Genomic DNA, 243,793 nt, shown 5'->3' on the forward strand with positions numbered 1-243,793 from the left:
TCTGAGCAGTCTAAGACCTACACTAACATGAAGAGGCATGTTCTGCATGTATTTCACATCTCTGTTAGTTCCAGAAATGGGGCATGTCTCCATACACTTTCCTGGGGGATCCTGATTCAGAAGCTGCTCTCACAGCATCGTTGCACATGCGGTATTGCATACAATAGCATGCATGAGGGCAGAAAGAGAAAGAGGAGTTTGACCTTCAGACAGAAGAAGAAGAAATATTTGTGTTCCAATAATTACTCTCCATTTTATCCAAAGTCTGCTTAATGTAGGATAAGAAAATGATACTAGGATCAGAGCTGAGACACAGAGTTATCACTGACCAGTCAGGGACTCTGTATTTTCCATTAGAAAATATGTACATTAACACCAACATTTTAGGTGGAGGCACTAGAAAAACAAGGTATTACTATATTTCATTGTTAACCTGAATGTTGTGGCATCTACCTTTGGCCTGTGTTTGGTGTCGGTGAAGCTGGGCAAAGCCCAATGAACTTTTTTTCACCCATCACATTAGTTTCTCTACTGGCAGTATTTATTGGCACAAGTTCTCAAATAACCCTATGGCAAATAATCTTTTGTATGATGCCATGCTTTGCTTCCTCATTTATTCTTGTTTTCAGGGCAGCTTGTCTGTAACATATAAGTTTTTTATTGCTCTTATTAGATACTGCCTGCCTCCCAGTAGTATGAGACAACTGCATCCCCTCACTTTACTCAGCAATATTATACCTTCTCACCCAGGGAAAACACAAGGTTTGTTTGAAATGCAGATGTATGTGGCCTGGTGGAGGCTGCATGGATTTCAGCATGAGCCTGAAGTGCATCCAGATCTTGTGGTGCTTGAGGTAAGGAAGATGCAACAAAACCAGTGTTATTAACTCTTCAGGATGTGGATCCCTGCACTTAGGTGTGTGCAACATTTTGAATTGTAATTAGAGAGGTTATTACAGACTAATATGGTAAATTCACTTTTATTATGCTCACTAAACAGGAAGAACTCCTGGCTGAACAAAGAATAGAAATCAGCTGAGGTCAGCCTGAAGCAAAACAGCTTTCTGAAAAGCAAACCAAGAACTACGCCCAGATTTATTTGCTCTCCCTCAAACCAAACATTTTGCATATTCTACACTGACACCTCACCTCCTCACCATTTCTAGATTATTTAACCCTTTATTTTTTCTTCCTGTTGATAAATTAGGTCCCTTTCTCAATCAACTGCATTTTCAGAAGTTGGAGTAAAAGTGTTATGTTTTGATAAAGGTGAACAAATATTGAAATTTTCTAAATGACATAGTTTTCAGTTTGGCTAATGCTGGAAAACAAATTATTGTGATGTCTTAAAAATCTTCCTAAGCTTTTTTTTTTTTTTTTCTTCAGACACACTTTGATGAATTTACTCATGACTTTTGAATAATTTTTGTCCTTGCACTACTTCTTTTTTTCAGTGAAGTGACAATTATTTTGAATGCTTTATCCATCTGTTCCAGCCACTTATGTGCTTCATGCAATGCTGTAAGCCACTTAGATGTTGTCTGTGGTTCCTTGTTCCCTGGATGTAATGGAGAGTAAGGGAAGAGAAACATCTTACTTGAAGAGATAAGTCTTAGTTACTATTTGTTTCCTGAAAAAGTTTAGCCAACACATACCCACTGAACCATTCCTACTCGTATACACAGTACTCAGCTCAATTGTTAGCGCTCCTGCTGCACAGTGCTTTGGAAGACGCTCAGAGAGTCTGTTGATCTTCAGGGAAACCCCCTAGATTTCCTTTCTTATTATTCATGGGGATTTCCCAGTCTGATGTAGAAAAACAAGGATCAAAGTGTTTTACATGGTGATGGATGTCTTCAGCTTCTTCACCATATTTAAACACTTAAGCAAGTGAGTGGCCATAAATAGAATTATTAAAACAATAGAAGTAGGAAGGACATAAGCAGAAAGTAATATTTTGTATATTTTAAAAAATGTGTTATTAAACTAGCTTTCATAACACAGCTTAACACATTGATATTTACTGTGCAGCAGGGAGTGCTGGAGAGAAAGGAATGGAAAACAGTAATTTGTAACTGTACTTTCTATAGCAATTGGGAAAGAAAAAGATACATTTATACATTTACCACCAAAATGTGATGTGGGTGAGAATGACCACATCTCCAAAAGTAAGGATGTATGTAGCACACACTGCATTTACTCCCTGTTAGTTTCAAACTTGTCCTTCTTCTTTTTTCCTTTTTTTTTTTTTTTTTGTTTTGTTGTTGTTGTTGTTGTTTTAATATATATATGCAATGAGTCTTATCATATGTTGATATCAAGCTAAAAAAATCCTTTTGCATGCATGCTTAATTGGTCATAATCATTATCTTTCAGTTTTTCAGCAGTATAAGGAAGTTTGTGGTCAATCTGAAAACCATGCAAAACCTCACAGAAACACTAGGTTTTCCAATACAACAAAACAGCCTGAGTTAAAAGTTCAATAAACATTAGATGTTAATTTTGCTTTAACCACTTTGTGCTCAGATTTTCTCATTGATTCTGCCTTTATAACCTCTTTATTTTTTATAACCTATTATTTTCACACAAACATTTGTAATCATATATAACTTTTTAAAAGACAAGTGATTTGAAGATGAAAGAAAGATAGCAGCTTTCACTCTAGATGGAAATCCATCCTCATAAGGGCTGGGATTCATCACAGTCTGCTTGAAATACGACAAATGTTAGAGAGGAAATGCTCACTTATCTACTTAAGAATAAAACTAGCAAATATTAAATGACTAATTGTTGGCAAATTTTGAGAACAATGGGCTAAGCTACCCTTAGTAAGTCAGACCAGAATGGAGTTAACCACAGAATGGACTTTTTCCCCTTATGTTTGTCTTCTGTGTTCTCTATCTTGAAGTAAGTTTAAAGTTCTGTGCTAAGGTATTAGTCAAATGATGCAGGAAGTAATTATAAATGTGTATACAGAATGTAAAAGAATAACACACATTTGTTATCTATTTTAGCTGCAAAATAAAAATAATTGCCCATGCATTTGCCCGTGACTTTCCTGTTTGGCTCAGTACAGTCTCTTGGCCCTGTCTGTGCACTTTTGAATACCTCTCATTTATTCCTGCAGACACAGGGCAAACCAGTCTGAACTCCGACTAGGTTACCTGTTGGTGGAGGCTTGTGCCAAGACTATAACTCCAAATATCAGTTCTAAGAGTACCCAGAAGGGATCACAAAACTCTTGGTGAAAGACCTAATAATGCATAATGCTGACTTGTTTTGATTTTGGACCCTGAGGGCCAAATTGCTGAGTCTACTGTAATGGACCCAGTGATGCTGCCAGACCTACTATCTGGTGGCTGGGGGACTGGATCTGGGAAAAAGACCTCTTTATTGCCATAACGGTGGCTGCTGTGTGCACAGGTGCTCATGTGAAATACACTGCTCATGAAAGACTCACCTGCGAAACCTGTGTGTGTTCAGATATTGTTCTAATAGTCGGTCTTAAACAGTTATGAAAACAAGCCTTCCCGTTGCTACACTATGTCTAAGCAACATAAATAAACCATAAATAAAATTCTTAGCCTTGAACCACAGGCTTCAGCAAGACCAGTCTGGAGTGCAAAGCTCGGCACAGCAAAGGTGTCCAGGCTCATCAGCTGCCCAATTTGCGGAAGCTGTCACCACGTTGTACCTCATTTCCCAGAAGGATGGGCTCCACAGCATGCCATTTGTTGTCATCGAGGTTGCTTGGTTTATGCTTTGTCCCGATGAACGATGTAGTATCAAAGTCTGTACATCTTCCTCCCACCTTTTTAGCTGCTACCAGCACAGTGATGGGGGTCCACCAGGACTTTTCGCCGGGTTGGGCCATGTCGTGCATTTTTCTAGTGCCAACGCTAGATGGTGCCGGTAAACCTCCTGCAAAGTCATCCGTCCTGATCTCAGCCCGGGAACCTCAGAAACAGTTAAAAGAGTGATTTCTGTCCCTCCCAGCCCGCTCCCTCTAGCAATACGTGCTTAGTTAATGACATTTGAAACAGTTTTATCCCTTAGTTCCTGGTAATGATTATTGTAAACAGGCATGTGCTGCTCTTTTCCTGTTTTCCCCAAACGCCCACATGGGAATGAGAAGAGAGGCGTGTTGGTGTGAGGGCCTGCTAACAACATTTTCAGGAGATAGGACAGTGGCAGATCTGGTCCTGATCAAATGAGCGAGCCTGGTGTGGGGGGAGCCCTCCCGAATTTCATGGCAGGGTTTGTCTGCATGAATCGGTGACCTGCAGGTCCGCATCGATCTCTCTAAAGTAAAGTTTTCTGCACTCTGTGCTGAATGTAATGGTAATACGCACTTAAGGCTTGATTCTGCTGATATTTGAGGAAAATATATGTATCTTAATTGCTTAATTCAGGAGAGAATAATCCACATGCATGCTTGGATTGGATCTGAAGGATTGAAGGTTCCCCCCTTCTTATCTTCTCCCACCCTTGTTTTTATTTTGCTTATTGTCTTTTTTTTTTTTTTTTTTTTTTTTTTTTTTTTTTTTTGGTGTTCAGCAAACAGCATGGAAATTACAGGAAGAAAAGCAGGTTGCAGTAGGAATAAATAATGCATAGACACTGAGCTTGTGGTGCTCTTGAGGTCATACCTTTCCTGCAGGTGCAACGTCTTAAAGAGGAACCACTTCTGCACCAAGAGGGTGGTCGGGCACTGAGACAGGCTCCCCAGGGCAGTGGTCACAGTACTGAGCATGCCAGAGTTCAAGAAGTGTTTGGACAGTACTCTTAGATACATGGTCTGGTGTATTTTTTGGGGGGGATGGAAGGGTTGTTTGTCCTTTGAGGACCCATTAGTTGGACTCAGTGATTTTGTGGGACCCTTCCAACTCTGATTCTCTGATTCTCTGGCTCCCTTACCTCTTTAAGTGCTTTCAAAAATTCTGTTTTGAGAAGCTGAACTTCTCTGACTACCACGCTTTAGCTTCTTCCAGTACAGAAGACCTGTAACTAATATTGTGGTCAAGTATTTCTTTTGTTTGTTTGTTTGTTTTTTGGTGATATGTGCTGTACTTGCCAGTTTTCTACAAAGACAGAAAGGACAGTGTGACACAATATTTACTTCCTTTTTCCTGTTTAGTTGATTTCCAAAAAGATCATTTCATTTTTTTTTTTGGCTGGTTCCTTGGCAGCTTTCTCTCTGCCTGCACCATCATGATGGATGTGCCAAGAAGCCCCATCTGATTCTATGCCAGTTTGTAGATCTGGACCTTTGTTCCTTGATCACTGAGCTTATTTTGAAAAATGCACTTCAATTTTTTTTTGTTTTCCCAGAGTTGCGATGGAATTGAGCTTCACGGTAAAATTCTGCTCTGAACTATGATGCACATTTTTCAGGCATGCTGTAATGGTTTGATGTGCTGCCCACAAGCACAAACTGCTACATCATCCAGTCCTAGCTGACAAAAAACATTTCTGCTCATGCTACTTTATCACCTGATGTTATGACATCTGAAATGATTAGCTGAAGTGCTTTGGACTTCATAATTTGTTCAGAAAAGCTTTCATAGACACAAGCTCAGCCAGCAGGGATGGATTTATGGTATTCTCAACATTCTAGATGTGTTTCCTGAGAAGAGTAACAAACTGGCTCCTCAATTGCATTTTCCAATAAAAACTCAGTGGCATCCACTCAGCACATTAATAATTCTTGTGACTACAGAATTACAAAGTAAGGGGGCATTTTCCCACGTACAGTTATGTCTCTGTGTAGCTGAGTGATAGCCCTGCACAATGATGTCACAGATTCAAAGTTCAAAGTATTAATAACTGGCTAGAAAACTACTCTCAATGTTTTTTAGGATGATTAGAACTATTAAATCTGAATAAGACCCTAGCTTCAATACCATGGGATACATACTCACTGGTTGTCTCATTATGAGCAACACAGTGTTTTAAACATGAAAATTTTAGAAATATTTTATTGTTTAGTTCATATTCCCAATGAATAGCTGAAGGGTGGGCACATCACTGGGAAGTGCCTTTGCCTGGCACAGTGGCTCCTGGCCCTCATCCCTGGTAAGACATTGGCAGGAATTGCTCACGCTGTGGGAGCAGGACAGCATGGAAGCTACTGTCTTCTTTCTGTCTTAGCCTGTGTTTGGGGGAGAAGACATTGCCTTGCATTAAAAATTTGTTTTGTACGAGCCACTGAGGATTGCAGATACCACTGGTTTCCTAGCTTCCAAGTCCATGAACCATGACATACCACAAATTTCTGGCCAGCAGACCACTCAGCAAACATGAATTAAACGATGATGTATTTCTAAAGTGTACCAGAAAGCAGAAATGTATTTGTGCAATTTGATAGTCAAACCCAGATTTCCACGTGTTTAATCAGTCTGGCACCCTGTTTTTCACAGGAAAGTTAGCCTTCACGTCGTGGCATTTCCACAAGCCACTTTCCAGTGACCAGTCAGTAGGATCACATGTGAGAATTCAGGAAAAGCAAAGAGTTGTTGGGTATGTTCCTTTAACCAGAACTGCACGTTTGTGTTTACAGAGGGAAGTTTTAACATTGAATAACAACGCATACTCTCAGCATGGCACACTCTGTGGGAACCATGTATCCCCATGGGTGCAGGTGGGCTTCAGCATTGTGAAAACACTTGATCTGCAAGGAACAGCCTAAATGCAACTCCGCAGTAAGACTGTGCAGAAGGGACATCAGACTTTGAGCCTGAAGTGTAACAGCATGCACTTGGGACTTCTAAATCCTAGGATTTACATAAAAATTGAGCACCTATCAGGCTGCAGGGCTCAGGCTGTACTGCTCTTCTTTGCATCTCTGTCAGTCTGAACTGTAAGAGAAGTATAAGTTTATAAGCATGCCCATGTCCTCTCAAACTTTTTACAGTAACACAAATTCAAAAAATTAAGAATGTTGTAACACAGGAGTATTATGGGTAATTCCTGCCAGTGTGCCTCTTCTGAGTGGGATCAGGTAGAAGTCATAATAATTTATTTATTTTTCAGCAGAAATTCTCCCCACCAAGGACACTGACCAGGACATACATCCCACTGCCTGAATATACACAACTTTGAGACACCAGTGAACACTTTCTAAAGTCTGTTTCAGCTAACCATGAGGTTAACAGCAAACCTCCCCAACAAGCTGCCTGAAGCTCAGATTTGTTGCTCATATGCAAGTCAGCATTATCCACTTATACTTCTGTTTTCACTGAGGCCACATGTAATGTCCACATAAAGTCAACCCTGATGATTATTCTGATTATTTTCTGTTCACTACCTCATGTAGGAGGTAGGATCTTTGGACCACCTAGCTTGCTAAATCCTTCATGGACATTAATTGGTTGAACATAATTTCTTCTTCCTTTCTGTGGAACACGTGCACTGAATAATGCAGGCAGTGTACACAGTTATCCCCGAGATTTGTTTTCCACTGCAGATCCATCTAATGAAAAAGTGGGGAGTAAAATAATTGAGATAATGAAAAATTCAAGTCTGTCAGTTGCCTTCAGTCAGAAATTACTATTATTCTCTTGCACTACTTCACAGAACTTAAAATAAAATATTGGCACAATGGCTTTTACATTTTTTTTTGGAGGAGACAACTATGACATACAAAATGCCTGCTGAAAAAGAGAGCAGAGATGTCATACACGTTGGTTAACAGAGAATGTGGATGCTTAAGAAGCCTCATGGAAACTAATAATAAAGCTTAAATGTGGTTGCCAGGTTGGCCTTTTATATTTATTTGTTTGTTTGTTTGTTTGTTTGTTTGTTTGTTTTCAGTGAGCAGCTGTCAGCAGCACCAGGTTCTTTGGCCACAAACATTAATGACAGTCATCAACCCTTCTGCTTCTTCGCACTGTTCCTTTGTATGTTAAACTCCTCAGTTTAGCTTCTGCCTCATTGCATGAGGATGAAAAAGGCTTCAGACAAGATACGTTGGAGAGAAAGATAATGTTAATTTCACAGGGGAATGCTGGAAGCATTAGAAGAAAATCAGTCCTTCAAATGACAGTAACTGTATTAATTTCCTGGATCAATCTATCAATAATAAAAAGAGGGCAACCAGGCTTGTTTCTCTGTTAGAAAGATACTCAGGAACTGTGCTGACTTCCTGACATAGTACAGACAAAGGTAATTTAGATAATCTTTCTTTCAGTTCTCATTCTTTGCTTTGCCAAAGGTAAAAATAAGCTCTGGTATAATTGTATTGTATTCTAAGAGTTTTGCATGGTTCCTTCCCATGCCTCCTGAATGGTGGTGTATAGAAATCTTCAGAAAGGGGAAACACTGTTTTAAGGTTGGGGGGGGGGGGGATTAAGCCACAAAGGCCACATTCTTCCCATGAGAGGTAAAACATCTCATGCCAAACGTTACTTCTAAAAGGCACCAGATGCTCTTACAGGTTAACCGGCAATAGAATCAAGCAGAGGAGTCACCAAGGAAGAAGAACGAGGGTTGTTATCCAAATACGCTGTTCTGCAACCTTGCTTCAGAGCATGAGACGTGAGGATCATGCAAGTGGAGGCTGCCAGGGATACACCATGCACTGCAGTGATGCTCCTCGTACAGGTTACTGCAGAGTTTTCTGAACTTAATGGTTACCTTTAATAAATCTTTACTAATTAATTGTTCTCTGCAAAGTGAACTGTTATTGAGTAGCTCATAAAATGGAGTTTTAAAGATCTCTAATTCATTCTGCAGGAAGCAAACTGTGCTCAGAAAATTGCAGTTAGGTCTGATGCAAGTCTGGATCAGCAGAGGGAGCTACAGCATAATATATTAACTACAGTCAGGTCCAGCCTCCCATACAAAACACCAGTGGCTTGGCAGATCTGTCATTTTGCACTGATATTTATAGTTAATGTTTATTAACTATGCACCATCCGTATAACATCATGCAGTCATCACAGGGCTCTCCTTGGTCTCAGATGTACTTGTTCTTGTGCTCTTTGGCCAGGTAAAATCTGAGCAGGAGTCTGTGCATGCTGCAAACTGCTGAGGACACTGCAAGGAACAAAGTATCCCTAGGGGGAGAAACTTCAGCATTCACCTGCCCTTTCTGGAGGCACAAAAGTGAAATTAGGCAAATCAGATTAGGCATACAAGTTTGAACAAACTGTTATTAATCCTCACATTTCAGGTAGTGGGTCGTAGCTGTACCTGGGTTACACCTGCATTAAACAGGACAATTTCTGAGAGCTCCTGGTCCCCAAAACTATCCCTCAGGAACAAGCTGAGGGAGCAACATCAAACAAAGGAGGGCGTACAAGCTACACACTGTCATCATATCACCATTTCATAGGCTAGCAAATATCAAACCATGGAGTAATATTCATGGACAGAAAAAGTTCCACCTAAGGAAGCAGCAGTATTCATCCATCTGCTACAAAATCTCTCAGGAGAAGTGCAGAAACCACTTTGTTACTCCTGGTCATGATCTCATGACACCTCTTCAGTCATTGAGTCCTGTGCTGTTAGAAAACAATTTGTCAGACGTACTGATTAGTTAGTCTTACTTGAGATCTTTCAATAACCCAATAGGAGTTAGAAGAATGGTATCTTCTTAATTATTCTGCAATAGCTAATAGGACCAATTCTACGAGAAAATTAGTACCATCCTTTTTCTGGATAGACAATATACAAATGGCAAGAAGACAGAAAGGGAGTGACTTGGTAACAGGCAACAGTGAAATAGTAGAAATATCCTGAGCCCTTCAACAAAGAGTGATCCACATTTTTAGTAGTGAGTGAGCAGAATATAAGAAGATGTATTTACTTCATATGGACATGGCTCTGTGAGCTTATGTGGCCCTGTTCCCTGCTTAGCTCACTGGGGTATCATGTCAAAGAGACTCACTGTGAGCTGCAGGCATTCGTCTCTGAAAATACCATTTGTGTCCTGGCTAATGGATGCATCTGAAAGCAGGCAGAGTATGGATTTTTCTGAGCTCTAATTCCTCTTGCACAACACAAAAGTCACACAACCCAGTGCAAGTGCAGTCCTCAAGAGGCACTTGGGACCTCGTTGTTCCTTTGTAAGTCTGCCATCCCCAGGGGACGTGGGTCACTTGTCAATGCCAGCATGAGGGTGTGTTGCCCTGGGGGAAAGGGAATGAGCAGCTTACACTGTCTGTGAGGCATTTCTCCCCTTCATGCTGATAGGATCATCAGGCAGTTCAGGCTGGCAAAGACCATGGGAGCCTCCAGTCTGCCCCCTGCCCTGAGCAGTCTCAGCTGTGGGGCCAGACAGGGCTGCTCAGGGCTTCAACCACCCAGGTCCAGATCCTCCAAGGATGGAGATGTCCCCGTCTGCTTCCTGCCTGTCCTTCAATCTCCCCTCAGCTCAGGGTTCATTTCAGTTGCCCCTGATGAAAGATGTGTCTTTCCATGACTACTGGGATGATTAGGATGAGGGTAAGGAAGAAGAGCCTGGCTATAACGTCAATTGATTAGGCAACACACTGTCAAAAATTTAATAAAAGCTGAAATAGCTACTAAGCAGGTGACTGTTATATTACTAAACAACTACTTCACTGCAAGTAATCCTGAGCTATAATACAGTTCTATTATATGTTATTGTTATTAGTATTGACACAGGATTGTATCATTATTAATATAATTTATAAGTCAACCACATAAGCACTATTTCCTTTTTCACCATTTCACTCCTTAAAAAAAAACTTTATTTTTTTTAACATTGTTTGCAACACATTAAAAGAGTGTTCCTAAGCAATTAGTTTTTATTCGTGATACAGTAGTTTGATATTTGTGGGGAGGAAAAAAGATCTAGGACCACACTGAACATGTATATAATTCAAAAGGTTGCTATATAAAAATACCAGTTTTGTCACATACACTCTATTGAAGCAAAATATGAATTGTTCATTCTGTCAGTAGTATTTAAATGTGTGTTTTCATTGTGGGAGACAGACTTATTGCTGAATACTCAGGGCCGTGACAGAGGATGAATAGATCGAGTTCTTTAGTAAATGCAGGACATCATTATCTCCAGGGGAAAGAAGGGTAAATGGGGAAAAAGAAACTGTAGAGAGTTTTAAGCATCACTGCTGCTGTTGAGCTGTTGTGCTGCTATTGAGATACGTACTCATGGCCACACTTGGCAAAGCTGTGACATTAGATAATTTATTAAGATGTTATTGTAAGGAAATGGTGAATCTTTTATATGGTATGAGTTGCAGGCAGAAGAAGTGCTTCTATTAAAAGCTCATTACTGGTTAGGACTGCCAACCATAACAAGAGCTTTGCTTGCATTAAACCCAGTGACAAACGAAGAACCTCAGAGTCAGCAGATGTCTGGCGCTCATGTGTTTGCTCTAAGAAACACAACATCTTCACACCCAGCACTGGAGCTGCCATAAGAACACAGATACTACCTGCTTGACAGGATTTTCTTTCTGTTGGAACAACAAATGTTTAAAGAGGTTAATGCTTTGGAGCCAATTTCAAAAGAGAATGCCATCATCCTGGTCCAAAGGTCTCAGAGACTGAAATCTGCTGTTTGTCCTCAGGATTTGTATGGAGAAAAAGGGTAGTGCAAGTGACTGTATCTGCACGAGCCTCTGTCAGCACTTAGGACTCACCATAGGAACCTGGAGAGATGGTGTTGTACGCTGGGAGACAAGTGTAGGGTCAGTGAAGCTGACAATTTTGCAACGTCCCCAGAAGTGTTGGGGTGACATGGCATCAAGGGTCAGGGCAGGAGACAGGACGGGGTTTGTGTCCTACTCAGGCTCCTGTTCATGCTGGAGACCTTGGATGCCCTATTCTTCATGTCAGGTCTGGTTTGCAGGTGTGGGAAATTAAGGTATGTGGTTGGAAAGCAGTGGATTGATCAATGAGATCGGTAAGAGGACAACTTTGTTAGAGCCTGAACTCCCCCTGGTATCCTTGTTCTCGCCCTGGTGTGGGGAGGACATCCATAAGGTGACACACCTGAGAGCACACAGAAGACAACAGGCAATGACGATGCTGTTGTTACTGGCATTGAAGCCATTAAACTGCACCCTGTGCAAAGAAAAGGAAAGAGTTTCAGTATTGGTTTAAGGGGAAGTCTGCGCTGACTTTGCAATGATCAAAAAACACAGCAGCTGGTGGGTGCAAGAGATGCTTGAGAATGATGTTTGATGTGTAGCTATTTATTTCCCTTTCTTTAATGGTAAACATTTTTTTTATTTTTTTTTTTTGTCTAAGAAAAATGTATGTTTTTTCAACAGTTGTTATGAACCTATTCTAATAGTCCCATAACGTTTGGTCAAAACAGGCTATCAAATGTAATTCTAGGCTTCTGCTTGTAACACTTTTTCACAAAAACCACAAGAGGGTGCTTATTGTCTCCATCAGTGTGAAAACATTAACAGACGAATAATAGCTGTGTTCTCTTATATCTCAGTTGACTAATAGGACTGAAATATGGGGGAATAAATGTGCTTTATTTTAGACACTGAAAACATCATTGTGAAAACTATAGTATTTGGTATTTGGTTTCAGGTAAAAACAAAAAAAAAATACAAAAAAAAAACTCTTACAGAGTAATGCTGGAAAATAGTCTGCTTAGACATCTGCAAGCATGAATATTCTAAACTGTGGGGCCTTCATCTCTGTGTCTAACAGCAATATTTGACCTGAAACACAAGCACACCTCAACTGCTTCCTGGTTATGCCAGTCTTGTACAGACAATCTCATGAAGTTTTCAGCCCTGAGAGAGACTTCACAGATTGAATACAGAACTGGATGTCTGTAGGATAATTAAATTCTCAGAGATAATAATAGTAAAGACTGATGAAAAAAAAAATGGAAAAGATTTAAATGACCTTCTTCAGGTTCAACTAATCTCTATCAGAAATTTGGATGGGTCATAGAGCCACCTAACATGAGGGTCTTTCATCTCCTGAGGAAAGGGTACTGGGTGGTATTGGGGAGAGGATGCTGGTCTAAACTAACCCTGTATGTCTTCTTTAATAATAATTTCTAAAATCTCTTGGGATTTTACTTTGCTTTTTTCAGTCTTGAGGCCTGACATGATATAGCTTTTCCCCTATCCCAGTTACTCTGTGCGTTCTAAATATAACTTCTCTGGAGCAGCATCTGCCTCCTGCCACATGGCTGCAGTTTCTGGAGGCAGTATGCAAACAAATACCAGCTGCAAGCTAAATTCTATGCTGTGTCCATTTGTACTGCATTACAGAAAAGACAGCTGTAGCTGGAAGTTTTCCAATTGACATGACGTCCTTTTTAGCATCTACCAAGAATGAAGAATGTAACGCTCTGGAAGTTGGCAATTTCTTCAAGCAAACTTGGCATGCAAGAGAACTAGCACAGCCTTCATTCAAAAGTGTCCCATAAAAAGTTTATCCTCTTTTCTTGTTTGTTTTTTGTTTGTTTGTTTGTTTGTTTGTTTTCTTTTTGTTTGTTTGTTTGTTTTAGGAGTAAATTGAGCAAATTGTATCTTATTTCTTCATTTCTGTATTTTCTATGGGAGGAAAAGGTATGGCATTCTTAATGAGGTCAGATACATTCCTAGTAAGAGAAAGCTCATGCTTTCCTTGTTTGTACTAGCATGCCTCAACAGCAAAGTTTGGGAATAGCAAGTAGAGAAAGACATATGTTCCCTAAATGTCTTCCACAGACTTCTCAGGACATAATGTAGAATATGTTGTTAACCACAATATGTGATCCCTTCAGTGCTTTGGTACTAGGAGGTCTGGTCACATGAGAAGTCTCTGAGAAATCTGGCAGCAGATATTCCCTGGTGCAGTGAATAGTCTAAATCTATGGATGCTGAAAGAAGGTTTTCTGAGCTGTTGTTGTTATTATTTATGTAGGAATATGCACCAACCTAACTGAAAATTTCAAATTATAAAATGTTTGTCTTTTTCAGTCTTTTCTGTTTGTTTCATGGACAGTCAGGAAAAACAAGCATATTATGCTGCTTTCTTCTAATACGTAAAGCCTCCTCCCTGCTTGGACGGTTAACTTGACACCAAAAGAACAGGCTATTGAAATGGGGGTGCCTATGGCTGTGAGTGCAGTGAACTGGCAATACCTGCCAACACACTTCTCTTGCACTGAATTAAGAGTCCCAGAGATGTGCTGTCTGGCCAGTTGCATGCCATGCTGTCCCTAGGCAGCACACAAATTTTGACAGAGTAAGGGTGGTATTTGGTATCTTGTATTAGCTAGTTGGTTCAATGCATGGAGTCAGCATCAACACAGAAAATCTGATGCCCCATTTGTTTTAAATCAGGGGCTTTAATAATTGAAATTCAATATTATAAATCATGTCAGGGTTTTAATAGGTCAAGACAATGACATAATGCAAGAGTTGCAGAATCCTGAGCTCAGCATTTCTTCACCTGCATGATTGAATATATCTTATAAAAAACTCTTTTCCTTACCTAATCCACTGAGAAGTCTGTAGTTGGCTGTCCTCAGACGGAGGAGAAGATAACTACACTGACACCTGGGCAAGAACAGGTATAAGTACACCAATGAATCTAATGAGACTGAGGCAAGAACTGACCAAGAGTTAATAAATTCAGAGAGCCATTGGACCTATTACTAGTAGATGGGATTATTTATATTGTGCTCAGTGATGGGACTTGTAAAACGTATCGTGTGTCTTGTAAAATGTGCTGTGTTTTAAGACCCATAAATCATTAAGACAGCTGAGCACAAGTATGTGTTTCTAGTCCAAAGAGTGCAAGCACTTTTTAAGATCTTTTAAGATCTTTTGCAACTGAAGAGAGGTTAAATGGATCTGAAAAGTATCTGAAGAAATTTTATAGACTGGTATGTGTCTGAGTAATGACTAGTAGTAGCCATTGCTACTTCCACTGCCAGTTCAAAATGAAGAAAATGGAGTTCCATTTTGAGAAAAAATAAAATAAAATAAAATAAAATAAAATAAAATAAAATAAAATAAAATAAAATAAAATAAAATAAAATAAAATAAAATAAAATAAAATAAAATAAAATAAAATAAAATAAAATAAAATAAAATAAAATAAAATAAAAATCCATTCAAATGAAATAATAAGTGGTTGTGAAGAAGTGTTATAGACATTTCATTTTATAGAGTCATTGAGTGGCTTGGGTTGGAAAGAACCTTAAAAATCATCTAGTTCCAGCAAAGTTTCCTCTTTTTCCAGAAAACTATGTATTTTCTCCTTGAAGGATTCCTGCATACTGAGGCACACTTTTCTGCAAACCATTGTGATACTGGTGTAGAATTCAAAGTTCAGTATTGTCTTTTCCTTTGCTACTATTTAGTTGAAAATAAAAGCAAATGCCAGTTTATTTGCTAAACTTTGGAGGATTTGTACCTAAATATTTGAGATATCAATAGTTACCCAAATGGCTTTAGTAATTCACGCCTCACTGTGGGCATTGTGTGTGTAAATTTCATCATGCATATATACTGCAGCAGAGCAGAGCTGAAATAGATAATAATAGCTAATGAACTTGTCAGAAAATGAGGAAAAGAAAATTGTTGTGTTTTTTTTTTTCTCCTCCCTCCCCCTCCACCCCCTTTTTTTTTTCTTTTGGGAGGAAGAAAGTGAAACATAATGTTTTAGATCAAGCTATTTTTTCCTTTTTGTTTTGATAGGAAAAAAGATACTTACTATACTATTTTTGAAAAGGCTTTATCTGTCCTTTTTAACCTCTGCCATTTGGGGACCAAAGAGGACTTAATCAACTCCACACTGAATTCTGCCATACTTTGTCATTACTCCCAGTTCCGTTTAAGTCAACTGACTCCACAAAACACAAACTCACCTCTCCATCTGCAGCAGGGATGATATTATTTCCTAGCAAGATCACCAAAATATAGAGTTGTTGTTGCGTAAGTAACAGTCTTGTATAATCTTAAATGTGAATAGTGGTTTAGTTTTTGCCACCATCTGTCTGTAGCTGAGTGACTAAAGATCATAGAAGCACAGACTGGTCAAAGTTGGCAGGGAGCTCTGGAGGTCATCAAATCCAACCCCCTGTTCAAGCAGGGACACTTACAGCAGGTTGTCTGGGACCACATCCACATAGCATTTTAAGATCTCCAAAGAGGGAGACTCCACATCCATTCTGGGCAACCTGCTCTAATCTAATTACTAAATGTAAACTATTCTCCCCTATGGAAGAGGAAGTGTATTTCCATTTTGCAGAGACATCTTATGGCAGGCAAATTTTTGGGACATTTTTAAAAGGACAGTTTTAACACTTGACCCTACACATAGTTAGTTGAAGTTTCTTGGAAGAAAAAACAAGATGCTGAAATTCATGTCTTCTCTATTCACAGTGAAGCCAACTAAGTTTACCTTTAACCAATGGGAAGTCATCTCAGACAAACATAAATATGATGAGCACTTTAAGGACTTTCTTTAAAATATAGTGATTTTCTGAGGGGTAACAGGACAATATTTTCTTTTAGATCCCCACTGACAGAACCTGCTAAATCCATCTATGGCTCTTTGAAATAAATAGCCATATTGCACTACCCATCAACATTGCCAAGCAGGTTATGACTACGAACAGGCACAACACCTTAAAGATAATACAGCTGTGCAGATTTATGCTGCTTATATCAGTATTTGCGTGACAGATACCTGTGTGTATCAGTACCTTTCTGACATCTCATGTTTGTCTGATTTGGAATAACTTTACAGATATTTTCCAGTTGATTCTGTTGACCTATGAGAGTGTGGCACAATTCCTACAGAGAGGTATTCAATCAGAAATTGACTCTCTGATCTATAGAACATTGTTGGTTTGGAGGCCCATGTCAAGGTGGAGGAGCTGGTCAAACCAAACAGTTTGCAGGACTGTATTGTGAAGGTATCGTGTTCATTGATGTTCATAACTAATAAAATTGTACACATGGGTTTTATGGATTCTTCTAGTGACCACTGAAATCTTGTCTTCTTTTAGAATTAGAATTTAGAGTTAGACAGAATTGCTTTCCCGGAGTGCAGGATGGATTCTGAATTACCAAACTGATCAGAATCTCCATTAAATATATCCTCAGCAGTCTGATGGAAAGACTACAATGTAAGGTAAATACAAAGAAAAGGCACCTGCATTCATCCCTTTGGATTTAAACTCAGGGAGGAGTATAAAGATCAATCATACATCCCTGCTGTTATGGCTGCCCACTGAGTGAAACAAATCACAGGTCTGAATTATCCAAAACTATCACAGAAGTAGTAAGCTCAGAATGACTCACTTGTCTGGAAGAATTAATACAATGACAGAAAGTTGTTACGCTGTTCTTTTTCCATTTCTCTTGTATTTTGAGAGCTTGCCATCTGGGGTTGGGGGGGAGGGGAGTGTGGAATCTGCTTAAAGATGTGTTTTCATTCACTAACCCTGGAAGTCTTAAGCTTCTGAGTTTAGGCACTGCACTCAGAGTTGCTAAGAGCAGGTAATGCTAATGGAGGATGTGGGTGATTCTTAAGGATTCTGAAAACTCTCTCAAAAAGCTGTATTTGGGCACAAGAATCATGACTTGTTTTTCCAAAATGAGGTATAGAAGTTTTTCTGTTGTCAGATATTTCACTTTTCAAAATGCAAGAAATTTTGAAAAATCTTAGTAAAATAAAATACAGTTTTAGGAAGCAGATTTTGTGAGATTTTGGCCATGTCGCTATCTTCAGACATGATGAAAAATCTTCACAGGAGTCACTGATGCTGAAAAAAAGAACAATCTGTCAGTGAGCAGAAAAAGCATTTACAGCCTTCTCACAAGCAACACAAGTGATAAGACAAAAGCAAATGGCCTCAAGTTGCACTAGGGGTGGTTTAGGTTGGATATTCGGAAAAAAAAAATATTCACTGAAAGGGTTGTGAAGTATTGGAATAGGCTGCCCAGGGAAGTAGTCACCATCCCTAGAGGTCTTCAAAAAATATATAGATGTAGTGCTTAGTCACATGGTCCAATGGTGGACTTGGCAGGTTAAAGGTTGGACAAGATGATCTCAGAGGTCTTTTCCAATCTAACTGATTCTATGATTCTGTGATTTAGAGGCAAATCTTCACTATAACCCTTTCTGCCTTATCAGCTGTCTGTTCTCCTGTGTGCATTTCCAATATCACTGGCATTATCCTGTAGCGAGAATGTGAAGTAATGGCTTTTGTGCTCCTTACCTTTTTGCTTTTGTATACATATCATCCAGAGCTTAGGGTTTTATGTTGTGCCTTGCTGCCTCTAGAATTTCTGGGATTCAGGAGAAACTGAGGACAGATGTAAAATATTCTGGCACATATGGATCATTTGCTTTAGATCTATGGGGAATTTTCACCACAAGGATGTAAAGAGAAGAAAATAATATGGACACAAAAGTAAGATCATCAGCCTTTCAAATAGGTTAAAAAAAAAATAAAGTACATTTTAAAAATCAGCAGTTGATTTTTTTTCTTAGATATTATCAGGTGCTCTGAAGAATAAATTGGATTTTAAGTTGATCTTTTTTTTTTTTGTTTAATATTCCCACCTCAGTAAAGCTTGAACATGTGTACTTGGAGCAGGAATTCTGACAATAATCTTGTCCAAAGGCTAAGCTTTTACATCTAGTGTTACATATTTGTTCTTCTTTACTAAATCACTCTTCAGCTTTAATCCCTAAATTAGCTCCTTCTTTTCTTCTTCTTTATTTTCATTGCCCCACATGCTTTTTTATAAATGAACCGTGAAAGAATGCTCCTTTCCTTTTCCTATCTGTGTGTCTTTCAAGCAGCAGTTTGTCCACTGTGCTATAATTAAATATGTAGTTAATTAAGGTTTGTAAGGAATGGTGGGAGGAGCATTCTTTAGAAACAATTCATGCAAAATGGTTTTGCATCAAAATTAGATGAAGTCTCAACATAATACAGAGGTTGGCCATTTTCTAGATTTTCAGTTTCTCCTTAGTCAAAAGGGAAAAGGGGTTGATCTGTTAGTTCTGAAGGCAGGCGTTTTGCAATATTCCGGCAGCTGACCCTTGTGCAATCTAACTGAAGGCTGCTTTTGCAGGGCATTTGGCCCGTCTCTTCTCAGCACAGCATCACCAAATTGGATGCCCACAAAGCAAGAAGATTAAAGTCATGACAGAGGTCCTAGATGGTGGCATGTTCAGCGCAAGGACTCTACAATTAAAGTCACAGATAAACTTTTACTCCAGACTGTTTAAAAGCATTAAAAAGCCCTCAAAATATAATTTCTAACAGTAAGTATGTTACCAATGATCTAACTGTCATTAAAATAGCCATAATTTCATAAAATTCTGCAGTTCTTTTTAGTGCAAACATTTTCAGAAGACACTGGTATTTCGTGCAAAGGAAGGAAGGAAGGAAGGAAAGAAGGAAGAGAGAGAGAGAGAGAAAGAGAGAGAGAGAAAAACACTGCAATGGGTAATTTTATTTTTTTTAATATTTTTTTTTAGTGAAGAGAATACCAAATCATGGTAATTTTGTTCTTCCTCCTGTCCTCACAGCATGACACAGAAGAAGAGCCTTTCAGCTGCACAATGGTAGGTTTGGTTCATTTTCTTTACTTTCCTTCACCCTTTACCAATCTTTTCTGAGCATTAAGCATTACTTAACTCCCAGACAAAGACTAGAAATTCTCTGAGCTAATGTGTATTTGTAATTTGATTGTGCAAGCACAGGAATGTATCCTACCAAATTCTTCAAAGTGATGCATCTATGTCCTGTCTAGGATGGGGAAGGCATTTATATACCCTCAAATTCAGTGGCTGGGGAAAGTCAAGGAGGGCACCTCAGCAGGAGAATCCTTGAATGGGGTGGTCCGTGGGAATGACCTAACACAGATGTGTGGTCATGTCTTAGGATTTTTCCTGTTGTCTTCGGAGGAGAGAGGCTATTCATATTATAAATAGAAGTAGTTTCCTATTGAGCTGTCAGAGCATTGTATTTAGAAACCCCAGTGATGAATGCAGCTGCCTTGCCTTAGGATGCCAGTTTGTCCATTCAGTACAAACAGTATAACATGCCTCTTGCATCACAGCAAGCCATCTAATTCATGCCAATTTCTACCAACACTGTGCTAGTTGAGAGTGAGGCACCAACTTTGTTGATGTATCTTGTCTATTCCCTCTCAGCCCCCATGAATGAATGAAGGGCAGCTCAAGCAGAAAAGCAGCTTCCTAAATGTATGTTGGTTATGTTATCCTACAGGCAAGAGGATTTTAGCTCCATGCTAATTGCTGACCAAAGCAGTGAGATCTGACCATTGATATGCTCTGTGTCACAAAGGACACATTTAAGTGTTGCATAGCAGCTGTTTTTTTCCTCAGGATGCCAATGGGCTACCCAAAAGTTTAAACATGTTATCAAAGGCATTATCCAGAAGTTCCTTGAATACTGACAGTCTTGGGGAACCAACCACCCCGCTAGGAAGCCTGTTCCAGTGTCTGACCACCCTCACAGTACAGGAATGTTTCCTCATGCCCTGTCTGAACCTTCTCTGTTGCAGCTCTGTGCCATTCTCTTGTTCTCTCGTGTCTTCCCATCACTCACCAGGGAGCAGAGATCGGCACCTCCCTCTCTGCCTCATCTCCTCAGAGAGCAGCGAGGTTGCCTCTTGGCCTCCTTTTCTCCAGACTAGACAAGCCAAGTGTCCTCAGCCTCTCCTCACAGACCTTTGTATGCTCAGAGCTTTATTCCTCATTTGCGGTTTCAGAAGCGAAATTTTACAGTGCAATGTCAACAGAAAATTTTTACAATGCATGCATCACTATTTGCAAACAACCGCTGGCGTCTCAGTCCTGCAGGCTGTCACACTCCTCGCAGTTCCCAGAGTGTTGCAAAGCTCCAGCAATGTCTCTGTGGCTGTCTGAACAGGAGTCATCACAGGGCTGGGGGCTTTGCTTCTACACTTGCCCTTTTCTCCACTCCTCTCCCTCCTAGTTCCCCCCGAAAAGAGCAGCACTGCTCATTGTGAGGCTGAAAGTTAGCATAATTTGGGCAATGTACATTTCTGTTTCCTTATTTTAACTGGAATGTGACTTCTTGTAAAACTAAACACTATTAATTTACTCGTGTCTTTCTTTCAGTTTAGTTGCAAAAGGAGGGCTATTCCCAGACATATTAGCACCTTCATGATTTAATCAAGTTAACTGAATTTGATGTTGTGTCCCAGTAATGATTTAACAAGGATTAAAGCTTTACTAGAACCTCACAGGAAGTTCTACATGGTCAGGAAAGTTTTGGGTCTGGACAGATCTGTGGAAATCCAGATGATTTAGTGATGGGGTCTGCCAGGCAGCCAGCCCATGCAGGATTGGGCCCCAGGTTGCTGCGAGGGACATATATTCACTATGAATAATTGCATATATTCCTTGAAAGTATGTTCTTTGGCTAGTTTTAAAAGTTATTTTTGAACTGCCATTGAAGACCTAAATTCATGCTAAAAGGCATCTGTCTTCTGTATCTGCTAAAAGTAACAAGGCCCTTTTTTCACTTTTTTTTTTCTTTTTCTTTTTTTTTTTTGTGGAGGGGTGGGCAATGGTCCTTTTTTATTATTATTATTATTTTTATTTTTTCCAATTTTGCTTTAATTGCTGTTTTCTGTGGCATGACAAAATTGTTTTGCCTATTTCCTCTGTCATCTTCTCTTTGCTCCAAAACCATGGGGAGAGAGTATCCTTCAAGGGGTTGCAAATGTATCCCCTTGAAATCAGTGTTGCTCTGGATGGGATCAGAAATTTGTTTTTATTAATACTTTCTTTTTGAAGTTGCACAGCCTTAAATAGTCAGTTTTAGTTTTGAATCTCAGTTGTACAATCCCTGCTTTGAAGCCAGAGAAAGACCTTTTATTCTGTGCACACCAGAAGTAATTTTCCCATTGATCTTTTTACTCCAGTATTCTCCCCACATTTTCTCCCGGAAAGTGCAAGCTACTTACTCTGCGTGGGAAACTGCCACTAAAAGACTGCTGAATGGCAGCCAGTGACTTACAAAGAGGATTCACAGAGGTGTGACGGGGCTGCACGGGGTCAGAAGGCACCCTCCTCCCGAGGCATCCCTCCCACCATCTGTGGGAATGACGGGGGGCTGCAGGAGGGGGCTGCCTCTCGTGGACTTTTTGCAAAAGGAGAAGAGTGCTCACTCTGCCAGTCCAAAGGAGCTGCTGGAAACCACAGACGGGTCAAGGGTTCCTCTGAGCCTTGGTGAGATGTGTTGCTGTTGGCAGAAAATCAGCCTGGATTTGGCAGAATGTTTTCAGTTCATTACTGAAAAATGGTGAACAAAGCCTCTTAAATGCATTAAAATTAGAATTTTAGAATTTTCTTCTAACACTTAATGTAGGAGAATGCCATGAAAAACTGTTTGTTTTTGTTTTGTTTGCTTGCCTTTTCCCATGGGGAAGCAAAAATAATTTCCTCTGTATTTATTTATCCAGATGTATGCTGTAAGGAGCTTCTCTGCAAACCAGTACTGACTTTTAAAACAGAGATACAAGTGATCTCAGTTTAGTTTTAGGAAATCTTTAGAAAGATTTGTAAATGAAACAAAATGTCCTTTTTTTATGAACTGAGAAACAGAATTGGGTTCTAAGGAAAAACTAAGGAATTAAAAGGTCAGATGTGCCTTTTCCTTTTGAGCATGCAGTAACCAAATTTATTTCTTGAATTGTTTTTTCACTTTTGACAATGGATAGTAAAACAAAGATTTAGAAAACACATTCTTGTAGCTCATCAGTATGAAGAACAGAGTGATCTTCAAGGGTTATTGCTACAGTAGCAAGAAGACAGTGATTGTTCATCATTTTTTGGAGCTATAACATTTCTTTTATTTATTATCTCCATCAATACAGGTACTCTTGTTCTCCTAGATACTCAGTCCATGCTTCATTAAATACATTGAGCATCTGTGGATCCACAGGGATTGGTAAGCCATGATAAATTTGAGGTAGTTTAGTTGAAATCAGCTAACATGGGCATTTAGTTGATCTTGTATTAAACTTTAAATGTGAATAAGCCTCTTCAGGATCACAGATGAGATATGGGTTTAGGACACTGATTCTAGACCTTTGAAAATTAATTGTCTTCAAGTGTAGAAGACGTGCAATGGCTTGGACACCTGAAGCTCACCTGGGTTTCTGAAGAACAGCAGTGGTATTGTGTTTGGTTAGGAGTCTCTCTGAGGTCTTTGTGGGACTCTTTCCGTGCCTGTTGAATAACGCGAGCCAGCACATTGTTGTAACGCGTGTCCCTTGGCTGCGGTGTGCACCAAACCGTGCCCACACCGTGGAAAGACCCACGGGAAGGCAGCGCCATCTCCTGACCTCTCCCGTTCAGCGCAACGAAGGATTTGGGGTTGTGAGGATTATTTTAGACGCTGGGCAGTTTTTACTTCCATGCTGGTGCTGAAATTTTTCTTTCAGGTATTAAATTACAGAGTCCCAAGTCGCTACGAGTTTGCATGCAGAAACCTATGACACGGGAGCACGGTTCCCAGCAAATAAAGTAAACCCAAAGGTTTTAATCTGCTGCCATCTCCTTTTCCCCTGAAATATCCGTGTGAGATAAGGCCTATGACTATGGAAAATGCTTCTTAGGCACAGTGCTTTTACATATGCCATGCATATCCTTCATTTTGGGCATGAGCATCATCCTTCTGGGTGGATGTGTTGGTGAGAGCCACATCGCGTGTTCAACGCCATCACAACACTCAAGACACAAAATCACTGCCTTCTCCATAGGACTGCAGTGACCACTGATCACTACACTCTCTAGTCATTTTGTTGTTCCAGGTCAAGAAAAAATTATGTACGTGTGTGTGCAAGTATTTAAAAAGCTGCTGCAAACATCAGTGTTTGTCTTGTTTGTTCTTGGCTGCTGTCTCCACTGACTGCCGGGGATACTCAGAGGAGTCAGCCAAGGCTAGGCAACAGCAAAGAGTTAATGGGTTATGAAAAAGACTGTATTTAGCAGCACTTGTTAAACTGTATTTTTAAAGTGATTTCTTTTTACTGAATTATTGAACATCTTATTTGCAGTGAAAGGCTTGTGCATATGTTAGGGATGTGGGGTAATCTTGTCATGTTAGCTTACCATGAAGATTCAGTAACTTTTTCGTCTAGTTTTCTGATGTCTTATGAAATGTCAGGATTCATAAATATAGTTAAACATGTGCTTTTAACAGGTTGAAATTAAACATATGCTCAAGTGTTTTTTCTGTACTGGGTCCTCAAACCTAAATTAATGGTCAAATTATATTTTTTATTTCTGATCTTATTTATAATTTTATTCACAGATGCAATCAAGAAATGCCCTTGGTGATTGCTGCAACAATTTTAAAGACATTAAGCATCTCAAAACTTCTGTTTGAATTTGTACATTTATATCTTTCGAAATTCATTTCTTTTAAATTTGTGAGGCTTTATGATGGTGATATTTTGAAGTACAATCTCTGTTTCACATCTGTTTTCCTCCATCTGCTTTCTCTTCCTTCAATTCTGTGTTTTCCAGCCTCCCACCCCAATTTGTTAATTCCAGCCCATTGTGTGTCCTCAGCAGAAGGAGCAATCACTTGGACACAGTTCTGGAGCTGAGACTGGGCACAGTGCTGGCTGCTGTATGCCTAATCCTCTTCTTGCTTTGCTTCAGCTGCAGAACAACATAAGTATAAATACAAATTCTGTTGGCCTCTTTGATTTGCCAAGCATATTATTAACTTGACCCATGAGTTGAAACAAAAATGTGTACTTAAGCATTTGGAGAAAATCAGATAAAAATTCTGATGACTTGGGGTATTAATTTCAGTGTACCACCTGGAAATAAAATTATTAATGGCCTGTTTCCTCACGCACTTTGAGGATGCTACATCCAAGCTGTATTGTCAGGGCTGAGTGTACCACAACTCCTCAGCGACTTGCAGTTGTCTTGGGACGTTACATGTCTGAAGATCTGAATTTCTTCCTGCTTCTCCTTCACAGACCCTGAGATGATTCAAAGGCTTTGGAATAACAAAGGCTTTAAATGTCACTGTATTAGAAGATGAGGATGTGAAGAAAAGAAGTTTGAGAATGAGCAAGGGTGGAAATTGAAAGGCCTTGAAGATGTGCTCAGAGATTGTAATGCCAGGCACTGGTTTCCTTGGCACGGACTCATCCTTGCAGCCTTGGGTCCTGTGGGAGTACAGCCAACTGTGGAGGTGGCTTCTGAGCCAAGCTCCAGCAGACAGGTGCAGCCATGCATTTGAGCACGTGCAGCCTCCCCACAACAACAAGAAGCCCCAGGGTCCTTAGAGATAATTTCTCCTGGCCTGTGTGTCCAGGGGTGGGTCAAAGGGCTGGAGACTGGTCTCAGCAGCACATGGAGGTGGGATAAAGACCCTCATGTACACACACATGCACTGTGGATCCCTCCAGTAACTGACCTTAGACACTTGGTCTATCCAGTAGACAGCATTGAGCTGATACTCCTTTTCCCACACAACCCATCTCACTCACTCCTTCCTTATTGGGCCCTGCCTTGCTAACTTAGAACCTGAATTTGCTGACCCTACAGCACCACCCACACCAGTAAGCCAGCACTTCCCCTCTCTTGCCATTGTCTGTCATTTGTCACCCTCAGTCTTCCCAGTGCTCTCTGTAGTTTCTCCTGGCCACACACTTTTCCATCTCCCATTTGCCACACCTGTTAGTTTCTCTTCTTGTGGTCCCATCAGCTATGGCTGGCCATCAGTCTCAAAACCTCCTGTGATGTTTTGCTCTCTGCCATTTGGGCAATTGCTTCCAGGTGGTGATCACGAGGAAAATCTACAGCTGATGACCTGCAAAAAGTTGGACATGCAAAATTTAATGCTGAGGAACACAACTACACACTATGCTCTGAAAAAGAAAAAATAATAATACCAATCAAAAAAATCATTTATTCCCACCAGCTGGACCACACTCTCTAAGGCAGGACTTGGTGGGTCACACAGGGACCCTTCCAGGCAGCCACAAGTGATTTTGGGAAAAAGTAACATTTTTCCTACACCCTTGCCTAGAAAGTTCTCCAGGAAACTGCTCAGCACCATGGTTTGCAGCAGCACAAGCAGATTAAGGTCTTCCCAGTGCTGCAGCTTCTTCTCACCCGATGTGCTTGGCCACTGCAACCCACCACTTACGATGTAGCATAACACAGCCACTGAGAATGTGAGCATGAGACACCGCACAGGCCACAACCCATCCCACTGCACCACTGCCCTGCAACGACAAAGCCTGGGAGAGCCTCCTGTGCTCACCAGGTGCATCTCCAGCCTGGTGCGACTGATCCCTGCTGCCCTCAGGACCCCTCCTGCAGCCACCCTGCCCAGCAGGTCCATTTCACAGGGCAGATTGACTTCTCCATCTAGGGCTGGAGAAGCAGCAAGCAAGGAGTTTGATTTCCTCCTCTTCTCAGATGAAGGACAAGACTGGGTTTCTGCTTGGCGGAGCGATTGCTACCCACCCTCAGCACTGATCTTTGAATCTTTGAACACTCCGTCTGTGATGAGCAGAACCTGAGTGCTAATATCACTCATTACTGAATGAAAGCTGTAATAGGCACTTCTCACGTGGAAATAGGCTCAGTAGGCACTGCCAAGTAAAAATGCCTCTCTGCTATGTTTGTTACCTGTCAGTCTAATCACCATGCTCTACAAGGTGTGTTGGGCAACTCACATAGAGGCTAACACTTCTTCCTTGTTACTCACAAGCAAATTAAGCCCTAAGAGATTATCTTACTGAAAATGCGGGGTGGAGAGATGACTGACAGGGGCTTGTTCCCCTGTCCTTTGCTTGATGCAGAAGACTTCCTCTCTCAGTTGTTCAGCATTTCCCAGTCTAGGAGTGGGTAGCCTTTCTGTGTTTTGGTCAGCTGTGCATGATATTTCTCTCTTCTCATTGCTCTGGTTAAGCTAACAGCCCAAATGCAAGTCTCTCCTAGCCTAGGGCCATTCGTAGCCTAGGGCAACAACTGCTGGGAGAGAGTGAGAAAATGTGAGAGAACCTCACATTTGGGATCTTTGGGGAGCTGCTGCCCATGGAGGACCCATGCTGGAGCAGTTTGCTCCTGGGGGATGGATGGACCCCGTGGGACGGAGCCGTGTGGGAGCAGTGCTTGAAGAGCTGCTGCCTGTGGGCAGCCCCCCAGGCTCAGTTTGGGAAGGACGGCATCCCTGGGAGGGACCCCACGGGGAGCAGGGGCAGAGAGGGACCGTGAGGGAGCGGTGGAGGCAAAGTGTCAGGGACTGACCGCAGCCCCCATTCCCCTGCACTGCTTGGGGGGAAGAGGAAGAGGATGGTGGATGGTGGGGAAGGTGTTTTTCATTTCCTTTTATTTTTTCTCACCGCTCTAGTCTGATAGTGATAGGCAATGCATTCTCTTGTTCTCCCCATCCTTACGCCAACCCCTGAGCCCTTTCCATCTCATTTTCTCCCCGTTTCCCTTTGAGGAGGCGGAGTGGGAGAGCGGCTGTGCCGGAGCCCAGGCCCGTCTCTCGGTGTCCCGGTGGGGCTGTTGGTGGCGATAGGAGGCTCGCGAAGCTGCGAGCCGCTGCCTGTGCCCGCTGGCGGCCAGAGGGCGGGCTGCGGATGGGGCCGCGATCTCCACTCCCCGCGGGGGCCGCTTTCGTTTTCCATTCCCCGCCGGGCCTCGCTGCCTTTCTGTGCCGAGCCGGGGGGGGGCCGGGCCGGGCCGGGCGGCGGCCGGCGGAGCCCAGCCATGACGGCGGAGGAGAAGCGGAACCTGCAGTGCTACCGCCGCTACATCGAGCGGAGCCTCAACCCGGTCTACGTGCTGGGCAACATGACGGACTGGCTGCCCGACGGTGAGCCGCCCCCTCCCCACAGCCTCCCCAGGGCCTCTCAGCGCCCTGCCCGCGGCCGCGGGGCCCCGGGGTGCCCCCCGGGGGTGTCCCCGATTCCCCCCACGTCGGGTTGCAGCCCTGACGGGAGCGCTTCTCTGCGGCAGAGCTGCGGGAGAGGATCCGCAAGGAGGAGGAGAGGGGGGTGAGCGGCGCCGCCGCGCTCTTCCTGGACGCCGTGCTGCAGCTGGAGGCCCGGGGGTGGTTTCGAGGGATGCTGGACGCGATGCTGGCCGCAGGTGGGTGTGAGGGAAGGAGGAGGACCCCCGCCGGGACACCCCCCCTTCAGGACACGGGGAGCCCCCCCGGGGAGCTGTGGCTGCTGGGTGTGTGAGGTCCCCGCAGGTGGCAGGAAAAAAAAAGATGGTGGAAGCGTAAAGTGGTCGGGGTTTGGCATCTCCGCTCTCCAGGAGTGGGTTCTGTCACAGGTTGCTGCTGGGGATTTGTTAGAAACCTCATCTCCACAGGTCTCATGAGAAAAGCCACTACTGCTTTCACTTACTGCATCGATGGCTACGGTACCTCAGGGAGCAGTTGTTGCTGGCTTTCTTACCGCTTGGATGTTGTCCCGCCCTCCCTGTGAAGCAAATATTCGTTCTAGGGCAACTTTTTCCCATGGTGTTATATTGTTGATCCCGGGATTCCAGAAAAATGCCCCCTTTAAACATTTTCATAGCATTTGGTTTGGTGTGTGTCCAGCAGAAACACTGAAAACATCTGCCTACTGACCCCAAGTGCTATCCCCAAGTGCTATTTACTCACTTTCATTTTGGGTTGCAACAGTTAACAGAGCTCTTTGGCCTTAAACTAGAAATGAGCATTACTCTTGTCCTTGGCAAATGAAGAGATAGGTGACAACCAGGTTAAAGACACTGTGATGGTAAGTACCCACACTGCTCTCCCGCTCCTCCAAAAGACAAGAAAAAGCTATGGAAATTGTTCTGTGCTCCCACTGTCCCTCTGGGGTAACGTCCTGCTTTCCTTCTCTTCTGAACCAAGACAAATCATGCAAGTCGTGTATGTGGTATTCCCTGCTGTTTTCTGTCCCATTACATTGTTTTCAGCTGTTTGCTGACTAACTAGGCAGAAGTCGTCTGGCTAGTTCTCAGTCAGGGTTCTGAAATGAATGCATTATGGTAGGAAATACTAAATGAGGGTGGAGCCAAGGACAGGAATAAAACGTAGATGGTGAATAAAATCAAAGGGGTCCAAAGGCTCTCATGATGCAGAGCAGTGTCTGTGCTCTGGACAAATTATGTAGGAGTATTTGCAAAGACTGAATGGATCCGAGGATTGTAAGGACCAAAGGAAGTGGGTTGTAATGGCCACTTAAGGGAACACACTCAGTGAGTGACCTTTTATAGCATTTTTGTCCTCCTTGCAAGTATTACTGCTCTTTTAGCAAAAGTCTTTTCTTATTTCATATTGTGGTTTAACCCGGGAGGCAGCTAAGCACCACACAGCCATTTGCTCATTCTCCCACTAACTCCCACTGGGATGGGGGAAGAGAATCAAAACAGGGTGAAAAAAAATCATGGGTTGAGTAAAAATAGTTTAATAGGACAGAAAATGAAGGGAAAAACAATAACAATAGAATATAGAAAGCAAGTGATGCACAATGCAATTGCTTACCACCCACTGGCTAATGCCCAGACAGATCCCAAGTAGAGGCAGTGCCCCAAGCCAACTCCCCCAGTTTTACTGCTGACCATGACACCCCATGGCACGGGACATCCCTGTGGTCCATTTGGGCCAGCTGTCCTGGCTGTGTCCCCTCCCAGCTCCTGGTGCACCCTCAGCCTCCTTGCTGGTGGGGAAGCACCAGAAGTTGAAAGGTCCTTGGCTCTGTGCAAGCACTGCTCTGCAACAGCTGAAATATCCATGTGTTATCAAATTTTTCCCATCCTCAGTCCAACACACAGCACCATACCAGCCAGTAGGAAGAAAAGTAAATCTGTTCCAGCCAAAACCAGGACTTATATGAAGATGTGGTAATGTAAATAGTCACTGAATCCATAAAAATTGTTGTTGGCCTAGACTTTTGTCAGTCACAAGCCAAAACAATTTTGTTTCTCCAGAGTGGCTAAGAAAGTGTATTGCAGCTCACACATGGGTATTCTAGCCAGAAGTTGAATTAATAGTAACTCTTTGACCCATTTTTTCCTGAAGGTTACACAGGACTGGCAGAAGCAATTGAGAACTGGGACTTCAGCAAACTGGAAAAACTGGAGTTACACAGACAGCTGTTGAAGCGGATAGAGGCAACAATGTTAGAAGTCGACCCAGTAGCACTCATTCCCTACATAAACACGTGCCTGATAGACAGGGAGTGCGAAGAGATCCAGCAGGTTTGGTTAATGGCAAAACCCCTGTATTTGCCTGGTGTTGCTGCTGTACAAATGTTCGGCATTGTCTGTGCCCAGCCACATACGTTTGCAGAGTCGATGCTCCAGAGAAGAGACCTCAGGGCTTCTGGAAGGTGCCATGTTGCGGTCAAATGGGTGTCTTGCTGTGCCTTGCAGTAGTCCCCTTTTTGGAGCACTCATGCTGCATTAAGCCTCCTAGAAATAGAGGTGGATGTAGGCAAAATGGCAATTAGATACCAGCTAAACTGATTCTTACTTGTAATGGTGTTTCAGATAGACTAGTACCTGGACGGTGGAAAACCCTAGAAACTTTGTATGGCATTTTGAGTTTTGTCAGCACCCAAAGAGATGCCCATAGAGTAAAATAAACCTTCTGGTCCAAAGTCATTAGGTAAATGCAGTGTCACAGATGTTTTTAACACTTCTGGATGTGAAGCAATTTTACTGTTACCCAGCAATTTTACTGTTACCTCAGTGTCATTACTGACTGATGGCTGATAACAATTAACACTAACCTGTGGTAGTTAATGAGTGATTGGTAATAATAAATTAATGATGCTAGGTGAAGGAGTCTGTAAGGTGTTCTTGCTCCTTGTGACTCCTGAGGAGGGTTGTTTGCAGCTATTTTATCTTAAAAGAGTTTTTTCTTTACAGAGATAACATTTAGGAAGGTTGCCTCTGACTAAATATCAGGCCTGCCACACAGTTTGCTTTATGGTGTTCTAAATATTTAAGCAAGTAATCTGTCTGTTGATGTAGTCCAGCTAATCTTAGTATACACCTAGGCAGGCAGAATTGCAGCAGTAGTAGGTAAATGACCACATTTTTTTGGAGACTGTTTTTTTTCTTCTGTGGGAGGGAAATGTAATTTTCAACTGAACATCAAACAATATAAATCAATCAAAATGTCAGAGAATTGCTTTTGATTGCTCACAAGCAACAGCAACTTCTGTTTGTTGTACATGCAGATTAGCGAAAACAGAAGTAAAGCAGCAGGCATAACTAAACTCATTGAATGTCTCTGTCGGTCGGATAAGGAGCACTGGCCAAAAAGCCTTCAGCTGGCACTAGATACCACAGGATATTACAGTGCAAGTGAACTGTGGGATATAAGAGAAGGTAAACTTCAAATTGTTTTTATGATGTTCTCTTTCTCTTCTTGTAACAAGACAGGTTGTTGGTTTTTTTTGTTTGTTTGTTTGTTTTTGTTTGTTTTGTTGTTTCTTCAGGAGAGTAAGACCAATTTAAAAGGATACCATCAGACTGCATTTCTCCTTAATGCTAAAAATGAAACAAAACAGAAAACCAGCAATATTCTTTCTTAAAAATTAAAATATCTCTTATATAAAATTAAATATATGTATTTCACTACTAAAACATTAAGCCAATTGGTTTTGGATAAATTGGTTTCTATTTCTTTATGTCTGTATTTGCTTTTTCCCAAACCATAAATGATTGTTTTATTTGTTAGACAAGCCACTCTTAAGTGGCTTTTTACATGAAAATATTCAGAATAAGAAATATTATTGCAGTAGTCAAATGTGTGTGTGTGTTATTTCTTATCTGGGGATTTAGTTTGATATGGTTAATCAAATTATGAACAAATTCAATATAAAATATATAAGAATAATACTTTCAAATATATAGATACTATTTTACATAGCTGATGGCTATATATATGATACGGATAACAACTATATTTTAAAAGTAAAAGTTCTCACTGTTCTGGGGCAGCATCTGCTTACATCTAGTTTAAAGCTGACTGAAGTGATATCGTACATGCTGGAAGTGCTTTAATGCTAGCAGTTAAGGAGGGTTACCAGTAGAATTTAATCCTGGGTAACATATGCTTTCAGGAGCTGGATTAGGGCACATTTGTGCTCTTTCCCCCTCTCCAAAAACAGTGCTTTGCCTTGGTGTGTTCTGTTCACAGTGAGACTCTTTGCAAAGCCTACTTAAATTTGTTTGAAAAGGTAAATAATTACAGGGCGAAAGAAAATTCTAGTGTCTTGATATTATCACGTAAGATAAAGTATACAGATATAAATAAAGTATATAGATACTTTATATATAGATAATATATATACTTTATATATAGATATATATAGATATATATATACACATATATATGTATACGTATATATATACATATATATATGTATCTCTCTCTCTATATACATATATATAGATACTATATAGATACTTTTAGATAGATAGATAGATACAAATAAAGTATATAGATAGTCCCACAGTTTCTAGGTCCTTCCAAAGAATAAGGGTAAAGGGAGAACAAAGTCTTGAATTTACAAAGCTTCTTTGGACTCCTACATGTGTTTAATTGTGGTTAATGTCCACATTAGATCAGTAATCTTGTCTCTACACGTCTATTCTCTCCCTTACTTTTTAAGGGGTACTTAAATATGCATTGAGTTTGTGGATTTCCTAAGACCAACACTGAATGCAATGCATTTTATGTAACAGGGAGCCTGGATGCAGCATCATTTAGTGTAGCTTTTCCATGCTAGTAACCATCTCTTTCACCTTTCCATCCCAGCAAATACAGCATTTTAAAATCAAAAGGGTAGTTAACATGACTTTTTTCTTTTGTCGTTGTACAGATAATGCCAAAGATGTTGACAGTGAAATGACAGATGCCTCTGAGGACTGCCTTGAAGCCAGTATGACGTATTCTGAAGAAGCAGAACCTGATGATAATCTCAGTGAAAATCTTGGTTCAGCTGCAGGTAAGACTTAGCAACAGTTTACAGTGGGGATTCTTCATTCCTTTAGACCCCTGGAGGAAGCAGATGTGATTTGCCACAAAGGACGGCACTGAAGATGTAGTACAAGTCAATGACTTGATTTTGCTATCTCCTCTTTCAGTGTTTAAAGTATTGCATGTTGGACATTACATGTGTTAGAGGTTGCCCTCCATTTACCATATTTCCAATGCAGAGTTGTTCCATCAGCACATTATCAACGAAGTTTCCAACATCAGGCTGTTGTTATATCTCTTCTCTGATACAACCAATGCACACAAGACCTGATGTCAGCCAATTTCTGTAGCTGAAAGTGGCTGTGAAGGATCTGTACAGTTGCTGACATATTTCATATGTGAAATTTTGTCCCACCTGTGGATTCTACATACTGTTCTGTAATACAAGCCCTCTGGTAAGACTGTTATTTAAAAGTCTTTGAAGCAGAAGGCTGAAGGAATACAAGTTGAACTCAGTACACATATTTTTGGGAAAAATATGTCCATATGTTTTATTTCTGAGTTAAAGATGTCCAGTCAAGGTGAGAGTTGTCTTCCAAGATGCTGGAGTGACTTCATTTTTGGAAGCACAATCTGCTAACAATCTCGTAACAAAAGCCTACCATCAAAAGTACATACAATTCTTGTCTGATGCATGTGTCCTGTAAAAAGCATTTTCCATCAGAGAATGCCCTGTGTAGACTGCAAGGACACTAGCTCTATCATTTTGGATACTAAGCATGTGGGGGACAATACATTTTATCCATTTCTGTTGAAACACTCTTTGACAAATGATGCTTAATCCATGTTTTTGCAATCTTTCCTAGAAGGAATTGGCAAACCTCCACCTGCCTATGAAACAAAGAAGGCTCGGAGCTACCAGATTGAACTTGCACAGCCTGCTATCGATGGGAAAAATGCCTTAATATGTGCCCCTACTGGTAAGAAAATGCAAGTATTTTGGAAGAGAGTGCTGTGAAGGACAGAGGAGGGTAAAGACTGAGTCAGACTTTTCCAGCTGTTTATTTAAAAGCAGACATCCCTGCAAGAGTAGAGTCTTTGAGCAATTTGCCTTGCAACCCTTAGGAAAAACAGAATGAATTCCCATCAGACTCTTCGTCAGACTCTGTGCTTCGCTGCCTGCAGCACCAGACCACCACAGGGAACTTTTGCAGTAGCTCAGTACTGAATTGATAGTGAAGATCAGCAGCAAAAGAGAGATCACTCAGCTCTTTCTCCCCACCGTATTTTCTCTGCTGCTAGCCTGATTCTCCCCAGATGCTGCAGAAGCAGGTGGGGTAGCGGCAGCAGAGCGAAGAAGAGCTCAGGTGCTCCACACACTGAGCCTGAATGCTAGTGGGGAAGAGAGAAATGTGAGAGGCGCAAGGCTACAACGGGAAGGACTGAGGCTGAAAACACTGGTACCTGTGCCATGGCCTGGCCTCATGTGGTAGCGCACACCAGGAACAGAAATACACTTAGTGACTTCAAACAGAACGAATAACACTGCAGACAGCTTTTCACCTGGTGTCTGCAGACTGAGACTGCAGGAGAGAAAGGGATGACCACCTAGCTGAAAAGACAGCCTCCAAAGGGCAGCATAGCACTCTCCTTGTTCCTCTGCACAACACTGGAAAAAAGTAGAGGTGAACCAGAATAAGTGAATGTAAAAAAATCAGAAATTGTCCATTACTAACAACAAAATATGTTAGAGAATATGCATGTTCTTTCATGAAGCAGATGCTGCTGCCACCCATGCCCTCTGTACTCCATTATTTTCCATGTAATCATTTCTGGGGTATGTGGAGATGCCATATTATGAACTCAGCTTTGTGCATTGTGGAACAGAGCTGTGTAACTTGTCTGGGACCTGCAACAGAGATGTGCAGGCCCTGGTTCTGCACCAAGAGCATCTGGCAGTATTACAGTCCCTTTGCCAGCTCCCTGTTGCTCAAGGCCCAGACGGCAAGCACAGGGGACAGGCCCCTGCTTACAAGCATGACCTTTCACTCTAGTGCCTTACCCATCATGTTCTTCATTTAAAGGATCTGGAAAAACTTTCGTCTCAATTCTGATTTGCGAACACCATTTCCAAAACATGCCTGCAGGACGAAAGGCGAAAGTTGTCTTTCTTGCAACTAAAGTCCCAGTGTATGAACAGCAGAAAAATGTCTTCAAGCACCATTTTGAAAGACAAGGGTAAGTGTAATTCTGCCTCCACAGAAGATAAGCTATACTCTCACTCAGCTACAGCTCAGGCAAAATGTAATGGTTTAACTGCTGACAGGAATGTTTCTCACTAATGTGAGATGGTTTGTGGTAAGAATGACAAGTCAACATGCTAAGTGCTGTGAAAAGAGCGTGGTGCCTCTGCTCTGGTGAGTTCACACACTGGCTGTACTGCATCTGTGGCAATAGCCAAAGCATACCTGTGCTTGCCTCTGGAGAAGGGCTGACGTGTCTTTTCCCTGGAGGCTCCTTGCAGCTCTGCTCCCAAGGACAAGGCACTTGGAAGCACCAGAGTTGGGATGCATCTTGTTCTCAAATGGTAGCATCTCCTTCTTTTCCAAAAGAAAGGATCCTAACTTGTTCAACCTTTCAACCTTTCTTCAGATGGCAGTCAACCTCTCAGATGGAACTGAAAATTTCCTAGGGGAGTATTGATACCCTGCAGTTTCTGATTTTGAACAAATATATAGGAATTCCTATAGCTATGGGAAAAGGAGGCTGCTGGACAGAAAACAGTCATGTGCTACCAGCTGTACACAGAAAACAGGTGAAGGGCAGGTTCTGCAAATACAACTTGACTGTGAACTGACAGGTGAAGCTTAAATGGACAAAGTCACCACCCCTCAAATCTAATATATTTCATTTAATGGGAGATGAAAATCCAGCTGTTTACTCTCAGCACTTGTTTTTCTCAGTTTCTGCAGGTCAGACTATAGGTTCCAACATTTTTAATTTAGTTACTTCCCTCTAGGGCTTGCTGAAAATTAACCCTTCTAGCTGTTTATTTGTTTGTTTTTCTTTGCAGAACATCCTCTTTTCATACATTATCTTTTATTTCTTCTTAGATATTCTGTTCAAGGAATTAGTGGTGAAAATTTTTCAAATGTCTCTGTCGAAAAAGTTATAGAGGATAGTGACATCATCGTAGTGACACCCCAGATCCTGGTGAATAGCTTCGAGGACGGGTCCCTTACCTCCCTCTCCATTTTCACTCTGATGATATTCGATGAGTGCCACAACACTACAGGCAACCACCCTTACAACGTGTTAATGACCAGGTATCTGGAGCAGAAATTTAACTCCTCTGCAAGTCAACTGCCACAGGTAAGGCTCAGCCTGGCAGTGGTGGAAACTTTAATGAGAAACATATTGCAGTGTGGTCAGCAAAGCCTGAAGTTTTGCCTTCTGTGTTAGTCTAGTTCAAACTCCCACTTATCAATGGCTGCAAATAAAAATGCTAGCACCTGCAACTCCTCTCTTTCTTCAGCTACCTCCAAACTATTTTCCCCAGTTGCATCTTCCCTTCAGCTGCCAAGAAACTGCTGTAAAGACACTTCCTCGGAGTGGGTGTGGAGGACAGCTCTGGGTGTGGATTTGCTGTTTCTGTGTGTGATGAGCACAGGCAAATGCAGCTGTTGATGGATTAAATTAGCTGGATAATTTATTTGCAGTTTAAATACAGAAGGCTTGACCAACATGGAGAAGGCATGAGTGGGGTCAAGGTCTGACTCTCAAGAATAAGTCCTGGCACTTAGGACTTCAGGCACTTCAGCTGCTTGCTTTGTTTCCTTGTTTTTGAAGACAGTGACCATTTGTTGGTTGGTAACTGCACCTCCAGTCTTTTTTTACTTGTGACAAAGGACCAACACTGCTATTCATGTGTGTGTGTTCAGATTTTAGGTTTGACTGCTTCTGTTGGAGTTGGTAATGCCAAGAACATTGAGGAAACAATAGAGCACATCTGTAGTCTCTGCTCCTACCTTGACATACAGGCCATATCCACTGTCAGAGAGAACATACAAGAACTGCAAAGGTTCATGAACAAGCCAGAAATAGGTAAATGTTTCCTTTTCATTTTCCTCTGAGATGCAAAGCACCACCAATAACTCAGCTATCTGACCCACTTTTGTCAGGTGAAGTTAAGAGCTTATAAGTCAGCTGGAGCTTTGCTTCCTGATAGCTTGAAAGAGGTCTGAGCATGCACTTAAGCATTGCCCTGCAGTAAGACAATGCCAGTTTGGGCACAGATTGCATCCAGTTTTAGGGCTCATTCATGTGACCAGGCAAAAAACAATGTAGCCAGCACCACAAGAGCCAGCACAAGCATCCCTGAACCTGCAGAAAAAGCAGACCATACCATGTAGACTTAGCTTCATCAGCTGCAAGTCATCATCTGTACTAGATGACGTTGCTGTGTCACATACTGCAAACAGAGCTCCCATCAGACAACCTCAGGGTCAACACAGCCATGCCACCACTTTGCTGAGATTAATGTGTTGAGAGATGAAAGGTAGAGAAATGAGGTGGATGATGTTGTGTCTTTTTTTTTTTTTTTTTTTTTTTTTTTTTTTTTTTTTTTGTCCCTCCTAGGAAATACTTAAATTTCTCCTGGCTCTTCCCATGAAGAGCCATGTGGTCATAACATCATTCCAGAAGGGGATGGTACTGAAAACAGCAGGAAAAAACAAATTTTCTCTTTGCTGAGCTGCAGTGTCTGGTATTCATTTAGCAAGGCAGAAAAGTCAGTTCAGTTCTGCCAGTGAAGACTGGGAACTGTTTCTGCACAAACATAATGCTTACTAACAATAAACATCATTATGATAGCACAGAGCATTGTATGTAGTGTTCTTCCAGATGAGGATTTGTTCTGTGCTGCCCAGGAAAACATTCGACTTACTGAAGCCACTGACCACTCACTTCTGCTTTTTGTCTTTAGATGTCAGATTGGTTAAGAGACGAGTTCACAATCCCTTTGCAGTTATTATCTCAAATCTGATGTCCGAGACAGAGGCACTGATGAGGACGATTTACTCAGTGGGTAAGGCACTATAACATGCCTATAACTGGGATTCTGTCATCGATTACATCAGTGTAAATCCTCATGGCTGCTACAACAGTCACTTATCTTCCTCTGACTTTCTCCTCCTTCCTTTTTACTTGTCTCTAACCAGTATTACCTACATGAGAGATCACAGGTAGAAGAGTCACATACTGTCCTGTTACTTGTGATTAATTTTGTAACCTTGAATATTTTTGCTTGGATTTCAGCCTGTGTTTCTAGAAGCTAAGAATGGTGTGTTTTTGACACTGTCACATCAGCTTGAATTGGAAACAAAGCTACCAAAAGGCTTGCTTTCAAAATGTGGTGAGCTGGATTTCGTTGATGAGAGATAGTTGGAAGTTCTCACTCAAGCATTTCTCCAGATGATTCATTCCTAGCTGTCTCCGTCAATGAAAGTGAGAAGGGACTCAGCCTCTGTGTTACTCTGACTGCTCTAAGTTCTTCCTCTTCGTGAAAGTTTTCTCTCTCTTCTGCTGCACTGAGACTTCTTCACACAGTATCTCTGGTCTCTCTGAGTTGCACACAGAGTTCTTTGTAGGGGTACCCTGACCACCTTTTCTGGTCAGCCTTTTGTTCTCACATTTTTGGCTGCATTTTCCCCTGTTTCCTTTGTTTACCAAGCCTCTGTTATTTCCTGATGAAAGCATTTAAGATAATTTTGCAGAAGAGGATCTCTGGAACAGAAACACCGTCAGAGAGAGGATACAGCTGCCAAAGAAAGGAGACATTTGTCTGCAGGATCCCAGCTTCATGAGCTGCCAGAGATGTGCAGGTTTGCAGAGAAGCAGATGCACAGTTGTGAGAAGAAACAATGGGTGGCATTGTCAGGAGACTGAATTGTGCAGCCCTGCAGAAATGACATTGATCCTGTCTGCTTTTGCAGGGTTCCTAAGTGGTGTCCAGTAAATGGTCTTATATACAGTTTGAGAGCTACAGCGCAAAGTGGACACCCCTGAAGAGTTATGCTCAGGATCTGCCTTGGTCTATCGAGTCCGTCTCTGAATTAAAGGATTTTGTCTGCACTTAGACTGGCCTTTGCAAACTGAATAGGGTGCCTTGAGCCTGTCTTCCTTGTTTCCGTATTTTCCTAATTACTTTTCCCCCACTTTCCAGATATTGGAGAATGAACTGTACTCCATGGCTGGAAGGGAGAATTAGAAAGCAAAACAAGGCAATAAAAAACAAAGAATAATTTTTGTTTTCAAATTGCACAACAAACTTTCCAAGCTGTACAGCAAATTAAGTAAACGTTTCTGAAGCTTATCTCCCTGTCACAGTTCCTCTTGCATAAAATGTCATTGCCTTCCCTTCTGTGGACCCTCAGAGTACTGATATTTATGAAGTTCTCAGAGTATGGACAAAACAAAGAGGTACTAGCTAGTTCTGCCTCCAGAACAGCCCTTTGGGTAATAGACGTTTAAGTACCATGGACCATATAACAGATGATTACTGAACTATTGAGTAGCTGGTAATCCAAGGAGCAATGCATTTACAGTGTCTTGAATACTGTGGGATTCTTACAGGAAAAGAGAACTCCAACTTTATTGGTAAAAGCCTTACAAATGTTTGTATCTACATAGATCCTCAACTGAATTGTACCAGGTTAATTCTAGCCTAATCTCTGGGTGTAACTTGAAACACACAGAATAAAGAAGACAGTTCCAGGCTCTTCTCAGATGGTTCCTAGAGACAGAACAAGAGGCAGTGGGCACAAACAGAAACCCAGGAAATCCCCCTTTAGCATCAGGAAGAACTTCTTTGCTGTGAAGGTGGTCAAGCACTGGAACAGGTTGCCCAGAGAAGCTGTGACATCACCATCCTTGGAAATACTCAAAATTGATTTGGACGTGGTCCTGAGAAATCTGCTCTAAGTGACCCTGCTTTGAGCCGGGATTTGTCCTAAAGATCACCAGAGGTGCTTGCAGCCTCAGCAGTTCAGTGATTGTATCTTACGGTACTTTTCTGTTTAGGCTTTTTAGACCTAAATTCATTGAAAGTGCATTGTCTTCTGGCCAACTGTTCTGTTTATTTGTGATGATGAACAAGGCAAACAAATGATTGTTTCCTCCCTTTTTCTAGATACTGTCTCCCAAAACAGCAAGAAAGATTTTGGAACACAGAACTATGAACACTGGATAGTTGTCACTCAGAGGAAATGCAGACTGCTGCAGCTAGAAGACAAAGAGGAGGAGAGCAGGATATGTAGAGCCCTTTTCATTTGCACTGAACACCTGCGGGTAAGTGTGTATCTTCTGTTCTTCCATACAGAGATACTGCCCTCCTGTTCCTCCTGATAATGGTATGTGCATGGAGGAGCAGGTTTTTAACCTAATAATCTTTTTTGAAACAGGCTAAAGCATGCATCCTCTAGGAACTGTGTCTTAAGGTACTCACTAAGCGTAGTATAACACAGAGGAGCCTTTGTAACATTTGTGTTGCCATGCAAATGGAAGAACAACACAATTCTGTAATATGTAATCTACCTAAATAACATTTGCATTCATCCTTTGTCCCATGGAAAGTGAAGCTTCAGTATGTGTGTCTTTTTCTGTGGTCAGAAATACAATGATGCCCTCATCATCAGTGAAGATGCCCGCATCATAGATGCTTTATCCTACCTGACCGAGTTTTTCACAAATGTCAAGAATGGACCATACACAGAATTAGAGCAGCACCTGACGGCCAAATTTCAAGGTATTTCACACAGTCACCTCTGACAACTGCAGGAAGGAAAAGGGCTTCTGGTAGGGTAATTCAAGTTGTTTTTTCAGAATAGCTGTAATTTTTTTTTTTTTTTTTTTTTTCCCCTAGAAGTTTTGTACTTTTCCTGTGTATTTTGTACTATTCCTGTGGGCACAAAGGTAGTACTAGGGTTTGTTGGGGGGGGGGGTCCTCACTTTCTGGGATTACAATCTCTACCACAGGAGCTAAGGAAGCAATGGTAGTTTTAAGTAAATGCTGTAGTAGGTTCTTAAGTGCCAGCCTTTGAGATAAGGCCGTGGTATCCTTTGAGGGCTGCTTCACAAGCAGATGGACAGATAGGTGCTGGCAGCTTTAGATAAGGCAACATACACTGATCACAGCACTGCCTAGCCTCCCCCTGCCCAGTGCTCCTGGACAAGCCACGAGCTCCTGGCAAACAGCAGGCAGACCTCTACACCTCTTTTACTGAAATTTGGAGGCTGAGCAGTTGTCTAGCTTCTGGGTTCACAACAGTGTGCTGTAAACCTGGCTGTGATGTGGTGTGTTGCAGTGCTGACTGCAGTTTTACATCACTGGGGTGTCTGCCCTTTAGTGCCAGTTGTTTCTGAAGAAATGGAAACCAAGTTTGTTCTGATTAGAACTGATCCTGTAGTTTGCTACAAAATGTATTCTGAAATGAGATTCAAAAATTGTTTTCTGAGGGTTTTGTTACATTTAATCAATAGCTTTTTTTCTTTGCATCTGAAAGAATACAAGTAAAAATAGAAGCTAAAGAGAATACGGGTGGCATTTGAAAGTAGGTTGAGGTGAGAATTCTGTTTCCTGCATTAAAGAAAGCGATTTAGTTCTTTTTGAATAAAATGCTATTTTCTTCCAGAGAAAGAACCAGAACTGATTGCCCTTTCAAAAGACGAAACAAATGAGAATCCTAAACTGGAAGAGCTTGCCTGCATCCTGGATGATGCATACCGCTATAACCCACAGACTCGCACTCTTCTCTTTGCTAAGACAAGAGCCTTAGTATCTGTAAGACATCTCTTTTTAAAGCTCCTACAATGGGAAATGATAAAATGTAATGCCTCATCTATTTTCCTTTCCATTTTGATCTGGAAATGTAAAAATATGCATGTCTTCCTAAGCAAATATTTATCTTTCTATACCATCCTAAGCAGTGGTGCTCTGAAGCAGGGTGAGGTTATTATTTTTCCTAAAAGCTACAAGATAAGGGATGTTGTTCTTCATCATTTCTGCTTGTTACAGGTTGTAGTTTATCATTAAGCTGTCAGTTTTTTACTTTAGGTACAAAGTCAGTTTTAGCTAGTTGTTTTACAAGATTTTTGGCCTTGGTACAGCAGTGTTATCAACTAGCAGCTCTGCTCTTTTACTGACTGTGCACATCAGGAGGTATTCTTAGGTGTCCTGGAGGATTCCTGTAGGCCCAAAGGAGGTCTGTGCCCTAGCATGTGTTCTTGATCAAGGAAAAGGGAAGACTTTGTGGAACAGATTTTCTCTGGACCCTTCTGATGCACTGATCTATTCTATATTTGCCTGGGATCAAAGATCTAGGTTGGGTGATCTTTTTTCACTATTCCACTACATTGTTCCCAGAAAACAAAATCATTCTTGAAGTAACTGTGCTGCTAATCATTAGCTTCAGTAGCTCCTAGACATTTGCTGCAATGTGTCATAATCTCTGGCTACTGTAAACAGACTTATCGGCTGAGTGTCTCAATCTCCATTTCATCCTTGCATATAGACTTGCTGGATGAATTACAAAACAGAAAAAAAAAAAAAAAAAGTTAAATGCAAGGTAAGGTCCAGACTAACAACACCAAGCATCTCCTGGCAGCTTTCTGTGATATTTGCAAAAGCCTACTTTAGCCTGGCTGAAATTCGTTCTTACATAAGGACAGTTTGAAGATGCTACTTTCACTGTGCAGTGGAAAAGTGCAGTTTGTAAGTAGTGCTTCATTTCCTTTGGATCCCAGAGCTCTACTATTCAGTGATCTACTGGCTTACAGGAGAACATTAAAAAAAATAAAGGAATGCATACTATTTAGCAGTGAAAGGCTGCCTGCACTTTAGCCAGCCTTTATGTTGGGAGGGTTAAAAGAGAGGAAACCAGCTGAGACGTGATCAGATCTGGCATCAGGGCTGCAATAGTGATTGTGTTCCCTCACCTACTTGTAGAATTTCCCTGCTGAAATATGGCTTTACCTTCTTTTCTGCCTTTTGTTCTCAGAAGCATTAATTGCCTAGGCAAGGACAGGGAGGTTCTGCATAGCTGTCCCAAACTGGCATTTCATCTGGATGGCAATCTAACTCCCTGGTTTGCTTTCCAGGCTTTGAAGAAGTGTATGGAGGAAAACCCTATCCTTAGCTACATAAAGCCAGGTGTTCTGATGGGACGCGGAAGAAGAGATCAAACAACAGGTATGCAGGTCTGCTCTGTGGAATACCAGTCTCCAGACATGCTCTGGCTACAGAGCTAAAATTGTTTTACTGCTCCTGTGTTCCTAAGCAGCAGAAGATCATTTATGCTATGATTTCTTCAGTATCTAGAAGACTTTTAATCAATTCTGTGTAGATGCTGGCTTTTTCCATCTAGGATCTTTGGTTAAAGCAGCAGTTAGAAACATCTGTGGACCTTTCCTTTTGGATTCTTTTGCCAGTTCAAATGAAATTCACAAATTGTTTTCCTTGTGATTACTTCTCATGATATTTTCCCTGTTCTTTTACAGTCTCCTGTCTAATTTTGTATTTGGTGGTACAAAGACATTTTATGATGGAGTGGAAGCAGCACCCAAAATGAATCACAGAATCACAGTACATGAACTACAAATGGCTTAAATTAAGAGTTAGATTGGTCTTAAAATAAGTAATCTGCATGGGTTTCATTAACTAAGATCAGTTAGGTGCTGTGTGTGTGGTGCTTTTTCCTAGGATGACAATTATTGTGGCACATCAACATATTTGCTGTTCAGTGGGTATTGTGTACAGCCAGTGGGGTATGCTAACCTAAAGTATTTTTCCATATCAAAAAGATGTACTAATTTCCACGTACCACTTCAGCAACAGCAAATACAGGTAGCTTGCTCAAGAAACCTTTTGGTGTTTTTTCCTGACTCAGTTTCTTGGTACTGTAGGTATGACCCTCCTAAGCCAGAAGGGTGTGCTGGATGCGTTCAAAACCAGCAAGGACAACAGGCTGCTCATTGCTACATCTGTTGCTGATGAAGGCATTGATATTGTCCAGTGCAACCTTGTTGTGCTCTATGAATACTCCGGTAACGTGACCAAAATGATCCAAGTCAGAGGTATGGAAATTCAGAGCTATTACTTTGCTTTATTTACTCTTTTGGCCTAGAAATTGACTTAAAAGTGCTACTAAATGGCACTTCAGAAATAATATAGCAATATGTGCATTGCTTACTGTTGTTCCTTTGTGCCTTTTGAGTACAGTCAGATAAATGATGGGACTGGATGTAACAAATTTGTTCACAGAACAGAGTCCTTAATGTTGTGTGGCTTTTCTTTTGCCATGTGAATTAACCATGGTACACATGGCTATTGAGCTATTGAAGAGCAAACCTCAAGTGAATAATCAAATATACAAACAAAAGTATGGTTACAAAAACTGTAGCCAAAAATAGTGCGAATTGTAGTGATTGTGATAATTTACAAAGGACTGCTGTAATCAAGTTTCACGTGTTGCCTTTTCTCCCAAAGACCTTCCCCTACTCAGTGGCCAATTACCAACACAGGCACTCCCTTTGTGCCCACTGATAATTCACCAAGCACTAGGTCACTGCATAACAGACCTCTAATATTCAAGAGCAAAAAAAAGCTTCTGTCTTGGCTTGCTTGGAGTCTAAGACTTCAGTCTCAAACCTAGGTGATTTTATTATATGGCCACTAGAGGGGAAAAAAGAGCCACACTAAATACTGCTTCTACTTGACATTCCCAGATGTCCTAAACCTGCCTCTGTCTTTCAGGGATTCACCTGCAATATTTTATCATATCACCTGAGTAATTAAGTTCACAATCTGATGAGATGTGATCTCTTTTGCACTCAGATCTCTGCTTTCAGAGCTTGTGTGCTGTGATTTTTGAGTTTTGTCCTATAAAGAAATAATAGTCCTTGTTTTGGCTTATGGCTGAAAGAGTAGTGTTAGTTCATAATATGCCATTGAAGATACAAAGAAAATAAGCTACATAACTTTTTACGCCGCATAAAGTCATGACTTTGGAGGGGATTGGAGCTCAAAAATAAATGAGGACACTTGTTCTAAGTGCAGTATTTCTGAACTGGTATGAAATCCATGTTTGCCTGTGTCACAGCAGCAAAAAGGAGACAAGCAGTAGGCACCAACAGATTGAAGAGACAGCACTTGCTTTTTATTGACAGCAATGTATTTCCAGTTCTTCATTGCTGGTTTGTTTTACTTTGCTGTTGGTTGTCATTGTTTTGTTTTGTGATATTTTTTTTTATTTATTTATCTGTTTATTTTGATAGACACCAATTAGCAGAGGAAAAAAATAGTAAGAACTTTTCTGCTCTACCCTGTTTTTTCCAAAGAAGGCTGCAAGATGCTGTACAGTAAATGAAGCATGTCAAGCATGCCTGAGCTTAACTGAGGCAGGCCATAGAAGCAGGCAATACAGCAGAGGCTGGGAGATAGGCATGAAGATGCCTAGAAGGGTACAAATTATTTGTTCTGGTTTATGATCAGGGAAGAAACAGATGAGAGAATGCTGTTCAGGAAACAGTGCTATATAAATTTGAAGACAAGTACAGGAAACATGAGCAGCCACACGGAAAGTCCTTAATGCTCTTTTATGGCATAGCTACTAGTTTTGCACATTGTGTTAAGAGTAACTAATGAGGATGAAAGTGTTGCTGTATAGGTCGTGGAAGGGCAGCAGGCAGCAAGTGCATCCTTGTGACAAGCAAAACAGAAGTGGTTGAGAATGAAAAATGCAACCGTTATAAGGAAGAAATGATGAATAAAGCTGTTGAAAAGATCCAGAAATGGGATGAAGAAACATTTGCAAAAAAGGTTTGTTATATTTTTGTCCTAAAATCTACACGTACAGTGTGTATTTTCCTTCATCTACCACAGCTTTATCTAGGACTACATGATAATGTGAGGAAAGTGTGCTCTGTGCTTGGTTTCAGACAGAGGCTGGACCAGCAGAGAAGGGATAGTGTATACCACTAGCTAGCAAAATGTCATCTGGGTTGGAACTGCAGAAGCCTTAAAAGTTGAGGTAGAATTTATTAATTTCTCAGCTTAAAAAATTAAATATAAACTATTTTGTCTACTAGAAGAAAAATATTTTATCTGTTTGGGACTGTGGATGGGCAGATGGGATTACTTAAACTGTGCAGCTGGTGGTAATATGTCCATCCATATCCATGTCCAGAAGCACTTTTCCTTAACAGCAGGCCACTACAAGTGTTTTCCTAAGTTATTTGCTGTGATGCCTAAGGTTTATCGATTTCAAGAAACCATTGACCAGGATATTAACAGGATGATGTTTGGGTTTGTGCATGCTGTTCTGCTGGTGACCTTTTCAGTACTGCCTACAATACTGTTCATCTTTGCCACAAGCAATATTTGACAGAAAACAAGCGTTATAGGAACAATCAGCATGCATACAGTGTTTTACATTAACTCTGCTGTGAACCACGCACTTGCAGATCAGAAAACATTATGAGGGGCAGAGGAAGAAGTGTCAGGAACCCTTGGATCTGAGGTGACATGCAAAGATGTGTGTTGGGCTAAGCCAGCTGTGATGGACAGGTGGGGATCCTCCTAGGCCTTAGTAACAAGTGTCCCAGGGAGGGCAGGAGGAAGCCAGTCACAGTCACTGCAAGTAAAAATGCTTTGTACACAGTTCTGCCACATCCCTGTGGATTTGCAGTTTGCCCTGTTTCCATGTGAGCTTTCATAGTCTGAGTTGTAACAAGGGGTGTCCAAGGCCCTGTAGCCATTGCAGAGCTTCTTCTCCCACCTGAGGCCTCAATGGAGGCCCTTCTGGAGCCTTCTTTCCAAACCAGGGACTGCCCAGAGCAGCAGTGCTGTTTCTGCTGTAGGGAGTCTCACATGACTTAAATTTTATAAGGACTTTAACAGTGTTATGACCAAAAGGGCCATGTGCTCAGGTGGGAGAGCAATGGCATGAACACTGCCCATCCTGAAGACTCATTCTGGCATTGGTTGCCTAATCTGACATACATACCATGTTCTTTCTGGGCTAGAACAGGGCATGGTTTGTTTCCTCATAAGTAATGGGTCCCCAGACATTACCTACCAAGAGAACTTAGCCATCTTGAGTTGTGTTCAGACATTGGTGCTCCTCTGAATTTTGCGATGCCTTTTATGATCTTGATTTGTATTTATCTGTTAATTTTAAAGATACATAATCTGCAAATGAAGGAAAGGGTGTTACGAGATTCCAGGAGGAAAGAAATAAAACCTAAAGTAGTGGAAGGCCAGAAGAACCTCCTGTGTGGAAAATGCAAAGCATATGCCTGCAGTACAGATGACATCAGAATTATAAAGGTATGCCTCTGTATGGAAATCTCCATCCATGAACTCCAGGGAAGTCAGCATTTTTGGACCAATAGCATTGGTTTTCTGTGTGGAAAGTAAGCTATTTTGTGCCAACTGGGGAAGACAAAAAATATTGGTATATCACTAAGCCACAGGACCAGTCGTAACAGCTTCTGTAGCATATTATGGTGGCAGCTGATGATGTACGAGGTGTGCAAATATGTGATATGACAGAAATCAGTTCAGGATTCCTGAATTCCCTTCTGACAAAATCCTTGTATTTTTGCAGGAAACCATGTGACGTTTAATAATGTAACTTCTTAGTGTAACTGCTGGATATTTACTTTCCCTATTAATGTAAGCTTCTCCTGGACCTCTTCCTGCAGCTGACATTTCTCTCACTATTTCTGCTGAGAGAAAATTATCAGCACAAAGTACTGAGATCCACTCACACCTTGGTTTATGGTCCACTTTTGTGTATTGAAAGGCAAGGCAAACCAGGGTTTTGCAAGGGGAGTCCTGCAATCCTTCAGTATTTTGTTGTTTTCCACTCTTTATAGGTAGCTCACATTGTTTCTGTGTATCTCATGAGGACATTTTTGTTGTACTTCTGAACTTGAAGAATCTGTGTAGGCCTAGGAAGCCAATACTCTGCACATGGGGTGCGGTAATCGTGAGAGAGCCTTATCTGGATATTCTGAGCCTTTCCTGCTTTTTTTTTTTTTTTTTTTTTTTTTTAAGATCCTTCTCTTTAATTCGTGCTGTTCTGACAAGCACAGATGTGATAAGGTGCTTCAAGCCACAGCTGAGCATTATGATTACTTGCTTCCAGGCACTCTCCTTTTTAATCAAGAAAACCTTTTTGTTTTTACCAGCTGTTTTTGGACTATTGATGGGAGTTCACTATTCCTCTGCCCTGGTGAAGTCAATAGACAGGGGTTTGAAATAGCTCAGCCTTACAAAAAAAAAAAAAAAAAAATTAATTTCTTTGCCAAATAACAAGATGCGTCTAACATGCAACTCTGTTACTTTTTTCTTTTTTTTTTTTTCCCTGTGGTGTTGGGTTATCACCAATACCTGTGCAAATTTTGAGAGCTCAGAAAACAGATTTTTTGCTTAGTGTCATGCAAATAACCCCCAACATTTTAAATAATTCCTCTAAACTCAGTTCTGACAATTTACAAGCCTAAATAGATTTAACAGAAATTGCATTTCCAGAAGGGATTGAGAGTTTTCAGATTCCACCTTAAGTTCTGTATATGCTTTCATATTGCTTTTTTTTGAAACAAACTTTGATAATACGTTACAAACAAGTGTAAATAACTGTAACCTCTATAATTTGTTAGTGTGGCTTTTGCTACCTCTGCAAATTATTTGCATCGTAACTCACAGAAAACTGTGGGAAGCAGGAGTCTCTCAGGTCATCTGTTGTTCAGATGGCTTTCAGTTTTATGCACAAGGCTCAAATAACAGCAGTCGTGGTTTTGAGAGAAGCTAAGTTAAATGTGTATATGCTGGTGATATGTAAGAGTTCTGGTTTTGATAGTCCCAGCCCTGCTCCTTTCTGGTACCTGGTATTTAATGAAAATATAACAAACTATTTAAAAAAAAAAAAAAAAAAAAAGGCAAAGAGGGGCTGGAAGGTGAGACTTGCAAGTATTGAGAAGCCCTTTACGACTGAAATGATATTTGTGAGGGGAAGGGAAATGTCAGGAAGTATGACAAAAGGTGTTTCTACAATTAACCATTTTTGGCACGTGCGTTGTTTCAGGACTCTCATCACATTGTCCTAGGAGAAGCATTCAAGGAGCGTTATATAACAAAGCCTCATAAGAAACCAATGCAGTTTGATGGTTTTGAGAAAAAAAGCAAGATGTATTGCCGAAATAATAATTGCCAGCATGACTGGGGAATCACAGTGAAGTACCTGACATTTGACAATCTACCAGTGATCAAAATCAAAAGCTTCGTAATGGAGAGTACTGCAACTGGAACACAAATGGACTTTCAGAAATGGAAAAGCATTAATTCTTCTTTGAAGAATTTTGATGTTGAAGAAATGTCCAACTTGTACCCACCATTTTAGTGCATCTATTACTCTCCTACACTAATGTGAAAAAGGAAATGATCTCCTATTTCCTTGTATAAAAAATACTTGTTCTTTATACTGTGTGTGTGCTAGGTACCTCAATGGCATCTGTCTAGATAACAAAAGGCTGGTATGGCCACCAAAAAAAAAAAAACACACAAAAGCTATCTTATTAAGTGTTTCACCAGAACTTATGAAGTAAGTATGGACCAACATATGCCTAAGTATCTAGATCTTAATCTTTACTGATTTTATTAAAATAGTAGCATTTTTCTATCATGGCATATTTGTCAGCTTGCTACAGCTGAAGTTGCAGAATGGATACCTTTCTATGTGTTGCTTACCTTAATGAGCTGCAAGGGAGACAAGACAGTGCTGTCTAAGATAGGTGACGGCTTAATTTAGATGGTGATTACCCTGATGTTTTGCCTCAGGGGTTGGTATTTGAAGTCTCTCACAATGTTGATATTGATTCTATAGGTGCCCTGTCAGCTGAGTTGGAATCAGAACTGAGTTTAAACATTAGAGTGTTTAAATCCCTTCCCCTCACCTAGATCCCAGACTTCTCTAAGAAAAAAACAGAAGTTGCTACAGATGCAATTATGAAAGGTGATGTTAAAACTGTAAATTATAAAGCACTTGATTCTACGTGATACCTTCAAAGAGCATAATCTTCAAAGTTTTTGGAACTAAGATGAAATGTAGTTTACTTTCTACATTTAGTAGTGCAGTAAGATAATAACGTAGAAGAGTTATGCATTTAATTATACACTTGAACTCTTAAGCAGAAAGCACCTCAAATGATAAGCTAAGAGTGGAAAATGTTTTGTAAACTACTTAATTCCTAGTCAGGGAGACTTGGGATGGTCTTTTAAACGTTGTCACAGGGCATTAAAAGCAAAAATCTTTTAAAGTGATGCTTCATGTTCTATCTTGGTCCATGCCTTTTCTTGTGAAAGCTCTATAGCACCATACATAATGCCTGCACTTCAGTCCTACAATGATTTATTCTGGATATAGCTTTTACCCAGTAAATGTCCTGTTCGTATAGCTGCTTCTAAAAGGAAACATGGAACAATGAATAAAGATGATTTATTATTGGATATGCCACCCCTCCAAAAATACTAGAAACAAAGAACTGGAAGAAGGCTGGCCCTTGAGAGTATCTGATTTTATTTTTTTATTGAACCCAGAATTACATATTTATTACCAAAAAACATTCAAGATTATGACCACGTTAACAGCTCTCAAGATGCTCTACAGAATGGTTCAGGGTAGAAGGAATTCTGTGGGCCATCTAGTCCTCTGCTTAAGCAGGGACAGCTAGAGCAGACCACATTCACATGGCTTTTGAATACCACCAAGGATGGAGAATCCACAGCCTCTTGGGGCAACCTGTGACAGTACCCAGTCATCCTCACAGTGAGAAAGTGTTTCCAGACATTCAGAGGGAACATCCTGTTTCCTTTGGTGGCCCATTGCATCTTGTCCTGTTGCTGCACACACTGAAAAGAGCTTGGGTCCGCCTTCTTCACGCCTTCCCCTTGGGTATTTGTACACACAAATAGCCAAGGTGCCCCTGAGCCTCCTCTTCTCTAGGCTAAACAGTCCCAGCTCTTTCACCCTTCCCTTCTACCAGGGAGTCCAGAACTGGACATAGTACCCCAGAGGTGACCTCAGCAGTGCTGTTTGTTATAATCAAGCAACATTTGGCTATTGCAGGCACAGTGCACTCTCTACCCTCCATCTAAGACTCTTGCTTTCTTTCAGAACTAATTTCACTGTTTTTTTCCTCAGATACAGTTGGAGCTAAGTGCACTGAAAATACAACAGGAGGGTATAATATTTTTTCCACTGTGTTGTTTTAGCAGTTGGTCTAAATACAGTTAAGAGTAAGTGCTTTATTAACCCTGTTTATCTCTGAGTTATCTGTTATCTGTTCATAAACAAATACATGTTTTGGGGATTGGGCAGCCACTGCCTTCAACAAATATATTACTGTAATCACTGGTTGGTAACTACCATAAAATTGCTGACATTAATCTTGAAAGCGTGGTAAATTGTCTTCTTGATAACAAAACAGGGAAATAAACCAGCCCTATTCTGCTGGGTTACAGAAGACTGCCAGTACCAGACAGCATCTGCATTCATTCTATCTCCTGTAGATTATTCAAAGAAACAAGTAAGAACTAAAATATGAGAATGTAAGATCAGTAGAATCTTGCTCCTACAATGACAGTAGAGCTTAAGCTCAAAGCTTTGTTCTGTGTCTCAGCACTGAGGATAACATGAAACAATACACCAAGCTCCTTTAAAATAAGTTTTATTTTATCCATTAGAAATATTATCCCCAATAGGTCCACCTTTTCACAAAGGCTTAGGTTTTAAAAGGAACAGAGTTCACATTTTTTTTTTAAATTAATAAACAGCTAAATAATTAATTTCAGTATTAGATTCAGATTCTGGTCAACTGAATAAGAAAGCGAGTCAATATCAGGTAATCAGGAAAGAATAAAAATTAATTGTATATTGTCAGTTAGTTTTTGGACCACTGATATGAGCAGAGAACTGAACTTCAGAGTCAAAGTAAATGGACGAAATATATAAAATCAGCACATTATCTCCAACAGATCCACAGATTCCATCAGTATTTTAATGACTTTTGCACAGTATTCTAAGGTAAGTCAAGCCAACCACCATACAAAAGTAATAAAAGGTTGTTTTCTTTAACTGGTAAGACTTAAACTGGTGTCCAGTTTCCTGATACACAGAATCATTCAGCATTGTGAACAAGCCTTTCAAAAAGCTTGTTAAAAAAAACAAACAAACAAACAAGCAACACTGTTCATTTTATGGTTCACACTTTTAAATTCACGATAACTACATGGTTTTATTGCGTTCACCAGAAGCAGGCTTTACCTGGACGGCTTCGCTTAATGCTTTTGATTAGGATGCCATTTTACGAATCATGTAGTTCAGAATGCCACCGTTGTGGAAGTAAGTGAGCTCCACGTCAGTGTCAAACCTCATGATGGCGTGAAAGGTTTTCCCAGTATCCAGCTGTTGGGGTCAAAGAGAGTCATTCAAGCAGCAGAACTTTCCACATGTTACAGGACATAATAATAAGATAGAGGATATTATGACAGTTTTGCAGTCAAAAGAAAAAACTGTGATAGAAAGCCAAAGTGAAGAGGGACTAGATGTAAGATTGTTTTTTTTTAGGACAAGTTGCCACACTATACCACAGCCAGATGCTTCAGAGGAAGTTTGTTTGAAACAAACCAAACTCTTTGCATTGCATTTACTGCCTCTCTTAGATTTATTGTTGATTTCAAGCCTAGAGGCATGAAAGCTGATCACCCTTTCTATATGGTCATTTTCCTGGCTACGGTACAACAGCAATACTAATTTCATTAACTTTCTATCGAGCTTAGCATGGGAATAAGAAAAGCACAAAGATGAGTGCAAGAAGTGAATAAAACTACTTCAGTTTTAATGAAAACTCATTTAGTTTCTTCCAGATAAGCTGATGAATTCATTGGGATCAAGGCTTTTCCATTTCAGGACAGTTAATGAGATATACATGTAAACAACTTTTGTAGACTACTCCAGACTACTTGCTATAGACTACTTTGTGCTGATTGAAACAGTTTGGTCATACTGCTTTTAACTCCCATCATAACAAATCTCTCTTAGAATGACTGTTTTCATCCCCTCTGCCTTTGTCTTGATTCTCTTCCCTTACTAAAAAGAGAGAAGCTTACTGGAAGGCATGTTGTTTGAAGAGACAGTTACTTTGGTTGAAATCATAGTGCTGTAGAACACTCAGCCCTTAGGCATTTCATACCTTGATCTGGATGTTCATCTGCGGTTTTAGTTTTTCAGGAATTATAATTGTATAACGCTCCCTTCCCGTGAGTCCTAAAGTCGCCGCATCTTCTCCAGGTAAATACTGCAGAGGAATCACTCCCATCCCTACTAGGTTACTCCGGTGAATTCTCTCATAGCTTTCAGCAAGCACAGCCTTGACACCCTGGGAAGTACACAAAATGCATATTTATCTGCATGGTTCAAGATAGCTTTTCTGTGCTCAAAGGAAGGCAACTGGTATGTTTGAGTTCCCATCCTTTCATTTACCAGCTACTGTTAGAGGCAATAAGTCTGTCCAACAGCAGACTCTAGAATGAATTGCTTATATGTCAATTTCCAAACATATTTAAAAGAAAGATTGTCAAAAAATTACAGGCACTTTTTCTGAAATCCTGTGTACCTCTTTAATGTGTTTTATGTAGAGCACCTGTAGTCATTTCACTAGGTCTTGTTAATTCAATGTTGTCCTCCTACAGTACATGTTCCAGGTTGCAGTGTTACTGATTTCTACATTTTTGCATGTTAATACAGTTAAGACAAAAATTCACTACTGAAGGAAGGCGAAAAATAAAAAATTAGACAAACATAATCTTAAACACTAACTGTCCTAAAGCCTTGTATAATAATATACAAAACTATTGCATTCAAAAATCTCACACTGCGAAAACCTGAATCAGAGTTCGGAGAGGCTGCTGAATGGTACAGGACAGGACAGAGAAAACAGATACTCCACTGTACCTGAGTATTATAATCTTATCACAATATTGGTAAGTATTCCTGCAACCTGCGTGTTGAAGCAATGCTAAATTTCATGTTCACTAATACTACTCTTCACTTATACTTTTTATCTTCCCTGGTAAGCAAGCTGAAAAAAGCACCTGGAAGCAGACCCAAGGTGTACTGGGTTGCATGATGCAACAGTAAAGAAAAATGGGCTTTCTGGCTAGATGAAGATCAGTCAAGATTTCCTGCCTGAATGGGCTCTATGATTATTTAAATCGCTTTGCAACTCTGCTGTGGCTCTTGGACACGTATATTTCAAACTAACTTTTACTATCAAGCTACCCAGGATACTGGTTATAAGCTACTCTTCACAAAAGATTAATTAACTTCCAAATATTGTCCTTCTTCTAGTTTACTGTAGTTACTCACCAAGAGGAATGGTCCTTTGGCTGCCCAGTCTCTGGAACTTCCTGCACCATACTCCTTCCCAGCCAGCACAATCAGAGGATGGCCAGCCTGCTTGTATCTTTCTGCAGCATCAAACACATCCAGCTGGAATGAAAATACCAAACACTTTATATACTTTTTCTGGGTAGAAATACAGTTCTGGGGACACGAGGAAAACATGTTATCACATAAAGAGCTGAAGCCCACACTTTCTGCCGAGCTGCATGTTAAGGATGTTAGTTACACAGCACTATGTGACTTCTAGCTTGAACTCATTCCTACCACACACCTGCACATTTTACTGTCACTTCTACAATGGTTATTCTCTCCACTGATAAGCATGATAGCACCTCATTATGTAGGTATGTGTGACCTGCTGCCCTAAGTCAATACATCTCCATTCCCCTTATTAGCTTTACTTAAAAGGCACTTAACTAAATGACTTAAGCTGTAAGGAGGAAAGCTAGTGTTAATTCAGCCATCAGTGAGCTTCATCTTAAAGCAGCATGTATTACTTACCGTTTCCCCCGAAGGGAAATGGATAGTTTGAGGTCCCTGTTTATCAATAAATTTGTTCACCAGACGAATGTTTGCAAAGGTTCCTCTAGCCATGACAGCATCATTCCCTCTGCGGGAGCCATAAGAATTGAACTCTCGAGGAGTCAAGCTATTAACGGAAAAGAGAAAAATGAAAATGTGTTAGTTTTTGACTGAAGAACTCTGTATTTTAAGGTAAAATGAGGAACTGGTGTTTCTGAGGCACATATGAACAGTTCCCATCATGGCAGTAATATCCAGTTATCTGATACTTCTACAGTTTTCTTGGAAGAAAAAGAGTAAAGAAAAAAGAGAGAGAGAGAGAGAAAGTTTGCATACTTAGCCTGGGCACAGAAAGCAGCTTCAATGGCATTCTCACCCTTTGCCCTACAAAATAGATTCTGATACTGACACACAGATATAGCTGCGTTGTCAAAGATAGATACACCACTGTGCTACATGTCTAAAAGGCAAAGAGAAAGCCTTGCTGGAAGTTAGGACTAAGGAAGAAAAATTTCATTTGGAAATAGGAATATGGGAAGACTCCATCCTAACTAATAAAGAAAAAAAAATGTTGGAATGTGACATAAAAATGGACTGTTTGTATTGGGCTATATCCATAAGGCAGCTATGAAATACAACATCTGTTTTGTAACATGGGGGAGCTACTTAGATTCCAAAGTGACTGATAGTAGTGGGCCAAAGAGGCCAAAACAGTTACTTGTCAGTAGACCACACAGTTTTAACCAATTTCCTCTCCAGATTTATTGCAGTGAAAACATTTCTAAAATGTCAGTGCTGTCCCTCAAAATACCACTGAAGGTGTAAGAAGTATTAATCCAGAGAATAAACCCAACATATTACATGTGAAGACAGAACAGGTAGACTCAGCAAGCCCAGGTACGGCAGCTGCACCAAAACCTAAACTTCCTGATGTTCTGTAATTCATATCCCACATATGCAGTATCACTGCACTTGCTAAGAGAACTGAGTATAGAATCAGTTGTTGGCTCCAAGGAATATGACCATAGGGAGAAAAATACTCATTTCCGTATTTACAAGTTGAATTACTACAAAAACTAGCATCATCTTCCCCTCTCTATATGTAGGCCTTTAGCTTGCCTGTATATCATCTGCATACCCTACACAAGCTCTTAGGATCAGTGGCAGCTGCTGAAACAGCAGAGATAGGAATGTTTTTCTGTCTTCTTTTACATATTCTCCAGGCACCATCCAATGTTCAGTGTATGTGAACAGACAGCAGATACATGTGCCTGTAACATGTTGTAGTAATTGTGGCTTGTTTCCTCTTATCAATTTGTAAAAATCACAAGAAGTACTGCTTACCCTCTGCTGGTCAAATAACGTGCTGCAGGACTATTCCTTGCTATATTCCCAGCTGGAGATATGTGGTCAGTTGTCACAGAATCTCCAAAACTCAACAGGACATAAGCACCTTCTATAGTTTTGGGGGTCTGAAGAGCCAAAGTCTAAGCCACAACATATACAAAGAGAATCATTAAAACATGACATATAATTCCATTATCTTTCTCAAAAGGGCAAGATATGTATAGAAATTTGCAAAATAGAGCTTCTCTTTTCATACAAGCTAGAAGACAAAAAAAAAACACTATTAAAATTGCAGGTGCTCTTGAACAAAACCAGATACTATGGGTGCTTGTCAGCAAGTTCATGCATGTATAAAATAGATGAGGCAAAAAAAGTTAGATGGGAGCTTCAACAGAACATGCATGAACACAGAAGTTCATGAATGAATCCCGGATTCCAGGACATCTGCATACACTGAAATTTGCATTTTCTTCTAAACAGTGCTGAAATTGCAATCTGAGCACTGAACTATTTAGTGTAAGACAGAAAGATCTTTGGGTTCTTTTCCTTTTCCTTCACTTGCTTTATTACTACTTAATACTACTCCAGCTTAAAAAGAAAGGAGAATTTTCAAAAGTCTTGAAGGGACAGAATCCTTGCAATCTTCAGTGCAATTTTCACTTGTGCCTTTGAATTCAAAAGAATACAATGGGTGTGATGCTAACATTTGAGAAACAAGGTCTTAGTAGGCTATGGTGGATGTTCCCAAGCCCCTTAAAGTGCCTCTGCTTCCTCTTTAACATTCATTAAGTTTGCCTTGATTCAAAGGGAAAGTGTGCACGTACCAGACCATCAAAGAAAGGTGGAGATTTGATGTACGTTGACTTGGGATTCCAAGTGTATAGCTTGTCTGAGGGAGCTTCTAAGGCATTCCAAGCTTCATTTACTGTCTGGAAAAAACACACAAAAACATCCCATTAATTTTGTAAGTTTTCAGAAGTAATGGAATCATTTCAGATTCCAGGTAAAACCACAAATTTGACTTCAGCAAGAAGTCTTGCATTTGCACTATGGGAAGTTCTTATGACATTATAATTATTATTTTTTTTCAAATGATTCTACCTATCCTATTAAAATCAAGTACCCTCCCTAACTTACAGAAGAGCTGCTTATCCAGTTTTCTGACATTTGTCTGTGGTATGTTTACAGATAGCACTTTATAACTCTCAAGTGTATTTATCATTAACCTTAAGCTTTCCTAACATGTAAACCTAAAGAACATTTTGTTTTACCACTTGAGGAAGACCTGCAGAAAGATATTACCAAGCACAAGTTCTCCTCTGGCATGAATGGTATTAGGTAATGCAGATGAATTTTGTCAGCTCAGGAAGAAGTATTTGTGAGGCTGGAATATCTCACCTTCTAATATCAGCCTGGAATTACTGTTTAGAGCCCATCATCTCCACATTACATTAGAAAATCATTAAGAAGCAATTTACAGGATGTGACTCGCTATAAGAACCAATTAACTAACCAGAAGCCATTACAAAAATAAAAAAAATAAAATAAAATCTCATTTCAACACTTGTCATGAACTACATGACAGCAACAGGAACAGAAGGAAAATATTCATTTCATTGCCAAGACCACCTTATCTGACCTCTTCAGAATAGCACAGCACATCAATCAAACCACTTCCCTGAGGATTAATTCACCTCTATTTTTTGGTAGACCTCCTTGAACATCCCAGGAATAACAAACTGACGCTCAACAGCCTGAATCTCATCTCGTGTTGGCCAGATGTCTTTTAGGAAAATCTTCTTTCCCGAAGCATTTATTCCTGTAGAAATTGGTATTGTTATATCTGTTCTATAAATGTTCCATTAAAAAGAAAGAAAGAAAGAAAAAGAAAAGTATATCTTGTCATGTCCTTCAGTTATGTGGTCCTTCTAGCCTAACCAGGACTCATGAGAAGCACTCTTTTTCATCTACAAGACTGACAGAAGAGGGCCTTGATAATGTCTTTTTTTTTTTTTTTTTCTTCTGCGATTTCCACTAGTCTGCCAGAATGACTTGAAGGAAAATTTAGGTTAGAAAGGGTCTTGAGTTGAACCGTCTACTCAAAGAAAGTCTGCAAGGTCAGGCTGTTCATGAGAGGCCATCACCCAGATATAATTAAAATATCCCCCAACGAATCAAAATATTGGTCAGACCTATTTTTTCCCTTCTTCCAACATACAGACTCCATTATTACTCTGTTGCTTAACACTTGGTATGCTTTGTATCCCAGAGGCATATACTCAGGCATTTGAAGCATCTCCACAGGACAAGCATTTCTGAAGAGCTCAATTCCAACGGGTTCCATTTATAAGCATCCCAGCAGTGTCTTACCCAAAGGCTCTTTCTCAAAGTCGATCCGGATGGTCCCTGCAATTGCGTAGGCAATCACTAGTGGTGGGGAGGCCAGGTAGTTAGCACGGGTGTTGGGATGGACACGCCCTTCGAAATTCCTATTGCCAGACAGTACACCCACTGCTACAAGGTCTCCCTGCAAGAATTTGAGATAAAGGAAGCTGCAGAGCTTGCAGACTCCACATGCACAACAGGTCTGCAGAGCTGTCCTGTGCTGCAACACCAACAACTGGACAGTCACACAGCTCTCTCCTTCCACAAGACCCCAAAGCACCTCCCATAGAAAATTGAATATAAACTGAATTTACTTTGCATGCAGGTGAGAAGGTTTAGCTCAAGTACAGCACACAACAGAGAACAGCTTATCTAAATAAACTGCACAGGAAAATCTGACTGATGCATACCTGCGTAATGGCCTCAACAACGGAGTCTGGTAGGGGCCCACTGTTGCCAATACAAGTCATACAGCCATAACCCACCACATCAAACCTAGACAGAGCACAGAAATCATGAGCAAAAAAAAAAAAAGAAATTTTGTAGTAAGGTGTTTAACTAAGTAATTGGGTAGGGTTACTTTCAGAAGATGTTCAGTTTTAACAAATAAATTGCTACTGTAAACAGAATTTTTAAGAATGCTCCATTTTTATCATTGCAATGATTCTCCAGGTACACAGAGTGAACAGAGTGAAGAGCGGGAAAATGTTTTATCTAGCAAGATAGACTATAATATTTTGCCATTTGTGCTATTTAAAAATCATTATTCTGGGGAAAAAAAAAAAAAAAAAAAAAAAGAAAATATTTTCCTGTGTAAGAACATGAGCCTTCAAGAAGCTATAGAATGCAGCAATCACTCTTCCAAGTTACCACAAAGTCAGCCAGCACAACAGCAACGCGTTAACTTGTGCAGGATCACGCCGTAGGGCACCTGACATAGCTTTTAAGTTGTGCAAAGAAGTGGTTGTTCTGTTGCAGCACTTGTCAGTGCAGTTAAGCAGCCATTGGACAACAGTAAGAAAAGTGCTCTTACCCCAGTTTAGAAAGGTAACTCATAACTCCACTCTCCCTCAGATAGTAAGTAACAACTCCACTTCCCGGGGACAGGCTGGTTTTAATGTATGGCTTCACTGTCAAACCAGCTTCAACAGCTTTCTTAGCAAGCAATCCTGAAAAATGAAAATGATAGTTGTAGTTTTTCCTGGAAGTAATATAGTTCGGTGGATAAACAGATCAACAGCAGTGCCATTAAATAGCTGGAAAACAGAAATGATTCAATTTCCAGCAATGAAATGGCACAGCTAACTACAGCACTAATCCCTGAGGAACCAGCTAGAGCTCAAGTGTTCTGCCGTACTGTAAATCCAGCCTGCAATTTCTGCTCCACTGGAAAGCCACATGAAGTTGCATTTGCCAAGGTGCACTCACACTGGGGCAACATGTAGACATCCAGAACTCAAACAGTTAAGTGAACATCAGCCACCAGACAAACATCTCACAGAAAGTGCAATGAAGGATTGTTACCTTCCCACTTACGGCTGTCTACTGACCCAGACCTGAAATAACTACCAGTATATGGCTTGGTACAATCGTTACCATCTGCATCTCAGGGCAGAAACTCTGGCCCTTGTCACAAACAAGCTATCTCACAATCTGCAGCTTGTTACAGGAGTGCTGTTTTACTACTCCTGATTTGTAATGTGCATAGAGGTGATTAAGTTGCCAAAAACATATTTACCCTGACCTTCTTCCTTTTAAATGAACAGGCCATATGCAGAGGAATGTTCAGAAAACAAATCGTCTCCAGCTCTTTCCCAGGATGGACATAAAACGAGCAGCAACTATGCAAACTATGCAAAACTTCGTATTCCCATGCCTCATTTTCTCTCTCACACACCCACTTAGATAAGAAAATAGACGTCATCTTTGCTTTGATCCAACATCATCTCCAGCAGAAAGATATCATCAAACTGGTTTGTTTCTGTCGACCATTTGGCAGCTGTGTTAGACATGACCTGGAGACCTTCACTTTCGGTGCTGTGAGAAGGACTAGACTATTAGATTTGGAGGCATAAAGGTAGATAATATATTAAAAAAAAAAAAAAAGTTCTATCCCTGAAATTGCTGAAGCTTCGTAGGTGTCAGAGAAAGCTGTGGAAACTGGAGCTTTCCAGTTCTCTTGGGTAACTTTCAAAAGGTGACCATGATCAAGATAATGATTCTTGAACCTGAGAGCCTGTCTGAAAGTGCTGGCTTCCATTTTCCTGCAAATACCACCTCTAAAAAGAATGCAAAGTCAAACACTAAAAGGCAAGGAAATGATAGAACTTAAGTTACTTTGAGCAACCTTAGTCCAAAACTTTTTTAGAGTCAGATTAGGCTGACAAAGCTTCTATAACATACACTCATTGTTCCCACAGACACACAACCCTCAAATACCATTTAGCGCACAGGATACACTGTTGTTGTTTGAAACAGCTATTCATATTCTGGATTTCTCTTAGCTTGTTTAGTAAGTGTTGGTGCACCGAATGTTTTATTTAATTTAATTTGAAATCCCACTTTGAAAGTGGAATGATCATCTTTTCTGTGAGCATCTCTGAGGGTTCTAAACATCACAGTGCACAGTCACCAGAGACTGAGAGAATTTTTCTTCCCCTCTTTACAAAGTCAAAGCTTAAGTGCTGCTCACTGTATGGAAAGGCAGCAGAACTGGTTGCTGTGCACTATGTTACAGTGAACATGTTCAAAGTACCAACTTCATTTGCAGCTGCAGAGCTTTCTGCATGTTAAACCCTTAGAGCTATTAAGCTGAGCAAGCTGAAAGATCAGCATCACCACTGCCGCAGAGGAGAGGGTTAAAAATGCACACCATTAGGCTGGGAGCCAAACACCTAAGGAAACTGTGCCCTGTGCTGGTGGAACAACTGAGGGATACACCCACCTGGAACTAAAGGAACAAGACAGAGTAAGGAGAGTCTGCCTGGAGGAAACCTACTTGTTGATCCTCAGAAGAAATAAACACAGCTCAACTTCTGTGATCATGATCAGGATGGACCTGAGAAAAAGAGTGCTGATTTGGTTGTCCTGTCACGGGCAGGTGAATTGAGAGACTTTAATTTTGTTCCTCTCAAAGGACTAAGAAAGAGTCTTCTCTCCCTTTCCCATCTCCCAGCTTCTGGAAGGTGATCATCCCATTCCCTGCTTGTTGGAATTAAAAGACAGATCATGCCTGTGAAAGGGGTGAGCTACTGATACTGCAGAATCCCAGAGAAAGATGCTAGCCCAAGGACAGGTCACATCACAGACAAACGAGACACAAAGTGACTGTTGTTAGAGGTTGTCCACAAGATTAAGATTTTTCCAGCACCACACAGGAACTCAAGAGAAATTAAAGAAACTTCAGACATCCTCTCTTGTATTACCCATTACACATTCATTCAGATTTTTGTAAAAAATAAGCTTACATCCTACAGTCTTACAAACTAGGAAGCCCTAACGTAGTGACGATCTTAACAGTGGCAGGTAACTTCTGTGCACATATTTGCAAAGGAGAGAACGAAATACACGTTGACATATATTGAAGAACCTGAGAAAGGGAGATGAACTGGGATAAGACAGTCCAAGCCCACTCAGCTGACTCCATTCATACTTTCTTGCCAGAAGCACACATTTGCAATGAGCAGTTTTCAGCTTACACTGTACAGGTTAGAAATGAACCATGTTCTGCCACCAAAATGTAACTGCTTTTTATGACTTGAAATTTCGTGCAACAAATTCATACTAACTGTATTATAGTGTTTGATCAGTGATAAGCACAAGAGTGGGGGACAAAGTACACCTCTGACCACTTCTTGGATGCAGTTAATGTGAAAATGACAAAGCTCTGAAAGACAGAAATCCCAGAGAACGCAGTTTTCCTCCTTTGCTTGTCCCCAGGTGCCCTCAGACTCCTGCACTGACAGCTCAATACATCTCTAGCTAAGAGTATTTTCTGTAGTCTGCTGGTAGATAAGAGTACCTCCAGTCTTAAACTCACAGACCCTTCTTTACTGTCCCTTTTCTCGTGGCTCTCTGACTTTCAATAGCCTCTCCTCAGCTCCAGTCACAGAAGAGCTTTATAGCTGTTTCTGTGCTGGTTAATTCAGTTCCAGCTTGTCCTGTAGAGAAGACAGTGCAGGAAAAGTACGTTTTCTTCAACTCACATTTCCAGCTACTATTTCCAGAATTTATTCTGCTACCCCTTAGGGACTAATCTCTGTTTTAGCATGCCAAATGAAGAAAACAGCATCAGTGATGTATTTGAATCTTCACAACACACAGCCAGAGCCACAGAGAAACTACTCTGCATAAAACTGAGCAAATGTACTTACCTGCTCCCAACATAACTGAGGGGTTACTGGTGTTAGTACAGCTCGTAATGGCAGCGATCACTACGGAACCATGAGTGAGCTCAAAGTCACAGCCCTCAAAATTAAATTTCATTACACTGTTGTGTCGATCTGGGGCAATCTGGAATCCCTTGAAGCCTTGCTGTAAGAGGAGAAAGGAAGAATACAAAGGATGTTGTTAATATTTTGACTGGAAATTAGCAATGAGATGCGAACTTCATCAATGAGAAGTGTGTGTTAGTCACACCAATTACTTGCACTGATGGTGAAAGCTTGCATCTCTGGTCAAAGTAGTGGACAAAAATCATTTCCATGAGATCTATATCCCATTCTCTGTTTACTGGTGCTCAGATGCTTCTAGCTGCACTTGCACCAGATTCCTGACCACACATTGGAAAGCAAAGACTCGTCAGGCTAGTCTTGTGATAAAATCTAGTCCTAAGATTTCAGCTGTAACACGTCAGATTTTTAAACATTGAGTATCAAACAGCACAAACCTATGCTGCAAGCTGACTTGAGAGGCAAATCTGATAAAGAACAAGCAGCCACTGTTTGCAGCATAAAACGTTATGCTTAGAGATTGGGAAGGATAAGGCCGCTTAATTAAGTTTGGAACATGTAACAAATCAAGAATTATGAGACTCACTGCAGTTTTAAGTTTCTTCATTTACATCACTAGAGTTCTGTACTGCCATCTAACAGGTAAGGTTACTGTATAAGGTTACCAGAGAGGATAACTATGTCAGGGAAGGATTCAAACTGGTTTTGGAAACTTGCATGTCTGGGCATATTGATTCAAAATAAAATTTTGCTCTTCTTTCAATGCCTATTTTTGACTGGATGAGGTAGAAGAAGTATTTATTTCTCAAAATGTCTTTTTTTCTGTCTTTATCACCAACGCGGAAGAGACATGGAGACAGAAGCAGTATTGAACTGCTGAATCTAATTTGAATACTGGAAGCAAAACTACCTTGTGGAGCTCAGATCATAACCCGCTTGGAAAGCTGGACGTAGAGCTGGGCAGTTAGCACACAGGTCAGTGCATTATCTACTTCACCCCTCTACTACTAATACCCAATGTAGTTATTTCAGAAATCCCTTCTGCACACTGAACACACATTGGGCCTAAGAGCTGTCTAAAATCAGAAGGAACTCATAGTTCAGTAGAAAAGGAACGCTTTCATGTGAGAGGAATACACAAAATGAACACTGATGTCATTTTCTGAACTGCATTCAAGCACCAAACGATCTCATTCACTTTTTAAATAGGCAAGCAAAGAGCTCACTAGTTAACCTCAACATGTAGTTCCTCAAAATGTGTTTTTAGAAGCACATATGACTTTGTAGATCCAAATGTTCCTAGTCCCTACCTTCGCTCCTAGACAAGTCTCAAAGTCCTTCTTCATATCTGACACAGCAACTTTGTCCTGGGGTCTTTTTGGTCCACTGCAGCAAGGCACAACAGTATGAAGATCCAACTCAACAACCTATTCAGTAAGAGAAACAGAGAGGGGTTCAGTACTGCATAACATGCTGAAGCCAGTTAAGCCACAGGTGTACTTGCCTCTGCTGTTGAATCAAGGCTAAATCTGAAAATTTTGTATTCTTTTTTGTAGAAATTATCTGAGACATATGAGAAGGGAAAGATCAAAAGCAAAGGAACAGTTCTACTTTTAGACCCTGCTTGCTCCCAGGTATGGCTCTCAAAAGTAGCCCAGTTATTGAAAAATGGATGCGTGACTGAAGCATCTGAACAACGTACATCTTTTTGAGAATTAAGTCCTTTCAGACGTTAGCAGCAGGGTTCTTTTCATAAAACAATGATGCGGAGAAATCCTGGTATTGCCATAAACCAGACCAGACTATTTGTCTTGATTCTAGGGAAAATGTTCACAGTCTACTGTGAAGCATTAGAGATTATCCTATTTTCTTACTCCTCATCCATGTTTCAGCTTTGTTTTTGTAGTTTATTTCCATTTTATTTATTATATTTTTTATTATATTTATGTTATTTATTTATTTATTATATTTAGACAAAAACTAAGATCTTGATTTTCTTTCATAGAATACAACTTGTGTGGTCTGCAGTTACCAAACAGAGCTTCTAATTGTCCTGATTCACACAGTAAAATACGTTGCTGAATGTACGAACAGTAAACCTGGGACAAGGCCTACAGAGACCACATCCACACCATCTTCAAGAGCTCTGTTCAAGTCTGGACTGAAATTCTTATAACACCATGGAACCAGTCATGGTATCTGCACCAGCTACAGCTCAACAGACAGCCAGTCTATACTGATGCCTGCATTTTCACACCTGGAGACCAGCTGACTCAACTCAGAGCCCAGTGGAGTAAGACTGTTGTGCAGATCAAGCCAAAGGAATAGAAGGATAAAAAGTCCCTTGATTATTTTTAGTTTCTGTGAAAAACAGACAATAGTTGCATTAAAATATAGCAAGATATAAAACAAGGAGCCAAAAGGCAGTAACTTCTAACCTGTGTGAAGTCTGGATCCTGAGAGGAATTTTTGAAATCTCTTAGCATTCCCACAGCCTCGAGATACCTTTTTGTGCACATAACTTTCTCTTTATCACGGCCTAAGGTAAAAGCCAGATATAGTAGGGGAAAAAAAAAAAAAAAGCAAATGAAACAAATGAAACAGGAATTCATATATAACAGAAAGTAAAAATGCATGACTAAGGCTATTTCACACTGATCACACTATAAATTGCACAAAAACACCACTCTTTTGGTGCAAATGTTAGGGACTCACTAGGAACAAAGCAACTGAGCAGACTTAGTGGCTTTTGCGGAACAAAAGCTTAGGTTATTGCTTCTGTAATCTGGACAGTCTAGCTTCAAGCAGCGCTAAGCAGATAGTTGGAAAACAATCTAAAATTTGGCTCTTCAGAAACATGGATGCTAAGCAAGAAACAGCTTGAAAAAGTAAATATTTGGATTAAAAAGCACTCAAGTTTATAAGGCTCCACCTGATTCAACAGTGTCGTTGACTGTACCATACAGACTTGGGATCCCTGCTTTCAATTCCACCTTTAGTTTCTGTTACAACTCACCAGTTTGCACCAGGTACCCAATGCTAATATCATCCACTGGGAAGTAGGCAGCTGTTGCTCCATACTCCGGACACATGTTGGCAATGGTGGCTCGGTCAGCAATTGAGAGCTGGGCTACACCAGGACCAAAAAACTCCACGAATTTACCCACAACTCCAACTTGGCGAAGGTGCTGTTATAAAAATACAGTGACTATATCATTGCTAGGTAATGACCTGTCTATGTAAGGTAGGAAGTCCTGCTTTTGACTTTGTGATTTAGTTTGCCAAAGTCTCCTGGTTTCAAATAGCTATAGAACCCTTAGGAAAGATTTCACAAAGATGAGGATTCAGAGATGTGAAGTTTCAATAAGATACAGCACAGGGATGTATTCCTTTTGAACTTGCTCTTCTTCTCAATTAAACTAGAGTCTATCTCTGAACAACTGCGTTTATCTTAACATGACTTTCCAAGGGACGAAAAGTGTGGTCTCCTTTTCCAGTAAACCCTGAAAGATGGGGAAACAGGAGGAACCAGCTGCACAAGTACACAAAACAAACTGTAAATGTTTGAAAATATACAACATCTGGATGAACTCAGAAGGTCAACTTTCCTAAGCTGGAGGTTCTTTCTACAGCCAGCATTCCAGGATGAATATAAATATAAGTATAATATAAGTATAATATAAATATAAAGATATAAGTACCAGATTTCTGAGCTCCCACTTAACAGTACTGCTGACCCAGTAATACACTTAATATTTTTATTTACTATGTGACTTGTGACCAAATTATGAGTATGTGAGCCAAATACCTGTAAATCAAAGAAATCAGGCTGCACCACTTCCTGTTTTCAGGTTTTACATTACATTATTCTAAGCAAGGCATTCAAATAAAGAGTCATCATGTTTATTTTGAGGTGATAAAGAATCGAAAACCTTTTACAAGCTTTGCTGTTCCTAAATAGGTCTGTACATGAGGAATTGAACTGGCAGTGAGGTATCAGCTCTGTGTTCTATTTTATCTGGCTTTTGGGAAACAGATTTACATAGCAAATTCACAGTTGTCTTTGGGCAGTTGATTCCAACCCACAGAGCAACAAAGCTTAAAAAACAAAGAAACAAAAAAGACCAAAATGACTACATGGAAGTACAAAGAGGCCTCCTAAGTATGCAGCACAGCAGCTCTGTCTTAGAGTACATGCACAGCTTCCAGCAAAAACAATAAAACAGCAGACATGTTCATTACCTTGGTAATGGTGAGCACTATGTCAGTGGATGTTACCAGTGGCTGAGGGTTTCCTAACAGCTTATAGCCAACCACCTCAGGAAGCACCATGCTAATTGGCTGGCCCAACATCACTGCTTCTGCTTCAATGCCACCAACACCTGGGTGCAACAGAATTACACAATCAGATCATCCAAAAGATAGAGAAGTGTCAAATATACCCATGAGATATGTTTGATTACTTGATTTAAAGTGTGAAAGAGAAGAAGGCACACCATAAGACAGATTGACCCCTCTGTGAACAGACATTCATCATCCTGTTTCAGTTTTTGCAAGGTTGAGCCTTTCTTATTTCCTTTGGGTTCATATTTTCAATCTTGTTCCTCAGCTAATAGATGGAATTTGAGATAAATCGAACTCACTCTGAGGAGACTTGACTTTTACAACGCAAGATGTAAAAGATTTATTTAATGACTTAACTACGCAATGAATAAACAAAGAACAAAAACCCTGATATGGCATGAAACATGATGCACTGTTTGTGAAATGTATGATAACCAATAGTTGTGGTCTATAAAACAAAACCCGAAAAGTTATTTTAAAGGAAGGAAAGAGCACTAGAGTCAGTGCTATAGACTGTTCCCCGCCCATGGCAGATTGTTTGGAACTAGTTGATCTTTAAGGTCCCTTCCAATTCAAACTATTCTATGATTCTAAAGGATATAGAGTGTTATAAAGAATACTAACAAAAATAGCTACTTGTTAAGACAATCTTCTTTAAATCCATTAAGTTTCAACAGGGCTTTGGCATGTGCTGGTGGGACCTCTGTGTAAGCACACCTTTTGCATTAGAAGAACGCTGTTCAGGTCACTACTTCCTCTTACTCAAGTGTCAAGACTTCATAGTCATATGCAATCTTAAAAACACGATGCTTCTTATTCACATGATTTTAGTTGGGCATGAAGCATCTGTTTTATGACTCTGCCTGTAGAAAGTCCCTAGCGTGTTTATCTTGCACTTTCAAACTTCCTTCTACATTTTGTTTAGTTTACTTAATACCAAGCTAGAAAAACTGCCTGTAATACCTTCTTATGCATGCCAAATTGCTACTCGTATCATTATTCCCACTAATTGGTTCTGAATAATACTTTCCAATTTATTTTATGCAAAAAGATACACCTACATCAATTAAAGAGAGAAACCTGTGAAAGGTCTAGTCACATGACTCCTTTCACTAGGTGGTGAACCAGCTGTCACCACAGTCAAGCCGGTGGGCAAACCTGTCTGGCTACCACGGACTGTCACGAAGCAAGTTCAGCGCTACCAGCCATTAGCAAGAAATGCTGGATTCAAAAGCGCATGCTTTGAGTATGTATGTTATGGACTATCCCCTCCTATACTTTCCAAATTCTGGAGCACCACAAGGCTAAGTTTACAAGCTTACTCTTCCAAGCAGCTACTGGTATATTGCAACATGATCTGAGCATGACGGTCCCATGTGCAAGCTGCAGCCAAACACAGAATAAAAGAGACATCTCCCATGTCAAAGATGTCATGGCTTTAAGCAAAGTCAACTTTTGTGTATCTGTATAATCAGGTCAGCAGAAATTCCTCCATCCTTGACAGGATTCTTCAGTCAGTATTTCTAGTGGTATACATAGGGCAGAAAACTGACAGTTCTTTGCATCACGTGCCACTCAGAGCTTGACAAGAACCTTTGACAACAAGCATATGGTGTTTAAGATCACCATACCTTGCATTATTGTACAGTATGTGTTTCAATAGTACTCCTATGACCATATCACAGGAAAATAAGAAGCTCAACTCAAGTTTTTGGTACCATGTCTAAGATAACTGCAAATACTTTAATTTCAGACCTATTTATTTAGTCAATAATTGAATACCGCAGTTTGTCACTGGCAGAAAAAAATGAATTACTTATATTTTTTTCTATAAAAAATAGGCTGCAGACTACTGATATCAGACCACACCTCATAGACCATACCTCATACCACATTTTTTTTTCCCTCAGCTCCCTCCCTGGCCATGTTTAACCTATTCAGACTCAGTCAGCACCTTCAGCCCAAAAGAGCTTTTTCAGTACTTTTTGATATGGCAACACTTTGGAACTAGGTAAATGATTAAGGAACAGAAACGGACATCCTGTAACACTTCCCTTCTAATTTTCTAAAGCAGATGTTGCTTGGGAACTGGCTGGGCTTCAGTATGCTAATGGTATGTGAAAAGTGATCATCTTTTGCATGCCTTGTTTTTCCTTTTTTTTCTCGTTTCACTTATTGAACTGCCTTTATCTTCACACATGATTTTGTTTCTCAGTTTTCCCTTCTGATTCTCTCCCATCCTGCTGAGGGGGAAGCAAGTGAGCAACTGAGGGTGGGGTTCGCCTACCAGCTGAGGTCAAACCACAACAGTCTGAAAAACAGCTTAATCACCCAACGGACTATTCATGATGAGCTACTGCACATACCCCAGCCAAGCACTCCCAAGCCATCTATCATGGTAGTGTGCGAGTCTGTGCCCACCACACTGTCTGGATAGTAGTAGCCGTCCTGATCCATCACCACTCTTGCTAAGTACTCCAAGTTCACTTGGTGGATGATCCCTGAGCCTGGTGGAACAATCCTCATGTTTTTAAAAGCCTGAGAGCCCCACTGAAACAGAAAGAAGTGGATCAAAAGTTTTCAACACACATGAGCACTGGAAGAACTTCTGCTCATTCCATCTTTGGATGTGCAAATAAGATCAACTCTTTCTGTACCTTTAAGAACTCAAACCTTTCTTTGTTCCTTTCAAATTCCAGGTCCTGATTCTTTTGCAAGCTGTCTGATCTGGAAGTGAAAATAATCAGCTGTCAGAAAAGAAACAAAAAGCGTCCACCTGATATTTATGTATGATCATACATACCCAAAAGGTGAAAAAGCATTATTAGCTAATTTAAACATTGATCAATCTCACCTTTAATCTCACCCCAGCTGAAAACTACAGGCAATTATGATGTAAGTTGCCTGTAGCATTTAAGAAGTCTTCGAGGTAAAACCTGAAGTTTGGTAATAATGCAAACACTAATCTACATATTATACAGGTGGTAGTCCTGAAACTTGTAGCTTGGGAAGCCCTAGACCATGCATTACTCTATTATGAAGTTTTCAACACATAAATCTAGAGAAATCAGGAAAGTAGTAAAGGGAGATGGAACACAACTGCCATGGAACTGTGGTTAAATAGAGGCTATCACTGGTAAGTGACTGTACAGTTCTTCCTGAAGCCCCCATGCTTCTATACAGACAGAGCTAACAAGCTTTCCACTTGTAGCAGCTCCCTAACTTAGGACTGAGGTGTTAGAAAGAACTGAAGCATGGGACTGGCCAACGTTGTCTACGTATATACATGGCCCAGGCAGAATCAAAATAAGGTTAAAACAAGAAGTAATTATTTGCAAAATACTGTCTAAATAGAGCCCTGGAGAGTAATGATAACATAAAACAAACGTTATTATAATACACAGAAAAACGATCAAAATAATTGATTTCATCCTGTGGTAAAGATAAAATCATACCTTGTTCAGAAAGGAATACAGTGTTTCCCAAGTTTCCCTGTTTCCCAACTTAAAAATTATACAGATGCCAATTACAAACCAAAAAGGTTATGCTTCTAGTTTATTAGATTGCTGTTAAAATGCCCATTACCCCAGAGATCAGTCTGGAAATTATTTTTAATTTTGTGTCTATTTCCAAAATCCTTAGTGCTATATTAAGATTTAGATACAGCACTTCTAAAAAAAACTAAAAGGAGTTGATTTTTGACTGCAATGTATGTCAACATTTTTTGGCCTTTTTTCTCTCATCAGCTATGAAAGGACACCCATGAATTTGTATCCTTATGAGTCTACAGTTTAAAAAAAGAAAAGGTAAGAAAAGGTTACATTTAAAATCTTGTTGGCAACTTTCTTCTATGAAGTAGATTTTACGATACATTTTTGCTCAGAAGTTTAGTATTTTTATTCTGAAGAGGCCTTGAAATATTGGCACTGACAGAATGTTCTTTATGTTCTTTAATTTCCACCTTCTATTACTTTTCTTCCCTGTAATGCTATAATTTAAGTGGCCTGCTTCAAAACCATCTCATACAGAGAGAAATAAATACACAATATTTTAGCAGACCAACTAACTTCAGAAGTTTGGAAAATGGAAGGAAACCACCAGGAAACATGTAATTGCAGGATCCGTTTTGAAGAGTATTTTGGGAGGCACACGTTTACAGACTATGGAGGTTAAAAGGACCCCTATGTATTGTGTTTACTTGCAGGTCTAGTGTTTGTCTGTCTCTAGCATACTGAAGAGTCATTAGCATTATACTTTCCTGTACTTTTGGGGACCATATTAATCAATGTGTTCTCTGTGGAGGTATTAAACTAGCAAACAGCTGGGTTAGGGCAGCTCAGGTCTATTCTTATATTAATAAGGAAGAAAGGAGACAGTCTTGCATGTCCTTTCCAAAAAGGCCCACAAGGTCAAAAAGTGCATGTGGAAAAAAGCTATTTCTGAACAACTAATAATAATGCAATATTATTATGGAAAATTGTGATCACCACAGGTCTGGACTGAGCCTGTTTCCATTAACATTTATTCCAGGCTTGTGCTACTTAGAAATGCTCTACAGAAAAAAAAAAAGTAAATCCATTTTGTTCACAACAGCAACACATACAACAGTTTAACTTAATCACTTGCTAAGGTCCAAATGCTCGAGTATCACCAATTACACTACCAGTAATAGGAACTAGTTTCCTAATTAACCTTATGAAGTAAGAGTGAATTTGTGTCCTTACCGCCTGTTAAAATCAACCTGGATGGAGTGATCTATCACTAGATCAGCAGGACAGATAGGATTGATTTTTTCAGGGTCCCCACCAAGTTTCTTCACAGCATCACGCATTGCAGCAAAGTCAACAACAGCGGGTACCCCACTGAAATGAAAGAGAATTAGAAAAGGTGAAACAATTTGGAAAACAAAAACAAAACAAAACACAACCCAGGACTCAGAATAGAAATCTACTGCCATATATGAAGCAAACCATAGCCTGACCCTAAGCCTCTCAATCACTGCTCTACTGCAGAGATGCTACCCTTGGGAAGATGAAGTTGGAATAGAAGAGACACAACTGTATCTACATCCTGAGCATTGTAACAATGAAAAACTAAAACCCTACCTCCTCCCCCACCCCCACCCAAAAAAAAAAAAAAAAAAAAGCATTTTAACATGCTTGGCTGGGACTCCAGAAAACTGGTCCTATTCAGCATTCCTTTGGGACCTTGAACTGATTTCTCTTTTTTGCTCTGTTCTCTCTCCTCTCCAGTCACGTAAAAAATAGTAAGAAATGGGGGAGGTGAAAGGGAAAACAACAATATCCTTCCTTCCATTCTCTGTTTCTTTAGCTGATTTTAAGGCAAGGACCACCTCTTCCAAGGTTTGTGAAGCACGGGAGAGTCTTCTCCCTATTTAGAGATGTACATTCCATACTTCTGCCAGTTTCACTGGCAAAGCAGGGCATCACACTTCTTAAATCACAAAGGACGTGACTGCAGAACACCTTTGCAGAATACCTGTATTTTCAAAAGTGCATTTCAGTTCGGGAAACCTCACAGTAAAGAATTACTTCCTAATGTTCAGAGGGAACTTGTTTTTCAGTCTTTTTGGCCTGTCACTGGGCACCATTAATTAGAGTGAGACTGGCTCCATCCTTTTCATACCCTCCCTTCAGGTACTTTTATATATTAATATCTGCCCTGAGCCTCTTCTTTTCCAGACTAAACAGTACCAAGAAAGAAAAAGCTTTGTAATTCCTGCAGAATTTTAGTATGAAAAACCTGAGTGTTTACAGAAAAAAGGAAAAAAAAAAAAAAAGGGAACAAAAAAAGCAAGAACAGGTTTTGTGTTATCTAGCATTGACACAATTGGCTCCTTAGTAGTTTGAAGGAGGCTTTTTTCTGTCCCAGAATATGCATACACCAAGAAAAACAGCAGATGCTATATTATGCTTCCTGGCTGGACTTGAGGGAGGGCAGGCTTGGGAGCAGGTGAGAGGAAGCATTATTTTGCCAGCTACCAACATTATACAATTGAAAAGAAACAGAGACAATATCCTTCTACATTCATACAGGAACTCAGCATATTTGCAGAGCAGTCAGATCTCGGAAATTCAATAATCCTAATCCAGGACCTGTGAATGTAATTGTCGTATGGCTTCTATAAAGCTGGCAAAGGCTGCACTTTCTGAAAGCTCCCTCACAGGGGCATGCTCGAGAGCTTGTTTTTAAACGCAGCTGCTCTGCAGACTTACAGGGAGATTTTAAAAACTCAGTAGGAGAGTAAGGGGCAAGAAAGAAACTCAGTAACAAAGGGAACAAAGTTTGCTTGTAAGTTTGGCTTCCTCTGTACTCGATTTTTTTTTCTCCAAATGTTAACAACAGCCGGTAGGCAAAAAAACAAAAAAAAAAAAGCGCTAGGAAATCAGCATTTTTTTTTCAACTGAAGCTTTGCCAGTTTTTTCCAGATGTCTTCAGAATTTGACCTGTGTTGTGCCTTTAGGAAAACCAGAAGGTAGGACAGTTAAGACACGTTACTGTTCTCAGGAATAAAATCAAATCACATTTTAGCAGCATGCGGCTTCCCAGAGATGAACTGAAATCTCTCTGCACAAAGGTACAGGACAAAGGTACAAAGGGAAATGGACTTCCATACTATGCTATATATTCATACTACGTATTTTTCAAATACTGTATTAAAAAGAGTTAGAAGTTACTGTTCCATCTGAAAATTGGCTTTCCACAACTATCAGGGATTATTACACACTGACATATGGAAATTAACACCACTGCAATACAAGCACCTTGCTTTCTGAGTCCATTAATTAGAAATCTCAACTGGCATGTCTGGGAAAAAGCAGATATTTACTTTTTCTAAAGCAGAGAAGCCTTTAAAAATATATATTTGGAATAATACTGATTCAAAACAGAAAATAAATGATGTTGGTTATAAATGAGAATTGAAAAGGGTAAAATATTGAAAGCAAGAGCCCCTGCAAAATATACAAAAAAATAGCAATGACAGGAAAACCTTTTAACTCTGAATTCCTTCATTTGGATGCAAATTTATCCATCTCATTTTCCTCCCTGCTATTTTTCAAAAATTTCATAAAGATATTTATTTCTCTACCCCAGAAGTACTTCATCTAGTGCTTTTAACACAAGTGTTTGCCTCCCCGGGTGCTGTCTGTTTGTCATATAACATCCAGGAAAGATGAAAAAAATGCCTGTCAAGCATTTAATTGCTATTCCTTCCCTCAGCTCACCCTCTCCACCCCAAGCTGAGCACTGCTGGACTTTCAAGAGCCCCTCTTTCCTGGCTTTGGAGATCATCAAACTCACGTGAAGTCTTGGAGAATAACTCGTGCAGGCTTAAATGGCACTTCAACATTCTTGTGTTGCACAACTTTCCAGTCAAGAATATTCTCAACATCTTGCTTCTTCACTAGGAACTCATCACAGTTACGGATTGCTGCTTCCAAGAGGACTCGAATAGAAAATGGCAGACGTGCTGCATGGGTAAGAGGCAAGAAACAAATTCAGCTTTTACATTAGGGACTGATTTTTCAAATACTGTATTAAAAAGAGAGACCTCAACAAGCATAGAGTTCCATGCCCAGAGCAGATGGCTCCTTTGGTGCTGTCCCCGAATTCTGACAAGGCTTTATTCCAATTTATCAGACACCCATTTCTATCTCCCAGCTTTGCCAGGAGATCAGTGCCAACTGACCCATTCCACTCAACTCCTACAACAGATTATCTGTTTTTGTCCCTTTGAGACAGTAGACAGTAATGGCCAAAGGACTACTTTCCGCTGCTCTCCCTGCCCTCCACAGTGACTCTACCCTGGAAACAGACTGTGCTCACCTAGTTTCTCTACAGTTTCCTCTCAATCTTTGCACTGAACACAGAAAACCAAAATTTTCTACCTGGCAAAATGGAAAGCACACACTTGATGGTCTAACCAGTTTCTTCTTTTCCAGAGAAGGAAAATGAAACTGAACTGCAGCAAGATTGTGCATCTGCTGATCTTCTAGTTCAAGTCAGAAATACTTATATAAGATGACACAAAATATTAGAGCAGTCCTGACAGCTCTACTGCAAGCAACAGGTATGAATAAAAAAAAAAAAAAAAAAGCTTCTCTGCCCTCCCTTTCCTCATTCACTGTAATAACAGCTGTTTGATTTTGTCTGAGTATATCAATTCAAAAATCTGACAAGTCAGTCCTAACTTTCTATCCACGGCTTCCCAGACACTTAGTCAGAAACACCTGTGGGGGCTTTTTTGGTTGCTTGGTTTTCAATTCCACTACACCCAGTTGCTAAGTTATTCAATTTCTCTTCTGTACAATGAGAATTACACTTTTTTTTTTCCTTAAAGAATCTGGACATCAGGATTCTGGAATAAATCAACTAATAATACCATATAGGCATTTGCCTGTTTCTTCAGACTCATCTCTGCTTTTAAGAGATAAAAGTCCAGCATTAACTCTTTCCTCATTTACACCCTGTCTGAGCTTGCAATGGATATGTATTGCTGACATTCGAAGAAAACATTCCTCCAAGTTTGTTTACTGAATTCTCCTTAATCACCTGTTTCCTCTTTGAAAGAGGAAAAACACCCAACACAGACAGCTGTGTTATATACACTATAGATACTGGCTTAGGAAGCCAGTGGCATGGAATGTAATATTTCTACCAGTGCCACATGGAATATGCCTGAGTACATTCAGGAAATGTCAGAAGACCAAGAGAAAAAGCCTCTTCAGAAACAATTCTTCTAGCCTCTATTCTTTCTTCCTCTTAAAGCTGAACAGCCCTCCTGGATGATTTGGTCCTGTCAGCATTAGGTCCTTTCCAGCCTTTCCCAGTGGCAGGATGGTACAGGAGAAAATTTGCTCTCTTGGTTTTGGCTAGTCCTCATTCACTCGGGACAAACAAGACTGCAACATGCAGTTTGTGTGCACAGCATGTTGAAAAAATAACTGTCAACTTGCCAGCACTTCTGTAATTCTAAGTTTCCAGAAATAAATCTTGCTGTAAGTTTGTTTTCAAGAACCATTTTCTGAATTCGTATTTCTCTCCAGGACTGTACAATCAGAAACCAAGTAGCACCCAGTGTTGCAATGTCTCTTTCTCAGGTGCTGCTCATCAGTGCTAACCAAATGCTTTCTTTATGTTGTCAACATACCATATCTCACATCTTCCAGTTTGGTCAGATTAAAGAACTTCTTCAGAGGCTGTTTAGGGTCTAGCGGCTCCACAATCCGTGCAAAAGGGTTGCTCATGGTTATTAAAGACACCTAGTGTCCCTAAAACACAAAAGAAAAAAAAATCAGAGCCATTTTCACAGTATCTGCCCACATAAAAAGGACATGTTCAACAATCCCACGTGCAAAACCCAAGACAAAAAAAAAAAAAAAAAAAAAAACAAGACAAGGCAAAACCCTAGACAAAAGGTACTGTACAGACTGCATCAGTCGTGCCCTTTCCCCACAATCTACTTGAAACATGCCCTCAGAGATAGGAGGTCTGCAGGAAGAGCATTGTAGAAACATATGATAAGCCATGTGGTTTAAAAAGGAAGCTCAAATTTCTGGATTCACATTGTCTGCATTATCATCTTCTTGGGGCTACTTCTAGATAACCATTTGTGATCCAGAAACCACTACAACAACACGGTCCTGTTTCCTACATGGCAGCAGTCTAAAGCTGAAGAGACAGGCATCTGCATTCAAAACTCAAGCTGAATCAAACAGAAAACATGATTTTTTTTTACTTCAGCCTGAAAATGTTGCACACTAAGACTACAAACTCTGATTGACTATCTGAGAAACAAGGAGTCCTCTTGATTTCAGTAAGATTCACTTGAGTGCCCACAAAGAAGAAAATTAAAGCTGACTCCACTCTAAACATCATTTCAGTTTGAGACTTCTTCTTAATGTCACTACCCTAATGGCACAGTGGCCAGAACCCTCTGTTGGGACCTACAAATGCTAGGGTTACTTACACACATTAAAGTACACACGAATATTCCCAATATCAAGGCCATCTAGCATAGAAGGGCTGGAATTGGAAATATCTGTCAGTCTCCAGAAAAGATGGTTGCATGCAAAATGCCTATTGCAACAGTTCCTAGGACATCAGCACCTGAAGTCTGCCCAGGGCTGTCTTGGGAGCCCTGCTTTAGGCTAACATATGACTGGGAACAAGCTAACGATGCAACAGTAAGGGCAATTATCCTCCCCCAGCCTGGAAACATACACAGATTTTTTATTTTTTAGAAAATATATAAGCAGATCAATTGCTATTTTCACACAACACTGCTCTGATCTTCATTCAGGTAAGACTACCTCCCCTTTGTCTCAGTTTTTCAAACAAACAGTCAAAAAAACAAAACAAAACAAAACAAAACAAAACAAAACAAAAAAAAAACAAAAAAAAACACCACAGCATGAAATCCTCATCCTTGAGACTGGTGGGAAGGACTGCAAGCACAAAGACCAGTATTTGTGAGTTACAGTGAGTACCAGGCCAAGGAGTGAATTAGTTTATTTCACCCATCAGCCTCGTTAACCATTAAGGAAATTCTAGTATGTGGAATGTGTTTATGGAGGACTTTTAAAGCAGTCCAGCATAAATCACATCCCATGTAGCTTCAAGACAACAACCAAGTTAGAAGTGAGAGTGGGACAGAGAGATAGCAGAGATGAGGACAAATCAAGGATGTAAGGCACTAAGATACTGTAGAAGAAAGGAAAATGTCCAGCATTCTGCCACACAAAACAAGGGAAAATTTTTGAGAAAAAACTGAATGCCCAGAGAAGGCAGAAAGGTAGGAAAATGAACAGACTGCAAACGCCAAAACAACAGAAGTTAAGATGAGGCACTGTTTGCTGTAAACTATAAACTTGTATCTGGAAGTTCACAAAAGCCTCCACCTTTCAGAGAGCAGTGTTTACTCCTAAGCATTCACAGACAATGCACTCCTTTACCGCAGAGAAATCAAGTTGATTTTTGTGCCTGCATTAGGCCAAAAACAATTTCTATTCTGCACTGCACCCTGTATTGTGTCCCTAAAACTTCAGCTGCTACATGTGCGTTTGAATTTGTCCTATCATGAACCAAGTGCGCCCGACATATCACCTCACATGTTCCTATCTACAGGTTATTCTCTCAGGTTTCTCATCCCATCTTTGCAGATACCAGTCCCTTATACAAACTCACCAAATTTTGGTTTTCTTCTCTGAACAGCATGAGTTACTCAGGTATTCCTCTTCTGAAGCAAACCCTGTCCTTCTAGGATTGAGCATGACTGAAATAAACTGCTTCCTTCCTCTCCTTGCAAGCCGATTTTATTTTCTGCCTTCCAAGCTGAGAACTTTATTTTATGTATACTCATTTCTCATGGGAAAGCCAAAAGGGCAGTTGAAGATAGGAAACTCTGGGGTGTTCGCTGAGAGATGCAGCAGATCTTCATTATGACCGTAATGAGGCCACTGTATTCACTTTGCATATTCTCCTGTAAGTATAAATTGCATCAGCAACATTTCTCTTTTAAGTCAGTGTCTTGTCAAACCTGTGTGAGCTCAAGACCCTACGATGGAGACTTTATTGACTTGTTAGCGTTTTTGCCATCATCAGTTAGTTGAACAAAAAAACCAGGCTGGAGGTCACCAAGGCCTAAACACGTGCTCTCTTCTCTGGCTGACTGGCCAAAAAGGCGCGAGGAAGCAACACTTTGCAGGTTGACTCCAGCAGCAAAACCTTGAGTAATCACTGCAGTGGATACAGATTAACTCGTGATTGCAGCACAGAGTATTTATCCAGGCTGTGCAGACACTGAAAGGTAAATACGCAAGCAGGTTAGCCAGCACCTGTCGGCAGAGGGCTGGCAGGGCCACGCACCTTGTGCATGGCCGCAGCTGAGCGGCCACCCCACAGAAAGCACTCGATCTCCTGCCCTGGATGGCGTGGAGGCCACATCTGGAAGGGGATTCCTCACGACAGCCCTCAGGATGAGGGGTGCACGAACCCAGGGGCTTCAGGGTAACAGGCACAAGTAACCCGCACGAGCTGCACTGCTGAAGAAGAAAGCCTCAGCTTTCTTCTTCAACCTGGTCCCCTTCCTCCACCTTCGTGCAGATCTGGACACAGGGAAAGGAGCAAGGGGAGCTCTGAGGTGTGACACAACAAGGAGGATTAAACAAATGAGAAAGGAAAAGTATCACGAGCCAGGAGACCTCCACGATACCAGTGACTGAGGCAAAAGCTGTCAAGTTTCCAGCTGCCCTGCAGAATCCATGTCTTCGTGAGCACATGCTAAAAGTTGAACTTGGAGTAAGGATGTTTAGTTTCTAGGCATTAGTAGTGAAAATCTGCCATTTTGCAGCATGGCAAATTTCACATTCTTCACTGAGGTGTTTTTCTGAAGTCGTTGACACTCCTTTCTTTATACATTCCCCTCCAAATACCATCTGCCAAGACGCATATTCCCATTACTTGAACCTTTCCAAAGGGTTGCATGACTCGTGTAAAATGTACCAGGTAAACAGTAGCCTTACTTTAGCCCTCCCTGTGCTTGCTAATACAATTCCACCAGCACTGGCAATTAGGGTTCACATTAATGCTGTTTGGTCATCCTTTAATCCGAAGTCCCCAACTATCAGTGTCACATACTCAGCTTGTCCTATCGATGTCGATGCTCAGCGCTGTGCTGACCCCCTCCATCTCCTGCTGGAGATTATCTAGAATTTACCCACAGTCTGCACATCAGCTCACCACAGAAAAGTCTGGGTTTTGGCTTTCCTGTTGTTCTGGCTTTCCCAGCTCCAGCTCTCTCTCTCTCCCCCACAGAAGCGAAAGTGCAGGATTCCTAGCATCAGCATGGAAACCATGAATACCAAGAGGGGCAAATTTATTTGGACTAGGTCATAGCTTTCCAAATATAAAAAGGGAAACTGTTTTTCATGCATGTAACATTTGCCCTTCAGAGCAGAGAACAAACTCTGGGCTAAAACAGCTGTTCCACACTGTATCCGTGGATATGACACAGCAGGGTTCAAATCTCTCCAGCAACAAAATCTTGTATTGTGATACTCTAACAAAGCAATCACGCTAGCAAAATATGTGTACGGTAACATTCCTCACGCCATCTGCACTGAGTAGGTCAGTACACTCAGCATTTACCATCAGTGCTCAGACACTCACTTGCAAGAAAAGACCGGGACAAATATGCCCATGGGCTGTATTGTGCACGCGGACCTCTGTGGCAGCCTGAAGACCGTGTGGCTGGATGATCGTCACATACAAAATACACACAGTCCCAAAGGGACTGGAAGGAAAAGGTATCTGTATCCTCCCATCTGTTTCTTTTCTTCAGAGTTAATCAACTAAATCAAATACGTTAAAGGGATGACAAAGTCTCACGTGGATCCTCAAAAATCCTCAAAAAAAAGATAGAGACATGCAACTTAATTTCACTTTTTTTCTTAAGAAAATTCACATGGGATTTAAACACATTTTGTGTGTGTTTTCACACTTTTAGTTTATTGATTTAACTTTTCTGACAACATAAACCCAGTACTAGTTGCATCACAACACCAACTGGAAAAGGACTAAGCTCCGGATACTGGGGAATTAATTAAAGCACGTTCTCAATTGATTGTGGATCCTGGATTCTGCTTCAGAGCCCTTTAAAAGCAGCAGCACAGCCTGGAACAATCTCAACAAGCTGAAACATGAGTGAAACAGATGTAATTGAAAAAGCATCCTGCAGTTTTGCACTTGCAGAAGTTATCTCACCCAGACTGCAGGGAAGGAAGAGGTGCAGTACTTATAGAAGAGAACCTGATGACAGATTCCACTTTAAATACCACCTTAGCATACTATTCTACTCTTTTTAGATCTGCAGAAGAGGCTGAAATTAAAAGTGAATATAGCTAATCAGACTAAAAGGAACGATCTCTGCACCACTAAAATATTTGTATATACATGTTGAAACATAACCGCTCTTACTTTCATTTGTTGAACGAGATTAATACCAGGAACCACATTGTTCTGATTTTCTGGGGGTCTCAAGGGAGACACTTATCTCTCGCTATCCAGAATACAAGAAAACCTTAGCATATGTAGTATTTTTATGCTGAAAAAGATGTTAATAGCAACTCGTGCTCTTTTGTATTACACGAGTGTCAACAAAAGACTCTTGCAGAGTAATAATCACTTATTACTGAAGTGCCTGAAGACCAACCAAGCACACAGATTTATTTTGTTTGACCTGCAGAAAGAAAAGAAAAATCCCTGGATGAGGGAACTTCTGTCTAAACTTCAGACCATAAAGTCTGAATGCAGGCACATAACAGGCACGGTCAGGAACAAGTCTATGCCACCACTGTCTCTTTTAATTCATCTTTGGTTTCTTGGTTGTTGTCTTACAAATTATGCAAAGGTGCCTCCATTATTAGCAGGCAGGGATCACTTGCAACATCTACTCATAAAATTGAACATCTAGTGGCTTGACACCTGAAGCAGACTTTTCCCTGGACAGCAGGTTCATTCTCTCTCCCTGCTGGGAAGAACAACAGCACAGAATCTGCAAAGGAGCAATTTAACTTGGGCATCCACTGGAAGTGGTTACACTCAGCAAACACAGAGATTGAAGGCTTAGACCTGCAGGTATGACAGGTGTCTGTGAAGAAACATCCAACTGAAAACTGGAAAAAGGAGGGTGTGTGAGCGGGCAGCACTGCTATGATAAAAGTCCTTGCCTGATGATAGGAAAAAGGCAGAAGACCTATGGATCACTCACAGCCTTGCTTGGAAACACAGCACTTACCACCTGTGCTGAACCTGACCACTTCTCTGCCATCTTCAGTTGTGATCATCATCCTCCTCTTGCCCCCACAAGTTATTATTTCCTTTAGTTTTGTCTACTCAACAATTGACATGTTGTATGTATGCATGCATGTTTGTATAAAAAATCTCAGGGGAGCTGCCACAGAGCAATACACTACTGAACTGTAAATCCATCACAATATTGAGCATGCAGTTTCTGTCATTACTGAGAACTACATACAGCTACAGAGCACTTCTGAAACTTGGGGTTATTGCTCCGTTCCCCAGCAGAAAATGAGCGTCTACAATTTGCAGAGCTCTACTCATGTTTTCACATTCTGCTTAGCAATGGGTCTTAATTAAAAATGTTGATGACTTCATTTATTTCAGTTTACGAAAGTTTCAGATCTCTTAGCCACGAACCAAGATTTGGAAGGTAGCAGGAAATGTCTATGCTTGTGGCAGGGGTTGGAACTGGATGGTCTTTAAGGTCCCTTCCAACCCAAACCATTCTGTGATTCTAAGATCTGTTAGCAGGTCCATCAGGTAGGAAGTTCTGTCCTGTTGGAATTGCAACATGCCCTGCATAAACACCTACCTTAGTTGAAAATGCCCATGCTAAGCATGCTGACAGAAATCTATGTGTTTGATATGGAAAGGCAGCTTCTCCAGCATGAGTCAGGTGTCTGCAGTAATAATTCTTTGGCAAATAAATCCATCCGTAATTCAAGACAGTTTAGAAAAAAAAGTTAACACAGATATTTGTGTGGTAGAAAAAAAAATATTTGAAATATAAAGTTGCTGAAGGAAAATGTTTCTGCTATCTTGGCATGTATTGAAAAAATAAATAAAAAGCCCCTGGCACTTGGATTAAGTTCAACACCAGTACACCACTATTGGAACAAGCAGCGTCTTGTTTTATAATGTATCTAGCTATAATTACATTTGAATGCACCCAGAACAGATGAGTACAGCTACAGCTGCAATAAACACAGGTTTCTTGTTTTGATTAAAAGAAGCTCTTACTATTTAACATTTGCTCTACCTGTGACAGATAAGGCCGCTATATAAGAAGCACAGAGCGCAGCACTGATGTAAACTGTCTGCGATGAGATGTCAGTGCTACCAGAGACCTGAGAAAAGAGCATCTTTGTGTTTCTCTCTTCCACAGAGAAGTCCACAGTTACATAGATCCTTAAAGAGAAGTCCACTAGCAATTTGACAGCTGAGCAAGTATTTTCATGGTATAAACCACTTCATTATTGTGCACTGGAAGAAAATCCAGCAATATGTAAAGGATTTTTTTTTATTTATTTTATTTTAACTCTCTACACAAGCTTTCAGGGAACCCTTTTCGTCTTGAAGGCTCAAAAGGAACTTTGTACTGGAACACAAATGGGACCTTGGATTACTGACTTTACTGCTTGCTCCTAATGCCTAAACCTTTGACTGCAACACTAAAATACATACTTACTCAAAACCACAATGTGCTGTACTTCAAGCGCATTGGAAAGTCTGCTAATTGCATATCCCTATAATCTACATAATTCTCAGGCTATCATAAGCATTCTGAGAATTTCATGTCGTTAACAGCGCTGTAGCGCATTTGCAGGAACTGAAAATTTAGTTCAGAGATCATGCTTGCGAAATCAAGGCTTTGGGTTTTGCAGAAACTCCAGCTCCAAGTGAGCTGTAAGTTTAAATGAGCGCTCAGTTTCAAGATGCGGATAATAAGCTCAACCCCAAGTCATCCCTCCGGAAAGCCAAATGCTACCTCCTCCTCCCTCACTTGGCAGAAAGCTAGTTCACTTTCTGCTCAAGGGGCTGTTGAAACACCTCTCTTGCGTGCATCTCACCAGCTTTTGATGACCCAGACAAGCACACATATCTAGTATCCTCAGACAGCCTCTGGAATGTGATCTAACCTTACAGTTAAAAAAAAAAAAAAACCCAGATCCTAATTAAGCAGGCATAAGTGTTAAGGGAGCGCTGTGTCAGCAGACTCACCAGTGAGTGTCCTAGTTAAAAGTAGAGACTTTTTTTTTTCCTGCAGGAAAACAAGCAGTATTACATGTAATGACACAAGGAAGCCTATCTGGAGGCTACTGCTGAAAAATAAAGCCTTGATTTATTTTTTTTTTCCCCTGAAAGAGTAATGTTGAACTTTAACCTACTTCCTACCTCTGTACAAACTTGCTGCTCATTTCCCCTGTTAGCAGTCTTAGACTATACATTAATAAATATGCAGCATGGACTAGTTTTAACAAAGAGCCAGCTTTCAGTGTTAGGAAAAAAAAATACAGGGGAACACGCAGGAACACGTTCCCACCAACAAGCTAACATGGAAGCACTGCAAGAAGGCTGGAAATACAGTGTTGTAAGCATGTACAAATGCTTGGTCTGAAATTTGGTTTCAATTTCAGTATGCAGGATTAAAAGACATATTACTGGTCTGTTTGTTTCAAAAGGCTCGTGTGAAAGTTGGAAGGATGACTGCAGAAGCGCATGGGAAGTGGAAGCTAAATGAGAGTAATGTGAATCAGCCCTCTTCTACTTGCCCCACTAGCAACATATCAGCCCTGTAAACTGCCGTTTCTGCTCCCCTAGGACTCCTTCTGTGCAACTCTGACCTGTTCCAGAGCCATCAAAAATATGTAGGTGGAAGGAGTCCTTTCAGGATGAAGAACTGATGAAAGAATTATTATTACTGTTGTGAAATAAGTCTGGCATCATGGTGTTTTTCCCCTAATTTTCAGGCCTTTGCACTCTGGAAATACTGGAAGATAATCTTCTCACAATAAAAGCTGCTGCCTAGAATCTCAGCAGCTATTCTACTGTTCATGTAGATGAATCAATCCAACCTTCAAAATGCCTTGCTTTCAGTCTGCAAGCAGAACAACTCGGTATCTGATAACATTTCATCAATTCCAACCAGCTGTTACCAGAGCTTACTAGCCAAGCTCCCAGGGGAATAAAATTAAGTTTCCATCAAACATTGTTTTAATTCAAATGACTTTTTCAGAACAGTTTTCTGTAAAAAGGCTAGGGAAAAACAAAACAAAACACCCTATTTCACAAGCTTCTGGAGTCCTGACCCTAAAATTGCGGGATGTCCCAATTCCTGTGAGGACGTGCCAAATATCCAGAGGAAATCTTCTGAGCTAACCACTCCCCAGGCCAACACTGAAAGCAAGAACCCTGAAAAATTCTTACCTCCTATTCACACAAACAGGACAAATTGGGAAAAAAAAAAAAAAAAAAAAAGAAGACGACGACTCATCTTTACCTCCTCACTGTTTCAAAAGAAGGAAAGGGACCACTCTTCAGTTCAGACCCTTCCAGTGATCTGAAGTGGACTGTTACTGGAGTGAGGAAGAAAACTTCCAGCTATTGTGTGGCAAAAGCCTGCAGGGAGAGTCTGTGCTGAAAAATACTAGCCAAAGAGATTTGCTGCTGTTCTTACTATTTAAATATTAGTAATATTTATTCTGTGGTTTTCTGCAATCATTGTGAAAGCTCGTCCACAATTACAATAAAAACTTCATTAAAAATATCAGAGTGGGATTGTATCATTCATTGGTTGGTATTCCATTCAAGGGAACCAGGAGAGGAGGAAAGCACCAAATTACAAGTGTCATGCGACTGGAAATAGTTTGAAAGACCTACAACCTTTGGTTCAGCACTAATCTGCTATACTCATACATACTTTGTAAAGCATCCCTATAGCTAAGTGCCCAGACTCCCTCACACACTGAAATGCTCCAGGGGAACTGTCTTTATTTTACAATGTCCAGGATCAGTAAAGTACTGACAATTTTCCAAATAACTCCTCAAACACACCACAAATCCTGGAGGGCATAAGAGTCAGCTGCACTTCCTACCCTATGCACATTAAATTCTTCCTATGTCCTTTGAAGAAGTTAACAATCCCCAGAAGTTTATTAGGACATTCTGATGGAGCACAATTGCTTTTAAGCAAAGCAGTACTAAATAAACATTCCAGTGTTAATATTTTTCTCTAGGGTGGTCTTCCTTTACTGCAGTATTGTGGATTGATAATGAGCCAGTCTGAACAATAGCAACACACTGGAGTGCTCAGAGATACTAATTCAATTCCAAGTTTTGGGTAAGAGAATCCTCTGTTTTAGTCCAAGTTTCCTGCTGATACTAAAGCATACTGAAGGCCAGATCTCTACATCTTTCCCCCTTTTCGCACCTACACTAGCTTCAGAGGTGGAAGCTAAATATCAAAGTACAACCTGCAGTTAATAAATAAGAGAGAGCCGCGGCGGTGTTATGAAACACAGCAATACACCGCAGAGATATGGAGGGACTAATCTGGACGTATACCTAATCCACAGCCCAGAACACTGCACCTCCACGGCCACGCTGCCCGGCCAGGCTGGGCAACGCGAATACCTGCCTCTGAGCTCCCACCTCACGGCTGCTGTGGGGCACCTGTGCCTGCACAACCTCACCTTCACACCGGGTGAACCCCGCTCCTCCCGGCCTCTAAAGCTTTGCCTCCATCCTTTCTGCGTCCTGCGGGTTTGGGAAGGGTTTATTTTATTTCCACTGCACAGCCGTGTGCTCCGTATCCGCGCCACGCACCCTCCCGCAGCATTTCGGTACCGCTGAAAACGCGAGGAGGCTAGGCCAGCGTTATTCCAACAGACAAAATAACAATAATAATAATAATAACAATAATAATAATAATAATAATAAATCACCAAACAGCTACAGCAGGACGAGGGCAGGGCAGCCTCGCCTCTCCCCCTCCTTCCCCCCAAACCCTCCTCTCAGCGCTGCCACCACAGCAGCTGCCGGCGGCTCCGCGCTGCAGGCGGGCAGGCCCCCGGGCACCCTTCCTCACCCCACAGCACCCCGGGGACCCTCCACAGCCCCCCCAGCACCCCGGGGACCCTCCTGGGACCCTCCTCGGACCCTCCTCGGACCCTCCTGGGACCCTCCTCAGCCCCCCTCAGCCCCGCCGCAGCCGCCCGGGTGCCCCCGAGCCGCCCGCCCGCCGCCATGCCCCGCACCCGGCCGGGAGAGGGGGCGCCTCGGCGGCGGGGGAGGCGGCTTCCAGCAGGGCCGAAGGAGGGCACGGCGACCCCCCGCCGAGCCCTGCACTCACCGGGGAGCCAGCAGGAACCCAGCGGCGCTGCCCCGCTGCCGGCCTGCGGAGGGACAGGGCAGGGGCAGGGGCAGGGGCAGGGGCAGGGGCGGGCCGGCTCCGCCCCGCCGCCCTCAAGGCCGGGCATGGCGGCCCCGGCTTCCCGCCTCCCCGCCCGGCATGGCGGCGGGGCGAGCCGGCCTGCCCCTGCCTCAGCGGGCCTTTGTCCCCCCCCGCGCCGCGCTGTTACACAAAACCCGTCCGGGATCGATACCGTGACGCCAGTGCTGGAGGGGGTGTCCGGGGACAGAGTGTCCCAGAGGCTGGCACGGCACTGTCACCTCAGCCTGGTGGTGGTGGTGGGGGGGGGGCGTTGCTGCGCGTCCCCCGTCCCCTGACAGAAACGGGGCCCGAATAGCGTCAATTAGAATTCGTCTCATTCTAGGGAAAGCGTTCAATAAAGAAGAACGAATAAATTAAAGTGTATCTAGTCCTAGTGAAAGCATTAGGTAAAGAAAGGGGGAGCTAAAGATCTGCAGGGATCACACAAAAAGGGCGTACTTGTCTCACACATCTCTGAGGGGCGGCTGGGAGAGTAGCGGCTAGCAGACCTGTTGCTTAACCACCAGCAGAAACCGACGGCCACTAATGTTTTTGTAGTTGTTTCTGATGATTTATTTTCCCCTGAAGAAGGTTCACGAGGTGAAGAACAAACAGGGCTTCTTGCTGACACTGCAGGAGAGGAGCGGACCTCAGATGCTGGAGGTGATGCAGAGAGTGAAAATGGAAGCACTTTTCTCTGCTGGAAAAGACTGCAGGAACCTATAAAATGCCCAAGACAGCTTGTCTGGTTGTCTGCCGGTTGCATTTCTGCACGCTGACCTGTGCTGGCAGATCCTCCTGCCTACGCACTGTCCAGCTGGAACATGCAGGCCAGGGAAAATCAGTGGCAGAATCTCAGGGTCCAGCAAAGAAGATACGTAGTTGTCTTGCTATTTTTCCTTCCTTCTTTTGTATTTTAAGTCAATACACTTGGTCTTGATTTAAGTGGCATAATTATGTCCTCTAAGGTCTGTCTGTACTTAAGCCTACTAATCTTGATACTTCTAGATGTCATGTCACCTACAAAATACAGTACTTTAGAGTTATCACTCAAAATCTTTTACAGGTCGGCCTGCTTTATGTTCAGTGTAAGTATCTCGTGGAGTAATATATATTCTCCAACTTCTCTTTTTCTAATCAAATCAGTCTTTAGAACAACTGATTGGCTTTAAGAAATGGTTAACTCAGACATGAAAATGGGCATCCATTCAAACCTTTACTCAAAGAGGTTCAGAAGACTCAGGTTTTTGGAATGAAGTTACCTCTGTAATTTGGTAGTAGAAGGAAAAGGCCAATGACCTCTTCAGGACACCACAAAATAATGATGATTCTGGTAGTAAGAGAAGCTGGAGAATTTCTAAAACCTCTCAGTGATTTCCTTAGAGTTTTAGATGTTGCAGAAGTTGTTTTTGTTGTTGTTTTTTTATTTTTTTTACATGTTTAAGAAATAACAATGACATAATTTCAGTACCTTCCTCTTAGTGGGATAAAGTCTGGGAATAACTCTTTGGGCCACTTCCTTTCAAAGAAGCTGTGATTTTTGTTGTTGCTCCCAACAAAACAGATTTCCAAGACCTGTGTATGTCACTGAGTTTTGAATCATGAACAGAATCCTTCATGCCAATGCAATTGCTGCAAAATCTGATAGGCCTAAGAACTCTTCTGTGAAAAGCAAAGACTAGTAAAATAGCAGGTCAGCAACAGAAATGGAAAATCCATTTGTCAGCTTTAACTTCTGTCAGTGAATATCTGCAAGGCTTGTAATTTCTGTTCTGTCTGGAGGGATGGCACCCAAGGTCCTGCTGTGGGAGGGAGGCTTTCTTAACACAGGAAAAGGCAGCACTGCTGCAGCATCAGCTGCTTGTATCTAAGGACACAGAGGCTGTGTTGGGATTGGAAGATAGGCTCTTCCTTTAAGGATTTATGATAATACTCTCTGAAGGTTATCACAGGTTGGCATTTGCAGTACAGGGTGTTTGAAGCTGTCATTCCCCTCAACAGGACTAGGCTGATAATAATGTGTCTGATGTGTCAGATGATTGCTGTCAGGTTTGTCTCTCTCCAAAGATTGCTGGGAAGTGAGTAGTAGGTTAGAACCATTGTTTATAAGGAAGATATTTACTGAAATGTGTTCTGGGTTTTAAGATCAGATTGCAAAGACCTCCTCCGACATTTGTTGTGGGCAATCATGCACTGTGGTGAATGAGGGCTAAAGTAAGGAAAAAAAAAAAAAAAAAGTAAACAAACAAACAAAAGAAACAAAAACAAACAAACCAAAAACTTACATTCTTCAATTCTTGCACTGAAGATAGACATGAATAGGAGTAACATGCTTTTCTTGCTGCAATCCTGGGCGTCCCAGTTCCCATGACTTCCTGTTTTTTAGGTGTTTTTTTTGTGTGAAATCATTTCACAGCAAATGAGGAGATGAGGAACTGTATGTAAGTTCTTTGCCCTTTTCTCATTTTTGGGGAAATCCAGTTGCAAGACGCTTGGTCTAACTTCAAATTGATTCTAGAGTGATCTCTGAAGTTGTTGACCAAGCAGTGTCCTAGAAACCCAGGGAGCGTGTCATGTTTGTTCAGTTCCTAGCTGTGGATGCCCCATCCCTGGAGGTGCTCGAGTCCAGGCTGGATGGGGCTTTGAGCAACCTGGTCTGGTGGGAGATGTCCCTGCCCATGGCAGGGGGGTTGGAATTAGATGGTGTTCTCCTTCCAACCCAGATCATTCTATGATTCCATGACTTATTGTTACATCTATAAACACATTTCACCCATTCTTATCCCAGCAAGAACTTACAAATATGTGGGATTCCCACGCAGAAGTTTTCAGGTCATTATATCCTATAAAGCCTTAGTGTACAGCACTTAGCAGAATCGTGCACGGTGCTAATCCCCCACACAGACCCAGCTGCTCACTGAGGCTGCAACAATCCTGTGGCTGCTGTCACCTGTCTAAAACTAGGCTAAGGCTGGGGTGAGGGAGACGGTAATTTAGAGCTGCCAGCCTGGAGGATCCAGTGTTTGCCTTTCAAAGCAGTCATCCCAAAGAAGTGTCCGTCAGTAGCACAATCTCCATGTGTCCTCCAGCTGTTCCTGGCTTTCCGTGGTGTAATGAAATGGCCCAGTGAGGTTTGCTCTGGAGCACTGTGTGTCCCCCAGGCAGCACCTACGGGCACATAATATTTCATATTATGTTCTGTGGGCTATAATGTGCATTTTCCAATGAACCTGGCGCTCACTAGAAGTGTTGCACTCCAAGAAGCCATCTGTGAATCAGAGTTTAGGAGCTGCTGAGGGGGGATTTTGCAGGTTATTTTGCAGGGTCAGCATATTTTGATAAATACATTATGATTTGCCTCTGGTTTTAACGCTATTTTTTTAATGCCTTTCTTTAAATGACTCTCCAATTCGCGTAGCTGCAGCAAAGGCTGATTGAATATCGCGGTTTGGCTTCAGTACCAGAACAAAGATTTAACTTCTGCCATCTGCTGGCTAAATGAGGTTTAGCGGAGGCTTGGTGTCTCGCTGCCAGCGAGAGGGCACTGGCCTGGAGTTCAGGTTCTGATTTCACTTCCCAGCTGAAGTTCACACGTGTGGTCTGACGAAGAACCTCCCCACCCCTTCCACTCCCAGCACTCTTGCAACAATATCAAAGCACTTGTCCAGCCCTGGCAGATGAGCTGAAGAAAATGGAGGTGAGAAAGGGGCTAATGTACCCAAAATCAAGCTGCAAATTGAGATTGAGACAAGTAAAATTACTGTCTCCTGACTGCCAGCGCTGTGCTGTCAAAATCAGGCCCTACATACTACTTTTGCAGAATTTCTTCAGAAGTGGAAAATTCCTGATGAGCTTGTAGTCGATGTAAAAAGCATCAGAAAGAAAACCTGTGTGTTCTGTGGAAGTACAAGGGCAGTTCTTGGCCCTATTAAGAGCGATGATACACCCTGCAGGCAATGCAGAACTCTTTGTTGGGCACCAGTGTATTTCCCTGTGTAGCTGGGCTTTAACCCTGGCTAGGTTTTGTAGTTTTGCCTGAAAAGCAGTGGTTTCGTATTCCTCACTGCCATGCCTTTGGTCACTGGTAAACTGAGCAAGCACTACAGCACGATCCTCCCCTCCCCTCCCGTCCCCTCCCAGTTATTTGTAGTTGCCAGGACACAAAGAACTTATTTTATCCCCCAAACCTGACATTTTCCGTCCAACACCATTCTGTCCAAGTAGCTGCTATGTGTAGATAGATAAATGCCATTCAACCATTGAATCATCCCAGAGATATAAATCTTATTAAGCTAGTCTACCCTCTTGCCAGTAAAAAGAACACTGTGGGAGCCATGTCATAAGAAAAGTAAAAGGCCAGGTTTGCTCTTGTGATAGCTTTTTTCTTATTATTCTTATTCTTTCTTTTTCACCACCAGCAAACTGATTAAATTGTCCTGTTTTGGAACATGGCACCTCTACAAATTGGCACTTCCTTAGCCCTAATTCTCTGTAGACTCAGTGGTTTGTAGTGGAACTTGCTGCTAAATCTGGACAGATGTTTGTATTTTCATAAATGTTGTTGTTGTTGTTGATTATTTGCAGCTACGTGGTCAAGCATGCACAGAAGTGTGTTTACAGGATGGATCCCTCAGTATGAGTTTAATCTCAGGCATCTTGTGTTCTGGTAAAGTTCAGCACTTTGGGCAAGTCTTGTAACGAAGGGCACTTTTGGACTTGGGATGTTTGGCTTCAGGACATTTGAGAATGTGGGAATGATGTATGTCACACTAATCTTATCTCCATCCCCTCCAAACAGATACATTAGATGCAGATGTTTGCAGAAATACTGTTTCTGAAACTTTGTCAGGGTTCCTGAAACGCCTTGCACTTGTGTAAAAATAACAATCACTTCCGCTGTTATACTTTAAAACAGAAGGAAAATTATTCTGTCCAAGGACTTACAGCTTGCATGACTGGAAAAAAAAAAAAAAAAAAAAAAAAAAAAAAAAAAAAAAAAACAACTGAGTTTACTGAACAACAACTGAGTTTACTGATGTGTGAGTGGAGTTCTGGGTTACTGGAGCCTTTCCTGGGGAAATAATTTTTGGATATGCAGAAATCTTTACAATTTAATTAATATTCTATCTAGAATAGATTGGCTTTATACTTCTGCTGGGGCCTATTCCACTGAGTTCTCTCTTTTCTAAATCATTTGAATACAGTTTTCTTTTTTCCTAGCTCAAAATTTGGGAGTTACTCCACTTTGATAACTGTGACATTTCTTGTAAGAATAGGAAGGAGAAACAATAGCACTCTTCATGCTTTAATTTACATTTCTGCTGCCATGTGGGAACAGCTTTGTATTTTGGACTTATAAATGACATGCACATACACACCAATTCTTGGTTAGAACCAACTGGTATTTAGCAAACTGCTTACAAGAGCTGAATAATTGTGTGGATTTAGCCTAAGTGTGGGTTAGCTACAAATGTGCCATTTTCACAAGTGAATATAAACACACTAACTTAAAAATAATAATAATAATAAATACTTAAATAATATGCCTTTTCCTCCTAAGAAACAATGGTTTTGAAACATGAGTTACTCCCAAAGTTAGGGAAAAGAAGGAGCATTTGTGTCTGTAGCTGTAGCAATGCAGCTGAAATCGGTGAGGTCTCAAGTACTGTACTGACCACTCTGCTATCCCATGTTGCTGGGCACCTAGGCTTTTCATTAAACGTTTCCTTCTGTATTGCTGAAACCAGCTGAATTGCTGATTCTGCCTTGTGAGTGCCATGAAGCGTTTTGTGAGATAAGATACGGAGCTAATTGTCATTGTTACGCTGAATTGGGTGTAACTGAGATAATCACTACAAGTAGAAGTGATGCCATCACCTCCAATTTCAGAATAATTTCCACTTTGCCGGGAAGGATTAATATAAATCTGTCAGATGAATTAAGTGTCACTGCTGCAGTGCTCTAAATAAACTGGAGGTTTTAAAGCTGCCACTGGTAGAAGGCACGTAAAAGCAGTTTGATATAAAGTGTGAAGCTCTTATGTAGGACACAAGGGTGACTTCAGAATCGTTTGCAATTGAGTTAAGGTAATTCCAAAGTCTATTGCAATAAGACTGTACGAAAAACAAGCATCAGGTAATGATACTTCAAAGGAAGAATGCGAGAACAAGTCACAAGGAATGCTTTGAGAATAAAAACAGGTTAGAAAAAGAGAAAAACAGGGCAAAAAGAAGAAATGAATGACAGTTACTGGTAGCAAAATGAGCAGGAAACCATCCATAAATAAATAACACTATCATCAAAGAAAAAGGTATAAAGTTTTAGATAAACTGCAAGTGCTATACTAGCCATAAATACACTAGCCATTTATAGTTATACTAGCCATAAATGGAAAATGTTCAGAGTAGTTCACTCAAGAATTATTGAACAATTTTTGCACTGGCTGAGAGCTTGAAGTCTGGAGTCAGGCTCGATCAGACAGACCCACACTGCTGCAGTTGCACTGCCTTCAATGGAGCTGGTGGGAGTTAGGCCAGGCAAGGCATGCTGTCACTTTTCACTTTCATAGACTGCTCAGACAACGTTTTTGCCCTGCAGTAAGGGGCTCAATGTGTAAAGCAAAGTGCAAAAGTTATTGTAAGCCTCAGGGAGGTGAACAGCGCTCGAGGTATAAATCAGGAGGAAAAAGTCTTTTTGTCTTTCCCAGTATTTCAGCATACAAGCACTCCTCAAACAGCACAAGATTTTGGTATGTGGAAAGGGTGCTATTCTTTCTGTATGCCTGGCTACTAATTTCTGAGGGGAAAAAACATCTGGACACATCTCTGTATTAACATTTGTCCTCTGTCCTCAGTGTCCTCTGGTCACTGTGGATAATGCTTTAAATGGTGCATTTAAAATCATGCCTGCTGGCATTAATTTCAGTGCATATATAGCACTCACTCATAAAGTATCATTTTTACTATCAGACAACTTAGACACAGCAGAAGGTTATGCCAAACCAGAGCAGACAGAAGCAGAGCCAGGATCAGTGCAAATGCTAAGAGCTAAGACTTTTTTTTCTTCTTCCTATATACGTGGAGACGGAAGAGGAGGAGAACAAGGAAACATCTGGGAATAAATCTTGCTGATCTCTCTAAAGTATGAAGGGTGATAAAAAAAAATAAAAATGTTTTCCACCTGAAATTCATCTTTTTTTTTCAAACTATCTTTCTTTTTCTCCCTTTATTTTCCTCTTCCATATTCATGTGAAAAGAACTTCTGATGTAAGCTCTAATCATTTCCCCAACTGGTAGCGGTCTTCTGTCATTGTGAAATTAACTGTTTTGCACCTGTACCAGAAGCAAACGATCGTAGCTCTAAAAAACAGCCGGCACATTATAGAAAACAATAGAAAATGTGCTTCTGAAAAGAGGCCTGTATTTTGTACTGTCTACATATGCTTGTTTTGCTCGCAGAGCGTTAGAGATGCAGAGAAAAGCATCAGAAATTCCTCTGCTGCACCCTAATGGTGGGCTATATTTATCCATGACATTTTACTCTTCATGTCTGAATATGAGCGATTAACAGTTCCTAACTACTTTTCAACAAAAAGGGAAATATATTGCCTATTTTTTTTCCCAAATCTCTGTACTAGTACTTTGCTTTTACATTCCTCAATATACCTGCAGAAAGTTAACTTTCTGAATGTACACAACTGTCATAATTCAGGAATCTTCTGTTAAGTTTCTTCCAAGGCTTCCTAACCAGACTGCTCATGATATGGCAGAGTCAGGATGAAGGGATATACCCTGACCCCCAGCAAAAATGGGAGCATAGAGCTGAACCATATCTCACACCAGGCATTGTAATACAATTTTGTTTTAAAATATTGCCATTTTTGCCCTTCTGCAAGAAGTCAAGACTTTTCCATATAACCAATCCTTCATAAGAATGCTTTCAGTGGTTGCACTAACCCAGAAGACATAGCAGCAAAGAATGATGTACTGAAGAAGACCGAGTTTGGTGTTTCTTTTTATCCCGTTTCTTAGCACAACATTTAGATGCTTTCAGTGAGTAATCCTGTACTGCTGCTCTGTGTGCAAATAGTACCTCCACTGTTGATCTCTCCTTCTGTGAACAGACTGCCTCATTTACCACAGACCTTAATCAAAAGCTGTGATTGTGCCAAATGCAATCTACCCAATGGGACTTGCTACGAAATGTTAATTTGAAAGCTACCAGGCTCTGAATGTTTCATTTCCATCAGTGAAATCCCATTGTGTTTTTTGTTTGTTTTGTTGTTGTTGTTGTGCTTTTGGTTTTGTATGCAGTATGTTAACTGACCAAAACCACTGAAAATCTATTGTGTGCTATTTACTAGATGGTAATAAGGTATTTTGATCATGTTCTCTGTGTAGGCAGTTCCTGCATACCCAGATTTAATTCTGTGGTGCTTTCAATATTTATTGAGGCTAAGCCTCTTTTAAATATCCATTTCCTGAAAGCACTTCATATTGGAGAGTTTGTAAATGTGTTTTTAGAAGGATAATGACTCAAAAGGTTCTGTTCCAGACCAGAGTCCCATCTGGATGATATTGTTCCAAGCTAAAAATCACACTGGCAGTACTTAGCTTGTTGCTTTTCTAAAGAAAACTTAAGCTGCAGAACCTTAGTTCTGGAGTAAGCACTGAGGTGGAAGCTAATTATCTGCTGTGCTTTAAAATTACACCCTGTTATTTCACATTCTTTCACTTCTGGCTACACCCCTAGGCCAGCAGCAGTCACCCTAAAATCCCACCCTGAAGTCTGACTTCTCAACCTGATCATAATGCTAACACAATGGAAGTAGGTGTTGGAGGCTTTTTTTATTTTTTTTTCATATGTAACTAATTTAGGATTAAATTGCCAAACCTCAGCAACTATTCAACGTGCCTTTGATCTTTGAAACACTTGTTAAGGAATAATTGCGGTGATGCAGACAAACAGCTGGTAATTTGAACCTCTCGAGTTTTCAGAAATAAGCATAAATATCTTTATACTCCCCTGTTCTGAGCAGACATCTGGAGAGAAGCCTTCCAGAAAGAGGTAATATGCTGCTTTATTTTTTAAAAAGTAGAGTTATTCTACTTGTTTAGTGAAGAACAGAACATAGCATGAGTGTTTTGGAATGTGACCGTGAAAAGGGGTTAGAAAAAAAAAAAAACAAAAAAAAAAAAAACAAGAGGACTTAAGTTTCAGGAAAACTTTTTTTACTGATTTTACTGTATGTGGGTTAAGCCTCTCTGCAGATACTCTTTATTTAGACGAAAGTAACTAAGCATATTGAGCAACCTAACACTGGTGAGTAGGATCTGCTTCCTAACAAACTCTATCTGGAAGCAACTGTCTGGGGATTGAAGTCTTTCTGAGGCTGAGTCCTGCTTGCAGAAACACTCAGGTTGAACTGACTCTGTTATCTTCTGAGCAGTGCTCATGGAGGGGGAAGAGGCTGACATGAAACCTAGGAGTCCATCAAAGCCAGATGTCTTGCCAGGAGCAGCATCTTGGGTCATCGCAGTAGTCCCTGGCTCCCTTGCCAGGTGTTGCAGCTTTGGCAGCAAGGTGCTGGAGGTGCTGGTGCCTGTGCCCACGCTGCAGTGCGTGCCTCTACTCGAAGTCAGCCAAGTCCCAGGTCCCTGCTAACTCAGCCGTGGACCATACTTAGATGTTGGGTGCACGTTTCCTCCAGCCTGTCTCTCTGCAAGGGGCAGAGACCAACCCAGAGAGGCCCTTTCCCCTATGCTATCCCTCCCAGTAGGCAAACTGCCAGCAGATCCGACAGGAGCCCATGTGGCAGTGCTCATCCCAAAACCAGCTGCCACCCCAGCTCAGGGTGCTGATGGTGGTCCCTTGCTGGCTTCCCTCCCACTGTACCTGGGGCGCCAGCTCCTGCTTGCACTTTGTCCACTTGGCTCTTTCTCTGGGGCTGTGCTTCCACAGCTTGCCCAGCCTCCTTCCCTAAGCCTCCTCATTAAACAGAGCGCTGGGAGGATGGGAGGAGACAGGCTTCCCCCCGCCCAGAGCGGGCATGGATTTTGGAGGGGTCTGCCTTTGCCACTGTGCCTACCTTCACTAGAAACACCCCCAGGGCAGGCACGGCCAGGCAGCTTGTCTCAGGCCCACCACTCCTGCTTGAAAGGCCGCTGTCTGCAAGGAAAAGGATAATTTCTCAAACATCCTGCATGGAAACATCGCTGGAGCAAGGCTTGGTGAGGGACCAGGGCATTCACTGGAGATGTGCTGGAGCAGGAGCAGATGCTGAGGGATTTAGGGACATCCCCCACCGCAGAGTCAAGAGCCACTGCCATTGATTAAAAGGCACAAGGCAAGGGAGCTGCATTGAAGCAGAAAGTGGGAATGTAATGTCTGAGAAGTGAATGAGAAGTCTACCACAGGAATGGTACAGCAGGAAGCAGAGATCCTGCATGAAACATCGTATGGGTGAACTACCTCATCGCCAGATCCTGGCGCTGGAGTGTTTCACACCACTCCAACAGTATTCTTGGCACCTCAAAATGCTAAATTTTCCTGGACACTGATGGACTTGGTGTTATTACGCTTAAGCAAAGTTTGCATTTTAACTACGTGATCCTACATGGCCCTTCCCAGTTGCATTACAGAGCACACAAGTAGGTTTTTAATCGTTTTATCTCCAGCATAGATCAGAAAATTTCCACTCTTCTCAAAACTATGGATTGAGTCACACATTGTAACATTCTGTCAGCATGACAGAGTGACAGAGCAGGTTAACGGCCCTGTTTTGAGAAAACATGGAATTGCTCTAATACTGGAGTTGGATCTAACTTTAAGGTTGTCCCTGTTGCGAGCCTCAGACCTCCAGAAAGCTCTCCTATCCTAAAATTTTCAATGAAATAAACACAAGCTCTTGAGAGCAGTCACAGTACGCATCTTACTATGAATCAACCCTGGACCACACTGTGCAGAAACCATTTTAGTGAGACTCAATTGAGGATCTTAGAAGAGGATGCACAAGAAGGACAAAAAAGTGGGAAGAGGGTCTATAATAACTATATAACTAAATAACTCTGTTTCAGTTATTGAGTGGGTGAATCTTTGATGGAGTATCTTTAAGATAAGAAATTAATATGCCAGCACAATGTATACTCATGCTGGACAGTCTAGAGTGTTTTATAATTTAGAAAAGAAAGGACCATTATTGCCTACACAGAATCCTTACAACTGATCTCAGCAAAATTATGTTCAAAGCAAAACATTTTTATTTTCCAGATCCTATTGGATTCACAACTCTCACCAAACAGAAACAGCAAGCTGTTATTCCACGTGGGTGTTTCTGCTTATTTTGCAGTTCAAAATGCACTGTTAGCTACTCCATTCATAGGAACTGCTTACGTGTTCCCTAGGTCCAGGGTCAAAATACATTTAAATAAATTCAACTAACAATCCTTTACAATAAATAAATTTAATGCTAGGTTATTTTTTATTAATTTTTTTTGTTTGTTTCCCAGAAAAGTGATTGCTTAACTCTGAGCAAATCCTGTATAGTCTTTCTCAGGAAGTTATTTGTATTAGTATGTGTTCCAAACAGAGCTGGAAATAAGCTATTAAATGTTAAAAGTCAGTGTTTTTGGAGCAAAAATGCCTTGCTTGCTGTATCATCACATGTGCTAGAGGACTGGGCATAAAGCTTCAGACTTTTAACCTTTCTATGTTGCTACATGTTTTTTTCTATCAGCTCTGAGATAGCTCATTATTTAGAAGTCTCAGTTCTGTTAGCAGAGCCAGGGGTGCTCCTGAGACAGCAAGAAGTGTAAATGTTATAATATGGTGTGACTTCTGCAGTCCAGTCTGCCTGCAATAAATGCCTCTACCTTTTTGTTAGACTCCTTAACAATGTTAACTGTAGTGATTTTTTTATTTTTTTTTTAATGAAGCTGTATTAATTGATGCTGTCTCTGCAGTTTTTTCCCCCACAGTAGATGGATGCATGTCAGCTGAAGGAAATAGCACTTTCTCCTGACCTAAGTCTCTGTACTGTGTGTGGGGTGCTGTATCTTATGAAGTATATGCCTCATAATTAATGTTCTGGTGTTCAAGAGGACAGACATTTTAATTTCCTTAAAAAAAAAAAAAAAAAAAAAAAAAAAAAAAGCTTGGGTAGTCTTATGTGTTATTTATGTTGACCTGTTGACCTTTACCTGAAAAGCTGTAATCTCTTAATTTGTCTATATAAAGAATCAAATCAAAAATTGAAAGCCATATCATCTATCTTACTAGTGTTACTTGAAACTGAGCCAGAACTTTTTGTTGGCTTTCCATACCTGTGCTTTTGCTTCTTCTACTTACGGGCAGCTGAAGCTTTCAGCCAAACAGTTGTGCTTGTGATTTATTTCTCGTGTGGTCAGTATAATTATCTTAAAGGCACTCTTGTCAGGAAGTAAGACATACAGCTACTACAAAACAAAAAGGAAACTAAGTAGATGCTAGGGACATACTGATAGTCCTTTCCAGTGTGGGTCTGAGAAGCTCATGTCCCTTTTGCTTTCCATTGCAAACCATAGAGAGCACAAACATGAACTAGTACTTCTCCAGTCTGTTCAGCTGTCAGATTTTTGTAAATCTCACATTTGAGGCCTGGTGAGATGCATGGGGATAGAAAGTGCCAGTGTCCACGGACAATATTAGAATTGGTATCCCATTTAAATGAACATCAGGATTCGCTTTTGGTTTAGCCGTCACCAACTGAAATCACAAGCCCTAGTTCCCATGGGGGACTTCAAACACCCTGACCTCTGCTGCAAAGACCACACAGCTTGGCACAATCAGTCCAGGAGGTTCCAGGTGTGAAGGTCAGGGGCAGCCTTGGCTGCAGTGACCATGATATTGTGGAGCTCAGGTTCTTGTGAGGGGGAAGCAGAGCAGAAAGTATGATTGTGACTCTGGACTTCATGGGAGCAAACTCTGGCTTCTTCAGGGATCTGCTTGGATGAATCCCATGGGTTAGGGCCCTAGAAGGAAGGCGGGGTCCAAACAGGTGGTTAGTATTCAAGCATCACTTCCTCCAAGCTCAAGATCAATGTATCCCTAGGATTAAGAAGGCCAGCAAAGGGGGCAGAAGATCAACGTGGATGAGGAGGGAGCTCCTAGCAAATCTTAAACAGAAGAAGAAAGTATACAGCATGTGGGAAAAGGGACAGGCCATTTGGGAGGAATGTAGGGACGCTGTCAATGTATGCAGGGATGTGACAAGGAAGCCCAAAGCCCATTTGGATTTAAATCTGGCAAGGGATATCAAGAACAACAAGAAGAGCTTCTTCACATCCATCAGCAGCAAAAGGAAGACAGGGGAAAATGTTGGGCCCGCTGCTGAATGGGGAGGTGCCCTGGTGATGAAGTCTACAGAGAAGGCAGAGGTGCTGAATGCCTTCTTTGCTTCAGTCTCTACTGCTAAAATCAGCTCCCAGGAATCCCAGACCCTGGAGACAATAGAGGAAGTCTGGAGCGGGTGTTTCTTCAGTGGTGCCCAGTGACAGGACAAGAGACAACAGGCACAGACTGAAACACAGAAGTTCTGGCTGAATATGAGCAAACACTTCTTCACTGTGAGGGTGACAGAGCACTGGGACAGGCTGCCCAGACAGGCTGTGCAGTCTCCTTCTCTGGAGATATTCAAAACCCCCCTGGATGTGATCTTGTGCAACGTGCTCTGGGTGACACTGCTTGGCAGGGGGTTGGACTGGATGCTCTCCAGAGGTCCCCCCCCTACCTCAACCACTCTGTGACTCTGTCACTCTGTGAAAGTACAGAGAAGTGGAAAAGCTGCAAATCTGAAACTTCCCCTGACCAGGAAGCTGACACATGAGCCGTTACTACTAAGTTATCCCTCAAACTCCAAATATTTATATGCTTATTTAAATGAAAACAAAGTAAAGCAAACCAAACCAAACCAAAAAAATCCAAGCCCTTCCTTCCAACTGGCTGCCAACAGCAAGGTATATGCAAAACTCTGTCTGTGTTTTAAATGAAATGAAAGTGGTGAGTAACTGGATTTCATTGCATTGTCAAGGAAACATCGATATAATTTACTACTTATAAGATAAAAATATGGTGTGATATTAAGAGCACATCACACTTACTTAATCTTATTCATAAAATGGGAGTAATGTACCAGAACTTGCACTTTTCAGTTGTACCACATGCCTTCTACCTGTCAAAATTTCCTCTCCCCAGACATGCAGAGTTCAAGGAGATTACAGAAAGTTCAGAAGATCAAGGTGTAAAGCTTGAACAATTTACAGAACACACCTTTACTGAGCCAAGAGGCTTGGAAAAATTAGGATTTTGCTGAATTGCCTGCTCTAGAGTTGTGTCACTGGAGTTTAATGAGTTTGTAGCAAGCCAAAAACACAAAATGTTTACTTGACTATACAACTGATTAAATGATGGTTGCAGAGGCATTACATTTTGACCTTTGTTGCTAATCTTGTCAAGACATAGCAAATGGATGCTTTTACAATTTTACTTCTCTTCACCTGTTTCTGGCTCTTCTTTACTCAAAAGCAAAGGTAAACCTAAGAAGTGGTATAACTGTGTTTATTCCATCTTTCAGTTGTCAGGCTGTGAGGCATCAATTCCTGCATGAATATACAACCCTTGTATTTACTGCAAATTGAAGATTTATGTAGATATGTAGATCTTTTGTATGTATATTCTTGAAATAGTTCATTGAGGGATGATGGATGCTGCATCATTTTACATATTCATAGAGGGATTGGGAGAGAGAGAGAGAGAGAAGGAGACTCTAAGAGCCACTGAGGAATATTTAAGAAAGGCAATACTGTGATCACTATGAGCTCTTGATTTTACTGTTAAAGCACAAAGGTAGAAACTACTTCTTCATCTATTCATCTATGGTCCATGCTAGAGTATGTGGGAATGTTGGTCCTTAATGGAAGGCTTGCTGGAATTCCACAAAATATTAAAAACTATAAATGCTGAAGGATGATTATCCATGGGAATACAGAATTTGTTAGTTAACCAAAACATTTTTTCCCCTAATGTGCTTTGACTGTTGCATCTGAATATGCTGTTGCCAACAATTTCTGGAGAATTACCTTCCTCAGATAGCCCGACCTGGCCGACCTAGTACAGTTTCACCTAAATGAGCTGCCAGCCAAGAATGCACTGGTGCTTAAAACTGGTGATAATTCTGTCCTAGCAGAACTGCAGGAGACAAACAGTACTAGGACCGTGATTATAACTGTGACCTTGAGCAACAGCATCCATTTTCCAAGGTTTGCTATGATCCAGCCACCTCAAAGAAACTGTTTCTTTGGTCTGGCAAGGTTTTTGTTTTGACTCTTCCAGAACAGGTAACTGCCCTTGAAACAGGTAACACTGCCCTTATCCTTTTAGCTGCACACATTCTTGCAGTTGTGAGTGCAGACAGGCAGACAGTCATGTTAGCTGCAAAGAGGACTCTGTCTTCTTTGGCTCAGGCAAACTGCTGTTTCATCTCCAAAAAGAGTTTAGCTACTACTTTTTTATAAAGATCAGAGTATGACCTGCTTATAAAGGACACCTTGATAGCAAAAAAAAAAAAAAAAAAAAAAAAAAAAAAAAAAGCTGGAATTGCTTCCAGCTATCTTATCATTCTTCTCTTTTTGGATGAGAATCCTGAGTGCAGACATAAAGGTGGTAGAAACCTTGCAGTTAAGATGACCAAGCTCTGAGTCAGGAAGTGTTATCAGACACCTCTAGAGAGCTATCATATTTATCAATGTGACACCTCTGGTAATAATTTCTAACTTTGCTCTTCTCAGCTGTCAAGGACTAGGTCCTTGTTATGCACATGTGAAACGGGAAGAATGGCTGTCCTTCAAATCCTGCCATATTCCATGGCTGCTGGCAGTGGAGGTGGAAACAGGCGTGTCTGAAGACAATCAGATGGTTTAGGTTGTTTTGAATTATTAGACTGGTTGCTCAGAGAAAAAATGGAAGTTAAAGCACAACAAATATAGATCACAAATGCCTTTGTGTTGTGTTACAGCACATAAATATGCATCTGAGACATGAAAAAATAGCCAAAATCTTAGATGGTCGTTTACACCTTAGCAATACAAACTACCATTTCACAGGTAACTTCAAGGAAACCCTGTGAAAATCCCGCACTGGCAGCTAATGCAGTAATGTATCTGAATTACTGTTCATTGAATGCATTTTCACATTTGTATAAAAATATGTATTAATTACTTCCTCAAGCTTTTGAAACAAGGCCAAATTCTCAACTGTCCTCATGAGGCAGCTCAGCGTATTTCCCTGATTGTAGGAAAGAGTTGTTCACAGAAGCTTCAGCTTTCCTGGGCCTCTGTCCTTTGATCCATACAAAAGAATGACTGCTAAAGAGGACAGTCTATTTGGAAAATTAAGGTAGGGCAGGTTAACAGAGCAGCTGAAGTGAGATGCTTTATAGATGCATTCTTGAAGAAAAGCAAGAGAAGGGGTCTTTTTAGGTAGATAAGAGTACAATGACATGGGCTAAGCAAATAGGGAAGGGGTTTCCTCTCCTGAGCAAGGAGGCAAGTCCCAAAGAACAAATCTGGCAAAGAGCACTGAACTCCATCTACAAAACCACTGCCAAGTCTAATCTAATTGAAACTTTTGTCATGCATCTTGGAATTGCTGTCAAAGATAAACTTTCTGATATGTCAAACTTGAATTGTTTTAAAGCACTGAAATGCAGTATGTGGGAGTTGAGGCACACAGATGTAAGGGCAAACAGACTCTGTTAGTCTTAGTTCCCCTTTCTCCATGTTCAACAGGAATTTAAATGTACCTGTAGTCTCCCTGCATTCTGGTGGCCTGTGTGAACATCTACACTCTCAGCCACTGTACACAGAGATAAAACTTGAGGAACTACATCAGCGTGTACCAACTGACAACCCAGACATGTCTCTAAAAGCGAGAGTGCTTGTATGTGTATTGAGGTTCATTCACAGTTGAAATGTCTGAGTGTAACATTCTGAAAAATAAGATCATGTGAAAGTTAAGATGGGAACACATCTCAGGTCAGCTAGTCTATTATCTGACCTCACAAGTGAGGACAGACCAGGCTGCTCACGGTGTATCCAGTCTTGTCTTGAGAAGTTTGAGACAGAGAGGGCATAAGCTCTCTAGATAACTTGCTTCTCTGCTTGAGTGCCTTTGCAGTGGAAAGGTACTTTCCACTTATATCCAGCTTGAAGGGCTCTTGTTTGAAGTCATGACCACTGCCTCTTGTCCTCCCGGCACACACCACTATAAAGAACCTTGCTCCATCTTCTCAAAAACCTCTCTGCAGATAATAGGGAGCTGCCATAAGGTCCCCCTGAAGCTGTCTCTTCTGCAGGCTAAGTCCTGCTCCTTCAGCTTCCACTCACATGGTAAGTACTCCAGCTCCTAGCCATCCCGGTGGCTCTCCACTGAACTTGCTTCAATTTGTCTTTGTGCTTTCTTCCTGTACCGGGGGCCAAACCTGGATACAATACTCCTGACAGTCTGGTAAGTACTGAGGAGATGGGTATAATCCCTGCTCTAGGTCTACTGGCTGTGCTCCTGTTCATATAGCCAAGGATGTTGTTGACCCTAACTGTTGATATAAGGATATAAGAATATTGTGGCAGACCATGTCATAAGCCTTGCTGAAGCCAAGGTTTCACTGCTTTCCCCTCCTACTTGTTTTGTCCCGGAAGAAAACCAGTCTGGTCAGGTATCATTGCTCCTTGGGAAACCTGTGCCAGCTCTTCCTGATCATTGTCTTCTCCTTCATGTGCCCAGAAATGTGTTCCTTGTTCTATGATCTTCACACAGACCATACTGAGGATGAGTTTTTGGAAGATAGCACCAGGCATTGTGGTCTTTATTTCATTCTTTGTATTTAGCACGCACACGTCTTCAACTGAAAGAGTTTTCTGCAGCCTCTTTTAGTGCAGGTCCACCTGCTCCACGGGGGCTCCTCCACCCATGGGGGGGCTGCAGCGTGGAGATCTGCTCCATGTGGGACCCATGGGCTGCAGGGGGACAGCCTGCTCCACCAGGGGCCTCTCCCTGCACAGCCCGCAGGGGAACTGCTGCTGCCTGCCTGCAGCACCTCCTGCCCTCCTGCTGCACTCACCTGGGGGGCTGCAGGGCTGGCTCTCACCCCTCTCCCCCAGCTGCTCTTCCACCGCAGTTTTTTTTTCTCCCCTTTCTTAAATCTGCTCTCACAGAGGTGCAAACAACATCACTTACTGGCTTGGCTCTGGTCAGCAGCAGGGTCCCTATCTAACATGGGACAGCTTCTGGATCCTTCTCACAGAAGCCACCCCCATGGCCCCCTGCTACCAAAGCCTTGCCACATAAACCCACTACAGGTATACAAAACCCAACGGCATAGCTTCCTTTCTTGTCCCAGCATATTCCTGCTACGGTTCTTTGTTTAATTTAATAACAAAGACATGGAAGTATTTCAGAGGCAGGGACGATTGGTGGGATGGAAACATCCTGGTGTGCTGTTTTCAAAACTGGAATAAGAAGTACTAAGAAGATGCAGTGGACAACAAAAACGTGTTATAAAGGATTAAGTGCTAAAGGGATCGCTATGCGCTGATTTTTTTTCCTCATAAAGGCAGAGTTCTTGAAAGTCGAAGGCAGGACAACCCAGGGCAAGCCTTCCCTTCCACCCAAACGCCCCACCAGAAACGCTGCGCACTTCCAAGCGGTGCTGGGTGCGGGTCACAGCACCCGTCCTGCGCCATGGGGCAGCGAGACGCTGGAACTCTTTCTAATGAGCATCTCTCAGCTTCGTGCCACACAGCGAGGCCTCCCCGCGGGCAGGGCTCCTCCGCCTCGCTGCTGCAGTTTCTCAACGTGTTGTGTTTTTATTTTTTTTTTGGGGGGGGGGGGTGAAGGATTTTTATTTTCAAATAAAGGTGATTCTGACAAACCAGGGGCTGGCTTGGCCCCGAGGGTAGGCCCACAGCGGCTGGCGGCCGGCAGGCGGCGGCGCGGCGCCGGAGGGAGAGGCCCCTCAGCGGGGCGCCGCCTCCGCCCGCCCCATGCCGACACCGACAGCGGCACCGCCGCCGCTTGGGGCGGAAGCGAGGGCGGTCGGCGGCCGGTGCCGGGTTGGAGGAGCCGGGGCATGGCGGACGGGAGCCGCTCGGTGCGCGGTGGTGGCGGTGGCGGTGGCAGCCCGGGCTCCAGCCCGGTGCTGGGCGGGCGGTGCCGCGGCTGGGCGCCGTCCGCCGTGCCGCCGGGTCACGGCTTCCGCAGGGTGACCCTGACCAAGCCCACCTTCTGCCACTACTGCACCGACTTCATCTGGGGGCTGGCCGGCTACCAGTGCGAGGGTAAGGGGCTGGGGCTGTGGTGGGGGGGGTGTGGGGGTAAAGGGGGTGTGGGGGAGGATTTTGGGGGTGCTCGGAGCGGTTTCAGCGCTGCCCCGTCCCGGGAGTGCGCTGCTGAGAGGCACCCGGCACCCCCGCGGGCACCTCCCGGTGCCCCGCAGCAGCGGCGTTATCGCAGCCCGGCCCGCTTTTTTTACCAAAATACAGCTTTAAAAATACCCTCCGGCTTCCTCCGGCTGGAAGCCGGGGTGTTTGCCTAGTTCGGGAGGCTGTCCGGAGCGCTTTCGCCCTCCGGGGTGGCTCCTCCGAGGGGTTTGTGCCCTGGGGAGGTGCTGCCCAGCCACCTCGGCTCTGGTGGTGCCTCCAAAAAACCCCGGTGTGAAGGCTCCAGCCCAAACGAGCCAGTGCGAGAGGTGGCCAGGGAGAGAGAAAAACACCCGGGGAGAGAGAGAAAAATGTTAGGGAAATACCTATAACATCAGCGGGTATGCGCATCTCCACATAGCACGGAGTGCGATATCACGGGGCGCACGTGTGTCCATCCTTATGTCAAAAAAATATGTGTTTTCTTATTCATTTTTGCTTTATTCCTGCTGTTTTCAGCCGGCTGCGCTCCTCGCCGTGTTTCTCTTTCCTGGTAACTCGCTGCTAAAGGACGGGTTTCAGCAGTACCTGGCGTGTTACCTGCTGACTGGGGCTGCTTGTGACAGGTCGCGGTGCCTCGTTAGGCAGCCTGCTCCTTCTGGGTTATTTAATGGACTCTAATGCGCTTTCTCCAGCAGTGTTTGAAGTGAATTCTGTTTAATAATTACCTCCCTGCCACATTCGCTCTAACTAGTGGAATTTGATCGTTGTTCTTTAGAAAGTAATAAAAGGGTGCCACGTTGATCAAAAAAATCGAAAATAACCCACCCTGCTTTTAGTGAAGGCAAATGGTTGCAGCAGACTGAAAAACTTGGTGGGTAATAGCTATCTCCTCCCCCCCAGAGAGGCTGGGATTACAGGTGTAATTGCAGCTGAGCTGATCTCTTACTTCGCTGGGCTCCTTCCGATGAACGGCATGCAGGCTTCAAAATGTAGCTACTCTGTGGCCTTTTTCTGGCTTTCTGGATTTGCAACAGCTTCTCCTACAAATCCTCTATTTTCAGGTGCTCAGTCACCTGATGCTCCTTGTGTCTTGATAAAACCGGTCTGGACCAAACTGAAAGTTTCTGGACTTTGAAGAGAATTGAGCAAGCTGCAGATAAGACTCCTCCAAAGTAAAGGGGCTGGGGGCAGAGAGCTTGCCAGTCACTGCTTTGAGCAGTTGTGTGGCCTAAATGGCCTGGATTTGAGTTTTAATTGCAGTCGTGCTTTTGGCCCTGTGAAAATGACATCTTGCGTATGTGAATTTTCTGGTCTATGGAGTTCTTTGGTAAGCCTACCAAACTGCTCAGCATGGACTGACACATGCCCACATGGGTTATGTGGCTGTTTACAAAAATACAGGAAAGTATAATGAATGCTTAGCACATTCCTGGCTGTGTGGGCCAAGATGAGTGCTTCTTTCCTTTTCTTCATGCAGACTCTGAAAAAAACATAGGAGAGATGCTCCGATGCTCTTCACATAAGGCACAGAACATCCTGCATCTAGCCCCTCTGTTTTAAGGTGAAGCACACCTCTCCAGTGCAGGGCCTGTGGTGCTGTGTCGCCAGAACTTTGCACAAGAAGGGAGACAAATCTGGGGAGAACTGCAGCTGTCCTGCTGGAGCTGCATAGGTATTTTTGTAAGTGATGTTTTAGATGGAAGCTGGTAGTCTTACCATGCAGACTAAGTTGTGTCTGAAGATGTTACTGTCTTATGCTTTTGTGCACGTACTTAGTTTAATCTCAGTCAAACAGGCCTGCAGATGTTTGCCCTTTTTTTTTTTCTTCACATTTGTTTTCCATAAACCCTTTCTAAATGACTCTTTATTTTTCTTGCCACTTTACACTGTAGCTGTCACTTCCTTTGATAAGTATGTGTATGTGAAAGAATAAGTGATGTTTCGATTGCAACAAGAACAATGACTCTCTTGTATTCGTCTTGCTTTCCAAAGCCTGGTCATTTCAGTTTTGAGTGGGTTTTGAATTTCCTCAGGCTTCTCAGGGAAGAAGCGTGTAAGTGGCTGGTTTTCTGTACGTGTATGTGTGCATCCTATAAGTTCAATATATAAATCTATTCAGTACGTAAAGTCTACATATGAAACAAAGACAGTTGAGTTCTTATGGGTCATGGAATTAATTTCATACACTCAGAAAATTGTGTTTTGTTTTGTTTTGCCTTTTTTAGCAAATACTGAATTTGAAGTTTTGGATTTATATCTATCTACCAATAAATACTCTTTTTACAATGCTTTTTCTTTTTTATTTTTATATATCAGATTTAAAAAACAAACAAAAAAAAAGTGTAGGAAGAATTATGGATGATTCTATGACCTGTATGTTCTGGAGGCTACAAATTCTTCTAGTGCTATAAATCCTTCTAATGTGAAATTAAGTTGATTTATTTTAGCCAAAGGTAAAACATTTGGGATTTAGGTAATAAGCAAGTTGGTTGGCAAATTAAACAGAATTATTCAGTCATTTTTAGGTTATTTTTATATCTTTTACTGGAGCATTTATTGAAAGACACGATTAGGGTCTTTTTTGTATTTTTTTTGTACCCCCGTCTACTAGGAGAATGTCATTCAAGCACATAAGGTGCTTGTCTGGATATGAAGGCAATAAGTGAAGTAATACTTAGGGAAATATCATCCTTTTTTTTCTGTTCTGTTGCTTATGTTTTAAGGCTTTGTATTCTAAGCAGAACCTCCAAACTTACTCCAAGGCACAGAAATTCCTGTTTCTCCTAAGCTGGTTCTGCTGCTGTCTGACAGCACTTCAACTTTTGCAGAATGCAGTGCAAATGGTGAACTGGAGTTAAGTTTGTCATTAACCCCTCCCTTAAAAAACATAGCCATAAAGGATTGTTTTTAGGCGAAGCTGCTGTGATTCAGATATGCACGTCCCAGACATGGGCAAGCCATGTTGTGTCTTGCTGGTGCAGGAGAACATGGAGGTGTTCAGACAGCATCTCTGCAGTGATCTGGAGATGCACATGTGATCCTGGTTTAGTTTAAATCTTGGACCCATATGCAGTTTCTCTCTTCAGAGACGTGGAAATAGCAGCAGGGAGCACAGGGAAGAGGAGCGATCCCCTTGAACTCTCATCCTTTCTGGTTAATTCTGTGCCTGGGTCAGGCAGCTGGAACATCCTTGACCCTGCTGGTTTGGTTCAGCTTAGTTTTGAGGAAAGTGACTGATCTATGAGATTCCCCAGAAGGTCTTAATGCTTGCAGTTGAAAAGAAAAACAAATTATTCTGTCTTCCAGTGAGCTTGGCTTGCTTTGTTGCATTTTAAACTAAAAATAAAAGCTGCAAGGAGGTAAAACCACAGTAAAATCTCGCTTCTATCCTACAATCAGTTTTAATTTTCAGTACTAGCTTTCTTTGTTCTGCTGCATGTTCCATGTCAGTGGTGAGGCCTTTCAGTGCGACAGTACGTGTTTGATGTCAAGGTGTGATGTGAGTTTGTGGTTGAAGTGTTGCTGTGTAGATGTGACTGCTTCATTTAAAGCTTACATTGAGCCATGTAGCTCCAAATCCATCTGAGGAACAAACACAAACTATGTCAAAAAATAAAAATAAGACAAAACCCCCAAAACAAACAAATAAAAATAAAGCTCCAAAAGAAACCCTGAGACAGAAACTTAGCTCAGCTCTGGTCAAGTTAAAACACATGTTGGGAAAAAAGCTGGGAACATTGACTGACAGACGGAAAGATGCCATTTATTTACCAGTCTGCATTTTGAGGACAAACCATTTTGCACTGAAGAGAATTTCTTCTCTTTTCACCTTCTCCCTCTGACAGTGCTTCAGAGAAAAAATGTCATTTCCATCAGTGATGCGAAGGAACGTATAGGGAACTTTGCAAGGATGAGCACAGCTCGTGTAGCCAGAAGCTATATTTTGTGTTGATGGAGTAGACCCACATTTGAGTCCAGGAACTAAATTAGGTAGGAAATAACTTGCTGCAGAAAGTGTTAAAGCCAGTAATCCAATACCAGGCTTCCCACAGCACGTTTATATATCATCTCTGTCACTGCCTCGGTCTGACTTGGTGATAAATGACAAAAGCAATAAAGAAGGTGCTCGTCAATCCATCATGTTGTGGAGTAGCTGAGGGCTGCAGCTTGTTCTCTGCAGGTTTTCTTTCCAGGCAATTTTTCATCTAGTATTACATATTTTTTAAATGTTCAGGTATTCCTCAGCCACCTTCTAGGCTTATACCCTCTGGTTCCTTTCCTCTTGCAAGAAATTTTTTCAGTCTTCCTCTGGTGAGTTTCCCACGGACGATAGTTCTTGCTGTACTGTGTAAAGGGTCTAAAAGCCTTCTATTCATTCTTGCAGTTATGTGGGAGATGAATGCCTGACTAGTTATTTTTTTCTGATAAACAAAGCACATTGAACTCTAAGGCTTTCCCTGTAGAGCGCTTTCCAAGCGCTGTGCTTGAGTCCCTTAACAGCATTTTCTTAAAGAAGCTGGATAGACTGTTTCAGGCGGAGGTGAGGTCAGTACTTCGTGGCTACAAAGGCGCTCTTCTGCTCCTGCTTTCCAAGATATTTGTGTGCATGCCCCTCGGCTCAGGTCCGGTTCCTTTCTGGGAGTCAGTGCACTGTGGTATCCCCTTTCCTCTCTCCCGTGTTGGTGGTGTGCATTCCCTGTTTCTAGACGTAGGAGTTTGTATTAAAGTGGCATGTAGCACATCTCCCCCAGTGACGCACATCGCTCTGTGTGATTACTCTGTGCTCCTGTGGGTTTAGTCATCAGCACTTTTTTTTTTTTTTTTAAGTAGTGATTTTGCTTTTATGTCAGTGTTTTCCTAAAATAACCTGTGGTAGCACTAGGCATAGTATCCTGGGGTTTCCTACATGAAATAATCCCACTAAGCTACCGTGTTGCACAGGCAGTTTCCTTGCAACAAGGGACATGTTATATGTAAGGGCATTGAGTAGCCTAAGCACAGATGCTGGTCTGGAGATAGGGTCTCCTGCTTATTGTCCGGTGCAAGATGACATGCAGTGGTTTTAGCTTTCATTCTCTTCTTGGAAGCTTGTAACAGATGTTTCTAGTGTTGCCTTTTTTCTTTCTTCCCCCTCTCTCTTATTCGGATTTCCAAGTCCAAGGATAAGGAATTTTCCTGCATCGTTTTCAGTGAGCTCTTTTGGGGGAAGCTCCTCCTAGCTTGTCTGTTTTCTCCTCTTTTATTATGTACGCTTTAGAACTTATCTACAGTGTTGTGATTTTTTTTCTGCTTACTGTCCTATCAGAAATCTGATTCTCTTCCTGCCTTTGGAGCTTTTTTCTCAGGTGGCAGCATTTTCCTGACTTATATTTGACTCAGGTTGTCCCCAGATGACTTCTGCATTTTGGTCGTATTGCCTGTCTCCCAGAGTTGTTTTTAATGCTGCATTTCATCACTTCAAATTGTCATTTTTCTGGGCCACTTGTTGCCCATAAGGTCCATCCTGAGCGGGCTCAAAGTCCTTGCCTGCTTGGGTAAAGCCCTTTGGAGAAACTGCTTTTGCAATGCCTATTGAAACCAGATGAGTAAGTTACCTTCGTGTATTTACTTTGACTCAGCTGCAGTGTGTGGAAAGAACAGGATGTGTGTCTAGCATACAGCCCTGCTAAACGACAAAATGATGTCTTTTGATCACTTCTTGATCTTTTCTCTCTCTTTCTTTTTTTTTTTTTCCAGTCTTTTTGCTTGATGGTGCCTTTAAGTTGTGAGAGGAGGCTGTGAGGAAACACACCCAAGCAAAGAGCAAAAACTAATCTTTGCATTATCACTATGTGATAGGGAATTTGCTGGAAGCATACTTCTTTTTTCTTTTTTCTTTTTTCTTTTTTTTCTAGGTGTGCATACAATATTCTTCCCTTTAAATTGTATTGTTGCCCACTGATGCCTCACTTGTGGAAGTCCCATCAAGTCTGGTACTCACTAGAGTAGAATTGACCCCTAATTTCACTTTTTATGTTAATTTAAATATTTTTATTCTCTTGAATCTGAAAGAATGCATGTGTTTGCATAATACATCTTCATGTATGCATATTCCCATGTATATGTGACTATAGATATAAAAGAGCATGTTTGTATTTTTCTGTATGTCTTTGTTTCTTTTTTTTTTTTTTTTTTTCCTATTTAAACGATTTAGTCTGAATGATGTATGTGGAAGCAGGATTAGGATTGTACGGTATGCTGATACTGTTTACCTGCTTGGTGGTTTTTTAAATACCACATGTATGATATAAAGTTCATGCCACTTGCTTTGTAAAAACAAGGTAGTTTAAGATGTGAAGCAACTCAAAATGATAAAAATAAAATTGACTTGAGTTGGCCAGCTTAATCAGTCCCCGGAGGTTTCACATACAGGAGATTGCTGGAGGCATTCTGAATACTTTGCTAAATGCAGGTGCTTAGGAGAAACTGAATGATTTGAGCTTCTGGTGTTAAAGTAGGAGGAGCATGTTGTTCTGTAGGGTTGTATTGGATTACACTGGTAAGGAAATAGGACTTCCAGTTTGTGTGAGATTAGGTAGCAAAAAAATCTCTGTTCCTCTTTGCATTTTTGACTTGGCAGAATGTGTCATGTTTGAATGCCTTGGCTTGTCATGATGTAATTCAGGAAATGACACTGTCCTTTTTCTGCAGTACTTTCTCCGTAGCATGTGGAGATAAGAACTGGTACGCTCTGTTAAGCAGTGAGTATGGAAGTGCTCCACTAACCAGTCCCTGAAGTGTTTTGAAGGAGAATACTTCCTCAGTGCTGAAATCTTTCGGGAGCTTCAGAAGAAGACAGAAGAATACAAGGAAATTGCTAAGATTCCTCCACGTATGAGGAGGGCATGTGGGAAGTGTCTGGGTATAGAATGGAAAGGCTCAGTGGGATCGAGTGCACCCTCAGCAGGTTTGCTGATGGCAACAAGCAGTGTGGTGCAGTTGACACATTGGAAGGAAGGGATGCCATCCAGGAGGACCTGGACAGGCCTGAGAGATGGGCCTGTGTGAACCTCATGAGGTTCAACAAGGTGATGTTCAAGGTCCTGCATCTGGGCCAGGGCAATCCCAAACACAAATACAGGCTGGGCGGGAATGACTGAGAGCCCTGAGGAGAAAGACTTGGGGGTGCTGGTTGATGAGAAGCTAGACACGAGCCAACAACTCGTGCTTGCAGCCCAGAAAGCCAACCACATCTTGGGCTGCACCAGAAACAGCGTGGCCAACAGGGTAAGGGAGGGGATTTTTGCCCTCTGCTCTGCCCTTGTGAGACCCCACCTGGAGTGCTGTGCTCAGTGCTGGGGCCCCCAGCACAAAAAGGACATGGAAGTGTTAGAATGAGTCCAGAGGAGGGCCATGGGAATGATGAGAGGGCTGGAGCACCTCTCCTGTGGAGACAGGCTGAGGGAGCTGGGGTTGTTCAGCCTGGAAAAGAGAAGGCTCTGGGGAGGCCCTGCAGTGGCCTGGCAGTACCTAAAGGGGCCTACAGGAAAGCTGGAGGGGGACTCTGTGTCACGGGGTGCAGTGGTAGGGCAAGGAGTGATGGCTTTAAGCTGAGAGGTAGTAGGTTTAGATTAGGTATTAGGAAGAAATTATTTAACAGGGTGGTGAGGGAGTGGACCAGGTTGCCTAGAGAATGCCCCATCCCTGGAGGTGTCCCTGACCAGGTTGGATGAGGCCCTGGGCAACCTGATCTAGTGGGTGGCATGCCTGCCTGTGGCAGGGGGACTGGAACTGGACGGTCTTTAAGGTCCCTTCCAACCCAAACCATTTTATGTCTCTCTGATTCTAGCCCTCTCTGAGACTGTTGGTCTTCTTTCTTTCAGGATCGAAAATACCTCTTGTGAGATGAAAGATTTTCTTCAGAGCTTACTTAAGATGCCAAAGTGTAAATCATTACAAAAACAAATTTGCAGGGGAAAGTGCTTAGAGTTAGCATTCCTGGACTGTATCTGCTACAAAAATAGCCTTCAAATGTGAAGCAAAGGTGTGAGTTGAGTAGCACGACCTAAGAAAAACAGCTTGTTCATGTTATCCACTTCTGAAAACAGTGTTGATGTGGAGGAAAGGAACGGGGTTCCTTTTCAGGCTTCGTGGATATTCACAAATATTTAGGGAATTTAATGCTCTCTAGATGCTTCTGCAAGCTGATGCAGAAATTCTGGGAGACAACAGAGGCCATTGCATGTACTGGTGCTGTAGTACCATACTGGGATCGTTGTTGCTGGCCTAAATGCATGAGTTGTGTGCAGCACATCTCCACCCACTCCTGAGGATCTGTCATTGGTGTCAACAACAGCCCTTCAGAAAGTAATTACAACACTTTATCACAGAAGGGGATGGAGTTACAGCTTGAGGAAATGGCACTCACAGTTATGTTTGACACCTGGATCGTGGGGACTTAACTGTGCCAATAGCAGATGCTGATTGAGAAACCAAGTGGATGACCCAAAGTTAGCGGAGGAAGAGAGGCACAACCTTCCAGAAAAGTGAAATATTGGATACCCTGTGGGAGGCACAGGGAGGGAATGTGCTGTTTGTGCCATTGCAGGGAGGAGACAGGCTTTCATTGTAATATAAGTCCTAAGAGCTGTAAGTTTTGAGAAAAGAGCTTTTGAATTGAAACACAGCATCTACTCCTCTTATGGTTTCCTTTTGTTGTTGTGTTTTTTCTCTTGTGTGAAGATGGCTTTCCTGTGTGAACAATACCAAGTGAAGCAATTCTTGCTTTGGTTTCTGTGCCATTGACTGTTTTAACTGTAGTTTCTCTTGTAATGATGATGAAAATAAGTTAATCACTGCCTCATTTTCCCAGTAGAAGCTGTGTCCATCAGACCTCCCCAGCCAAATCCTTGGTCAGAAATAGGCTGAAGTAGCAGGTAAAAATACTGTAATGTTAAAAATGCTCTTCAAGACAGTTAAGTATCCTCATGTCTATGCTGGTTCAGACCTCCTTTATTCTATCCCTCCTATATTTTCTTCTATCCAAGATAGCTCCTTTTTTGGCAAGTGCCTTGAGGTTTCTTGAAACCACTGTATTTTTCATTCAAGCATTATTCTTCAGTAGGAGCAAGTAGATTATCTTAAAAGTAAGTCCTCCTCCTCTTCCTTCCCCTGAGTCTGGAAGGATAATGGAGATATATCACACTAATTCAGTACCCCAGGGGTAGACTATGAATTTTATTGGTTCGAGAACTGAGCTATTGCATGTTGAAAGATCTGGTGTAGTTGTAGGTGTTGTATATAACATTTTGACATTGCAGGCTTCTGTTCTCCAGTTAGATGTTAATGTTCAGCTTCTATGAATTATATATGAACTTATTCATGTGAAGGAGAGACCGTTCCTTAAATTCAAGATAAGTATAGGCCTCAGTCTCATCAGTGACTCAAGCCAGTGTGGTAGAATTGAAATCACCACTCTTTCTTGACAGGAATCTTTTTAAAATATTTGAAATTTGTAGTAAGATAGGAACGGTGATTCCAAAAAGTGGCACAAAGATTAACAAGTTCAATTTGGGAGCCTTTCTTTAAATAGTGTGTTTTATTTTTTCCTCTGGTCTGCCTTGTATGAATCATTTACCTTTAGTTTCCGGATCATGTCAATACCCTTGTAACAAACAAGCTAAAGAAAGCATTGAGTGTACTTATCCAGCTGGCCCAGGAGCTTGTTTCTTTGGATTTATTTATTTTTAAATTCATGTTTCTAGCTCCGTTTTTCACTTGAGTCCTGTAGTTTTGTACACTTCTGTCTGTGCTGCACTTTGGAAACAGAGCACTACAGGAATGAGAGGTAGGGGTTACCATGGCAACTGCTCTTTTTCTTTCCTCCCTTGTTTTGTTGTGTTTCATGGTGATGTGAAGTGTTGAGATGTGCTAAATAATGTTGAAATTACCGTGTTAAAAGAGCAAGAGCACTTACCTTGGGTTAAAAAATACTAATAATTTGGCTGACATTTAAGCTGTACGTGGTGTTTCTTTTAAAATTATAACTTCAGTGGAGGTAGGTGGGTGCTATTGTAGTTAAGAATAACTGTGTTTTTTATTCTAGTCTCTTCAATTTTATTTTTTTTTTTTACTGCATTTTCATGTTCTGTATTCACTTTCTGAAAGGGGCAGTGAAAAGAGCTGCACCTACTAGGGAATCCAGCCCTCCGGCATGCTGGTTGTGTCATTGAGTGGAGGAACTTTTTGTTTTATATGAAATGCTGCTGTTCTTTCCTTAATGCATTCGAAGACTTAGGTGTGTTTTGGAGGGAAATTTTGCTTTCTTTCCTCCAGGGCGCTGAGCAAATTGATTTGGTCTCTGTGTGCGTGCGATATGCATGCACTGTACCTCCGTACCCCCAGTGATGCACCCTGTGGTCTCAGGACTGCATTAAGACCTTTCCCCATACTGTAACATTCAGAGCATCACCAAATCTTGGTGTTTTGTGAGGGATTCCAGGCAATTGTTTCAACACCATCGTTTTCTGACAAAATACCATCATGGCATATGAAGTCCTACTGTGCCTTAAATTCTGTTACAGTTTGCCCCGCTGATTTAACTCAAATTCTTTTTTTTTTTAAACCCAAAGATGTGATTTTGTTGTTTCTCCTTTGTGTGAGGAGATGTTTTGGTGTGTGTGTCTAAACTTGCAAAAGTGTTAACAGGGCTGTTTTTTCTGTGCAGGAGACCTCTGTGTTGTTTACCTGGGTTTTCAGAAGCTAGTTACTGACGTGTGACATTGACACTGTGGTGTGTGAAGTTGTGCACGCTGTGCTGGGCAGGCAACCCGCAGGAGTGATGCAGGGAACTGTGCATGGTATTTGAGGGCTGGAAACTTACAATATTTAGCTCGGTTGCCCAGGCACGACGAAGATTTGGTTGTGAGGATGCTTAGAGCGAATGTCAAATAGTTTTAGTGGAGTTTCCTTAAAACCGAGGGCCGGGGTGGGACCACCTTGTGGTTGGTGTTGTGCTGTTTTGTTCTGAATACTGCCAGCTATAGCTCTTTGTTTTGCCCAGTAACCCCGAGTCAGCTGGAGAAGGATGGTAAACAATTGACAAAGTTTCTCTTTGTAAAGCCTGGATTTGAAAGCAGTAAATTGGAGAAGCTGTTGCAGACAACTGCTGCAGGGTGTTAAGTACCATGTCTTTAGTATTCATGACACTGGTGTGCACGTCCTCCTTGGGACTGGCTGAGTCTCCCTCTGAGCTCTCCTGTTTTTACCTGCTACACGTTTCTCTGCCCCTGCCTTCCCTCTTTGCTTACAGACGCCGCAGAGCTGGCATTTCTCTGCTGTAGCCCTTGTTTTTTTAATCCACAGTTCAGTTAATAGTGTGGGCAGTTGTACACTAGAGGACAAAAGAGGCTTCAGCTTTAGATAAAGCCAGGGAAAAGAGTGTTATTTAAGTGCTTTTCAAGGAGGTTGTCCTTAATGGCAGGTGATGTGTGATTTTCTTCTTATCCCTATGGCATCTTGCTGAAATTCTGAGTTGGCTGTCACCAAAAGATCCCTGCTGTGCCTTCCAGGAGCATGAGGAGGTACACCCCTTCCTTCCCTGCCGGTATAGGACCTCAGCGGGGTTCTGACAGATGCTGATCTGTAGGACCAGGACGTGCTCTAGGTGCTGAGTGTGGTGTCCACACCACTGCGCTGCGCTCAAGGCCTTTGCAGGTTTATGTGAACTCTAAAGTGTATTTACCTTGGGAAGGCAAAGAGGGGAAAGCTGTGCCATTTTTGGCTGGCATCTGGTTTATATGGGCAGCCTTCATCCTCTAGCCTGTATGGAAGCTACTGGAGTGCTTAATTGTTGTCCCTCAGACAGGCAGATGTCCGTGGTTCGGAGGCTGTGGTTCCTCTTTGTTGGGCTGGGAGGTACAGCCACCCCAGAGGCCTGTTGGTGTGGCATCGCGGGTGTCAATTCCCATGCAAGAGCCACTTCAGTGGAAAAATGAATTCACTGGACGGAAGGGGAGGAACTGCATCCCTCCAGGCTCCCTGTACAACTCCACGTTGTGAACAGGATGCCTCCTCCTCTGAGGATCTTCTGGGGAAACTGTCGAGAGGTTAATTTGCCAAGTTCTCTCCCAGTGCTGGAAAACTTATTGGAAAATTGCCCTCTTGGAAATTTCTTGTTTTCTAGCAGTGAGCCAGCATCTTGTCCCAAGACACCATGGTCCTGTCTGTGGGCTAAAACTGAAGGAAAAGGAAGGTGTTGATGCGTTCTGGGTGTAAATGTGAGTTAAGCACTAGCCATCTGTCGAAGGAAGAAAAAAATCTCGTAATGCCAGGGACTTGTTCTAAGCAGAAACCACGTGCCTTTGAAATCCTGTGCCCAAATTATTTCAGAGGTGGGAAGTCTGTCCCAGCTTTCTGTTGAGAGGAGAAAGTAAAGTATATGCAAAACTTACCTTTTTTGTTTATTGAGGCCTGTACTCAGCCAGACTGTATTGTCACTGGACATATCTTACAGCATGGAAGGAGAGGACCTCACCGTGTTGGCTGAAGACTTTCTTCTTGTTATATGTAGGGTGTCTAGGACTTCTGCTGGATGTGGGTATGACCTGGGGACAGCCTCTTGACCAGGTAGAAATGGCACTTTTACCATGGTGGTACAGCCTGCTTGTGCCACTGTTTCTTGCTCCCAAAGTGCAAAACCCTGGTGGAGCAAAACGCCGAGCGTGGGTGGCTTCGTTGCCCCTGCAGCTGCAGGTGCCCTGGCTTTGCCTGCACAGCAGGATTTGGGGAGCCTGCTCTGGGTGAAGACAGGGGATGGAGGACGGTGAGGGTGCTTTTCTGACAGGTGAGGACCTGTTCATTTGTCAGTTCAGGGCTTACCGTGCCAGGGAGGACGGAGAAACAAAATGAGGCTTGTTGTTGACCCTGGACTATTCGCAGCCTGCTGATGAGAGAAAGAGAGAGGTCCTTGGTGCAGCACAGGGGCTCTGTAAGGTTGCCACAAGTCAATCAGGCCTACGTAACCAAATCAGTGCTTTCATGATTGACAGTCCAAGTATATCACTGAATTCATTTGACTCTGCCTCGTTATTCAGTGGCTTGTCTTGTTTTCACTTGACTGGTTTCTGTGTTGTTTCCTAACAGCGACATCTGAAATACAAATGAATAGGGATTCAAGTGCGCTGCCTTGAAATTACAGAGCTCAGATGTTTTGAAAACATTTCTTTTGGGTATCTGTACCTATATATAGAGCTTGCTGTCATGCAGGCAGTTTTGGAAGCGTAAAATACCACGCTATCCCCACTGTGCAGGGGGAAACTGCGTTATGGTCAGATGGAGCATATCCTTGTAGCTCTTTTTAAAGCAGGGATAAGCATGGATGGTTAGTGAGTAAGACGAGAGTCCCGGAAAGGACCTGGCATGTATGACTGATCAGTAAGACACTCAGTAAATGATGAGAAAATCTCAACAGGTTTCCAAATCTCAGTGGATTTGCAGAGAAATGGAATCCACAACGTGGTAAAAATGAACTGTAAGACACTGCAGTGAGAGAGGAAGGTGTTTTAACGCCTGACTTCTTAAAGCTTTCAGAGATTTTTCCATCCCTGCCCTGCCATTGTGTGAGGCGTCCTGGGCCGGCCACAGCTTCTGGTGACAGCTTCTCTGGTGACATTTAGCAAGCATTGCACAACAGACTTCTAAACTTATCCTAGGTTATGCCTTGCCTGAGAGAGCACACCAATATCACACACAGGTCTTCGCGTGTTTCTGCTGAATTGGGAAACAAGCTGGCAAGGAGCATGGCTGCGTCCAGCATTCCTCTCAGTGAATAGTCACAGTATTCAGACTGCCCTGTGGTCACAGTCCTAAACACAAAAGCTAAATGTGTCTGTGTTGGCAAGCTGTTACAATGGAAAAGGAGCTCAAAGCTGTGTAGCAAATGTAAAATTTAGTCCTGCAAGCTTCCTGTGAAAAGAGAACAGTGCTTTCCAGTTACTGATGAAAAGACCCTCTCATCCATTAGCTTGAGTGCTGCTGTTTGTATAATCTACCTGATAACGATGTGTTTTATATTCATTTTAAAAAAAAAGAGAGATTTTAAAAAATGTATTTTTCTCCAATCTGTGAGTGCTTAGCCTCTGGGCATTTCCTCAAAGCTATTGTCTTCTAATTATCAATGGATCTCTTCAGTGAACACAAAGGCAGTCCTGCTGAGCAAAACAGCCTGCTCGCAGGACCAAGGACAACTGCAGGGGTGAGCGAAAAGGCCCCTACATGGCAGAGACGCGGTAAGCTTAGCTTGTGTTTTGGCCTGTGTCACATCATGAGCATGCTCTGGAAGAGCAGGAGGGGAGGAGGAAATAACCTTCCCAATTCTGACCAAAATAAAACTGTTTTGATTGTGTTAGGGTGACTTGGCCTGAGTTGTCTTGGTGCTCACATGCCCTTTAAGTCCCACTGATTCATTGTTTGGAAAGTAGAGACTGTTTGAGTTGGCTTGCACAACAGCTTTGAAGCTCTGGTTTGCTCCACGGCGTTGCTAGATTCCTTGTTTGTTTGTGCTCCGTCCATCTACAGGCAGTTGCACTTCCTCCTCCCAGCCTTCAAGTACACAGCAGCAGCAACACCTTCTGCGCAGAACATCCTTGCCATTGTGAGCCTGTGTATTTTTATTGAACTGATCTGAACAAGCTCACTTCCATTTTCGGCTACTCTGGACCCGTCTTTCTTCCCCAGCTGCTCCAAACAGCCTCTTCAGAAACCACTGCTACTGTGCTGAGACGTGGAGCCCTGCAGGGCTGGAGCAAAAGCTACACCATCTTACAAATGCTGACAAATAGAAGTGTTGTTTTGGAAACCTTTCCAGGTCCTGAGTTGAAATAGTTTGGTTTAGTGATCCGCCAGAAGTCCAGGGGGCCCTTCTGTGTTTTAGGGTCAAGTTGGGGAAAGTGGCTGAACTGAATAAACACTTGCTGTCTTTTTTTTTTCTTTCTTTCTTTCTTGAATTCTAGCAGTGATAGCAAGTGTTCTTAATAACAGAGATGTTTTTCAACTTGCTGAGCACTGTCTTTTTTCTTCTGGGAGGGGAGAGGTAAGAAATAACCACCTGAAAGACAAGATAAGATTTGCCACTTTGTGTTTTCTGCTCTGCTTTCTGTTCCACTGTCAGTACATGCCCAAAATAAGCCCCTTTGAAGGTTGAAATAACCACCACCACCTTGCCTCGCTGTCGTAGCTAGCTGTAAAAACAGTTGCAAAGAGAAAGGAAGATACATGGTTCTTCATGGTTGTAGCAAACAGGGCAAGAAATGCTAGACATACCTTTTAATGAGGGAGATTCGGCTTTTGCACATCAAGCACCGGGCTCCTAACAGCAAGGGCTTGGAAGGATACAGGGTGAGGCTGTGGATTGTCTCTCCTGGGTGGATTTCTGGAGCATGTTTGGCTGATGCCTGTCAGGAATGCAAGATTAGCTGAGCTCTTGAGGTCGTTTGCTGCCTGGATTTCTGTAAAAATTAATGTATTACCTACATAATTTCATTACAGTTAACTCTGGAACGTACTGAGGTTCATGCCCAAAATAGTACATACTTCTGCAAAAAAACAATTTTGAGCAATGTAGGTATGTGCTACAGAAATAAAACGCTGTTTAAACCATAGCCTGGATGTTTGAAACCAACTGGGGCAGACTTGTTACTGCTCTTCTGCCTTTCTTCATGAGCTGGGTTTCAGTTTGCAGCTCTGAGAAGAGGATTTAAATCCTAATGCTTCCATCATCCTTTGTGTTCAGGAACGTCCTCGACTCTTCCTTCCTGAGTAGGTGCCTTTTTTGGGAGAAAACCATGTAAGACCTCTACATTCCCACAGGGATTTGTTTTGATAAATGCCAAGATTCTTCTGTTAATCACAGAATTTGTAGCGTTCTCAGAGTGGAGCTGGCGAACGTTTCATAATTCTGAAGAACTCCTCGTAGTTCTGTCTTTGGGGAGAGGAAATGCCTGTAGCCGGAGAGTAGGTTGCAGTGTTGGCTTGATGCAGCACAGGCAAACTCAAGTACTCCCTCTTGCTCTGCGTTGTTGATGCCTTATTTAAGTTGCTGATGTACAGAGCAAAGATTTGTAATAATTATGTCTAGTTAAGAGGAATATTTACGTTGCTAGAAGTACTGATGGATATCTCTTCTCACCAGTAACGTTGACAGGAAGCCTGGCAATGTAGCTGAGGGTATAATTTACCTCTCATTCATTCTTTGTCTTGATGAAAATGAGATGTATGCTACGTGTTCTAATTTATAATCTGCTGTATTGACTTGAAGGAAAAGAATCTTGGCTTATGCGAGTTGTTGTGCTTCAGTGAGCTTCAGGGAGTCACGCTGATTTATTTACAGCATATGAGAGTGACCCTAGCTCTTCAGGCTGTTAGGTGTACTTTCTCTGAAAGCCTGCTCCACTCTTAACATTAGTGCTCTCTACTGCGGTTAATGAAAATGAAAAATACTGAAATTATTGAAAAAGAATCAAAAAATTTCCCCCGCTGGAGTAAATTACCTCTTTGGAGGAAATGGCACGAGCGCTCATTCTTTCTGTAGTACCTGCTGCATTTAAAACATTTCCTGTGAAGCAGAGGGCTTGAAACTGAACCGCATATTCTTCATGCTGCCGAGAGGCTGCTGCTTGACTCGATGCCTCGGAGAGGTGGGTCTGCAAGGCCACGTGCGTGGCAGCGTGGAAGGGAAGAGGCACACACGCTGCCTTTCCAGGGAGTCCACCCAGCCCCAAGCAGCAGCAGACCCGTATTCGTGGTGCCCACCGCCGTGGTGTTTGCAGCCTGGAGGCAGGTGCAAGCTCTCATCAAGGTCCTGCTTCTTGTCAGCTGACTTTGCTTGGCAGCAGTGCTGCTGCTGGTAGCTGCTGGGATTTCTTCAGCTGGAAAAGCAAAAAATTTATTGCGGATGAGTTTTGTCTGATGCATAGAAAGCCTTAACGAGCTGAAGGTTGTGGCACGAAGGAGGAGGAAGAGTCCTGGGTTGCGGTGTGTTATGATAAAGAGAGGAAGTGCAGTAAGGTTAGAGATGGGGAAAACATAATTGTACAACCTGCATCTAATACAGGAAGCTATTTCTAAATGTGCTCAGTTTTTAAGATGAATACATTCAAATTTAAGCCTAAAACTGCTGTGTATTCCAATTCAAGGCAGTAGGAGTACTTCTAAAGTTGCACTTCAGGTACTCATTGAGGATTTCACCTCTATTTCCCCATCTACTGCTTCATCTTTTTTACAGATGACCCTTTCAGGATGATGTATGTTTGGAGAGCTATCATCTGTAACACTTGCAGGCAACCGGTGTCGGGTAAAAGCTGCACAAAATTTAATCTAGTAGAACCACCTTTTTTTTTGTTTTCGTCCTGCGGTTTCCATACATTCAAGGAAATGCTGGCAATGCTCCCCTGCCTACCCAAAGGGTGGTCTGGTGCCAGAGTCAGTTGTTGGCTGTAACCACAACCTTTTATTTGTTGTTTTTTTCCGAACGTTTTACCAGCAGATAGATGTAGCCACGGCTAGCGAACACGGAAAGGACCTGCCTGGAACTGAAAGTTGGCATTCACCACATGTGAAATGCTGAAATAAAACCAGACTGAGGGCAGGCCTGCTTTTGAGCAGCAGACAGAAGCGATAAAGGGAAGCAATGAACTTGGACAAGGCTGCAGGTGGGATCTGGGCTGTGGTGCCTTGGTAGAGATGTGGATGTGGATGCTGCTCCAGTTGCCCACCACCCCCTCTGAAAGGGCAGTAGTGAGCTGAGAGTTTAAAAGGGACGGTGGCTGCTGAGGACTGCAGGGGAATCTTTGTTTTGAGTGATTTAATTTCAGTCCACCGTCGTATTGCCAGGGGCTGATGAATGTAAGGTGGAGTGCTTGAAGGTGACACGCACAAATGCCTATGTAGCCTTTTAGGTTTTTTTGTAGAGAAATGCAGAGTTTTCATTTGTGCTCTCCTTTCACATGTCAGGCAATCCTGTCCTGTAAACCCTCTGAGACAGGGATTTCTTCCAAGTCTTAAATTTAACAAGATGCCCCAGTGAATTATTGCTTTTCATTTAGTTTTATTTATATTCACATTAATGAGTTGAGTATGTGCTTTAATGTGTTGCTCTTATGTTTTTCCAGAAATGAAAAACTTAATGTACACTGATAGCTGGGAAAACAATTCTGAGTTACTAGTCCATTTGTGGCTGAGCTAATGTTTGTTTTAAAAACAAACAAACAAACAAAAAAAGCCATTTAGTCAACTGGGTCGTTCAGCGATCGCTAACTGTAGTTAAAAGGTTAGAAGAAACTCTGGCAGGTGCTTGCTGAGAGTGGCAATTTGTGCAGGTGAGCACAGTGCGAGCTAGTGAGCTCTGGCGTTCATGCAGAACTGAACAAAATTGCTATCTGCCAACTCACCCAGGCAATACTGAGAGGTCGTGTTGTCTCTTCACGATAGGAGATGATATTTTCCCAGTGCTGTCCATGCGACAGAGATGTTGTGGTGTTTCTTGTGAATTTCTAGAGCTTGCTGCAGGTCTCCTGCGCATGCAGGGCGTGCATGGAGAGAGCTCCCTGCAGCACGAAGAGGATCAGATCGCGCAGACAGCAAGAGGGGATTGCTGGGAGGAGGAGAGAGCATGGTTGCTGCTTGTGATGCTGGTGCACCTGAATTGTGGGGTGTATGGACCAGAGGCAGAGGAGGATGTCAGGATGAGCGCAGGTGGCAATCTGGGAAATATTTAGGTAAGCCCTGCTCCGGGAAAGCATTGGAGGGTGTGTTTGGAGGAAGAACTGCAGTTTTGTTAAGCTCAAACTGTGTGCCCACTGAAATGAGATGGATGCTCCTGGGTTACGAACACACGTGTCGGTAGGTCCAGAGTGAGTCTTGTGTTAAGTCTGTCACACTTCGAGAAGAGGGGCAAACCTGCTTTGGTCTTTGTATTGGCATTCCTTGGTCCTCCTTGGAGAGCAATTTGGTAGCTCTACTTTTAGAGCTACAAGTGCTAAATGTGCTTGTGTTGGCCCCTGTGGGACAGGGAAACGACACTTAGCTAGGGCTGTCCTCTCTGCTGGACTCAATGCACATGACAAGCATGTTGTCTGCTGCTTCTTCCAGATCAAAACGTTTGTGGGAGCCATCTACAGTGCGTTGCTCTGTTCTTCCCTTTGTGGTCTGACTAGTTGAGAACCAGGAAAATGCAGGAGAAAGCTGCCATTTTAATTAAATTCTTTAGTCACTGAAGTTTCCTCCTTGACTCTCTCTCACCCCTTTGTGAAGCTCTTGAGAGCAGCCTGTAGGTGTCTGAAGCTTCATGTTGTCACCTTTTGCAGGCTGGGGACCTAACAACCTCTGTCAGCTTGCTCCTGCCAGCCCCCTGCACCTAGACAGGTTCAGCTTAAACTTCAGGGACCACCCGCAAAATAGTGAAGAGGCTTCCTAAACGAGTGGTTGGGGCAAATGTCTTCTGGTGGTAGCATGCGTGGTAAAACCCAGACTGGTGGGAAGTGGGCAGCTAGCTTTTTTCCTACAGCCTCTGCAGACCTGTCTGCACAGCAGCCAGCTGCCTTCCTGCAAGCCTGAGTGGAAACGTTGTGGAGACCTGAGGGGAGACTCGGTTTCACCTGTCTACGTCCATGTCTACAGCCTACATCTACATCCAATCTAAGTGAATTCGTAAGAATTCACCATTCTGGGTCTGTCCTGCTTTTTTGGAGCAGGAGATGCATCTACAATTACTAGATTCTCCTCGGTTTCATCTGTGCTGATGTGCTGTATGCTCCTTCACGTGACATTTACATACGTTGGGTGTCTGCATTTTCAGCTCTGAGAATCTCCTTTATCACCCCTTCGTTGGCTGTTCCTGCTGCTTATCTGCCCCATGGAGTCAGGAATATTATCAGCCATAGAGGTAGATGTAACACCTGATAGCACCAAACAGAAGGCCTCAATCTGCTCTGTTCCTGCTTTGCATTTCATTTCCGTAGTGGTCACTCTGTGTTCAGCCATGGATGGCGAATAGCACAGCAATGACTTGCAGTGGTTTTTTTTTTCCTCCGTGACTTCCAGACAGATGAAAAGCAAATGTCAGCCTACCACACATATTAAAAGGAGCGCTTATATGAGTGGGGTCATCTTCCTTTCCATGCCACCGAAAGGAAAGGTTGCTTTCTGTGGGCTGACAGTAAGCCACAGAAAGGAGTGGGCCTGCATTTAAATTGTTGTGTTGACACGGGAGAAGGTGGTGTTGTGAAATCACAAGTAAATGAGCTGGAGAAGGGGGAGGAGAAGAAAATGGTCTGCCTGTGATGGCATGAGCACATGCTACCAGTAACAGCAACGTGAGTCCTGCACATGGGCTGCAGATGGGAAGCTTGATGTGGGTTTTCTGCAGTTGCTCATGAAGCTTAGGAAGCGTGCAGCATGCTTCTGAAAACCAGGGACGTGCAAAAACTTCATGTGTACCAAGATCACTGCAACTCGTGAGGGATCTTCTGCCAGAAGCTCTGGAAAGGTGCTTCCACATGAGGGACTGAGGCCAGAGCTTGTACGCTTAAGGCTTCGTGCTTGACCTGGAAGAGAGTAATTCTGAAAGGTGGATGACTCTAAAGCCATACCTGCATGGCGTATTAGTTCGTTGGTGCGAGGTGGTGGGAAAGAGATAAAGAATCCCTTGTTCCCTGTGTGCAAACTAAACCTGTAAACCCGCGGCACGGAGCTGTGGAAAATAGCATCCCCATGAAAAACGAGTCATCAAACACTGTCTTGGTCAAAATGCATTTAATAAAGCTTGGGTGAAATCCTAAACCTGATACTGACACAGTAATAAATAAATAAATACATACATAAAATAATTAATTGCTCTCAACTTTCAAAGCTGCATGTAACTGCTTTTAGTTTTGTCTCTTCATCCATTACGCTCGGTGAGTGTGAATGCTGTCTTCCTATTTATTCCTGTCACATGCAATAGCTTTTAGAAAAAATCCCTTTTAAACACGTCCATCTACTCTGGCAACATCAAAGAGATCTTTTGGACCACAGGCTGCTTAAAATCTCTTCTGAAAAATTAAGAGCTCATTTTGGCACTTAGAGAGAGTGAGTCTAGGGGGGAATGACTTGCTGCTGGCCTGCAGTGCATTCAGATAAGCTCTCCTCCTTTATTTTCTATCACCAACATCTTGGTAACAAAACTGGCTGGAGACATATAACAGTCGTGTAGATACCATATCTAGTGGAGAGCAAATGTGATTAAGAAGACGTTTTCCCAACCGTATTTCACTCAATGTGATTATTTTTTGTTGTTGTTTTCTTCTTTCTTTTTTTTTCCACCAAAATGTCCCTTCTTTGTGAAAGACTTGCTTATAGTTCTTTGTTTGATTTCCACAGTTTGCAACTTCATGTCTCATGAAAAGTGCCTCAAGAATGTCAAGATACCTTGTTCATGTATTGCTCCCAGCCTTGTAAGGGTGAGTAAGCACACGCTGTCATGTCTCCTTCATGGCACAACGGCACAGATTTATCGCTAGATAATACGGTGTAGTACAGCTTGTTAATATTAAAATGCTTAAATCAATCGTGTTAGTCATCACTTAAGCTTTTATGGCTGCTCAGAGAAAAAAATATACATTTCCTTTGAAACGTCCCTGATACGGGCAGCTGTAGACAGTCTGTCTTCAAAGAGTGGTTATTTGCATTCTTTATATATTACTAGACATTTTTAATTGTGTCATTACCTGGAAGTCTCACAGTAATGGAATGGGGTGACTGATTGAAATCAGTGCTCTCAGGAAACTATACCATGTATCATACTTGAAGAACTCTGACTACCACCATTTTTTTCAGCAGTAATTACACCTTACTGGAAAAATGCTAAAGCTTTTCTGACTAGTGAAGGGGCTGTGTTTGGCTTCTATTGATTACTGCTCTTGAGAATTTGCTTGCTTATTGTGTCCAGAGAATAAAGGTGTTGCATTAAAAGCATAGGACTTAAAAAAATAAGTAAAAAAATAAAAAAATAAAATAAAATCTAAAGACAGGGCTTCCAACTGATGGTAAGAGTTCAAATGTATGTATTTTGGTTATTAATAAAGTGTACTCTCTTCAGATGCCCTGTGACCTTTTCTGCCCCATGACTTTAGGTGAAAGAGAGGGATTGATTTTGAAGATGATAATGTGTTGCAACTATGGTATTAAGAAGCTAAATTGAGGAGAAAACTGTGTGTTATCCACCTGGAGGGAAAAAAGGGGTGAGAAGCTTTCTAGATAAGTAGGAAGACACTACAAATACCGTACAGAGCATTATGCAAAAGTCAAATGAGACTGCTGTAAAATCAAAATGAGAAAATGGTGAGCCTTACAGACCTCACTGACTAAAACCATGTTTATGAGATACTCACTGTATAGATCTGGGAACCTGCAAGGGGGGCTTTTTTGCATTCAAAAAAGCTTTACGGGTTCCTTTAAGTCGTGGAAGCCTATGTAGGGGATGGCAGGAGAAGGTCTAAAACAGCACGTAACTAGAGTTACAGGAAGCAGACAGAGACATTACCCACTCGTTTTTATTTGATGTGCTTTGTCTAGATGCTGCTGCTGTTCAGCCTTTGCTACATACTTCATCTTCCCCACGTACTTTCATCTTGGGAGGTGTAATTTAGATTGGGAAAAAGTTGGCTGATGCACAGAATGTCGCCAGTGAAAGAATAAGAAATATTGCTATTATTCTTCCAACCCCAGTGAAGGGACATGTAGGTGGTGAGAAATGTTATTACTAAGAATTAGCATCTTTACTGTTCCAGTATGCTGGCAGTCAATTGTGGCATGGGAAAAGGAATGATGAGTCACACAGCAGAGGGATCTTTAGGGGCATAGTACACATCTAATTTAGAAGTATTCATTAAGTTCAGAGCCAAACTTCTGAACATTCTTGACTTCTTCTTTTGTAAATTTGCTCTACATATAATTTATTGTCCAAAATAGTACTTGTTGCTTTGCTTTTGCATGTTGAACATCATGCACTGAAATACATTAATGGTCCTACTTTCACCAGTCATGGGCATCAGTTCAGGGGTTTGTTTTGTTCCCTTGCCAGTTCCTGTTCCCTACTTGCCCCAACACATACATTTGATCTAATTGTTCTTCGTTTACACATCAAATCTGAGTAATCTTACTGTGCAGTGGAACTTAGGAGTGCTGTTGTCTGCTCTCAAGACTGTTTGCTGTTCAGCGTTGCCAAATTTAGCTGTGAAGTCGTCTGCCTTATCCATGTTAAGTTGTAATGATTATGTTTCAAAAATACAGCATTGTGCTATTCTTTCTAGACAGGCTTGTCATCCTTGACATAGTCATCCAGGTTGCATTAATCCTGGTCTTCTGTGGAAGTGAAGTCTGACATATGGGAGATGTTGTTTTGCATGCAAGTTCTGTCGAAGTAAATGTTGAATTTGGCACTTGCTTCAAAAACAAAACAGAGCAAAAAGTGAATGATGGTCATTTATAGAATGTGTGGAGAGTTTATTTTCTTAATCTCTGGGTGCTTTCAGATAACTTGAATGTATCTTTTTATTAAAAGGTCCAGTGTAGGAGGGATCACAGGTAGGATTTTTTTCTGATACTTCCTTCTAGCATGTTAATATTCAGTGTGTTACAGAAATCAGATTTTTTTATTTTTTTTTAATCCCCTGGATTTCATCTAGAGAAGAGGGCAATCGCTAAAGCTCATCAGACTGTATGTCATTGAGTACTAAGCCAAACTGTCAGAGAATCATTTTTCAGCAGACATTTCATGGAAACTTTCATTCCTGAGAGTAGGGTTTCCTTCCTAGGGTCAAGTAAAGGCCCACAGAGTTGCAAGCATGCCATGGCTACATCCAGTCTCAGATAATTCTTAATGAGTTTGCTCTTTAGGCTGCCCTAAGGAGTTTTCCTGCACTATTACTAATCATTCTCACCTGCACTCGGTGTTCCAGACTGGATCCAGGTCATGATGTTTCGAAATGAAACTTCACAGATTGGTCTTCTGAGCAAGCCTGTTTTTTTATGGTTTGCAAGATTTGTTCCACTGCTGAGGTCTCTGCAACTTGTCTAAGTTTAAACACACTCCTCCCTACATTCCCATAGGTATTTGCCTACTCTGAGGCATGTGTTTAAAAAAAAAAAGTCCAAACAAAAGACAAAATAACAATGAAAACAAAATCTGTTTGACTGCATGTGAAATGCAAGGTTTTCTTTTCCTTTGTTAGGTAACAATGAGTCACAAATTTTTGCCTCTTAAATTTGCCATGTAAGTGAGGGGTGGTTGTATATAGCTGTACTTTGAACACTAAATATAAACGAGAGTATAATACAAGTAGTTTTAGTGAAGTTGGACATTTACGATACTTGTTTTTCCTCAATTTGTTTTTGTGTTGGGCATTGCTGTAATGTTTTCTAAACGTTTCCACTTCAAGAAGGGTTGATAAACTGTTTGCAAAATGTCACTAAGTGCCTTTGTTCTTAAAGCCAGGTTGTCTGGAGTGGAAACATGCTGGTTGAGGCCATCAGCTTCTTGTGAAGGTTTTTATGCTAAAAATAAAATGTGGCTTTGTGGTTCTGAGCTTGGATAGCTGCTGCTTTTAGAGGTTGTGATACTGAATGAGGTTGTGGAGCTCACAGAGGTCTCTGCTGGGAGCAGCAGGCGTTGTTGCTCCTGTTTGCTGACCTGAGCCTCTCCGTCTGGGTGCTGCGTTCACATGTGTGCAGTTGGCTGTGTGGGTCAGTTCCTGTATTTCTCATGATCTGACAGAAAAATTGAAAGTAGCAGAGAGGAAAGGTCACGCAGGTTAGGGTAAATACGCCAACACTTCTGATAATCTATTCTGATTTGGGCAGTTAGTAGACGTGCAGCAGCAGCACCTAATTCTTCTGCAGCTGAAAGGCTACTGCACTGGGACACAACCTCTCTCCTGTTTCTTTTCCCTCCTTACCTCTTTCTCCCTACCCAAGAAGCAGTGGGAAGCCCTGACAAAATGGGAGATGGAGATCATCAAAGCTTGGTTACCGCTTCACTTGCCTTGGAATTATAAATTCTCGCAGTCTCATTCAGCTGTCAGATGGATTTTTCTGTGATTGCTTCAAGAGAGCAGAAGAGAAAAAAAAATCAGAACACAATTTTGGAGAGTCATTCCTATATACTAGTTGCAGGTGTTATGTCTTTTACGCGGGGAAAAATGCTTCAGTGAATTCTCGGTGAGCTTCTTCTACTGCTTCTCATTACCAGAGAGCTGTAGAAGACCTGCTGAAATGCAGTGTTTGTAAATAAGCTGGTTGCCTTACTACTGTTAAGTCTCATCTTAAAATTATTGTATATTTCATGTGCATCTGTCAAGGGACTTTTTGTCCTGTCCCTCTTGTATGTAAGTGCTTTTCTGGGGAGGAAGCCAGGAGTTAGATGTGTAACATGAATTTGAAAGCAAAAAAATGTGTGCTTAATGTTTTTCCTCTTTCATGCTTTATGAAAACCATTTTGGGGGAAAGTTCTTTGTTCTCTTTCTTCTTCCCCTTTTATTTGGCTATAGGCTTCGCTATAGTGGTATGTGGGCTTTTTAACAGGGTGCCTGTCATAGAAATTGCTGGACTCAGGCTGATCTGATCTTAGCAGGTAGGTCTGTCCCTAAATTTCAACACTTGGCCCCCAGCTGCACTGTTTCAGAAGGCAATTGATGTGTGCATTCTTTCCTTGCATTAGCACCAATTAACATTTTGATAACTAATTCTGAATATTGAAATTTCTTTCCTCTGCTGTCCTATGATACTGCTTCTCTTTGCATTCACACCCGATTTCAAACCTTGCAAGTGGAATGTGCACTTAAAGTTCCTTTGTAACACCGACTGATACATGGGGTGCACAAAGGAAGATCTTCAGTTTGGACACAGAGAGCAATTGACTGGCTTTGTCCATAAAAGGAAAAAGTAGAAATACAGTGCAAAATGCAGAGTACTTGTGTTGCAGAAATAAAGACCTTTCATTAATGAAGCGGAGAGGCTTCAAGCAAATGAAAGATCTGTCCATGAAAGATCTGTGACTAGCTGGGGGGCATTTTTTTTCAAGATTCAGGCTAAAATCTTTTTGCCTCAGCTGGTGGAATAGCATCTGCAGCTGGGTAAAGAATAGGCATTTGTGTTCTTCCCCTACTGAGGTATCTGGAAGATTGCAGACAAGTAGTACTTGACCTGACCTGAGGCAGGTCTGTGAGATGGTTCGGGTGGCAGCTGGGCTGCTCTGTACATTGTGATTGCACTTCAGTGGAAAAACACATTAAACTGATGATCTGCTGTTCACCGTGTGCTTGACACTCCGTGGCATTTCAGAATGAGGAACAATTTTTAAAGTTATTTCCCGTGTTTTTCTTCCAAATTTTGGAGTAATTTGTTGCTGATGATGCATTTGTTGCTGTTCTTTCTGTGTGATGTGATTGCATGGTCTTGTGCTAAGCACTCACACAGATTGCACTGAAGGGGGTTAGAATCTGTAAGCTTTAGATTTCTGTAGAACCGAATCTTACTGCAAGCTGAAATGAGCTTTTATAGAAATGTGTAACACTAATGCTTTGGATTTCTTAACAGATGGCAGGAAACAAAATGGAGACTAGGAACATCTTGTACATCAGTACAAGGTCATTCTGGAGCTTATGCCAGAGTGTTAACATTATACTTTCTGTTGATGGACTTCTGATCGATACTAAATGTCATTTAATGGTATTACTAGCAGAAATTTTCTGTATCTTTCTCTGGGAATCGATTTTTGTGGTTTGCATAAAGTAATTCAAGGAATTGAATTGGAAAAGAAGTTTTTAACTCTCATCAATTATTAACTTTCTCTCTTTAAGCCCCCTTGTGTGTCTGTAGCTTGCTGTACTTATACAGGTGGATATAAATTAAAGAATAATAGATAACATTTCATATTCTGACATGTTGATTCGCTGGCTTTCCAAGTCTAAGAGTTTTGATTTGTTTATATATTGGGTGCTTGGAACTCATTCAACAACAAAAGAAATGTGGTAAATTGCTCGGAAAAATAGCCTGTGATTGATGAGCTCGTTATGTTGTACTTGCTCTTTTCCATTTTCTCTTCCATGTTACTCCCATCCCATTTCCCACCAGGCTCTGCAGCAGTTTTGTACCTGTAATTTCTAAAGCAAGTTAGAAGGACTGCTTGTAATAAACAAAGCTGCTTTCCCTTGTTCCCAAAAGTAAGAAATTGAAGGAATTGATTTATTTTTATTTATTTATTTTTTCCACATCCAGTGTTTCAATCAGTATGTTGTTCTTTTATCTTTGGCACTGACTTGAGTCTTTAGAAGATTGTCACCAGGGTTTGAATAACTGCAGGATTTAGACTTTGTCTCTTTCCCTTGAGTCTTCTAGATAAGTATGGTCAGACCATGAATAAGTTTGTCTCCAGTCAAAGTCCTATTCTGCAGTCTTTCCAGATTAATCACTGCTTTACACAAAACTCTGCTTTGATCTATGGAGTGTCCTTTTTCTTCAGCAGAACTTCTCTTGCTTATTAAACACTATGACAATAATGAAAAGCCTGCATTTCTATGCCAGTTCGAAGATAAAATAGCCAGACTCAAGGCCAGGGAGAGAAAAGGTCTCTGTATTTCAAACACCAGTTGTTGAAGGGATTGCAAGTCCATGCTGGGTGTCCAAAGCAGGTTACTGAGCACTCCAGAGCTAAAGAAAGTCTCTCTTGATAAATCTATTGATTAAACTTCGAGCAGTCTTCTTTTCCCCTCATGTTACATCTGGAAAAACTTTATCTTGCTTATTTCATTGAACATACTCAAAGTACAGGATTGTTTAGTGTAACTGTGCCTATGCTTTCAAAGGCAGAAATGTGGGTGGGAACTAGAATTTTATAACCAAAAGGGACATTTTAGGTCCTCCAATTTTGTGTGGCCAGTACGTGTCAGATTTGCCACTGGTGGTTCATAAGAAAACCCTCATCTATAAGGAAAATTTTCATACCCTTCTCAATAACCTCGGAGGGCTGTTTACTCACGGATCTAGGAGGAAAAGAAAGTGTCTCTAACTATGTGTACCTTATGTCTCTATTTCCTAATCTTTTTCTGGGAATGATTAATTTAATTTCATGCTTAAATAAACCATGTTTTAGCCTTCACAAGTTTTTGGTTGCTTGGTTGGTTGATTTTTTTTGTGATGCAAGAAACAGAAGATAAATCTGATATGTTTGTCCAAAGGGCTTGTGAGATACAAAATGTGAAATTTGAAAGATTAAAAAAGTTATTAGCCTTAATCACAGCATAATTTTGTGGAAGTTATTTGGGTTCTGGCATTTTAAAGATGCAGTTACGCTTCTTCCTTCTAACGTGGATGTCAGTCTTGACAGAGCTGTGCATCTTTTAGGAAGAGTGGTCTCTAGAAGAAGTATAAAGCTCAAATGTATTTCTTCTTAATTTTTCTTCTTTCCTCCATTGTTCCCTTTTGCCTCCACCTTAAAATGTTACCATTTAATAATCAAGATATTAATGTATCTTTGATATTAATCAAGAAAACACCTATCTTTTTAGGATAAGGAAAGATCATACAAGAAATAAACTTGCCAAAACTGTTGGTACAGCTCTTACCAAGGGGATATTGAAACACATCTTTTCAACATAGAGTCACCAGGAACAGCAGTACAGATGTAGTTTGGAGATTAATCTCTTTACCATCCAGCCAGTTGGCAGAGTTATATTTGGAGAATAGGTGAAAAACTTGTGGAGGATACTGGACTGTGGCAGCATCACACTTTTAGAAACTGTCTTGAATGTGTCTTTAGGGCATGTTGTGTGAGGGTGTATATATAATATATAGCTGTTACTGTTTAATGGTCCTTGATTCATTTAAGAACACTTGAGAGAGGAGCAGAGGTTCCAGATACATTGCATGGCAATGAACCCAAAGGAAACCTTTGCATTCACGGTACTGTGAATCATCGGGAAGCTGACTAGCACTTAAAAATATATATATCATGTATATGTGTATATCTATAAAAAAAAATAGGTATTTAAAATATTTGTTCTAAGGCTTACTCGAGTTCACATCGTATATGCTATCCTATCCTGCATGGTAAAGCAGTTTCTATGAGCTGTAACTGCCATTTGGAAAGCTGCAGCTGATAATGTTTCACATGTTCTTCTTTGGCAGGTTCCAGTTGCACACTGTTTTGGGCCTCCAGGACATTACAAAAGAAAGTTTTGCACTGTGTGCAGAAAGTCACTAGAGTCACCTGCTTTTCGATGTGAAGGTAACTTAAAAAGCCCTACTTGCGTAGCCATCTGTATGTTATCCAGTAGCATATGCTTTTCTTACGGTGCGTATCTTGGGTGTGTAGGTACATACGTGCCAATAATGCCTTTACTGTGTCTGAAAGATTTCCGTGTTGTGTTATCCACTCACTGACAGTGGAAATGTGTACCTCAAGTTAAGGCACCACAGGTCTGTCGTGTTCATGGTGTGCTATGAGCCCATGCCTGAGATGTGTAAAGAATGAGAAGCCGTTCCGACAAAGACTCACTCTGTTGAAGTATTATTTTTTTTTCTGTTTCCAGTGGAAGCTGTTGTTATGGGAGATACCAGGTATTCATGTACCTAAAACCTTCCCATCTCTACAAAAGAATAGGAATACAACTTGAATATAACTTCTCTCTGTGTCACTAGACTCAGACGTCTGTTGCTTGTAACGGGGATGGAGGTGCATTAGGTGGAAAGATACTTGAAAACATTATTTGTCAAAATAGTACTGTTTAGAGTGTTCTAACATACATTCTCTGGGAAAAAAATGAAAGAAAGAAAGAAAAACAACAATGATTAAATAAATCACCCAAACACTATTTCAGGTTCCATTAATTTGAAATATATGTTGGCACAAATACTTCACTGATTTTGTTGTGAGGCAGCTCCTTAATTCTCCCTTGACTCTCTTGTCCTAAATTTCTAGTAGCACTTGGTTTGTTGTTGTTGTAAGGTTCAGTGGAATTTAGTATTTTAAATAAATGTTGCCAGCGAGCTGTTTAAAAACAAAACAAAAAAAAAGTGAAGGAGGCAAAGGAGTCTAATGGGAGAAGAACCAATTCAGAACTGCTTTCAGAATTGCAGTTATGCTAAAGATAATGTCTCATTTGATGTGGTTGCTTAGGTGTATGTGTAGGGTAAATGTTTCTCTCATCAGAGTATTTGGACTTAAAATGGTGCAGTGTTTTTGCTTCTGCTTTTTTTCTGGTGAGTTGCATAACGAATCTAAAATTTATTTCACCAACTGATTGGACTCTGTCATTTAATACAGTTACCATGTGAATTGGCTGCTTCAGTGGGATGGTCAAAGACATACAGATATCACAGAGTTTTTTCCAGTGACTTGTCTTAATAAGGTTCAGAACTCAGTGTGGCATGAAGTAAACATTAAAAAAAAAAAAAAAAAAAGAGAGAGAGAGAGAGAAAATTTTCACTAGCTATGTCTTCTTAATTCTTGAAAATGGTCATGGTTTAGTGGTCTATTTTAGTTAAAGCTTTCTAAATTTTGACTTTTTGTTCTTACTATCTTAATTGTTATATTTTATCAGCTTTGTACCCATTGCAAGTGGATATTTATTTTTTCAGACATTTCTAAACAAGAAATGTTTTTAAACAAGAAACACATGAAGTCACGTGTTATAATTAGGTAATAGAAATGCCCAGATGCTTTTCCTGGTTCATTGAAGGTTCTGAGTTGTGTTCCTAATATGGATTAAATGGATTTTTTGTTTTGTGTGGTGTGACTTTACTATTCTGTGTTCTGAATACTAATAACTCTAAGCTTGTTTCTTTGATACTTTTAAAAAATGTAGTTTATAAAGCACAGTTGAGGTTAATGAAATGTAAGAGAGCCTTCCTCTGCTTTTCTAAAATATTTGTAGAATTTGTTTTAGAAATCAGCTGGTTTAAGCTGTAAAGTTTTAAATTCAAAGGTAGGCATTAGACTTGTCCTTTTGCATACTTCTAACAATTATGCTTAATGTAAAATATTGTGTGTTGGTGTTCTGACATTGAGATTAAAGAACTTTTCTTGGAATATTTGCTATAACTAAGATGGAAAGCAGAGCTAAGATGAAATTACCTGTTCTAAGCAAGTGATTGACATAATTAGATGTACTTTTAAAATAATTTATATAACTTGGTTTGGTCTCCATATCTTACAATAAAATATTAGTTGAAAGAAAAGTTTTTAGGTAAGTGCTACACACTGTGGATGCTTGTGGGGCATCTGTTCTCAGAAATGAGCATACATGCATTGTAACACCTCGTGATATAAATACATATGCTTGAATGGCAAGAAATGTAATACTTGTAATCCAAACTCTGCTGATGATTATTAGTTGCTTTGGATTGCAGTTTTTGCTGTAGAATTCACGAGTAACAGTTGAACCTCAACTCAGGATGTTGAATGTTCCTCTTTCTTTTCTTTCCAAGAAGGACTGGGGGGGCGGGGGGGGGGAAAAAAGAGGGAAAAAATGGACTAACCCAAGCATTTTTTAGTGCTAGATCCTTTTTAAAACTTTCTTTTTAAGCATCAACCAGGAGCAGAAAATTATTTGTGAACTTTTACGTAATGGATAGATTTTCATTTTTTGAGGAGTGCATTTAACATTTTAAAGGCTGTGCTGCCAAGTTATATATCTGAAATAAATCAAGTTTTTTGGCAAATAGAAAGGAATTCACAACACATTCCTTATTAACTCGAACAGAAAACCTTCATTCTTTTATGAGTTAAAGAACTGCGTAGATTTTTAATTTTTTTTGGAGACACTCTGATTTGAATTGATCTTTACGTTCTGACAACTTTATCTTTCCAGCGAGTGGGATAGCTATCTTAAGGGTTTAACTCCTGTGACACTCCTGCTCTTCACACGCACACATTTTCGTTCTAATTATGAATTGGGGTACCTGTTAGTAGCAGCAGGAGGGTAAGGGAAAGAAAAGCTCAGGGTGGGAGGGAGAGAAAAACCTTTTGTATTCTTACACAGTATGTTAAAGGGCAGTGTGTGTTTGTGTTAGCAGACAGTGATTAAAAAAAAAAAAAAAAAAAAAAAAAAAACAATATTTTTGGTAATTTCTTGAAACTATAATTTGGTCTACAGAAACTTTCACTATTATTGACGGTATGACTCAAAGCATCTAGCTTGCCTAGTAGCTGAATCTACAAAACTGTAAAATATTCCTGTTTCTTCTATGAGTATGGTTTGAGGAGAAGTATGAGCTGAGGACAGACCTTGCCACAGCTGCATGTAAGATTCTTGAGCTTGGTAAAGATCCACTGTATGAGAAACTGTACATGAACATCTGTGGTTGAGATAGCAAACCCTTAGGACAGTCTGTGCTTTGATGTGGTGGTAGATCGTGTTTTTCTGCATAATTAGAGTTAAAACAGTGTTCGTGTGGTCACTTTTTTCTAGATCTTGGAGAGTGATTTCAAAACGAGTTGTTATGCTCTAGATGATTTTATACTGTTTTCAGAATGCTTTCAGGTAGCATGGATAGCATTCATGATTAGCACCTTCCCATCTTCAGGTTAAAGTCTTCAGATTATTGTGACATCCTTGGAGCAATAACCCGTTTGAGCAGAACAGGAGAAAAAAAAAAATAGTTGGAGAATCTGACTCCTGCCTCTTACTTTAATGTATTTTTTCATACATCTGTTTGAGTTTCTTAGAGAACTTTCTGAACTATTTCAATAATAAAGCTGAGTGTTGAGATCTTTTAGTTACATTTTTCTTGATATCTGATATTTCAAGTCAGTTTTTAAGAAATGAAGGTACTTTATCCAAAATCAATAAATAAATAACACAAAATGCTCAACAGTCTCCACTGAAACTTCTTCCAGGTAAAGTATCTCACAGGTAGACAGTGTGAAGCTTACTTGAGAGAATGCTCTGAAAAAAAAACAAACTATTGTTTTCCTTTTCCTGACAATGATATGGTAATTTACAGTGTGCAACAATAGCTCAGACAAGTCTGAGTTCATGAAGAACATTATCTTGCGCTCAAGGCTTGATGTTTGGATACAGAAGGAAAACTTTCCTCTGTTAATACTTCTACCATTCAGTTTTTTGGTTTTGATTAAATCAAAGTAGACTTCAGAAGTGATAATGTTAGAGTAGGCAGCTGTTCCCATGAAGTAGTTGAGACAAAGCTGGAATAAGCTAAACAGTTGTTACAGTTTCAGCTTACTGTACTGGAGGAAATACAGCAGGTAGCTATGAGCAAAATTAGCTCAGGTGTTCCTTGAATTTGCTGCATTAGTTTAACACAAAGGAAATTGAGCTACACACAAGGTTGTGCTGATAAACTTCTTTTATTGTCTGTCTTTGCTGAACAAAAAAGAGCATGAAGGGAAGAAAATGCCATGCAGAAAGGTAATGGAAGAAGTCCTGGAGGAAGGGAGAGAGGGAAGAGCAGCAGAAACCAATGGATTTTGACTTAAAGAAGTTTTCTTGTTTTCATCTTTTAGTTTGTGAGCTACACGTCCACACAGATTGTATCCTGTTTGCTTGTAGTGACTGCCGGCAGTGTCACCAGGATGGGCACCAGGACCAGGTAAGTGTGAGCACATCTGCAGCAGAAAGTGGTCACACCTTGTAGGCTAGAGGCAGGGGAGAAGACCTTTTTCTGACCTTTTTTTTTTTTTTTTTCCACGTGCTGACAATTATCAAAGCACTTTTGCTGCTGCTTTGTGGAAAGACATTTTTGTGGCTTTAGAATGTACTGCAGATAGTGAGATGAACATAAATTCTGATAAACATCTCTATTTTTGAGGTTTATAGAAGTCTTGCTGAGAAGTCTGTGCAATGTTTACAACATACTAATTAAAAAAGAAAAAAACAAAATCCATCATCTTTCTAAACACTTGCATTGCAGAAGCTGATATGGATTTTTTTTTTTTTGAGCTGTTGGATGCCGTGCATCCCTGGTAAACACTGTCACATCCCTTAGGCTTCCTACAGTCTGTCTGAGGCAAGACTTCCCAGGTTCTCAGTGTAAAGTATATGTGTAATATTGATCTTTCAGGATTTTTTTTAAGAATAATTGGTTTTGGTGGACTCCAAAGATGATGCATTATGTACTAAATTTTTGGGCCATTTGGTAAGGTCTTCTTGTGAGATGTAGGATTTTTCAGGGTTTTATTTTTATTAAGAAAATATTTAATGGCCTGGTCTGTGTTGCCATTTTCTCAGAGCTGTTTGAATTGCTCATTTTAAAGTTAGGTTGAAGATACTTCTGTACCTGTTGTCTGGTGTAATGCTAAGTTGTGATGTGTTCTACCAGGATACTTACCATCACCACTGGAGGGAGGGAAACCTTCCTTCAGGTGCTCGTTGCGAAGTTTGCAAAAAAACCTGTGGCTCTTCTGAGGTGCTGTCTGGCATGAGATGTGAATGGTGTGGCATTCTGGTATGTTGTGCTGTTGGGTGTATTTGTGGGAACCATATATATATATATATATACATAAGAAATATATGTGTGTGTGTGTGTATATATCTATATATATACACAATTATTTGTCAGTGTATATATTCATTCATTAATTAGATAGGAAATGTGTGAATTCTTTTTTTCCCCGTTAATCACCAGAATAAGCAATTTGCAAAATCTCAGTTAAACTTTATGTGAAATCAATGGAATTTAAATTTAATAGAGACTAATCCTTAAATATTGCAGCTTATAAGCTTGCAGTTAATTTTGCTGTGCAAAATCCAAAGCTCTTTTAAATCACATGAATTCTGAAAAGTCAAAGGCTCACCTTTGACATTCTAACATGCATATTCCTCTTTCGGTGTAGAATACGCTCAACCTGTAATTTTGTGTTAGTAGTGTGTATTGGTTTCTGTCTTTCCCGTGACTTGTGCAACATGATGGTAACTTTCAGTAATCCTTATGAAAGCCAGTCTTCTGCATAGATAAGAATTGGTCCATCCACTGAATACTACCTCTTGTTGAAATATAGTTACAGACCAAAGTAGTGCCAGATGGGGTGCAAGCAGAGACGTTTGTCTGGTAAATTAAATAATTAATTTGCCACGTAATTCTAGATGAGGCATACTATGTAATAATTGTTTAAAATGAAAGTCTTGTGTATTTCAGATATGATTTGAATCATTTAATTTTTTTATATCGTAAAAATTGTGTTTTTTGTATTTGTAATCTGATTCATAATTCCTGAGGTGGCAGGAGCTGTCTTTGAAAACAGCCTAACAACTATAACATGCTACATGGCCACAGTTATAAAGGCATGCATATTCAGTGAAGATAGATCTAGGACAAATACAGAGGCAGAAACAAACCAGTCAAGTCTTGAAATAAAACTCCAAACATCTTATCTCAGAATCTGCAAGCAGGGGCTTGCAAGCAAGTGTAAGAAGTTCTAAATTTTTTTTTTTCTATTTAAAAGTTTGTCAGTTTAACCTGCCTACATTTCCCATCTACCCCAATAAATATTCATATAGATCAGAAGATCCAGGGCTTGAGATCAAAATGTTAATCTTCTCCAGATATCTGCTCAAAATCTTTAGTATTTAATTGAGACGATTTATAATACTTGAAGTTTCTTCATGTGTTAAGACTTCCCATTATTGTTTGTTTTAAAAATTAATGGAGCAGATTAAAATCTAGAATGAAAAAATGTATCACTGATTTCATGAAAGTGATTTACGAAAGGTCTGTACGTCCTAGCCTGTCTTTTGCAGTTCCAGTACATGTTTTGTTATAAACACAGTTGCTTTCTCTGTGTTTCACAAAGTGCTCAATTGATGCTTCTATTTATAGGCTCATGCTGCTTGCTACATAATTGTCACACCAGAATGTACTTTTGGAAGATTAAGGAATATGATTCTTCCTCCAAGCTGCGTGCAATTATTTTCTCGCAACTTCAGCAAACTGCATTGTTTTCGAATATCAGAAAATTTGCAAGCAGAATCAGGTAAAAGCTTTCAAAATTGAATGCAACTAATTGATGAGTGTGTTTAACTCAGTGTTATAATTTACTGGAGTGTATGATTGCTAATTTTCACTGCCTTTTGTGACAATACTATAACTTTTTGCTAAATCAGGGCACAGGATACAGGTTCTAAGTGCAGACTGAGCAACTGGAAGAGTGTTCTTTCAATAATAAGCATGCAGAAAGTAAAAACCTAAAATGCAAAAACTTTTGTGGTAGATTAGTGTTGTTGTTGTTGTGACGAGCACTTGCTAATACACATTTTTTATATGGCTTGGATATATGCAAATATTTTCAATTACCTCTTTGACTTGGTGAGAGGGTTCTGCCCTTGTAAGATTTCTGTGCTGAAAGGAAATCATATATTTAGCAGGATAATGTTCTGCTGCCATCTAGAGTGTATGTTTGTTTAATAGCTCTTTAGGATAAAGAGAATTCTTTTGAACTACCAAAGTATTTTTTGTTTGATACTTAAATTACGTTCTTGTAAAGCTTTTCTTTTGGTACTTAACAATAATACCAAAGTAAATATGAGGTAGGTAAAATATTGGTCTTGAAAGCCAAATGTTTGCAACTGTTCTTTTCTCAACCTGACAGGTTGTTCTTAAACTTTCTGCTTTGAACTTTTGGTGCACACAGAGGCAGTTGTTTGCTAGGAGCCATGTGTTTGCATATGCAGAATCTATGGCAGCAGTCCTGCTACAACATAAACTGCATGGCCCTAAGCCTACATAAGCTAGGTGTACAGAACTATAAAGGCCTGCAGGGCTGGAGGAAATCTTTATGTTGCGAGCTTGTTCATTGGCCTGTGGTTTTTTTTTTTCAGTAAGTTATTTTTCTTTCTAATAAATTGTTCCTCAGGGGAAAGTGAGGTATAGTACATACTTGAAGGTGATGCAGTCTTTTATGCTTCCAGCGTAAGAAATAGCAGAAATATGCAATCCAGATGAACTTGGATTTGCTGGGAGATTCCTTATGAATCTTGATTCAGGCTTATTGTTAGGTATTCAACAAGTTTCCCAAAAGCTTTAATGAAGGTAAAGATGTGCTATTATTAACAAAAGTTAATCACAAACCTTTTTAACAGTCCCTTTTGGTGTATCTGTGATGTTAACCAAGTTTATCTTTTAAACAGCAGCATGCTCTTTTAGTTTGTTGGACTTGGACTTTTTTTTTCTTTAAGTTACCTCTAAATAGAATGAATACAGACCACCATGAGTGAAAGAATCCAAGGTTATAGCTGCGCCTTCTAGTCTCTTCCTTCATTTTTCAAATGATTGAAAAGAAAGATTTCAATGTCAGGACATATGGTACATGCTAACTGTACCAGTTTGTTTTACACACATTCACATTTTGTGGAGTAATTTTTTTTGCATTCCTTTAATAAAAATGTATGCCTTGTACTTTGAAATGAAAGAATGCAATGAAGATCAGTCATTAGCTGATCTAATCTGGTCCGGGACAGACTAAAGGGGTAGGGGAGATACTCCTGTGCTCTTCTGAAATAATGCTATGTGGATGGCTTGGTCAGTTGTTGGTATGCCCTCAGAGACCTAGTCATCTCAAGCCCAATGCTGAATCAAATGGTGAGAGAGAAACTGTGGTCTTTGCTCACCTGAATGCATCTGTGAGGGTTCCTTTCCACTACTTTTCAGTGTGGGGACTATCAGGCAGGATCTGATATGATGGGTCCCCCCAGAGTGCAAATGTAAATCAGAATATTCTCTGTTTGACTACAGGAACTGCCTCTTCTTTGAGAGTAGGGGGAAGCACACACACAAGCAACTCGTACGAGATGAGGGCTTTTTGAAGGAGGAAAGAGCGTAACATCATAATGGTATCATGTGCTGGGACAGGAGGAGAAAGGGCATGTAATACAATGTGAACTTCCATTTGAAATTTAAGTTTCAAACATGCCATTGCATGCCTGTCCTGCAGAGCTCTTGTCTTAGCATATTTCAAGGGGACTCTTAGAACTTCACATGCACAGTCTCACGATGCTGTTTGTGGTACTTTCCCTGGTATCCAGACTGAGTGAGAAAGAATCATAAAAGAAAGAGGTCAGTTCCTTTTCATCTAAGCTTAGAAAAAGGGAAATATTGGAAGTAACAATGAATTATTTTATTTCTTATTTTTGTATTTACATTGTTTTTCAATTTGATTTTTACTGAGGTGATTTATATATATTTATATATATATATATATGTATGTTTGAAAAATATAACACAAAAGCATTATTATTGATGTTTTTTGCAGTCTATTGAAGCATTACATAAATGTTTGGTAAGAAACCTGGTCTCCAGTTTAGGACTCCTATTAACTACTCCTCTTTGCTTCTTGGAAGGTTTTTCTCCATTAGGGTTCTAACTTCCCTAATACATTTTTTGATCTGAAGATCTTAGGGCTTTAATTTTTTTCTTCTTTCTTTGTTTCTCGGTTTTGTGTGCCTTGTCCCCCACATGCAAGACATAGTTTTTATAAAGTTGTAGCCTGGCTTATGGCTTCTGGGAGCTCTGTCTGCATCCCAGTCAAAACTGACTGACAATTTCAATGGGTGGGAGTATGAATATCATATCATCCATACATTGGGTTGGCTTTTGTGGCACACTGCTGACCTTAGAGAATAAAAATATCTCATATTTTGGATTTGCTCTGGTCTTCCTTTATGGATCTGATCTTGGGAATGATAATGCTGTCAGGATGTTGTCTTCAGAGAAGCAAATTTAAATGTTAGTACCTTTTTTTCATCTTTTCTGAGTTTTATATGTGATTGTACATGCTCTGTTATCAGCTGACGTTAATTTATAGCTTTTAGTGAGAGATATGAGCTGCCTTCAGAGGTCACTTCTGGAGCGCAGTTATTTGTTTCTCTTCATTTGTCTGCAAATCTGTTTTTCATTTATAGAAATTATGTGCGTAATACCCATACTTTTTACTGGAAAGCTGCTACTGCAGTAGCAATAGATTTGAAATTTATTCATGGAAACCGTGTATAATTTGGTAATAGGCAGACGTCACAACTTGAGAAAGAGATTAAATGCACTGGGTCGTGATATTAAAGTTGATAGCGGAAGCTTTTCATGTATGCCTTCACCATAGTTATGTGACAATGCAGTGTTGTTTTTTTTAACAATTTTATAGTACAGATTTTTATTCTAAAATAGCTAGAAGAAAATGTGCTTCTTTTGTCTGACTAGAATTTTTTTGTATTACTCTTCCATGGAAACCATTCTTACACAGCAACTACTTTTCTTTAAAGGTTAGATAAAAGAGAATCTTTCCCTAAAATCATTTTTTTTCCACAGATGAAGATGATGATGTTGATGGGTCAACACAGGTGTCAGCAAAAGATGTCCAAATTTCAACAGATTCAAGTAAGTAGAATTTTAGTAAGTGTTAAGTGGTGAATATTCCCATTCCAGTCTTTACTCATATAATCTTAGTTAGCTTTACCTTATATATATAGATATAAAAAAAATAATAATAAATTGCCCTTCTTCTAATGCTAGATATTAGTTTGGAGTCCAAAAATTGGGTTTAGCAAATATCCAGGGTCTTATCATCGCATCTCTATTTTCTACTGGTAAATTGCCATGAATGACAATCTGTTCATTACCTGGTCAAATCAATTGGAAAAGTAAGATTTTCCAAACTTCCTTTCTGCTAGTCAGTACTTTAGCGCTAAGTTACATTGGAAAAGAGCATGCTGCATAAATCTCAACTAGCCATTTCTCTCAACGTGGTAATTGAAGAAAGAAAGAATGATCTTAAAAATCCATACATAGCAACCAATTTAAAGGGCAGACAGCAAATCATTTCAGAGCCTTTTTCCTTTAAGATAGCTGGATCCAAATCATGCTGAAGATACCAGGTGAATTTTTAGTTTTCATCAGCCATAGTAGAAATGAATGCATTCCTTTGTGTCAGGATTGATGCAGGCTGGCAGCAACTTATGCAGTTAAAGTCTCGTACTTGTGGATCTTTCCAGGAGTGGTATTAGCCAAACTCTTATTTTTCAGAAGATGAAGCTGACTACAACTTGGGGGCATTCCACTCGCTATATTCTTATTAGTAACTAGAAAAACATAGTACTTGCTACCTAAAGTGTCTGCATGGATTGCTGTAAAAACAGAAATTCCAAATCAAGCCATGATTTATTTTTTTTTAGTTTAAAGTTCTTATAAAATCAATGAGCTAATTCTGAAAATGTTGCTTGGATTAAAAAAAAAAAAGTCTAAGTCAGTTAACTGAGTTATGGAAGTGATCTCAAGTGTGCTCTTATTTCACTTTTAAAAATTTGAAGCTGGAATCTCTTGATGACTAATAAAGAAGTTATGAAGAACAACCACACTCCCTTATTATGGGACCAAACTCTGATTAACTGCATTTTATCTATGAGCCTTCAGCATTCTCTTGTGTTTTAAATGACATAAGTGGTTGAATGTCAAGACTGTTGTTCTTTGCCATCTAAGGTTATTTCTCTTACTCATGGCTGTCAATGGGAACAAACTAAGTATCCAGACGTTCCAGTTGGGTTGTTCAAAACTACTAGTACAGGACAATTCAGCTTTAGACAACCTTCCCAAAAGAAGGAAAAAAATGTGAAAACTGGGAACCCAATATAATCTTGAACATGTCCTTTTTTTTCATGTACAACATCCCTCTGGACTGGAGAAAGCAGCAATAGATGGTACATTTTCAAGGCAAATGTAAGGAATCATTATTCATGTTTTAAATAGAGAAGAAATTGCTTCCTCTTAATACGTTTTCACAAACCAGATGTCAGTGTGTAGTCTAGTGTCTTTGCTATGATTAGAAAGCTCATTAGGTAGGGAATGATTCTAACTCTTTAAAAATAAAGCATTCAGGAAAAAAAAAAAGAAATGTTTGAAAGCTTTCGTTTAGTTGTGTTAGAGGTCTCCAAATCTGGTACCCAGCAGAGGTAAGGCTGCTGTGGCTCCATGTTCCCAGGTCTAGCCACAAGCTATACATAAGCAAGCATGCACCTGCATGTACAGACACCCACGTGTACACATGCGTTTGAAACAACTACATATGTACAGATACGTATGGACACTCAGATCAACATCAGGCACACTCGGTGCTCAGCCTGTTTTTCTCTCTGGCTGAGCAGGGTGAAGATCTGTTAGTGGGGATATATATATTTGTGTGAGTGTACTTGTGCATGTGTATGTGGGAATACATATATTACATGCATATGGGTATACACATACACGTGTGTGTATGTGTTTAGGTATCTGTGTACATGCATATATGCACACATACACACACACAAACTCCAAGTCTCATTGCACCCTCAGACTCTCCTGTAGTTTCTCTAGCAGTCAGCCTGGTTGTCCTAGTCCCTCCAGTAGTCATCATCTCCAGGTGCCTCATCCACAGAAAAACACACGCACATGGCTCCCAGGCCACTCACCGTGCAGGCACGTCAGTCCAGCTAGGGGTTTGCTGGTGCTTGTACACCCACTGTCAGTCCAGTTTTTGGCACTGTGGACGTGTGGGTCACAGTGACCTGCAGTCCCACTCCAGTTGCTATTTTCAGAGGCACATATGTACACATGCAGAAGAGCATAACACACCCAGCAAAAGTTAGAAACAGCCTTTAATGAGAAGACAGGACAGTATGTGCTGATCCGGTGCAGGGTGTGAAGTGCACCAACCTGCAACCTCCATGTATGACCAGCCCCTTTTATGTCCTTATCTCTCTATTTTCACATACCTATTCCTCCCCATGCCACCTTTGGTTCTTAATATTCCCCTAAATACTCCATAACAGCTCTTGTACAATCCTAGAGTGCTATTCCCATGCATCCCACAAAGATCTCCACACCCCTAAGCAGTGACCCCCTTGGTCAGTGAGGTGATACCCACATTGCTTCCCCTGCAGATTGACCTGGTAGGTGTCACTCCTGGCCTGTGGGACTGACATCCCTTGTATCAGGGCAATACAGGGCTTCTCTGACAAAGTTATTGGGGCTCCCCCGCCTGCCGTTGTGCTTCTGTGCTCCTCTGTGTGTCGGGAGTCATAAACTATCGAGTTAAACATCACAGAGGTGTGGGAGTTGTGTGCCGGGCACCTTCCACCTGTTCCTAGAAAATACATGATAGTAGTTGTGTAATGTGGATCAGGAGTTAGCCATTCATTAGCCTCTGTGTGTTGACTGTATATGCCATAGCTTTAGGGATGTTACCGTGCTCTCCTTCAGGAGTGTCTGAACTGAATTGGGTTCTGCAGTGCTGTAGTTTTTCTTAATTCCAGCTCTCCACATTCTACAGATACCTGCTTTTCAGAAACTTTGGAAATAAGTCTAAACATATTGAATAGTATTGGCCTGTAAAGGCATGCTTTTTCCTTAGGCAAGAAAACAGTAAAAAAGGGTGCAAAGTCTTTAGATTAATACTAGAAGAAAATTGTGAGTTGGTGGCCTGCATTCCCCTTTGTTTCTTAGCTCTTGTAATAGGATTGTTGAGTGAAAAGTTAGAAGACATAAATACTAGGTTTCAGGACTTAAATACATTAAGTCGGGCGTGAAACATAGCCTACTGAGATACCAAAGCCAAAAGCATAAAAGGACCATAAAAACAAACCTACACTTTGAGGTGATAGGTTTAACAGATGTAGAGATTTGCTGAAAAAAACGTGTGAGCAGGTTTGAAAAAGGACTGTAAATCCTTGTGCCTGGGAGCATGAGCCAGCTTCCAAGAGCTTGTCTGCACAGTGAGCAATTAACTTGAGGAGAACTGAATGTTACAGGAGTAGTAAGATAAACATTATGTGGATGCTCTTATTAGCGTAGTTAGTTGTATTGCTTGGGGAAAGAGTTCAGCCCAAAGTCCATTTTCAAACTAAAGTAATTGTGTTGGTCATTCTGTGAACGTATAACTGATAAAACAGGGATAAGAGAAGGGATTAAAAGTGCTTCTAAGAGGTGAATTTCAAAAGTGTGCATTGTCTGTCCTTTCTGAGGTGGGATGTTGAATTTGCTTTTGACCAGCACAGATCACTCTTGGTTTCCTGGAAACAGAATTCATTGGTCTCAGCTAAGAGGCAACCACAAATGTGTTCTGTCAGGCCTGAGAAGTCAAAAGAGCAAATGTAAAAATCACAGAATCACAGCATATCCCAGGTTGGAAGGGACCCACAAGGGTCATCAAGTAAAAATCACTCCTCTAATTTCATAGCAATGTGAAGACATAGTGGATAAATAAAAACAAAAACCTTGATTTGTTGTATACATGCAACAAATGAATCCCTGAGGAGCTATCTCAGTAACTCCTGAAATAAAATAAAAATGAGTCATTGCAGGCTCTTATTTGAGTGCCGATATTCAGGGATCTGGGAACGTGAACAGACATCAGATTCTACCCTAATTGCTTGCCAGTAATCAATAAAGGATGAGGACACTTGGCTACTGTGTAGTGAGGCCCAGGGAGCTTTTATTTACTTGAAAGCTTTTCCATCACAGGTAGTGCTTGATGGCTGTTGTCTCTAAATGTCCTACACTTCTTTCCTGAAGATTATGTTCAGTGGTACTTCAGGAGGTATTCATTTAGTTGAATTGCAGTCATGCTGACGTCATGATAAAATCTTTTTTCCCCAAGATAGCTTAATTAGCCTGCATTTAAAGATATTTTGAACTAGAGTCTTGAATGGTAGAAAAGGTTGTGTGTTTCCCTATCTTGGCTGAAGTGCTTGTAACTACCTGGAAAAGAAAAACAAGTGTTCTGAAAAATCATATGCTGTATTTGTATCGTTTCAGTTTCCCCCTGCAGTGCATAGCCTCCTGCTCAACCTTCTTTGTCTGCCTTTTCTGACACTTGTTAGAGGCTACTACTGTTCTCACTTATTAATGAATTATGTGTTGTATTTTCTTTTTCTAAATTGTCCATCACTGATATCCCATCTCCCACTTCCCTTCCCTCTCCAGTAACATTTACTCCCTAGTGTCACTGCCTGTTTGGTTTGGTTCAGTTCCCTCTCAATCATCTTGTCTCTCTCTTGCTCAATGCATCCCTTTTCCTCTTGCCCTTGATGTCTCATGCTAATAGGTTGTCAAAACATTTCCTACTCTAGATGCATTTTTTAGGGAAGTCAAGCACCTTTTCTTAATCCACTTACTGTAAATGTAATTTTACAATGTAAAAATGTTTTCTGGCAAATATCTTTAAGAGGGATGATTGAAACATCTCTCTGAGGTTTTCTGGCATTGTTGCCAGAAGGGTATGGAGGAGACATATTAGCTAATATTATTAGCCAGTGTTAATTTATTCCATGTCTTCAGAGAATAAGACAAGGCTTAGCAGATTAATAATGTAACTATAGATATCTAAAAATGACATGGAGATTTATGGTTTTTTGAGAGTTTTTTCCTGTGATTTTGCATTCTCTCTGCTTTAATATTTTGCTAGTCTTGATGCTTGGGTATAGTTTCTCCATAGCAGCCCACTGGAAATGTGTGCAAACGCATTTCAGTAGGCGTATCAAGGGCTCAGGGTACTTTCTGGCAGCACATGTGTTGTAGCCCAGGGATGCAACCTGGCGATGTGAAGATGAAGGGCATACTCCTGACCTGGGAGTCTCTCTGCCATCTGGATGGCTTTCAGCACCCTCTGACTGGGTGTGAACCATCTGCTCCAGTGAGCGCACATCCTCCGCAGGAGAAAAGAGGAGAGAAAGCTGAGCACTAAATGTGAGAGGCACCCTTCAAGAGGAAACCCTCTCTACAGGAGGTTTCAAAGGAAACTGACTCAGGGAATAGGGGCCTACAGTATTGTCAGCAAACATGTTTTTCACAGCATGTCTGTCCACACCCCGTGTTCTGCTAATGCTCTGCTCAGGTAGCTTACTGCAGAGGTTTTTGGGCCTGTGTTCCGTGAGTCTTTTCCTTCTGTTCTGGGGAAGTGAGATATAATGTTGTTTCATTAGGTATACCTGAGTTACTCGCTTAATGCTTGCTTATATCCTGTCCCAAATCTGCTAACAGTGTGGAGGAAACCTTCACTGTAATTTTGCAGGCAAGAATACATCATTTCAGGAAAGAGCAAAGACAGCATATGTGGCATGTATGGATTTTTCCTCTAAAGTTACATTGCTGAACTTACTGCTTACAGATAACTATGCAGGTCACATGTTCCTCTAAAAGGTGGTTTAAATGGATTTGGAGACCTAAATCTAGAGTGGGAAATGGGTAAAACCAGAATAGGTTTTGCTACGTACAGCAGATGCTTGCTGAAATTCTAAAATTCTCCCTAAAAGGGATGCATGAACAAACAAGCATGGCTGCCAGCATCGTTTTGTGCTCCAAAACTGTCTTGGAACTAGCAATATTTGACTTGATCATGAAAACCTCTTCAGGGAAATGACAAACCTGTAAATGGCTCTCCTGGAAGAGGAGAATCCAGAGGAAGAAAGAATTTGGGACTTCCACAACAGTCTTCTAAAGACTAATAAAAGCAAAGAAAACACGCAACTCCTACCTGTTTTACTGCTGCCTTGAAGGCTGTGGTAAGCAAAATCTGCCAGTCCAGACTTTTATAATTTGAAGTAGCTCTGAGTATAAAAGGAGAGCAGAAAGCCTGTGAATAACACAAGTTCTCTTTGGAAGGATTGTTCTCTGTAAGCAGCATAGCTAACATTTATTTCTTTTAAGGTTAAACTCGAACATATGTTTGGTGTAGGCCTCTATTTTTCTTGAACAGCAAAAACTCTGTCTACTTCGTTTCATCCTCTCTGCCACAAGCCACACACAAACCTTTTCAGAAGCAGTGTCCCGTATATGAGGATTTTTTAGGTCGAAGTGCATGAATCATGAAATGCTATTTATCTTTTTTTCCCAGGAAATTAGCCTCTTAAGTCATTTTGTAGTTTGGTAACTTATGTCTGTAGTTGACCTTTTTGTAGTTGTCTTCACCTTGAAAAGTGTAATCATGAAGACAGATTTTTTTATTTTTTTTTTTCCTGCTCAGAGTCCTGTGATTAGTGTCCTGGCGTTGGCTGGGATGGAGATAATTTTCTACTTTCCATAGTGAGTGGCTCTGAGGTACTAAGCTGCCTACTGGGGCTAACCCATAAGAATAGGAAAAAAATAATAATGTTTTTTTAAAGGGAAGTCCCAATATTGTGTAGTCTAGCACAATAGGAAAAGGTAAAAGTTCAAAGGGAGAGGCATTCTGAAGTGAAGTATCAGTATTTGTAACACAGGCAATAACTCCTTAAAATACCAAAATTTGATTTATGCATCCATTGCATATTACCAATACTTTTTATGTGCTACAAAATATGAGAGGTAGACCTCACTTCTATAACTTGATCATTCTCTAATATTCAAAAATTGGAGCAGGAGAGAGAAGGAGCTTTAATGTTAGAAGTTATTATAGTTGAGCTTCTTTTCAGAGGTTAGTTCAACATATCAGACTGACAGAAGACATACCTTGACTTTCACGTTGTGGATGTGCACTTGAATGAGTCAGGAAGTGTTTTTCCAGGTGACTAGCCGTGATCAAATAACTGGCTGTTTAGCTTTCTGTTATCTGTTCCCAGAAGCTCAGGTGCAAGAAAGCCAACTTTCATCAAGTTGTAGTACAAGGCACTCCACCAAGGATGGCAGTAACAAAAGAAGTTGAATATGACTTTTCACTTCATAAATTGAAGTTACTTTGTGTGAAAGGTAACTGCATTACCTTATGGAAAGCAAGATTGAGTATAGGGTGTGTTTGGCTAAGGAAAGTACTTGAGATCCGCATTCTTCTTAGCAAAATAGTTTGAGTCAATCCAACCCTATGAAACATTTGTCTGATCTTAAGTGGAAAGCTCATAAAAAATCTTCAGATGAAATTGCTAAGGATTCTTTCAGGACAGCTAGAGTCTAACAAGCAGTCTCCAAAGGCAGTTTGAATGAAAACAAGTACTAAAATTTGGATGAATGTTTTTATTCTCAGATGTTTGTCTATCCTCTGGATTGCTAGAGAAAACAGTAGAGATCTTGATAATGTTATGAAAGTTCGTACTCGGAACATTGGTTGTGCTTCAGTAACATGTGTTTGCTGTCTTTTCTCAAATCATATTAGCCCAAGAGAAGGTCACCCAGGACACAATGTCTTTTGGTTACAATTTGTCCATGCTACAGTCACCATGGAGATCTCTCTGACAGAAATCTGTTCTTAAAAGAATTTCGCTTCTTCTGACAGTAATCCAGCAGGGTTTAAAGGAGAGGATCAGATTTTGACTATTAAAAAGTTGTGAATGTCTCAGTGTGATGGCAATAGACTGTCAAGGATAGTTTGGAAGTATGAGTTGATCATACTTAAATGTGCCTCATACTGAGGCTTAAAAAAAAGTCAGTGAAGAGGTTAAATGCTATCAATCCCCCATATCACTGGTAGGGTGCTCCATTGTACAGGCCTACAGCTGGACTTCATGCTCTCAGCATTGTATCAGACCCACGGCATTCTGCATGGCCTGTTTAGGTGTTCCCTAACGTAAACCTCCTCCACTAAGGCTTCCTTGCCCTGGACTTTCCCACTGGTCTCAGGAGCCTTGGGGTGGCTGATGGCCAGTCTTACCAGTGAAAACCAAGACAAAGAAGGCAGTCAATGCCTCAGCCTTCTTCATGGCCCTTATGACCAGGTCCTCGTTCCAAATCCTCTGCAGGCCCACATTTTCTCCAGTCATCCTTTTCCTGATGATTTTTTTTCTTGTCTTACTGTCCTTCACTAGACCTATCTCCATATGGGCTTTGGCTTTCCTAACCAAATCCCTGTATGGACAGTCTCTATATTCATTCCAACACAATTCTTCATCTCTCTCTTGTGTGCTTCCTTTTCACAGCCAAGTTTTATCAGGAGTTCCTCATTAATCTGTGCATGCTTTCTGCCACCTTTGCTTATTTCTCCTATTTGTGGGTACAGAAAGCTTGAGATCAGAGGAAGTGATCCTTGAAAACTGGCTACCCCTCCTGGACCACTCTTCTCTCCAGGACTGTATCCCATGGGATATTTCTAAACAGATTCCAGGGCAAGCCCAAGTCTGCTTTCCTGAAGTTCTTCATTATGATACTTCCCTTTGCTTTTTTCCCTTCCTTTCATGATCCTGAACTCTACCATCTTATGGTCATTGTAGCCAAGGCTGTCCACAGCCTTTATATAACCAAACATTTCTTCCTGGTTTATAAGCATCAGGTCTAGCAAAACATCACCTCACATAAGCTCATTGCTTGTCTCAGGAAGGTATCATTACCCTCTGTGAGGAGCTGCACCGGCTAACGTGAGGCTTCTTGCAGGTGCTTGAAGGTGTTGCTACTTCATCTCCTACTTCTTCGTGACCACAGGCTTTGACAACCACCACCATGTCACCCACACATTGTCTGGCCCACTGCTCCTAACCCAGAAGCTCTTGGTGGGATGGATCAGTTTCAGCCCTGCTCTGTTTTTAGGGTCTTAACATAAAATATTTCTTGTTCATGTAAAGTTTGATAAGTGCTTGTTTTCACATCGTTGGTACATTTCAGGTTTTTCCTGTCAGTAATTTTTTTGCAGGTTATTTTTAGCATTTTATTCCCTTGTTTCCATGTCACAGTGACTTTTAAGTTAAGTACAAATGATCAAAATGATTCTCTTAAGTTAGAAAGAATTCAGATGCAAAAGAGATTGGGTGGATTAGTTCATTTGCAGCAGAGCAAAGCAGTCCTCAAATTCCTCTTTTCAGAGAGGCCTAGTTATCTCAGGAGAGGTCATAAAATTTCCTTAGAAGGTGAAATTGTATACTTCTTGTAACTGGACATGAAACCACACAAAGAAGAGTTCCTTGAAATGATTCAGTCACCCATTTGTTTCAGGTGCAGTCTTTCAAATAGCCTCCCCTTTCAGTGTTTTCTGTATATCAAATTTAACCCTCATTCTGTGTGGAAATTAAGAGTATGTATCTTATCACGTGAAGGAATAATCGTCAGCATTCATCTTTCATGTATTCGAGAAGGATAAATTAGTGTTTGCAGTTAGGGGAACAGGGGACAATTAATATTATTTGTTTCCCAGCACAACCGGTTTGTTCAGCATCAATTAGCGATATGCGGTGCAGGCAATAACCATCTCACAAAAATCCTTTGATTAAAAAAGCTAACGTAGTGCTCTGAGATCAATTTGTGTTATATGCTTTCCACTTCATAGCAGCATTTGTTGAATACATTTCTTGTGATGTTTATCGACGTGTGTGTCACTTTCCTGCCCCACTGTCCCTAAGTGGATTAAAGGAGGAGGCAGACAGCCTCTTCGCAGAACAGAAGCTCCCAGAGCCAGGAAAAGAGGCTGGGTGGCTGTGTGCCCTTGCAGCAGGCTTGTGCATGCTCTGTGCTGCAGTCTCAGCTTGTGGTGGACCTCAAATGTTGTGCAATGACATGAACAAAGAGTAAAGTGCTATACCAAAGTACTGCCCAAATCCCCCCAAAGAGTGGAGGATTGCTCCTGGAGCAGTCCCACCAGTTCTTCTCCTGTTAGTGGGTAAGGGCTGCTGCTGAAACACTCACTGATCACCATGGTCACTTCCGTCCTAGGAGAGGCTAAGATGAGTTCAGAGTGCAATGGGAGACTGTAGTGGTTATTGCTTTGCTGTGCAATTAGATCATTATATTGCCTAATGAGAACATCCTTGCTCGTTTACTGTGCCATGCCTAGTAGAATTGTTAGTGAAGAAAGGCCATGATAAATGGAGAAACCTAAACAGAGATAAGTTTAAAGTCTAGCTGTTGCATTTCAAAATAATTGGAAGTAAAACCAGCAAGAATGAAGATAACAGGATTTTTTTATTTTCGAGGGTAAGGGTCTTGTTTAAAAAATGCTGTCTTCAAACATAATTTTGGATGAAGCTTTAATTCTGTGAAGCGTCTCCTTGGGAAGTGACAATAAACACTGAAACAGGAATAGGTGCATTAGACACAGTGTATCTGAGCTTCAGGTGGCTCCAGAAGGGCAGCAGGGTGTCACTGAAGTGCCTTTTCAAAGCAGTTAATTCTCTGCAGTGTTTCCTAAGAGTGCTGTCACTGCAGCACGCAGGTATCCAACAACATGCTTCGTTCTGCCTGGGATTCTAGCCAGTTTTCTCCAGTCATCGCTTAGGTGTGTGGTGGTTTTAAGTTTTTTTGTTGTTTTTTTTTTTGTTCTTCCAGTTCCAGCTCCTTTTTAATCCTTATATGACAAAGGATAATTTGATAGCATGGTTCTTCAAATCTAAATGCCAATACTATTTGAGAGCAAAAGGTTTTCAGTACCTTCAGCTGTACTACGCAATATTTCCAAACTGAAAGTGAAAGATGAAACTGGACTCCAGCATGCGATGCACACCTCCCTTACAACAAGCATTAACAGACTGCCTGATTAACCGGTTGTGTGTACATTACAGCTGGTCTCTGTGGTTTTCTGTTAAGCCTTCAAGCATTTTAAGTCTGCAAGTCATCAGCTCCTACCCATTTTATCACTTTATGATGACTGCAGGATTGTTTATGAGCTGTTTATAACAGCTTTATTATGAGATTACACACTGTAACAGCAAAGTGTTATTCTTCATTTGCTGCAGCTGCTTTCTTCTAGCTTTTCTACTGTTCCTTAATTTTATCCTGTTGCCTGGACCAGCTATTTTAAAGACTTTCTTCAGAAAGATGCTCTCAGAACGTGCAGTGCTTTGTGAGCTGTTCCTGAAGGTGATGGCTTGGTTTTAGTTGTTGAACTGTTCAGCAATAAAGGCAGTCTTGAATGGTGAGGATGAAGAAGTGATGAAGTAAACACTATAGTCACATAACAAAACCCCACATAAAGCTATGATTACTTAAAATACTCTTCTTTGATTCCTCCATGAATGTGCACCTGTTTTAAATCAACAATGACAAAACAAAAAGGTTTAGCCTCGGGGCTTGTTATGAAGAAACAAATCAGTGGGTTAAAAGTAGGTTTTTAATAGTTCCATTGTACACTTCCTGATCAGGTAGCTTTATGATTTGAGGGGTGTGTTATTGAAATACAATAATTGTTTTCATTCAGGTAAACAAACATTAAAGATATTTGATGGGAATGATGCAGTGAAACGCAATCAATTTCGACTGATTTCAATTCCAAGGATTGCAAAAAATGAAGAAGTTGTGGTAAGATACCTGGTGAAGGTCAATATTACAGTGTCATAAAGGGGCAAATAATTTTATATTGCAATAGTCAAAAGCTTATTTCTACAAATGTAACTGAACAACAACAAAATTTGTAAGTGGTATAAAATAATGCAATTTGACTTCGTGTGGTGCTCTTATTTTAGAATATTTGTAGATGTTGTTATTTAGATATATGCAGCTTTTGGGGCACACAGTATGTGCAGCAGAAAATGGTATGTTCAGCAGTCATTCACTTTCCTGGTGTGACACTGAAATGTGATTTTACCGATATGAGGAGTACTGGATAACCAGCTCCTTATATTTCATTCCTCTTCTGTAGTTTGAAGTCCTCATTAGTAGTTTGAAGTTCATGCTGGATAGCCACCACTTCTGCACTGCAATTAATCAGCTTTGAAGACTGGAGCATGCCGCACTTACCTCCATTTGGTTGTGAAAGCAATGAATTATTGATTACATAATGGCCACTCTCTAGCTGTTTCAGCACTTCATCTTGGATGGAAACATGACTCAATCCGAAACTACATGTTCTGTGCAGATTTTGATTTACTGGGCTGGGAATAACTGGGTAGAGACCCCATGTTGTGCAGAATGAAGCCCAGAAGGAGTATGGGGAGGTGCACAGTAGGATGGTGAGGACTCCATCAATAAAGAGCTTGGCACACGAGTCTGGAGAATATATTAACTCAAAATTTTGATGATTTAAACTCACAGCTCATTAAGATTGTTACCTTGCTGGTGTGCTCAAAATCAGCAGGGATTTTGAAAATGGCTTTTAATGTTTTGTATGTCAGTGGTGCCCAAGGAAAATTGAATACGGTGCCGAAAACACTTTTATTTAGGACTACTACTTGTCTTTAAAGCATGTTTCATCAGACTGCTGCATACAATACCAGGGCAGATTAGTACCACTTTTTGTAAGTGACTTAGTGGGCTGTGTTCACTGCAGAGTCTGTATGTGCAGAATTGCTGCAGGCATGGGTCACTAATGGATGTAATATTCCTCTGACTGCTTGCATCTCCCAAGGACATCACCTTAACTTACTCTTTGCAGATGTGTGGGTTCAGGGCAGCCTTGTGGTTGAGAGGCTCACTAGTTTTCAGTATCCCCTTAGTTCAAGAAGATAATGTGTTCAGAATTGAGCATAATCAAGTGTCATTTACCAATTTCCTTTTGGAGTAAATTTTGCATGCACTGTGTGTCAGTTGTATTGGTGCTGAATTTTTACTTTTGACATGAATTTAAAATGACTATCACTAGACAAAAATATAGTGTTCAAATTACTATTTTCTACTGATAATTTTTTATAACTTCTACTAAAAATTGTTTTTACAACATGGTTGTTGTTTTTTCCCTACTGTTCTGTGCTTAAGATATGTTGTAAAGGTTGATTCTGTAAGTAGGATATTTATAAGTGTCTGCGGCTACACAGGTATTACTGGTGTCTTTTCAAGAAAATGTTAATTTATCTTTCTGTGTTGTAGGAGGCTGCTTTGAGGGCATACTACATAAATGATGACCAGCAGGAGTATGAGCTGCAGACCTTTACGCAGCAGGCGCTGCTGTCTGATGACATTATCAACAGGAACGATGCTGCAGAGGACAGCAACTCAGGCTCAGTATTCCGAGAATCCGTTCCTGAAGCTTGGATCATCAGAGCCAAACCAAAGGATGAAGAAGTGATCAGAATTTATCCTGCCTGGCTGAAGTGAGTGCTTTCCTCCTCTCTTACAAGGTTATCCTGCTTAGCTACATTTGTCCTCTGTAGTTTAGCTTAGTGTGTTTCAGTCATTAAAATCTCACAAGTGTAATGGAGAATGTTGTTTTTTCTTCTGTACTAGAGGATACTTTTGTTTATTTTTCTGAATGAGCAGTATGCATATTATTCATTTCAGCATGTGGAAACCTGCTCACGGTTTTCTTAACATGCATACAACACGTGCAACATGTGCAGTTCTATTTTTGTACATTTGGCCAAAAAGATGCAAGTTTATTTTAACAGTATATGTAAATAAATGATGACAGATACATGTCAATTGAAAGCTTGACATTCTTGGAAGAATTATTAAATAGGAAGAATTTAGTGCAACTCCTGATGTGAAAGTAGAAGTAGAATTAAAGGAAAAAAATCTGTTCCATTTACCACTAAGGGAATATACATTTTAAGCATACTTAGCAGTCAAAACAAGACTGTCTGATGACCTATTCATTTCTTAAAAGCCGTGGGATAAAATGTAAACACTTGGTCATTTTACTAATGTACCTACATTGCCAAACTTTACCTGGTTTTAGTTGTGTGTGGATAGTAAGAAACTCATTTGCAGTGCTGCAGTTTTAATGACCAATTTCTTGAGAACTTGTCTTGTGTCTTGTGCTTTGTCTGGTGTGGCTAATACTGAATTTGCCATTAGACTCAGTGAGCATGTTTCTTCAGATAATACAGATTTCTTCCTAACTGACAGTGAATTTTCCATTTAGATAAAAAAGGGTTAGGTCAAATGATTGCCCTAAAAAAAAAAAAAATTCTCTTTTCTGTCTAGGGTGGGAATGGCATACGTTTCTCTACGAGTAAATAAGGAAAGCACTACACAGAGTGTGATCAAAGAAGTGCTCCCCTTACTTGGAAGGCAGGTAAGCACAAGATAATACACGTGTCCACATACTACCTGAGTGACCCTGAAGTGGGATGTGCATGTTTTCCTCTGTAGAAAAAATACTATCTGTCCATTTGATGTTAGTATTGAGATTGCTAATTCCTGATAGTCTTTTGTGACTGCTATTAAACTTTCTGTGGTCTTGTTGGTGGACCTAGGTGCTCTCTACTGAAAGTTACCATCAGTCTTTCTGGGTCAAGCAAATTTACTTGTAAGAGCACAGTGATTCTTAGTATGCAGTGTATGTTTTCTGGTTGTCTATGTCTTGCATAGCTTAAAACACGTTTATATGCAAAGAAAAACTTGAGACTGAATGGCATTTGCATGGTTTACCATCTGCACTCCTTCCAGCCTTGTTGTAAAACAATTAGATACAACTTGTAATCTTGTAGATACATGTTTTCTGTGGAATGTGATCTCTTTTTAGTCTTCCTGTCTGTCATATAGCTGGTGCCAAGATAGCATGACTTTTAGGAAACATGTTAGTAGAATTTTTAAGTGTGCCAAGGCACTGGCAGTCTGAATCAGACACACAGCTGTGGAGGCGTAAAACTGTAGTGCGTGCATTTTGTTCAGGAGTTTGAGTTTGTGAGTAGACCAGTGGATGAGCTGTTTCCTTCCAGGGAACAGCCATGCTCACAGAGGGTGACCACCTTCTGCAGTTGCTTACAGGGCACTTTGAAGCATGCATGTGGCTAGCTGTTTGGAGCAGGTAACTGTGGTCTTCATGTATACACTGTAGTGCATGCAGCTCGTTTTGCATCGTGGGATGGTTCTAGGATTTGGTTTCAGCCCTTTTTCTCAAGTACTTTGGAGCTTTTAACAAAACTTGGAAATTCTCGTCTGAAACTTCATCTCATCTGAAAAAAAAAGAAACTGTTGAACAAGAAAGCTAGGTACCCTGTTTGGAAAAGTTCTTTATATCCCTGTATTTGGGAAGCTATTTTACAGTTGTGAGAGACATATGCATGTACAGGAAATCTCTTTTTTAATATTCAGAATTTATCTATTCTAAAGATCCTCCAAATAGCTCTCATCAAATTCCAGGTAAAGCAAATGTTGGCAGTTGACACCTTTAAAACCACACTTGCTTTTAACATCCATGCAAAGCAATTTTTCTTTTGAATCTCAAGGCCTAAAATTAAGACTTCCTCAGTCCTGAGTGTCACGTTTGCAGGATTGCAGTTATACTAGCAAGTGATTGAACCTCTGGCTTTTCTTTTCTGACTACCAAGGAATTGGATGTTCCCTGTGGTGTAGCAGTACAATTTAGAGAAATAACAGTGGCACACGAGGAGGGTTTCCTTCCATCAGTGCTGGTGGAATGCCCCAGGAGGTGAGGCCTGGTGAGCCTGGTTCCTGGCTGATCTTCTCAAAGATCAGGTTCATCCCCCATCCTACATGCTGGCTGTGGAAGAGCACTGTGGAAATAGCCTAGCTGAGCTGCTGGTCACTGAAGGGGGGTAAAGTTAACCGTGCTTTGTGGGCATCATTTCTCCACAGGGCTGCTAGGAGACCTGTGTAATTAAGGGCACGGGAGCCTGACACCACATGTGGGAAGCTGAATGTGTAAAATAAAGATTATTCCTGACTTGGGAGGAGTGGGTAGAGGAAGAACATTGGGATGGATTTTAAAATGTTTAATTGACCATGCTTTGTTTGTGCAATGGATACCGTAATATCAATGTAAACATCTGGCAAAACAGTATCTCATTTAGAAACTACATTTACATGTTCCATCTTTTGGCAGACGGAGTGCCTCCAGAATTTCAAACTGGTAGAAGTGCTTATGGGCAGTAAGCAAGGTAAGTGAAGGAGCACTGACCAAAGGCATGTGTGTAAGTGATCTTCTAGCACTTAGTTTCATTGTAATTTTTTTTTAAAGCGAGGGAGGTCTTTAACAGCTGTAGACAAATTCAGATTGTGCAAAGCAACTTCATGATCTTCCTTTGAATAATGGGTCTGCATGGTCCTTAATGATAGACATATAAGAGTTGTGAATTCTCCCTAACATCTTGGCATGTGTGTGTTTTCGTTGTGCTGATTTTTGTTTTGTTTTGTTTTAATTTAATTGAGCCTGATAATAACTTATACTGCTTTCAAACACAGTTAATGTTCTTTCCATCTCTAGTTCAGCGCATGGTCTTGGACAGTCAGGAACTGATTCTTAACAGACTCAAGGACATAAGAAAGGTAAACATGAAAGAGAAACACGATCCCTTTTTTATAGCAAGTTGGGAGTTCCCCTTCTTACAGAAAAAATAAGTATTTGGTTACACCCCCAGCTGGCTTATCTGTAGAGAAGCCAAGTGCTTGGACTGAAGTTTGTTTCTATTTGTGATATTCTCTAGGCATAGACGACGTGATAGCTAAGTTCAGAACTATTTGGGATTTTGTTTCATAATATCTTTTTGCCAAATGTCATGTCATTTTTTATTATTATTTTGGTAGACTTCGATACGTCAGATGAATCAAACAAGATTTTACGTAGTGGAAAACAGCAAGTCCATTGTACGAGTAAATTTATTTATTGGTGGCCTTCCACCTCAGCTTTCTCCTGAAGAATACACAAATATTCTCAAGGATGAATTAGCTATCAAAAGTAAGTAAACAGGTGCGCTTTGAGATCTATTCAGCTGTACATAATTAAATGTAGTAGCATCTGTAGCTTCTTATTGTTTCTTTCGCAATGTTTTTGATGTCTTTTGAAGAATCAGTCTCTCATCTACTCTCATGGGAGCCTTTTTGTTCATTTTAGCATGTTGGTGGCTGCACAAGAGATGTAACAGCTTATTATTCAAATGGTGATGTTACAGTACTGGAGTTACATGTGACTATACAATATTTTTAGTGGAAAAACCTTTTTAAACTGAGCATACCTTACACCATTCAAATTATGGCAGTGCAATTTAATTCCATGTGCATGAATGATCTTTACCTTTATTAATATCTGAACTTTTTGCTTGAGCTATTGTCCATACTGTCCATGTGCTCTGTCCCAGGTCACAGAGAAATAAGAGCTGTGTATGCATGCACATATGGGCAAGCACTCAGTGAAAAGAATTTATTTTCCTTTTTCAAAGTGTAATTGATTTTTCATAATACTCTTTCAACAAACGTGTTATATAAACAATGTCAGGAATGTGTCATCCTTTTTGTTTCGGGAAACGAGGTATTTTTCCCAATTTTTTATGTAACTTCAAGAGGAATTAAACTAAATGCCAGGAAGGATACACAGCCACCTTTTATGAAAATCAGTTTAGCTTTTCTAACTTGCAAAGTAAACTTAGAAGAGGGAAAGTGTTAGCTGGAGGTTCTCCCTATATTTGTATAACTTTTAATATTTATTTATATTATATTTACGTAACTTTTTAAAATATTTTAAATATTTACTCTAAATGTACCCAAGGTTTTATGTGTTTATATTTTTACCCTTTGCAGCAAATGTAGTATCTGTGAGTCATGTTTATCAAGCACAAGGTAAGCAATAAGATTTTAAGTACTGCAAACAATGTCTATTTTCAAAACTACAGTCTAGTACTAGAGGTTCTAAGCTCAGAGTATGTGAATCTTACTGCATAAGCAAAAAGCCATTTAGATAAAACATAACCCAATGTATTTATGAAGAGCAGGGGATTAGTGTTACCTTATTAATAAAAGGTTGGCTTCGTGCCACCTATACAAGAAAATGATGATAATCTGTCAGAGAAGTGAGGTTTGAAATTGCACTTCAGCTGAATAGTGCTAACACCGCAGAACTCTTTAAAGCCCTTCAAATGCTCTCTCCTCATTTTGACTCTGAAACACAAAAATTTGGTGCTGCTCTTGAACTTGGTGGGACTGCTTTGTGGTCACTGTTTCTAGCACTCTACTGAGCTGGGGTTCTGTGGCTGGAAATCTGAAGAAAATCAGTATACTCCTCTCTGCATTCTTCCTTTGAATCTTCTGACTGGTTTTTGAGCTGTTGCTTTGCTTTTGCTGTATGAATGATATTTCACTGAGGGCAGAGAAGCTGTAGGGCTGCTGAGAGTCACCTCTGTCCGCTGCACTAATGCTTCACAGGTGTGGGTCTGCATTTGGTACAGCTTACAAATAAATGTCTGAGATTTCTCTTGTATATATTCAGGTGTTCCCTTTCCCTTCCCACCCCCATCTTCCAATACGGGACCTAAACTGACTTAAAGATCTTAAAATGATTCTCAGATCAGATCCTTGTATGTAGTAATTCGTGTTGAGATATTGCCAGTGAATTGAACTACTAAATTTTTAGTAATGAGATAGAAAATGAAATTTGATAGCTTTGTCACTTGTATACCTTGAGAACAGCCGGTTAAGTATGATAAAGTGTATGGAAAGAGATGATATTTCTGAAGTCCAAAGGAAGTCTTTACATCTGTGTTAGTTTTCTGTTGAAGTTAGTTATATACTTGAGACTTTTAACAAAAATCTGGGGTGTGTTTGGGGTATGAAGAAAGGCTTAAAAACAAAGCAAAATGCCCAATTCGTTGATAACCAACAACCGCGAGTGTTGTAGAGTAACGTTAAATGAAAGATATCCTAAGTAAATGTTTGCTGTGATTCAATATTGTTGATTTTCTATTAATAGAAAATACAAAAAGTCATTCTAACACATCTTTACAGGTGCTGTTGTACTCGAAATTTCATGTTTTTCTGAAGCTGAAAGAATATATATGCTAGTTAAAGACACAACTGTCAATGACAAGCCTCTGAATGCTGTGGTGATTCCTGAAGTTATGGTAAGAGATGAGGTTGAACTTAAAATTTAATCTAACAGAAAAAGCACTACCATCAACATTTTTTTTTTCTGGAAATGAATAAAAAATGCATGTTGCTCAAGGAAGGCATACAGTGAGTTTATGTAAGTAGTGTGATGAAGAAATAGTAATTGAGAGCTTGTGCTTAATGTATCTGATATACTACTGTGACTTAAGTCACTTGTCCTGTTGTAATTGAGTTGTGAAGAAGTGTGAGTGTAACACTCAAGAAAGAGTGCAGAGAGTATAGCCAGGCTCTTTCCAGTGATGCCAAGGGACAGGACAAGAGGCAATGGGCAGAAACTGAATATCAGGTATATCAGGAAGCAATTCATTTCCATGTGGGTGAGGGAGCACTGGCACAGGTTGGTCAGAGAGGCTGTGGAGTTTCCAGCTTTGGAGGTCTTCTAAAGCTGCCTGGACATGGTCCTGGGCAGCCTACCCCAGCTGTCCCTGCTTAAGCAGGGGGTTGGACCAAAGGACCTGCAGAGGTCCTTGGCAACCTCAACCAGTGCGGGATTCTGTGAAAGACATGCAGGTACCCTAGTGGGGTGAAATGACTGACATAGTTGAGAAGTGCAGCTTCATTGGTTTTAACATAACTGTAATGACCTGGTTAAAACATCTGACATCTGCCAGATGCTTTTGCCATACTTCAGGATGCTACGTTAACAATAATAATAAGAATAAATTGGTCATTAAAGAACTTCGTGAAGTTGAGTGTGGGGTGAATTTTCATTCTTGGATTAAAGGGTATGAGGCTGGTAGGGAAGAAGGAGAAGATGCACCTTCCATGGGGAGAGCAGTGTTACACAGTGGACCTTAATCACTTCTGTGTCTGCAAGAGTTTGAGTAAAGCACTTGCCTTGACTTCACTGCTGTGAAAAATACTTCTTTTTTCCTTGACTGGTAAAAATCAATCATTTTGTTGAAATCTGCACCTCATGCAGACATTAGACTGTGCAAGTGTCCTTTCACAGTTTAAGGCTTGGTTCTAATTTATTACTTTTCATGGCTACAAACCACTTTGCTATGAATCACTTAGGTTTATAATAGGCTTCATGTTAATAAGGCAGATTCAAGGTGCGAAGAGGGAAATGGTTGATTGAATAAAATGTTTTTGAACCAGGATGATGTAGGTTCTGTCCAGAAGACAGGGTAGCCATAATTACTTTCTATTGACTTGTTGCGTATCTTGCAGTTACTGTCTTTCTGGAGTTTTATTATAGCAAATGAACTGAGAATCTTGATTTGACTTGTTCTTTAGAACTGCATAGAAGTATGAAAGCTTCACAAAATACATTATTAGTGAGAACTGTGAGACAACTTCAGGTGGGAGGAAGTCAAGTTCAATAGCAGGAGTAAGGCCATTAGTTGCATACTTGCAACTAATGCCAGCTTTTTTATTTAAAGAGTCCTATGCTTGTCAAAGTTTTCTGATGGGAATTTTTTTTTATATATAAGCAGATACTAGTGGCAGTGCTTGCATTTAGCTTGCAGGATTGCAAACCATCGTGTGCATGCACGGGTATTACGTTTTTGTGAGATCATTAGAAACTAATTGCCCCTCCCATCTAGGTTTCAACACTTTTTATCAGAGATAGAATGAACAGAATGCAGAACAAAGATGGGAATGGTTTTGGATACTTGCTTTTGGTGGTTGTTTAGATAAATATGTTATGAGCCTAGATGTGGTGTATTGGTATGTGAAGTTGAACATATCCGCTCTGCTGCTGATACGTCTGGGTTTTCTGACATTACATATGTTTGATGTGAGCTTTTTGATGCAAGCCAAATGTGGATAATGCTGTCTTTTATCTGATGCAAGATACTTCTTAGAAATTCCATTTCAGGAGACTGATCGGATGAATTTATAACATATAAGAGGAGAAAGAGGCTGTACATGTGCACATACATTTTCTTTCCATTTCAGCTTATATCTCACTAAAATGAGCCAAGAGTTAATATGACTAATATTTCAATTGTGGTTTGCCTGTGTCTAGGCCACACAGCTTCTGCTGTTCACTAATTACCCAGAGTAAACTGATGAGTAATTGTTGATGCTGCTTTGGTAGCTGTTGGACTGGATGATCTTCTGAGGTCCTTTCCAACCTAGATTAATTCTGTTATCTTGTGATACTATTAGCTTTTGTTTATATAGTATGTACGTGTTAATTTAAATGCAGCTACAGGAAATACTTGTACAAGAAGTAAGCACAATATTAAACTTGCACTCTTTTGTCATTCCTCTTGTGGCAGAAATACAAAGAAATTGTGTATGAAGTAATAATGTGCAGCCATAGAAGGGGAACTGCTGATAAATCAAAGGCCACGGTGTTTTGGCTAATGGTTTATTCAACTTCAAACAAACAAGCAAAGCAAAAGAACCCTTCTTAAAATCAATAAAAGCGTAGAAGTGAATTAGTGGTTAGCATCTGCTCTGTGTTTTGTTAGTCTGTCATTTTCCCAATGTGTGATTTATTTGCTCTGGTTTTGGTACACCTTCAAAAGAGTCGGCCTGGTTCTATTCTGGCATGGTCACATCTGCCAGAAGCAATTAGCCCTCTTCTTATCTTTTCTGAAAAATTTTAATACAGAATCAGTTTGATTCTGTACACAGAACACTGAACACAGAAGCAGTTTGATAACTGCTTATTAGAAAGTCAATAATAAGTGTTTTATTATTTTGGGCCTGCGAGAGCTTAATAAAATAATGGTTTTGTTTCACAATATTTAAGTAAATGGAAATACTCTCTTTTTGTTACAGTGTGAAAAAATACAGTCTTATAAAGTTGATCTGCTAATGTGTTTAAGGGGTACTCAGTTCCGGTCTTGGGCAGCATGGAAGGGTGGAAGGCAGCACAGCACTGAAGCACTGATTTGAAAGCTAACTCACCAGAATGGCAGAACAGTTTATGTAGCATTTGCAGGCAAGGAGGTCATCAAACAGCTGTAGCAAGCCAATGCCAGCACAGCAGGGGCAAGTGTTTGTGGCTGGACCTCTAATCCCACTTATCAGTGGAACGTGCTCTGATGAAAACCTAGCATGGGGGGAGGAAACCTAGCTGGGGGAGGAGGGAAAGGGTTCATTTCTGTTGATCTCACTAAACATAATACCCATATTTGGGTTCCTTAAAAGAATTAGAAAGAAACTTGGGATTTACCCAAGTGGGTGAAACCTCCTGTTTCAATCATTTGTACTAATTCTTCACAGACATGTGTCTGCTTAAGAGCATGATAGTTTAATCATCGTCTTAGCCAAAACACTGTGAAAGGTTACTTTCCACCCTTCTGCCACCTCCCCAGTCCCCCAGAAGTCAAGAAGCAGTTCCTGGAGGTCCTGCTGTGTGGACAGAGCTGATTCTCCAGTTGTGTTGACAGACCTTACACGTCATTCTTCGTCTGGTGCAGTGCCTCCTTTACAGCCAGGCTGGGGGAGTCTTGTACAGGGGAGTCACGAGCCCTTGCACATGGGAGATGCTGCAGACAGCCTGCTTGTAAATGTTAAATTTACGTGTTGCTTAGAGATTTCCGTCGTTCCTGGAAACAGCTCACCACCCTGGAAGATACGCCGTAATTGTCGTGCTGGCGGGCCCGTGGCACAGAACGCCTTGTTCTCTGTTGTCATTAGATGTGATTACACAGTGCGCGCAACAGAGAGGGGATTAGCGTGCGCAATAAATATCCTGCCCCAGCCCGCAGCCACGTTGAGCTAATCCTGACAAATTAAGCAATGCACAGTGACTGTCAGAGTGCCTAAATCACACGTCCTCCGCTAGCTGGCTCTGAGAAACACGCAGTAAATTCCTTCCTGAACTCCAGCCAACACAAAGCCCCTCTGCAGACCTCGCTTCTCCAGCTGAGTGTGGAAGTCAGGACCAAAGGGGGCAGGGAGTCCTTGGGCAGTGAGTCACACCTCCCCTTCTCAGAGTGTCCCCGCAGGGCTTTATTAAGGGACCAGGAGAAACTCTGCAGCATCAGGGTGCTGTCCTGCAGCCATCTAGCAGAGGGGCCCAAGCCTTTTAGACAGCACCAGAGCAGCCCTGCTCTGCTGTACCAGCCTGGAAGCTTGATCTCCTGCAGTTTTTAACCCCTAACAAAAAGTGATTGTTTTCTTAGAGATTGGTCCTTTCAAGGGATTTTGCTGCTTTTAACCACGAGTGGGTGAGAAGCAAGTTAAATGTAAGGGTAAGCACACTTGCGAGGGCTTCTGCCCTTTCTAGGATACTTTGTTTAGTCTACATGTGTTCTTTCAGTCCTAAATGATTATAATTAAGGGATTTATATTAGAAGATACTTGAGCAAAGATGTTTTTTTAGTGGTAGGACTATTCAGTTTACACTACGTGCAGATATTTTTTTTTAATTCCAGGCATCCTTTGCAGCTGGTTGAGACTCTTAGTAGCACTCAGGGTAAATGTTTCACTTTTTTTTTTGTTATTATTTATATGGTATTGACACTTTGCAACTAGGAAATTTAGATGGCAGTTTTATGGAAACTGTAAAAATATATTTGCCGCAACATATACTTGAAAGGGTAAAATCTTACACACTTTGCAAAACACAGCTGTGCTTTTGACTGCCTTGAGATTTACCATGTCTCAAAAATCAGCATGGTTCCCTGAGGTTCTTTGTAAATTATTTTAGTTGCTTGGGTTTAGAACCAATATGTAGAACTTGTCTGTAAGAGGGAGTAATATAAACATGTGATTAAAGTGTCACTTTAAATGTCTACAACCAATATTTTTTAAAGAATTGATTTCCTAAGAAAGAGAAGGTAATCAAACACTTGTCTGCATTCCAGTAGGGTATTTGTTTGGCGTAAGCTTTGGTCTGGTTTCTTTTGTCTCATTCTTTTATTGTTACAGTTTTTATTTACTTTGAGCTGCAGAGCTGATTTATTTTTCCTATTTTTTCATTCATCTTCTCCCCCCAGCCTCCTTGTTTTATAAAATCCCACAAGTACCTGGGCACTGAACCAAGCCTGAGGTCTCAGATAGCCTGTATCGTTCAGAAAGTTAAAATGACTGGGGATCAAATTTAAGTAGTAAAAAAGAAGCTTTGAAGAGGAGGAGATGGGAAATGGTAATGCAGGGCAGAGCAGAAGCTGGAAGAAGGAGCGTAGGAAGGGAACAGTTACCCAGTGGGAAGCAGCATTTCCTTTCAGCACTGCTCCGCCTTTGGTTGCTGGCAGGATTTTCAAAGGAGTATTCGTAACGGGATGTGGCAGATGACAGTGCGTTAGCTGATGGAGTAACAAGGAGGGCTGTACGGAAGAGCCAGAGCTTCCCTTGCTATTTTTATTAATGGCTGTGATGGCTTGAGGGGAGGAAGTCCGCCCCTCTCTTTGGGATGTGTGGATCCTTGAGCTGCTGACCTTATAATTCAAGAGGTACTTCCTTTTGGTGACAGTGGCATGCATTGTTTTGCTTAGACTTCCGCTGCTGGCTGCAAATATCCTTCGTAGGCACATAACAGAAATGAACATATCACCCTGTTTGTACGTTGCACACGCTTGAGGAAGTGCTTCCCCTCTTCCAGCAAAGCCAGAATGTGGAGGCAAGGGGCGTTTTGGCTTAGCAGCCTCCACGGTACAGCATGAGGGCACTTCCTCAGGAGAGCTTTCCTCTGAGGTTGCCTGTCCTTGTCCTAGCGTGGTTGAGGGTTGTCTGTGCTTGCATGGTCTGTAGTGCCACCTTTGTCTTGGCAGTTTCTTTGTCCCATCAGCAGCTAGAAACTGCTGGGGCTCTCCTGGCTCCCTGTCAGCAAAAATAGTCCTTGCTTGACTGGATTCTTTGGAGTAAACATAAACATATTCAAACCGGATGTCTCTGCTTAGCTGCGTCTAAACCAGGAGGAAGGAAGGGGCAAGAAGAGAGACGTATTTCTCCTCCATCAGCCCTCTTACCTGCTCAGCATTCCTCTTCTCTTGGTGTTTTTTGCTTGCCAGTCATGGCTGATGAAGGAGGATATTTCTCAGGCAGGCAGTGACACAGAGGAGAGACTTTTATGCAGCTTCAGGTATCTTAACACAGAGGGTCAGTGCACAGCCCTTTCAGGAAAGCACAATTTGAGAAAATCTCTTGAATACTAGGACACCCCAAGCTACTGTTTTCCAGTGTCCATGCCAGCTCACACGTAGACAGTGACGTGAGGTATCTCAACACTGGATGCCAGTTTGCTTCCCCAGTTACTCGATTACATGCCCCGATTTCTCCGTCCTGAGACTTGGTTCGCACCCCTGGTGGTTATGTACAGCCATCAGCTGAGGCACTGTCTCCTCCCCTCTGTAGCTGCTGGTATCTCTTCGCATGTTTGTAAGCTGCTGTCATGCTGCTGCTTCACCACCCCCTGAATCATTCTTGTCTAAATTGCCTTATATTTAGCACAGTTGTTCTTTTCCCTGAATCCATCCTGTCAGCCGCGTGACAAATTGCTGTTCTCTGAATGCAGTCCAATTTGTAAATACAAATTACCATTACTTAGGGACTGTGGCAAACGTTTCTGTTTCGAAGCACACTTGTCGAGATGGCCAAATGACTTTTTTTAAGCTGTACCTGCCTCGCAGACCAGTAAAAACCCTAAACTCTGTGGGAGGATGAATAAAAGGTGCCTTAGAGCTTTGTGGTCTGCCTAGAGTCATTTACGCATCGTGTTACAGGATGGTTGAAGGTCCAGTTGAAGACCAGTCTGGGGGGATATTTCTGCTGACTGTGCCCCTGCAGTGAATTGGCTGTCCCAGGGGACCCCTGGTGGGACTTCCCTCAGAGTGGCTTCTGGAAGGGCAGCAGGATGCCCACGGCACTCTTGTGCTTGGAAGGCCCTTCAGTGGTGACTGCAGCACGGTGAGGATACAGGCACCAAGCCTTTCTCATTCAAACAAGTATTTTTTAAAAGAAGCTTTCAGCCTCTTAATGCTCCCTCATTTTGAAGTGTTTTCTCCTTGTAAATTAAGATGTATTCTAAGACAACCGCAAATCTTAAGACAAATGTTTTGATTACTTGTGGAAAGAGTTCTCTCTCTGCAAGGAAAATATTTGAATCCTACAGGATGCTGAAAATTACTTTATCCTTCACACTATTCTTCATCATAAAGCTCCATCACCTACTCAGCCCTGGTGAGGCCACGCCTGGGGTCTTGTGTCCAGTTCTGGGCTCTCCCGTTCAAGAGGGGCATGGAGCTACTGGAGCGAGTCTGGAGGAGGGCTAAGAAGATGATCAGGGGACTGGAGCACTTGTTGTACAAGGACAGGCTGAGAGAGCTGAGCCTGTGTAGCCTGGAAAGAGAAGATGGAGAGAAGATCACATCAATGTCTATAAATATCTGAAGGGAGAGTGTCAAGAGGATGGAAATAGGCCCTTCAGTTGTGCCCAGCAACAGGACAAGAGGCAACAGGCACAAACTGAAGCCCAGGAGGTTCCATCTGAAGAGGAGGGGGCACTTCTGTACTGTGAGGGTGACAGAGCACTGGGACAGGCTGTACAGAGAAGTTGTGGTGTCTCCTTCTCTGGAGATATCCAAAACCCACCTGGATGCCATCCTGAGGAATGTGCTTTGGGTGATCCTGCTTGGCAGTGGGGTTGGACTGGGTGATCTCCAGAGGTTCCTTCCATAGCCTTGGCCATTCTGTGATTCTGTAAACTTTTTTACTGAAAATGCATAGGAAGGACTACTGATAGTGACTTCATTTTTAACATTAGGCCAGACTGTGTAGTAGGAGTGGGATAAGGAAACTTCATTTTCCTGAGAAGACAAAATCAGCAGCTAGCCTTGTCGATTGTCTGGGTGTTGAATCTTTTTATTTATTGAATCTGGATTTTTTTTTTTACTAAGCATCAAGGAAATTTCAGGAAATACTTTTGAGATGCAGTAGTAATTTTCCTGCCTAGTCATGGTTTTGGCTAATCCTTCCTTTTCTTCATTCAGGCTTCCAAGATACCACAGAACTGCTGGCCTCTTCTTGTGTTTGTGAATCCAAAAAGCGGTGGTCTAAAAGGCCGGGATCTGCTGTACAGTTTTAGAAAGCTGCTAAATCCACATCAGGTCTTTGAACTTACCAATGGTGGCCCTCTGCCTGGGTAAGTTGTAGTATTTTTAACATTTTTCTTGATGTTATTTTGTTAGGGGTGTTTTTGTTTTGTTTTGTTCTAAGGAAGGATCAGATTCTCTTATTATGAAGATACAAATTTTATATGTTTTGTGCCTGGAGACCAAAGTGGTGGATCAGACCTTCCAACTGGTTCTTACTTAGCAGACTTAAGCTTTTAAGTTCTCTAAAGAAAACAGAGTAGTTCCTGGTGTATATGCTTGTGTCAAGTTTAGTAGAGTCAAATCCTGGGAAGCATACTTTACAATAATGCAGGTCTAATAATCGTTAAATATAAAAAGATTTTATAATCAAATGGGGACCAAAATAGAAACATCTTGCCTTACAAGAATGCTCATTTTTTGCTTTTATTTACTCTAACGTTTCATGGAAACTAAGAGGCAATTATAATAAAATTTTCTATCTTGACTCTTGAAACTTGGCCACAATTGCAGAATTAGCAGGGCCTGCCTGATCACAGCTGCAGCATTTCTCAATACAAGGAACAGAACATAATGTGCTTGTAAGGGAGGCAGTAACCAATTACTTGATTTTATCAACACCATTTTGTCACCAACTTCATAAAACTGAAAGCAATGTTTGCAGCCTAGTCAGAGTACCCTCATTACTTCAGTGCTGCTTTAACAAAGAACTGTTGTGACAAGACCTTCCAAACAAAAGCCTTCATAGGGAAATGCAGCTTATGCAGGAAGCAAGTAAAACAAGCTGCACAAACTTTTTTTTGTCAGAGCTGTGTAATTTTGATGTCTTTCTAATGTAGTTGAGGCTGTAATTTTGATAATTGGCTCATTTTGCTTTACCCATAAAATATTTCTGCAGCTTTATGGCAAATTGCTTCCACTTGCTTTTTGCTCCTCGTGAAATGTGAGTAAAAATTCCTTTGCAGGATGTTTTGGTATGTAGGATGAAAAGCCATAAAGGGTGACAGTGAACGAAATAGTACTATGAACAAGAAGTCTTATCAAAATACCACACTTACAATATAGAAATCACTAAGTGAAATCAAAGTCTCTACATAGATTTAGAGAGTAATAGATCTTCAAACGGAAACTATAAACAGTTAGGTCTCTCTGTCTTTGTTGAGGAAGGAAGTGATTAACAATTGATCTCCACCTTAGAAAATAATAGAAGATTGTGGTTTTTACTACTTGAAAACAGATTTATCTAAAAGTGTCTGTATTTCCACTCACTTCATTGAAGTTGATCCTGAGACAGATGGTGAAGGCGGAAGAAATCCACTAACTATGTCTTACCTTAAATAACATATGAAGAGACTTTGCTGTACCACATTGTAATGCTTCTTTTCCCCTTTTCTTTGTTTCTCAATGGAGGTTTCACACATTCTCCAAAGTCCCTTCTTTCCGAGTGCTGGTGTGTGGAGGCGATGGCACCGTGGGTTGGGTTCTTGGTGCGCTGGAGGAGATCAGACACAAGCTGGTGTGCTCAGAGCCCTCTGTTGCCATCTTACCTTTAGGAACAGGTGAGAATCAGGGCAAGTGCTGAAGTCCCAGACTTCTCACTGTCCATAGCTGTGCTATGTTGAATTTGGAAGGAATAATTGCTGGGAAGAGTGACTCTTAGGCATAATCTCTAAATAATGAACATAGTAACATGGACTTGGGGGCAGAGAACACAACAAAGAACCTTCCCAAGTAGCTCAGAACTGCGTTTAGCTTTTATTTTAATGCTAAATTGGGATTGAATTTAGCAGCTCTTGAGCCATGACCTTTAAATGCTTGTTTTCTAATGTAGTGGGTGAAAGATCTGATCTCTCATACCCAGCCTACCACATGAGTAAGTGCACATAGCCTTCAGAATACAGCTCCTTCATTTTGTCTCTTAAGATGTTGTCCTTTTTGGTGGTGGCTTATGACAGAGGTGTTCTTGGATCAGTGGGTAGACGAACTCCCAGTGCTAGCACACTGCTGACAGGTCTGCTTGCAGTCTGTGGACTGGTCCAGTGCTGGAAGTCCTGCTGGATCTCTGTGTGAGGCTTTGTGCCTGGTTGCCCTCCAGAAGGTTTGTCTTCATGTATCCACCTGACAAGCTACAGGGTTTTGCAGTGAGGATGCCATGACTCAGTTCTGGCAGGTACTGGATAGCAAATGTAGTATCAGCTCATCAACAAAATGTTGGTCACAGTTTGACTGAAAAATGAGCAGCAGGGCTATTGCTATGGATGTGTCTGAGTGGGCAGGAGTTGGAGAGGGCAAAATATTGTACCCTTGGCAACCACAACTGCGCCAGCACTTGCTGTAGACCAGTAAAGTCCACTTTGCCCAGCTTCCCAACTCCATAACATTTTTCCATTTTTTCCACTGCTTTTTATGATTTTTTTCAGATGAGACAACATGTCTGTTTGTGACACAAAGCACATATGCAATCACCACAAATAGATTTTTTTTTTATGCTTGTTAACTTTTCAGTCCAATTGTACTACTTTAATAACTTATTTTGTAGAATCATAGAACAGCTTGGGCTGGAAAGGACCTTAAAGATGACCCACTTCAAAGCCCCCCTGCAATGGATAAGGATGCCACCCACTAGATCAGGTTGCCCAGGTCCCCTCCCATCTTGTCGAACAGGGCTAATACACTTTTTGATGCTTTTAGCTAACTTACAAAATTCAGTCATATTTTGGGGTTCTTCATTATTACCCAGGTAATGACTTAGGGAGAGTCTTACGCTGGGGAGCTGGCTACAGTGGGGAGGACCCCTACTCTATTTTGATTTCCGTGGATGAGGCAGACGACGTTCTTATGGATCGCTGGACTATCCTTTTGGATGCTGAAGAACCTGCTGATGGTGCGGAGAATGGTGTAGCAGAACCCGAGCCTCCAAAGGTGAGCTGAGCACTGTTCAGGTTCGACTTTTAAGAACTGTGGTTCTGTTGAGAGTGATGAAGAAGATAGGTATTAGCACCATTTAATCTTTTATTGCTCTCCTATCTAGTGCTTGGGCCTTGCTGAGCTAATCTGTAGTGAACATACCTTGTGTCTGGATCTAGTGCTTCAATTTGGGTAGGACTGGTTGGTTGCAGAGCACGTTTCTTCATTGGCTGGCAAAAAGTATCTGAGAGAAGATCAATGGAAAGATACATGAAGCAGGAGCATGCCTATTTGCTTTGCTTAGGAGAATACATATTTCTCAAGTAAGAAAAACTTTCCAAAGAAAGCCAAATGCCTTCCAGAAGACTAGTGAAACTGGAGTGTTGACCAAAAATAAATAAATTAAAATTAAAGAGACTACTTTTGATCTTTCCTGTTACAGATTAAGTGACTATAAATAGCAAAAACATACAGGAAGTAAATCCTTCTATCAACTTATTGCCATTGGGTATCTATATTTGCAGCATCTGTTTTACATTTTTGGAGTGAAACAGCCTTTCCCTTGGTTTGTATTACTTATTTCTGTGCAGGAAAATAAAAATGTTGTTTGTAGGTGGTGACTTCAGAGCTTTCTGTGTACACTAGTTCTGTTTATTTTATCAGACAAAACCAAGAAATTGGATAGAAAATATATGGCAAAAGTAAAGTAGAAAATTGTAATAATGGTGGCTCACGTCAAAGATTTTAGTCCAGTTGCTGGAAAACCGTAGGCGTTGTGTCAGTGGGAGAATTTAAGTTGCTCTGCTTCTAGATATTTTTAACTTGGTGGAGGTGGGTTGTCCTGCTTTTGGCTGGGAACAAGTTAATTTTCCTCCTATTAGCTGGTATGGTGCTGTGTTTAGGATGAGAACGATGCTGATAACACACTGATGTTTTTAGTTGTTGCAGAGCAGTGCTTACACAGAGCAAAGCCCTTTCCAGGTCCTCGTGCTGCCCGACTAGCAAGGAGGCTGGGTGTGCACCAGGAGCTGTGAGGGGACACATCCAGGACAGCTGGCCCAAATGGACCACAGGGATGTCCTGTACCATGTGGCATCATGCTCAGCAATAAATGTAAATACAAAAAGGGGATCTTATTTTCTTCTGATTCTCTCCCCCATCCCGCTGGGCATGGGTTGAGCAAATGGCTGCGTGGTGCTGAGCTGCCTGCCAGGTTAGCCCACAGCACGGGGGTAGATTTTGCCCTGAGTGCCTAATGTGGTTTTTAAAGATGAAAGGCGAGAGAATCACAGGCGAGGATAGAAAAGCTGTGGAATGAGCTGGCAGGCAAAGGAAGAATCAATAGGAGAAAGAATAGAAATCTGTAAAAAGTTGCCACATGTAGAGCTATTTAAAATGCAGTTGAAAGGTGAAGTCAAGGTCATCTAACATAAGATGAAGTTCAGGAACAGGATCTTCCCAATGACATCATGATAATTCCCTTCTTGATGCCAAAAATAGTAGTGGTGTTACCCTTCAGCAAGTCTTTTAGTTATTGCATAGAATCACTTGGAGAAGTTGGGTTGTCTTTGTTTCTGCATTTACTTTTATTTCTGCCCTTATTATACCTGTTTCTAGCAATTAAGATTAAATTTTTAAGTTTCTGACAGTTTGGAATTAATAACTACACGTATCAACAATTCTTTGTACAGCTTTATTTTTAGTGCAGTGTTTCTGGAAAATATTTTCCTAAATCTGTCAAGATGTAAATGACTTGGAAGAATTATCTGCAACTCTTGCTTTTGTTGAAAGGTTTTGGAACCTCTTTATTTATAAATGTAAGCCTTGAGCAAATAATACAACTTTTTTTTTTTTTTTTTTGACAGATTGTACAGATGAACAATTACTGTGGTCTTGGCATTGATGCAGAGTTGAGCTTGGACTTCCATCATGCTAGAGAAGAAGAACCAGGGAAATTTAATAGCAGGTAATCCTGGGGGAAAACAGAGGTGAGGGTTAAGTGCTGTAGTACAATATAACTTCCAACTTACACTAAGGCTGATAATCTTGCTACAGATATTCACAAATAACATTGCCTGAGGTAAAGCAGACACAGGGAGGAATTAAAATACCCATGAACTCTTAGATGCAGAATTTGTTTGGCTTTTCTTTTTTCTTTCTATTCCTTTTTTTTTTTTTTCCCAAGAGAGAGAGCATCAGAGCAGTTTTTGTAAGCCCTGTCATTATTATTCAGTATACAAAAATTTCAATGTCGAATTCAGTGAAATTTCAAGAAAGTGGAAATATCTGTTATTCAAAGCTTATAACAGGAGGGAAGGCAGTGCTGGTACGTGAATAATAAACACATCATACGTTTCCAACCCTTGCTTAGTGGTGTGTTAGCATCTGCATGCTGGTAATAATGATTTAGGAAAAAGTCTCTGCATCTCAAGTGAAACAGAGTGATAAAAAAGGTGTGAAGAGAAACCTCCCTCATTCTGGCATGCAGATCAATCAATAAGAGTACTTCTTTTTTTTTGCATTAATCACTGAAAATGATGAGGAAAAAGAAAAAACACATTTGTTTAATTAATGAATAGCTCTTTGTAGAAACTGTTCTGGACTGCTCTTTATTCCCCTACATTTGTGAATAAATGTCCTCTAAGTTGTCCCTTGGTTGCCAGAACAAGCTATTACAACTACACAGTATTGCAATCCCAATTATTAAGAATATTTTCTGGCCAGGTATGAGTGTAATAAAGTGAAATCTCGCCTGTCTATCAGTGTAGATGTTGCTCATACACTTTCTAAAAATTGCATAAAATACTGTTTATGGTATGTAAATTACTATTAGGACAACAGGCACTGTTTTTTATTTTCAGTCCAATGGATTAAAAACAGCATGGGTGATAAGTTTGCATACAGCAGTGCCTGTTTTAGTCCATTAAATTGTTCTGGATTTATTTTTGCAGTGAACATAAGTAAATCAGAGTTATACTCGTTCCTTCGAAATAGACTACTCTGACTTTGCAAGGCTACAGCACTTTAGAAGATGTGTCCTTTACTTATTGACTCAGTATTTAAGAGTTATGCTTGGACATTTGTTTCCCTATGTGCTTTTAATCTCTCAAATCTTTACCAGCCCATAACATGCAGCATCAGCAGTGTGATGAGCAATGACTCAGTATCGTTCTTGCAGACCTTCTGCAGGTATATTGTTATGGTGCAAGCGTAGTGTTTTTGTACAGGAAAGAGGGGGTGATTTTTTTATTTTTATTTTTTCAAATCTGAAGGGCTGTATGTTTCTGTGAGTCAAGATATGGGAAAGAGATATGAATTCTGAATTGATACTCAGGTATGGTTTTGCAGGGGACAAACAGGTTGTGCAGCCCAACAGTGCCTATGAAATCGGGGCCTTTCAGAGAGCCATGTTAAAACTGTTGGCTTTCCCCTTTCCCAGGATATACAAATGCACACTTGCTAGCCAAATTAGCATATTTTTTTTTCAATAAATTAACTAAGAAGCACGGCTACTTAATGCTAAATGCAACAGCAGCTGGCATATGGACAGGCTGCTCTTGTATGCGGAATGGGAAGTTTCAGGTGGTGGCAACAAAGTCTGCATGTTACAGAGTCCATTGGAGGAAAACAGGCTTGTGTGTGCTTCTGATTTAAGACCTTAGGCTGGTAAATGTCCTGAAATCTGTGTGCTTTGTGTCCTCATGCTGTAGAGTGTCTTTGCAGGCTCAGGACTCCTTACCTTGGGCTAGCAGATCACAGCGAAGTGATGACTTCCCTGCAGGGAGATCAACACCAAACTTGCACCACAGAGCAGGCAGAAGCAGTGTATGTTTTGGCAGTGGTGGTTTCTCATTGTTGAGTGCCAGGCATTATGATTTTTATTTTTTACAATATAAAGCTAAAGATCAGGGCATCTGCCTTTATTCCTCAGTTGTTGTGGGGTCCTGGAACAGTCTTTAGAATTGCCTGTTAGGGAAGAGATCACATTCCTTTGTGTCATCCAAAATTGGCAGGATGTTTCTGTGACAGGCATTCTCATGGCTGTAAGATTAGGCAGAGAAAATACTTTGCACAATTTAATGCAATTTTAAAATTGTCTTTTGAGGATACAAAACTCCTCTTGGTGGGGGAAGGTTTGAAAGTATTGATTGTTTGATTTGTCAGTTCTGGATTTTAAAGTGCTGCAACAGCTGGTGTGTCTAAATTAGTTTTTTCTATGTTGGGGGTGTTGAAAGGGAGTCTATTAAAGTTTGTTCCCTGTCAGTAGGGAACAAACCTTAATAAAATCACCCAAACAGAGGCTGATTATTGGCTTCTGCAGTGGTGACATCCCCTAGGTAGGATTATTAAATTGCAAGACTAGACGAAAAGTGCTCACCTTGTTTTCTTTGATCTGCTTTCCGTACTCTGTGATGCAATTCTGAATGCCAACTCCCTTTCAAGAGATGTTTCCTAGTAGTTTATTAATGATCATGGGAAACAGCAGTTCATCTAAAAATGCCTGCTGGCACACAGAGTTCTTACCCAGCACCTGTAAATAAAAGAGTTCCCCAAACTTACCCTCCTGCGTATGCAGCAGTGGCAGGAACTGTTAAGAATCTGGCTTTTTGCATCAGCTCACTTGGCTTCTTAGTGCCTCCTGAAACCTGGTTTCTTTATTTTGATTTTGTGAAAGCCTGGAGAGTGCTTACGGATGGGTCTTGCTTTCTCTGACCACAAGAGATTCTTGCTGCTTGGGCAACAACCACAGAGACGGTTCAACTTACAGCATAGTTGATGGTTTGGTGTCTCCCTGAGTCTATGGAGACTTAGTCATGGGCTCGTTAAAAGAAAAGGGTGTTTTTCAGTTTGGTCTTTCAAGAACAAACACAGGATTGCGATGCTTGAAAACAGCTGTTTACCTTCGTAGTCCATAAAACTGGTCCTATATAGGATCACCTTTTAACTTTATCTGTTCTGACTTACTCAATTAGCTAAACTGCAGTGTCAGTCCAAGCTTTTGAATGCCTTTCTGGTAGGGTGTAGCTTTATGGGTTTGGCCAGTGGGGCATTAAGTAGTATGTTGGCTATATTTGTAGTGCATCGTTTGTAGAAAAACGAACTGATGGGTGATTCCTGGGCTGTGTAGGTCAAGTCCCCACACTGGTCTGATGTAGTAGGATGTTACTTTGATATCTGTGCTCTAGAGAACCTTCCAAATAATTCTGGGATGACATCATGGTGCAAGTGTTGCGGCTGAGCTGCTGTGGAGACTCACGGGCTCCATGGGGACGGATGACCTGCATATAAAGCCCTTCGTTCCTCTTGTCATCCCCGTCAGTCATTCACAGCAGTGACTGCAACGTGAGCCTTGCCTCCAAATCGAAAACTCAAAGTCCCTCAGCACAAATAAGGTGTTGGAGACTGCTTCAAATACTAGTTCTGTGATTCCTGCCTAAGACTATTGTCAGTACAATGTATGTAAACAAGGGTTTGCTTTAGGATATTATTCATTTTTCTACCAAGTGGGCAAGTTGATATGTTTTTTGCTACTGCTAGCAATGGACTGACAACTTCCACCAGGACTTTCCCACCAAATCGTGCCATGCCCGACACGTAGATGCACCAAGAAGGGTGGTGCCTCTGTCTAGTAGTGTACGTTCAGAGTTCACCCTTCCAAGCTCAACGAGCTGTTTTACTTGCAAAATCTTCCAGTCGCCTTCACAACCATTAAGTAGGTATTGGCATGATAACATTACAGAACTCAGTTTGTTCTTTTCTGGTCTCGATGTCCTAATAGGATCCATAGCTGAAATGGAATACGTGTGCAAAAATAAGAGTAATAGTATTTGATCTCTGACAGTTTTTACACTTCGTTATGTGTCACAGGGTGCCCTGCCCAATGTATCCTGTGGACCTCAGAGGCCAAATCTTTCTTAGAACTCTTGTGATTCAGAACAGTGTCTGCACTTCTGTCACTGTGTCATACTCTGCTAGTTTCTCAAGGCTTCTCACTTCATGCAACTAAAGTTTGTACTTTTTGAGGATACTTAAAGTATTTTGTTTCCTACCTGTTTTATTTTTCAGTTGCTTGTAATGCATTCAAATCAGACTTAGCATAGACACATCTCTTGGTCTTGTCTGGAGTGGAAGCATATATTAAATGGTTATCCCTCGCCTATCATTAATTCAGTGCTGTTTAAAACTGTTGGCACGTAGGATAAATCATTCCCAATGTAATAACTTAAAAGAACTGAACAGTCTCTGTCTGGAGAATTGACCGTAACCCACGTGCTAAGTTGGCTGTCTTCCCCACTAGAATGTCTGCATCATCCAGGCATAATGCTAGGGACATTCTGCAGAGCTGGATTCCAATGACACCCATGTGTTAATAGGGCCAAATAGTCAAAATTCATGCTTTTTCTTTTAAGGTTGTCCTGAAGGCCATGTATCCAAAGGTTACCGTTACAAAAGAAAAGAATATCTGCATTTAACTGGCATTTGTTTACGTAACTCTTCAAATGCTTTAACGTTTCAAGGGATGCCGTAAAATCTTCCTAATATTTTCTTTACTCTAAAATTAGGTGTGTTAGAGCTCTGTCAAAAACTACTAATCATGTTTTTAATTTCTACAGCTGAGTATGGTTAAATGAACTAGCAGTATGTAAAGCCCAGACTCGGGAGGGTTTTCTGCCTTAATTATTCTACCATTGCATGATAAATCAGTTAAAAATGTTTTGTGACATCTCCTACGTCTTAATCAGTAATACAGTTTTTCAGCACAGAAGTTTATTTTTCAAAGAGGTATTGCTTCTCCACATCTCTGCATCTCCCCATGCCTTGGCAGCACAGTTCTTCTAAGTAAAAAGTATATGAAGTAGTTTGTGGCTTATGCTTTGTTTCTGCAATAAAAAATTGAAAAGCTCTTTAAACATACCCACTAGAGGACAATGCTATGCTAGCACATGTTCAATGTAGTACTGTAGTACAAAACAGTACTGTTCTGGGGCTTACCTTTTAGTTACATGATGCTTGTCTGCTCCTAGGTTTCACAACAAAGGAGTTTATGTGAAAGTTGGGCTGCAGAAGATAAGTCATACCAGAAATCTTCACAAAGACATAAAGCTTCAGGTGGATCAGCGAGAGGTGGAGTTGCCAAGTATAGAAGGACTCATTTTTATTAATATACCCAGGTAAAAATGAGAGGAAGGATCTTCTGTAGATGCATGTTTGGATGTATGCATGGGAAAACTGCTTGGTGCTTAAGCATCACTCCTGAAATTAAATGGTCTGGACTGATAGGTGACTGTTCCTGGATATTTTTGATTATTGCCAAACTGTGGGTTTGCAACTGTGCCTAAGGAGCCTGGCTCTTAATACCATTTTAACATTGCTTTTCTTATCCTTTGAAAGTCACAATCTCACTCCGAAAAAGGTGGTAGGTACTACCTCGTTCTCCCGGTGCAAGCCCCTGTACATTTGCTATTTCTTATCCTGTGTCCTAACAGTAATTTGGAATGATATCCTCATCAAAGGTACGTGTGGAGTTGGTGATGCTATTACCCAGGAAGCTGTGGAAAACCTGCAGCTCAGGAAGCTGTTGTGGGCGCTGGGGCTGTACTGACACCAGCAGGGAGGTGAAATTGCTGTTCTGTGAGAAAGAATGGCAGTTCTTTCAGAAACCTGCCTTCCTTGAATTTGCTGGTGATGAGTGACTTTTTTTGTTGTTTGTTCAGTAACAGCAGGTCATTAGCGTTGCCATACTGCCTTCTTCAAATAGACTCTTAACCTTAAGCTACCTGAGAATTGTGGAGAAGAAAAGATCAGGATTAGCACTGAGCAGTCTGTGCACCAAAAGAATAAGCAAGTGATTTGAGTAAGGAAGGTCAATACTGCATGAAAAGCAATGCCGTGTTAAATTGTCAGAAGCAGTTGAAGCGATTGAAGTGCAGGAGCACCTGCTTAACTACTGAGTTCTTTCAAACGGGAAGTACTTATATCAATCCTTCTTTCACTCCTCAAAGATCTGATCAGAAGTTTTTCAGATTTTAGAAAAGCTTTTCTCGCTCTCGCGGTGCAGGAGAGCTAAGCTGTCTCCCTCTCACTGGTGGGGAGCAGAGCGCCCAGCTTTTGAAGTCTGACAGACCAGACCTCCCTGGCGGGGTGGTCACTGTGGTGTGTTCTCTGCACAGCTGGGGGTCTGGAGCCGATCTCTGGGGCTCTGACAGCGATGACCGCTTTGAGAAACCACGCATCGATGATGGCCTGCTGGAAGTTGTTGGTGTGACTGGCGTTGTTCACATGGTAAGTTAGCAACCAAGCGAGAACAGAGGAAATGCATTTCCGTGAACGAGTTGAATGAGCCTCCCTGGTAAATACATTTTCTCAGACTCATTTATTTTCATAATAAACAGTACTTTGCAAGTCCACTTGCACCATTGCAAGTGCCTAAAAATAGGCACCAGTGCTAGAGTTACACCACTGTTTGATCAAGCTCTTGTTTTTTTCATGCAAAAATGGTTGCAGATCGTAAAGAGAGTTCATGAGCAACATCAGCTGTCTGTGAGTGAATAAATGTTCAGGAGTTTAGCTGTAACTGGTATGCCCTTCCACAGCCCCCAGCGCCCCTTGTAGCCTGTGTATTAGCCTGCTTTGAAGATCCATATTTAGGTGCCACGTGACAGTAGATGGAAAGGAAACTGAAGAAATCTGTGCTAGGATGGGAAGTATGAGAATTGTGAAGTACTCATTAAAAGAGCATGGGAAAATGCTTGATGCAGGCTTTGAACTAAGGCCTTAAACACACATGCATATATGGTGCATAAATATACATAGATATGGAACACAAATACATGAATGCATAACTACCCTTTATCATGGCATCAAAACCAAATAGTTCATAAGATGAAAGCAATATTTCATTTTAATGTCATAAGAATGCCCACTCTTCACTTAGTATGTGCACACAAAATCTGGACATACTTCAAAGCAACCAAGGCAGAGATGCTTTTTAGAGAGGTATCTTTATAATTATCTGCCACAGGCATTCCAATACCTGTCTCTTAGAATCTGATACTTAATCCAAATGCTACACGAAGCAGATTGTATACCAGTTATGCAAGGAATATTATCGCTCAATCAGTGTAGCTTTCATTCTTCCATGTAGTATGTATTTTTTAAATGGCCTGCTGTTAGCAATGCAGTCCTGTGGAATGATGCGTTATTTTTGTCTTTTCTTCGTATTTGTTTCACTGTTTTAAGAAATCTGTGCTGAAAAAGTATATGTGGTCAGGTAACTAGAGACAACAAATCCATACAACCACCAAAAATGGAAAGGTGGGTACTTAAAATTGTTTGTGCAGCTCGACCTTTGGTGTCAGCCAACTTCACGGTTTTGCAATTTAGTTCTTTTAAGGAAGATAAACATAAATTTTTCCACTAGGAGAAGTAGTTTCGTAGAGATCCTTGAAAGTTTTGTTTTGTTAGAAGCACCAAGGAATGAACATACTGCTTCAGAATATAAACATTAACAAACTGATGCTCTTGTGATTTTGTATTAAGATTTTTACCTGTATGTTTGATATGTGCACATGTTCCCCAAGACAATTTTTAGCAGCAGAGTTGCCTTTGCATCTTTTTTTTTTTTTTTTTTTGTGGTTAACGCTGATCCTACTAGCTGAAGATGAATATGGAGTTGGATATTGTAAATCTCTGTCTCCCTGATTTATGATAATGTGCTTTTAGATTTTGGCATTTCACGTGCACCAGAGTCTGTGTGTATAGTTAGTTGTTTTGAAAAAGTGTTTACTATTTTATGGAGGAGGGAAGTAGAAGCAAACATGACTTTGTGAATGCATTCTCCTTTCCCAAAATGAATGTACAAGTGATTCCACTGTGTAAATTATTTCGCCTCTGGCAGCTTGCAAGGGGATGTTATGCTTCATGCACTAATTAAATGATTAATTTTGCATCAGTAAAAGCATCCTATGCAGATTTTGCCTAGGCAGTTCTTTAGCTTGAAACTTAAGACATCAGGTAAGAAAAAAACTGTATCCACCCAGTTTAAGGGCAGCTAATATTTGTGCTTCTTTGTTCACTGGGGTGTTTGATAATCCAGGCTTTTACTTCCTAACAGGGTCAAGTCCAAGGTGGTTTTCGATCAGGCATCCGCATAGCCCAGGGCTCGTATTTTCGTGTAACGCTCCTAAAGCCAATTCCAGTTCAAGTTGATGGAGAGCCCTGGATTCAGGCCCCAGGACAGATTATTATTTCTGCTGCTGGACCAAAGGTAATGACTGTAGGTTTGTCTCAGAAATCTGACTTTGTTTCTCCAGTGGATAGTAATATATTATCTTGCTCATCAGTTGTGTTCTGATGCTTAACTTCAAAGGAGCTAGTCAGCACAGTGTCGTAACTGCTGGATAAATACACAGCCTTTTATTCAGAGAATGGTTTGAGGACCCTCTCCACTGGGTCAGATGAGGCTTGTGTTTAAGAAAGTCATCCTCGATAGTCTTGAGCTTCAGCCAAGTGACTTAATTTGCACTCCTGTATTGAGATCTCCAGGCAGTATTGCTTGCTCTGAAATAGATCACAGTTATGGAGCCCATGGTAGCACTGCAGTGTGCAAGGGACCAAACAGCCTGCTGGCTGTGCTGGAAGAGGGACGATCTGTCAGAAAGCAGCAAAGGAAAAAAGTGAATACTGGAGGAGGAAACTCCGAGGGGAAAAAAAGAGTCTGTGGAGATAACTGATGTCTGTTTTTCCTTGGTCTTTCAGTGTATATACAGAAAAAAAGACCATCAGCTGCTTAAGAATTAACTTTTGATATTGAAATTGTGAAATAAATGTTTTGCAATGGTTGACTCTGGTGTGCACAAGTCTACAGATTCGTCTGCTACCTTAAGGACACCTTTTTAACTCACAGCAGTTTGTTGCTATGGACAAGACATATCCCTACAAGGAGGGCTACCTTAGCCCTCACAGATGAAAAATGAGAAAAGAGGGTCATACCTCAGATGTTTGGGAATATGTTAAACTTTGTTCTTTTCCTGCAGGAAATTGTTAAAAAGAGAGAATGAAAGAACAAACCTAAGTTGTCCTTCCAGTAAGAAATATTTCTGTCTTTAAGGCTAGTGACTGATAGCGTTACCCATATGTATGTGTATGTATATGTGTGTACATTCATATATATGCACACACATTCTTACACTTCTATGTGCATGTACCTACATGCATATGTATATATTTATGTAAAAATCAGTTAATCCTAGCACTTTACAAGGATAGCTGCTTCAGCCAGTAGTGTATTTCAATGTGTTTCAGTTGCAGTTCCAACATTTTGCTCATGTATTAGTTGCCTTAGGTCTGCTTATGTATATCTGACTACAGATATTTGAATTCTCACTCACCTTCTTCAAAAACTTTCCGTTTTAGGTACATATGTTGAAAAAGTCCAAGCAGAAACAGAAAAAAACTGGAAGCCTGAAAGAGATGAGAGTGGATAGCATGGCAGTATCTGAAGGAGGACGCTAAGTGGAGACCTGTGCTCAGAAGCGAAGCAGCACAACTACTGTAGATACTGAGATGGTTCAGTAAAACTGGGTGCAGACAGCTGGTGAAGAAGGGTTGCTTAGGAGCGTGCCTTTCATTGCATTTTAACAGTACTGGGTTCTGCGTGGTCTTTGAAAGATAGTGCCTCATTGTTACAAATAACTATTATGTACCACTTGCCTCATTTGAGATGTTTACTTTGGGTTGCTTTTCCATAAATCGTTTCCCAGTTTTTAATATATATGGAACTGAGGCCAAACAGAGATTCCAAGATGCCGAGATTTCTGCATCTGTGTTTGCAAAGACTCTTCCCCTCCTCCCAGCTTTTTCTTTAAGAAAATCATTCCATAGATAAGTTTTGGTGTATCTTTCCATAAATGAAAATGTGTTGTTTTAAATTAATGCTCATAGTAACCTCCAAACCAAAAAAAGGCAAAGACATGAGCTGCTGAGAACTCCTTGGATAAGTCCAAATAACATAGCTGAAACAGTACTACCGTAGAAGAGAAAAAATACAAAACACAGGAGAGATGATTTCTATAAAAGGAGCCCCGTGCACTGGGAAGAAAGAAAGTACTAGAACAGTTGAGTCAAAATATTTCAGAGAGTTTATTTCTACAGCATTTAGACTGTGTGAGTGAAGGGGAAACAGCTTTTAGAGCAAGTTGTCAACTAAAGTTGATAATAGCCTGTTTTAAAGAACATTTGAATTTCAGCAGCTACCACTTTAAAAAATGAACAAAAATACCTGAGGCAGTATTACATTATACTGACTGTTTTCTATTGCTGAGACCATTATCTTTGATACCAGGCTTTGCTTGCCTTTACTTGTGTTATCTCATTTTCGGTATTTGTCAGAGTTGGACTGTTACTTAACAGCAAGTTCAAAGACTAAAAGAATTGTCACTAATTAGTGTAAAACAGGTACCATTTAGTGTTCAGTAAAGTGAATTTGCACAGTGATACAGTAGAGCTGAACTGACATACTGAAGAGTAACTTCACTGAGAAGACTGAGGAGATGTTGTACCATGCATCTAATGTTCTGTAGGCTTCAGAAAACTGGGGATGTGATAGCTGTCATGAAAACTCACTGATCTAGCCAGCCTTCTTGGGTCTCCTGTGGGTGGTGCTAGCAGCTGTGGACCCAGGTGACTATTTCATCTCACTGGGATGTGTGTTTGCTCCTCAGAGGTTTCCTCTCTCGTCTCCTGTGAGACTGAGATCACTTCTCTGTGCTTACCCACCTGCTGAAGACACAGGGATCCAGTAGTTTTCTAGCTACCTGCTGCAGACTGGCACTAGGGCTGATGTGGTGGTCCTTTAATGTGCTACATGCATCTGCTCCCCGTGGCTGCAGTCATGTTGGTCTTCACTGACATCTGACACCTTTACTGACATCAGTGCTGGTTTTGTCTTGCTTTGGTCCTCCAGTGACTAACCTTTCACTGCAGGTCAACATCATAACAAGATGCCCTCTGAGCACAGTTGGCTGTGGAGCAAGGGGCCTGTGTGCTTTTGCCACGTGTGTGCATTGGCTCCCTGGAGCTACTTCAGCTCTGCTGGCACGGATCAGAGTCCACTTAGCTAGCCAGGGTGATAACTTGTCCTCTGTTGCATGGTAGTAACGAACCTGGCTGTGGATGACGTGGATTTGTCACTCAAGTGGCAGCTTCAGGAAGGTTCCTCTTGTTAGCATGTCTAGAAAAACATCTCCAGCTGCTTCAGGAAACTTCACTATACCTTTGAAACATGCAAAAGCCATTGTCCTGTGTTGGAGACCATTATGTGGTTAGATAGTTCTTGCTGGGTTTGTTGACATCAGTCTGTACTCTGAGCACTGTGCCATCTCCAGCAACATCTGGTTGTTACCTGTGCTTTATATTTTCCAGTTACGGTACAGACATGGGTGTGAATGTGGGTACTATAAAACATTCATCTGTAGCATCAGACAGAGCTACGCAGCTAAGGCTATAAACAGAGACGTAACAGAGATGCAAAAAGGGCAGCTGCCTGCAGTCTCTCCTTGCTGCCCAGTGATTCCTTCTGTTAACAGGTGCCTACTGTTGTTGTAGAGATGCATTTGGAGGACTCCTCTTTTCACTGGAGCTTGTTATTTCAATTGTAAGTCTAATTTTTAGGAATTATCTTCATGTACTACCACATGGACTACAACTTACCATTATTCACCATGCAAACTAGATTCGTGCTGTGAAGGAAGTAGCATGGACAGTACAGGAGGAGGTAGTGTGGACACTCACCTGGTCATTAACCATGGCATTGTCTCAGCTTCAGAACCTGGGCAGCAAGGATTAACTGGAGCTCCTCTGGCATCCTGGTACCAGCGTTGCAAGGAGGAGGGGTGTGCTGTATTTCAGCCTATGCCTTCTCAGGATGAAGCTCACAAATTAGAGAAGAAATCTTAAATACATCGCTGTTTGTAGTTGTCCAGAAAGCCAGAGAAACTGCTTTTTGTCCTTGGGGTAGCTGAAAAACTGAGTGGTCTCCTGTATGGTTGCTGACTCAAAGATGGAGAGGAAAACTGCTAACTCTTTATTACAGATAACATGCATAAACTTTCAAGCTTGTTGGTACTGGCTATCTTCTACAGCCCGAGTAAATGAGCCTGTCTGACTCTGTTTTTCAGACAGACATCATCCTGCAGCATGTAACTGACAGTGTTCATGTTCTTGGCTCGTTAAAGGCCTGGCTGTCTGTCTCTGTTGCTCAGAATCTGTTCTCTCAAATCACATGAAACTCTTGGGCCAGAGTATTTTAATCACAGGGCCTCTCACTGTGACGTGCCCTTCCTTCCATGGGGATTTTCCATACCTGGAGCGCTGTAGGAGCCTGTCTCAGGGTAGCAGTGTGTTAGTAAGGCAACACAGAAATATAAACACGTTCTCCTTGCAACTGTCCAAGGAGATCCTAGTGGAAGATATGGAGGCTTTTAGTTTTCTTTTCTCTTTTCTCTTTTTCCATAAACTGACTCCCACGTGTTGTTTGAGTAGATGAGTGCCACACTGGAATGAAAATACATCTTAAGAAAAACACACTTGGCATTTAAGGTCTCTCCACATCATAGAGTGATTTTTAGTACGTTTTGAAGACAAAACAGATTCCTGGGTGGCGGAGATAGGAAAGCTCTTGTAAAGTTTTTAAAAGAAGAAACTCTCTGTTGAATGTCTCTATCAAGACATTCCAGTTTCTTGGTACTGTAGAGGCCAGTATATCAAGGGGATCATACCTGTTTTTTTGGTGTTTGTTTTTTTGCTTGTTTGTTTGTTTTTCTGACATTTTTCTCACACTGATTATCTGCAAAGGCCTAGTATTTTCTTCCACAGGAGTGAGATTTCCTTGAAGAGAGGTGATAAAACTCCCCACAGTTATTAGGAAACATTTTGATTTAGCCTTCACGTTGAACATAAAACAATGCAGTATACTTCACATCACTGCGGGCTGATAGATGATTCTCAGCACCGAGTGGAGAGAGGAGCACTGTGTGGGTAGCTGGTGTTCACACGGCCAAGTGCTTTAAATAAGGCAGTAAGAAAAGCGCTGGGAAGGAGGCTCAGTTCTGAACAGACTGCTGTTAATCAACATCAGGGACACAGAATCAGAAAGCATAACCCACTGACAGGGCAAGACGCAGGCTCGCTGCTATCACCTTCATCCTGCCCTGCCTTCTCAGCTCACCTGCAGACGGTGGCAGGCACACAGAGCAGCACTAGCCTCTTTCCTGATGAGCTCCTGGCTTTTTATTTGGCGTCTTACTACACTTTCCTAGCATGGGGAGAAGAGGGGTCCTGAAAGCCAAGGTTCATTTCAAATACCCCACTGTCACAGACAAGGAAGAAGGTGGTCAGTTGGTTAAAATCTGCTTTGATGGGTGAATACATTACCTCTGCCTTGAATTTAAACCTAAGTTCAAAAGCTTATCCCTGAGATAAAAACACTACTTCAGAAAACTTGCTGTTTTTTCTCCTGTGACTTTTAGACTTGATTGGAGTAGTTTAAATTGCTGATGCTTTCATTGCATTGATTTTTGTATGAAACTGGGTTATATTACCAAAAACACTTTATTTCTATACATCCGTACATGTGTGTGTACATATATGCATATGCGTGTATATGCACACACCCTTAAAATAGTCTTCCTTGTATTTCCATGAAAGGAAATGGTGTGTGGTTTTGTGGCTTTTGCAAAGAGCACTCACTTCTGGATCTTTCTCTCACCAGTCGTGGTCAGAAGGCAGGGCTTGCTTTCTTGCTGGTCCCACCGAGGCTCTCAGCCCACATTTCTGAGGGATGTGTACTTCCCGACATGATAGCAATATAGTCAAAGCACAACTGTGTTTATAGTATCTGCATGTGTACGCTTTGAGCCCCTCTTACTTTTTCTAGGTTTTAATCAAGCCTTAGTGTGTTTAAAATCAATGGCAATGCCTGTTGCAATGTTCTAAAAACTAGAAGCTGCAGCATAGTCAACTTCAAGACTTAGATAAGGAACAAAACTAAATGAACTGTTCCAGACAATTGCTCATTAATCTTCACAGTTACCCTCTTCAAAGTATTGTGCAGGTTACAGTTCTTTAAAGAGCAAATAATGTACTGTGTCAATAATGGTCTGATTATCAGCTCTGTGGAATCGCTGAGCAGCCAGGTGTGCGCGTTACCTTGCAGCAGCCTGCTGGCATGTAACCAAATTTCATTTCCAAATGAAGCCTCGTTCTGAGGGAGGAGAATATAAGATGAACTTCTGCAACACCTAAAAAGGACTTACGTTGGAGACAGAACAGATGCAGCTGCATGGGTGTTTTGTAGTGTGCTCTGACTGTGTGTGCAGGTACGGTGTGTGTTGCATGGCCACCTGCCCGTGCTCCAGCACTGAAACTTGGGGGTGCGCTGGCGTTGTGCCCTTGAGGAAGCTGCCAGGAGATAGGTGTCTCTCGATCTGCACCATGTACCTCTCCCTTGCCGCCTTGGCATGAACTCTGCATTTTCCTCTCCTGCTAGGCTGCCTTCCTGCCCTTTGGGCCCAACCTTTATACTGACACTGGTAACAAAGGCGTGAGTGAGCTGGTTAAAGGAAAAAAAAAAAAAAAAAAGCTGGTGAGGTTGTGCAGAAGGCAGGGAATGGAGATCCTGGTCTAAAACTCCACGCTAGCTATTGGCCTTTAAGCTGTTTATTGATTTCTGCTTCAGCTTCTACTTCAGCCATTTTTGCAGCTGTGCGGCAAACATTCAGCAACTACTGACATGCCTGGGATTCGTGGTGGCAGCACTGCCTCCGTTTTCAGCCCTTGACCTTGTATTCATCAGTGCATGTATCACTTCACAGACTTTTTGCACTTAACAGTAAAAGCAGGTTGGATAGTTTTAGGGTGTGGCAAAATTGCAGTGTTTGTACTTTTTTTGTAAATATGGGGATGATTCTACAGATATAAAAATGCACTTTCAGGTAATGATGAACACAAGTTTGTAGAATGCAACTGTTTAACGTTTCAAGAGTTTCTCTGACTTGCAGTGTTCCTTGATCCCCAGCTCTGATACTGTGTTTTCAAAAGCTCTGCTTGGGAATGGGAGATGGTGTCTTCCCCACATCACAGTATGTATTTATATCTGACTGACTGAAAGTTCACATATATTTTTAAACAATTACGAATTGGCTGCTATTCTAAGATTTAGGCTTCTTAGTCTGATTTTATAATGCTTTAGAGTAATGTTAAAGTTTATTTATAATGTCAACATTTACTGACTTGACACTTGGCTTGTAGGAGAAGTCCAGCTCAAAGCCTTTGTTCCTTTGCTACTTACTGTATTCTTGAACAGTGTAGCCATTGTAAGTATGGAATGCAGTGAAACAAATGCAATGTATTAGTCTTAACACGCAGTTAGACCAGCAGTTTCAATGTTTACAGGACAGTGACTATTGATTGTAAACCTGTACATGTCAGTTGAAACAGTGCATTCCCTTCCTGCATTCTGGAAGCGCTGTTTCTGCTTCCCATGACAATTAATAAAATAGTTGCCTTCCGGTTTAGCCTCCTAGCTATGTCCCTGTAGAAAAATTTAAATGTGGATTATGACTTTTCTGCCATTGATTCGTAGGGCAGACTTTGTACTGACACAGGTGTTGTTATTGAATGTGTTTTCGAAAAGATTGACTTTATTTTTTGTGAAGATAATTTATCAGAGTGTTTTATAAGCAATTCAGTGTTGTTAAAAGGTTGTTCTGAAGTCTTGAAATAAATGTATGTAGATATCAAAGATGTATCCCAAAGCAAAGTATTTTTAGTAGGACACTTACTGGTGTAGTTACTCCTCTGAGCTCTTCTCGCAACACACCCTTTTAACATGTCACTGTGGCTCAAGTGTGTTATTTAGGAGAAGACTTGATTTCGGAAGACGTGGCTTCATTTACGTTGTGTGTATCCCGTATCACACTTCTGGCAGCAGCTCCAAATGTAAACACCAGCTATCGAAGGCTGAACTTTTCCCGATACAAACCACTGTCAGATAAGGAGTAGAGAGCCTGCCCTTGTGCTTGACAGCAGGAATGCTACATGTCTGGTGACTGTCTGGCCCTTCGAGACATCTCTTGCTGTCCACAGGATATGCCACAATTTGGTCCTTTTGCTTTCTGAAGGAAATAAGGCATAAATCAGGCCCGTCCCTGTGTCAAACAGTTACAGCTTGCCTTGCCGTGGCATCCCTTTCTTTGTGCTGCTGACCTTGCCAAATTGGGTAGCAAGAGGTGCTTGAAGAATTACTGAGTATTTATTGTGTACTTTTAGGTGCTTATGATGCCTTCACTGCTATTTTAAAAGAAAATTGTGGGGATCTGTATCATAGCAATAGCTGTATAACTCCAGCTTTCTGAACATGCCAAAAGCAAGTAATCCTTGAGATAGTTTAATTATCAATGGTGTAGATAGTAGCAATCAATACCTTGAATAAGCTGCAAGTTCTAATTAATAGGAGTATCTCTGCTTTGAATGCAAAGCATCACAGAGGTTGTCATGTAGTGTAGATTTCAGTGTCCCTTCTACTTATAAACCACTCATCACGTGTTAACTCTTCTCAAACTACAGCTTAAGTAACTGTGGTTTTCACCTCTGGTTAAATAAGCCAACTTCAAGCAGTTTTTCAATGAGTGTTTTAATATCAAGATACTCTAAGATGTTTTACAGCGTTTTTGTGAATCTTCTAATACATCGTTAATAAATCAACTTGGCCCATCAAGCTAAGGTAAGCTGACCACCAAACAGTTTAGCTGTTGTCTCGTGCCTATTCTTTGTGCACCTGCCTAATAATACTGAGAAAACAAAGTGTAAGCATAAGCATTCAAGTGCTCGAAAGCCTTCCACATTGTGTGCCTCAAACTAGTAATGCATTTTCACATTTACTTGTGCATTGGTTCAAGAAACAGGGTTTTGATGATGTAACTTGTTTCTCAGTGTCTGCCTTGCAAATCACTATGCTGTGGTAATTTGTCTACAAATAGCATACCTAATCTACTAATTGGTTTAAAAAAAAAAAAAAAAAAAAAAAGTAATTTATAGAAGATGGACCTTCCTCATATATTTAAACATCTGTTTGTCCTTGGGTTGTGTTTGGAGAACAATTCTGTATATATTTGGCAATATGTTTGTGTTTAATTTGACTGTACATTTTGCACTGATTTGAAATTCTGTATTCTAAGTATTATTTACAAGTTCCAGAGATCTATAACTAGGATTTGTCTGTGAAAAAATACAGTATCTGTTCCACCCTGGTTGTCTGTGGAGTAGCTGTGCTTCTTTGAAGATGGTGAAGTACACTTGGCGGGAGGGAAACGTGCCTGGTTTCCAGCGGGCGCTGCTTGGGTTAAGCGTTCTGCAGCCTCGCTGTGTGAGGCCGGGTCGTGCTCCAGGCTGGGTGGCGGGAGGGTGGCTGCGTTGTAGCAGCCTGGTTCCTTTCTTAGGTTTTAGTTGCTACAATGATGCCCACTCTGCTACATGCACACACTCAGCAAGGGTCGAGCACTTCTGGAGCTGTTACTTCTAAGGGAAGCACTGTGGCGGGACAGCCCCTGCCTTCCCTGCAGCTCCTGGCCTGCCTCTCGTGGTGTCCATCACGTTGGCATCTCCACTTCGGAGGTCCCTGCTCCATCAGCCCTTTCCCTGGCACGAGGGAATTGTTTCTTCCCAATTTATTGAAAAATAGGGGAGGGATTGTGCTTGCCCTAGCGTCTCAGGGTGCACCTTGTTCGTGCAAGCCAAGAAGCTTCAAAGTAGCTACAATCACATCTAAAAAGCATGTATAGTATAACTTGATTCAGGACTACTGTCCCGGGAAAAGATGACAAGCAAACAGAATACTGTGGGGAAAAAAAGAATAAAAAAAAATAAAAATATATATTAAAAAATACAAATAAAAAAAAAAAAAAAAAGGAAAGAAAGACATTCTCATGACATAACCAAGCTGCATGCCTACCAGCTTGCTTTAACAATGGAAGGAAAATGCTCCTGTCTCTACTACTGGGAAAAGCAAAGACACATCTTCCAATTATTCCGGTTCAAGTGGTGTTGTGGCACACTAAAACATTGATTTTCAAATTCTATCCACTTCAGCTTTTACACGTATGTTTACAGCTGCAACCCAGCACTTATTTCAAATATGCAATTGTGGGAGCTAGCTGGGGTGTCCAGCAGGTAGAACACATGAACCTCGAGGACCAGGGAGCTCTCTGTGGGTGCTCAGTGCGGGGCCGTCCTTCCAAACGCTGCAGGTGGGCTTGTGGCCAACATGCAGTGAGCTGGTGAACTCTCTTCAGGAGCCACGACCCAAAATCCATCCTTGTGCATAGCCCTGGAAAAGAAAGAGACATCAATTTAACTCTCCAGTAATGGGGAAGAAGCAGGCAGTGATGAGAATGTGCTCCTCCTCCTCAGCAAAGCACTGCTAGAGGCTCTGGCATCACACCTGCAGATATCTCCCAGGAGCTGAGGGCAATGCTCAGTGCCAGCCACATGCAGGGAGGTCTCTGAACCTTCACCCAAACCCAAACCAGAGTGGCAAAGGGCAAGAGGAGGGGCAGGAAAGAAATGTGAGTGGAGGAGCTTCCAGGTGACCCAGAAATTCACTGTCATTTGTGGGGTGTTTTTGCCATAGACTCCTTTCCAATGAATAAAAAGAGGGGAGAGTAGAGTGGGGGTCAGAAAACCTGTGCTGAGGAACTGCACAAGGACAGCCCCTCATCCCAGGGCAGGAAATGGGGCATGGACCAGCTCTGTGCCTCCAGGGCTGCCGTGGCAAGTGCTGGCACTGCTGTGAGGACAGTGCTGCTCAGTCTGTGCCTGCTGCTGAAGAGCCTGCTCAGAGCCAAGGTTTCTGGGTGTGCTGGTCACTCCTCTGCTCACTTGCAAACTGGCTGGAGGCCAGCACCTCCTGGCTCCAAGCAGCTTTCCTCCCTCCTGCAATCCCCAAAGCCCACGCAAGCAACCACAGCAGCTCCGGAGGCACAAACATCCCCAGCAGCAAGGACATCAGATGTGGAGCTTGCTGCTCCTGCTTCAAGCTGGCCAAGCTGGAAGAATTAACCCAGCCACAAACCACAAACCAGCTCACAGTGAAGGCCATGCTCCCACACCTCACCAGGAAAATGGGACAGCTTGGCCCTTCTCTCCATCAGCCTTTGTCTCCTCCTGGTATCTCCACCCTACTCACAAATCCGCGTTAGCCATTCCTCTCCCCTTCTCAGTCCCAGGGAGAGCTCTGTACAGTGGCTTGCTATACTTGCTCTCCTTTTCAAAGAGCTAACAGTTTTTCAGGCTTCCTCAGGTTTTAAGTGAACACGATGTGGATTTTTTTTTTTTCAGTGTCTTTAAATTTGTAACCGTGGTGTGTCAGCAGATCTGGTCATGAACTTTAAACCCCAGCCTGCTATAACCTGTCCAAAGTCTCAGTTGCACCTGCCTGCCGATGGGGTTAGTTTCTGTTAATTATAACTACTTGCCAGCTGTCTGCCAAGTGTTCAGCTGAGTGCTGGCACAAAACGAAGGAGTGTCAATGAAGTACCGTGACACCAAAGCACGGACCTTAATTCTGACAACTCTTTCTTAGGCATAAACAAAGCCGCTCTTGTGCTGGGCACAGCTTTGTGAGCTGGCTGCCCAGCTAACTGCTCTTGCTGTTACACTGGAGCTTGCTGCCCTCTTGCTTTCCGACTGAGGATAGCCAGACCTTACAGTGGTTTATTGGAGGCTTTCGGGAAACCCTGCCTGGCCCACCGGGTGTGCCGCTGCTGCCGGTCGAAAACACTGTAAGAGCAATGGTGGACTGTAGTTATGCAAAAATGCCTATAATGTAACTATTCGGTTTGTGGGTGTGTAACTTAATCTATTTATTTTATTTATTTATTTACTTATTTTTCTAAAGTCCTCCTCCTCCAAAACAACCAACATTTTGGGGAAGGAAATAAAAAGGCAGAAAGGGAGGTGATGAGGGTGCAGGTTCTCCTGGGCAACTCCACAGCTTTTTTTGATGGTCCCTCACGCTGCCTTCCCCATGGTGCCTGTCCCTGTCCCTGTCCTTCCTATGGGGCGATTCCCTGCACCAGGACGTGTTGTTGATCCTGGACACCCATCACCAGTGCTGGGAGAAGAGCTGGTGCCACCCCATGTGCAGCGTGGAGAGCACGGGCCAGCAGCTGCTGATCCCACCTGGAGGAGAAACTGAGTGTTGGTGCCATGCTTGGTGGAGAGAGAAAGCTGAGCCTTTTCCCACAGCAGAGCTCCCCAAAGAGCCTCCTGCTGCTGAAGCATGCATTACCCGTGGGTCTTGCTGGGACGTGAGGTGCTCTGAGCCCAACATTGTCCCCAGGGAGCAGTGCCACGGTGGGATTAGGCCATCGCTCTGCCCCATGCCGCTCACGGCCGCGCCAGCCAGGCTGCTGACCAGCCCCGAGGCCTGCGGGGGATTAGCGGCACAATCGGGGCCACAATGGGGATGGCAAACGCTGCCCTGCACCGTCAGCGAGCAGCGCACAAAGAGAAACGATGGCCCAGCAGCTCCCTAAGCCACCCGCGCCGCGGATGCTCATGCGGGGAGTGCCAGCCCAGCAGAACGGCTCCTCCAGCTCACGGGGTGCCCCAGCTCACCCAGGCAAGGGGTGCAGGGGATGCTGTCCCCACAGAGAGCCAGTGGTGTTGGCATTCGGCATCAGCCATCACCTACACACAGGCCCTCTTCTGCTTTTATTTAATTACTTTTTTTATGAATATGTAATTATTCATTCCATTATCTCTGGCTAAAGAATCTCATCCACTTTAAACCTATGCCTTCACGTTTATACATATTCAATGTGTCCTTCTCCGTAAATGTGGGTTTATACATGTATCTAACTACTGCACCTATGGATAAGTAAATAAAACAAATGTATTTTTACACAGGTATGCCCTCCGTTACAGGCATGTTCCTATCCGAGCACGCACGGTGTGCACATGCTGTGTGCTTTCCTACCACAGCACTTCCTGGTGCCGAGGAGGCGGCCTTGTGGCGCTGGACAAAATGGCAGCTGCCGCCCACAAAATGGCCGGGCTTGCCTCAGGTGCTGGGCGGCGCAGACACCCAGCTGTGTCCTGTTGTGTGCCCACTCCGTGAGCAGTCTGCGTGTGTTCGGGTACACGTCTATATGTGTACACACCTGCACACACCCACAGGGCAGTGCATGCCCTGAAGAGGCAGAGGAGGCGCTGGTGGAAGCGCCCCATCTGAGGCGGTGGTGGTGGCATGAGGTGGTGGTGGTGGTGGTGGCACAGCCGACCACCAGGCTGTGAAGGGCATTTGGTCTGGGTCTCTGCCCGTCAGGCCCAGAAATGCAGCTCTGCCAGGGACACGTCCCTTCACTTCCTCTGCCTGGCCCAGGGCCAGCCTCAGCCAGCACAAGCCAAACCCCACCTGGACCTGTTGTACATTTATTGATTTCTGTGTGTTTATTGGGAAGGCTCGAGCCTTTAAAAGTTGTGGGCAAACACAGAGCCGCCTGTGTAATAAGTGCTTGAAATTACCCACATGATGAGGCCTCCTGCAGGGCTCCACTGCTCCTCTGCTACCTGCACAGGGCCAAGGAACTCACCAAGTGTTAATTAAAAGCTTGTAGGCAGACATGTGGATGTCTTTGCTCCTCGCATTATGCTCGGTCTGCAGCAAGACCACGCTGCATAGCCGGGGGACTCACACAAACAGACATGCTGCCCGGGTTGAGCAGAGCGAGGGAGCTCATGAAGCCGCTTCTGCTCACCCTGCACAATCCCAGCCGTCAGGACACAGTCAGGCTGAAGGCAAACCTTCCCAGCTCCAGGGCTTGCTAACCAAGAGCTGAGAAACATCTACGAGCAGCTTCCTGAACTGCTTCTCCGGCCTTCCAGTTTGTGTGCTGCAGGAATCCTCAGCAGTCTGCCTGGGTACCTCTCCATCATGTGGTCATCTCACAGCAAAGCACTACCTGGGCACAGGTTGGTAAGTTTTTGTTCCACACCCAGGACTTCACTGTCACAGCTGTGTAGACATGCCAAAAAGTAGAACAGAAAACGATTGTTTCTCATTTAAGAAACACATTGAGAATGATTCTGTTCCCATCTTTCCATAACGTTTTATCTGGACTTTGAACAGGTTGCACAACAGAGAGAAAGGCCTGGCTGGACTGATAAGGGTAGAGACAAGCTTCATGCTGCACACACCTCGTTCAGCCCTGTTCCCGTCCACAGACATTTTGAGGAGCACAGTACAATGAAGTCTCTGAGAAATAAGTGTTTTCTTTCTTACTGCCTGGGGAATCAAAGCAATGGATGCTCCTTCACCCTTCCCTTTGTGTCTAAGTCTGCTGTCCCTGACCCCACGCCCTGAGTGTCCCGTACCCATCAGTGTGTTCCCTCACCCCCCAGCTTCTAGTCTTGGTTTGAGTAGTTTCTTCCAGACAAACAATTCCTGCATTTGTTCCTTTAGCTGCTCCCGATGAAGTCTTTCTGCAGCTTTGGGACCTGCTGGCCTCTCTCACAACTTTCAAAGCCTCTTTGGCTATTTTGTGACTTGCAAGTGTCCTGACCTCTTCTTCTGCCCTTTTCTTTGTCTCCTCTGCCTGCTCCTGTCTGCTTTCTGACCATCTCCCTAGCACTATGGCTTTGCTCCCAGACTCCTTCCCAGTGCTGGAGCCATGACCATGTATTGCTGTGGTGGAAATAAACCTAGGGGGCTGCTTGTTCTCCTCCTCCTTGGCAGCCGGGGTGCTGGGAAGCTCCTTATGCCCAGGGACTTGAGGGCTACCAGTCTAAAATGGACCAGGGCTGGCACTGAGATGCAGCCACCTCTGTGGCAGCAGCCAGGCTTGGTGAGGTTGAGGGGTTTCCTTCATGCTTGCCAGGAGCACAGCAGCCACACATGTTTGTAGGCCTCCAGGCTGTGCAAGGACCAAAAAGCTGATAAGCTCCTGGAGGAGCTGCTTGGTGCACCTTGGCAAGAAGATGCTGTATGTCCCCAGCAATGGGCTGCCTGTCTAGGCTATATCTCCACACGTTCATCAGGACAAGCTTCACAAAAGCTGCCAGTATCTGGTGAGCTCCAAAGAGGCACTCAGTTCCCACCACAGCCAGAGGAGCATGACCGATTCAGGAACCCCTTCATCACCCACCACACACAGGCAGGGGAGGAATGCGCTGAGGAGATACAGAGAGGCTGAATGTCCTCGAGGCTTCAGGGAGAATAATGGAGTGATTGACCGCAATTGCTGGAAAAACAGCCAAACACATCTCAATACCAGAGGGAACCAGAGGGTGCCTTTGTTTTAGACAGTTGGAATCAGCTAACCATAAAAACCAGTTGTGTAACTGGCTGTCTCTGACTTCAACAAATGCAGACTTAGAGCAGAGCAACACTAGTTTTAGGGGGTGTACATACTGCTGCGTGTACGCATAATGTATACATATACAGATACATAATGTGGCTTGTGTATGTAATAAATTCTAAATGCTATGATCCTATGACTAATCAATATTTATTTATTCATTACACAGGTAACTGCAGCCAGTATTCAGCTTATTGTTTTACTTTTCTGTAGAGCCCTGTCATCTCTCAGGAAGCGACTTTGCCTGCGGTGACTCTGCCTTTGCCTGGGAGCTGGTGAAGTTGCACTACAAGCACCATGAAGCCCAAGGAGCTGAGATACACACCCTGCAAGAACAACCTTGCTCTGCAGTGGCTACGGCCTCAAGCTGCAGGTATGCACAGTTCACTCCTTCAGACCCAGAGGGTGAGGAAGGAAAAAATATGCTCACCCACTTGTCACCTGTGGGACTGTTAGTTGTCTTTAGCAGCACAGATTCTCTCTCTTCGCCTTATGATAGTAATTTAGCAAGTATAATAGGGTACAATTTAGCAAGTATAATAGCAAGTACTTCAAAATACCTCAAAAACAATGAACAAAGGACTTATAAAAAGTGAACTCCAGGCTTGAATTGGTGGCAACCCGCATATGTCTTCTTTGCAATTAGGGCCAGTCAGTAATGTGACTAAATGCATATTCTGGAGATGAATAATGAGATTTACAGTTACACTGCAATTTGACAACACACTGGAATTGCAGTAGTCTGTGAAGTGTAATGTGAATTTATATTGTGATTGCTGAATCATCGTACTGTTATAAATGAAGATACAACTCAATCTGAATTTAGTAATATTTATAAAAGGCAAGTAAACAGTGCTGGGTGCACGGGGAGTCTGTACAAACACACACACGCGAACATCGAACTTCCTAAACATACAGAACATTGCTTTTACATACTAAACCCAAGTACACCTATACATATGTACAATCAGAAAAGGTATCAATTGAAACAGAAACATGGCAAAGTTTTCCGAATTCTGGCAAGTGTTTAACAAACAACCCTTAAAGTCTATTACTATTAATGTCCATGACTGGAGGAGCATAGTTGGAGTTGGTAATCCTGGTTGAAGTGCTCTCATATCTTCCATGACTTCATTAATTTCTCTCGGATCATATAAAAGTCTCAATTTTCCATTCCTTTTCTTGATTACAAACACCGGAGAATTCCAGGGCAAGTCATGGGAGCAATATGTCTCGCTTTAAATTGTTCAGCAACTCGGCCTTTGGACCTTATGTATCCTATTCTTCCTGGATCGAAGGAAAACATTTCCATCTCCTTTTCAAGGCCAACAGAGCCTGGATCAAAAGGCATGTTCAGGTCACCAGGGGGTGAAACAGCAAAGGCCTGCGATGGCTGTAGTGGTGTGGGGGCCGCTGGTGAAGCAGGAGTATCGGTGGACAAGCCCACAGCTCCCTCACTATCTGGCAAACCACACGTTTCTGACTGTGGGCCCACATGGCTCTTAAAGGCCTCAGAGGCTGCTCGCCAGATGCCGAGCAATCCCACCGCCACCTTGTCATTTTAGCTGCAGAGTCCCACACCCTGACCTCAGTTTGGTCCCATGTTTCAGGCTCATAAACTGTCAGATTGGTAAGAAGGAGAATAAGCTGTAAGGTTGCCAGGACAGTCTTTGTTCCTAAGGACGTCCGATTCCCCCTAACGCACAACTGCTGACCAGCGAGGGGCAGTTGTGTGCGCGGCTCCGCTTCGCTCAGCTTGAGCTTCTTCCCAGCTCCGGTGCGCCCATTTCCAGTGACTTTCTGTACGAGCTTCTTTGGGCAGTTTGCTGAGTCTGCCCAAACCTATCTTCATGAGGCGATCCATGTGCCTGTTCCTGTCCTGGTCTCTGTTCTGCCAGCCTGTCCCTATTCATTCATTTTTTCTACTTCTTTACTGATGACATAACTTCATTATATCGTGTTGCCTTTTCATCTTGAGGACAGGCTCCCCTCTTACACCCTTCACCCCACAGCAGTCCTTTTCAAAAACAACTTTTAATTGGTCAACAACCTTGCCCAGCAACCAGCAACCCCCCAGCAACTTCCATGCCTTAATGGCTGGAGAAGAAGCAGAATTGAAGGGGTTGGAAGGGACCTCGAAAGATCACTGGGTCCAGCCCCCCTGCCAAAGCAGTTCCCCAGAGCAGGCTGCCCAGGGAGGCGTCCAGACGGGCCTTGAATCAACCCCAGACAGCATGGTCTCCTGAATGACCCTTCTTTGTTCCCTCTAAACTGTTTACATTTAAACTCTTTACATTCCTCATGGCCTCATGGTTAAGAGTCTGATGTTATCATCAACCGTGGGGCTTGTCGACCCCCATGGCCACACTCCCATATCTCCCCCTTCTTTATTAACATCAACCATCTTCTTGACACGAATTATTACTCCATATATCACAGTACTAAATCAAAATCCCTTGTAGATGCAAATAGCCTCAAATAAGTAAACTCCATATTAAACATCAAACTTCCCACGTGTGAAGTATCTAGAAAAGCCTCGTCAGAGAACACAGGACTGACAGGAAGCAGTCTCTAGAGGCTGTGGTGGTGGTGGCAGAAGGCAGCTGTCAGCAAGTCTTGGGCAGCCATTACCGGCAGCCCTTTACACACACACTCCCGTGCAGTACAGAGCACAAGCAAGGCTCAGCATCTCATCCTCGGCCCCCGTTGTGTGCTCCTGTTGGCACTGCCTTGCTTCTGTGGGGCCAGCCTCTGGCTTGGCTTTGCCAGCCCTCCACAGATTTGCCATCACGAAGCTTGGCCTGATGTCCCCTCTAATGCTGTCCTCGGGAGCAGATCACATCTCCACAGGATCACCGAATTGTTTAGGTTGGAAAAGGCCTCTAAGAGCACCGAGTCCAACCACTGACCCAGCAGCGCCAACTCTACCACTGAACCACATCCCTGAGCACCACATCTCTTTTGGATGCCTCCAGGGGCGGTGACTCAACCACGTCCCTGGGCAGCCTGCTCCCATGCCTCACAACCCTTCCCGTGAAGAAAGTTGTCCTGATATCCAACCTAAATCTGGCACAACCTGAAGCCATTAACTCTTAGCCCTACTGCCGACACGGAGGGGATGTTGCTGTGGGTGGGATGTGGGGTTCCGGGGCCAGGATGGTGGTTTTATTTGCTTTGGGCAGGTGGCAGGTGTGAGGAGGGACACCCCACTCTCACAGCGTTCACAGATGGAGGTGTTTATGTCAATTAACTTAAACCACGCTTGGCAGCCGGGCACGGCCCCGCCGCCGGGAGCAAGGGGCGCTGAGGCGGAGCGGGCGGGGCGGGGCACCCCAAGATGGCCGCGCCTCCTCTCCCCTGAGGAGGAGGAGGGTGGGGGGGGTGGGAGAGCTGAGCAACGCGCGCGCGCCTCACGGGGGCGGGGCGCGACCAACGGCGCAGCGAGGGGGCGGGCGCTGGTTGGCCGCGGGCGGGCGGGGGCTGATCCGCCTCGAGCGGCGATTGGGCGCCGCCTTCGCTCCCGCCCCTCCCGGAAGGAGGAGGTGAAGCCAGGCCCCGCCCCCTTGCCCCGCCCCGCTACGGGCAGCCCCCGCCCGGCTCTGCCCGGCCCCGCGGTGGCGGCGGCGGCGGCGGGAGCGGCGGTAAGGGCGCGGCGGGGGGCGCTGGCGGGGGGCGCTGGCGGGGGCAGCGCGGCTGGGCTGGGGCAGGTGAAGGGGAGGTCTGGGGAAGGAAACAGGGGTTGTGGGCGCGTCGTTAAAACGAGGGGGTGAAGCAGGAGGACCCCAGACGCTCGCTGTTGCTCCCGGGTGGACGCGGCACGCACCGAAGCCGCGGGCTGAGCACGGAGCTGTTGAGGTTGTCGGTGGCATCTCAATGCCCAGTGCGCTTGTCCCGGCCGTGGCGTCCCCAGGAGAGCTGGACTTCCCGGTCCGCCCTGCTGGCAGGTGACCAGCGCCTCCTCTGCCTCCCCGGAGGGTGGCCGTGCAGCTGGGGCTCGCAGGAGAGGGGCTGAGCACCGTGGGGCTGCTGCCCCATGCCCCCAGGAGCTGTGTGTGTGTGTGTGTGTGCGTGTGACCTGGGTGCTCTAAATCCGTGCTCTGAAGCAGAGCTGGAAGCATTGTGGAGTTGTCTACGGTAGAGGCAGCTCCAGGGTGAGTAAATGCAGCAGCGCTGGTGTTTCTGCGAGGGCAGGAGGTGCTGGGGTGACTGCTCGGGGTGCCCTCCTGCCCCCCGAGCAGAGCCAAGTGCGGCCGCAGCCATTTACCAGGTGCTGCGAGGTTTTACGAGCTGCCGGAGGGACGCTGGTCTGTCTGCGCGGTTTCACTGACAGCCTGCCCGCCTGCAAGAGAAAAGGCGTGCTGTTGAGCCAGCGATACCGAAACTTCTGCGACCTGCTGATTTGCAGCAGCTGATTAAACTGCTTCGGTAGGCACACGTGCACGCGCCGTGCTGTACGCCCGTGTGGTGTTCTGTGGATCCACGGGTGTGTAAATATGAGCATATGTGAACGCGGAATACAGAGACGCCAGCTTGGGTTAGTAAGCCGCTGTGTGTGCGTGAAGTAAAGCTGCTCAGGAGTTGGGCTTAATGCTGCGCTTTCTTGCTCAGAGTCACCCCATCCATCGTGTGCTTGGGGTGCACCAAAGCAGGCACGGTGTTAGTATCTCTGTGTGCACTGAAATGCGTACTGTAGCGCCTGAAACATGCTGAGGGTTGGGATTTCTCTTCCGTTTCAAGTTGGTGTGATTTCCCCCAAAAAAGGGAAACAACAGGGAGAAGTGTCCTGGGGACCAGCCGACTGCACAGCTAGTCTCTTAGGACCAAGGACATCATCCGCCTTGCCCAGAATTTATCCTCGCTGGCTTGGGTCGGGACCAAATTGCTTTAATCTGTGTAGCCCTGCCCTCAGGCGTTGACTGGGGTTGGGCTCACCGGCCGTGCCCAAGCACTTTCTTCCCTCAGCATCACGGTGAGGCCAGGCGTGGGCTGGGCTGGTGAGCACGAGGGGCTTTGGCCCACGATGCTGGTGGAGAGCGCCTGGAGCGGCTCATCTTGGAGAAGGAGCTCCCTGGTGCTTTGTAACCGCAGCTGGTGGACCCACATCTGGGAGCGGATGAGGGACGGGAGCTCCCCCAGCACCCATCTTCAGACCGAGGCCACCCGCCCTGGCCAGGAGGGAGCCCTGGTCGCAGCCCGACCCATGGCGGGGGGCTGCCGCCTCGTCCCAGCCGCCATTTTGCGTGAGGGGGCTGCCATTTTGTTCCGCGCCACACAGCGGCTCTGTGGTCAGCCCTTGGCCCCACCACACCTGGCGGGGTCCCGTGTGCTCTGGGAGAATGGGGGCTGCTGTTTTGGGGCTCTGTTGTGCCCCTCGTCTGCCCGTGCCACCACACAATCCACCTGCAGGACCCTGCCAGCATCCCCACAAATACATCAACGTCTCCAAAGTCACCGAGCCGTTTTGTGACTGCTCACCTGGAGGGAGGTTGAACAGCGAGTTGTGGTGTGAGCTGGTGTTTGTTAAAATGCTTCTCTTTCCTCTTTTTGTAGTGGAGGTGTTATAGGCGAAGATGCAGGAGCCTGACCTGGTTGCGAAAACGCTGCGAGCTGTCCTTCACTCCAACAAGCATGGCATACCCCTGTCAGAACTTCAGGCCGAATACAAGCTGCTGACTGGCGAGTGGATTCCCTTCAGGCACTTAGGACACAACACGCTGGAAGGCTACCTGCAGAGCATCCCGGGAGTGGTCAGAATCGAAGGGAGTAAAATGGGAGAGGTAAGCATCCGTCATAAATGAGAGGTGCAGCAAGCTGGAAACAGCATTTGTGTTTGTAAAGTGTGCAGAGTTCATCATTTTACCTCTGCTTATGTCTTTTTTTTGAGAAAAATGTGTGGTACACTAATGCTATCAGAGGTAGAATCTGTGGCATAGACCAGGTGCACCTTACTTTCGTGAGTCTGTATATGGATCAGAAAGTACTATTTGCAGAAGGTGCCCTGTGCAGGAGTTCTGGCTGAAGAGACACTTTGCCTGACAATAGGGCTGTGGTCCCTGTTTCAACATTTTTTTCCTCCGGGGGGATATTAACGGGTTGTCATGGGAACAGAACATTTACTCTTGTGCCTGTGTCTTGAGCATGCTTTCAGGATGCGGTTCTGGCACCTTTTTCCTACACCAAAACTGTTGTAGGTGCCATTGTGTACAAGCCTGACAGTGTTTGCTTGAGGCTTAGTGCTCTTTTTTTTGGTCAAGAGTTGCAGTGCTGCAGGACTTTGAAGACTTGCCATACAAGTCTGTGAAGAGCCCTTAGAGGTGAGGTGTTAAGATGTGCCTCAGCTTAGTAAGTTTGTGAGGGACAAGCAGTCAGTGCAGATGTCCTGGATCCACTGTCGTTTTCCTTTGTTTTTGTGGAGAAGGTGGAGCAGAGCTCAGCAGAGAAAATCAGTGTGGTAGAAGTTTTCCTTTATCTCTCAGCCTTGCTGCAATAGCCTGTGTTGCCTGTCAGCTTGGAAGGAGCTTGCCAGAACCACAGGCCTCCTTGTCCGAGTCTAAAGTTCCTGGTTGTGAGTTGAAAGGCAATGCTGTGCCTTTCTGCATCCCTTCTTGATGGTTGACCCATGAGCTGTGAGACTGCAGATGACGTGTTAGAGAGGAGAGCTTGAAGCCTCTTGCTGGTTGGAGCTGTTTCTGAAATCTGTGGCAGCTTGGGGAGAGCAAGCTAGCAGATATTTGACAAAATAGTATGGCTGTAAGGTCTCACCAGGTCTGGAGAGACAGTGATAAAGGCCAAGTTCATATGCTGAGTCAGGGTGGCATCTGTGAGCTCAGAGCTAGGTCCTCCTGGTTAGCTGTGAGGAGTGTGATGAGAGGCAACCCAGAACTCTTCGGATTTCAAGCAGGTGCCTGGAAAAGCAGTCCTGTTCTTAAGCAAGAGGATCCCTTGCTGCCTTTTTGCAGCGGTCAGAATTTGCCCTTTTGGAACCAGTAAGCAAATCTGAGGTTCTCTTTTGCTTGCTCCAAGTCTGCATTGGCTGCAGCTATGCCAATAACATGAATGCAAATACCTCTGGGATGGTTTGTGGTGCTGCAACTTAATGCTTCCTCATGGTGGCTCGGGCTAATAGCCATCTGTTTCTAACTTCGGCCTTGCAGGGTGTAATCTGTTATCCTCCCTGTCCCCTGAGAGCCTTGCTTATCCTGTAATGCGATGTCTGCTGAGAGCCTTGTGGACACTAAGGTAATGCTGGAGGTGGTGCCTTCCCTGGGGCAGCTGTGAGGAGAGATTGAAATGTAGCTTCACGAGGTAGAAAAAGAGGAAGAAACGGAACAGGACTCTTGAGGTAGTTCAGTAGGGCTCGCTTTGGTGTTGGTGTGCTGGTAATGGCTGGAGCAACTACAAGGAAGCGCTCTGAAAACACGGGAGGCAGAAGTTGCTCGTGAAGACTGAACCACATGTTGTTGCTTTATGACTCTCCTGTGTTTGCTCTTCAGAATGTGACCGGGGCAGGCACTGAGCAGAGGGTGGTTGTGTACTAGCTGGGGCTGGGAACTGCCTTGTTCTGGGCGTCTTTTGTGAACGGGGAGGATTTCTTGCCCTCAGTTGTGTACCTTTTTAAACCAGGAGTGATGGAGGGAGGGTGAGGATGACCAGCAGTCACGTGAGGGAACGGAGGACCAAGCCACAAGACAAATGTGTGAGGTGAACGAAATAAAAGAGACGCTGTCCATCAGGGCTGGCAGTTGTGCATCCACGTGAACAAGGAAGTGCCTGTTAGGATTGTGAGGAGCAGTCTCACCCTTTTTTTTTTTTTTTTTTTTTTAGGAAATGAGCACAACTGAGCGCCTCTCCCAGGTGCCTGCACACTCCTGCAGACAGCCTGTGGGGCATGCACAGGGGCAATCTGAGGTCTGCGCCCATCAGTGGGGCTGTGGTCTCACTGGGGTGACAGAGACCTGTCGTGGTGGCTGTGACTGAGCCTATTAAAAGCAGTAGCAAAGTGTGACCAAATTCAAAGGGAACAGGCTGCCTCTGAGCTGCTTTAAAGACAAGTGAGTGCTTCTGTCTGTCAGGTGTCCAAGTTACTCCCTCCAGACCAAATAAGATTCCAACAAGAGGGCTCTGTTGCACTCTTCTGAACATGTCTCTGTGAAGGGATCTGACGAGCTGCTTAGTTTTGCAGGTTCTTTCACGTGCTCCACAGGGAGCCCATGGTTTACAATGGCCATGCCTACTCTTCACAGGCAGAATTTGTTCTTTCTGTTGTGAAGGCTTTGGGTTGAATTGTCAGGAAAAGCCACTCTCTAGCGTGGAGTTAGAGCGATCTCACAATAAAGCCATGCCCCTGAAGTCATTGTAAAGTGATAAAACGGGTAGAAGCTGACAACTTGCAGACTTAAAATGCTCAAAGGCTTAACAGAAAACCACAGAGACCAGCTGTAATGTACACACAGCGGGTTAATCAGGCAGTCTGTTAATGCTTGCTGTGAGGGGGGTGCGCATCGCATGCTGGAGTCCAGTTTCATCTTTCACTTTCGGTTTAGGAATATTGCGTAGTACAGCGGTACTGGAAACCTCCTGCTCTCAAATCGCATCAGCTAAGGAGAGCTGGAACTGGAGGAGGGAAAAAAAACAACGCCTAAGTGATGGCTGGAGAGAGCTGGCTAGAAGCCCAGGCAGAAAGAAGCATGCTGCTGGCTACCTGCGTGCTGCAGTGGCAGCACTTGTAGGAAACACTGCAGAGAATTAATCACTTGAGTGACACCCTGCTGCCCTTCTGCAGCCAGCTGGAACTCGGATACGCTGTGCCTAATGCACCCGTTGGACCAACAACAGCTCATCCTGACAAACAGGGTATCAAACAAACCTTGCAGGAGGCACGCCTGGGTCAGCAGGGAGCTCTAGACCGAGCTCTGGCATTAAAGGGAAACTAAGAGTCAGGGACAGAATTGTCTGGGATGGAAGGAATACAGGGATGCAGTTAAGAGAAGCTGCAGCCAGCATGGAGCTGAATCTGGTGGAGGACATGCAGAGCAAGATGAAACATTTCTACAGGCTCATATCAGGGAAAAGGATGACTGGAGAAAACGTGGAGGAGGACACGTGGGTGTAGTCGGTGTGGATTCGTGAAGGGAAGCCTCACCGGGGCAGCCTGGTGTCCTTCCATAACGGGGTGACCCTCTCTGCGTGTGCACAGTGTGGCAGCGCCGTGTGACATGCTGGTGAAGGAGCAGAGCCTCCGAGTGACTGATGAGCGGAGAGCAGGTGGATGTGTCCCCAGCCAGGGGGACCTCAGCAAGCGGGATGCAAACTGGGCTCGTCCCAGGCAGGGCCCAGCCTGAGGAGGGAAGGGATGGAGAGCCTCGGCTGCCTGCTCTTGGTCTCTGAGATGCTGTGGCAGCAGAGGGAGGCTGAGTCCTTTGCCAAAGTGTCTGCTGGCCCCTGAGCCAGCAAATACAGAATGGCCGTGAGCCCTTCTGCTGCCTGCGGGTGAGCTGGGGCCTCGGTGCCTGTTCCCACCCCAGTCCCCTTCCTGTCGCACGCAGATGACTTGCCATGCTGTTGCTTGCCCCGAGACCGTGCAGATCGCTCAGCTGGTGGCCCGGCAGAGGAGTTCCAAGAAGAAGATGGGTCGGCAAGTGAACTGCCAGATGAGGCTGAAGAACACGTCTCCGGTCGTGCTTGTAGGTAAGCCCCGGGCTGCTGCGAAAGGCCTGCCTTTCTGGAGGGGTCGTGCAGCTGCTGAAGCAGAAATCCTTTCCCCTGAGGTGCATCGGGGAGCTCCTGGCTGTTTGGGCTGGGTGGGGGAGAGCACTACTGACAGCTGCGCCTGCAAACTCTCCAGGGAAGCCCAAAGGGATGCTGCGACAGCCCCGGTCCCTGAGCGTGCCCGAAGAAGGCGGCAAGAAGCCAGTTCCCCGCGTGCCGCGGGGCAGAGGGGTGGCGTGCGGCGTGGTGAAGCCCACCATGGAGAGCGCCCGGTCTGCCGTGCCCCCGGCCGCTGGGAGCGGCCCGCCCAAGGAGATCCCGATGCAGAGGCACGTCACGGTGGTCAGCAGGTCAGTGTGCCTGCCTGGGAGAGGCACAGCAACGCGTGGCGGGTCCGTGGGTGCTGTCACGTCCCCAGCGTGCTGCGGGAATCCGGGCTGGAGGCCTGTGGGCATGTGGGTGGGTGCTGCGGGGGAAAAGGTGGCCTGAGTGTCCTTTCTGGAAGCAGCCTGGGTGAGCTGGGGCACCCCGTGAGCCGGAGGAGCCGTTCTGCTGGGCTGGCACTCCCTGCCAGCATCCGCGGCGCGGGCGGCTTAGGGAGCTGCTGGGCCATCGTTTCTCTTTGTGTGCTGCTCGCTGACGGTGCAGGGCAGCGTTTGCCATCCCCATTGTGGCCCCGATTGTGCCGCTAATCCCCCGCAGGCCCTGGGGACAGTCAGCAGCCCAGGGCAGAGCGACGGCCTAATCCCACTGTGGCACGGCACAGGCTGTTAGGCTTCGGCCCCGGTGGGTCTTTGGAAGGCTACAGAAGCATTTTTGTGGAGCTCGGAGATTTGCGGTGCTTGAAGTGGAGCTAGGTGGATTACAGCCCTGTTCTGACACACTGCGTGCTCCGTTTATGTTCCTCTCTGCATGTTCCCCTCTGCTCCTTTCAGGGAACATCTTATGTTCTCCTTTCGTTTCTAGCATCTGTCCCTGCCCTGCTCAGGAGGTGAAACTGCAACGAAAATGTGCTTTGGCCCAGGTAGCTGTGGAGAAGACACCTTTAGCTGCTGGGAAGAGCCCAAGTGCTGGCCTCTTAGCATGGGCACCTGCTAGGGGTTGTGTCTATAGAGGAGAGGATCATACAACATTTTAGTGTAAGGCTGTGTTGTGGCCCACGTGACTGGATTAACTCTTCCAGCCTGAAGCAGGAGCAGCAAGCTCCACATCTGATGTCCTTGCTGCTGGGGATGTTTGTGCCTCCGGAGCTGCTGTGGTTGCTTGCGTGGGCTTTGGGGATTGCAGGAGGGAGGAAAGCTGCTTGGAGCCAGGAGGTGCTGGCCTCCAGCCAGTTTGCAAGTGAGCAGAGGAGTGACCAGCACGCCCAGAAACCTTGGCTCTGAGCAGGCTCTTCGGCGCCTTGTAGCCAAGCCCTGCAGCGAGGCAGCAGACGGCAGCTCTCTTGTGGCTCCCAAGTCAGTCTCCCACCTCTCCAGTGCTCTCTGGTGTTTTGCTGGGAGATTTTTTTTTGTGACCGTGGCTTTTGGAGCTTGCTGCAGCTTGGTCTTGGGTGCAGGGAACCCAGCAGTTTCTCCTCCCTGCCCTATCACACACAGGGGATGAGGGAGAGATGCTGAAGGCAGCTGCAGTAGGTTGTTTGCTGCTGTGCTCCCAGGCCTCCCTGCTGCTGAGGGCTCGGGGAGGCTGCCTTTCTATCAGCACTCAGCTCATGCCAGCATAGCCCTGCACATGCTGCTGTGGCCCCGCAAGCCCACAGGAGGAAGACTTTGCTTGTAAAGCAAACCACGGGGGTCACCCATGTGTTGGAAAGCGGTGGCACAGGTGGTGGAGATGCCTGGTGACCCCCGAGCTTGGACCAGCAGGCAGCGTTTGCTGCCTGGCCCCTCTCCTGGGACTGTTCTCTGGCCTTTGGATGGTGCTGAGCTCGACGGCGTGGGCCCTGCCGAGGTAAGGTGGCAGGCAGGGAGCAGCGTGCCTGCCTGAAGGAGGGGGCTGCGGCCCGTGGGCTGTGCACGGGCACGTGGCAGGGCTGCATGGCTGGCCGAGCGTTCATCCAAGAGCCTGGCTGCTGCTGCCTTCTCTCCGTGGTGTGGCTGGGAGGCCTCTTGCTGGGAGCATGAAGCCTTGCAGGCCGTTGTGTTGTCTGTGTCTGCATGCTGGTGACAAGCACGTTGCCCCCGTGGCTATAAAGCATCAGTGCACGCATGGAGAGGGAGTTGCAGGAGAAAGGGATCCTGGCTTTCTTTTAGGGTCTGCATGACCAGTCACAAGGCACCTAAGCAGAGACTGCTGCCGCTTCGACAGGGGGTGTGGGCTGTGCCCAGGAGATAAAGGTGCTCCTGTGATGTGTCCAGAGGGTGGAAGTCTCTCCGTGTATGCCACGGGAGCTGTGTGTGTGTCTGTCTGGGTTTGGTGTGGGTGACCTTCACCTTTGCACTTCCAAGTCTCATCCCACTTGAGTTTCACAAACGTGGTTGCAGTTCATCTGCTGCTCAGTGCTGCTGCTCTCTCCTCTCTGGTTTTTGGGGATGACAGCGCTGAACGGTAGCTCTGCTGACTGCTAATGCTGTGGGACTGGTGCCAGTACAGAAGTACTATTTTTGGTCAAAGATGCAACCCACAGCTGATGACGGAGCAGTTCTGTCACTTCGTGAGCATATCAGAAAAGCGAGGGATACTTGTTCTAGCTAGATCTTGAAGATACTGCCTAGAAGGGGTGTGGGTGCAGGCAGCCTCTTTCTGATTAGTGGTTTTGCTCTAATTAATGGTCAGTGTGAAGGCACCTTCATAATGTGCTAGCTTTGGCTTCCTCTTGCTGTAGTTACTGACTTCAGCATAACACTCCACCCTGCCCTGCCTTTAGACAGCCCAGATGAAGCTGGGAGAATCTCTGCTGGTGTCTGTGTGGCTGGTGGTTTCCTCCAGAGCTACCCCAAGACTCCAGAGGTGGCCTGTCTCCTCGCTGGCCCCGTGGGCAGAGACCATCTGCAGAGCCAGCTCAGTGCATGTGCGGTGGTTGCTGTCGTTTGGGGTTCACAGCAACTTGTCACGCTGGTGTGGTGGGCTGCACTGGTGTGTTTTCCACCCTGATTGCTCCACTGCTGTTCTTCCTTGCATGTATGTCTTTGGGAAGGGCTTCGTCCTGGCCCTTGAGCTCTTTTCTCCAACTCTTACCCCTTCTTGCTTGCAGTGTAAGTGCTGGTGTGGCCTCTCTGCAGTCAGGAGCTTGTTACACTGAATGTGCTCCCAGCATAAGCTGCTGCTGGCTGGGGGAGATCAGAAGAACACCTGCGAGTATGCTGTTGGTATCCTTTATGTCAGAGACCTCTCCAGAGGGGAATGTGTTGAGCAGCGTAGAAGCAGCATTGAGTTCCCGTGTGTTTTAGGTGTGCTGCTGGCTTCTGAAGCCTAATGCTTTCAGGAGACTGACATGGCAACCAAGAAGGTGAGTGCAGTCCTGTTCAGCAGCAAGACTGAGACACCAGCCAGAAGAAAGACCAAATCATGAGGCTAAGTGTGTCAAATGTCAAGATTGCCATCTGTGTTGCTGGGCCTGGACGTTCTCTTTTTCCTAATGCTGTCTTGCCGTGTGTTTTGTTCCTCCCAGTGGTCAGGGTAGTAAGGCAAGCTAGAAACCACACGTTGATTTGCCTTGTCATTGCTAATCAAGCTGTCTTCCATGTTAGGACAATGTGAGCTTGCTCTTGTGCATAGGGCCAGCAAGAAGGTTGTGGGCTACATATTATTTAATGTATAGGTCTTGTGGGCAAATGGAATGCTCTTCAGAGCCAGGAGAACAATTTAAAGCAATTCTGTTTTCAATTTTAGGTCTGAGAAGAGACTGACTGTCCCACCACGATTTCAAAAGGAGCTGCAAGTTCACTTGTCCAGAAAATCTTCTGTCGATTCAAATGGTAAGTTTGCCCAACAACCAAGTTTTTTGTTTGTTTGTTTGTTTTTGTCCATGCTACTGGGATTAGATTGGGTATAGTCTTAAAAAAAAATAATCCATTTCAGTACTTCTTTTGAGTGAAGACAGTTTTGGGTACAGTATGAAGTCCTGTGAGTGAACGCCCTCACTTTGACTTCATGGTGCTGAGGGAACATGTGCTCACTTGTCTGCCTCTTTGTTTCTGTCTTCTAGGAAAGTCCTTGTAGTAAATGTAAAAGCCAATCACATAGTGTGAGTGAGTAGCTTGGAAACTGGAGGAGTGTGCTTAACTTCACTGCCAGGGTACGGATATAATAGAGGAGGGTGAAATCTTGGCTTTCAGAAGGAAACAGCCACAGAAATCCCAGCACACTAACCTGGCTGTCCAGAAAATGTCCTTCTGCCTGCTGCCTGGTTCCCAGTGGCTGTGTGGGGGTCAGGCTTGGCAAACGATGGTTGCTTTCTTTGGGACCTGCCAGGCTGATTTGTGAAGCTACAGGTCTCGTAGTCAATGCTTCCCCTCCAAGGGGGAAAAAGGGTAGAGATGAGGGAGCACTCAAGCCAGTGATGTGAACCTCCAGCTGGGATAATGACGGCCTTTCTCCTACACAGTGTAGGAAAACCACCCAGAGTAGCTAGACAGCTGCTGTCCATTTTCCAGCTCGGCTGGAGGGGTTCCTTGCATGAAGTAGCATAGAAGGACTGGGTGATGGATTCAGACTCTTGCTTATGACAAATCTTAGAATAAAAGGTGAATATTTGGTCTATTTTGTATATCACTGAATTTAGAAACATATTCAGTGTTTTGCGGCATCTTTATTGTGTTTGTACTCAAAAACAAACTGTCCTCAGTCTGTCTTGGGATACTGCCTCAGCGCTGCCTCTCAGCAGTGTGGATAAAGGTTCTGTATCATCTTCCAGGATCCTTTCTAAAAAAGCATTTAGCACCTTCTTAAGAAAATAACGACAGTGATTGAGAAATTAGCTTCAGGCCAATTAGTTACTAGATGTCTGAGGCATCCATGGGACTTTCCAACAGCAAGTAACTTGAAACAGTTGTGCTGTACAATGTGCAGCATTTTAGAGTTGGTATTATGCTGGCAGCTTCCATATTTAATTTTAAGTAGGTGGGTGAGCATCTGTCTCTGCTGATAAGACCGTTTACTTCATGGCTATGTTTTTATTTAACAGATAACTTAAATACATCCATTGTGGAAACACGTACTGCCACCTCTGGCCGTTCTGCCCCTAATATTAGTGAAGTCCAAAACCGCATTAAGGAGATCTTGAACAAGTACAGAAGTGGTATTTGGGTATCGAAGATGGCACAGATCTACCAGGAAATGTACTGGGACGAGCTCAGCACAGCAGTGCTCAGTCAGCTTGAGCACTGGCCTCATGTCTGCACAGTAAGTATAGAATATCATTTTTGTGGAAGATGTCAGTACCCTTCAGATTTCACTGCTCCTTTGCCAAATGTTGTTTCAGGTAGCCTTGCATGTTCTTTCAAGATACGTAGCTGTTGTGTTTTTAAAAAAAGAGTGTCTTTGGAACAACATCCAAAAAGTCATTCCTTACTGGTCTGGCATTGTTTTGGAGAAGAAAGGTCAGCCTTTGTGGCCTCCTGGCACAAGTGCTCAGTGTTGCTGAGTTTCCACCTTTGACACCAGCTGTAACACTGACAACGTAAATAATAGCTAATGACACTTCCCTACCATGCAGTGTTTTTTATTTTCCTCCTTAGCATTTTGCATTTTTTATTTTTCACCCTTTGCTTTTCCACATTGCAGGGCCTTCTTTTCCCCTTCTAAATCCTTGAGCTACCAGAAAATTCTTCAGAACAGTCTTAGGTCTATCTGTAGTTTTTATCGTCCTTTGGACTTTTTAGTAGGTATTTCCCATATCTGAAGTCAAGATTATATGATTTTTGTTGTGTAAGTTAGGCTTATGATGCAATTAGTTGAAAGTTAAGTGATAATGTTGAGGGAAGGGGTTACAGCTCTCCTCCTTCCTGCCCTCCACTGATGTCTCTTATCCCCTGCTCACAAGGGGCATCTTCATCCTTTGTATTAGGAACAGGCATCAGGCTGAGCCTATGCTTACAGGTCTGGCTGGTGCCATCACCGCTGGGTTAAGGATCTTGAGTCGCTGTGCTTTTGTCCCTTCTCTGCGCTGTTCCATTTAGGGTTCTTTAGGCTTCTTTGAACCAAGGCTTTGCTTAGCTTACTTTAAAAGGCCAGTTGTATCAGTGAACTTCAACATCTGTCAAGCCAAGACACCAGAAGGCTTTTAAAGTAGTGAGAACCTGTGTCTGCCTGAAGTGATTTTCATTCCATATTGCTAAGTATTCTATCATAAAAGTTAAATAAGTTTCACTGATAAATGCTTGCTCTTCAGGAATAGCAGCATTTGCATGCTATTAGCACATGTTGTTCTAACACATACATAAAATGCATTTGTTGCATCTTATTACAGACAGCAGTAATTTACACAAACAGCACCAATTTGTTTTGATGGCTGATGATCAGCTCCTGTGTTACCCATACAGCAGGCTGTTCTGATTTAGTTGCTTAATTCATGCAGCAAATTTTAATCTTATCTTTTTCTTGGATGATATTCCAGACAAATGTTAGTGTTCATGCAGGATCTTCTATCTGTATCTACTTTCCATTTGCTTGTTATCTGTTGGGCCTCTTTTTTTTTTTTTTTTTTTTTTTTTCTGGCAAACAAATACATTCATTTTAGTGTAAATAAGAGGTCATTAAATCTGTGGAAATATTCTAACACAGCAAGCACAGTACCACAGCAATCAGAGCTATCAAGTTGCCTTGGCACAGTCAGTCTTATTGTAGAGGACTGTTAATGAGCCTGTAGAGTCTGACTCGAATACTTTATTGACTTGTGTATAGAATGCTCATGGCTCTGGCATGGAAAAGTTTGAACTGCTACCCAGGCTGCCTTGTATGAAGGCTACCGTGCATGTCTTAAGCAGTGTTTATTTCTGGTTCAAACAAGTGGCCTGCAGGTGTACGACAGCGTAGATCCTTTGAAATGCCATAGGGCAGAATCACAGAATCACAGGATGGTTGATGTTGAAAGGGACTTCTGGAAATCCTCTAGTCCTGCCTTCCTGCTTAAACAGGGTCTGCTGAAGCACATTACCCAGGATTCTTTCCAGGCAGCTTTTGATTAGCTTCAGGGAAGAAGACTCCACAACCTCTCTGGGCATCGATAAAGATTATTTCGTGACTGATTTCTGAATTACTTCTGCATCTTTTGGTAGTTAACAATGGGTGTGTCTGCCAGCCTCGGAACAGGAAAAATGCCCGGTGTTTCTCTCAGCATCTTAAATAGACAACACACACTCTTACTGAATGTCATCTGATCAGTAGTAGCTTAGTGAGCCTTGTATTACTCTTCAGTATCACCAGACTAACTGTTTGGGGTCTCTGCCCTGGACAGTGTCACTTCTTAATAATTCACATCCTTAATTTCTTCTCTAGAAAGAAGGAATTTCATACTTTCCTTCCAGGGAAATGATCTTTTCCATGTTTAGGTTACAACTAAGAGTAGTGGAAAAGTTTCCTATCCAGTGAGCTGAAGCCTCCAGAAATTGCTGTGATTTACAGGTGGATGGCCTTGCTTTCAGACTTCAACTTTCAGTCAAGAGGACCTACTGCAACTGTTGGTGACTGTTATCCATTGGTCTGCTACCTCCCTTCTTTGGGTTAGTTTGCTTGAGCATCCTGCTTGTAGTATCTCATTTTGCACAGCTAGACACAAAAGTACAAAGTAATTATTCAGTGGCTATAATCTCACTGAAGTTTGGCTATAGTTTATGAGCAATTGGGCTGAGAATAAATAGGCTGATCATCCTTACACAGTAACAGAAGGTCTCTGCTGGCCAGACAGACCTCGGTCAGGAGGAGAGAGGTGTGTTTCAACAACTCTGTCATTCAGATCCTCAGTGTTGTTGCATTGTCTGCTTCCATTGCCAGAAAGACTACTGCTGTGCTGGATCCATCAGACTCACGCCTTCATTTTTTCTTTCAGAATCTTACACCTCTCCATTTGACAGGTTACTTTGTCATGCATCTCTGAGCCGTTAATGATACTCATTTCAGTGATCCTATCCCTGTGTCATTTCTTACCTTTCTACAGATTTTTTCACAAGTCTTTCTCACAACCTAACAAATTTTTTTTTAGAACTCTGAGCCAAAGTTGTGTAGCTCTGCTGTGTTTGGGCTTAGCCTTGAATCCTTGGGATGCAGGCAGCTGAACCTCTGAGGGAGAGAGGACACTACAGCAGAGGTATGGGAGTGAGAGGGATGCAGTCGTGTAAGCAAACAAGTTCATTGTTTTTTGGAAGTCACAAATGATCAAAAGGTAATAATTTACTTTTGGTACTGTCTGCATGTTTTGTGGTATCTTTTGCAGTCTCCTTATAAACCTCCTTACTGAGCAGCATGTATGTTTTAAAGACTTTTTCCTTGCACTTGCTCAGCTCTCCTCGAGTACCTGAACTTCTATGCAGGTCACCAGGGATGGGATGAGACAGGAAAGATGAAATTCCTACATCTTTTCTCAAAACACTTAGTTGAATTTCCGAGTTTTCTTTCAAAAGCTTTTAGAGAATTACACAGTCCTAGGGCAATCGGAAAGGTCCTTGCATGAACGTGTAACTACTCCGAGATAGTAAACTTAACAAAACTGAAACGGTTAATTTTTCAGAAAGTCAGGAAATCATTCTGGGGTTTCACAGGGCTGCAGCTGGATGTATGCTGGTCAGGACTGTTATGTTGGTGAAGGATGTGAATACATGCTGAGCTGGTGATGATGCAGGGCAGCTCCAGGTTACAAAGACCCTGGCTCTCTGAAGAGGTGCAGAACTCCCTAATACCAGGTAGCTGGTCCATAACGTTGCAGCTGAAACTTAACTACAGCAACTGCAGTCCTACTGGAAGTACTCTGTTATTGCACATAAAATCATGGGTTCTGAGTGGACTGTTAAACTTGGGAAAAGTGATCTTGTTTTTTATGGTAACTTCATGAAATTTTTGGTCAGAAAAAATGCAAGTGAAAGGAAGCACATAAAAAGCAATAGAGAACAAAAGAACAAACACTGTGCCACTGGGCAAATACGCTGTGCGACTACACGTCAAAATCAGATGTGCTTCTCCAGACTCCACCCAGAAAATACTCAAACACTTCCTGAGAGATAAAGCAGAATGAAGGGGTGATTCAGAAGGACGACCAGGGTTAAGATAAGTGGTGGCTGCTGTATGAACAACAATTAAGTTAGTTGATTTAGGTGAGGAAAGGCTACAGAATAGTAAGAGACTTAGAGAAGGCAAATGGGGAGTGATCATCTTGGGTTCAAAAGCAACCAAATACATTCACAGGATAATCCCTGGCCTCAGTAGTCATGAACTACTTTATTCCAAAGAAACTGTCACTAATCAATAGCCCTTGAACCATGGGATATTTAAAATGGGAGGAAGAGGTGTCGTTACAATTGTCCTCTACCCTGTGCTCTTTCCTAAGAACCTTGTCATTAGTTTCCATTTGGACATTTGTATGTTGACTCTAAATCTGGTTGCATCTATCCAGCACAGTTCTGGGCTTCCTAGTACGAAAGAGGCATGAACATAACAGAGAGTCAAAGGGCCACAAAGATGAAGGGACTGGAACATCTTTCCTATGAGGAAGGGCTGAGAGAGCTGGGACGGTATAGCCTAGAAAAGAGAGATGGTTCAGGGGAGATCTTATTTATTATATAAATACCTGAAGGGAAGGTGCAAAGAAGTTGGAGTGAGTCTCTTTCCAGTGGTGGCCAGTGACAGGACAGGAGGCAGTAGTCACAAACTGAAACGTGTGAAGGTTTACTTTGTACATCAGGAAACACTTCTGAACTGTGAGGGTGCCTGAACACTAGCACAGGTTGCCCAGAGGAGCTGTGGAGCCTCCCTCCTTGGAGATCTTCAAAAGCTGCGTGGAGGTGGTCCTGGGCAACCTGCTTTTGGTGGCCCTGCTTGAGGCAGGGGGTTGGAACGAGTCCCCTTCTGGGACTGCGATGAGCTATTTTGTTTGAATCAGTGTGATGGTTCTGATAAGTGTGTTTTAGAGCAATTTTGAGGACCTGTTTTATACCAAGAATATTGGAGACAGGCTTTTCCTGTTCACCACAAAACGAAGATGCTCTGTATCTGCCATTGAACACTACTCTCTACTGTGCATTTCATTGCCCTGCCTTGCAGAAGAATCACAGAAAATAGCTGCATGTGCTAATTGTGAATAGAGGCTTGAAAATGTCACCGAGTGACACTTTCTTACTAGAAACTCATTTTCAGGGTGTTTTCTCCACTTCCTTCCTGGAAGGTATCCTATCTAGGGAGGTTGCCAGAGTACCTGCTTTTTCATCGTCATGGTGCACAGCATTTAAACAAGACTCAGCCTTACCTTGGTCATTCTGGCACAGCGAAGTGGATTTTCGTTTGATTTTATATATGTATGAGCATAGTGATTTAGTTGCACATCATCAAGCACGCTTGTACAAAGTTTTTTTCCTAGCAATACATACAAGAGTTTGTCTGCCTTCATCACTCTGTATGTGTATATGAAAAGGAATTGACTTACTCTTCTTTTCCATTCTGCTTGGCTTTCTCAGTTGCAGTGTCAGTATTTAGCCTAGAATCTTTTTTTTTTTTTTATTTGAAGCTTTATTATTTTGGACTCCAGATTTTAATTTTTAAGAGCTCCCTCTGTTACTCAGCCCCAGGACAAACACGTTTTTCTTCTGTGTAGCATGATTCAGCCTCTGTTATCCTTGATAATGCATTCTGACAGCTGTTGGCACTCTCTAACAGAGAAGCAACAGCAGGCATGGTGTGCCTGCAAAGCAGGCCTGCCAGCCATATTAATAGGATGGACCTTGCAGGTAAAGCTGTAAGCTCTGCTGCGTACCAAGTTGAGATATTTGTGATACAGAAAGGTGGCTGATTTGAGGAGTTGCTCACGAGTGAAGCTTTTTGCTTATAATTAAAGACTTCCACAGTGGTGTGCATCCTTCAAGGTCTCTTGGCCATAGTAATGACTGGCAAAGTCTGTTTCTTCTTAAATATTAGTTCTTGTGCAAGAAATGTTAGCCCAATGATGTCCACCTGAGCTAAGTTATACCGAAGTATGTGGAAACAGCTTATGAAATAGGGACATTTTCCTGCCTCTAAACTGTTGGTTCAGTCAGCATCTATCTACACTCTCTTCAAAAGAGAGCTTCAACGCCTGGAGGACCTCAGACCTATTATTGGAGCTAAGAGGCTTAAAGGTCGGTAAGGATCTTCTCTCTTTAGTCTGCTGCCAGTCTTCAGCATGTGAAGTTTAATAGTCCTGTCAGCTAAAATGTGTTCACCTCTGTTGCAGCACTAGTTAAACAGCTAGCCAAGAGACAGCAGTGCCTAAAGGTAAACTTTAGCCTTCTTGAACAGATCGTTGTCCTGGTTATGCCAAGTACTTTTTGGAAGTTAAAGTTTCCTTGGCTGGTCCTTTAAGCAAATTCCTCAGTCTTGTACATGGCCACTTAGGATATCTTTAAGTCCTCTGTGCCTAGGGTGCCGTTACTTGCCAAGGCAGTGTGCCATGATTCTTTTTTCTAGGCTATTCATTATACTTTGGTCTCTTGAGTGCATTTTGTAGGCAAAGCGTAGATGGAGTGTTACACTTGCTAGGATTTGTTAGTTGTTTGTGCTTGTTTTTTTGCTTCTGTTGCTGTTTTAAACCAAGCTCCTTTCTTTGGCTGAGGTTCTAGGGGCACAGTAAGATTCCTCATGCCAGAGGGTACAAATACATCTCAGTCCAGTTGCTTTCTCCTGGGACACGAGCTCATAAGAGCAGTGTATGATGTTTCCTTTGACTTTAGAAAGGCCCTTGGCACAATTGCTTATAGTCTTGTTCACCAGGTGGGGTTGATGTATAAATTAGATCAGTGGACTAAAAGGTGGAGTGGAAAACGGGTGAGACATCTGGTCTCTGATGGCTTTCAGCAGTATGAGGTGCAGTGAGCACTTGCTTACAAGTATTTGTGCTCTGGAAGAGAAGCTGTGGGATACCTGTCCTCAGAGGTCTTGCCAGCACCTGTGCTTGTACTTGTTAAATTATGTTGTGGAATAACACCTTCTGTAGGGAAAAGCTTCATCTGCGTATGGATAAAACGCTGTGCTTGTTGAAGAGGCCTTATAATTGCTAAGGGAGTTTAAAGTGAATTGAGATTACTTCATTGCCTGCAGTCTTTCTCTAGCTTAGCTTCATCAGGAATAAAAAGGCCTGTAGACTTTTTCAGAGGCTCTTTTTAATGCAAGATCCCATTTCAACTTAACTGTATTGTATCTTCAGGTCATACACATATAATCTGTCTTGATTCATTCAGGGATGAGCGTCTTTACAGCAACTACTTGCAAATAATAAAAAGTAAAGATTGGAGACGTAGACCTAAGAGCTTATTTTTACACATTCTGTACTTAAAATCTGTCTCTTTACTTTTCTGTGACATTCCTGGGTCAGGTAATAGGAGCCTTCCAGATTAGGGCATTGTACTCAATTTGTTGTTTTTTTTCCCCCCACCATAAAGTCAACAATAACAGCCAGATAAGCATCTTCTGGTTTTAAACTCTTAATTTTAACTTGAACTCTAGTTTTAACTCTAATTTTAACTGCATTATGACTTCCACCAAGATGTCACGAGTATCGTAGCCTGTAACTGTCATACTCAGTTTTTGAGGTACTGCTTTTGAGGCCCTGACCTCTGTATCTCTCTCAGATGTAGTTTCAGCTTAAACTGTAGTGGGTACATTTTTTTTTCCTGAGATCTGTATTTTTTAAATTAAAAAAAAAAAAAAAAAAAAGCTTCAGGTTTAAATCCAGGTCAAAGGACAGGCTCCTCAGTGATACCAGGTTCTAGAACAGCCAAGGTTCTTCTCTTGCAGAGCTGATGATCTCATGCAGTTTAGCAGAGCCTGGAGATAAAAGGGATATCTAATTACAGTCTTCCACTGTCTAAAGGGGTTATATGGAGAAATCTAACTCAGAGATGCTTAATGAAAAGGCAAGAATCAGGATTGCAAAAAGAAAAATTCTGTTTGTCCATGGTAAAAATAAATAAACAAATAAATTCTTTACCATGTAAGTGGTGCAACACCACAGGAATCTCCGTCCTTGGAAACTTTCAGAATTTCATTGAGCAAGGCTGTTGTAAACAATTTGATTTGCCTTTGGTGTCAGCCCTGCTTTGAGCAGGAGGTTGGGCTAGGGACCTCCTGACAACACAGACTTTTCCCTTATTGGAAAATAGTGAACCATGTACTGGTTCCTCCTGACACTGCAGGTGTCACTGTAAAGGTATTTTGACCTTCTAGTTGGTACGGCTGGACACATTTTGTAACTTCTTGTATCCAGCAGAGATCCTTATGAGCTTCGTGCAAGTTCCACTGGCTCACTGAAGCCTTTTATATAATTTTTGTATGTTGGTAGCCTATAGTAGATGCATACTCTTCACCACTTGGGCCTCCTTGCTGGTGGGGCAGCATGAGAAGCTGAAAGGTCCTTGGCTCTGGGTGAGCACTGCTCTGCAACAACCAAAACATCAGTGTGTGGTCAGCATTGTTCTCACTCTAAACCCAAAACACAGCGCCATACCAGCTACTGTGAAGAAAAGGAGCAGGATCCTAGCTGCAGCCAGGATATGTAGTAGCCCTTAATGGCTAAACAACGACTTAAGACTCTAAACAATGTGGGGCATGTGGCAATTTGGAATGTGTGAATAGCTGTGTGTAGGAGAAAATGTGGTTCTTGACACAGTAATGGCCATTTTTAACAGCTGTTCGATGCATTGTAACTAAATGTTCTTGTCTCATTAATACTGTTTGATAAAGAGACATACTGTTCTTGTGTAAAATAGTGCTTTAAATCTTCTTGTTCTGCTTGTAAGTAGCTAAGACAACAGCAAAGAATGATTTTTAGCAAGGTTTATGAAGTTCTGATGGGCATAGATACCACTATCCTGAAGGGAAATGCTGGGCCTGAGTAATAGCAAGTAATCTAACTATTCAATTTGTTCTTCACTGATCTTTCTCTGAAAAGGGCTTTGGCATAATGTCTACCCAGGAAACTGATGTAGGTTTTTTTCTTTTGAGGAAGGAACATCAAAGTGTAGCTATGTAAAACTTAAAATAAATAAATTAATTAATTAAAATCTATATTGTAGGAGATGGTCAGGTTTCAGGACCAACATATAAGCACTGATAGCTTTTGTTACCTCAGTTCTACGTAGGTATCCCTGCTAACCCACAGTTAGATTGATCTGAATTGAAACTGTAGCTTTAGGAAATTTAATTCTTATTGTGAATTTGTTTCTGCAGTTCTCAAGTGGTGCTACTTTCATGGTTGTGACTTCAGACTATGTGGGATGCTCACTATTGAAACTGTCAAAGAGTAGAGACATATGGACTGGCAAAACATCTGAGTGTAGAGGGAAGTTATGGACATGGTTTAAAATTGCCTAATCGATTTCCTTAAATTTATTATGATCCAGAATTTTTTTCCTTAATTTTAGAACTTCTTTACAGAATATACCATTCCCTGAGTGCAATAGCAGGCTGCTTTTGTGACGCTGCCTGACAAATGTTCTCTTGTTTCTCAAGTATGCAATCAAATTCCCTTTCACTTGGAGAACTGGGATGGAAACATCTTTTTATGATATGCTTCTCTGTGTGGAAGAGATCTGGGGGGAGGTTAATGTGCCGAAGACTTAAGTTTTGTGGAGTGTGTATCTTTTGTACCTTCGAGGAGAAAGGAGATAAGTTTATTTGGAACCAACTCCTGGTTGTAATGCACAGCTTTCATATTTGCACTGTCCTGATGTCATTATTTGCTTGGTATTCCCCCAAAATCAGGAAGCATTACAAGAAATGACTTCTCTGTAGTAATCGGCTCAAGCTTAGTTCCTTGCGGGTGTCCACCTCAAACTCTGTATGAAATGCATGTTATAAAAATGTAATTGTTAAAATGATTACGACTTTAGAGATGCAACTGATCATTGATTCTGCTTTTTGTTTTCCAAGGTGGAGAAAGTATGCACAGGTGATCAGATAGATGGGCTTCTTTATCCTGCTAAGAGAATATCGCCATCTGTGAAAAGTGATACAGAGCAAGAAAAGGCATCTCAGAATGTCACTTCAAAAGTGGACCCATTGTTAAAACCAAGTATGGAGTCTGAGTCTGCCTCACTTAGTAGTGACTTCAAGCAAAAAGTTGTTAATATCCTGAAGAAGTATTCCAGTGGTCTCTGGGCTAATGCGCTTCCCAAATTGTACCAAGACACTTACCAAGCAAAATTTCCAGAAGGCATTCTAAATAACCTGGAGTTGCTCTCAGATATATGCGTTGTTGATTATGTATCTAATGTCCCCAAAAAGGCAATCCTCTACGTAAAACCCCAAAGATGCACCGATGAGAATCTGAATGTCACAGAGAAGGTCCAGACACCCGATAATGTGAAGGCCACAGCTGAACACCAGTATGAAGAATCCAAGGAGTGGTATCCAGAAAAAGTAACTGTTCCTCCTCTACTCATTCCATCAGAAGGACCTGTCTCCGTCATGGTGGTAGAATTGAACAACACTAATGAGGTTATAATTAGGCAAGTTCACACTTCAGAATCTCTTCTTTGCTTAATTTATAAATTCATGAATGCGTACTATGCAGATCTGCAGGACTTCATTTACCTGTGTTGATAATGAAACTTAAGAATTCTTTTTGTGTTTAAATAGAAGACTGCTAAACTCTGAGCTTGTCAGTTCTAGTATTAGTTTGAGGATCAAAGCAGATCTGACTTTTTAGAGTAACCTTTCTGTAACACATTAGTAATATTAGAGGTAGTGTCCAGATACTGCTTTAATATCTATTAAGGTATTTTCCTTCTGTTACTACCTAGGTGTGAGTTGTGCACGTTCAGCTTATACTGCAGTTTTGACTTTTTGAGCTTCCATCCAACAACAAATGGCTAGTGCTGCTTGGTTTGATGGTTGATCAGTCTAGCCTCAGAGAACAGTGTAAGAAACAGATGGTATCACTATGTTATGTATACGGTACTGTACTCTTTCAGGAAATAACTATACTTCATTGTTAGGATAAAAAATACCGATCCTAGAAGGATTTAAAAAATGAAAAAGCAGTAACGCTTTCTCAAATTCAACTGTTAAACAGGTTTATCTGTCACTTCAGAGCATGAATTGCATAGCTGTCTGGTAATATACTAACTTGACAGCTCTCTGTTTTTTTCCCTTTAGTTTCTGCAGTTTCAGTTTTCACTAGATAGTTTCAGACATTCTCAAGGGTCCTGATTAGGATCTAAGTAAGTACGTTTGCAGTTCACTTACAGATCCTCTCACTACACAATTAATACACTTTTCCTCACTACTGACTGGCAGTATTCAACACCAGAGTTAAGGTTGATATTTAGATGTTTTCTAGCTGTCACTGATGTATTGGAACGCAAAGAACTGAACTTTCTTTGTGTCAGCCCAGGGGTTTGGTTCCCTGAAATCACGGAACCATAACAGCTGATGACTTGTAGTGAATGAAAATCCCCGTACTTGGGGAGTTATAATGGCAACGTTCTCAAATGAAAACTTCTATCTTTGTTTCAGCTGCTAGCCCAATCCCTATTTTGTGCTTTTTCTCTGTTTCTGTAGGTCTTATAAATTCATTTTGTAACCTTTCTACCAGCATGGCATTTTGCTGTATATGTGGAGTAACATATCTTAGCTTTCTGATCTGTCACTTTAGGGGCGTTTCCAGTAATTGGTTTGGAAAAACTGTTCCTGATGAATATTCACTCTCTGTGGTTTGGCTCCGGTTACAAGGTTTCCAGAACTGTGCTTTTCTTTTTCTTTTTCTTTTTTTTTTTTCTTTTTTTCCTGGAATTAATGATCTATTTGGTTGGATTCATAGCATGACTTGCATTTGGCTTAATGCTTGCTGGTCTGATGGTTTTGCTTTTCTTATGAAGAGTATGAGATGTCCTCCGCTAATTCAGACTGGTACTCTTTCATTTGTTTTTTGGGACATGATGAAAGAAAAGAGGACTTTTTTTCAGGAGGCAGTTAAGGATGTTTGAAGACTGAATGTTAGAGCAGCTTTTCTGAGCAAGTCTTCACAGGTCACCCACATAAATTGTTCTGTAAGTGATGCCATCTCTGCCTCCTTCTTTCATGGAAAGCATACTTCTAAATGACTGCTTGATTACAGAAGTGGAACACAAATCAGGCCTGAATGGGCCTGAGGGGGATTGTAGGCCAACCTGCTGCACAAGGCAGGGTCAACCCTGAGGTCAGACGAGGTTGATCAGGGCTTAGCCAGTTAGGTGTTGAAAATCTTCCTAGGATGGGGACTGCATGACCTTTCTGGGCAGCGTGCCCCTCTGCTCAGCTGCCTCGTGGGGGGAGTTTGTTCCTTCCATGCGGTTTGACCCTCTCCTGCTTCGAAGCATGACCATTGCCTCTTGTCTTCCCACCAGAGCCACCGAAGGACATCGTTCTGTCTTTGTGGTGAGTTCCTGGAGCAGCACGCTGAGCTCCCACTGAGGCCATCTCTTCTCCGAGCTGAGCAGCACAGTTCTCGCAGCCTTAACTCACCTGGCAGGTCTTCTAGCCCCCAGCTGTCTTGATGATGTCTTAGCTGACACAATGTTTCAGATGTGATCTACTGAATACCACGTAGAGGAGGATATTCACTTTCTTCCCCTGGCTGGCTTTGTTTCTCTTCATACAGCCAGGATGTTTGCCAGAGTCTCTGCTAGCCAGGCACGCTGCTGGTTTGCACTCTGCTTGCATCTGCCTAGACCTTTTTCTGCGGTTCTTCTCAGCAGCTGGTCTGTCCCCTCCATTTGGCACAGTTTTTTCCTTCCCAGGTGCCATAAGTGATGCTAATCCTTGTTAAACACCATGACCTTCCTGGCAGCCTGTTCCTCACCCCGTCCAGGTCTCTGTGAATGGCAGACCTGCCCTGAAGCTGTGACACCCATTTGTTGTCACCTGCGAACTGGAGCAAGCAGTCCCTTACCTCCTCCAGGTCACTGATAGGTTAGGACAAGTCTTGGCAGAGGTCTGTGAAGTGCTCCATTTGTCTCTGGCCCCCAGATAAAACATAACCCATTAACCTCTGCCCTCTGAGCTCTCCACCAGGATGTTTTTAAATCCATCCACAGTTCAGCACTGCAGTTTCTGAACCTGGATGCCAGCATGTTGTGGGAGACTGTGTCAAAAGCCTTGCCAACACTGAGGTAAATGACATCCACTGCTCTCCCCACTTCACACAAATGCAGCCATCACAGAAGGCACTGAAGTTGATCAGACGTGATTTATTTTTGCCAAATCCATATTGGTTTTCTTCATCACAGTCTTCATTTGCTCAGAAATGTGTTTCAGAAGGACATGATAAACAATTTTTCCAGGGACCAAAGTGAGTCATGCTTGCCTGGAGTTCCCTAGATTATATTTTTTGTGGTATTTTCTGAGGATAAGTGCAATATTTGACACTGTCATTGGCGTCTTTACCCATTCTCCATGAACTTTTGAAGTTTCTGCTTCAGAACACTAAATCATGCAGCCTTCCTGTTGCTGCAGGTTTATTGGCCTAGGTGAGAGAAAGGAACTCGGCTCTAGCCAGGAGGTAATGTTTTTGTCTCTCTTAAGAATGAGCAATATAGTAAATCTCTGGTAATAGGTGTACTCTGAATAATTGCCTTAATCATTTCATTTAATTAGCCTGTCTGTAGGGAATAACATAGAATGCCCCAAGTCCCGCAGGTTGAGCTGCTGCGTGACACTGAGCTGAGTCTGCTTTTGTTAAACTTCCTCTACAGCGGCAGTTCTCAAATTTTGGATGGTGTATTTTGGACAATATTGAATAATAAAAGTTTCTCAGCTTGTCAGCTCTGCGTAGGTACCTGGCAGTGATCAGTGGCTCCTTGGCCTCAGGTGCTGTGTGCTGAGAGATGCATACGCTTCATGGGCAAGGTCTTTAATCTTCAAGATGAAACTGGACTTGAAGGGGAAATATTTCTGCCATAGCAAGAAAATATTCCTGCAAGATATAAGAAAGAAACAATGCGTGGGCTCGCCTTCGCTGTGTGTGTAGTAACAGTCACTCCCATGTGATTTGTGCAAGCACTGTGCAGTGGCTATGGGTTGCTGTGTTTCTTCTGTCTTGGGGATGGAGCAATATGTCTTTATACTTTCTTGGTGTGTGATTAGTTGTTGCTTAGCTGAAACCTTTCTACTGCAGTGCTAATTAAGATGAAACTGGAAGGTTTGGTGCTATTTTGAGACTTGGTACAATTCTTCAAGGATTTTCTTGTCAATGAAAGAGAGGTGATTGAAGCTCTCGTAGGTGCTCTGTGTACATCTACAGCTGTGATTGGAGAGATGTTATGCTGGATGTGACACCTGGCTTCTCACAAGAAATAATTAACTCACTTTTTATTCTCAGTTATTTTGAGTTTCTGTGCTGTGGTGTGGGAAACTTTTCCCTTTTTTTTACCTTTTTGAATAGAAAACTTCATAGCTTGTTCTGCTATAGAAGAATACAACCCTCTGTTCCTTCCACAGTGGACCATCAGGCTGTCTTTACTTGGCCCACGAAGCAGTTCCAGTTGAGACTAGCAACAATGCTGTGCGCACTCTAGTCTGGCCACGTGTATATAACACCTTTTTTGAGGTCATTTTCCAAGATTTGTTTCTAAAGAATATGAAAAATAACTTTCCAGTTGGCTTTTAACAGCCAAAATCTTCCTCAGTAGGATCCTTACCTGTTACCAGAAGAACATGAGGCAGGAAGTTTTGAATGATTTTTCTACTTCGTGTTACTCCTCCTGTCCTTTAAATATCCGTATGAAACCGATGCAAGAAGTGAACTTCTAGGCCTTGTATACCTGCTTGTGTTGCTGCACTCCATGTCCACCGTGGAGGAGTTGAGTGTTTGCATAGAGGCGAGGTGGCTGTCAGTCTGAAAAGCAGCGTTTAATTGAACGGGAAGGTAGCAGAGAAATCCCCATTTTCCTGAAGACAGCCTGGAATGCGATCAGGTTTAACTTAAGCATTATAACAAAGGTGGCCCAGTGTGCTACTGTACAGTGCCTGCCCTAATCCTGTGCATAAGGCAGACCTTTGAGATAAACCTGGCTTGTTATAGGGTGATACAGCAAACTGTGGGGTAGAAATTAGTGGCATTAGTCATTCTAGGAACAACTTTTAATGTAATTAAAGCAGTAGCTGCTAATACAAGTATGAAAGTAGATTTTCCTTCCATGCTAAGCTGACTTGTTTCTGAAGTTATTCACAATTTCCCATTTGTAGTTTTCAGTAAATTAAGAAGATTCACACAACTCAGATTACTTCAGTGTAAAACATTAGGTTGGCAGCCTACTAGCAGGCTTGTTTTGAAGGCCAGGAGTAAATAGCATATAGTTTGAGAAGGATCTGTAAAACTATTTTAGATGCCTTGTGCTTTGACTGACATTAGTGAAAAGCTGATAAACTGGTGTTTGCTGAGGACTGAGTAACTTCAGAGATGTCATATGTTAAGAAACTGGTATGTCATATCAGTTTCTTTTTTTTTTTTTTTTTTTAAACGCCTCATCCCAGATATTTTGCTCTTGTAGACAGTTCCTCTGCATGGTTATACATGGTAATAATTATGTAAGATCTCTTACTAAAGGTCTAATTGAGCATGTTAGATTCTACAGTGCTGGACCACATTCAACTATGAACAGTAGTACTACATTGTGTCAGTTACTACTCTTCTATAGCCCTGCCAGTGGAAAAGAGTCTTGATACCAATGTCCTTATATATGAATAAATTATGGATATATACATATTTTATGTATAAAGGTTCTTGGGTTCTTATTCAACTTGAATTGATCTAACTCCTGTGTGCGTGTTTTGTTTTTGTTTGTCTGTCTGCTTGGTTGTTTTTATTGAAACACTGTAGGTACGTGGGGAAAGATTATTCTTACGCCCAGGAACAAATGGAAGATGACATGAGAGCTTACTATAGTCAGAACTGCGCGGTGTTACAAGTCCAGTCTCTGAGTGTTGGGCAACTTGTTGTTGTACACACTGAAGATGAGGCCTGGCTGCGTGCTCGGATAATTTCTGTGGAAGACAAGAAAATAAAGGCAAGCAGTTATTTGTTTTGTCACTCTGTGAAAGATTTGAAATGTTTTCTTGTTGTTGTTGTTTTTTTTTTTTTTAAGGTACACAGTCAATTCCCCAGCATGGTGCACTGCTATCATTGTCTCCTTTCCCAACCTGAAGTACTTCTCTTTTCAGTTATAGGAAAGGAGAAGTTAAGACTTTTAAAGTCTTTCTTTCAAGTTGTGTGATTGTCAAAAATAAATGGTCTTTCAGTGTTGTTTTTTTTTTTCCACAGGTATTTTGGATTTTGTGGAAGTTTGGGATTTTATACAGGGCTGGGCACTAAAGCGCCTTAGTGCTGAAAATTTACCTTTGGTAGTAATGGGAGGAATGGGTATGGTGGTGCTACTTGGAATGGGGAAGGAGAAAATTCAATAGCTAATAGGTTTCAGATCTTGCTTGAAGTGTTGTACTGAAGTATCTATCATGTGCATTAATTAGCAAGACAGTGAGAAGGATATACTTGTGCTTAAACTTCCCTGTCAGACAAGTCTGGTATCCTGGGAGTTGCATCTGGTGTGCACGTTAATTAAACCCCTCTGAGATTATTTAACTCCTATGTTAAATGTTTCCTGAGCCAAGGGGATGTTTCTTGACATCCACAGAGAAATTAGACTGCATAATTGAACTAATTGAACTGTAAGAACAGTTTCTGATTTTCCAGTTATTTCTTGCTTCGTCAAACGTTAATGATAACTTTTTAAATTTCTTCCCATAGTTGGGTGATTTTTTACCCAGATCTCCTTAACATACTTATAAAATCGATCCATTTCATAAATTTTTAAATAATGCATGAGATAGACTGAGTTTTTCTGAAAGCGTGATAACCTTCAGCTAGAACTTGAAGGAACAGGTTGTCACAGAACTCAGTTTTGTGAAAGATTACATTGGCTTCAGAGAAAAATAGCAAGCTTGCCTCTGTTTTTTGTCTAGGCAGAGCTAGCAGCCAAAAGAAGACTACTGCTACATTGCAGCATTTGCTTGCTGATCATCCACCACTGCTCAGACTCCCTATTGAAAGTTTGTTGTGCAGATATTTTGCATGATAGAGTTTAGAAAGAAGTTGTAAAAAGCCCTATGTAAGCTTGCTTTCTTTCACCTTAGTTCTGATTACCTACTGCCAACCAACACTTTTACTACTGACTTCCTGCAGTGTTTGTGGTATTTGTGTCAAAGTTACTGGAAATATAACTCCAAATAGTCCTCTTAAGGCTGTAGAACAAAATACAAAACACACTATGGCACTTATATAGTACTTGAGTCTTCAACACTTTCAAAACTCTAAAATTGCCATTTTATTATCTTTGTTCACGTGGTTTAAGTTAATATGCTGAGTCCTTCCAGCACTGTTTCTATGAAGAGTTGAGATTGTGTTAGAGAGGATGGTTTTACATAAATATTGAGAAGAAGACCTACCTTGAAAGCTCTGAATATTTAAGTAGTGAAATAAACATTAGAGTAATGGTGCTATGTAGCTATATCACTATAATTAGCAAACAATGCAATGCCTGTTTAATGGATGCACAGAGAATGTGGTAGCTGAATACATTATCCCTAGTCTCAATAATGTATATTTAAAGTTTTATTAATGATCTTATGCTTTTATCTCACTTTCCCTTACCAGGTGTACTATGTTGACCATGGCTTCAGTGAAGTTATTGAAAGCAACAGTGTGTACAAACTACACAAGCAGTTCTGTTCGCTTCCATTTCAAGTTGCAAAATGTAAACTGGCAGGTAAGAGAAGGCCGGTGCTGTCTATACAGCTTGCTGTTGCATGACTTACGGATTGAACCATCTCAGTTTGGGAATTCTGATCCTTGTTTGGAATAACTATGTATGTTAGATTCTGCCCAAGGTAGTCAGTGTAAGCAGACACAGGTGTGTGTGGACAGCAGGATGTCAAGAAGAGTTCTATAAAGAAACCTTGATATCAGAAGACCCCAGTGTCTCTAATAGAGCTTAGTTGTTTCTACACTTAGCTTGGATGTGTTTGTTTCTTTAATACGTGCATGTCTAAAGAAATAAAAGTAAAACACTTCCTGTTGTGTGAAGCGTATACTAGCATGACTCCTTTTTCCACAAATGAGACCTAATGTGATCATTCAGTTATTTTAAAGTGATCCTTCCCCTTTTAGCACTCTCAGGCTTCCTAGACTGTGCTGGAAATTTAATTTCCTAAAACTGGTGGGCATTTATAACTTCTAAGATGTTAGTTTTAAGATTCTAAAATGTTCTAAGAACGTTTTATTTTAAATATTTCAAATTGACAAGAATAAACTTTTACTTGAATGCAGTTCCTTTTTTGTCTGCATATTTGCCTTGATTCTTTCTGAAGAGGATTTTTTTTCTCCTCTTTACTATGTCTTTGTGTTAAAAAAGGAGACAGTAGAATGCAAAGTGAGATGCAATACAACCTTCCAACTCATCCTGATTCTTGGAAAGGTTCCTGTTGTAAATACACGTTTATTATATTTCCCTTCATTAAAGTAATACATAAAAAGTATGGTGTGTCTTACAGGGCTGGAAGTCTTCTGTGATGATCCTGCCTTAGTAAAGGCTGTAGAATTGCAGGCATGCTCCAAGATACTTGCTGTGGAAATACTGGAAAGGAGTGATATTCCTCTTTTTGTTCTCTATGACACTTCTGGAGAAGATGACATCAACATTAATGCTACTTGTCTGAAGGCCTTGTATGACAAATCCTTTGAACTGCACCTACAGGTACCATCTGCTTCTTTCCTTTTTAATTCATTAAAAATCATTGACCACAGAGGTCTTAGATGGACAAAAAGCAGTACTCACAAATGTGCTAACTTTCTGTGTGTGTGTGTCCCCTTTCTTGTCAAAATCTGACTGTTCCAGGTAGATGCACTATATACAAATGTCAGAGTAACCAGTGTTCTCTCAGATGGAAGTCTATACTGCCAACTGCCATCTAAAGGCTTGTCTAGGCTTTCTGAAATCTTGCAGAAGATAGAAGACCACTTCCTTCACAAGGTAGGTCTGTGATGAGGGAGAAGTCAAGTCATGTGGCCTTTTCAGTGCACATTTCAGTCCTTTTCTTTGTACAAAAGTTCAGATTTCTGAGACATGTGAACACTTAAAAAGGCTGAAAAACCTGTTCCTAATTTTTATGCATGCAGTTTTCAGGGTGAAAATGTTTTCTGATGCTCTTTTGTTCAAATGCTGTCTCTTAGGATTCAATAACTACTTCTAACTTCGCTTGAATAGTTAAAACAGTACCAAAATGGCTCATAATGGGAAGCTTCCTGTAGAAACTGCTCTAGGTTGATAGAAAACCTGTGGATGTTCTGCCATACTTTTTTTTTTCTGGAATATTTATTTATGTGATGGAGTTGAGGTGTATGAATAGCCTGACCTATAGCACGCTCTTTGCAAAGTGACCATAAAAGCAGCGTGACCAAGGCCTGTTCTTTTTAGCCTGGCTTCTTTCAATATTCAACAGCCTTGACCTGATGTGCTTGCATATATTGTCTTTGTATCCTTAGCTTTTAAATGTTGTCTACTTTCAATCAGAACTGATGCATAGAAGACATTTTCAAAAGAATTAAGTTGCTTTAAAGTAGCCATATGATAGAGGTCTATTATCTCATCTACCTTTTACACACATGTACAACAACCCTTACTATAGTCAAGATTTTATATGAAAGAAAAAATGTTTAGAGAATTGAATTTGTTCAACGTCCAGCTGAAACATGAGAGAATCAAATCATGAAATGCAGATCCTTGAAAAGTAAGACTCTGTTAGAATTACTGCTTGTAAAACTAACTTTTAAGAGTTTTTTTTAGAAGTTGAGCTTTAGGCCTGTTCTGGACCACACTCCATTTGGAAGTACTTTATATTGTATAAGTACTTTGTATGTCTTGGTTATCAAGATTCAGTTTCAAGTAAGCTGAACACTGAAGGAAAGAGTGTGAGATATACCCTAAAAGGTTTAGCTACATAAAGGCAGACAACTGTCCAGATTTGCTGGACAGTGTGTTAGGGTTTCGTTGCTATCAAAGACGGACCTTGACTTTACAGTCTCTCATGAGGTTTTTTGTTTTGCCTGCGAATTTACTCACAGTAAGGTGTTTATGGGTCTCCAACGGGAACCTCTTCATGCTTTTTGCAATGTTTCTAGTGTCTTCTAACACTGGTTAGGATCATCGCAGTGAATGTCAGCCCCATGAGGCTTTGAGTCCGTGTTAAATGTAGTTTAGAATATACGAGAGGAAATTCTTCAGTTATCTATCACAGTTCCACAGTGCTGTTGCTTTTCAGAACATTAAAGTTAGTGGTCAATGATCTTTATATTCTGTGCTTCCAAAGGTATTTTTCCTGGTAATTCATATTCTCTTGGTTCCACAGCTCAGAATTAAAGCTTTATTAATGGGGCAAGCATAAAATAATGTTACAGAAAATGTTTCTGAGGATGGAAACTCTTTTTGAGACAGCTCTGTTGCTTCTCAGAACTGTTTAGTCTATTTGTAGCATTTGAAATGACTCGTTAAGTATCAGCTAGTAATGATTCTGTGCATTTTAATTTTTGGTTTTTGCATTTGCAGCAGACATCAGAGTTTAATGTATCACTGCCTTTCTGTGGGAAAATCTGCTTGTTACCTTGCAAAGGAAAATGGGCACGTGTAGAGGTAAGAAGCTTTCAAAGAACAGCAACAGTTTTCCCACATAGAAAAGGCTCTTCAGCTAAATCTGAATTCTTACTTTCCTTGAAACATTTTACAGTGTATGCTTCACTGTTGTGTTTTTAACCTTAAAATGATTGTCTTCCTGTCTTATTTCAGATAACAATCATTCACAGTAGACGGGCTCTTGGTATACGCTTTGTGGACACTGGAACAGTTGCAACTGTAGAAGCTTCAGACCTAAGAGAAATCCCACCACAATTCCTGAGAGAAGTAATTGCAATACCTCCTCAGGTATAAAGACAAGTTAAAGGTGACCTATACTAGATCTCTTGATAGTGGTGCTTCTTCTAGGTTTATGCTATGATTTTTTTGTTTTGTTTCATCGTGTTCAACAATGGAGTGCATTATGCACCTCTGCCTGAAATAACTTGTAATGTAGTCCCACTGACAGGATGCTGTGGTAATAGTGAACTAGTAATGATAAGGTTTTGCATGTCCCTCTGTCTATTTCTGTTTGTCATATATTATTGAATCTATGACAATTAATGAATTTTCTGAGAATGGCAACTTGTGGACTACTTTCCATATTTTTATATGCTTCTGTTCTTAGGCTGTAACATGCTGCCTAGCAGATCTGCCTCCCAACACTGGCATGTGGACTCCAGATGCTGTACTGTGGCTGAGAGATAAAGTAACAAGTTGTCCTGAATTTAGCATGAAGGTAAATAGTCAAAATGCCTGTATGACCTTAAATCCATAGGCCTGTGGAAAAAAACACTGAAAGAACAACTTTGAAAACTTGACCATTCATCAGAATTTATTTCTGTTATGAAGTTTAAAAGTTTGTAGCCATCTCTTAGACATAAGTGCAATACAAAGTCCCTTTCTTATGATGTTTGACATAAGAATATTTGGCTCGTTAGCAGTTTCTCTTTTTCCTCTGAAGAATTTTAGCAGCTGATTGCCTTTCTCATTTTCCTGTGCCAGTCCAGATATGGAGCTAGAGTTATTTTATGAACTGTTAAGAAAGAAACAGTTGTTTGTGTTTTACCACATAAATGTTCCATAGATCTTAAACGATTTTTATGCCTCTTAAGTGAGAATAACCTTTTTTCATTCTGGTTTTTGAAAGCGGTTTTAGTTTTCATTTGTTGTTTTTTCTAATCCAGTGTGACTTAGTATTTGCTATCATTTAATTAAGGGTTTCGGTTATATTTGAGATAAAATTATTTCCATTGGCAATGTTTCCTTTCCAGTTTAGTTTAGCCACCGTTATAAAGGAAATCTTTTTGCTATCTGGAAGCTAGACAAAGCTGATTTCCTCTTAAAAATCTGATTCCAAGTACTGACAGAGCACTTGGAAAGCATGTTTTGTAGTTTTTTTGATCTTTTTGCTTCTTTTAACCCAGGAGGCTGTGCAGTTAAAACATAGCTCATGTAGTCTGGGACTTGTGACTGTTGCAACTGCCTTTTCTAAATGTCCTTTTCAAGATAATTTGAGTTTGATATTAGTTTTTATTTGATTATATAATAGAAGAAACACAAATGATTTAATTTTGGAAAGTTTTTATTTGTCTTCCGTTTGCTGCCTATAAGTAGCAATATCCTTTGCAGATTATTAGAGGAAAGACAGAAAAATCGACAGAGGAAGTTGTAAACAAATGTTATGTACTATGTCATATGAAAATTTCAGTGCTTTATTATCAATAATGCTAGTTGCTGCCAATGATATATGCCCTTAAATAAGATATTTTTTATGCCAGTGCTTGGAAATTATACATGATACAAACCTAGAAGCTTTTTTCACCTTTTTTCATTCCATTCTTAATTTACTAGGTTTCACCTCCCATAATGACAGGAAGAGATTTCTGAAGGATTGAGTGTTAATATTTGATAGCATTACTTAATTGTTCAGAATTATATGGCTAATTTATAGTTGTGGCTAATGTCTTCCAGAAAACTGCAATCGTACATGCTTGTGCCAAGCAATATTGAGATTGAACCAGTTGGGCAGAACAAAACTTGATTCAAATTTTGTATATGCTTTACATTAGTGGAATAAATATCAATGCTATTTTTAGCACCTGTGATTGGCTTACTATCCAACAATTTCATTAACTTATTTGAGAGAATCTTGAAAATATTTCATGGGAGTAAACTGTTGCTGCTTTTCTGTTAAGGCTTTAGTCTGCTGTTCAACACCAGATGTGCGTTTAATAGTTGATAACTGAAAATTAAACTGCACTTTCTTTCTAAAGGTGGTTAAACAGGATGCTGCAAAGGGAATTGCACACGTTTACTTGTTTGCTCCAGAGAATTTCCCTGACGTGGATCGCAGTGTCAATCGTCAGATTGTAAACGCAGACCTGTGGAAGCATCAGAAAGATGTTTTCTTGAGCGTTACGCCCAGGGGGACCACCTCCACCAAAGTGACAGGTGATACAGTTTCAGCACTGCAGTTAAATCGGGGAAGGCTAGAGAAGAGTTTTTCTGATTCAGCTGAGCCTGCTGTGGAGCCCAGTAGTGCCGTGTCTGCCAGTGATATGCCTCCACCCCTACCCTTGTCAAAGGTTGGTGGGCTCATGGATGTCTATGTCTCAGTGGCATGCCATCCAGGTCACTTTGTTGTCCAGCCTTGGAAAGAGCTACACAACCTGGAAGCCCTAATGGAAGAAATGATCTTGTACTACAGCATGGCTGAAGAGAGACCTGTGAACATTGAAAAAAACAAGTTGTATGCAGCTAAAATTGAAAATCAGTAAGTACATACTTAGATTAAGAATCTCTGAAGGCAAGCTTTTACATACAGCAGTACTTAAATCTTAGTAAATCATCGTGCATAGCTGTTCTGGAGTTAGTGACAGAATTACACGTTTTTCTTTAAAGCTTGGCCTTGTTGCAATTTTTGGGGGAAATGCTTTGTCTGCATTGTTAGCAAGGTGGCAGATCTCTGGCTATAGCTGAGAGATCAAGGGAGTAAATGAGGTTGCAGTCTCGTCACGTTTCCAGATAGTTGTTCAAAGGACTTCATTCAGATAATACCAGATCTGGGAAGCCTGAGACACGTTGGTTAAAATCTTTCAGTCATGTATTGCTTTTCTGGTGCCCTGACAGTGGATGAATATAAATCGTGTTTATTCTTGTTCTTCCTCTTTTCAGTTGGTACAGGGTGATAATAAAAGGAATCCTTAGAAATGGGTTTCTGTCAGTGTACGAGCTGGACTATGGTAAACATGAGCTTGTCAGCATAGAGAAGGTACAGCCACTCCTGGATAAATTCAGAAAGCTACCTTTCCAAGCTATAAGAGCTCAGCTTGCAGGTAGGTGGTAATCATTTGCTCTTCTTTTTATTTGTTTTAAGTCTTACATCAGTGAGGATACCAGATGTCTATAAATGTAAACGGGACAAAGCTGAATGTTAGTGACTTTTTTTTCTAGAGTAAACATGCACCTGCTTGCAAAAACATGCTCAGTGCATGCATGCTTATGCTATCAAAGTAGATCTCCTTTTCTTCTTTACGTAGGTGTTGATGGTTTGGTTTTCCTACCTATTTAATGGAGCACTTATAAAATATTCTTATAAATATTTACCATTTAATGTGTGTGGTGGCTAATATGCAAAGGACCCAGGGAAATCAAATCCAAATGGTTTTTGGATCTTTAAGCCTATTATGAAGTGTGGAAGCTATAATAAATCTGTTGATAGGAACTGATGTTCTAATTATTGTAGTTTACATAAAGTTAGGGGCAAGATGCTGAGTTTCTGGAGGTGTTAGTCTTTCACATCTTGTCCATATTGTAACTTACTGTTTTCTAGTAAATATTTGGAACTCAAAATTGCCTGAAATACATTGGTTTTCACAAACTAACTCCATGGGGAGGGTGGGGGCTTTCATCAAACTTAAGTAAGATTAATTTAATTATGGGCATACAGGGTGTGCATACATCTAAAAAAAATAAATAAGAAAGTTACAACTTGTTCCCTCCTTTAATGTATTTTCCTTCCTGTTCAAATTTATTTCATTTTGGCATTGCTTTCGGATTTATGTCTCTTCTCTGTTTGGTAAACTTAGACTTGGTTAGCTTAGACTTCAATTACAGAATACACTTGCTTGAAGTGACAGACCAGTTGGTGCTCTGTTGGTTGCTTTCTGTGGATCTGCCTTCCAGCATAGCCTCAGTGTGACCTTGGGGACTGCTTTAGACAGGTCAAGTTGGATGTGTTCCCACTAGGCTTGGGTCCTAGGAGGTCAGTGCTGAAATTAAGCTGATTTCTAGCTCTGTCTGTGTACTGGGGTAGTACAGGGTCTTGCCAAGAGAGCCTGCAAGTCATCAATTCTTCCTGCTTCACAGAATCCTGAGTAGCTAGCTGAGCTGGCTTCTGAGCTGCCACATACAGTCGAAGCAGGCCAGCTAGGCCCAGAAGACAGATAACTATCTTCTTCCTATTCTTCCACTTTTTTCTTCCCTTTTTGTCTTACCTGTTGTCTTTCAGACTCTGGTCTGTTTTCTTGTTCAATTCTATTTGCTTACCAACCTGGCTTTCTTTCTGTAACCTGTTAGGATTGACAGGTCCGTGGTGTCCTGTCCTGTTAGCAAGCTGCTGATAATAGTAGAAGCAGTGTTGCCACTTCTCTGTTTTGTTTCCTTTATCTGTAACTTACTGCTTGGGAATTTGCAACATTTTAAGTCCTTTGTGCCTAGATGCTCTACACCAGCAGTGGTCTGGGGAGACTGAATTCCTAGTCTGCAGGAGCTGCTTCTTCCTTGGTGGTTCACAGCCGTATCCAAACCCTGTTTGGATTCTAGCATCATGTCCCTGAGCAAGCCCACCTCTGTGGGATGCCAATCTCAAAAAACAGCAGGAGTTGTGAGACATTGAGGAGTCATTTCTATTTACTTCTTCTCTCTGCAGGTCTAGTTTGGGATTTGAAGGCTTGGCAGATTTTTTAGTTGCTAATGCTCTTTTGAGATGAAGAAAATCTAAATCAAGGCTACTGCTTCAGCATCCTCAGGCAGAATACAAATCACTAGTTTCTTCTGAAAAGATCTTTAGTTTCCTTCTTGTCTAGGTAACATGGCTTGGTCATACATCACAGCTACTATACTTGGAAAAACTCAGTGAGTCAGTGCATTTGCCTTTCACTTTTGTGAAGCTATCTGTAGATTTAGACTTTAAGAAAAAAATAAATGTTCTAGCCTCTGCAGTAATTAACATTGTTTGTGTGGGAGATGAGTGAGCTTTTTTTTTTTTCCTGGAGTTAAGCTGCCTTCACTAGTACTTGAATATCTGTTTTCTCAAGGTTTTAAACCCCCCTGCTTCTATATAAGCTTGATCACTCAGATTGGTCTAGTCTGTAAATGACACACTCTTCTGTTCTACATTTGTCCTAGGAGTGAAAAGCCAGCAGTGGTCAGAAGAGGCATCAATAATGTTTCGGAATCGAGTAGAGAAGAAACCCTTGGTGGCGCAGATACAGGCAATTAATGAAAGTACTAACTCTTGGGATCGAAAAATAGTGACTTACTTAGTGGACACGTCTCTTCCAGATACTGATACGTGGATTCATGACTTTGTGTCTCAAAGTCTTGCGGAACTTTCAAAAGCTGATTAATCACCACTTCTGAAATGTAGCGGCTCAGATTCTTTAGCAATAAAATAAATTAACAGGCTTTGAAGAGAAATGTAACTTCTTACATTGCCTTGATGACATGAAGGGTATGAACTTGCAAAATGTGTGTTCAGTGAAAAAGATTTGTTTAACAAGTTTGGGTTATATTGACTTCAGGTTGACTTTATGAAAAATTGCACTTTTGTTTACCACTGAAATGCTAGAGTTTGGGTGAAAGTACTAAAAAAGTTATTTATCAATAAAACAATGGTGACTTGTTCTTGTGATCTTTCCCTGAGTGGGGGGGAGGCATGTGTCATAACTATTAGTCGGTACTTCTAACCATTACTGGATACTACTCCTGTTTTTTGTTTGTTTTTTTTTTTTTAGCTAGAATTTTTATTGCTTGGGAAACAAGGAAGCAGTCCTCAATGTTTTTGAATTTAGTGACTGAGGTGTGCATTTTTGATGTTTTTTTTCCCCTTCCTTAGCCTTCTAAGAATTGAGTAGTTGAAAATGCCTTGTTTGGGGCAGGGAAGTTTGCCTGGGATTATAGGGCCTAACTTTCACAGAAGGGTATGGACTTCCCTGTGCTTACTAGTCTGGTTGCTGTTTGTTAGAAATGATACTGCTTTTCTGAATTCTACCCCATTTCCT

At 41.9% G+C, this 243,793-nt stretch overlaps 4 protein-coding genes across 10 annotated transcripts; 3 read left to right on the forward strand and 1 right to left on the reverse strand.

Annotated features, from left to right (window-relative positions):
• The first annotated feature begins 27,538 nt into the window (after positions 1 to 27,538).
• Positions 27,539 to 51,475, forward strand: RIGI (RNA sensor RIG-I). 2 transcript variants are annotated; one of them, XM_084504047.1, is made up of 18 exons: positions 27,539 to 27,844; positions 27,988 to 28,119; positions 30,050 to 30,228; positions 31,215 to 31,365; positions 32,865 to 32,990; positions 33,829 to 33,942; positions 35,047 to 35,200; positions 36,076 to 36,334; positions 36,904 to 37,066; positions 37,947 to 38,048; positions 40,152 to 40,309; positions 40,631 to 40,766; positions 41,653 to 41,801; positions 43,118 to 43,208; positions 43,922 to 44,092; positions 45,685 to 45,836; positions 47,199 to 47,345; positions 49,108 to 51,475. In XM_084504047.1, the coding sequence occupies exons 1-18, from the start codon at positions 27,739 to 27,741 to the stop codon at positions 49,420 to 49,422; spliced, it is 2,805 nt and encodes a 934-aa protein (XP_084360173.1). In that variant the 5' UTR covers positions 27,539 to 27,738; the 3' UTR covers positions 49,423 to 51,475. The 2 variants fall into 2 exon arrangements, with proteins under 2 accessions (XP_084360173.1, XP_084360172.1); XM_084504046.1 differs by having other exon boundaries at positions 27,632 to 27,844; positions 33,832 to 33,942.
• A 257-nt stretch (positions 51,476 to 51,732) lies between these two features.
• On the reverse strand, positions 51,733 to 87,616 carry ACO1 (aconitase 1). Its single transcript, XM_084504048.1, has 21 exons — positions 87,487 to 87,616; positions 76,705 to 76,825; positions 74,856 to 75,024; positions 72,257 to 72,394; positions 70,190 to 70,259; positions 69,899 to 70,082; positions 67,431 to 67,570; positions 66,205 to 66,376; positions 65,627 to 65,727; positions 64,499 to 64,615; positions 63,111 to 63,270; positions 59,771 to 59,906; positions 59,148 to 59,232; positions 58,723 to 58,879; positions 58,047 to 58,171; positions 57,177 to 57,281; positions 56,350 to 56,492; positions 54,985 to 55,132; positions 54,448 to 54,570; positions 53,273 to 53,458; positions 51,733 to 52,485 (listed from the first exon to the last, which is right to left on the reverse strand). Exons 2-21 carry the CDS (start codon positions 76,799 to 76,801, stop codon positions 52,372 to 52,374), a joined length of 2,670 nt encoding a protein of 889 aa, XP_084360174.1. The 5' UTR covers positions 76,802 to 76,825; positions 87,487 to 87,616; the 3' UTR covers positions 51,733 to 52,371.
• Positions 87,617 to 106,700: 19,084 nt separating this feature from the next.
• DGKQ (diacylglycerol kinase theta) lies at positions 106,701 to 195,876 on the forward strand. 2 transcript variants are annotated; one of them, XM_084503340.1, is made up of 23 exons: positions 106,701 to 106,934; positions 128,412 to 128,491; positions 136,215 to 136,314; positions 140,554 to 140,639; positions 141,369 to 141,494; positions 142,866 to 143,019; positions 146,343 to 146,411; positions 158,086 to 158,186; positions 159,690 to 159,913; positions 160,746 to 160,836; positions 162,610 to 162,664; positions 162,991 to 163,052; positions 163,311 to 163,461; positions 164,301 to 164,339; positions 165,501 to 165,616; positions 173,561 to 173,712; positions 175,073 to 175,221; positions 176,403 to 176,584; positions 178,435 to 178,535; positions 183,595 to 183,741; positions 184,741 to 184,852; positions 186,684 to 186,836; positions 187,985 to 195,876. In XM_084503340.1, the coding sequence occupies exons 1-23, from the start codon at positions 106,727 to 106,729 to the stop codon at positions 188,081 to 188,083; spliced, it is 2,757 nt and encodes a 918-aa protein (XP_084359466.1). In that variant the 5' UTR covers positions 106,701 to 106,726; the 3' UTR covers positions 188,084 to 195,876. The 2 variants fall into 2 exon arrangements, with proteins under 2 accessions (XP_084359466.1, XP_084359467.1); XM_084503341.1 differs by lacking the exon at positions 141,369 to 141,494.
• Positions 195,877 to 205,558: 9,682 nt separating this feature from the next.
• On the forward strand, positions 205,559 to 243,416 carry TDRD7 (tudor domain containing 7). 5 transcript variants are annotated; one of them, XM_084504782.1, is made up of 17 exons: positions 205,559 to 205,625; positions 207,535 to 207,761; positions 211,530 to 211,671; positions 211,829 to 212,042; positions 215,524 to 215,609; positions 216,818 to 217,035; positions 226,738 to 227,315; positions 232,667 to 232,853; positions 234,497 to 234,608; positions 235,393 to 235,595; positions 235,737 to 235,871; positions 237,444 to 237,527; positions 237,681 to 237,815; positions 238,135 to 238,245; positions 239,783 to 240,282; positions 240,684 to 240,844; positions 242,919 to 243,416. In XM_084504782.1, exons 2-17 carry the CDS (start codon positions 207,555 to 207,557, stop codon positions 243,137 to 243,139), a joined length of 3,294 nt encoding a protein of 1,097 aa, XP_084360908.1. In that variant the 5' UTR covers positions 205,559 to 205,625; positions 207,535 to 207,554; the 3' UTR covers positions 243,140 to 243,416. The 5 variants fall into 5 exon arrangements, with proteins under 5 accessions (XP_084360908.1, XP_084360910.1, XP_084360909.1 ...); XM_084504784.1 differs by having other exon boundaries at positions 237,447 to 237,527; XM_084504783.1 differs by lacking the exon at positions 205,559 to 205,625 and adding an exon at positions 205,774 to 206,135.
• Positions 243,417 to 243,793: the final 377 nt, after the last annotated feature.

This window comes from Aythya ferina, assembly GCF_964211825.1.
Source record: "Aythya ferina genome assembly, chromosome: Z".
Lineage (NCBI taxonomy): Eukaryota > Metazoa > Chordata > Aves > Anseriformes > Anatidae > Aythya > Aythya ferina.

Excerpts from the sequence above, each read along its gene's own strand:
- RIGI (XM_084504047.1), top strand. The coding sequence starts at position 27,739 with ATGACGGCGGAGGAGAAGCGGAACCTGCAGTGCTACCGCCGCTACATC. Across the intron at positions 31,366-32,864 it reads ACTGTGGGATATAAGAGAAG|ATAATGCCAAAGATGTTGAC; the intron begins GTAAACTTCAAA and ends GTCGTTGTACAG. Across the intron at positions 41,802-43,117 it reads AGACAAGAGCCTTAGTATCT|GCTTTGAAGAAGTGTATGGA; the intron begins GTAAGACATCTC and ends TTTGCTTTCCAG.
- ACO1 (XM_084504048.1), bottom strand. The coding sequence starts at position 76,801 with ATGAGCAACCCTTTTGCACGGATTGTGGAGCCGCTAGACCCTAAACAG. Across the intron at positions 67,571-69,898 it reads CTTGGGAGTGCTTGGCTGGG|GTGTTGGTGGCATTGAAGCA; the intron begins GTATGTGCAGTA and ends TGTTGCACCCAG. Across the intron at positions 66,377-67,430 it reads TAGTGCTCACCATTACCAAG|CACCTTCGCCAAGTTGGAGT; the intron begins GTAATGAACATG and ends TTTTTATAACAG.
- DGKQ (XM_084503340.1), top strand. The coding sequence starts at position 106,727 with ATGGCGGACGGGAGCCGCTCGGTGCGCGGTGGTGGCGGTGGCGGTGGC. Across the intron at positions 141,495-142,865 it reads GTGAATGGTGTGGCATTCTG|GCTCATGCTGCTTGCTACAT; the intron begins GTATGTTGTGCT and ends TTCTATTTATAG. Across the intron at positions 159,914-160,745 it reads ATTTATCCTGCCTGGCTGAA|GGTGGGAATGGCATACGTTT; the intron begins GTGAGTGCTTTC and ends TTTTCTGTCTAG.
- TDRD7 (XM_084504782.1), top strand. The coding sequence starts at position 207,555 with ATGCAGGAGCCTGACCTGGTTGCGAAAACGCTGCGAGCTGTCCTTCAC. Across the intron at positions 215,610-216,817 it reads ATCTTCTGTCGATTCAAATG|ATAACTTAAATACATCCATT; the intron begins GTAAGTTTGCCC and ends TTTATTTAACAG. Across the intron at positions 235,596-235,736 it reads CCTTTGAACTGCACCTACAG|GTAGATGCACTATATACAAA; the intron begins GTACCATCTGCT and ends TGACTGTTCCAG.